Source organism: Podarcis gaigeae, assembly GCF_964106915.1.
Source record: "Podarcis gaigeae genome assembly, chromosome: 7".
NCBI lineage: Eukaryota > Metazoa > Chordata > Lepidosauria > Squamata > Lacertidae > Podarcis > Podarcis gaigeae.
The window spans coordinates 15,748,612-16,036,969 of record NC_139683.1 but is presented as its reverse complement, the minus strand read 5'-3'; the positions used below and the strand labels follow the sequence as shown (position 1 = coordinate 16,036,969).

Genomic DNA, 288,358 nt, shown 5'->3' with positions numbered 1-288,358 from the left:
ATAATTTTATTATTTGTACCCCGCCCAGCTGCCTGGGTTTCCCCAGCTACTCTGGGTGGCTTGCAGAATATATATAAAAAATAATAAAGCATCAGACATTAAAAGCTTCCCGATACAGGGCTGCCTTCGGATGTCTTCTAAAAGTCAGATAGTTGTTTATTTCCTTGACATCTGATAGGAGGACGTTCCACAGGGCAGGCGCCACTACCAAGAAGGCCCTCTGCCTGGTTCCCTGTAACTTCACTTCTTGCAGTGAGGGAACTAGCAGAATATCCTCAGAGGAGGATCTCAGTGTCCAGGCTGAACAATGGGGGTGGAGATGCTCCTTCAGGCATACAGGGCCACAGCTGTTTAGGGCTTTCAAGGTCAGCACCAACACTTTGAATTGTGCTCAGAAACGCACTGGGAGCCAGTGAAGATCCTTTAGGACCGGTGTTATATGGTGTTGGAACGCAGGTGGCGCTGTGGGTTAAAGCCTCAGCGCCTAGGACTTGCCAATCGAAAGGTTGGCGGTTCGAATCCCTGCGGCGGGGTGCACTCCCGCTGCTCGGTCCCAGCGCCTGCCAACCTAGCAGTTCGAAAGCACCTCCAGGTGCAAGTAGATAAATAGGGACCGCTTACCAGCGGGAAGGTAAACGGCGTTTCCGTGTGCGGCTCTGGCTCGCCAGATGCAGCTTTGTCACGCTGGCCACGTGACCCGGAAGTGTCTCCGGACAGCGCTGGCCCCTGGCCTCTTGAGTGAGATGGGCGCACAACCCCAGAGTCTGTCAAGACTGGCCCGTACGGGCAGGGGTACCTTTACCTTTACCTTTACCTATATGGTGTTACATGGAGGAGTCAATTTAGGTGAGCATTCGGTTTTCCCCATCTGTAATTCGAAGTGGCACTGTCGATTCTACCACTTCACTCTGCTGCTTATTGCAGATAACAGCCTCTGTTCTCTTGCCCCATGGAGTAAGGTACCTTATAACTTAGTAAACATCCTCCTGTGCTTTCAGAAGTCGGTCTGGGAGGCTATGGTGTTTTGGGGCACCACGCTACGTACAGGAGAATGAGGAAACATACTTTTATATTGGTTTCAGAGGAGCAAAAAAGCTTTACACAAAACTTTCTCAGACTCCTTAAGGAGGCCATAAGTCCAAATGTCTCTTTTTAAAAGCCTTGTGGCATCATAGCCTTCTCAAGGTCACTTCTCACGGCTGTCACATCCAGTTAGTTTCCTATCTCTTGATTCCCCTGCCCATAAAACCTTAGTAATGTTTACATTTTTTACAGCTTAAAGAGCATGCCATGATGTCAATGGGACAGTGTAATAAACCCTCTGGAAGTCCTTTCTCATCATTGGGCAAGAGTTTGCCTATATAAGCGTGCGTGGGTTTTAAAAATTGGCAAGTAATAATTTTATTTAGTGGAATTACTTTATGGCCCTAGACATAAAGAAATCAAGTTCTATTACGTTTGGACAAACCATAAACAAGCATAGCTGAAATCCCATGATGGAAGTTTACACAGCAGATATGGCTGGCTAAGCTGAAAGGTGAGCACCATGTGTAGTTGCCCTGACAAAAACAGATGCAGAAGGTGGAGAGAACTGTTTATTTTATCCCCACCTTTTCCTCCAAAAAGCTGAAATGCATGGGCCTTTTCTCCCCACCTCTGACACACACTCTCCCCTTGCACCAACCCATAGCTGTCAACTTTTCCCTTTTCTTGCAAGGAATCCTATTCGGTATAAGGGAATTTCCCTTTAAAAAAGGGAAACGTTGACAGCTGTGCACCAACCTTGTGATGCGGGTTAAGCTGAGAGGTGTACCTCCACTCCTCCATGGTGGACCTACATTTGGGGAGCCATGAAGCCTGAGCTGTTATAGGGTCCACCTTCACAACCAGCAATGATCTGGGTTAACCACTGTTATCACCTTCAATGAGGTTGTTTCACGACAGATCGTCTGCCACAATTTTTCCGAGAGTTTATGTTTTCGGTGTCCACACAAGTACTTCCCTAAACTCCTTGTTATTCTTCTTGATCTCTGTTTAAAAGGCAGGGGAATGACATTAGTCAACCTACTGCAACACTTTAGACAATCTGTGCTACTGACTCAAACTCCGGGATTGTTGAAATATACACAACAAGAAGTTAATCAGTTTAAGTCACGTGACTCAAATTGGGTCTACTAGACCCATTTTTTTTAAAAAAAAGCAACATGGACCAGAGTTGCATCTCGGGCCCCTCCAGATTAGGGGCCTTGAAGCATAAACTTCATTAGTTTCATAGTAAATCACGTGGGGCCCATTGTGTAAATAATGTATATAAAGCAGACATTTCAGGGGAAATTCCATTCCTCACTACTATGAGCTGAATAAAGAGCATGAAATCCACACTCGACTCCGAGTATATTTCACCACTATTAATGTAAATAATTAATAATATTCAATTTATTTCCTGCCCTTCACCATGGAGGAGGAAGCCAATTGCCTGAAGCCTGACAGTAACCCAGGTTTGTTTGTTTTCTTAACCACCACCTGCCCTTTAGCGTACAGACAAGAAGCCACCCTTGGGATCGACGCATCCGATTCAAGTTCCAACTGCATTGAGCAGACGACAGAGTGGAGTGCGTGCTCCACGAGCTGCGGGATGGGCTTCTCCACTCGGGTCACCAACAAGAACGCAGCGTGCGAGATGGTGAAACAGACCAGGCTCTGTGAGGTGCGGCCTTGCGAAAGTGCTCGCCTGCCAGATAAGGTATGGATCAGACTCTCGCTGCGTACAGCCAGCCCTCTGCATGGTTCTTTTGCACTAGCTACTTCTCCCAGAAGCCAAGCACCGTAAAACACTGGCTTTGGAGGGGAGAAAGGTGGACATGCTTTCTTGAACACCCTTAGTGATATTGTTGTTATTATTATTATTTTATTTATTTATTTATTAAATTTATATGCCGCCCGAGATTCAAGCTTCATTTCTGCTTCAAGCTGCACCGTTGTATTCTTACTAATTTCAGTCTAGAAAGCAGGAGCACAACACTCCCATCTGCTGCCTTTCTCAAAAATGAGGTCTCTCCTCCCAAGGTGTTCCTAGTGGCAGATCTGTTCAAAATCGATTTTGTTTGCCTCTTCTCCCCACACAGCCAATCAAGCAGGGGCATTTAGTGAAATAAGTGCATTTTTTATTTTTATTTTTTTGCTTCTAATGCTCATTGCATGCCTAGAGCAATAATAATAATAATAATAATAATAATAATAATAATAATAATAATAATAATAAATTGATTATTTATACCCTGCCCATCTGGCTGGATTTCCCCAGCCACTCTGGGCGGCTCCCAACAGAATACTTAAAACACAATAAAACATCAAACATTAAAAACATCCCTAAACAGGACTGCCTTCAGATGTCTTCTAAAAGCCAGATACAGTGGTACCTCGGGTTACATACGCTTCAGGTTACAGACACTGCTAACCCAGAAATATTGCTTCAGGTTAAGAACTTTGCTTCAGGATGAGAACAGAAATTGTGCTCCGGCAGCACGGCAGCAGCAGGAGGCCCCATTAGCTAAAGTGGTGCTTCAGGTTAAGAACAGTTTCAGGTTAAGTATGGACCTCCGGAACAAATTAAGTACTTAACCTGAAGTACCACTGTAGTTGTTTATTTCTTTGACATCTGATGGGAGGGTGTTCCACAGGGTGGGTGCCACTACCAAGAAGGCCATCTGCCTGGTTCCCTGTAACCTTGCAGTGAGGGAACTGCCAGAAGGCCCTCAGAGGTGGACCTCAGGGTCCGGGGTGAACGATGGAGGTGGAGACACTGCTTCACTCCCTCAAAGCTTCGTTCAGACATGGCGGTGCTAGGTCACTATTAACTTTTGCATGTCTGTTGTGTCATGTCTTCTTCTCCCTATTAGAAGGGGAAGAGGTGCGTCCGCACCAAGAAGTCTCCGACACCTGTCCACTTGAAGTACGACAACTGCACCAGCATCCACCTGTATAAACCCCGTTATTGTGGCATCTGCAGTGACGGACGCTGTTGCACCCCCCGGGCCACGAAAACCATCCACGTGGATTTCCGCTGCCCTGAAGGCAACATCATCAGGCACCCTGTGATGTCCGTCACGAACTGTGTTTGCCATGGCAACTGTCCTCAGGATAACAACACTTTCTATAGAAAGCTCCGCCGAGCTGGCTGATTGAAAACACAAAACTTATGACTATTTCCAAAAGGGGGTGAATATTTAATATGTAAAAAGTTCCTTAAAAGCGAAGCGTGGAAATCGGCAGCGAACAATATTACCCTGCTGGGTGTCTCTTTTTACTTTTTGGGAAAGAAAAAGTACTTTAAATATGTAATGTGATTTCCATCTGGTTCTGTAAATGACCCAGTTCAGTTCCTGTGGAGTTCCTTGAAATCTTTCTTCAAGCCTTGCCACCCCGTTGTAATATTAGTCCCGGGGGGAGAAATGTAACAGCTCAACATGGGTTTCTTTTATTAGTATAATGGTTTCTTAGAAGCTCTGCAAGCACTAAAACTTCTTGTTCCTCAGCTTCATGTATTTGCTTGCCTGTGGTCATGTTTCCATGTTCTTCTTGCTGAACAAACTGTTTGCAAAATTCATGGGCCAAGATGCTTGGATGAGCACTGGCCTTATTGTCGCCCCGGTATCTGCAGCCAGGAGTTGAGCACAGCGTGTTTCTTGAAGAGTGATGGGCCAAGGATCTTAATGCTGATACAAAACACAAGTTGGGCACGTGAGTCCTTCGGCAGCCAGTTTTTAAGGTGGAACGTAATTTTTTTGCCAATCACAGTTGCAGCAGGCGAAAACATGCTTTCCCATTATTATTTTCTCTTCCTTGCAAAGCACTTGTCCCTTGAAGCAGCTCATCCATTTTCTGCTCCAGCTGTAGCCAATGCACACACAAACTTTCTCTCTCCCTCTTCCCAGCAGTGGCAGAGGAACCGTCTTCGGCACCCGGGGTGAGGCAGCCCACGTGCGCATGTGCGGCATCCTGTACAGAGTGCGCATGCGCAGCGGCCGAATGGGCTGTCACTTACACAGTGTCTGTACGGGCTGCCGCTTGCAATGTGACTGTACAGAGTGTGCATGGCGGCCGTATGGGCTGTCGCTTGCACAGTGTCTGTACGGGCTGCTGCTTGCACGGCCACCGTACGGAGTATGGGCAGTAGCCCATACGTACTGTGCATGTGTGGCATCCCATACGTACTGCACATGTGTGGCAATTGTACGGGATGCCGCACATGTGCACTCCGTACAGGCTGCCTCTTGCATGGCATCTGTACAGGCTGTCGCACAAGTGGCATCCCGTATGGACTGCACATGTGCAGCAGCTCGTATGGAGTACGCATGCGCATCAGCCTGTATGGACAGTGAGCGAGCGGCGCCTATATGGACTGCACGTGCCATCGGATGCTCTACAGCTGGGGGGAGGCAGAGGCCATCTTGTCACCCCCTGAGTGGCACCCAGGGTGGCCCGCCCCCTCCGCCCCCCACTTTGTACGTCCCTGCCTCCCAGTCTGCTACCACCTCACCTTTTTCTGCTGGTGTATGACGTTGCCAAGGGGGCACCCCTGCCCTGAAGCAGCTGGTAATATGGCCAGGAGTAGGAGTCAGTAGTGGGAGATTCTGTACCATGGATGTCAGGGCCGGCCCACACATGAGGTCAGGTGAGGCGACTGCTTCAGGCAGCAGGGTTCACAGAGGAAATCCCAATGCCAATCTCTGCCCCCTCCCCTCATTCCTGATGTAGATCTTCACTCACCCCTTCTTCCCTAGTGAAGAGCAGGGTGCCATTTTGGGGGGGTTGCCTCCAATGCCAAAATGTCATAGGCAGGCCCTGACTGCTGTTATGCCACTTCACGGTTAGGCTAGCACTGGGTACTTGTATTCAAAGGAAGATTAGTGTCTCTTTTTCTTTCTTCTGTTGGCCTCGGCATATGAACTGGTTCCTGTGGGGGTTTCAGAGTGTCCTGACAAAAGAAAAAGCTTCTAATACTTAAAAAGTAGGTTGCAACGGGACAGAAGTTGTATCTGAAATGTGTGCTGCGCTAGTTAGCTTGCTGAAATCGACTTGTGTGGAAGTAAAGGTGATGTTAGGAGCTAATTCACATGAGCATTCAAAGGTTGCTCTACTTATGAAGCACATACATTGTGGAGCCCCAGTACAGAATATTTCAATGGGCCTCTGGGTGGCAAATGCCCCATTTTTGTACAGTTCTCCACTTTAAGTTTAGACTGGACTGTTTGCGTCCTGCTCTGAAGGATGTGGACTGACCCACTTGCTAGGTGAGAAAGCAAACCTTATAAATCTCCTGGTCCACCTTTCATAAAAAATGTAGTTCCACGTTTTATAGAAACAGCAATGCAAACAGAAGTGTACGCCATACAATCTAAGTCTTCTGTAAATGTTCAAACAATACTGAAGCTATAAACTTATGAATAGGAGAGTGCTGTGAAGCATCCATAAGTCTGCCTGCTGTTATTCAGCTCGAAAGATGCTCAGTGGTTGAAGTGCAGTCTTTTATATTGGGGTGTAGAAGCTGGGCTGGCTTTGCGCTCCCTGCTAAACCATCACAGACCCCATTACTTGCTTGGGCTCAAGTGAGGAGGGGCAAATTTTTAAAGGGGGGGGGGAATGTTTTAACACAGCTGATGGAACTGAAGTCGCTGGTGAGCTGTTTTGCAACGAGATTAGGAGAAGGAGTGTGTTTTTAAATATATATATTAATGTCATTTTCAATAAATAGAACAATAAATTTACAGCGGCAGTGTCATTCTTTACAACAGCGGAAGAAAGGGGGAAAAAAGGGGGGCCTCCATTGTGGCTGGGATGTCAGGGGATGGTAGAACCTCACAGCAGTTGAGTCACTTTTGTTAACAAATTGAATAAAAGGATACCAAATCACCTTAATGTTTGATTCCACCCCCCCCCCCATGCCTTTCTCCTCTCCTGGGTCAACTTTCCCCCCAAAGCTAGCTGCCAAAGATTGCTGTATTTTGTTTATCTGCAAGTCTGTGAAACAAAGGCTGCACGAGGATCCCAAATTACAGGTAGAAAGTGGGATTACACACATACCCTGAGGACGTCAGATTTAGGGCCAGCCCTGGTGTGTGTTTCAATTATACGCGGGTGGCGCTGTGGTCTAAACCGCTGAGTCTTTTGGGCTTGCCAATTGGAAGGTCGGTGGTTCGAATCTGCTCAACAGAGTGGTCTCCTGTTGCTCTGTCCCAGCTCCTGCCAACCTAGCAGTTTGAAAGCACGCCAGTGTGAGTAGATAAAATAGGTACCACTGCAGCAGGAAGGTAAACAGTATTTTCATGCACTCTGGTTTCTGTCACGGTGTTCTGTTGCACCAGAAGTGGTTTAGCCATGCGGGCTACATGACCCAGAAAGCTGTCTGTGGGCAAACGCCGGCTCCCTTGGCCTGAAAGTGAGATGAGCGTCGCAATTCCATAGTCGCCTTTGACTGGCCTTAACTGTCCAGGGTTCCTTTACCTTTACACTCATACCCTCCAACAAGTCACAGTGGAAAACCAGGACACACATCTTCTGGGATGCACTCCTGCATGAGTCATGTGACCCGTGAAAGATTGTACCCTGAATGTCTTTTGGGGCCGCAGAACTCAAAAAACAAGATGTCCCGATTTATTTGGGACCGTTGTGGGGTATGCACCCTGGATACTCAAAATGCAAGCTGTTTTTGAGTCATCGAGTGAAGCTGGCTTTGAAAAACCTGGTGCAAAACACAGCTCATGCACTCTGCTGAAACATGGTGGTTCTGCTTAACTGAGAGCAGTTCTTCCTCTTCCCTTGCAGCAATGTACAACTCATGCCACAAGAGTCCGCCCAACCCTCAAGAGAGGCTTTTAGGGGGGTAACTTTGGCCTGCACAGGTGAGGAGGAGGGGGAACAATTCTTGGCACAAACTTTCTTCCATTGGCAAATCACTAGACATCGCTCATTTCCAAATTTGCAGCTATATATACTGTCAGGGTTTCAGGGACAGAGAGCGAGGGGGAGGGGTCCCAGGGTGACGAGGAAGAGGACGACGACGACCCGAGGTTGTCAGTGAGTCCGTCAAGTGAATCCGAGGATTCCCAAAAGGGAGCCCCCCTGGTCAGGCCAAGGGGCAGTAGAGAGGGAGGCAGTCAGAAGCAGGGGAACGAAGGGGGAATCCCCAGTGGGGGCTGGAGATCGGGACCGGCCTCTCCGTCGGAACGGAGTGAAGGGGGTGGAGTTGCCAGTGTGTCAGAAAGAGCAGAACAGGGAGCAGAGAGGGGAAGGAGTTCGGAGCAAAACGTCCTGCCAGAAGGGGAGGAGTGTAGTACCGAGAGTAGCGTAACGGTCGAAAGGAAGGTCAGAGGCAACGTACGCGCGCCAAGTTCAAATGTGGAGGCGCGCGGAAATGAGGAGAGCCCTGAGGAGGAGCCTGGTCCCAAAGCACGAAGGAGGGGGGAGCAGGCGGCAGAAGACTCAGCCTCGGGGGAGTCCTGGAGGGAGGGAGCACAGGGGGGCAGGAAGACCCTGCGGAAAAGGAAAGAGAGGAAAAGGTGGAGCAGTACCAGCCTCTTAAGCTGGTGCAGGGGCGGGACTGACTCAGAGGGGACTTCTAACATCTAAGGGTAACAGATGCTGAGCCACGGAGCTTGGATGTAACGACAACAATGTTCTTCAATAAAACCTTTTGTATATAACTTGGACTGGATTTTGGTCTCTTGTGAGCTGGGACCTCGGGTGGCTCTGACATATACGTTAAGAAAACTTGATGGAAATCTGTGTTCCCTTTTCTAGTGATGCAAAAGTGACTTATTTAAAGTCTGGTGACTGGTCTAAAACAAGCATAGGCAAACTTGGCTCCAGATGTTTTGGGACTACAGCTCTCATCATCCCTGACCACTGGTCCTGTTAGCTAGGGATGATGGGAGTTTTAGTTCCAAAACATCTGGAGGGCCAAGTTTGCCTATGCCTGGTCTAAAAGGTTTTCAACCAAATCAACAATTGCCCAGAGAAGCGAGGAAATTTGGTAGCATCCTTACCCTGAACTGGATCGCTGGTCCCAAGAGTACAGGGAACTTTATAAATACTACACTGTATAGTGTTAACAATTTACAGTTATGGCTGCTTTCACTAATGTTTTCCTTTGTGCTGCCACTAGATGGTGCAAAATGAAAAAAGAAGAAGCCACTGGTAATGTTTTTATACAAAAAGCTTGTAAACAGAACATTTTAATTCATGTATTTTCAGAAATACTGGCCACTACAGTGCAGTTTTAGCCCTATTGATTTCAATGGGACTTACTCCCAGGAACTTCAATTTGTGTTATTGGGTTTGGAATGTTATTTGTTTTATATTGTAGCGTTATTGCCATCTGCCTTGAGTTTCTTTGGGAAATATGGCAAGGCAGGGTTTGTTTTTTAAATGACAAAATAAATACCATATTTACTTGGGTCTAATGTGACATCGAATCTAATGTGCACCTCAAATTTCAGAACCTTGAAGCCAAAAAAGTATTTGCTGGCGAATGTAAATGTGCCATCGAATCTAATGCGCACCTCAATTTTCGGAACATAATTTGGCCAAAAAAAGTGAGCATTAGATTCGAGTAAAAACAGTATATGGGGCTAAAGCACATTGAGGAGATTATATAGGATTGTGCTGTTAATAGTCTTAAATATATTTCTACTTCCAATGATTCCAGTTATCCAGCAATTTGTTGGGTTATATAACACACATATGTACGCACATACCAAATCCCAGTACAAGAAAGTTAACTGAGGGCTGCTTTTTTGTATACAATCGCAGTATGGCTACATTTTCCACCATGGGAGCAGCCAAAACAATTGACTAGTCAGGCATTCAAGTGACGACAAACATCTTATTTAAGCAGTTAGATCTGAGGACCATTGCAGTTTCTGAGAAATTTTGGACAATAACCCTTTCTCTTCCCCACCTTAATATGTTTATGTGTTCAGTAAATACAAGTGCAAAACAAAGCATTACAACATCCCACTTAAACATTTTTATCCCACTATTCCTTCCAAAAAAGCACGATTAAAGTGGTTTGCAATAACGTCAGTCATAATACTAATCACAATGACCGCTCCCTGCTTAAAACGGGGGGCGCCCTTTGTGTGGACGCGCGCAGCCCTAGATCTAGAGCGGCTCCAACAGCATAGGCTTGGCTTTGCCTTCCCTCAGGTGGGATACCTGGAGGTCTCCGCCTACCTCAGTCAGTTGTCCAATCCCACCTGGGGGAAGCGTTGCCAAGGAGACCAGGCCAGGTAGGGGAGGGATTACCTGCCCATACAATAGAGGGAGGATCTTACCTGGGAATCCTCACTTGGCTCCAGAGTTTCTCCCACCCTACCCACCCTCAGTTAATGTCATCTTTTGCAGGTTAACTTTTCTTCATAGGTTTTGCAGGTTAACTTTCCTTCACAGGTATGCGGGCGCTGCTACGTTAAAGTCGCTGTTAAAGGGCCGGAAAGGAATTTCCCTGCATTGGCAGGTTTCGCCTTTCCCATAGCAAAAATGTCACAACTTTGGCAGTATCAGGCCTTGGGCGGAATCCTTTAGTCCATCTTCCTCTTTGCGGCGGCGAAACCAGGGTTCCCCGTTAAAGGGGTTTCTGAAGGGAGGTTTTGACCGTACACCGAAAGGTCGTCATTGCTCTCCCATGCGACGGCGGCGTAATGGGGGCGGCTATCTCTGCTTGAACATATGTTCTCCAGAGCCGGCCCATCCCCCCCCCCCACACACTGGATAACCCTGAAGCTCCCTAGGTCCCCGGCTGGGGACTGGGGAGGGAGGAAGCCCAATGCCTGAGCCAAGGTCTACCCACATTTGAAATTTAATAAAGTTGTGGCCAATTTAATCCCATAGCACGTTGTTTTGAGTCGTTATTCCACATGACGGGGGGGACCACTCGGGATCTGGGGACTCCGCCTGTCCACGCAATACAGTGGTACCTCGGGTTACATATGCTTCAGGTTACATGCACTTCAGGTAACAGACTCCGCTAACCCAGAAATACTACCTCAGGTTAAGAACTTTGCTTCAGGAGGAGAACAGAAATTGCGTGGCAGCAGCAGCAGCGGGAGGCACCATTAGCTAAAGTGGTGCTTCAGGTTAAGAACAGTTTCAGGTTAATTAAGTACATAACCAGAGGTACCACTGTATCCTAAAACAGCAGCTTCCATAGGACTATTCAAGACAGCAAGCAGCAATAAAGACAAACACCAAATGTGAAACTAGAAGAGGGGCTGGGAACCTCTTATTCTCCCTCAGGGGCTGTATTCCTTGTAATTTTATTCTGTGAACTGCCCTGAGACCTGATGGTATAGGGCGGTATTCAAATTTAATTATTCATCATCATCTTCATCAATGCAAAGTTATTGTGCATTTTCACTACGTCTTGATTTTATAGTCGTAAACTGCTTAGAAGACATTTTGGTATGCCAGTAGCATATCAATACAATAATAATAACAACATATAATGTTAAACCCAAGAGCCACAGGTTGTACCCCCACTTCTGAACTAGAGCAACAAACTCAGAGATCTAGGATTCAGCCAAATGCAGGAAGCAAATCAGGTGGTCATTGAACTGCATCTAAAATGCACTCAAAGGGTTAACGCTAGTAAAGGTAAACGTAAAGGGACCCCTGACCATTAGGTCCAGTCGTGACCAGCTCTGGGGTTGCGGCGCTCATCTCGCTTTATTGGCCGAGGGAGCCAGCGTACAGCTTCCGGGTCATGTGGCCAGCATGACTAAGCCGCTTCTGGTGAACCAGAGCAGCGCACGGAAACGCTGTTTACCTTCCCGCTGGAGTGGTACCTATTTATCTACTTGCACTTTGATGTGCTTTCAAACTGCTAGGTTGGCAGGAGCAGGGACCGAGCAACCGTCGCGGGGATTCGAACCGCCAGCCTTCTGATCGGTAAGTGCTAGGCTCTGTGGTTTAACTCACAATAACAATATTTTATTTATTTATACCCCACCCATCTTGACTGGGTTGCCCCAGCCACTCTGGGTGGCTCCCAACATATGTAAAAACCTAATAAAACATTTTAAAACTTCCTCATACAGGGCCGCCTTCAGATGTATTCTAAAGGTTGTAAAGTTACTTATCTCCTCTGCTCAGAACTCAGAATAACTCCATAACCTCCAACATTTCTCCATTGAAAATAGGGACATTCTAAGGAAAAGCAGAAGGGACGCAGGTGGCGCTGTGGGTTAAAGCCTCAGAGCCTAGGACTTGCCGATCGAAAGGTCGGCGGTTTGAATCCCTGCGGCGGGGTGCGCTCCCACTGCTCAGTCCCAGCGCCTGCCAACCTAGCAGTTCGAAAGCACCTCCGGGTGCAAGTAGATAAATAGGGACCGCTTACCAGCGGGAAGGTAAACGGCGTTCCGTGTGCGGCTCTGGCTCGCCAGAGCAGCGATGTCACGCTGGCCACGTGACCCGGAAGTGTCTCCGGACAGCGCTGGCCCCTGGCCTCTTAAGTGAGATGGGTGCACAACCCCAGAGTCTGTCAAGACTGGCCCGTATGGGCAGGGGTACCTTTACCTTTACTAAGGAAAAGCAGGACCTTCTGGGATCAAATCAGAAACCGGGATGGCTTCTGTAAATCTGGGACTGTCCCTGGAAAATAAGAACACTCTGAGGATCTGTGTATCCCTTTTATTGATGTATTGAACATTGAAGGGAGGTGTCCATCCGAATAATTGGATTGTTGCTCCATTTTTTCCAAGGGGCTGCCAGTTCCAATCTGTAATGTACTGAGTTGAATAGGATCCAGAATGCAGCAGTCTGATTGGTCCGCAGGAGCCACCCAATCCAGCTCCAGGTGGAAGTGAATCCGCAACCTGATTGGCCTACAGGTGAATCCTGGAATTAGCCAATCACGTGGGGCCCAGCCCATTGTGTAAATAACATATATACAGCAGACATTCTGGGGGAACTTCCATTTCTCCTCACCACTATGAGCTGAAATAAAGAGCATGAAATCCACTCTCGACTCCCAAGTATATTTCGCAATCCCTGGTAGGTCAGGTTGCGAATGCTTGCTGTCTGAAACCTTGGAGAGACACTGTCAGTCAGTGTTGACACTAATAAACAAGATAGGCCAATGATCTGGCTCATTATAAGGCAGCTTTCTGTGCTTGAGAAGGACCTTGACTCAACGGAGGAGCATCCCTGGGCCTCTTTAGCTGACCATGAGAACTCAGCAAGCCCCAGTCATGCTAGAATGTCCCCTTGAACTCTTAATAATGCCTCTCAGTGGTTTGGATGGAGAACAGAAAGGGTTGTGTGTGTGTGTGTGTGTGTAGAAACTAGCCACCTGTGAATGGTTAAGACACAAACAAAGAAGCCCACTCACAGCCGAGCTGCCAAAACGTACAATTACTTTTCCAGACGGCAGATGCACAAAAGGCAAGTAATTTATGTGCGCTCGGGCCTCAGACCTATTTCTGAAGATCAAAGGTTGTTTTCAGCGGTATATTTTCTGCTTCTGGAAAATCAATCGGCATTATTTTTAGTGCCGGGTTAGGAGCTGTGAGCAAACGGCCAAGCCCTTTGCCAAGAACATGGTGAGACAGACAGACTTTCAAAACTGGAAATTGCGGTTCCCGTCCAAAGGCGAAGTGTATCGCAGTCAACTGCTGGCACTTTTCTGAGGGGAGCTCTGTGCTTTTAATCCGTGTCTGCGAGAATCAATGCTCACTTTAATAGGAGGTCTATAATCACAGGCCCGCTGGGACGTCTCCTTTAATAAGGATTAGTCAGACCACCGAATGTCCTCAGAAATTGAGAATATTTGCACTTCCCCTATAAAACGGAGTGAAAAGGGCCGTCTAATAATATAGTAGGGCTATCACATGGACACATCTCTTGCTGTCTGGGTCTTGTGCCCCTGCAAGGAGATAGCCCAGAATACTCTTCAACATGGTTGTGTGACAAAAATCAGAATGTAGGGGAAACCAATGAAGCTAGCTGTTGCTTCTGCATACATAAAGGTAAAGGGACCCCTGAATGTTAAGTCCAGTTGCGAACAACTCTGGGGTTGCGGTGCTCATCTCGCTTTACTGGCCAAGGGAGCCGGCGTACAGCTTCCGGGATATGCGGCCAGCATGGCAAACCAGAACAGTGCATGGAAATGCCATTTACCTTCCCGTCAGAGCGGTACCTATTTATCTACTTGCACTTTGATGTGCTTTTGAATTGCTAGGTTGGCAGGAGCTGGGACCGAGCAACGGGAGCTCACCCCGTCGTGGGGATTCGAACCGCCGACCTTCTGATCGGCAAGCCCTAGGCTCAGTGGTTTAGACCACAGTGCCACCCACGTCTACATACATAGCTCCATCCTTATTTCAGTCATTGTGATGTATCAGTATACAGTGGAACCTTGGTTCTCAAAGTTAATCCGTTCCGGGAGTCCGTTCGACTTCCAGAACTGTTCAAAAACCAAGATGCGGCTTCTGATTGCCTGTGGGAGCTTCCTGCACTCAAGCAGAAGCCGTGTCGGATGTTCGTCTTCCAAAAAACGTTTGAAAACCAGAACACTTCTGTGTTTGGGGCGTTCAGGAGCCAAAATGTACAAGTACCAAGGCATTTGAGAACCAAGGTATGACAGTATTGCGACGTTTAGCTTTTGCTTTTTTAAGACGCAAAGCAGTCTTGGTGGCTGCAAATAAAAGCACAGAGGGCGGAGAGATGTGGTTTACTCATTTTTCTTTCTGCTGTTCCCCAAGCTGTTTTTCACCAACAGGAGTCATGTGTCTTTTCCTCATATGGAAAACCAGCTTAGGAAGGGCTTTTGAATAATCAAATGTTGGGAATGGAAGGGGTCAAGCACAACCTCCCACCAGGGCTCTTTGTGCTCTCATTCAATGCTTCCCTCCCTCAGGACTATTTTCTTTAAAAATGTTCTGGGAAATAATGCAAATGAGCATCACATGCAGTCTAGCTGTAAATAAGTGTGTTGCAAGTACACCCAAGAGTGTCTCTACTTTTATCTGTGAAATATTGGAAGTGTGTAATTACCTGGGTTTTTTATTTCTTTATTAATGCAGTAATTTTGCCTCTAGTGCTTTCTCTTCCAAAGAAAACTGACCTGGCTAGAATTTCCATGGGCAACCTTATTACTTTGGGACATGAAAACATTATTATTCATTCATTGAGTAGCACTAAGAGACCCGGTCAGCATAAGTGCCAATTAAAATCTCTGTTATCCCTTGTTAAAACTAACACAGCATGCTTTAATTCGAGATGGAACTGGCCAGTATGCTAGGGAACAGAGAACAGAAAGCCCTGCCTTGGTGTGGAGAATTAGGCTGCGTTTATACCGTAATTCAAAGCACATGACGTCCCGCAAATATGCCTGCGGACTGTAGTTTACCCCTCACAAAACTACAATTCCCAGCACCCTTAACAAACTACTCCAGGATTCTTCATGGGAAATCATGTGCTTTAAATACACAGCCATAGATTATATAATGTTCTCCTGTATTTGGAAATGATGTAGAGTTCTTTTCTACTCTATTAAAAAACACAACCCACTCATAAATGAGGGAGGGATGCCCACAAAATGTCCGACACCTATTCTCTTGTCAACACACAGACATCTGTCAGAATCCGGCATTCCCTCTAAATATCAAGTTTATATAGTGAAGTGCTTATCAATTTGGAAGCAGGGCACATGAAACAAACCATGGTTTTCACATACTCTGAAAATGTTGGTTTGTAAATAATAATAATTATTATTATAAGGGCCTGTCTCCAGTTGCTTCCTGGGCTGACAAAATGTTGAGGGTGTCAAGTACAGAAGAGAAAATGGAAACTGGTTTAAAAGGAAAAGAGGGATGGACAGTATCCTGAAGGAATTAGGGTTAAGTGGATCTGCAACATGGAGATTATAGAGAGCACAATAGTGAGCGTGGTTGCAAGGATAAAGGAGGACAGAGATCCTATTTCCCATTCTCTAGAAAACTCCCCTCATGACTAGCTGCCATTCTGAGCCTTGAAGCACACCACAGCAGGGTAGGGTTTCAGGAGCACTGGAAAGAAATATGGGTGCTATTTCCTCACTTCCTGCGCCCTCTCACCCAGGAGCCCTAAATAACACTATTAAGTTCCTTCCCCAGATGGTTGTAGGGTCTGAACTGGATCATTCCTGGTAGGACAGTGGCAAGGAATCCTTTTCAACTTGAGGTCCACATTCCCCACCTTCTGAATGCCATGTACAGGTACCTGAGGGCAAGCATGGCCAGAGGAAAATGTAGGCAGGCTGGATTAGGGATACATGGCAATACAGTGGTACCTCTGGTTACGTAGTTAATTCGTTCTGGGGGTCCATTCTTAACCTGAAACTGTTCTTAACCTGAAGCACCACTTTAGCTAATGGGGCCTCCTGCTGCCACCGCACCGCCGGAGCATGATTTCAGTTCTCATCCTGAGGCAAAGTTCTTAATCCGAGGTACTATTTCTAGGTTAGCGGAGTCTGTAACCTGAAGCGTATGTAACCTGAAGCATTTGTAACCCAAGGTACCACTGTATATCGGGTCACGTCAAGTTCCAGCAAACCCAGGATTCACTCTGCATGAAGGAATTAGGGTGCCCTTCTATATTAGGGATGAGTGAATTTGTCTCGGTTTCTCCACTCTGAAATCCAGTTCTCCGCATCGGTTCACAAACTTTTTTTAAAAAAACCAAATCTCTGTGAAAATCCATCAGCATTTTAGTACTAATTTCTCTCAACCTGCACATTTTGGCAAAGGAAAGTTTGCATAATATAATGCATTTTTGTAGGTTCTTTTTACTAACACAAGCACTTTTATGCTCACTTTACCCTAATATATGCAATTTTGTAGATATTCCTTGGGCTGGATAACTTGCACCTCAGAATTCGGAGAGGTGCAAATTTCAAAGATGGCTGCATTTTGGTTCACGTAATGTTTTGGGAAGTGTGAATTAGGTGGAGATTTGCCTATGAACATGAATTGAATCAAATTTATCCCCCTATCCCTGGGCAGGGCTTCTTGAAAGTGACAGCAGCATTTCAAAGCGTTTAGGGCAGGCTTCCTCAACCTTGGCCCTCCAGATGTTTTGAGACTACAATTCCCATCATCCCTGACCACTGGTCCTGCTAGCTAGGGATCATGGGAGTTGTAGGCCAAAAACATCTGGAGGGCTGAGGTTGAGGAAGCCTGGGTTAGGGCATTATAGCTCCACCCTCTGACCTCACCATGTTACCTGAATTAATTAAATTTTTCCACGGATGTTCAGTCTGCTGCATTTAAAACTGGAGGGTCATATTTAAGTCCATGCAGTAAGTTTATGTCCTGTTGGAGCCACAGAGTAGCAGGTTGGAAACCCAACCTAAGGGGAAAGACTCTGACATCCAGAATTTCAAAACACTGTGCGAGAAAGGAACACAAAGTAAAAAAACCTGAATGTGTGGTTTTATTATATTTAAGTTTCTATTCTCTATGGAGCTTAAATATGTCTATCACATAGTTAACAGTAATTGTCATTTTACATGTTTGATACACAGTACAGGACTAAACAAAAAACCAAAAAAACCAGAAGGTAAGGGAGTGCTGGAAAAATTAAAAGGTTTCCTCCAAGTAATTAATCAACTCTGAAGCACCATTTGAAAAAGCTTTGACCAAGAGACTTGAGTGTCAGCAAGCATCCAAAAATCTCAGCTTGGGGGCAAGGGAGGGGGGAGGCGGACAGGGAGAGACCAAAACATACACCCTACATTAAAAATAAAATAAAATCAAAAACAACTGACACAAGACTTTAATATATTTTAAGATTTGATGCAAGATTAACAAACAAACAAAAAATACGACTAATAATTTTAATGTCCTGTTTCAAATTAATAAATATAATATAAAAATATACACCACTTCATGAGAGGATGGATGGGCTGAGTTTAAAGAGGAAGGTTAAATATCGCTTTCAAATGTATGCAGATATGTCTTTAAAGAGAGGATTTCTGTGTAGCTTCGGCTGGTCTTCCGGAAGAAATCCAAGCTTGTGAGCTGCTCAATGTCACGTACTCTGGCGGTGTGCATTTTCAAGAGCTCTTCAACCCACCGGGATTCGTCCTCAGAGGAGTTCTGGAATTGAAAGGCAATGTGACTATTTTATTTTGTTCTGCGTATACCGCAATGTTCTTTTGTTGCTATGGCCGATTGCTGACGCAAATAAAGTTTCATTCATTCATTCAGACATGCACTCTCCCTTCTTAAGTGAGTGTCCCACTCTCCATAATTTATTTTACTTAAACTATGGCCTTTATAAAGAGAGGGTTTGTGATTTGTTAAGAAGAACCTGCAGGGGAAGTTGGCGTCTCATAGAATCGTAGAGCTGTAGCAGGGCTCAGCAAACTTGGGGGCCAGTCCACTGTCCCTCAGACCTTGTGGGGGGCCGGACTCTATTTTTTTGGGGGGGAAATGATCGAATTCCTATGGCCCACAAATAACCCAGAGATGCATTTTAAATAAAAGGACACATTCTACCTATGTAAAAACAAGCTGATTCCCGGACCATCCGTGGGCTGGATTGAGAAGGCGATTGGGCCGGATCCACCACCCGGGCCTTAGTTTGCCTACCCATGAGCTGTAGAGTTGGAAGGGATCACGAGGGTGATCTAGTCCAAGCCCCTGCAAATGCAGGAATTTGCAGAGGGCCTTCTCAGTAGTGGCACCCGCCCTGTGGAACGCCCTCCCACCAGATGTCAAAGAGAACAACAGCTACCAGACTTTTAGAAGACCTCTGAAGGCATTAAAAGGGAAGTTTTAAATGTTTGATGCATTACTGTATTTTAATGTTTTGTTGGAAGCTGCCCAGAGTGGCTGGGGAAGCCCTGCCAGATGGGCGGGGTATAAATAAATTATTATTATTATTATTATTATTATTATTATTATTATTATTATTATTATTATTCAACGTGGAGCTAAAACATACAACCCCGAGATTGTCTCATGCTATCCTAGCACCAGGTTGGTTTTGAATACTTCGGCTCCCATTCGCTATTCAACATTTGTTCCAGATTTTTTGTATTTCATGGCAATATTTAATATAAAATGCTGACTACTAAAAAAATGTAAGGATCCCTGTCTAAAGCTGCCTTCTAAACCTAAATGTCGTATTTCACACAACACGTAGCGTCACGCAGCCTGGTTCTACATGGCTGTGAAGTGATTCCAACCACACTGCTGTCACCAAGAGGCTAGCAAAGGTTGGCTTTACCTCTAGGCCCTACAGAAGGCGATTGGCTCCCCACATGGATGCAACTGCCATATTGGAAGTTTGTATGCAGCCACCAGGTGGTGCTGTGTCATTTGAAACTATCTTGAAAATCCAGAGCAGTTACCGTATTTTTCGCCCTATAGGGCGCACTTAATTGTTTTTTTGGGGGGGGATAAAGGGGGGGGATTATGCAGACATTTGCGCAAAGCACGAGGTGCACTCCGGAGTGCGCCCCCTGCTTCAGGCTGCAGGTTGCTGCCCGCAAGACTTGCGAGCCTGGCGAGAACTCCCGCCAAGCTCCCAAGGCTTGCGGACATTTGCGCGAAGCACAGGGCTCCCAAGGCTTGCAGATAACCTCCTGAAGCGTGGAGAGCGAGAGGGGTCAGTGCGCACCGACGCCTCTCGCTCTCCAGGCTTCAGCGAAAGCCTGCATTCGCCCCATAGGACACACACACACATTTCCCCTTCATTTTTGGAGGGGGAAAAGTGCGTCCTATAGGGCGAAAAATACGGTACATATTGTTATCTACTAAGCTTGGATCCTAGAACAATAGGCAAGTAGGATCCCAGAATGCAACAACTGATTGGCCTACAGGAAAAGACCAATCAGGCTCCAGGAGGGAAGCAAAATCAGCCAATCAGATGGGACTCATTGTGTAACTAATGTATATAAAAGCCTGAGGTTTGGGGGGCAATTCAATCACTGTTTTACAAGCTGCAATAAAGAGCATGAAATCACTGCAGGACTCCGAGTATATTTCACATATTTAAGACATTGTTTTGTGAGTCAAATATTTTCCCCCGCCCGCCATTCCAGGACATCAGAATGTTAACTCTGATGCAAACTGAAAATAAAATATTTTCCCCAGGAAACCTGCATCGCCTGCTCCAACTACTGAGATTTTAAAAGAGAGGTCTGGCAGGAAGAAAAGGGTTGCTTTGTGCTCTTGCTGTTTTCTAGTCGCCTCCGTAAAAGCACACACAAGCAAACATATTTGGGGGGACGCGCAGTTCTGTGTTTGTGGAAGGGGGTTGTTTTAAACAATGAACCACCAGCAATTAGAACAGTTAAATACCTGCTCTTTTCTGACCCTCTGCTCAAAATGTACCTTGCATACATTATACTTGTACAAGTGCGTATACACCTCTCTCTCTCACACACACACAACTTACAATTTGTTGTTAGAGAATCTATAAACTGCATTTGCCTCCATCCCTATTTACCTCTCCTCTCCCCTTGAGAAATGACATTACTTCTTCTCCTCTTTATTGATAGCACTCTAGACTCTAGAGATGATCGCTACTACTTGCAATGATTAATTGTGAAGAAGTAGCACCTCTATAGCCAAGTATGGATGTGTTAAATGGTTCATCCAAGTCCTTAAGAGTGCTTAGAGGAGAGACACCCCCCCCAAACTGTTCACATCAGAAAGAACCTGAGTGCAAATATCTACATGATTAAATCAACAGAAGCAGATGGCAAATACAGCTGCCTACGCCTGTTTTCACAATGGAACTCTTCTGCTGTGTAAATAGGCTTAATAAGCATCACTTGTGAGGAACACAGGTAAGCAAGCCCAGAGTACTTTCAGTGTTAAGTAGTCTGTGATTGCTTACCTGTGTTTCTTGGGAGTCTTACATCTCAAAAGTAGCCTTTCCCAGTCTTGGTTCCCCAGATGTTGTTGCACTGCAACTTTCAGCGTTCTTGACCACTGGCCTGCTGGATGATAGAAGTTGCAGTCTAACAACATCTGGAAATGCATGTGTGTGTGTGTGTGTGTGTGTGTTGGTCATCCCACCCGCCACAGCACCCAATGTGTTTTGACTATAGGCAATTTTGGCTTTAGGTACCACCCCCAAAACGTAACCCCTACGTAAATTCAGAGTTGCCTGTATATAGAAATTAATGAACTGCATACTTTTGCATAGTTCTGTTATGTACTGAAGTTCTCACCCTGGGCCAGCAGGGGGATACTCTAGATAGTTATGCAAATGAAGGATCGAAAGTGACGTTCAGTGATTGGATAGTTTGTATGCAAATGAAGGATCGAAAGTGACGTTCAGTGATTGGCTAGTTACAGAAAATGGTTACTGTTGCATTCTAGTGGAGCTCTATATAAGCAGGCTGACTTGAGCTCCTCAGTTCAGTTCTGTTTCAGCTTACAAATAAAGAGCTGCTTTGGAAGAATTGCTGTGTTGCCTGATATGTTCGCCCACAACTTAACAAGTTCAGTGATTTAACATGCTTTACTGGGAGAGAGAGAGAGAGAGAGAGAGAGAGAGAGAGAGAGAGAGAGAGAATTCTAGCATGTTTTTATAAGTTATTTTCTTGTTGTTTTCAACCTGGTTGGCCATGTTCATGAACATTCACAATTTATCACCCTGAATTATTCAAATTAGTGCTGGATAATTCTCTGATTATTAGAACTTTGGGATTACAAAATTGCTGCTGTTCTTGTGGCATCACTTCTTCTCATTATTAAACCCTGCTTCTGTTTCAGTATTTGGTCATTAAATTCATTTCAAAACATGTTCACTGCAGTCACATTTGTTTCATTGTTCTCAATAATTTTCCAAACTAACAAAAAATGTCAAAACAAATTAAAATCTGAAGTGGGAATAAACTTTATCTGGGATAAAGTTGTAATTCCGATTTATGAAATCAAAATAAAATATGAATACAGCTCTTTCCTATTTCTTTTCTCTTTCAGAATTAAACGAATACACACTGGTTGCCAACATCTGCAAAACAAGGTGATGTGTCAGCAAATTTTGCTCCCCGTCCTCTGAAATTCACCCCATTTGCACCCCCCCTGCACCAAAATGCAAGGGAGCGAAATTCCCCACCTCCAAAGCATGGGCTGAAAGTTTCTCTTTGTGGACTTTTAGCTCAGTTACAGAATTCCTGAACTTCATCAGGTAGAACAAACAGACAGAACATCACTGCAGCCGAACAAGACAGGAAATTACTCCCTCTTTTCTTCCTGTTTCCTGGTTTCATAAGAAAAAAAGCAAAGGTATCTGTTTGAACTTACAAAGCAACTCTCATCATTGTCCGGACGGTGTGGGAATATATATGACAGAACAGACAGTGGTCCATCACACTTGTCAGCTGGCTGAGTGAAATCTAAACAACTTGTTATAATACTGTAGTAATGGGTTGGGACTGGGATTGAACTTCCTTCCACATACCTAGAAGAAAGGAGAGGGGTTTTGGTTATTTTTTAAAATTACAAACATACCTAAAGGACATTTTGAAACAGATTTTGGGTAAATAACAGCCCCCAGTTCAGCTACCTATTAAAAAGGATTTATAGCATATCAAGTTTTTGCAACAAAAGTTGGGATACTAGGTTTTCCAGAATATGTTGCTGGACTTCAACAGCTGTCATGGCCAGCAGGAATGCTGTGGGTTTGGGAGTTCAACAACACTTGGAAGGTTCCTTCTAGAATGATGACAAAATCCTCTTCACACATGTAAGGAAACAGGTGTGTTAAAATATCCAAAGCAAAAAGCCCCACCACAAATACAACTGCATTTATCACTATCACGTTTTGATATTTCATCCTTTTCAAGAGGGGAAACACCTAATCAGAAAGGCATAGAAAGCGCGTAAAAATATCTTTCGGAGCTGTAGAAAACTCAGCAATACTGACTGGTATTTTGGCATGAGATACAAGTGTTTTGGACTAATGGTTTAGTTAAGGTTACCAAGTGAAGTAGAGATGCTGGTGAAACTCACTGGGTTTGGACCTGAGCAGAAGGCTCAGAAGCTTGTAAATGTTCAATTCAAAGCTGAGGAGAACATTGCAGAAATCCCCCAAATTCTTCTCCAGCTCGACAAGTGTTTTGCCCTGTGCACACACAGTGTGCTCCATTTGGAGCTTGTTCTGAAAAGCATTTGGAAGCCGGTGCAAAATATGGCTGCCAGATTGACTCCTGGAGCCTGCTTTGCCAATTGTATCAGAGAGCCCAAGTTTTGCAAGTGAGTGCACATGAAAGTGATCTCTCTGGGAACAATTCAAAGTTCTGATGCTGACCTGAAAAGTGCTACACAATTTGGTACCAGGATATCTGAAGCACAGGAAACAGTCTGTCTAGCTCAATACAGTGGTAGCTCTGGTTGCGAACGGGATCTGTTCCAGAGGCCCGTTTGCAACATGAAAAGAGTGCAACCCACAGCGACGCGTCTGTGCACGCACGGGTTGCGATTTGCCACTTCTGTGCATGCGCGTGACATCATTTTGTGCTTCGGTGCATGCGTGAGTGGTGAAACCCAGAAGTAACCCTTTCCGGTACTTCCAGGTCACTGTGGGATGTAACCTGAAAGAACGTAACATGAAGCAAACGTAACATGAGGTATGACTGTATTGTCTACACTGACTGGCAGTAGCTCTCCAGGGTTCCAGACATTCCCAGCTCTATGTCGAGAGGCCAGCAAGTGAGCCTTGGATTTCTGCATTGAAAGCAGATGCTCTGTCACTCAGGCTACAGGTGTTTGCAGAGCATCATCTCCTCCCATAGGATCCTGTGTGCCTGTCTAATAAATTGAGCTATGCATCCCATCACTTCCAGAAGCACGATAGGTTGGGATGAGAGACAGGGTCTTTTAGATTGCAGCATGCAGCTTGTGAAACTTCTGCCCCAGAGAGGTTCAGTAGGTCACCTCTCAAACTTGGGGCAATTTGCCAATACCCTTTTATTTTTATGAGTTGGTTTTGGTTTTACACTGTTTTAAAGCACTTTGTCTTTAATGCTGAAATGCTACACTGTGCACTGCTCTAGGTGTTATTGTAGGGCATGAGTTTTTTTAAAAAATTTGCACACAGCTTGCATTATTTCCTGAGCCAATGTGATTCTGGGGAAGTCACCGCCTGAACAAGTCAGTAGGAATCTTCCAAAAGGAGCAAACGTCCAAGAAGTCTGGTCACCCCTTTCGGTGCAGCAGTGTTAGAGGATGGCAGAGGTGCTTCTAAGAACCCGACAGGGGAATCGCAGCATCAGTGCCCTGTCTGGATAAGGTGGCGTGGGTGTAAGCCTGTGGCACCTATCAGAAGCCGGATCCTAGCCTGCATGCATGATTAGCAGATAGGGATGCAGGCTTGGACATGGGCTGGGCCAGCGCTTGGACCCAACGGAGCAAGAAGTTTTCCCTGTCTAATGGTGCCATGTCTAATAGCACCACCTTGTCCTACGCATCGACCATGAATGGCGAGTAGATCCTGCGATGAATTCTGGTCAATCACCACTCACCCTCCATTGGAGACATTGTCGGGGAAGCAGCCAGCGCCCATCTGCCCTCTATCCCTGCCACCTTGGGGGAAGCAGCCAGCGGCCGCCCACCCTGCAACCATCCCTGGGTGGTAGATCACTGCCAGTTTTTATATTGGATCACAGATCAAAGCCTACTTTAAGTTGGACATGCCTGTAATAGCACAATCCGGCACTGTGGTCTAAACCACAGAGCCTAGGGCTTGCTGATCGGAAGGTCAGCAGTTTTGAATCCCCGCGACGGGGTGAGCTCCCGTTGCCCGGTCCCTGCTCCTGCCAAGCTAGCAGTTCGAAAGCATGTCAAAGTGCAAGTAGATAAATAGGTACCGCTCCAGCGGGAAGGTAAACGGTGTTTCCATGCACTGCTCTGGTTCGCCAGAAGCGGCTTAGTCATGCTGGCCACATGACCCGGAAACTGTCTGTGGACAAACACCGGTTCCCTTGGCCTATAGAGCGAGATGAGTGAGCAACCTCAGAGTCGTCTGCGACTGGACCTAACGGTCAGGGGTACCTTTACTTTATGGCATGCAAAGCTAAGTCCCAGTGTTCAGTTCAAGTTGCCATTCAAAAGAGACTCCAGCCTAGAGGAGAAGATTCTTACAGCTTTATCTTGTCCGGCGTGTCATGCAAACCATCAAAGTCGTAATCAAAGATCGGGCCACTTATAACATTGACTCCGTTCCGCTCAATGGCATATCTCTTCACCAAAACCCGTTGGAAGTAATTCCACACCTCTGAATTTAAGAGAGAGAGAGCGAGAGAGAGAGCGCAAATTAAAAGCAATAAGAGGAAATGTGGTTTATAAAAGTCACTTCTCATGTAGATTAAGAAAGAGAAACTTCTGTTGATTCTACAGTGGTGCCTCTGGTTAAGAACTTAATTCGTTCTGGAGGTCTGTTCTTAACCTGAAACTGTTCTTAACCTGAGATACCACTTTAGCTAATGGGGCCTCCTGCTGCCACCGCAGGATTTCTGTTCTCATCCTGAAGCAAAGTTCTTAACCTGAGGTACTATTTTTGGATTAGCGGAGTCTGTAACCTGAAGCGTATGTAACCCGAGGTACCACTGTATATATATGGTAGAGGGGAAGTTATCACTGACCAGGTTCACCAGAGGCAGGGAGCATAGTTAGCCCCTTACACTTCATTCAGCTACACCTTTTAGTCTCTTGCATATATTGAGTGATTGCAGCTCATTCCCATATGGAACATGCAAAGCACTGCTGTGAGCACTGACACCGGACAGCCCTCACAATTGGGATTCCCATACTGGCACAATGCATACCTGCAGCACACAGAGTGCACAGCACACCCCTAAGGGTGGTTTGTAATACACCAGCAAAGTCTCAACACACACCCAAGTCCACCACTATTATGGGCATTTTGCTAGTAATTCGTTTTAACAAAAAAAGTGAGAATCGGAGCTTGTTTGACTAGACCACACAACACGGACCTTGGTCATTTTCTGGAATTGACAAAGTGGGGCTGTCAGGAAATTTATACTAATCTGCATCGCTATAACCAGGAGGTTAAGGGATGTTTTTATTGATAGAAATTATATGGACGGCTATAACCAGGAGGTTAAGGGATGTTTTTATTGATAGAAATTATATATACGGCTGCATTATCATGCTACTGGGATTACATTAACTAACAATTCTAAAACCATAATTCTCAAGGACAATTCTTTTTAAAAACATAGTACATAATCCACCAATTCTGTGTTTATGCATTCATATTCAAAAACCTGGCACAGTATTCAAAGCATCACTTCCCATGCTTTTGGGTCAAATATCCAAGATAATGCTATCCAGGGTTGTAAAGACTGCAGAGAGAATTATTGGGTGCACTCTTCCCACCTTAGATCAAATCTATGCTTCCAGGTGCCATAAGAAAGTGGCAGAGATAGCTCAGGATAGTACACACCCCAGAAATGATCTCTTTCAGCTTCTGCCTTCTGGAAGAAGGTATAGGGTTATAAAGGCCAGGACTAGCCGCCTGAAAAACAGTTTTTACGCTAATGCAATTCTGGTTCTAAACGCAGCATAAGGGGTCTCTGTAGTATAGTGTATTTTAAAATGGGGTTTTAGAGTTTTTAGATATTTTTGAATGTTTTATGTAGTTTTTATGTAGTTTTATGTAGTTTTTATGTAGTTTTATGTAGTTTTTCAATTTCATTGTTCCGCAAGGGACAATGACAATAAAGATATTGTATCGTAATAATAATAATAACAATAAATTTTATTTATATCCCGCCCTCCCCAGCCGAAGCCGGGCTCAGGGCGGCTAACAACATTAAATAGTGCAACATTCTAAAACATTTCATTATAAAAATTAATTAAAATCAAATTGATGGCAACCATAAGCTTAAGTTCTGTAAAGATTGCCAAAGGAGGGAGTCAGGCTCGCCCTGACCAAAGGCCTGGTGGACAGCTCTGTCTTGCAGATCATACAAATTCATTTTATTTATTTTTCTGTTTTTATTTTTATTTTCCTGCTCCCATGTTTTGTTCTCTCATTTCCCTCCCTCTGGCCAGTCCAAAACAAAGGAAATACACAGTGCCACTCCGAGGCTGGCATTGCAATGGGCACCACACAGATATCGCATTGTTCTTGTCTACAAAAACAGGATGGGTTTCTTTTGCTGTCCTTACACATGACCTTACGCATGCAGGCACACATAGATGCCAACTGTAGTTCCCCAACATTGTGCTTTTAGGTGGATCATGCTATTTGCCCTGTGCTGTTTTTTGTGTTTTTTTAGGATGCCTTCCGCAGGCAAGAAGTGCCTACAATGGCCCCATTTAGGCACCAAGGCTTTTACAGACTCGCTCATGAGTCGCTGCCAGTCTGTCGGCATTCCTAGGGAGGGATTAAATTGCACACTGGAAACTCACGGTTTTGCAATTCAAGTGGTTTAAAAGTGCTCAGTCACATCAAATCCACTTGTAAAATAATAATAATCTAGGCTTCTTGCAGTTAGGAAAGTGATGGGGAAGCACATTAAAAAGTATGGGACGGCCATTGATTGACAGGAAGGCATATAGCTTCATGCAAGCAAATTAGGATGAATGCTCAAATAAACAATTCATCTGGAGGAGCTCCTCTGCTGTCTTCTTCAGCTCAGTGTGCCTCCTTCTCAGAGTACATCTGAAGGGAGCCCTGTATAGGGAATGTTTAAATGTTTGATGTTCTACTGTGTATGATGTTTTAATTTGTTGGAAGCTGACCAGAATGGCTGGGGCAACCCTGTCAGATGGGAGGCATATAAACAACTTCTTCTTCTTCTTCTTCTTCTTCTTCTTCTTCTTCTTCTTCTTCTTATTATTATTATTATTTCCGGTTTGCATGATTTTGGTTTTTGTATTCATAGTCTGTTTCTGGGCCCAATTTAAAGTGCTGGTTTTAACCTTTAAAACCCTTAAGAGCTTTGAAAAGGTTACCTAAAGATTGCCTTCTCTCAAATATACCTACCGAAACCTTAAGATCCTCTTCCTAGGTTGCGCTCTGGGTGGAGCTCCCAAGTAAAGTGTGGCAGATAGTCACCAGGGAGAGGGTCTTTTCAGTAATGGCACCTTGGTTATAGAATAGCTTTCCTAGGGTACCTGGTGCCATTTCCGAGGCACATTTTCAGTGGAACGTAAAGACCAGGCCTTGTAAACAAATTTATGTAGTCAGATGGGGGCAGCTACGTTTTAAATCTATGTTTTAATTTGGTGCAGTGGAAGACAGTTTTGTGATGTTTGTTTCTGTAGTTTGATTTTATGGTTAACTTTATTTATTTATTGCAAGCTGCTAATAAATCATATTACATTATGGGATGGCATGCAAATGCCCGTCATAAAATCATAGCTGGGGAGTTATTTTTATGATCAATGCTTTCATGGACTTTATAGTTATGAGAAGGTTTGTGAACGGTACTGTGAAAACGTAACATTAAAAGTACTGATGTAAAACATCCACGCACAATCTGATCTTTCTCTGCTTCCTGGTGCACGTTGAAATTACCAGGTAGATGAAATTACCAGGTAGACTCATTTTCCCTAAGGATTCTGCCCTGGCATTGAAAGTAGATGTGGGCTCATGAAGAGTCGGACATGACTAAACGACTAAACAACAAAGACCTAGTAAGTTCTCAGACAACTTTTAAGCCCCGTGGAGAGAACTTGCACCCTAAATGAGTTATTTTCCTTGTTCACTGCCCCTTTGAAGAGAGACACATGCGCCGAAGAGCCAGAGCCAGAGTTTTACCAATGCAGATCAGAACCAAGTACGTACTTTTGAAGGCAGGATACATCGGAATGACATTCGTTATTAGAAAAGCATCGTATTTTGCATCTGCTGAGGAACTGAGTTCTGAAAGAGAAAAAGATACATTCTGTCGGGATTACTTTATATTGGTGGATATTGTATCTACTGAGATGCTGCAAGGACAGACATCCCCTGTATTTGGAGAAAACAACCACAAATAGTGATGGTTTCTTGACCATCCCTCTACCCCAGAACAGGCTACAACAGTAGAAAAAATGCAATATAAAAATCTGTTAAAAACAAATAGATAAGTGAGTTGTTAAAGGACAGGACAAACATCATATGAAAACTACGTAAGGAAGGTGTCAGATCCACGTCTGTGGGGCAGGGACTCCACAGCTCAGAGGCTGCCACAGAAAATGCCCTGGGCAACAGCCACCACTTTCAGAAATTCCTGGGTGCAACCACCAAGAGAACCCCTTCTGATGACCTTAACACCTGAGAAGACACTCTTTCCGATATTTGGTTATGCATGCATGCTTCTCTATGACTTCTGTGTGCTCTTCCTAAGAGAAGAGGACAGTACAGCCACTTAATCCCAGGGCCTAGTAGGTAATGCCTTAGCAAGTAGAGCTTCTCTTCCTTTAACTCGTTCAAGGAGTTGCCATGTGGGAAGACGCTGGCCTAAGTGCCAACTCCCTGGGGCTCTGGGTACCTGCCCACCCACAAAAATCCCCATGAAGGGGCCGGGCAACCACAAATTTCAGCGCCAGGGCAATGCATGCAGTGTGGCACCCCAGGTATCCACAGTTGCGGGGCCAAGTTGGCACACCTGGACTCTGTAAAGGCCAGGCTTCTGCACACACAGTACTGGCTGGTTCCTGGTCCTCTGAAAAAGGACTCCTTTTGGCAGCAAAACGCAGACAGCCAAAATAAATGCAATGTTTGCCATAGTAAAGGTAAAGGTAAAGGGACCCCTGATAGTGGCCAACTCTGGGGTAGTAGCACTCATCTCGCTTTACTGGCCGAGGGAGCCGGCGTATAGCTTCCGGGTCATGTGGCCAGCATGACTAAGCCACTTCTGGTGAAGCAGAGCAGCGCAGTGCACGGAAATGCCGTTTACCTTCCCGCCGGAGTGGTACCTATTTATCTACATGCACTTTGATGTGCTTTCGAACTGCTAGGTTGGCAGGAGCAGGGAATGAGCAACGGGAGTTCACCCCATCGTGGGGATTCGAACCGCCGACCTGATCAGCAAGTCCTAAGCTCTGTGGTTTAACCCACAGCGCCACCCGCGCCCCTTGTTTGCCATAGTACAAGAGAGATTAAAATAGACACCTAAATAGTTGGAGCAATTGGCAGGGGGAGGTGGAGCTGGACTGTGGAAGGAGGGGGGTTAATCCTTTGCTCCCATCACAGATCCAGTTAGAAACCCCCTCTTTCCCCCCAATACATTAGCTCCTTTTGGTCCCCAGTATAGGAACTGCAAGATCAGCAAAAGCGTGTATGTACCCAATACAACCAGCATAGTATCTTAAAATTTCTGGGGGAAGGGATCCTAAGGACTTATCTTTCCACCTTCTACCTGTGCAAAGCAATTTTTTGAATAAAATGTGGGGTAGATAATAAGCAAAGGATTTTAGGTATACGAAAAACAGACCACAAAATTTGTGATATTACCACGCAAAAAGGACAAAGATTTAGTTGGGGGGATTTAATTCACTGTGCAATTAACATGATAATTGCATGATGATAATGATGATGGGGGACGCGGGTGGCGCTGTGGGTAAAACCTCAGCGCCTAGGGCTTGCCGATCGCATGGTCGGCGGTTCGAATCCCCGCGGTGGGGTCCCTGCTCCTGCCCACCTAGCAGTTCGAAAGCACCCTTAAGTGCAAGTAGATAAATAGGTACCGCTTTCTAGCGGGAAGGTAAATGGTGTTTCTGTGTGCTGTGCTGGTGCAGGCTCGCCAGAGCAGCTTCGTCACGCTGGCCACGTGACCCGGAAGTGTCTCTGGACAACGCTGGCCCCCAGCCTCTTAAGTGAGATGGGCGCACAACCCTAGAGTTGGACACGACTGGTCTGTACGGGCAGGGGTACCTTTACCTTTTACCTAATAATGATGATGATAATGATGATGATAATAATAAGTACCCCGCCCATCTGACTGGGTTGCCCTGATGCCATGGACCCTCTGGGCACGTTTTTATGGGTTCCGGTTTTTCTTCTGCTGTGCTGCATGAAATCTGCACCTCCCTTCTTCCTTCCTGTAGCACGTACCTGGGTCTGACTGCAGAATAGATTTTTGCACACCACCAGCAAAACGATAGTATAATATCAAAATAATATTGTATCCCTAAAGGGACAGTGCTAAATATACCTTGGTACCAAGGAACAGAAGACCGAGAGGTAATATAAAATAAATCAGATTTACTTTTGGTAAATTAACATCATCTCAAGTTAGTGTTAGAGGATGCAGGGTTTCACAGAATTCTGCATTGGGAAGAGCATGTGTGTGCTCAGCATTGCCTGAGATCACTTGGGAGGATATTAAACTGAAAGAGACCTGCTGCTGCTGCTCAAGCTTATGAAGCAGCTTGCCTCTTCAGCTGTGGGAACCGCAGCAACCAAAAGCAGCGAGTTCTTTCCCATATGCCTTTGCTTCCCCTTGTTTGGAGCCCTGCTCAGGTTTCATCACCATCATTCGGACTGGCACAGATGGCCAGCGAGCATCAGAATCTGTAGCCGCCATGCCCTATATCCAAATTTAAACTTACGGGGAGGGAAAAGGAATCCGTAAGACATTTGTCTGTCGACTCTGTAGGCCGTGCAGCTCTGGCTATTGCTTGGAGAGATGCGCAGGTCAGGCCTCACACAGTTGGCCAGCTGCTCTGTGGCTCCAGGCACCTCTGCCTGCATTGAAAGGAGGAGGAGGAGGAGGAGGAGGAGAAGGAGAAGGAGAAGGAGAAGGAGAAGGAGAAGGAGAAGGAGAAGGAGAAGAAGGAGAAGGAGAAGGAGAAGGAGAAGGAGAAGGAGAAGGAGAAGGAGAAGGAGAAGGAGAAGGAGGAGGAGGAGGAGGAGGAGAAGGAGAAGGAGAAGGAGAAGGAGAAGGAGAAGGAGAAGGAGAAGGAGAAGGAGAAGGAGAAGGAGAAGGAGAAGGAGAAGGAGAAGGAGAAGGAGAAGAAGAAGAAGGAGAAGGAGAAGGAGAAGGAGGAGAAGGAGAAGAAGGAGAAGGAGAAGGAGAAGGAGGAGAAGAAGGAGAAGGAGAAGGAGAAGGAGAAGGAGGAGGAGAAGGAGGAGGAGAAGGAGAAGGAGAAGGAGAAGGAGAAGGAGAAGGAGAAGGAGAAGGAGAAGGAGGAGGAGAAGGAGAAGGAGAAGGAGAAGGAGAAGGAGAAGAAATACTCCTGTTTATTTCATTTTCTTACATGCTGCTTAATATTCAGAATTTCTCAGCAGGAAAATATGGAGCTTCTGGATCCCCTAGCAAGTACTCTTCCTTTTTTAAAAATATAATTTTTATTGAGTTTTCCATATTTCATTTTATTTTCATTACACAAATCCATAACTTAAAAGTATTGCTCAAAACGAGCATTGACCTCCTTCCCCTCCCTCCTTCTGACTTCCATTTCTATAAACTATTGCATTTCTATAAACACTTCTTTACCTTATATCTACTTTTAACATTCACCCTCTTATATGTAAATCAGCTCCTTATTTTCACATTACCAAACATTTCAAGTCAAACCTACAAACGTTTTCAAGGCAAGTAGGTTTCAATTCAAACCTACAAAATGTTTACAATTTTCTTTCAAATAAAATATAAATTTGCTCCAGTCCTTTTGAAACAGTTCTTTGCGCCGATTCTGGATCTTCCCCATCAGCTTTGCCAACTCCACCTATTCAACCATCTTTAACTGCCAAGGGAGGGAGTCCCTTCTAATTCCTACTCTTCCATTGTTGTTCAGAAAAAGACCGACCCAAGTGCACCACTTCTTAAAAGAGCCTATCCTCCTGCATGTTTCGTACTTAGATATCCAATGCAAACCCAATCCCCATCTCGCACCCTGGAGTACAGGAGGAGAGCTCTGTTGGATTAGACTGAAAACCCAGAATCCTGTTACCCACAACTTTATTCATTTATCAGATTCCTATACTGCTCTTCATCCAAGGATCACAGGGCAGTTTACAATCTTAAAATGAAGGGGGGAAGTAACATAGCAACAAACAAAAACGATAACCCCCCACACACAGAGTTTAAAAGGCCATAGATTCTTTAATTAGCCAAAGTCCTGGGAGAAGAGGAATGTTTTCACTTGGAGCCTAAGGGTATGCAATGAAGGTGCCCAGTAAGCCTCTTTGGGGAGAGCATTCCCCAAACGGGGAGCCACTGCAGAAAAGGCCCATTCTTGTGTTGCAAGCCTCTGGACTTCTCGTGGAAGAGGCACAGGAAGAAGGGCCTCAGAGGATGATTGCAGGGCCCGTGTGTTGGTTCATAAGGGGAGAGGCAGTTGCTAGCTAAATGCTTCCAAGAAGGGCAAACCCTTTCAGTTGCATTCTGCTTACAGAGATGGAGGGTAGCCTTTGGGAGAAGGGGGCCATAGCTTAGTGGCAGAGCATCTCCTTTGCATGCAGAAGGTCCCAGGTTCAATCCCTGGGATCTCCCAGGTAAGGCTGGCAAAGACTCCCTGCCTGAAACCCTGGGCAGCCTCTGCCAATCAGTGCGGACAATACTGAGCCAGATACGCCAATGGTCTGGCTCAGTAAATGGGAGCCTCCTTCTAGCTTTGTTCCTGGAGTCAATAGAAGCGGTGATCAGGGCACACGCGATGGGCTGTTCCTGTGTTTTGGACCCGAGTAGGCATCCTAACCCCTTCATGGATCACTGCCTTGTTGTGGCGAAGGGGCTTGAATAACTCAAAGAAGCTCTGAGCTATGCTGTGCAGGGCCACCCAAGGCAGACAGGTCGTAGACGAGAGTTTAGACTAAATGTGATCCACCTGGAGAACGAACTGGCAAACCACTCCAGTATTTTTCCAAGAAAACTCCATGGACATAAAAAAAGGAGAAGAAGCTTTGAGAAGAAAGTGAGAGTTTCCAAGGCATGCTCTAGTTCATGGGTTCACGGAGACAACTAAGACGACTAAACAACAAAAGGCATCCTAAAAAAACCCTCAAGGTGGAAATATGCCCTTTGAATGGCATTGTGTCCTTAAAAAGCTCCCTCCCTATTACTCCTTGCCTCCGTCCTCCCTTCCTCCCTTCTCCTTTTCTCTGTCAAAATGTGGACTAAAGGCTACTCAGGCCAGAGGACGACCTTCACAGTTCTGCCTACACAGATAGTGCTGTACAAATCAATCGTGCCAAAGAATCTCTCTCTCTCTCAGTGCAAAACATGCCTTCATTATTTGCTCATTTGTAATGTTCACCTTTAGGACTTTGGCAATGGCACAAAGGTCCACAATTCAAATGTAATACTGTATGGAAGAAAAAAATATTCTCCTGCTGCATGCAGGTCCATTAGTATTCAAAGGGCTGTCTTACTAGGGGAAAACCACTTAAACATGGGCTGGATCTCAGCACATCAAAGAAGTGTTTCAGTTTAAAGCGTTGTAATTTTAAACAGGGAGAACAGGTAGAGAAAAACAGGACTCCACACCACAGTGTGTGGCACAGTGTTATATTGTGTATACGACATGTATAAATTGTTTTATCTTTACCAATCCAGCCGAGTCCATGATGTGTCTGATAGGATGCATTAAGAGATTCAGGAAAACAGTCACCTGCTTTGAAATAGTGTAGGACGTCCAGAGAGGCATCAGGAATGTTTCGCTGTAGCCACTTTCAAAGTCGTGGTGGTGCAAAATGCTGTATTTTGTACGGTAAAGAACAGCTGGGCGACCGTAGAGGAGGTGCTTGTTATCTGCAACATACAGAAGATTGTGCTTGGGACCCACACAATACAACACATACATTTTATAAATGTATAAAAGCCACTTTGCAAAGAAATATAAAGGTAAAGGTACCCCTGCCCGTACGGGCCAGTCGTGTCCGACTCTAGGGTTGCGTGCTCATCTCGCTCTAGAGGCCGGGAGCTGGCGCTGTCCGAGGACACTTCCGGGTCACGTGGCCAGCGTGATGAAATTGCTCTGGCAAGTCAGCACCAGCGCAGCACACGGAAACGCCGTTTACCTTCCCGCTATAAAGCGGTACCTATTTATCTACTTGCATTTAAGAGTACTTTCAAACTGCTAGGTGGGCAGGAGCTGGGACCGAACAATGGGAGCTCACCCCGCCGCGGGGATTCGAACCGCCAACCATATGATCGGCAAGTCCTAGGCACTGAGGGTTTATCCACAGCGCCACCCACGTCCCTATAAAATTAAACTCCACCAAACCACAATAATCAGGCACAGCTATGATCTCTGCCACCATAGCACCGCAGCCACGGCAGCTATTAAATGTGGCAGAAGAGAAGGGACCAGAAAGATAGCAAGTGATTTGGGTAAGGGGTACATATGCTCTCTAAACAACTTCTAGCAAAATTTGCCTGGTTAGAAATGTACAAGATGCTGGCTGGTTTATTATCATGTTAAACTGGCAGTAAGCTAAGCATGAGAAATAAAATGGTTCATTTTACTGAGTTGGCCCCCGTGTCCTCACCTTCCGTTCCTTTGACATAAAGACGCCGATTGAGTTCATCCAACTTATTCTATTAAAAAAAGAGAAAGCACACAGAGAGAGCACATAGGAGATTGGCAGCTGAACTAAAAGATCGGCAGCCGGACTAAGAGAACATTCTCTTATTCCCATTCTCAATATTTACCTTGCAAAGCAAGACTAGTCCTGTCAGAAGGGCTCTGGGTAAGATTTCCTAATTTGTAAGGACACGTCTCTGCTATACCCCTTTGCAAGCAACTACTGACAAGAAAGAATTTGCTAAAGTTCTGCATGCATGCCAAATCAAAAGGGGTTATAAAAAAAATCCGCTCAGTTCTTTGTCTAAGGTCTTCTCTTGATGAGTGTCTGAACAGTTCTCTCCTTTGTAGGATGCCCAGGCCAATCAATGCAGCTAAACTGAGAAGACTGACCATACGGGTTGGATGGATTTGTGCAAGGTTCAAGCTGCAGTCAAGCCAACTGCTTTGCCCTGCAGGCCTCCTTATAGCAGGACACGGGCATGAACCTTTCATTAGGCAAGACTCCAGGCCCCATCTCTCCAGGAATCTGCATGCCACATCATCTTAGCATTTGAAAACTGGCTCCCTTTGCAGCAAAAAAACATACAAAGGCTTAGATTTTTAAAAACTAAAGGGTTACCAACCTTTGGGGGCTTACTGTGACATTTGGATTTTTCAGCAAGTGCTGTAAGCACCAGCTGCTTTTGTGAATACTCTCCCCTTCCCCTTGATCGCCTCCCTTGCTCCCGCCGAAACAAAAACACACACACAGGCAACACTTCCCCAATGAACTTGGGTAAAAGTCAGATCCAGTAGAATTAACCTGATCATTGAAAGGCACATAGAGCTGAAACAGGAGGCGGGACAGAGAATCACTCTTCCATCTACCTCCATCAGCTCCATGTATTTTTTAAGGGAGAAAAACTGAGAAAAACTCAGTGAGGTTCCCGGGGAAGGGGTACAGCTTGGAGGTTTCTTGGGTTCCAGGGTGCTACTGGATCCAGCAAGATCAACCTCAGCCAGCGCCCATCTCCTTACAACCAGTCTAGGGAGTGGAACTTGCTCTCTGCCTCCTACTCATCATCATGAGACTCTGTCCCATGAGACTAGGGCCCTTCAGGATTTAACTTCCTTCCGTCGGGCCTGTAAGACAGAGCTATTCCGCCTGACCTTTAATTTGAATTCAGCCTGGTCTTTTATCTCCCTTCTCTTCCCTCCCCCTCCCCTTTTATGAAGATCACCCGCTCTGAGACCCCACAGCTAATTCTCCCCTGGCCTCCTCACTGACCCAAGTAGGACTAATTCAGCCAGCTAGCCCTGGGGATTATCTAATTGAATTTTGAATTTTATTGTTATTCATGTTTTTATACTGTATTTTATGCTGCTTTTATAATTAAGTGTTTTAAAGTGTTTTAAATTTGTTGTTAGCTGCCTTGAGCCTGGTTTTTGAACCAGGAAGGGCGGGGTATAAATAAAAAATTGTTGTTGTTGTTGTTGTTGTCAGCAGTGGCAGGGAGGAGACCAGTTCAGAGTATTACTCATTGCAAGGGGGGAAATCAGCCTACTACAAGCAGCCTGAGACACATTCAATGGCGGTCCAGGAGAGAATGATTCGTATCACTTGTCAGGTCACGTTACACACTGGTCACCCTGAAGCATTTCAGACATTGCAGAGGCGATTGCCTGGTGGACCTTCCCAGTAGCCAGAGCTTCCCACGGCCTTACCTTGTCCTCACAGGTGCATCCCAGGTCATAGTCAGACGAAGGTGTTGTAGCCACAGGATAGAGCGGCCGAGTAACTTCTTCTGGCATGACTGGCTTATACGTGTTGCTCCGCAGGAGGTGATTTAAGCTTCCGTGGGTCCCGTTGTTAGGAGCAGGCTTTAATCCAAGGAGATCTGGAAGGTGCATAGAATGAAACTAAGTTCCGCATGGCAGCTCGCCGTGGCACTTTCAAGGCTGCAAACTGAATGGCCCCTTGTCTCCCGAGGCAGCAACTTAAGGTGTGTCGCCAGGAAATTGTTCTTTAGGAGAGGTTTCTGCCATGGCTGTTACTTCGCATTGTTTTTAAATTCATCTGGTGTTGTTGCTTGTGCTGCTTTTAACTGTTTTTATTGCATGTCACACAATGCCTCGAGGCATGTGTGGAAAGGGATAGATGATGGAGAGATGGGCAGAGAGACAGAAACCGTCTTCCCAGCATCAGGTGAACATCTTTTCAATCTCTGCTTAAGCCAATTTCACCTGGCCACCATGTTTTACTCCTGGCCGTTGTGACATTATCTGAATTTTAATTATTGCTGGGGTATTATTATTATTATTAGTCAGCCACACAGAAAACACTTTTGCTGAAGGGCAGGTTAAGGTTAAGATTAAGGTAAAGGTAAAGGTAAAGGACCCCTGGACAGTTACATCCAGTCAAAGGCGACTAAAGGGTTACGGCGCTCATCTCGCTTTCTGTCCGAGGGAGCTGGTGTTTGTCCACAGACAGCTTTCCAGGTCATGTGGCCAGCAGGACTAAACCGCTTCTGGCGCAACGGGACACCGTGACAGAAACCAGAGTGCACGCAAATGCCATTTACTTTCCTGCCGCAGCAGTACTTATTTATCTACTTGCACTGGTGTGCTTTCGAACTGCTAGGTTGGCAGGAGCCGGGGCAGAGCAACAGGAGTTAAGGAAGCATGGCAGATCGCCCTGCGAGAGGCAACAATATAGGATTCTGCTCTTCAGTCTGCAACAGAACTGCTCAAAAGAAAAATGTTGTCCTAGAGCAGAAGAATGAAAGAAAGAAAGAAAGAAAGAAAGAAAGAAAGAAAGAAAGAACGAGTGTTTCCACTTACCACACATCACATTGTAAAGTTCTATATTCTCAAAAGGAGGCACTTTTGCCCTGAATTTAAACGAAGGTCCGTATCCTACAAAGACCGTCTGAGAGAGGAAGACAGAAAAGAAGAAACAGTAGCGTCATTGTGGCCGAATGCAATTTGTAATCTGGGAGCGGCTGTCTAGAGGGCCACACTGATGTTCAAGCCAGTCTTCCGAGGGCCACGTGCCAGCTGCTTGTGGCCCGTGTCTGCGCGTAAACACACAATGTCCACACACGCTCTCCAGACCTGTAGTCTCCCCTCTGTCACAAACACAAGCAGCCAGATGCTCCTACACACAAACACCCCCCATGACCAGCCTTGTCCACTCCAGTGCTTGAGTGAAACGTCTGGAAATGCTGCCTTCCACTTTGAGACTTCCCACCTACTTCCACTCCTGTGCTAGAATAGGCATTAGGAAGGTAATGTCGGCTTCTCATCTCAAACAGTAGCCAGAGGCTTCATTTCCAATCTCAGCCCCGTGCTGCTTAGCACCAAGAGCGGAAATACACAACCCCTCTGAACCTCTAATGAGCAGGGAGAGCAATATTACAGTCCGGCTGGGAGACAAAGCATTCTGCCTACCCTTTAAGCTAATTCAGGAACGTTACTTTTGTGCTAACCACACCTGCCACGCCACCTCCAAGTATTCTGCTACCGCTTACCTGCATGCTATTGATCTTGTTATCGTAGCCGTGGTCTCCGTGGAAATAGCATTTTCCTGATATTTTCTTAAATACGTCTCCAGGTCTCCTAGAGGTTTTAAGAATATGTTGTTGTTCTTTTACTGCCACAAAGGAGTTCAAATGCAGCTTAAGGTTCAGTTCCCCATGGAGGGCACCTTTATAGACTGCCACGTTTTTTACCGGTGGGATTCAATCACAGCAAATTCAGGTTGCAGGACTGAAGCGGATTTGGCCTGGCTGTGCAGCAAGCCTGCTCCCCAACCCCGCCAAAAAAAAAAGAACCACAAACCTAACTTTTAGTGGTAAGGGAAACGATGCAACAATGCACTAAAATGTGGGATAACAAAGGCTTGATGCAAGGTTGCGGAACCATTGGATAAACTTTGTGCAAATAAATCAGGTTGAATGTTCAATTAGCAGTTCGTCTGGAAATGACCCGATTGCAGAAAGACAAACTATTTACGCAAAGGTAGAGATAAAAGGATCTGTTAATTTTGACTCTCTCTCTGTTTCTCATTTTCAGTTCAAATTCAGTTCTTCACATTTCTGCAGCAATTTGCAATTTTTAAAAAACCCAAACCTCATGAAAATTCTTCAACATTTTTGTGCGAATTTAAACCCAACACACACGCTTTTGTATGGCGTTTTGACATGTGTATATATGCAAGCAATTTATCCTAATTTATCCTAATACCACACATTTTTGCATGTTATTTTCACCAATATATTTGCTTTCATTTGCATTTCCCCACTAATATATGCATTTCTGTAAAAATTCTTTTGATTGGGCAGCTAAAAATTCGGATAGGTGTGAATTTCAAAGGACAGCTGCATTTCTGTTTCCATATTGTTCCGGGAACTGCAGATTTGAAAGATTCAACTTTAATTGTGAACTGAATCAACCTGCCCCCAGACAGACAGATAGCCACCCTAGTTAAATGTTAATGGAAATCTAACACACCATTAGAATTTTTTTTAGCGAGAAACCTCTTCTCAACTCTTGACAAACTAAGGCTGCAATCCTTACAACAGCTACTCACAAGTAAACCACAAATAAGCAGGGCTTAGGATTGCAGCCTTAGTCTAAGCAATATTATTTTATAATTCTGAGGATCCTTCATACTGTTATAGTTGTGCCGCTAAGGAAATCAAAGAAAAATTATTGCGATAGGAAACTCTTCAATATTCTCGAGTCCAGCTTGCAAGATGTACGTTTTTATAATTCTCTATAGGACTCTCTTTTTGAGACTAATGAGTAACCATGCAGCAATTCTGTATGTCAACAGCTACTGATACAGACATGGCTGGTTTCTTTAGCTATGGATAAGAAACCAAGCTCAATTCGCTGCTTTTTTTTTACAGGCGTTAGATCTAGTTCATTGGAAATCTCGAAAGGCAAAAAGTCGTAAGCGGAGGAAGACATCTGCTTACTTGGCCACATGCCATCTTCTTTCCACCAGCAAATGAATATCCTCGATCCTTCGGTTATTGGCGTAATGCAAACGCTTAGGGAGATGCTGCTTCAAATATGGCTTGAAGTGCTGGTCAGGCTTCCTGCACTGAAACACAGAATTGGAGAGTTGGAAGAAGGGACAACGAGGGTCATCAAGCTCAACCCGCTGCAGTGCAGGAAGTTTTTTGCCCAGTTCAGGGCTCAAACTCACGACCCTGATATTAAGAGTCTCATGCTCTGCCAACTGAGCCAGGGAGTTTATAACAGGGAATGGCAGGTCATTGTCCAAGTCCTCTGGCACCAGAAGCAGGAACCCTTTCTAAACCTACCCTTACTTAATAGCAGTGCACCCTCTATCTCTTATAAAGCTTATATCAAGTCAGATCATTTGCCCACTTATACTAGTATTGTCGGGACACAGGTAGCACTGTGGGTTAAACCACAGAGCCTAGGGTTCGAATCCCCGCAACGGGGTGAGCTCCCGTTGCTCGGTCCCTGCTCCTGCCAACCTAGCAGTTCGAAAGCACATCCAAGTGCAAGTAGATAAATAGGTACCACTCCAGCGGAAAGGTAAAGGGTGTTTCTGTGTGCTGCTCTGAAGCGGCTTAGTCATGCTGGCCACATGATCCGGAAGCTGTACGCCAGCTCCCTTGGCCAATAAAGCGAGATGTGCGCCGCAACCCCAGAGTCATCCACGACTGGACCTAATGGTCAGGGGTCCCTTTACCTTTACTAGTACTGTCTACTCTGATTGGCAGCAGCTCCACAGGGTTTCAGGCAGCAGGCTTGCCAAACACCCATGGTCAGGTGAGAACTTAACTTGAGGCTACAGGCACATAAGCAGCGAGCTGAGGCTTCATGACCCAAACACCTACAGTAACATCTAATGTAGGGATGTCAGAGAATTCCAGTAGGAAACAGAAGCACAAATTGACCATCCCAGGTCTAGAAAGGAAATTAATCCAGTGAATATGATCGGTATCAATCCAGCTAATACAATTTGTATTTGCTGAAAACCATGTTTTTTTAAAGCCCACGGACAAAATGAACAGTGTGCAAATAATTACAGAACTGATTATGCTAAATTTGTAAGTTGCAAAAGTGACACTAAACAGCAGGCAGCAACGTGAAAAGTTTAGTGTTGGGTGGAAACCGAACTGTGGCAAAAACAGAAACAGCACCAATTGTGATGAAGAAAGAGCAGGAGGGAAATGGCAGCCTTCTTACAACCCAAATCCAATGTTAGAGTCATTGAAAATAGTGGGCATACCTACGTTAGATCCATTAATTTAAATGGATATCCTACGAGTATAACTTGGTTGGATACAACCACCACAGTTTGGGCTCTGAGAGTTTGTCATCTGCAATTGACTGCAGTGAATTGTAGACTGTTTGCTTAATTTCTTCCACCAAAATCTTTAAGATTGGGGAGCTGAGGGTGGAAAGAAATTGTGTTAACACAATGCTGAGATGACTTCCATTTTCCAAAGATCCAAATTCCATGTCTAAACTCTTTTTTCTTCTTCACTTTTTAAAAACAGAGATGTTAATTCTTTCAATGGAGTACTAGCAAAATATTTACTTGGAAAAGAGTTTTTTTTTTCCCCATTCCCAAAGGGATGGGATAAAGGGACTGTGTTCAGAGAATTAAGGCATTAAGTTGGCGCATGTTATCCAGAAAAGTTATAAAAATCTGTTAGCAGCAACAAAACAGTGGAAATCATGATGAGCTTTCTTCCACACCCATGAATGGTCCTATTTAGGAGGCTTAATGATGGTCTGATCAGCATCCTCTTGACCAAGTCCCGTGTTAGTAGCATTGTAAATGCTCAGCCCATAATTAGAAGCCGACAAGAGTGTGTGCTTAGCAAATACTTACTGTGAGATTAGCAACGATGGCTTTTGCATCATCTGTTGGAGAAAGGGGGGGAAAAGAGAGAAATCAACTGAACCTTGAGCTAGAGAAAAAGTTTTCAGAACAAGAATTAGCTTTCATATTAAAAATGCTTTTATTTTGCATTCTGGCATGGATCCAAACCATGCATTTAGATGTGTGGAAAGGGTCTCCTGCTTGTGGAAGAAACATTTATGCTTTGTGCTAGAGCACTGCACAAGAATAGTGAAACAAAGAAGGCAGGATGATGTTCTACTTGTGTAAGCATAACTACCGTATTTTTCGCTCTATAAGATGCACCAGACCACAGGACGCACCTAGTTTTTGGAGGAGGAAAACAAGAAAAAAAATATTCTGAATCTCAGAAGCCAAAAAAGCAAGAGGGATCACTGCGCAGTGAAAGCGACAATCCCTCTTGCTGTTCTGGCTTCTGGGATAGCTGCGCATTCTGCATTCGCTCCATAAGACGCACACACATTTCCCCTTACTTTTTAGGAGGTAAAAAGTGAGTCTTATAGAGGAAAAAATATGGTACTCTAAAACTTACTGGTTTATAGTGTTGTGGGGACTATTGCCTATTTGCAGAATAATGCCAGCTGCTCCCGACACTTCTACTCTCAGCTCCATAGATCCAACCCACTGGATGAAATATTATAATGACCTGTTAGGACAGGTATAGAGAGCCTGTGACTCTCCAAATGTTGCTCAACTACAACAACCAATGACTGATGTAGAGCATGAGGATCTCGATATCAGGGCCGTAGGTTCGAGCTCCACATTGGACAAAGGATTCCTGCACTGCAGGGGGTTGGGTGACATGAACCTTGTGGTCCTTTCCAACTCTGATTCTATCAGCTCCAACCAGCACAGCTATCATTGTTCAGCCCAGACACTGAGGTCCAGCGCCGACGGCCTTCTGGCGGTTCCCTCCCTGCAAGAAGTGAGGTTGCAGGGAACCAGGCAGAGGGCCTTCTTGGTAGTGGCACCCGCCTTGTAGAACACCCTCCCATCAGATGTCAAGGAAATAAACAACTACCTGACATTTAGAAGACATCTGAAGGAAGCCCTGTTTAGGGAAGTTTTTAATGTTTGATGTTTTCTCATGTTCTTAATATTCTATTAAGAACCTCCCAGAGTGGCTGGGGAAACCCAGTCAGATGGGCGGGGTATAAATAATAAATTATATTATATATGAAAGTTGTAGCTCAGCAGCACCTGTTAGACTATAGGTTCCCCATTCCTTGTCAAACAACAGACAGCAGGTTATGATCTGAAGGCACTCAAGGCTTGCTACAACTAAAGAAGTCTGGTTCTGGTTAGTACTGGGATTGGCAATCATCCGAGAAATAAATGTGTGCCCCCTTGTGTTCCATGGAGAAAGTAAAGTGGAAGATAAATGCAAGAAAATAAATAGGGAATTTGTCATTCCTAAACATCACTGGTAGGACACAGGTGGCGCTGTGGGTTGAACCACAGAGTCTAGGACTTGCCGATCAGAAGGTTGGCGGTTCGAATCCCTGCGACAGGGTGAGCTCCCGTTGCTCGGTCCCTGCTCCTGCCAACCTAGCAGTTTGAAAGCACATCAAAGTGCAAGTAGATAAATAGGTACCACTCTGGCAGGAAGGTAAACGGCGTTTCCGTGCACTGCTCTGGTTCGCCAGAAGCGGCTTAGTCATGCTGGCCACATGATCCGGAAGCTGTACACCGGCTCCCTCAGCCAATAAAGTGAGATGAGCGCCGCAACCCCAGAGTCGGTCACGACTGGACCTAATGGTCAGGGGTCACTTTATCTTCACCTTTAAACATCACCGGTATCTCAAAATCCCTGAGTTAGGAAGTGTCTCTTAAAACAAGATCGCTCTCAGCAAGATGATGAAAAAAATGATGTTAGTATGAAGATAAGAGTGTTATCTTCATACTAACATCATTTTTGGCAGCAGGAAAAGTATATATATATCAGGACACATGCAAAGGTGCAAGGTCAACACTGCTAAGATCAACTTACATCTGACGTTGCTGTTAGCTTTGGCACGAATGCGCCCCAGTGTTCCTGGTATCAGAATTATGTCATCCACATTAGACAGGTAGTTGTTTAAATATTCAGTTCTTTCACAAGCGGCATCCTCCATCCCTGTACCAAAAAACATGATTTAGAAGGGGGTAGGGAGACTCCAGCATCAATATTTCTTACTTGAGAGCAAACTGATGGAGAGGTTAAGACTCTGGGAGCCCTTAACAGTTTACTTCTTTAACTTCACAGCATGTCCAATGGCAACATCCCTGAGAACACCCCTAGTCATAAATAAGACCACTGAGAAGTGTCTAAGATTTTGCTAAGATGGTGGTGGCAGTGAAGATAAAGGCATAAAATTGGGCTTAGAAATAAACCGCAGTTAGAATATCAAAGAACTATGACAAGCACAGTAAACCTCTGCTAAGGAATTCAAGCAAATTTAAGAACAGAGACTTGCAGCCTAATCTTCAGCATGTTTACTCAGAACTCGGGTTCCACTGACTTGCATGATTCTTCTCTCTAGAACGTATACTTAAGACTGCAACCTGAACACTGAAAATACTAATGCATTGGCTTTTAAAAGTAAAATGGCCCTACAAAACACCTGTTAGCGATAAGAGGTGGCTTAATACACCTGAGGTTCATGACTAAATTATCAACCTTGTCACGGTTACTGTAGTTACAGTTGTAGCTTCTTGGCATTATTCTTGTCTGTCTTTATACTTGTCATACTCTTTCTTAGAAATGATTGATTGCACATTACCCTGGCCAGACTTCAGTAAAAAGAATTCACACACACACACCAAAACTTAAAGAATCAAAAAGTTATATGAGGTCATCCTATCTGCCTAGAATAAGTTCAAACTGGTTTTGACATTTACTTCTGGGGGCTGCAGCCCTGACCCATCAACAACCTATGCTCAAATAAGGAATTAGATAGCCATCATCTCTGTCCTAGACTGAACTCGTATTGTGTGGGCTTGTTTCAAAAGTTGTTCCAGCAGCACAAGGAGAATCTCAGTTCTTATGACTAAATTAATAGGTTTGCGAGACAAGCAGTGAACTCTTCAGGCGGGTGACATCTGAACTACCCTTCTTCGGTCGGATTGTTTTGTTGTTGCTTTTAACCTTTTAGTAGTTCATCTCTCACCAAACTGTTTGACACATTACTGATAAATGTGATAAAGTCAAATGCAAATCTCCAAATGAGACTAGACTTCAGAAGGCCTGAAGTGGGAACAAACCACTGCAAGACAACACCTCATCCTCTTCAGACTTCCTTTAGATATTTGTGTTTGCACTCATTTCATTTGTTTCTCCTATTCTCCACTGAAGACACGACAATATGTGTACATCTTAAAAACATGAGGACACAAGCTGGAAGTCTAACGACTCCTGAAGAAGCAGCTCTCTCATTTACCAACACTCCCTTGACATCTTTTGCTAACTGGATACTTTTAGATATTCAGAAAAAATTAGCTGAGACTTTTGGATAAAGTTTGAAAAATAAAATAAAATAAATAATTACCATGATCACCAACGAAGATAATGTTGACACATCGGTGCAGGTTCAACTGCTTCAGCCCATCCATTAGTTGTCCCAGGATCTTGTCAATCTCTCTTAGCGGATGCAACATCTAAATATGCATATATTTACACAAAGGGTGAAAATCAGCTCTTTCCCACCCAACTCTCACACTTTGGTTCATTTTCCAGCTCAATTTTACACAGCCAAACCCCAGCTTTGGACTTGGGGCATTATCACCATACCTTCAAATGTATAGTGTCAGTAAAATAAAGTCCAGAAAGATAAAGAACTTAGTCTAATCCGGTGTTGGAGCAGACCAAGGGACGAGCAAGCCCAACATCCCATTTTCCATATGTTTAGTAGTCACTGATAAGGCTTATGGTGCAATCCTACACATATCTACTAAAAAGTAAGCCCCATTGAGTTCAATGGGACTTACTTCCAGATAAGTGTGTATAGGACTATAAACGTCATCTCCACTAATTTGCACTCCCCATGAGGTTATCCTTCCATGTTTTCCACATGAGCGTTATCATATTTGACATTCAAAGTGATAGTAAGATTTTCTGTGAAATCCCTCAAACGGTGGTGAAGGTTGAGCCCCTGTATGGAAATCACTGATCTAAGAAACTGAGATGATCATATGGAAATACCAACCAGCTTGTGAAGTATGCTGGAACGCAGGTCTTTTGTAGACTCGTATTCTTAAGTAACATAACAGAAGACTTCAAATTTTAAGTGAGCCCCTAGTCCACTTGCTTAAACTGTTTAAAAAGGCCTTGGCTAAAGATATTAAAGATGCCTGAAATCCATACTTTTAAACAATAGACACATACAATCAAAATATTCAAGCACCACACAATGCACTACCAAGACCTAGCATGGAAGTTTTTTGCCAATACCTTTCTCCAAACAAATACAATGCCTGTATTTAATAACATATACTTCCCTCAGATTCCTCGTGGGACAATGCAAGCAGAGGACTACATAGCCTTCATGTTTGACCATCTAACAAATTACCGTATTTTTCGCTCTATAAGACGCACCTTTTCCCTCCTAAAAAGTAAGGGGAAATGTGTGTGCGTCTTATGCAGGATGTGCAGCTATCCCAGAAGCCAGAACAGCAAGAGGGATTGTCGCTTTCGCTGCGCAGCAATCCCTCTTGCTGTTCTGGCTTCTGGGATTCAGAATATTTTTTTTCTTGTTTTCCTCCTCCAAAAACTAGGTGCGTCTTATGGTCTGGTGCGTCTTATAGAGTGAAAAATACGGTAGTTTTAGAGCGAAGTTGAGCGGCTGTCTGTTTAAGAATGAAAGCTATTGGGCAAATACTTCTTTTCCTACACAACACTGCATTTTGCCTATTTATTAGTGAACCACAGAAACAGCCCCCCCCCCTTTCTAATGCATAAGTCTTAAACGTGGGAGTTCAGACTTGGAGTACTCATGAATTTCAAATAAGCGGCTTGGGGTGGGTTTTGCTTGTTTGCTTTTGCCGGAATATTTGCCTCTGAGGAAACCTGAAGCAGTGGCATTGGCAAGATGAAAAAGACAACCAGTCACATACATTTACGTCCTACGTCCAGATTGACCGAAATAATCCAAAGCTAGGCATTTTTAATGCTGTAAAATAAAGCACACACAAACATCAACTTCAGTCTACTTCTGCAGGTTCAAAAGTTAGGGAGTCTTCGGCAAGCCTCCACAATGTCAAACCAAGCCATTTCTACGACCTATGAAGAACCTAAAGCTTTAGTGAAGGCATCCCACAGATGTCCAAGTGCAGATTGCTAATCCTGGGTTGTGATTGCTCAAACAAACAGATGCCCCAATATCACTTGCCAATTTTCACCGCCTCAAAACATTTCTGAAGTTCTGAGGAGGCATTTTAGTCCTCCAAAACAAATGGCTGACATCAAATATTAAGCTGATGGCCATGAAATTGAAAAGATTTTACAGACCAATTCTTGTGACCTAGCTTTTCCTTTGATGCCCCGTTGTAAGGGGGATGCTAAAAGCAGCCTTGTGCCATGCTAAGAAAGGAAGTAAACTGGTTAATATTTCCTCAGTAACCCTCAGGCACTACTGGTAAGACTATTCCAGATGGAAATACACCCATTTCAAGAAATGATTTTTAGCCGAAAAGGATGATATGAAGTCTGGTAAAAAGCTTGACTCTAAGGGCTTGTCTAGACATTTCCATCTGTGGACAGAGAACTTTGGATGAACTTTTTTCCAGCAGGATTTATTTGCTGGTGTGCCCTGTCTGTACCACTTATATACATATTTTGAAACAGTTAAGATGATCGGGCTAGTACAAGGAGAACACAAGTCCAAAAAAGAGGGAGACGAGACAAACTGCCGTTGCTGATTAAACAGTAGCAGTCTGTTGACATATTTTCAAGATGGTCGCAATGGAAGTTCCACTCTGAAGAAGAGAATTCCAAAGTTGAAAAAAGAGAGAATCAAACAAGAGCTTCAGAATTTGGTGCGTGTCAATTTTGTAAACTTACTTTGTTCCGACGGGATTCCGCAGAGTATTGTTCCGCTCTTGGCGCTTTTCTTCTTTTCTTGGAAGAATCAACACGTCTTTTCTGTCTCCTCTTGGGAGTGATCTTTCTCTTAGGTCTTTTAGATGGAGTAAGAGGTGAGCCAAAACTACTCTCCTGTACTGGCGGAGAGAGATGCCTGGACTCAGAAAAAGCTCATCTCGTCTAACACTAGATGGTTAAAACTACCTGTGCCAGCAGCAGATTTAGGAATCAGTACACCAAGTCTTGGTTAAGGCCACCAGAGGTAGTTCAGAGGTCAAGTCAGGGCAAAGTTACTTCAGTCAGTTACTTATAAGAATAGAACTAGAGCTCAACAGAAACAACAATTTCCTGAAGCAGAGGTTTATTTTCTAGTGGGAAAAGGGCTGTGGCTCAGTGGTAGTGGATCTGCTTTGAAGGCAGAAGGTTCCAAGTTCAATCCCTGGCATGAAAAGACTCCTGTCCTGTCTGAAACTCCGGAGAGCCACTTTCAGTCAGTGTAGAGCTATAGTCTCAGTAAACAGCTTTCTGTGTTCATAAAGGGCCCATTTTATGCTCTAAAATTTGGTTTCATCAGATTTTTAATGCATTTATGCCTTAAAATATTTATAATCCACAAAATGGGAGCCAAATGTATAAGAGGCCACAAAAATGATTCACATTTTATTTCCATGTGGCCAGCATGCTAGTCTGTATCTATCTGTTCCATGTGCCAAGAGGCATGCCCAATTCTTATTGTTATTATTTGTTAAAAAAACAACCACCAGAAGGCACAATATTCTTGGCAGGAAGTAGCACTACACTATTGATATTTTCTGTAAATATTGATATTTTCTGTAAAAAAAAACCAAACACAAAACCAACCCCACACATATTTCTGAATGAGGCGTAATCCCACAGTTGCTACCTGTAGGGTACCATTTTGTTTTTAGCCAGGTAGTTTTCACCAACATTGGACTTATTTTTGTTGCTGGGCAAAATCACCGTGGCACCTGTTGGGAAAGGGCCTAAAGATAGATGCTGGAGACAGGAGGTAACAGCGAATTGTCCATTGCGTTAAGAAGAGGAAGAAAACCATTTGGGGAAAAGAAGAGCCTCAGAGGCAAGCAATGCGCAGTTGTCCAAGACGACTTTAAATTGATCTTTAAAAGAAGCCACGTGGCATGCAACTCCAATTGACTACTCCAATGAGAGTTTCTGGCATCTTTTAGGATCAGCTTCTCAGAAGAGTGCAAGATGACACATACAGGGAGATAGTGCAGTGCAGCTCATTTAAAAAATAAAAAAAAGATGAAGAAAGGAAACGCAGCGAAGGAGGTTCAGACTCGGCAGTGATTTACAACGCCGTTTGTTCCTATCCGCTTAGCCATCCGCCGTCTTTGTTGTTTCAGTCGCAGACCCGCATTCTTGGTAGGAAAAACAGTGTTACCATCTGCCATGCTGTTTCATTGCTTCCCAGGCAAGCAGCTGGAAGGGAGATGCTAATCCAATTCCATTTGTCTCTCTCCAAAAAGCAGCTTCAGAGTTTCTTTTTTTAAAAAAAATACATATAGAAGAGGAGGAAGAATTCAAGCTTCGTGCAGTCTTGATGAGGAAAGGAGCAGAGGAGGGAGGAAAGGAAGGATTCTCATAGTTTACCCGCTCTTTCTAAAAGAAGCACAGCCAGAGCTCTAAACTGGGCCACCAAGTGGTTCTAAATAAATCAGAATTGCCATCCCAGGGTAGCATGTTAGAGGGGCAGCAGAACAGTCCGTAAGCACATGAGTTTGTTGTCCGGTTCGCAGCTCACCTAGTAGACCGCACATTTTGTACATACATTCGCAAAGTGATAGCTTCTCTTTCCAAAGAAGTTAGAGCTAGGAAGAAAGCCAAGTCTCTATTAACCAGCCAGGGCATCACTTCAAAAGAGGAAGAACAAGGGCTATCAGTACAAAGGGGGAAAGATGGATGCATAAGATCTCTAGCTTTGTAATTAAGAGTTATAGGATCACACGCACAAAGGAGGCAGTATCTGGCCAGCCAAGGGTCTACCTCAAAGGATAACTTCCCACAACAGTAGACAACATTATGGCTATGTTCCCGTCCCACCTCCTCCTGCTAGATAGCCAGAACATCAACTTCTGGCAGCTTAGTTTCACTTTCCATGAATCTTGGCTCTGGTTTACAACAAGCTCTGGTTAGTTAAACGAACCCGCTTCATAAACCATGGTTTGCCGATGAATTGTTTGAAAGCTGGTCAGAATTAGTTTTAAGCCACTCTGCCAAAGTCCTCCGCTTGGATACATGCAAGGAGAACAGGGTCAGAAGTGTGCTAGCGCAAGGTCCATGGCAGCTCCTTCCCAACTGTGTGTGTAACACTAAACCACGGTTTAGTGTTACATGCAAATATGACGGTTGTGATGGAAAAGGCAAGCACATGGTTTGGGGATGCTTCTCAGATGATGGAGGGTTTTTTCAAGGGTACAGCTAAGCAAACAAAAGAGATCCGGGACCAGATCTCTCAACATTTCCCCTCACTGGGGTCTCAGTTCAGATCAATTGCTTAAAAAAAATACTCTGGAAGAACCGGTCGTGCGTCCTCTGCATCACTTCTGTTTCTGGCACACTAATTCATTGGGCCTTGTCATCCTCAAGCCATGTGGCAACTGGCAACCCAGTACTGATGGCTGGGGTCCAGCAGGGTCACTAGGGGCAATGCAGTACCCAGCCTGGAGTTCTAGGACAAAGATACCACTTCCTCGTATCCCCAAGCCTTACCTCTTGGAGTACCAGTGAACTCGACCACAAGGGAGGAATTTACTCTCTGCATGCTGCTATTCTAGAGAGCTGTCAGAGTCCTCACGCCTCCTTCCCAAAGCCCAGCGCCTTGCTTTCTGGGCATCGAGACTGCACCCTCTCAACTCAGTGCCTAGTGTGCACCATTCACACAGCCCTAAATCTGCCCCTTCAAGCACTCTGAACTTGAGCTCAGAAATTCACAGAGAGTCAATGACTCTGGTTTAGCACTAGTGAGACAGTTTTAAAGCCAAGCAGTTTGGATCTTCCTATGAGTAAAATCTGCACTGGAAAGCCAGTATCTTAATGAAGGCATCAGTCTTAAGCAGCTATTGCACTGATTACTAGAACCGTAGAGTTGGGACAGACCACGGGTTTCATATAGTCCAACCCCCTGCAATGGAGGAGTATTTTGCCCCACGTGAAGCTCAAACCCATGACCCTGATATTAAGGGTCTCATGCTTTACCCACTGAGCTATCTCCTTGAGCCGAGCAACAAGAATCTCTTGGACCCCAGTGTGTTGCATGTATTGATGAAGGATAACTTCTTTCCGTCTGAATATTGAGGCAAACAGACCTAATTCACACCTTCCAGACTGCAGCACACACAGATCAGAATGTATTGATGCTACAGACTTCACACTTCTCCAAAGCAGTTCTCTGCTGAAGAAAGTCCCAAAAAAATGTGCATGCAGAAATAAGTTTAAAATGCGTGTGTCTCAACCCATGCATTTCTAAACTTAAACAAAACAAAAGCCAGCGATTAATGCCAAAATGGTCAAAACATAATCATGAAATGAACACATGCAAGAATGAAATGGGTCAGAAATAGATTAATTGCCCCAACCCTGCTTTTATGTGTTTCCCAAACTCAAAGCTCCCTAGTGGCATTGTCATGCTCAATTGGGAGAGCATAAGACTTAATTTCAGGGCTGTGGGTTCAAGCCCCACATGGAGCAAAATATTCCTGCATTGCAGGGGGTTGGACTAGATGATCCTCATGGTCCTTCCAACTCTATGATCAATGATCTACTATATTATCTGTTCTGCACAGTCACACACAACCCCAACATCTTAAATAAATTGTGTAAATATACAGGAGCAACACTGGGGTCGTATACATACTGAAATTTCACCAGCTTCTTATATAACTGCAGCAAAAACACAATGCAGCTATTGTGTTAACTGTTTTTACTAGGCACGAGAGATCCTTTACTTTACAGCCAATATATTGGATGCAACAGTTTCCACCTGCAATCACTTAAAGTGGGGTCTAATGTACTCCCCCCAATACCTCTCGCACACAATGAGTCAGAGGCTGAAACGTCACAGAACAGCTGGATCCTTTATTAAGCAGAGAATACATTAGGTGTCACTTGGTTAGGTGGGCTTCCTCTAAGCTGGGGCCTTTCCAGCTGTTTTGTACTCTAGCTCCCACTCCAGCCAGCACAGGGATAAAGCGAATAGGAGTCAAATAGGACCCGGAGCACAATAGGTTGGGAAATGTTGGATTAGGAGGAAAAGTTTTACATAATTGTTTGAGTCTCTCTTTACGATTACCCCGAATCCGTAGGCGGGTTAAAAGCCGAACACATGATTCCCATCCCTCTAACGTTTGCCTCCAAGCTCTAATGTGCTGCTCAAATACCATATGGACAGAAAAGGCCCAGATCTGTTCCAAATGTTTAAAGAGCAGCCAGCTCTGTACAAAGGAAGCGTTGGGGGTGGGGAGAAAGCGGTTTGCATGCAATAGCCAAACTACTATGATTGCTAAGCAAGCAACCCTGAGGGGTCCCCGATGAGGTCTTCCTCCTAGCTGATTTATGAGACATTCACAACTCTTAAAAAAACAAACCTGAAAAAGGAGAAACATTAAATGCTTCCTATCCCTTTTGTAAAAGAAAAAAAAACATCCTGCCCCTAGTAAATCTTGACATCTGTGCAGCATGCACAGCTGTACTGACTTCTTGAAATATTCATTTAGAAAATTCAGGCCAAACTTAGAGCGATATGGGAGATCTGGGTACCTGTCTTCTCTCTCTCTCTCTCTCTCTCTCTCTCTCTCTCTCTCTCTCTCACACACACACACACACACACACACACACACACACAAAACAAGGAAAGTAGCAGCATGTTTTTTTGGGGGGGTGATTAAATAGGGGTGCTGGAAGCATATGAAAGGTTAAACCCCTCTCTCAATATGAAGCCCTCACAATCTTTGCTTGTAAATACAGGCAACTCCTCATTTAAGCGTGTTCAATATGTGCGCAAGCGTGCACAAACGCATCACACCAAACCCGGAAGTGATCCAAAAGCATCACAAAAAGGGGTGGTGCAGGGGCGCAAAAGGGTGTTTGCAGGCTTGTCCAACGGTGTTTCAAATATACACAATTTCACTTAAACGTGTGGTGCCTTGGAACATAACCCCCACATAAATGGGGGGCTGCCTGTAAAAGAAAGGTGAAGGGGGGCATTTCCATGACTGATCTCTAGCATCGCTTCTAGGTTTGACCCTCTGCTACTTTAATTGCCTGTAAAGGTAAAGGGACCCCTGACCATTAGGTCCAGTCTGGGCTTGCGGTGCTCATCTCACTTTACTGGCCAAGGTAGCCGGCGTACAGCTTCTGGGGCATGTAGCCAGCATGACTAAGCCACTTCTGGCAAACCAGAGCAGCACACAGAAACGCCGTTTACCTTCCCGCCAGAGCGGTATCTATTTATCTACTTGCACTTGATGTGCTTTCAAACTGCTAGGTTGACAGGAGCAGGGACCGAGCAACGGGAGCTCACCCCGTCACGGGGATTCGAACCGCCGACCTTCTGATCGGCAAGTCCTAGGCTCTGTGGTCTAACCTACAGCGCCACCCGCGGGCTGATATATGCAAGGTTCCACACATTTTGGTTGGAGTTGGTGTCACCCAATCAAGATTGTGCATTAGTCAGGACACCACCCATCTCCTGAGAGCATGGCATAAAAAATGTAAAGGTATTCTATACTTCAGAACAAGGCTCTCATCCCCTGAAACTCACACCCACAGGAAAACAGGAAGCCATCTTATTCTACTGGTCTATCTAATCCAACACTGTCTGCTGTCTCTGCCAGGATCCCTCTATTGTCTTAGGCAGAGAAGGTCCATCTCCCGTCCCCCACCAAACTGCTAGGTGATCCTATCTTAATTTGGCACTTCCAGAGTGGTAAATTGTGGTGGCAGTGTACAAATTTGCCACCCTTATCATTCTGCCACCTGGAGCAAAACTCTCACTGCGACTAGCAGTGAGAAAATTGATTCAAAGCACTGTAGGAAACAGTGAGTGTCGTTATCGTTTAACGTGACCCTGTTATATCAAAGCACTTGTGAAACTCTAAATTTCACAAGCGGTTTGACATGCAAAGGAAGGCAGTCATTCGAAACACACAAAAACCCATCGAGGGAACCTCAGAGAGCTGCTATAGCATTAACTGCTATAGTTATTATATGGCAGAAAACATAACATAATATAACATAACATAACATAAGAAATGCTGTTTTCCACATACTGCTCTTTAAAACTGTTTAACTTTGAATATATCCAAGAGGTGGCCTGTCAATGATAAATTTTGCTCCTGCCTAAAGCCACACGTCTATGATTTTATGACACTCTAGGAGGGACTTCTTAGAGCTGGAAGTTTTCAGGTTGTTTTCCTGCAATTTTACATATATATCTTTTCTGTTTTCCACAGACTCTCCTCTCATTGGATGCTTACAGATGTGCAGATTAAACCATCAGCTTCCAACACACACAATTCAGTCAAAGGTTAGCCTTTCTATGGCTTTTGCTGTAATGCAAATTGTAAGGAAGTTGCAGCCCTCCAGATGTTCATGGCCTCCAACTATCCAATGACCAAGGAGGATGGAGTGTAGCAACATCTGGACAGCAACAGGCTCCCCCAACTCTGGAGTATTGGCAAAGCACTGGGCTCAGAGCCATGCTATTTACGGAAGAGGAACTATACTAACCTCAGAGCTAAAGGGGCCATATCTGTGGCCAGCGATATCTGGTTGCTCAGAGTAGAACGCATAAGCATAAGGCCTGAAAAGAAAAGAAAAATGTTTTTAAAAACCAGAAGCTTTCTTATTGGGTATTATAGGAGTGGACCTATCAAAATCACAAAAGAACTTGTTTATGTATGCAACAACGGCTGCACGGACCTTACTAGCACAACATTGGGAAGAAGGTGTCCCATCAAAAAAAGATTGGCAATTTAAATTAATGGAATATGCTGAGATGGCAAAATTACCATGAAACTAAGAGGAAGAGGCAACAACAAATTTAAGGAAGAATGGAAGATGTTTATTGCATATTTACAATGTACACAGGTGAATACATTCGCAGGGTTTCAAGATTACTTGTAATTTTGTTATGAATGGATAGGTTAAAATTTAACAATAGACATGCAGTATGTTGATAAATAATAGAACCAAGGAAGGGATTAGAGGGAAGTCAATTTGTTTTGTTTTTGTATTGTTGTTTTTATTTTTGTTATTTTTGGAAAATCAATAAAATGTTATTAAAAGAATAGAAAAAGAAAATTGTTGTCTGAACAGTTTTCCCATAGCAGGTTAGCTCACATCAACCCTTTCAAACAAAGCTTGCCTTCAGAAGGGGAGAAACAAGAGGACTGCAACTCTGTCACAAGTTTTCCACAGTCCGATTAAGCCCTTCCTTGTACCGCAACTTCATTAAAAATATTAGAAGGGATGCTGAGAGGTGCTGAGCAAAGACTCGGGAAGAAACATTCCATAGTTGTGTAACGGAGGTCAGGAGAAAAGGACAACAACAACAACAGCCAAAGTCTGTGCCCGCTGGCAGGGTCTAGAGCCGTGTGTACTCAGCGACACAATTAAAAATCTTGACACCGGCCCAAATCGCAGGGTGCAACACTCATTAAGCCACATTAGACGAAACAGCATTTCAAACACACAGACACTCTGTGCCAACCGACCCTAGCCCATGAGCGTTCACGTCCACAATAACAGGGCATTCACGTCATGAGCTGGTCAACAAGGAGCAGGACAGTGGATCAAAGCTTGCGATCTACAGAGAATATTGGCAACGCTGGCATTCAGCCACACTTAGAAGGGAAAAGAAAATATGACTTACCTTTCATTGTCTGGCAGAGTTAGCCATTGCAGGATTGTTAATATTCTGCGCTCGTGAGGGATCATACTAGAACAGAACAGAGCAAAGTGAGTAAGAAACAGCGGCACAATTTTATTTTAATTTTTGGCCCATATTCACACGCAAGACCGTCACAAAGCATGGGTGTGCTATGCTTGGGTACTATAGTGGTTCACGTTGAGAGCACGTAGGCACTGCTGCTAATAATCATGGCTATGGTTCTCCCGTAACAAAGCCTGTTAAATGATAGAATAGGCTTACCGTTGCTTAGGGGGTGGCTCCCATTTGCTGCCCAGTGCAGCTTGGGACTGAGAATTTGGGAAGGAGGGGTCCATGCTTGGCCTCTTCGTCCAGCCACATGAATCTGGGCCACCCTCTTGGCCAATCAGGAGGGAGCTGGGGGGGGTGGGCAAAGGGCAGAGGCTGGGGCAGTAAAAGGGAGTGGTGCCCAGTGCCCAGTGCCCAGCATGTACCTGACTGTCGGTGGGTCACCTGCCCTCCCACCCATGTTATCATGCGCATGTGTTTCAGCCCAATGGTGAATGGGCTGAGGTGGTATGGACCTTGCTATGGATTACTTGGCCACCCTATTGAGAGCCAAAGAGCAGGGCCGTCTTTACCCAGGGGTGCAAGGGGTGCAGGGCACCCAGGCGCCGAATTCTGGGGGGGGGGGGGCGCCAGGCAGACACCGCTGAAGCCGCCTAATCTCTTAACTATCTACCTGTTATGAAATAATACATAATTTTGATCAAGCTAGAAAAACAATATATATATATACCTAGGTATTATCAAAATGTATACAGTCATAGCTCATGTTACGTTTGCTTCATGTTACGTTCTTTCAGGTTACGTCCCGTGGTGACCCGGAAGTACCGGAAAGGGTTACTTCTGGGTTTCGCCGCTCGCGCATGCGCAGACACATAAAGTGACGTCACGCACATGCGAGGAGCGGCGAAGCGCAACCCGCGTGTGTGCAGATGCACTGCTGTGGGTTGCGCTCTTTTCACGTTGTGAACGGGCCTCCGGAACGGATCCCGTTCGCAACCAGAGGTACCACTGTACCTACTGTTTCACTAAAGAACTTTCGACTTTGTGCGCTCATTTACCAAAGACGTGCCGTGCCAGTGGCGGCGCTTGTCATTCACAACAGGGGCGCTGGGCGGATCTTTGCACCCTGGCGGCGCATATGCCAAAGACAGCACTGCCAGGGAGGAATATTTCCTGCAGACAAATGAGCCCTTCTGCAGCTTTTCGCCTGTCTCAGAGCAAACGTCAAGACTTGGGCAATTAAGGCTGGGTACTGGGTACCCCGTTAAAAAGGTCCTGGAAGGGGTAGAACTGCCAATGGGCCATAGCACCAGACAACACTGTCAGGGATGCCCCACTTGATCCATGCCTAGGGTTAGCCGTCATGCCAGGTCCAACTCACCCTGGGTGCAACCAGCAGGCGGGCTGGTTGAGGGCAGATGCTTACCCAATGTCTTATGCTTACACCTGTCGTCAATAAAGTTGCATCCTAATTTAACCCATCCAATGGTCTCCTGTGTTGTATTTACACTGCCACATCCTCACCAGCCAGCAGTGCACCTTATGTGCCTTGGCCATGCAGATGGGGCACCTGCAGCTCTCCAGATGTTGCTGGAACTCCCATCAGCCTTAGCTAGCATGACCAATGGTCAGGGCTGAAGGCAGCTATAGCTCAGTAAATGCCTGGAGGAGCCCAGGCTCCCCTGCCCATGTTAAAACCACCTAGGAAGCATTAAGCTAGAAACAGACATTTGCTGTTAAAGTTAAAATAATAAATGTGACTTTTCCCTCTGTTCTGACCCAATTTCAACAGGTTCCTTTCATCCCACTTTAATGCTATTCTGTACACCAAGTTGCTAAGGAAAAGCACAATAACTTTTGGGGTTATCGTAGGTGGGTTTAGTCCCACAGATAGAGCCTCCACCATCTACTCCAGTTTACCAGTAATTTCTGGAGTGTCAATGGTGTAACGCAGGAGTAGGCAATAGGTTTTCCAGATATGGCAGGCTACAATGTCCATAATGCCTGACCACTGCAGTGCAACATTTGGAAGGCCACGCATCGCTTCCCCCTCCTCACTTCATTTTTTACTTCATTTTTACAGTGTATCCTCTACATTGGTTCTTAGTTAATAGTTACTTATACAGTGCTTTTCCAAAACACTTCATCACATGTAGCCACTGTGATCCACGCGACAGTCACCTCCAGACTGGATTATTGTAACTCGCTCTACGTGGGGCTGCCCTTGAGACTGACCCAGAAACTCCAGCGGGTGCAGAATGCCGCGGCGAGACTCCTTATGGGGTCTTCGCTGCGAGATCACATTCATCCGATGCTATACCAGCTGCACTGGCTCCCGGTGGAGTACAGGATCAGGTTTAAGGTGCTGGTTTTAACCTTTAAAGCCCTATACGGCCTAGGACCCTCGTACCTACGGGACCGCCTCTCCTGGTATGTCCCACAGAGGAACTTACGATCTTCAAACAAAAACATCTTGGAGGTCCCAGGCCACAGAAAGGTTAGGCTGGCCTCAACCAGAGCCAGGGCTTTTTTGGCTGTAGCTCCGATCTGGTGGAACACTCTGCAACAAGAGATTAGGGCCCTGCGGGATTTGATAACTTTCCGCAGGGCCTGCAAGACAGAGCTGTTCCACCAAGCCTTTGGCCAGGGCACAGCCTGACTCCCTCCTTTGGCAATCTTCACAGAACTCTAGCCAAATGGTTGCCATCAATTTGATTTGAATTAATTTTATAATGAAATGATTTTAGAATGTTGTACTATTTTATTGTTGTTAGCCGCCCTGAGCCTGGCTTCAGCTGGGGAGGGTGGGATATAAATAAAAAATTATTATTATTATTATTATTATTATTATTATTATTATTATTATTAGGCAAATTGGAAAAGAGATGTTGCCTGAATTGAAAGCTCTCAAGAGATGAAGCCAGGGACACTTTTCAGCCCGATTCTATCCTTCTTTGGAAATTAAGACCTGTCGATTTCTGTGGCATTTGCTTCCCAGTTCTTGTTTATTGCGGTCAAGTTACCAATTCTGTCTTGTGCGGGTATACTTACGTAGACCAAAAGAATGAACCAGCTCTCACCCCTTGCTTGGCAGCCGTAATCCATATCTAATTAGGAAAATATAAGGCGATTATAAAGAGCGGCAGACCGTCGGCTACATGATGGTACATTTATTAAAACAAAATGTCATAAATAAAACCTTCCCCAACCCTCAGCCCCAAACATTGGCTTCCAGTTCTACAGATTAGTATTTGAGCATTTGCATCCAACCGGGCTAGCAGCAGAAATCTGAATAGTTTCCTTGATTAACAGGTTAGAGAATCAGGGTCATGGTTATTTAATAACTGGGGAAAAAATTAAAAGGAGAACCAGAGCTAAAATCCTGATTGTGCAAGCTGGTGCCTTTTTCCGGATGCTGAAAATTTCAATCTCTGAAGTCACTGGCATAATGTTCACACACACAGACACACACACACATGAACATCTGAAGTACAGTGGTACCTCGGGTTACATACGCTTCAGGTTACATATGCTTCAGGTTACAGACTCCACTAACCCAGAAATAGTGCTTCAGGTTAAGAACTTTGCTTCAGGATGAGAACAGAAACCGTGCTCCAGCGGCGCGGCAGCAGCAGGAGGCCCCATTAGCTAAAGTGGTGCTTCAGGTTAAGAACAGTTTCAGGTTAAGTACGGACCTCCAGAACGAATTAAGTACTTAACCCGAGGTACCACTGTTCAATGTTAGCTCCCAGTCTCACAATAGCAACCAGGTTGCATATGTGAGTATTCACTGTCATGCAAAGAATTCAGCTTTTAACACAGGTTGTGAAATGACATTTTCATCGCTGGGCACAAGTTAAGATCACCACACAGGCCAAGGACCACCACATGAAGGCTCTACACCGTCTCATGTTCTGAATTATCATGTGACCAGACTCTGCAAGAGATTTGAAGCCTTGGTCTGGGTCAAATACTGTACAGCCCTTAACACCCACATACCACCTACGCAGTGATGAAAAACATAGAGGAAAATATATCTCTTGCAGTGGAACAAAATTATAGGACAGAGGTGTGGCACTGGGCTGCTCACAATGGTAGAGACTATCATCAACCATTTATCCTCCATGATCTACCCATTAGCAGTTGCTGCCCGGTTAAATCCCCAGCTTGCAATTCTGAGTTAGAAGGTTCAGCTTCAAAGCATCTTAAGGAACCCCTCTTGGGAGTCTGGCAAAAAACACAGCACCTCCAGCCACAGCCAGGACAGTGGTACCTCGGGTTAAGAACATAATTTGTTCTAGAGGTCCATTCTTAACCTGAAACTGTTCTTAACCTGAGGTACCACTTTAGCTGCCATGCCGCCGCCACGCGATTTCTGTTCTCATCCTGAAGCAAAGTTCTTAACCCGAGGTACTATTTCTGGGTTAGCCGAGTCTGTAACCTGAAGCATCTGTAACCTGCAGCGTCTGTAACTCGAGGTACCACTGTATTTTGCTGCTGAAGGCCAAGGATACAATGACTCCACATCCCACATACAGACACCAATCAGAATTGCAGTTGAATTTTTCTGCTGCCTGACTTTTGCCTAACAGTAGGGCTGGGCCATGGGAGCAATCAAATCAAAGACTCAACAGGAGCTCAATGTCATCTCTGGGAACACTGCACAAGAAAAATGCTTCATTTTGCCTTATTGCCTGTAGGAGCACCATGTTCCTTTTGGACACTGTACTAACAGGAACCATAGATCAATCTCCCCTGGTGAACGGGTCCCTTGCATTTGCTTTCACCTTTTTGAAAGTGTAAAACACCTTTTTGATGTTCCTAATAATACTCTGTTTACACGAGCAGGATACGGCCATGGTGGTGTCTTAAATTATTCAAAAAGCTTTTGACCCATAACACTCTTGGCGTTGCCAAGTGGAATTGGCTATAGAAGGGTTGTAACCAGCTGCTTGTGTCCGAGTTCTATTGTTAAGTGCTAAAGTGAAGGTGGGTGGGGACTGCATTTTATAGCTATAGTAACACACTGCCACAGGGATACAGTCATTCCTCGGGTTACAGACACTTCAGGTTATGTATTTTCGGGCTGCGGACCACCGAAACCCAGAAGTACTGGGACAGGTTACTTCCGGGTTTCGCGGTTGTGCGTGCGCAGAAGCATTAAATCACACTTTGCGCCTAAGTGCCGAATCGCAACCTGCACATGCACAGATGCGCCACTGCAGGTTGCGGACGCTGTGGGTTGCAAGCGTGCATCCTGCATGGATCCCGTTCCACTGTATATCTAAAAATAATTAAAGAGAATTTAAACCAAATTTTAAACCAGAGTATCATTATGATGGGCATCCCAGTCTTTTGCTAAAGCTATATTTAGCAGTGAAGGGAACGTGGGTGGTGCTGTGGGTTAAACCACAGAGCCTAGGGCTTGCTGATCCGAAGGTCGGCAGTTCGAATCCCTGTGATGGAGTGAGCTCCCGTTGCTCGGTCCCTGCTCCTGCCAACCTAGCAGTTCGAAAGCACGTCAAAGTGCAAGTAGATAAATACCGGTAGGTACCGCTCTGGCGGGAAGGTAAACGGCGTTTCTGTGCGCTGCTCTAGTTCACCAGAAGCGGTTTAGTCATGCTGGCCACATGACCCGGAAGCTGTACGCAGGCTCCCTCGGCCAATAAAGCGACATGAGCACCGCAACCCCAGAGTCGTCCGTACTGGACCTAATGGTCAGGGGGCCCTTTACCTTTATATTTAACAGTATCAGAGCCAATTTTCAGCAAGGACTTCCCTTAATAGGCTTTTCTGCATAACCAATCCAGCAACCCTGATCTGGCTAGAAGTTAGCCATGACAAAGTCTCACTCAAAACCAATGGAGTAAAAGTGACATTATCCCCGACTCCCACTGGAGCAGAGTCATGACTAATTTTTGACATAGCTGCCCCCAATCATGCCAAGATAAAAGCCAGAAGATTTAATACCACACACACACACAAAATGTTCATTATTTTTATTGATTCAATTTCACTAAGGCAAACAAAACAGAAACCTACCGGCTGACCTCCCCACCACCTGTGATTGAATTTTTCTCGGCCTCTGAGGCTGAAAGCAGCATCAAATACAGGATCGTACATTGAATTGCCAATGATTCCATGGGATTCAGGATAGAGGCCCTTTGTGTTGGAAATGTTGAAAAATAAAACAGATTATTAACTATTCAATATGACTTTATAACGAAAAAAAATAGCAGTTTTAGTGGAAATCATAGCACGTGGGAAGACTTCTATTTTTTTGTTGAAGTGCTAAGAACTTGTCTTCCAAATTAAGGCCTCCATCTCGCTATGCTAATCTGCTGACTAATCTTGTGCAATACAGTACAATCACATCTTACATGGGGGTTATATTTCTGAGGATTACACATTTATGCAAAATGTATATACTCGAATACAGTCTGAGCATCCCTAGCCTTCCAGAGCTGGCATGCCAAGGGGGCCTTGTCTTCCAAGCAAGGCAGAGAACTTAAAAGCTCTCTTCTGTTGGGTTTCCCCAACACTAGTGCTTTCCCCATCACTGATTATATGGGTATACACCAGTGTAAGCAACACAGGAATCAGGACATGGCCCAAGAGTTAAGAAAGAGCAGGAGAGATAATGCAGTTAATGGTTACATATTGCCAGGTGTATCCCTAACTGACTTTCAGCCAGTCTAGAATGGAAGTCTTGTAATACCATTTGAAGCTGGCCGTGGATCCCTCCAACCCTTTCCCCGCCCCCACGTGCAAAGGAGTAATGGAGTAGGGCGAGTTGTATCCTGAACAAGAATGCTTTAGAGGCATGTTTAACCTCATGTCATGCCTCCTCCGCAGTCATAATCTTGCCTCCAAGAATACTATTAACTATTATGCTCCCCTAATTTCATTGCTCTCCTTTAAAAGAAATGGGCTCCTTTAACAATCCATGGCTCAACTGTAGACTTCCATTTCCAGACTCACACTTTTTCAGAACCCAGTTCCTCCAGACCCCATTTTACACCTCCTCTTCCCTAGTATGGAAGAAGAGCCTGCTGCTCATAGCAAACTCTACTCAACATTTAAGCATAGCTGTAGTTGAGAAGTAGCCTGGCCTTGCCCCCCACCCCACCCCCCAAAATGGAGCAAAGAGTGGAGTTTTGGTTCGGAGTCCAAGGTGATTCCTGAAGTTCCTTCTCCAGACAATAAGATTAGTTACCCTAATCTCTTTCTTTACTCTCAGTGATCCGAAGGACTGAAATCAAACAGATCCTGGAAGTTGACAGAGAGCTGGAGTGTTGTTTTTTTCAGTGTATGTGAAATTTCTCCTTTTAAATTTAGCAACACCTATGGCGGGTACCAATGAGTCCAAGTATGTAGAAGGGCATGAACCCAATTCACTTCCAAACTGATAGCAAATACGGATGGTCAAATGCCTGCTAGAGGGGAGGATAGCTCAGGTCAAAAGTTTTTTATACTCTCACGAAGCTCAACAGGTTAAATGCCAGCTTCTCACTTGAGCCTTCCTGGATGCAAAATCGTTCATGTTGTTTGAGCCCTAACCCTGGTCTTTTTCACATGACACAGGTATATGCAAATTTGCCCTTAGGCTCGGTGACCATTCCCTTCCCCTCCATCAAAGCAGAACAACAACATATCTCAGAGGCTTTCCTCATCACCAACTACCACTCATTTGATATCTACAGAAAAGCAGGAGGTTTCCTATATACTCATAAAACCAGCAGCAAAACTTACCGTCGCCAGGGTATACAAGTTCGGGAAGGTTTTTGTAGGGTAGACAGGCCTCATATATGGCGCATGTGTCCCACAGGACCCTGAAAATGAAGTTTGTGGTGTGGTTTTAATATAGATCGGTGCCGTGATGTTTACATGCAGCAGATGCCATTCAAGTCAATCATGAAACATGGTATTTTGCTGCACTAACTGTGCAATCCTGTACATGCTTATAATAATAATATTAATTTATTATTTATACCCCGCCCATCTGGCTGGGCTTCCCCAGTCACTCTGGGTGGCTTCCAACAAAATATTAAAATACAGCAATGCATCACACATTAAAAGCTTCCCTAAATAGGGCTGCCTTCAGGTGTTGTCTAAAAGTCTGGTAGTTGTTCTCTTTGACATCTGGTGGGAGGGTGTTCCACAGGGCGGGCACCACTACCTAGAAGGCCCTCTGCCTGATTCCCTATAACTTGGCTTCTCGCAATGAGGGAACCGCCAGAAGGCCCTTGGCGCTGGACCTCAGTGTCTGGGCAGAATGATGGGGGTGGAGACACTCCTTCAGATATACAGGACCGAGGCCATGTAGGGCTTTAAAGGTCAGCACCAACACTTTGAATTTTGCTCGGAAACGTACTGGGAGCCAATGTAGGTCTTTCAAGACCGGTGTTATGTGGTCTTGGCAGCCTCTCCCAGTCACCAGTCTCCAGCTTATATCTGTTCAGTAGGGCTTACTAAATACATTTTAAATTGCAGTTTAGAAGGGACAAAGACAAAAAAGGGCTTTTGTCCCAATAAAGCACATGCACTTACTTAGTTTTTCAATGTTGCGCATCACTTTGTCGCCTTTCTTCATGTACGACGCACGGAAGCCATCGACCGAAAAGATTATCAATGGGGGGCGAACAAAACTGTGGGAGGCAAAGCATGTTACTAATGAACTTCAAAGCTGGAGTAAAGATGTGGCAAAACAAATTGGGAAAGAAAGCCTCTTCTCTGTGGTTTCAGGACAACTTCACCTTGTGTCAAAGTGACCTAGGACAACTTTTATGCCTGAGCAGAGCCAAAAATCCCAGGCACACATGCCCTTCACTCATTTGAGTTATATAAATAAATAAGGCATCACCTTATAAGTATTTTTTAAATTTATTTGTTACCTTTGTGTTTCCATGCAGATAAGTTATCTTTTGTTAAAAATCCACAGGGAAACTTAGTCCCATTGCCATCGGAAAATGGTGTTGTTATAAGTTTATAATACATGGGTAGTATTCACTGCTGGTCCTACTCAGAGCCAACACATTGAGGTTAATAAACAGGACTTAGATTCATTATTTTTATTTATTAAATTTCTATACTGCCCTTCACCTGAAGATCACAGGGCAGTTCTACAGTGTAAAACAGTAATTTCAGAGGGTCTACTTCAAGTAGGACTTAAATGAATACAACCCTATATTTTGATATTTTTACATTTCTCTTGGGAAGACAGGCAAACTAATGCCAGTGCGCTGGAAGAAGCAAAGATCACCAGTGTTGAAGCAATATTCTTCAACATCAGCTTCATTGGACTGGTCATGTTGTTCGGATGCCTGAATATTGTCTTCCAAAGCAACTACTATACTCTATTCCAAACTTTAAAATGGAAAGCATAATGCTGGTGGCAAAAACAAAAGAGGTTTAAAGACTCTCTCAAGGCAAATAAAAAAAATGTAGCATAAACACCAACAACTGGGAAACACTGGCCTGTGAGTGCTCCAGCTGGAGAGCAGCCTTTACCAAAGGTGTCATGGGCTTTGAAAATACTCGGACTCAGGACTTAAGGGAGAAACATGCTAAGAGGAAGGCATGCTTGGCAAACCTTCACCGTGATCAACTCCCATCCAGAACCCAATGTCCCCAGTGTGGAAGGACGTGTGGATCCAGAATTGGCCTCCACAGTCACTTACGGACTCACTGTTAAGACCGTGTTCATGGAAGACAATCTTACTCAGCTACGAGTGATGGCCAAAGAAGAAGAACAACAAGAAGATTTTGATGTAAAGGCATGGAGAGGGAGAGATCCAATGCAATGTTAGCACCATGTTGTGCGAGAGTCTGTGCTGTTGAGCAGCACAAAGCTAGATTGACAAAGAGTATAATAGTAGCTGCTGCACTATGGGCTGAATAATGCATTCTGCAAGCGAAAGACATCCATTCGATTTGGCTATTGTATATAATCGTAAATAAGTGCTCTCACTAGCAGAATGGCTGTTCTGCAAATGGGCTGCCGCAACTGGATATTGTCCAGAAAATGCATACAGTATGATGGTTCTCCTTTCTTTAGATGCTTGCAACAAGCCTCAGTTTTCCCAACAGGACACAAAAACGAACCGCTTAGTTGATCTGACCACCAGTGGCAGCCGACACTTAATAGATCTCCTACACGTGATAAAAATAAGCACATAAAACAAAGCACTTACTTTGCTGGGCATTCTGGTGTCCGTGTATCCTCACATTCATCCGCAACCCAGTGAGTCTCTCCTAAAGAGGGATGATAATAAGAACCATTTTGTACATGACCTATACAGTTGCAAGTTCCATTTACAGCAAAGGTGAGGCAGGCAACCAGATCCTATATGTTTCTGTAGGAGTCAGTCCTACTGATCACTAGGGCTTGTTCTCGAGTAAAGAGCACATCAGATTGCAGCTGCACTGCCATGTTTGTTTTCATGAATCCTTGAATGATCATAGCCAATCTTAGTATCTTTTATTGTATACAGATGTGTAGGGTGCAGGTTTGCCAAACTGTGTGTGTGTTTTAACTCAACACTTCTTTCTGGCTGCATGTTCATTGTCCAGTGTGTGCTCAGTGCAGCTTTGGATGCTTAATCTCATGGTGACAAAATCCTGAAAAGAATTATTTCACCGTTTCACAGTCCAAGGCTGCTTTTTTAACAGTTAAAATTTCACCACCATCTTTCACAACAGTATACTCTGCCTGACTAGTATGGCTGGAAGCATATATAAACAATGCGCCTCTGTTGCTATTTCAGATGAGATTCAATCACACCCCAGCAAATTCAGGTTGTGCAATTATAAAGTGTGTTTGGAGCAATAAAAATAAAGTGTGGTGGGATTTTTTTTTTTTTTTTGCAAGATGGAAAGTGGTGGGGAAAATGCCCCGGAAACTGTTGGGTAGCATTTGCTGCATACCCATCATCTAACCTCCCCGCAAACAAATCAGGATGGATGCTCAACAAACAGGTCATCAAGTCATAGAAACCTTTTGCTACTGGCTGTTCACAAGGAGAAAGATGGGAGGCCACTTGGAAGATCCTATTTCACCTATAGAACAGCATGACTATCACTGTTGTTGTTGTTATTCTGTCACTAAGTACAAAAATATCTGAACTGTCTCGTTAAAAAAAAGGACTTCTCAACTAGTTTCTGCATGGGCACATACCTACGAAGTGGTGTCTTTAATTGGGCTTTTAAAAAAACCACTCTCAATATTATTTGTGCCTACAAATGTTTTGGGGTGGCCTTGGTGCAAGTTCTGTAACTTCCTGCTGAAACCCATAACTAGTAACACCAAAAACGGCCCAGAAGTTTTCTCCCACTTTTGTCGCACTATAGCCTCTCCAGATAGCAGTGCGGTAACCTAGGGGAAGCATCGCAGAAAGTATGAAGCATCAGTCAGCTTGGACAAGGTGACTCACATCTCCCTTCCAAAACATCCTTAGGAGGAGCATGATCCGGAACGCTTACATTCCTTTAGCAGATAGAAGAACGAAAACAAGTACCTTTACAAACAACTTGGTAGTTAGTACAACAGTCCCCTCTGGATAAGCAGTCTTCAGAACAGTGACAGGCATGATCTTCATTCCTCGTCTCTCCACATCGCTCTTTCGTACATTCCCAGCCTCCAGCTAACATTATCACAAAAACAAAAAAACATGAAGACAGTGGTTTCTTAAAGACAACTATGCACATGTGCCCCACACCTTTGGGGCAAAACAATTCCACAGCAATTTTCACCGTATTGGATGTTTTCATTTTGAACCTGGAGTGGCTGCAGTCCAACAATGTCTGGAGGGTCCAAGTTTAGCCACTGATGCTTTAGTTGCGCTCAAAAGGTAGCAGGGTCCAGGACTTAGGAGTTATCTACACTACATTGCTGTTTTTCTTCCAGCTGAAACGCCATGGCCTTATCCCCCAAAATCCTGGGGGGTTCAGTTTTTTAGATACACGCTATCCATGCCCCACAGAAGGGCTCACTGTTGAACCAGTTTAAATATGTACTTTTAAATGTGTCCAGAGAGTCAGAACTTTGAGAGAGCTATTTCAATCCCAGCTCAGCCATGCTCACTGAGAAGACTGACACTTCCTCCAATCTATAAAATGTTATATTAGAAGAAGCAATGGAGTAAAGACTGTAAAAGCATTCCATACTTGCACTTCTTTTCTTTCACAAGGACATGTTTGAGTAGTTCTATCAAGTAGTTGGGTATATTATGTACACTGGCTGCATCTGGCTACAACAAACATCAAACCATAGTTTAGTGTTACAAATGAGGCCAGGCTAGCCATGGACTCACATACCTTTCCCTCACTTCTCTAGCACATCCCTACAAAGAGATGGGAAGCTTCAGCTAAACACTAAACTCTGGTTAATCTGTTATTAAACTATGGTACATAGGTGTCAGCTCCCTGGGGCCCTGAGCACCCACCCAATTCCTGGTGCAAGGCCCTGGAGCCAAAATTTGTGGGTGCCCAGCCACTGCATGACACCCACGGCCCTGGGCACCCACGGATGCAGGGCCAAGCTGGCCCTCCTACTATGGTTAGTAACAGCAAACCATTTTTATGGGCTGGAATTTGGCTCGTTTCCACTAACCATCGTTAAGATGACATGGTGGTCTAAAACAGAAGTGAATGCTTCTGAATTCCACCTGGCGATTATGCCACAGGAGGAGTGACGGTGCAAGAATGGTGCTCGCTTTGACTTGTTTTTGCAATGCTGGGTTGTAGTTTAGCATTATGTCCACGCCAAGGCTCCCTCCTCAACATGTAGGATGGAGTGAAGAAGAATTGCCCCAAACCTTTCCAAGCTTTGGACAGTTTCACCTCCCCTCCCCTTATGCCTGATTCAATGATTGTTCAGGAGGGAGCCATCTTTTCATCCAAAGAAGCTGTGTGTGTGTGTTGTTTTTTGAAGAGGCAGTCAACCGAAGGGGGTGGTAAGGGAAATGGGGTAATTTGCCTCCTGTGAACTTCCCTCTGTTCACGTACAATCCATGTTGTAGCATAACTCCAAGAAAACACACAAAAGGAAAAAAAGATGGAAGAGATTGCTTATATTATGCTTACATACAATTCTTAACACACATGTACACACACAGAGAATCACTGTCCTACTACAAGTTGGTTATTAAGTTATTATGAACCCATCCTGCAACCGGAGTGTAAAGTCAAGTAGATCGGTATGCACTGAATGCCAAACAAGGACACAATTCAAGCAACTTCAAGGACCTTCAACAAGAGAGGCTTAAAGGCGACACATGTTTAATTCTTCCCCCCACTGAAATCTAGGATCGTGCTCATATGAAATAGTTGCAAAAATGAGTCCTAAGATTTCAACAAGCTGCATTTCCCAGTGTGTTAAAAGATGCTCAGATCTGGGAGACGTGGACAGAAGCAATGGTTGAGCTCTCACCGAGGTGCTGAAACGGTACCTGAACTGTACCACCTCAGATTACAGACAGGTGCTCTTTTGACTCTTTGGATAGGAGCCTAACTGAAAGCAGGTCGGAAGACATGGGCTGGGATGCAAGATTGTAGTTAGAGACTGGAGGTAATCGAGAGTAGGTAACCCTTTCCTTCAGGATGCTAAACGTGTGTTGTCAAGTGTTTTGGTTTTAGTGCTGGGAATCTTTTCCCAGACATAAAAAGGTCTGGAGATGTACTTCCCACTGTTAGTGCTCTGGGTCCTATTTCTGAGGAAACTTAGGTTAAATTTCCCAAACTGTTATGGAGAAGAATCCACGACCATGCATTTGAGAAGTCTTAAAAGCATGTCAGCGCACATGGAGAGGTAGAAAAGGCTGTGATAACTCTCATCAGCAGTAGTGATTTGTACAAAGCAGGCACTTAAGAGCTCTCCTACCTGTCTTTAAACACAGTTCGTCAAAGTCTGCACAACAACTGAAGTAGCTCTTGCACAAGTTGTCGCAGCGGCAACCTGGAGGCTCTGCCTCGTCAAGTTCAAAGCACCTGTTTTTGCAGGATCCAGAAGGACTGGTCCAAGAGGAATCGGATAAGACTGTGTTGGGGGCAAAAAAGAGAAAGAGGAAACCATGAGTCAAGCAACCAATAGCTGGCTAAAGATAACTACTTACTGCCAATCTGAGCTAACAGGCCCACTGCATTGCCCAATAAAAGAGAGGAGAAAAGAGACTGTTTAAGTCTCGTCAAACAATCTAAGAGCTGGTATGTTCTCCAGTGACATTTTCTTATCCTGGATTAACCTGCAATGAATCAAAGCTGTATGGATTTTGTGCCAAACCAAAAATCCAAGTTTTGCATTGAAACCCCCACACTTTCACCAAACTTATGGTAACTGGAAACTCCGGATACTGGACATAAAACAAACTGTCAAAGACCAGAGAATTATTTCGCAAAGACAGAAAGAATGGAAGGCGAGAATAGCATGGAGGTGGGGACCTAGTTGTAGACAGGAGAACAGGCAAGGACCTGGAAGGCGTCAAGGCTCAAACCCTCTAGAGGTCTTGGCCAGACAGTCACATGGACCATCTATGAGGAAGGTAGGATGCAAGTTTACAGCACAGCAAAACCAACCCTGGCTGCTTGTAGCAAGTTTCAGTGGTGGTGTGAGGGACAGGGAGGGAGATGATGGGCAATGTGAGTTGGAGGCAAGTAAGAAGCATGTTAAATGGCTCATAGCATAAAGCATTGAAAATTGGGTATTCGAGCAAAAGAGTCAGTCAAGTTAAACCAAGAGCAGAAGCATTCAGCTGAAGTCATTCTTGACTTGCCATGAATAAAATGAACAGGGAAAGTAATCTAACTCATTTATACCATGTGCTGGCTAAGAAACATTGCTCTTACTTTCAGGTTGTCCTGCACAGGGGTTGATAACGTGCACCTCTCCGACATTTTTGGACAACAACTCATCAGCCTTAGCCAAAACAGTGTCACTACCATGATCTAAAGGCACAGTTTCACAGTTGTCCGTTAGGCTAAATTTGTTTTTCAAAAATGATTTGAGAATCCCGCAGCTACTGGTTTATGTAGCATATAATCCAACAACTTTTGTTACATATTCCCTAGGAAGCATCCTACCAATTTCACAGAAATCAATTGCTAAGCTTAGCATCACCTTTCCTAATCTGGATGGTACCATATTAGACAAAACAGCACCAGAACCAAAATGGAAGTGGGTGCTCCATCACTTGGATCCCTTAGGTTACCCTTTGGCTTTTAGTTTTCCTTGCATCATCTCCTGCCAAATTACAGTGTGACATTTCACAAGACGATGACACGGTGTGCCATTTCGCTGTCTTTCAAGGATTTGTTCAATGGTTTCATTTATCCATTTCATTTGGCTTACTGGCAAACCTTGAGCAGCAGAGGTCTTTGCACTTGGAACCCAGCCAGCCTGATTTTACAGCTAAGAACACCTCAAACACCCTCGGCTTGGGGGGGGGTGTCTGTTGAAATCCATGCACAATCGCTTATTTTAGGAAGCAAAACTCAGCAAGCGTTATTGCATTTCACATAAGTGACAGCCTTGTTGCCTGTGACACTCACACAAACTAGCTACATGTGAAGAATGATTTCTAACATTTTCCATGTCAGAAATATTGTGCAGCCAACACGTCGGACAGCTGTGCATCCACTTGATAAAGGATTGAAAAACCCATTGACAAAAAGCAGTTGTGATCTGTAGGTTCCCAATGTTTGCTACGTGGATGTACCATGAAAAGCACAATACCACGGGAGGAATCCCAGCAAAGTGGCTGGTCTGGATAGGGTGCTGGGGAAAGTGGTAAAAAACTGCACTGATCAACTAGCAGGGGTCCTGACAAGGATTTTTAACATCTCCCTGCAGACTGCTTGTGTACCATCATGTTTGAAAGCAGCCACCATTGTTCCAGTCCCAAAGAAAACAGCAATTAACTGCCTAAATGACTACAGACCCATTGCATTAACATCTGTAGTGATGTGCTTTGAGAGATGGTTCATCAACACCTTAGGACATGTTTTCCACCGGATTTTGATGAACACCACTTCACTTACAGGAGAAATAGGTCAATAGATCATGCCATAGCCAGCTTTTCACCTTGCAGTGAGTCATCTGGAGAAACCGGGGAATTATGTCAGATTGCTGTTTATTGATTATAGCTCAGCTTTTAATACCATCCTTCCGGACATTCTTATTAAAAAGCTGATGGACCTCTACCTTTCCCCCACCATCTGTGATTGGATTAAAGACTTTCTGAGGGATCACACACAAATAGTGAGGATTGGGCCTGTTACATCTACCTCTCTAAAGGTCAGCACTGGCACCCCACAGGGGTGTATACATATATACTCATTTCATATCGTTGTATACATATGACTGCATTTCATCTGGTCGATCCACTGCAATTATTACCGTATTTTCCGTTCTATAAGACGCACCAGACCATAAGACGCACCTAGTTTTTGGAGGAGGAAAACAAGAAAAAAAAAATCTGAATCTCAGAAGCCAGAACAACAAGAGGGATCACTGTGCAGTGAAAGCAGCAATCCCTCTTGCTGTTCTGGCTTCTGGGATAGCTGCGCAGCCTGCATTTGCTCCATAAGATGCACACACATTTCCCCTTACTTTTTAGGAGGGAAAAAGTGAGTCTTATAGAGCAAAAAATACAGTAAGTTTGCAGATGATATCACCATAATGGGTCTAATTACAGGTGGAGATGAATCAGAGTATAGGGAGGAGGTTCAAAAAGTCTCTACATGGTGCCTAGAGAACAACTTGCACCTAAATATCAGCAAGACAAAGGAGATGGTGTTGGACTTTCAGAGGAAGAGAGAGGAACTATCCCCGTTGTATATCAGGGGTGTGTGGAGAGAGTCTCTTCCTTTAAATTCCTGGGAGTTCACCTTAGTGAAGACCTCACTTGGAAAATCAATACAACCCAGGTGGTTAGGAAGGCCCAACAGAGACTCCATTTCCTTAGGGTCTTGCATAAGAACAATGTCAAACAAAAAATGATGACTTCCTTGTACTGGGCCACAATAGAAAGTGTGATTTCATACTGTATAAGAGTGTGGTACGCTGGTTTGACAGCCACAGACAGGAAGTCCCTACAGAGGGTGCCGAATACAGCACATGACATCATGGGTTGTCCTCAGAGTTCACTAGATGACATCGTGGCTACCACTTTAGCTAATGGGGCCTCCTACTGCCGCCGTACAATTTCTGTTCTCATCCTGAAGCAAAGTTCTTAACCCTAGGTACTATTTCTGGGTTAGGGGAGTCTGTAACCTGAAACATCTGTAACCTGAAGCATCTGTAACCCGGGGTACCACTGTACTTCTGTAAGGGAGTAGGGTCTGTGGCAGCAGCAACAGCCATGAAGGTAACATATGAATTGAGCCCAACATACATGGGTTTGGTAAAAGAAAAGTGCTATGCATTCATAACAAACGTTCTTAACAGCTCAAGTTCTCTAGTACATGCAACGGTCTATACCAAGGCTCTGGGTTAGCCAAAAGATGTGTGTGGTACGGAAGCTGTACTACCCAGGACAGGATGGGGTTGTGCAGAGTTGTTAAGGCAGCAGAGAGCATTGTTGGCTGCCCACTCTCCACCTTAGAGCAGATTTATGCCACAAGGTGCCATAGGAAGGCACTGGACATAGTAAAAGATCCATCGCATCCTGGTCACTGTCTCTTCGAGCTCCTGCCGTCGGGACGGAGATACAGGACGATGAAGACAAGAATGAGCCACCTTAAGAACAGCTTCTTCTCCAGAGCGATCTCGGCCCTGAATGGGAAGCCTGGACTTTGAAAGTCATCTAATCTTCCTTGCTGTATTATACTGTATTGTTTTAATTAGTGTTTTTATAGTTGTTTTGATTTTGTGTGGAGTGCCCTACCTGGTTGGATGGAGCAGCCAAATAATTTCGTGGTCCCCGAGAGGGGGCAATGAAAATAAATAAATATATTATTATTATTATTATTATTATTATTATTATTATTATTATTATTATTCTGCAAGATCTAGACTGCCCATGCTGCTAAATGGCAATATTCTGCAGGCAGAGAAAACCCAAGCCCCACTCCTGCAAGTCTCATCTATGGCAATGCAAAGTGGTTTAATGATACAAATCAATCCTTTTAATAATGCCTCCTTGGTTTTATGGTAGGGAAGGGGCTGAAGCAATAAGAATCACTCCTTTTAATAACAGCTACTTGCTTTTTACTGACAAACGGGCTCTGCGAGCAGGGGGTCCTGGTTCAATCTCCAGTTTAAAGGCTGGGAGATGCCTGCTCCCAAGACCTTGGAGAGCTGCAGTCAGTCTGCAAAGACAAAATACGAGGCTAGATGGACCCAAGGGGCTGACTATATATGGTAGCTACATAAGCTTTAAATAGCATTGCTTGGTCTCCTTCTCCCACCTAGGGCGATTGCGTAATATCGGTTTACCTTACAGGACTAGGGCACAGGAAATCAACTGCTATGCACAAACATCCACAGTACGGATACTGCTGAACGTTACAGTCTCCTGTATCACCACAGAGGGAAAAGTCAAGGGCAAAACTATGGCTGGTTTCACAAACATATAGATCAGCAGTTTCCTATCTGCAAAAATGCAGTAAAAAAAGACAGGCATTAAAAAAAACACCACTATAATTTGCATACTGATAATAATGCAGCACCAGTAAGGCACATACTTTCAAGCAGCAGAGATTACTATTTTGCTCCAAAGCACGCAGGAGAGACACAAAGATCCAGGTTCACTTTGGTGTTTAAAACTTCCCAGTACTTAAGAATATGTTTCGAGGTGCTAACCACAATAAAACTACTCATCTGGTGGCCATGAAAATGTAGGTTTAACAGCCAATATAATGCCTATATCTAAATGAGTGACTTTAAAGGGAGAGAGAGTCAAAAAGGCTGTTCGGTCGCATTGTCCTTTACCAGTAAATGTAACAGACAAACGAGAAACTTGAAAATCTCACCCACAACATGTGCAAGTTGAGAAAACTGCTCAAGGTATATTGCAAGCCATGCCAAGCTGCCACAGTCGAGCTCCACAACCTTTCAGCACACATTTCACACAGCTCAGACTTTGTTAGCAAAGAGAGTAGCAAAATGCAGCCGGGGGTACTGTTTAAAAGCCCCTTTATGAAAGGTGGTAGGCATCCAGAAAGCAGTAACCTTCCAATGTCAGCTGGGCTGTTTTAATAACTCTGGCCATATGCTTGGGTGTTTTGTGTGTGTGTGTGTGTGTGTGTGTGTGTGTGTGTGTGTGTGTGTTGCAAGCACTGTATCCAGCACCTGCAAGGACGGTGCAGGCTATCTTCTGCAACAGCTGGAGAAAACATTTTCCATGTTAGCTTAGAAAACAGATGGATCAGACAGCAGAATTTGGTCAAAAGGGATGTTAAGCACTTAAATGCACAAGCCAACTCAGCAGAGGTGCAGGAGGCCTCTTGCCGCAAACGTCCAACTTGCCGTTTATAAGAGGCTCTGCCCCATCTGCAACTTCCATTACTAATAATAGGAATCATATGTGCTTATCAGAGCCTGAAGAAGGCTCCTTTGATCAGAGCATTTGTTACCAGTTAGACGCAAGTCATCCAGCAGAACAGCACGCCCTCCTTTTCACAGACCATCGTTCAGTTCTCCCATTTATGACGCTGGAACACAAGGCTTTCTGATCTCGGGTTTTCTACATCCTGCTTCCATTACTTTGATACGTTAGAAACAACTTTGGCAAGGAAAGCGCACAAACCTACACTTACACACCACTGCAATATAAACAGCAACTTGGCTGCAGTTTCTGCTTCTCAAATGCGAACAGGTTTGGGGTAGTTTAAAAAATGAAAAAGGATGCTGCAGCCGAAATGAGGGCATGTTTGTGTCCACCAGAAAGGTCCACAAGGGAACACTGAAGATCTAAGGACACTATAGACATTTCTAATCACATTGGTAGTTGACAGCCAGAAAGTTCCCCCACAAAACTTTTTATGGATGAAACAATCCATCTTCAACTTCTTTAATTATTAACACTCGCCACTCTAAATAACAGCGAATTCTCTGAAACTTTAAAGTCACTTTCAGGTAATATACTCAAAAGTTAAAGGTATGAGTTTAATGTGTTACAGAAAAGTGACAGCAGTATGGAGTCAACAGTTCTGAAAAATACTGAGAACTGCAGATCTGAAAGGTTGGGAACACAGGACTAGAATGAGATACTGTGTGTTGTGAGCTGGTCTCACACCCAAGAGACCAGAATTTAAATCCCCATTCAGTTATGAAGCCCATCTCTCAGCCTACCGTACACCTCACAGGATTGATGCAAGGATAAAATTCAGGAGAAGAATCACGAGTGTCACCTTGGGCTCCTTGAAGGAAGGGCAGATATGTAATCTTAGAACCTTAGAAATGGAGAATTGGAAGGGACCGGGAGGGTCATTTATTCCAACTCCCCCTGCATTGCAGGGGTTGCCCAATGTGAGACTCAAACCCACAACCCTGAGATTAAGAGTCTCATGCTCTACTGACTGAGCCATGTGGGCATAAAGGTCTGAAATCTAGGAGGAAACGTAGGCTGAGCTTCTAACAGTGGTCAACAAAAGCCTCTCGGAAGCTGATAAGCATACGCTTCCATGTACCCCCAAATACCAGCTGTAGGGTCAGACAAAAGGGAATGGCAGAGGGTTCCCCAATGACATCTGACTAGCCATCATTAGAAACAAGACAACAAGTTTGATAGGTCCTTGGTCTGACCAGGTCCTTAAGGCAACAGCCCTCCCTGCCTCATGTTTCCCCTAGCAAAAACGATATTCAGCAGTACGCTGCTTTTAACCATGGAGATTCTATTTGATTGCCATGCTAGAAGCCACCTCCCATTGTGTTTTCTAGTACAGCTTTTAGCTAAAACAGCAAACACCCTTTTAAATCAGTGTGGACAGGCTACTGGAAACACAGAGTATTCAGCATCCAGCAACGAGAGCCATTAGCAATATGTAACAGGGGAGGGCAATGATCAAGATATTGCCAAGATAGTGCAGATTCGATCCCTGTGTATAGGAAAGCTACATATTCCTGCATTGCATGGGGTTGGACTAGATGATCATTGGGGTCCCTTCCAATGCTGCAATTTTATGAGATTTAGGGAAGTGCTTACAAACACCCCATTTTCATTTGCTGGAGGGTATGTAGAATACAATCCTATGTACAGTTACCTGGGAATAAGCCTCACTGTACACACCAGGCCCTACTTCCAATTAAACATGCACATGGCTGCAGTCACAGCACAGATAAGGCAAAGCACACCCACTCCCCCATTTTCCAAATCTGAAATATGTATCACGTGCATCCTAACACGGTTGAGGTCCCAACATACCACCATTTTTTTTATCCCTCTTGAAATTTAACACCATGCAACTTTAAACGAAAACCTAACCATTAGAGAACATCTGTTTCATGCCGCACCTGTTTTCCTCAGTCCCCCTTCCTCTCCCCCACCCCGGCCTCCCAAAATTTCCCCTGCTAGTTCAGAAGTCAGCGTGATTAGCTGATAATAGGAAATCTCTTTCCATCAGTAAACACAAACTGGTCCCAATCAAACAAGAATTGCAGCGCCAGAGGGGTAGACAGTGCATATCTTTAAATAAACCACCCCTCTTAACTTTTATTTTCTGCTGCAGTCGGTGTATGTATAATTCTTTTTTTTTTTTTTTTTTTTTTGTTAAGTGACAGAATGCATTGTTCCATGTAACCACACACACAAAACCCTATATCACCCCGGACCATAATTAAATGTGGTCTCATTCTCTCTCTCTCTCTTTCTCTATGTCACACACGCAGAGAGAGAAGTAAATAGGTTACCTATAAGCAAGAATGTCAACAGACTCAGGCTTTTTCACATAACCTTTGCTATAATCCAGAACGGGAGTGGGGGGGGGGCACACAGGAAAACTACATTTTGGAGCCATTTGCTCCTCCACCCCGAAACATCAAGGCGTTGCAAAACGGGCAAATTAAATCATCATTGTACCTGGAAATGGAAACTCTTCCCCTTCGCCAGATCTCCGGACTCTATTGGCCGTAAATCCAATGCACACGTTCACCCCAACAGCAAAAGTGAAGAAGGATATTACCTGGGAACAAGGCGAGAGAGAGAGATAGCTGGAGTTAATAAACCAGCCAGGAGCCAATCTGTTTTTTTAAAAAGACATTTACAATTAAAATAGAATAAACCAGCAGTTTCAACATATTCCCCTTTGCCCACAATTCCTAACTGCTGGAAAAGCAAGCTGACCGAGTCTGAAACTTCAGAATATTAACCCTCTCGGACTTCCCTGAGTGCGTTTTCTTTTCGCGCAAGGTTTCCCCCACCAGCACCCTCGAGAGAGAGAGAGATCGCTTTACTCCTCCTTAAAGAAAACCCGCTCCTACCTGATGTATCTGGAGACCGTTTTTCTTAGCCATGCTCAAGAGGATTCTTGAAAAGCCTCCACAGTGGGTTCTCTTTTTCTTTAAAACTGAGCGCAGGACTCTGTTTGCTCAGTCTATTAGCTGCAGCTAATCCCACCTGGAGAGGCTGACAGCCTCGATGTGATTTGTCCAGGGGGAGATTTCATCATGTTCCACGCACAAATCGCAGCTCTCCAGTGCAAGGAGCTGAAGGCATCCTCCTTCTCGATTCCCCACCCCCCCTCGCTCCCCAAACACACACACCGTCACACACACACCACACACACTCTTTCATGTGGCCTCTTCTGGCAACGCACGGATTTCTTATGTTACTGTAGCCAATAAGCCCATATTCATTTTATTCTTCTCACTAATATATGGGTTGAGAGAGAGAGAGAGAGAGAGACCAAATGTGTGTGTGTGTGTGTGTGTCTATCCTGGCCAAACTGCAGAGAGAAAAACCTCTTGCGCTACAACTTTAATAATATAATTACAATACAACAAACTTTTTTTTAAAGTTTGCCCACAGTGCAACCCAAAAGCATGTTTTCTCAGGGGTGAGTCTTGGAGTAAGCCCTGTTGAAGATATTGTGCATTGGATTGCACTCTCATGCACTTTTTATTTGTAGAATTGGAGAGTCGGAAGGGACCTCATAAAGTCATCTAGTCGAACCCCCCGCAAGGCAGAAATCTCAGCTGAAGCATCCATGACTTGTGGCCATCCGACCTCTGCTTAAAAACCTCGAAGGAAGGAGAGTCTACAATCTCCCGAGTGTAAACGTTTTCTGTATGTTTAGTCGGAATCTCCCTTCTTGTAACACCTACAACTTTCTCATACCCTCCAGCGAATGAACATGGAGTGTTACAAGCATTTCCCTAATTCTCATATCAAAACGTCATCACTGCCTTCCCTGTTACATGTTGCTGACGACTCCTTGCTAAATGTCGGCTACTGTCATGTGTTTACAAGAGCTTATCCACACTTGATTTAAAGCCAAGGGGTGTTTACTCTTTTTGCTAAAAGCCACACTACAAACACATACAGTGGTACCTGGGTGAAGAACTTAATTTGTTCTGGAGGTCCGTTCTTAACCTGAAACTGTTCTTAACCTGAGGTACCACTTTAGCTAATGGGGCCCCTCGCTGCCGCCACACGATTTCTGTTCTCATCCTGAAGCAAAGTTCTTAACCCGAGGTACTATTTCTGGGTTAGCGGAGTCTGTAACTTGAAGCGTCTGTAACCCGAGGTACCACTGTACTGTTCTCCACACGAGACATTTCCTACAGCGTGTTATCAAACCTACCTTGATACCTGCAATACACAAGCAAGGTGTGCACTGCTTGATGAGGTAATGGTGGACTAGAACCTGGTAGACCTGCTTCAAGCCCCTGCTCAGCCACGAAGCTCTCTCAACTTAACCTCTCGCTGGGTTGTGAGGAGGAGAACCATGTTTGCCACCTTGACCTTCATTAGAGGTCAACCTAACAATTAACAAAGAAAAATGTGTGCTTGTCTCTAGCATCTATCCTAAATTGCTGAAGACCACAATACCTCAAAGACTGCCTCTCTCCATATGAACCAACCCAGAACCTGTGATGATCATCTGAGGGTCTTCTTCGTGTGCCCCCTTCATGAGAGGGTGACAACAGGAGAACTAGCCTTTTCTGTTGTGGCTCCCCATTTGTAGATTGCTCTTTCCAAGGAGGCTTGCTTGGCACCTTAATTAATAATAAATAATAATAAATAATAATAATTTATTATTTATACTCTGCCCATTTGGCTGGGTTTCCCCAGCCACTAAGTGCGGCTTCCAACAGAACAAAACTTCAAACATTAAAAACTTCCCTAAACAGGGCTGCCTTCAGATGTCTTCTAAAAGCCAGATAGTTGTTTATTTCCTTGACATCTGATGGGAGGGTGTTCCAAAGGGCTGGTGCCACTACCGAGAAGGCCCTCTCTTGCATATATTTAGGTGTCAGGCAGAAACATTCCTCTTCTCTCAGGCTTTTGGCTGATTAATAATAATAATAATAATAATAATAATAATAATAATTTTTTATTTATACCCCGCCCTTCCCGGTTCAGGAAACCAGGCTCAGGGTGGCTAACAACAAATTTAAAACACTTAATTGATGCTACAAAAAAACACAGCATAAACAATCTATGGCCTTTTAAACTGGAGCAGGGCTATTGTTAGTTGTGTTTGTAGTTTGTAGTATGTATTTTTCATGAATCCTACGATCCTCGTGGGACGCAGGTGGCGCTGTGGGTTAAAGCCTCAGCGCCTAGGACTTGCCAATTGAAAGGTCGGCGGTTCGAATCCCTGCGGCGGGGTGCGCTCCCGCTGCTCGGTCCCAGCGCCTGCCAACCTAGCAGTTCGAAAGCACCTCCGGGTGCAAGTAGATAAATAGGGACCGCTTACCAGCGGGAAGGTAAACGGCGTTTCCGTGTGCAGCTCTGGCTCGCCAGATGCAGCTTTGTCACGCTGGCCACGTGACCCGGAAGTGTCTCCGGACAGCACTGGCCCCTGGCCTCTTAAGTGAGATGGGCGCACAACCCCAGAGTCTGTCAAGACTGGCCCGTACGGGCAGGGGTACCTTTACCTTTACCTTTACCTTACGATCCTCGAATGAAGAGTGGCATATAACTTTAATAGATAAAATAATCAAATCAAATAAATATTTAAAGTACTACACCACTTTAATAATGATGATGATGATGATGATGTCACCCATCCGATCTTGGGTTGCCCCAGCCACTCCAGACAGCTCCCAACAAAATATTAAAAACACAGCAAGACATCAACCATTAAAAACTTCCCTGGCAAGCCTAGTTTGTGAATGGTGCAGTGAGTTGTTAGGAGAGCTACAGTAAGCAAGTTGGTGTGATAGTCAATAGGAATCTACTAACAACGCTCAGCACCCCTGACAAACTACACAGCACACCAGATTCTTTGTGGGAAGCATTTGTGAATGCAGTCTTGTTGCCCATCTCAACCCTGACAAATGTCAAACTGAACAACTCTCCCCAGCAGATATTCCATAGCTATGTGGCCTGCCGGCCAACATGGATTGGAATCATAATGCAGCACACAACTGTGTATTAAGAGAAATGGATTTTGTGAGAGAGCATCCCACACTTTCAAAGCACTGCTATTCATTCTTAAAGAAAGAAAGAAAACCTGCCTTCGATAAACAATCCTATGCACAAAGCTGATCATCACTGCGGACACAGTTGCTGCCCAAACGGTCAGTTATGAAATTTATTTGCTCAGGCAAATTTACCAAGGTAGTGGCAGCTTTTTCTTCCCGGCCTGATGAAAACATCTTTCACTAAACTGTTTACCAACAACCACACTTAGGAAGGGACAGACTTGTGATTGTCGAGCCTGCAGGGAGGGGTGGAGGAAAGGCTACTTTCCCAGATTATTTAATAATAATTATCAGGCATAGAGCTTGTGCTAGTTAACCCGGTACAATCGGCTTGTGTGCTTTCAATTGAAGTCAATTGCAGCTTCTGCAATGCATAGGCAGGCACCCAGTCTGGCCCACCGAAGTCAAAGGGAGCTTTGATAATGATTGCAACGAGCCCAAGGTCAAGATCATACCATGCAGCTCCATTAACCGGATGCCTGGTAGCCCACGATATTTCAAAGACTCGCCACTACCTCCAACCCTGAACCGAACACACTCGTGCAACCCTGCCAAACTCAGGACGCCTGTGACTTTCAGAGCAGGCACTGGCAGAAGCCATCTGCTGGGTTCTTCCAAACAGCAATTAACAGAAGCTGCTCCTGCTTGACAAGTCATTCCCCCCCCCCCCACTTCCCCAGGCAGCTCTTAGTGTATACGTATATATTTTATACACACACAAATCCACATTGTGCAGCTGTGCCTTTGCCCTGTGGTTTATGTGGCAAAGCAATTACAATTCAGCAGAGGCCAAGATTTCTCGCTCAAATGATACGTTGCGTTCTACAAAGAGATGCCCAGTTTATTCTAAACCATTCGTATTTGCTTATACTGGATGGCGCGGCCTAAAAACACATATAGTTAAAGCAGCACGAGGCTTTGCAGAGGCTCAGCAAGGCATAAACCTTTTTCTCACATCGTAGAAGAGCCTCTGTACCCAGGATGAGGAACCTGTGCCCTCAAGGCACTGAGGCTGAAGGGAGTTAGGAACCCAACAGCAATCAGATGATGGAGGGCAACAAGAATCCCAAGCCTGCTTTATATCTCCTTCACACTGTGTATGTCTATGTTTTAGGGCAGAAGGGAGCCATTTTGAAAAATATTCACCCTTGGCATCGAATCATACAGAACAACTGGTGTCAACTGGCTTGCCAGGGAAAGAGACCAGCTATAGGTGGTCCAAGCCGTTTGATATTACACCCTCCAACATTTCTCCGCTGAAAATAGGGGCATCCTGTTTAATAATAATAATAATAATAATAATAATAATAATAATAATCTTATTATGTATACCCTATCTGATTGGGTTGCCCCAGCCACTCTGGACAGCTTCCAATATGCTCAGCTGTTTAGAGTGTGGTGCCAAGGTTGCAGGTTCGATCCCCGTGTGGGACAGCTGCATAGTCCTGCATTACAGGGGGTTGGACTAGATGATCCTCAGCGCCCCTTAATTCTAAAATTCTATGATTCTATGATATAAAAACACAACAAAACATTTTTTTGAAAAACCTTCCGTATACAGTGGTGCCTCGGGTTACAAACGCTTCAGGTTACAGACTCCGCTAACTCAGCAATAGTACCTTGGGTTAAGAACTTTGCTTCAGGGTGAGAACAGAAATTGCGCAGCAGCAGGAGGCCCCATTAGCTAAAGTAGTACCTTAGGTTAAGAACAGTTTCAGGTTAAGAATGGACCTCCAGAACGAATTAAGTTCTTAACCCGAGGTACCACTGTACAGGACTGCCTTCAGTCATCTTCCTTGGCTCAGGAGTAGCACAACTCCACACCCTCTCACATTTCTCTGATGGAAATAGGGTCGTCCTAAGTAAAAGTGAGGCATTCTGGGATCAAACCAGGAACTAGGACGGCTTCTGTAAATCCAGGGCTGTCTCTGAAAGCAGGGGCACTTGGAGGGTCTGTGATATCAGAAATACTCCTCCGGTGCTACCACGGTGAATTGACAATTTGTTGCTCCTTTCTATGCAGGGTTGAGCGAACTTCAGGCCTAGGGGCCAAATATGGCCCCCAAGCCTCTCTGTTTGGCCCTTAGGACCCTCCTCAAGTCATCACTCACTGGCTGGAATGGCTCCATGAATTATGACAATGCCTCTGGCTTGTCTGGGTAGTGGATGGGGAAGAATGTGTGAGTACATATAGAGATTAGCCTACTGCTGTACTTGCATAAAGCTTACACTATGGCTCCGCCCACTTTTGCCTCTGACCCCATCCGTCAGTGAAATGTGGCCCCCAGGAGATTTCCCAGAAATGAATGTGGCCCTCGGGTTCTTCGCCCCTGCTCAGACGGTATTGCAGCATCTCCCAGCTAAGCGAGAGCATCTCAAATGCTGGCTTTAGAAAAGACCACCTGTCCGCCTGGCTGTTGTTGCATTTAACAAACTGAAAGTACTCTGGGTATATTCTGATTTATCCCAACAAGAACCCTGCGAGGTAGATCACTATGACTAGCACAAAGAAAGTGCGAATTTGCTATAAGGTGCATTTGTCGGCAAGAAGAAATTTGAAGCAGGGACAGCTGATAGCTGCTCTCTGCTGGGCTCTTATATGGGAATGCGCTGAAAACAGGGAGACCCATTCTCTCTGGCAAGCTGATCCTAAACGGCACGTTGGCAGAAAATGCTGTTTACTTTCAGATGACCCGTTTGCAGGAGCTCTCATGTTAAACAATGTGGCTCTTGATGTTTCATAGGCGAGAATGGACTCCTAAATAGAAGTGGAGTGGCCTGCTAAGGTCTATCCAAGCACAAAAGCTGCAATCCCTTGGGGGCAGTCATGTGTCCATTTCAGGAAGAAAAGGACCTCCTTTGGGGGGGGGGGGGCGTAACTGTCCCAGTTGTTGTTCAGCCACCACAGGACCCATAGCAGCATAAACACCATACATTTAAAGCACATGCAGAGAGAGAGAGAGAGAGAGCTTGAAGAATCCTGGAAACTGTAGCTTCTCCCTACAGAGCTACAATTCCCAGCACACTTAACAAACTACAGTTCTCAGGGTTCTTGGGGTGGGGAGGCATGTACAGTGGACAGTCGGGTTGCAAACGGACTGTCTCGCCAGAGTGGTGCAGGCTCTAGTTATCTCCCGCTTGGACTACTGCAATGCGCTCTACGTGGGGCTACCTTTGAAGGTGACTCGGAAACTACAGCTAATTCAGAATGCGGCAGCTAGACTGGTGACTGGGGGCGGCTGCCGAGACCACATAACACCGGTCTTGAAAGACCTACATTGGCTCCCAGTACGTTTTCGAGCACAATTCAAAGTGTTGGTGTTGACCTTTAAAGCCCTAAACGGCCTCGGCCCAGTATACTTGAAGGAGCGTCTCCACCCCCATCGTTCTGCCCGGACGCTGAGGTCCAGTGCCGAGGGCCTTCTGGCGGTTCCCTCATTGCGAGAAGCAAAGCTACAGGGAACCAGGCAGAGGGCCTTTTCGGAAGTGGCGCCCGCCCTGTGGAATGCCCTCCCATCAGATGTCAAAACGATAAACAACTACTTGATATTCAGAAGACATCTTAAGGCTGCCCTGTTCAGGGAAGTTTTTAATGTATGATATTTTAGTGTTTTCTGGTTTCTATGGAAGCCGCCCAGAGTGGCTGGGGAAACCCAGCCAGATGGGCGGGGTATAAATAAATAATTTTTTTAAAAATCCGTGCGGAAGGCATGTTCGCAACCCACAGCACCGCGTCTGCGCACACGCGGGTTGCGACTCGGCACTTCTGCGCATGCGCAACCGCCAAAACCCAGAAGTAACCCATTCCAGTACTTCCGGGTTTTGGCGCATCCGCAACCCGAAAAAACACAACCTGAAGCATCTGTAATCCGAGGTATGACTGTACTTTAAATCCACAGAGTGTAGGCAGCCCGTGTCAACACAAATACAGTGCCAAGATTCACTTTGAGCAAGATTATATGCCAGACATGTAAAAGGTGATTCATAAATTGACGAATAAACAACTTCTCATTTTGCTTCCCCCACCTGAGAAAAAGGCAACATTGACTCAGGCCAGGGCGTACTGCTCAAAGGGTGGGCTCCTAGTCCTAGCAATATATAGATGCTGGCTTATACCATGTTGGGCCACTAGCCCATTTATCTCAGTACTGTACTGTCAACTCTGGCCGGCAGCTCATCTCCAGGGTCTCAGATGCCAGGGATTGAATTTAGGACCTTTTAAATGCAAGTGTGTGCTCTTCAGCAATGCTCAGCCCTGACCTAGCCTTCTTAGGTTTTTATAGTGCCTAAAATTTGCTGTGCATCTTCTTCTACAGTGGCCTTCTTATTTCTGCTAATTCTAAAGCATAAATTAAGCTGAGAAAAAATCTGCATCCAAAAGCATGGTCTTCTTTCCTCTCTCACTTATATCCAGCTGTGAAGGTGGCGGTGGAAATGGTTGAGGCTAGTTTTCCGAGGGCTGCTTTTAGATAAGATGCCACCATTCGATGCATTTGTGTGATTTAAAGAGCATTTGATACCTCTTTGGACTTGGACAGCAGTTTCAGGATCTATAACTGCACATGGCCTGAAACAGGGGTCAGCAAACTTTTTCAATAGGGGGCCGGTCCACTGTCCCTCAGACCTTGTGGGGGGCCAGGCTAAATTGGGGGTGGTGGTGAATGAATTCCTATGCCCCACAAATAACCCAGAGATGCATTTTAAATAAAAGGACACATTCTACTCATGTAAAAACATGCTGATTCCCAGACCGTCCATGGGCTGGATTTAGAAGGTGATTGGGTTGGATCCAGCCCCCAGACCTAAAGTAAAGGTAAAGATACCCCTGCCCGTACGGGCCAGTCTTGACAGACTCTGGGGTTGTGCACCCATCTCACTCAAGAGGCCAGGGGCCAGCGCTGTCCGGAGACACTTCCGGGTCACATGGCCAGCGTGACATCGCTGCTCTGGCGAGCCAGAGCCGCACACGGAAACGCCGTTTACCTTCCCGCTGGTAAGCGGTCCCTATTTATCTACTTGCACCCGGAGGTACTTTCGAACTGCTAGGTTGGCAGGCGCTGGGACCGAGCAGCGGGAGCGCACCCCGCCGCAGGGATTCGAACTGCCGACCTTTCGATCGGCAAGTCCTAGGCGCTGAGGCTTTAACCCACAGCGCCACCTGCGTCCCCGCCCACCCCCAGACCTACCCATGGCCTGAAACCAAAATGGGGAAGGGAACTACCCCTAAATGGTGCATCAACTGCCCTCTTACCTCACAGTATTATGATTTCAGGATTCAGAAAACCAGATTAGAATCAAAGTGCTGGAAGGTGCATTGTAGGCCATTTCTTCCAATTCCCTGCCTGCTTCCAAAGTCCTGGAGTTAAAGCTTTTCCGAGAGATGGTTGTTCAGCCTCTGCTTGCAAAAAAGACCCCAGCGAGCAACTGAGTCCATTGCTCAACTGCTCTTGCTTAAGGATCCCAACCACATTATCCATTTAATGCAGTATCATAAATTTATAAACAATCATGGCTTCCTCCCCAAAGAATCCTAGAAACTGGGGTTTGTTAAGGGCGCTGGGAGTTGTTTGGAGAACCCTATTTCTCCCACAATTTTCAGAATTCAGAATTAAACCACTCTGAAAGGCCTCGCCGAGGTCCCATCCATACCATACATTTAGAGTGCATTTATTATACTTTAACAGTCCTGGCTTCCACTGCAAAAATCCTGGTAACTGTGGCAGCAGCAATGAGACTGTCATCCTTCTCCTTAATCTTGGGTCTTATCCACAGCAAATGTTTAAAGAACATGACTTCACCCAAAGTAGTGAACCGTAGTTTGTTACGTGTTCTTGGGTTGTACCTCTATTAGGTGTCATCTACAGAGCCTAGGGCTTGCTGATCAGAAGGTTGGCGGTTCGAATCCCCGCAATGGGGTGAGCTCCCGTTGCTTAGTCCCAGCTCCTGCCAACCTAGCAGTTTGAAAGCATGTCAAAGTGCAAGTACATAAATAGGTACCGCTCTGGCAGGAAGGTAAACGGCGCTGCTCTGATTTGCCAGAAGTGGCTTAGTCATGCTGGCCACATGACCCGGAAGCTGTATGCCGGCTCCCTCGGCCAATAAAGCAAGATGAGCGCCGCAACCCCAGAGTCATCTGCGACTGGACCTAACGGTCAGGGGTCCCTTTACCTTTATCTTTACAGTTCTCGGGATTCATTAGGGCGAAGCCATGTGCTTTAATTGTATGGTGTGCAAACATGGCGAGCGAAACAAGTGCAGCAGTTCCAAATGCCTGGTGTGAAAGTACCCTTGCTCTCCTCAAAGGTACGGAATAGCATGATTTGTGCTTTAGAAGGCCCCAGTGAGGATACAGCTGAAGACATCTCAGCAATACAGAAGGAATTCATTAAACACAAGTCTGACTGGTGCTAATTCTTATGTAAGCAGACTTTTACTGCAGGGGGTTGCATTACTAATGAACTGGCCCTTTCCTGGAAGCAGGGAATGATTTCACTTTCCAAATCATTCATAGCAATCCAAAACTTTCTCGTTTGTTGTCATTTCGCATAGATGATGACTTGGCCAACACTGTTTAAATGGAAGCTCTTGTTTCGTTGAATAATCAGTAAGAATGTATATTTTATTGTATTTATCAACATCATCTGTGCTCTATAATAAATGTTTCCTGTCATCCGCACTGACCTTCTCTCCCTGCCCACTGGTGCCCTCCAGATATTTTGGACAATGGCCATCATACCCAATCATTAGCCATGCTGGCTTGGATGATGGAAGTTTCACTTTAAAACATCTGGATGGCACCAGATTGGAGAACGCTGGTCAAAAAATATATTTTTATATAAGTAAATAAAAATGAAAAGTGTGATTTGAGTAAAAGGAAGGGATAGAGAGGTGGAACGGCGGAGAAGAAGATGTCTTCCAGCTCTGGGGTTGCCTTTCTGTAGGATATGAAGCGCGGCTGTGGATTTGCTGGTCTGCAAAAGTGCTATGTAGTTTGCTTCCACCAACACTTGACTTGTTTATTTAACAATAAAAACCCCAAGTACTGCAGAAAGGCCTCAAGTCTCCAGTAATCTCTCCTCCAAAATGAAACCAAACCTAACAGAGCTTGTGGGAGAGCTTAGGGCAGGGGTCAGCCGTGGGCCAGTCTACCTCAGACCATGTGGGGGGCCGGACTATATTTTTTGGGGGGAAATACCCCACAAATAACCCAGAGATGAATTTTAAATAAAAGCACACATTCTACTCATGTAAAAACATGCTGATTCCCAGACCATCCGTGGGCCGGATTTAGAAGGTGATTAGGCCGCATCCAGCCCATGGGCCTTAGGTTGCCTACCCCTGGCTTAGTGGGTAGAGCATGAGATTGTTAGTATTAGTAATAGTGGGAAGTAATAGTGCCACTGTATTCTGCTCTGGTCAGACCTCACCTGGAGTACTGTGTCCAGTTCTGGGCACCACAGTTCAAGAAGGACACTGACAAACTGGAACGTGTCCAGAGGAGGGCAACCAAAATGGTCAAAGGCCTGGAAACGATGCCTTATGAGGAACGGCTAAGGGAGCTGGGCATGTTTAGCCTGAAGAAGAGGAGGTTAAGGGGTGATATGATAGCCATGTTCAAATATATAAAAGGATGTCACATAGAGGAGGGAGAAAGGTTGTTTTCTGCTGCTCCAGAGAAGCGGACACGGAGCAATGGATCCAAACTACAAGAAAGAAGATTCCACCTAAACATTAGGGAGAACTTCCTGACAGTAAGAGCTGTTTGACAGTGGAATTTGCTGCCAAGGAGTGTGGTGGAGTCTCCTTCTTTGGAGGTCTTTAAGCAGAGGCTTGACAACCATATGTCAGGAGTGCTCTGATGGTGTTTCCTGCTTGGCAGGGGGTTGGACTCGATGGCCCTTGTGGTCTCTTCCAACTCTATGATTCTATGATTCTAGTATTTGCATTTGCATTGTAAATAATTTCACAAAGAATAAAGGGTACTGGGGAAAGGGTATGGCAGTTGGCAGTTCACAGCTGGTTATTCTGTTAGTTTATTCTTTTACTGAGAATATGGAAGTGTGGTGACTTCAAGCAGACGCTGTCCGGAGGAGTTTGTGAGGACAAGCAAGCTATGTATTAATAACTCGGGCACTGCTATGAAGGAGTTTTGAAAACAAAATGGATTAAACCCTCTCTTGCACTCAAAAGAAAGAAACGCATTGTATACACACACACACATGAATAATACTTGTTGTTAAAAGACATCTGAAGTCAGCCCTGTTCAGGGAAGTTTCTAGTGTATGATGCTGTATTGTGTTTTTACTACAGTGGTACCTTGGGTTAAGAACTTAGTTCATTCTGGAGGTCTGTTCTTAACCTGAAACTGTTCTTAACCTGAAGCACCACTTTAGCTAATGGGGCCTCCTGCTGCCGCTGTGCCACCGCTGCACGATTTCTGCTCTCATCCTGAAGCAAAGTTCTTAACCCGAGGTACTATTTCTGGGTTAGCAGAGTCTGTAACCCGAAGCGAATGTAACCTGAAGCATCTGTAACCCAAGGTACCACTGTATTTCTTTTGTTGGAAGCTGCCAAGAAGAGTGGTTGGGGCAACCCTGTCAGATGGGCAGTGTATAAATAATATACATAATATAATAAATAATATATTATTATTTATAATATCATCGTTTTATCGTCGTTTATAATATCGTTTATAGTATCGTCGTCATCATCGTCATCAACTGTTGCCAACCTGACAAGTAAAATATATCTTCAAGTCCTGTGTCAGGTGTCTATTTTATCACAAATAGCTAGCACCAATGTCAATAAGGATTTTGGCAAATCATGGAGCAAGCAGAAGAAAACAAGGGACAAATGCAAGTGTAGCTTTGCCCTCACCCCAAAACAGTGCCAGCCCTACCATTCCACAAGATGAAGATTTTTGCTGTGTGCCTTTGAGCCCCTATCAGTGTAACGCTTCTGGTGACGGGACCAACAACTCTTCTTGTATTGAACTTGCTGACCCTGGATTCTCCATACAGTCCTGCTGCAGCTGTTGCGTAACTGTGAACACAAAACTCCCATTTCCCCTATAATTTCTGCAACATCTGATGAAAGGTTGCACATGTAGCAGCTTCAGAAGCAAAGCCTTGCAAAGTGGGGCACTGCTAGGGAGCTCATTCCTAAAGAGCCCCACAACCGCCAGAAACCTCGCTCAAGGTCATGGGGAAATCTGTAATTTTTGTGCCACTTCTACCGCAATAAGAAACTTGAAGGAGGGGATAAAACTGAAACTTTGTTTTGAAAGAGGGGAGTAAAAGTTACATTAAAAAGTGTGCTAAGAACTAGCATTGGTTTTGCATGCAATAAATCGCCCTTTGTCTAAACATCTCACAAACAGTGTTGCTGCAGATTGCTTGCCACTTCTGCATATTCATCTGCTGGTTTTTTTTCTTTATTGCGAAAAACAAAACATAACAAAAGCAAATACAGTGGTACCTCGGGTCAAGTACTTAATTCGTTCCGGAGGTCCATACTTAACCTGAAACTGCTCTTAACCTGAAGCACCACTTTAGCTAATGGGGCCTCCTGCTGCTGCCACGCCATCGGAGCACGATTTCTGTTCTCATCCTGAAGCAAAGTTCTTAACCTGAAGCACTATTTCTGGGTTAGCAGAGTCTGTAACCTGAAGCGTTTGTAACCTGAAGCCTGAGGTACCACTGTACCTTAAACAAAGATTAATCACACTACAACTGTGACAACCTAAAATTCCTTTCAATTCTTCACATAGTCCTTGTTCTTAAAAGATCTAATGTAAAATAAATACATACAATCTTGACTCCCCTCCACCTATGTGTGACTTCAATATTTCATTTTTATCTTGGTTGTTGTGTTCTCAGCCTTGATTTTCCTTTATGTCTCTTGTATCCATTTCTTCCTTCTCTTAACCCTGCAAGCATTATGTATCGATATGTTTACCCCAGAACAATGTTTTTTCATATACGCTTTTACACAATCCCATTCTTTTATTGATTTTTGATCTAATTGTCCTCATAGCGCTACCGCTAATCTTGCCAAATCTATATATTCACAAAGTTTAATTTGCCACTCTCTTATTGATGGTTTATTTGGTCTATTAAAACAAGTCTCTTCGTAAGGAATGGCCCTGGAACCTGGTGGTCCTTCCTTAGCACAGAATAGGGTTTCCTAAACTTGGATCTTGGACTACAGTTCCCATCATCCCTGACCACTGGTCCTGCTAGCTAGGGATGATGGGAGTTGTAGTCCAACAACAGCTGGAAACCCTGGCATAGACCTTGGTTGGAAAACCTGCAGCCCTCCAAGGTGCTGTTGGACTCCAACTTCCATCAACCCCAGCCCCACCCACCATGGCCAGTGATAGAGTTTGATGGGAGTTGTCATTGAGGCATCTGAAGGGCTTCACATTCGCTAGGCAATCAGACACAGCAATCCCCTATCAAAAACTTCCTTTCTTTCTGGGACAAGCAGACTCTATGGAAGAACCTGAATGACTCTCAGAGGCTTAACTACAAGTGTGCATTGGTTTTATACTATGGCATGATCTGAAGGCATGTGAGGCTACCATGTTGCTGAAGCTAAACACTCCAGATGACTTGTTCAGTGCTTGGATGTGGAAGATCAACTGAAGCCCCAGATACACAAAATGAGGTTCCATGGTGGGATATAAATAAACACCTGTTATGTTCACCCCTCACCTGTATCTAAGAATCCTAGAATCTCTAACTTGGTAAAGGTGCTAAGAGTGCTATTAAGAAATCCCTAACCTGTCCTCCACACCCAAAATTTAGTTCCCATTAAAGAGGGGCCGACTATTAAACAAAATTTCAAAGGATGGCTGTGTTTCGGGTCATATGTAATTTCAGAAACTAAGAATTGGATAGGTTCACCTTCACAGCACAAACTGAACTGAATTCCCCTGGCCTGTCCCCATAGCTATCAAGTGTCCCTTATTTGGCGGGACAGTCCCTTATCCCAGCGCCATGTCCCGCTGCTGTCCCTTATTGATGAGGCTTCATTTGGCTGCTGGCTGGGCTTTCTGTCTTTGGCTCAGAGGGGCTCAGAAGTTGAACATACCTGTGCCCGGAAAATCCCTTATTTTGGTTGCTGATCCCTTAGTTTCGAGGCTGCTGGTCCCTTATTTTCAAATCTGTAAGTTGACAGCTATGCCCATCCCTAAAGCAGAAGGATCGCTCTTTACAAACATCACAGTCACCATGACTCAGTTTATCTTTGTGTTATATATGTGGGGTTTGTTTTTTCCCCAATTACTGCAAAGCTTAGAAGAGCATGCCTCTTGCTGGTTAGAACAATACTTTTTGTTTTCCCCGAGAAAGAAAAATAACTGAAACATTGTTGGCAAAAACAATAGATAATGTTTCCTTATATGGTTTTTAAAATAATTTGTAACAGAGAATCTACTCAATTGTATTTCATATCCCGAAGAAGAGATGGTGCACACATGGAAGTAACTAAGAGACAAGCTGTGTGGTTTTTATTGTATCCCAGCAAGTCCCCAGAATTTACATCCAAGGACACCAGAGCTTCTTATAACTGCATACTGCCAAGATGAAGAATGGCAGGGTGCCTGCAGATGTTATTCTATTAAATAAAAAGAAACAAAAGTGACACCTTTTCGGTCCTCGTTTAAGAGCTGAGCCATTTGGTCACTGAAACAATTGATTTTAATGTTGTGTACGAACCATACATTTAAAGAACATTGTCACCTCCAAATAATCATGGGAACTGCAGTTTACTAATCACAGAGCTACAATTCTCAATAAACTACAGTTCCCAGAATTCTTTTTTTGGGGGGGTTGGGGTTGGGGAGGTGCTGTAAATGTCCACAGCCCAAGATTTGCTGCCCAGTTAAGCAAATGATATATATATATATATATATATATATATATATATATATATATGCATATGAGCAAAACAAAACAAATGGAACTGTTTCTTTACATAATAGACCTGGGATTCTACCGTTGGGAACCAAATGTGCTTCTTTTTAAAGACACACAATAGTGCAGTTGTGCCATATCAAACCTGTCTATTGTCATAGGAGGAACTGAGAAATTGAAAGAGAAATCTAGAACAGTATGTCAATAGGGCGCAAGAATAATTAAAGAGACTGTACTGTTTTATAGAATCATAGAATTGTAGAGTTGGAAGGGACACCAACAGTAATTATTATTATTATTATTATTATTATTATTATTATTATTATTTATACCCCGCCCATCTGGCTGGGTTTCTCCAGCCACTCTGGGTGGCTTCCAACAGAATATTAAACCACAATAACCCATTAAACATTAAAAGCTTCCCTAAACAGAGCTGCCTTCTTCTAAAAATCTAGTCTAGTCCAACCCCCTGCAATGCAGACATCTCAACTAAAGCATCCATGACAGATGGCCATTCAACCTCTGCTTAAAAACCTCCAAGGAAGGAGAATCCACAACCTCCAAAGAGAGACCATTCCACTGTTGAGCAGCTCTTGCTGTCATAAAGTTCTTCCTGATGTTGGGTAAGAACCTCCTTTCTTCTAACTTGAAGCCATTGCCATGAGTCCTACCCTCCAGAGCAGGAGAAAACAAGCTTGATCCAACTTCCATGTGACAGCCCTTAAGATATTTGAAGATGGCTCTCCTATCTCCACTCAGTTTCCTCTTTTCCAAGCTAAACATATGCAGCTCCTTCAACCAAAGCGTTTTTAAAACTTCAGTTTTCCTGGGGAAAAAATCCGAAATCTCTCACCCGATTCTGCCCCCACACAGATGGCTGTTTCTTGGCACAACTGAGCCTTCCCCATGCTGGTGTCCTCCAGATGTTTTAGACTACAACTTCCATCAGCCCCAGCCAGCAGAGTTATGGAACGGGTCGGGGAACGCTGGCGTAAACAAACACATGTCGCTTTCCTCCACATCAGCAGATAGCGTTCCAAGCCCATCTGCACCAGGGATTTAAAGCACCACTTTAACAGTGTTGGCTTTCCCCAACGGACCCTTGCAAACTGTGGTTTGCGAAGAGTGCTTAGAGTTCTTAAAGGTAAAGGGACCCCTGACTGTTAGATCCAGTCATGGATGACTCTGGTGTTGCAGCACTCATCTTGCTTTATTGGCCAAGGGAGCCGGTGTACAGCTTCCGGGTCATGTAGCCAGCATGACTAAGCCATTTCTGGCAAACCAGAGCAGCACATGGAAATGCCATTTACCTTCCCGCCAGAGCGGTACCTATTTATCTACTTGCACTTTGACGTGTTTTCGAACTGTTAGGTGGGCAGGAGCTGGGACCGAGCAACAGGAGCTTACCCCGTTGCGGGGATTCGAACCGCTGACCTTCTGATCGGCACGTTTAGACCACAGCGCCACCTGCATCCCATTGCTTAGAGTTCTTAGGAGACCCCTATTCTCTTCCTTGGGGAGCTCTAGGAATAGTGGTTTCTGTAAGGGAAATATACAGATACCACACAACACTTAGGGTCCAAAAAAGGTTTTCTATTAGGAGTTTTTACTTAAGCCTTTTTGCAGCATGGGGGTGATTCTGGAGGGGGGAGATGACAGCACCTAGAGATGCTGCAGGTTGGATGGGGAGGCAGCATGGGCTGCATACAACCTGTGGGCTACTGGTTCCCTGCCCCCCCGGCTCTAAACGGTGCCCCCACTACCACAACCCCCTAACGGAGGTCAGCTCCCACCAGGCATGCAATGGAGAGCATAGACACCATTGTTGGTAAGTCCTGAACACTCCTATTGGCACCAAACTCTCACGGCTCGCTCTTCCTTCCAGGATCAAAGGCAGTGGACAAAGCAGAAAGAAAGAAAAACCATCTGGCGGCAACAGCTCGAATATTACTGGTTCTCTTGGATAAACAAGCATTATCTTCATGATGTCATTACTTCCACCAACATAGACATCAGAGGAGGTTGGGCTGGGACACGCAGGATGGCAAAAGAACCTGGGTGATGTCATCCTCTCTCAATTCCTCATTCAGCTGGTTCGGGATCACATGCACTTGCAGCTGTTAGCCATTGTGCTTCACACAATCCTCATGTTTCTCCTGCCCTGCTCCAGCAACTAGGCAGGCATCCAATGTTAACAGGCCAAAAGATGCCCCACAAAGACAGCATCATGCAACCCACAAGCAAGGCCTACGGCAGAACCAGTTCCGCGCAGGGCTGCCACTATTTCCTCCTATGCATTTCAAAAAGGTGCAAGTCAGATGAGGACGTTAGCGGAGACAGGGAGACTTAGCATGAAAGTTCAGTAGTGATGAAGTAGGCTTGCCATACGCCCAGTATTTCTCCAGTTCAAAGGGCAAAATTAGTGCAAGAACAGAACAGAATGGGGAGGAAGCTAGCGACCCAATTCCTGTGTGATGCTGTCAGAAGCCATTCTACGCTTCACTTCCTCTTCAATAAAAGCCACCTCCCTTCTTCCACCGGTTAGCACAGCCTTCCCAGATCACGACACCCTCTAGATCAGCCTTTCTCAGCCTGTGGGTCCCCAGATCTTGTTGAACTACAACTCCCATCACCCCTAGCTAGCAAGGCCAGAGCTCAGGGCTGATGGGAGTTGTAGTCCAACAACATCTGGGGACCCACAGGTTGAGAACCGCTGGTCTAGGTGTTGCAAATTACAACCCCCATCATCCCTAAGCGTTGGCCATGCTGGCTGAGGCTGACGGGAGTTGCAGTTCAACAACATCTAGAAGGCAACAAGCTGGAGAGGCTGGTATAGCAGATATCTTCATGATGCTGCAGCAGCAGGAGGAGAAGTGGGTTCACTACACAACCTAACACCAGCGCAGAACATCTGCATCTTGCCCATAAGAGAGATCGGGAGATTCCTCCTGTTCTATTCCTTTATTGCTCAGATGTTCACATAAATAGAAAGGGGAAGGCAGGTGAAGAACACCTCTGAGCCTACTCCAGACGTCCATTTACACCAGGGGTAGGCAACCTAAGGCCCGTGGGCCACAAGCAGCCCATGGGGGCCGTTTAACCGCACCACGAGCCGCCCTCAAACCGAGCTGCCCACTCCGCAAGTACCCGTGCACTGTGCTAAACCGGTGCAGCGTGGCACGGGGACTCGCTTCCACGGTGCCGGAAATCGCGTCTGCGCATGCTCAGACGGTGAAAATCGTGTCTGCGCAGACACAGACGCCAGAAATCGCAGTCGTGCATCTTCACATGCACTCACGATCCAGCTTACGAAGGGATCTCCTCTGGAGTGCACCAGCCCAGGAGAGGTAAACCTTGCCAACCCCTGGTTTACACCCATCCCCCAGCTGCCCTGTGGGAAATATCCCAGTACTGAAAACATCAAGAGAGACCTGATGGGGCAAGCCAGAGACCCAACTAGTCCAGCTTCCTGTTCTCACAGTCAGATGCCCCTGGGCAGAAGCATATCTAGGCTCCCTTGAACCCTCAGCAAGGGCTTTACTGGCTCCTTCAAAGCCAGGAGGGACCATGAACCAGTCTGCTTCTTGATGCCTTTCCTGCTCTGCCATTGCTGCCATCGGGGTCAGATCTGCTCTGCTCCACCTTCCTTTCTTCCTCCACCTCCTTTGGCCCATCTGTCCGAGTGCACAGGCGATGGGCTCATAACCCACTCCTAGCTACACCCTGCTTTTGGGAAGTCTGCAAGCAGGACCTGAGTGCAACAGCACTCTCCTTTCTTGTGACTTCCAGCAACTGGTATTCAGAGGCAGGAGGGCAGAGATGCCAAGCCCAGCTGGACTGGCCCCTGGCACACATGGGGTCACCAACTGTTCCGCGGGGAGGATACAAAACCCCTTTTTATATATGTGGAAACTATTTTTTTTCGTGGCTTTAAAGAATGCATTTTGAAGTTACTCAGCCTGCCTTAAAAGGATTGGTATCCTGAAAGGAGAGATATAAATAACTCAGATTAATTCCTCCTTAGTGATGTATGGAAGTGAGAGCTGGACCATAAAGAAGGCTGATAGCCAAAGAATTGATGCTTTTGAATTATGGTGCTGTAGGAGACTCTTGAGTGTCCCATGCATTGCAAGAAGATCAAACCTATCCATTCTGAAGGAAATCAGCCCTGAGTGCTGACTGGAAGGACAGATCCTGAAGCTGAGGCTCCAATACTTTGGCCACCTCATGAGAAGAGAAGACTCCCTGGAAAAGACCCTGATGTTGGGAAAGATGGAGGGCACAAGGAGAAGGGGACGACAGAGGACGAGATGGTTGGACAGTGTTCTCGAAGCTACCAGCATGAGTTTGACCAAACTGTGGGAGGCAGTGGAAGACAGGAGTGCCTGGCGTGCTCTGGTCCATGGGGTCACGAAGAGTCAGATACAACTAAACAACAACAACAACAATTCCTCCTCTTTGAACTCTCCTGCACACCATTCCTCAGGAACACCAGTTTGGGAATTTCAAAACCAGGTCCAAAATTGGGGCATGGACAGCTTTCAGCTCCTTTGCATCTTTTACAACCCCCTCTACTTTTCCTTAAAAAAACCCATTCCAATTGGCTACAACACTGTACTGTCTCGACTGTGTGCAGCTTTCGCAGGCACCTTCTCCTTGGAGACCAACCCTGGAAGTTGAGCCTGGAGCCACCCATACCTACGCCATCTTGGATGCTGTCCTAATGAACCACAGTGCCGCCTAGGGCTACTTCACTACTGGGCTTTATGGCTGAGAACCATTGGATTCTACCTTAAACAAAGTCAGCCCATCAGTCTAGCTCAGGATCAAAGAATCCCAGGAGCTGCCAAGAGTGCATGTGCAGCAGCACAACCAGATGCCTTCATTTGCCCCAGCTGCAACAAAACATCTCTCTCCTGTATCGGTCTCGACAGCCACAGCAGGCGCCGTAACCTTCCAACAGTTTGACTTCCCTCCTCCTTCAAGGATCCTGAGATTACATTAAGGGTAGCCAAATTCTGTGCGATTTCTGTAAAACTTAGGGAACAAGCTGTGCTATTGTAATGATTAAGGCCTTAAATGATAATTTTAGGTTATATGTTAGTGACTAAGTTTTAATTTATATATATTTTTAAATGTTGCTATATCTGTATTGTCCATGTTATACCTAATTGCAAATTCAAATGTATCCCTATTGTGTTTTATGACGTCCTTGATATTGTATGTGGGCTGGAACTGGTCTGTGACTGAAATAATAAAATTCATTCCTTCACTCCTCCTTTGTCTACTGAAACAGGATAGCTCAGCTGGTTGGAGCCAAGCATATTCCTGCATTGCTGGGGTTGGACTAGATGATCGCCAGGGTACCTTCCAACTCTAGAATTCGATGGTTCTAGGAAAAAAGACGAATGCCAACTGCTTCTCTTTGGCCTACTGTTACTGGATGGTTACAGCATTGCTCTCTCTAGCATGGGAGGCTTTTGGTTCCTTTCAGTCTAGAACACCAAGGCCCCATCTGCCCCAATCTGCCACATCATCCCCCTTTAAGCAGTCATGGCTTCCCTAAAGATTCCTGGGATCTGTAGTTTGTCAAGAGTAAAGGCAAAGGTAAAACGACCCCTGACCATTAGGACCAGTCACGGGCAACTCTGGGATTGCGGTGCTCATCTCGTTTTCTTGGCCGAGGGAGCCGGCTTACAGCTTCTGGGTCATGTGGCCAGCATGACTAAGCTGCTTCTGGCGAACCAGAGCAGTGCATGGAAACGTGTTCCTGCCTGAGTGGTACCTATTTATCTACTTGCACTTTGACGTGCTTTCGAACTGCTAGGATGTCAGGAGAGTTTGTCAAGAGTGCTGAGATTTATTAGGAGATCCAGATTCCCCTCCCAGAGCTACAATTCCCAGAGTTCTCTAGGAAGAGAATAGTAGTCTCCTATCAACTCACCTTAGCAATGAATCTGAATATTAACTGGGGGGAACCCCCTGTTTAAAGTGGCATGGTACTGTTTGAAATGTATAGTACGGATGGTCCTTAGTTACAGGATTCTCTGAAGCTTGCCTTTACATTGAGGAGGTTACCTCAAGGCTACCCAGCTGTGTGACCACTGGTGTTGTGGTCAGCTTTGATGTACAGTATAGGCAATTTTTTGTGACTGCCCCCATAGCTACAACCCTCCACAGAGAGTCCAAGAAATGCAGCTGTGTTGATCCATTGCATAGCCACTCACATCAAAGAACAGCAACACATAGCATAGTACCCAATTTATTAGGATAAGCTGACAGTCCTGGAATAGTATAAAATTTGTTACGCTGTACAACAGCACAGGATTGTTGGCCAGGTTGTGAGAAGAGAGGGACTTTTTTCCCACTTATGGTGGGAATGTCCCCTGGTTTCATCATTTTGGTCTGATTTCTATCAGGAAATATAATCAAATCAAGTCTCTCCTTTGCTGAACATGTGGGATGATCAAATGCAAGTTTCTCCTTCTAAAGAACTTCTGGCAGGGTGTTGGCTGCAGCCAGAGTTTCCATAGCTCAACAATGGAAAGCACTACAAAATGTACACCTTTCTTTATGGTGCAAAAACTTGTGGGGTTTGGCTAATGCAGAAAAAAGGCCCCAAAACCATAAGCTGCAGGTCTGAAGAGGGATGGAAATCCCTGAATGTTTATATGACTTTATTTCCTGTTTTGCATTCAGATGCACAACGCTCACTATCTGTACCATCTTAGGAAATATGGCTTTCTTGAGTTATTCTTGTGTGTACCTATGGTACTAGATGTCCTGCGCTTCTAATGTAATTTAATTTTCCAGTAATTTAATTTTCCAGTATGGTTTATTTGTATTTGTTGCTATATGTCAATAAATAAACATGGTTGCACTATGTCGACAGATTTTTAATGGCGCAAACCCAAATTTCCTCTATGCACTCCTGCAAAATAGTAACAGTCTGGAGGCAGAATTGTTGTGCTATTTAAGGATGCTTGTAAGTCCCCCTAGTGTTAAAACGACACCTGTGCACTTCACCTGTGCATTCCCCTCCAAGCTCACCTTGGAGACTTAATAGAAAGGTAGGTTAAGAAACCTCTCCCCTACTCTCCAGGATACACATTGGTGGAACCCGCCATATGCTCAAGTGCCATGATGTCACCCAGTTAACATCACCCCCTTTTCACTTTTCGGGGATAAGTTAACCAATGAGCTCATGCATAGCTGTGAGGTGGCTCAGCCTTGCCATTTGGGTGGTATGACCTTTAAAATTCAAAAAATGTGTGGGTTTTGCTTATAAAACAAGTATGGTCAAAGGACTAAGTAATTTGCTCACCTGGTGAGGGACTCCCTGGGTAAATGAGTGCAGCTATCGATTTGCAATGAGTAAACTGTGTTATATTCCACTTGGCCAAGCCAAGAAAAGAATATATCTTCTTTTGAAGTAAATAGTTGCTTCTTCTTTTTTGCATTTTCACTTTATAACAATTGTCAGCTTCAGATTGTTCCTACGGCCTTGTCACCTCCCAGTTTACCCCTTTTTTATTATCTCTCATTGGTTTTATTAAAGTTTTCGGCACGTTCCAGTGTTTTGTATTGTAAAGAACTATCCTACCTGTCGTTTTACTTGGTTGCATGGGGCTGAAACAGAACTAACCTTTGTTTGAAGTTTACATTGTTATGTTGTTCTGACATTTTTAGGGGTGTGCTGGGAGGCTCGGCTAATTAGGCGTTAGAAGCACACTTGAACTGGAGAAAGTGGGGCGCCTAACCAGGCCAGAAGCACCCACACAACCACTTGACACCCCCCTTTTTCTTCACACACTGCTACTTCCCTCTGAGTTACTAAGCTGGGTCCATATTTTCTCCTGTGCCCATGTGCTTGTAAAGCGCTTTCCTCCTTGCCCATGTGGCTCCCATCCCTCTCTCCCTTCCATGCGAGTGGATGTATTTGAACCACAGTGGGACTTGCACTGCTGTCGGAGATGTCTGTAGTTGTTCAACTTTGTGTGCACTGTACCTTTAGAACACATTCAAATCATATTCTGTTCCTCAAAGGACTCTGGCTTCTGTAGTTTACCTGTTGCACAGCTACAGTACCCAGCAACTCTTAAACTACAGTGCCCAGAGTTCTTTGAAGGAAATAAAAAAGGTAAAGGGACCCCTGACCATTAGGTCCAGTCGTGGCCGACTCTGGGGTTGCAGCTCTCATCTCGCTTTATTGGCCGAGGGAGCCGGTGTACAGCTTCCGGGTCATGTGGCCAGCATGACTAAGCCGCTTCTGGCGAACCAGAGCAGCGCACGGAAATGCCGTTTACCTTCCCGCTGGAGCGGCACCTATTTATCTACTTGCACTTTGATGTGCTTTCGAACTGCTAGGTTGGCAGGAGCAGGGACCAAGCAACAGGAGCTCACCCCATCACGGGGTTTTGAACCGCCCACCTTCTGATCAGCAGGTCCTAGGCTCCGTGGTTTAACCCACAGCACCACCCGCGTCCCTTGAAGGAAATAAGGTGATTCAAATGCTTTGAAGTTAAAATGTGTATAGAGCCTATGCTGGGGTATCTCAGTGGGCGCAATGTAGGCTCTTAGCTCAGTGGTAAAGCACCTGTTTTGCATGCAGGTCCCAAGTTCAATCCCCAGTCATCTTCAGGTACGAGAGAGAAGGCCCCATACCTGAAACCTTGGAGGCCACTGCCAATGAGTGTAAACAATGCTGAGCTAGAGAGAACCAGCGGTCTTACTCAAATTAAGGCAGTTTCCTACATTCCTCTTCCTGGCAGCATACTTGTGGACCAGTGTTTCTCAAACGTGGGTCCCCAGCAGGGCCAGCGGTCCAGGATGATGGGAGTTGTAGTCCAACAACAGCTGGGGGACCCAAGTTTGAGAAACATTGCATGGACTGTGTGGGAGACGTATGGATGAAACAGGAACTCCAACATCTCCACAGATTTCCTGCCCTCACCATGTACAGTGGTACCTCGGGTTAAGTACTTAATTTGTTCCGGAGGTCCGTACTTAACCTGAAACTGTTCTTAACCTGAAGCACCACTTTAGCTAATGGGGCCTCCTGCTGCTGCCGCGCCACCAGAGCACAACTTCTGTTCTCATCCTGAAGCAAAGTTCTTAACCTGAAGCAATATTTCTGGGTTAACGGAGTCTGTAACCTGAAGCGTATGTAGCCCAACGTACCACTGTATTGACTAGTGCACCCTCAGCAAGTGCTATTGTGATCGGTGGATGGAAACACACAGTTGCCCTTTTTCAGCCTACACTGGAAACTGTGGCTATTGTGCTTTCACATAGCTGCTAGAGCAGCACGGGAAGCAGCATTTCTTGCTAGCCCAAACTCTGGTATAATAGCAGTCTTCCGAGCTGAAAGCTGCATGCCGTTTTGGGAACAAGTCCCACTGAATTCCTAAAAAAATAAACATGCGAAGAATCACTCATACTGTACGATTCCTTTATGAGAATAATAAATATTTTAAAGGCCCAGTTCCACTAAGAACTAAGTTAGACTTGCTGAAACTAATCTACCTAATGTAGATGTGCCTGTTAATTTTAACGGGTCTACTCTGAGTATAACTGCTGTTTTGTGCTCAGGTTTTCCTTCTCTCCCATGCCATGTGGTTATATCTGGTAGCAAAAAATCATTACCAATTAGGTCACTTATTATTTAGCTGCTGAGGAAAGAAATAATCAGGTAAAGTCCTCACACCCCAAAAAATCCATCCAGTAAAAAACATACAGCACCCCTAGAGTTGGGAGTTTTAAAAAAATTACTCATTGCGGATCAAACTCATGTTTATTGTGAAACACAATCTACTTCTGAGGGTAACTAGGAGTTTCCTGGATATGATTCATAGCTTTTAACCAAAGTGCTGCATTGCATCTTTCGGGACAAGGGACAAGAGAACAACGGAAAAGGCATTATTTAAGAACTGGTCCCTTAGCAAGAAGCAATTTGGAGTTCCCCTTCGTAAGGAATTTTCCTATAATGGAAAATAACAAGGGAGTAGTAGACACTATGTCAGCACAGCTTACCAGTGAGGTACCCACCCAGACAGGGGCAGCTCCTGGATGTTGTGCTGCTGGAGGCAAAATGCCTTGTTGCTGCCTCCTGCCCCCTTCTCCATCGCCACAAGCTTGCCCTGCCAAAGCCATGCCACCGCTGCCACTGCCCACAGCAAAGGAGGCGGCGGCGGCAGTGAGCAGTGTGCTCCTCAGGCCCAGATCTGCCCCCTGAAGCAACTGCCTCAATTCGCCTCATGGGTGGGCCGGCGCTACACCCAGTGATGGGCCACGAAAATGGGTGGTTAAGAACTCTGCAGCGACTTCACTGAGATGGAAAAATCGACATGTTTAAATCAGAGAAAAGTCACAGTTAACGTTTGTTAAAGATTGGAAACCTCTCATGGACTTTTTGCGTGGAAAAAAATGGAAATAATGATATCTGGATTTGAGGAGTGGAGATCATGTTTGTTTATAGGAAGTGCCTTTGTTGGCTTTTGCAATGGATTGGATGAAGTCATTTTATTTTATTTTTAATAATGGACCGATGAAGAATCAGAAGTTCTTTGTTTTTTTAATCTTATTTTTCTATCTTGATCTTTTAACCTCTTTTCTACACTTTTTAAAAATTTCTTTCTTTTTCTATTTCCCACCACTGGCTTTATCAGCTTCTCAGGTTTTGCTGATAAATAGCTTTTGAAGCTATCCTTGGCCTTCTCCTGTAATGAAAGGAGGGGGCACACATCACCACTGCTAATTACTGAAGTAGTGTGTTGGCGAGAAACCATAATTTAAGGACAGAAGCAAAAGTTGACAGTTTGATTGCTAGGAAATGCAGGAATCATTATTCTAAAGTTTTTTTTCCACATAGGTACCCACGTAGGGAGAATATGAGAAGCACGATATTATGGTAGGATTGGGTCTCGTTTTTACAAAGTTAGCCAGCCCAAGATATCATCTCCATAAAAGATCTCATTAGGAAATACATAAAATGATCTGTAAGGTATTTTATCACCATGCTGCTCTAAACAGCAGTTCCTATTTTGTAAGCACCAGGAAAGAGGCTTAACTGCTGTTTGAAGGCATTATCACTTTGGGAAGGAAGTCCGCACACATTTCTCTGATAAAATAAGCTTAACTACAAGGGATCACAGACCCAGCACTTGCACAAATTAAACCCTCCAACATCAGACGTAGCAGATATAGGCCGACCACCTTTAAAGCAATTTTACTCCAGAACAATGCCTCCAAATTCTTTGTGCTCTGCAAGAAAGTTGTTTCGAAGCCAGTGACATAAACCTGAAAGTCGCAATCAACTCGGAAAAGATTAATTTCTCTCCAATAGTTTGGACTCCGTCCCTAATAAGCCTACTTAGGCTTGCGACATTCACTGTATCCAACATGGAATGCTTTTCTGACTACTGCTCTTAATACTACGCTACAATTAGATGTGGCTTGCCTTAAATTCTCCACATATTCGTGATGCAATAAGCAATCTCCACAATTGTAAATGCTTCCTGCCTTGCCTCTTAGCCTAAAGCCATTTCTGCCTATGCAGAGGTCTGCTTGCAAGCCACCTAACATTCCTCAAAAGTAAATCCCAAAGTAGGGGTGTAAGAAGAGTGCAGCTTCAAAGCAGTAAAAGAGACAATATCCCTTTCCCCCCCCAGCATCACATATTCATGGTGTAGCAATTAAACGAAAAACAGAACAAGGCAAAAGACATATGTGTGTCTTACCAGTTTGCTTTTCTTATCCATGGGTTGAACAGGCTGATCAGGCCGATTTTCTCTTTCCGGTGGTCTCCGAAAGCTTTCCCTCTCCTCGTGTGAGATGCAGCCACCCTGAGTCTGGCTTGTGTTGTTTTGTCCAGTGTATCGTTTGCGTTTGAGACTGGTCCGGTGAAGACGAACACAGGGCGCCAGCTGTCCCCGAAGGACAATGGTTCAATGGGAAGATGTCTTTCAAACAAAGGAGCTGCTTCCAGGACTGATTCACTCGCTCTCCCCAGACCCACACCACACACAACCTTTCCCTGAAATGACTCCGTGGAAAAAAGTGTCATCGCTTCCCACCCCCCACAGAGGCCGGCTTTTGAAAGCATAAGCTGGCTAGGCGAGTTTAATGAGTTTGACCACCAGCAGCAACAGCAGCAGGAGCAAAATTCAAGGGAGGGTCTCTTATCCAGAGGTAACAATGCATAGCTAGCCGGATTCCACTGGAATAGTTTCACGGGATGACCTTTGGTAGAATTGCTCAAAGCCTTTTTTTTGTGGTAAAATGTCCTCAACTTATCAACAGCCCAGACTGAAAAATGCAAAGACTGCTTTATAGCAGACCCTCCCTGTAGAGGGAACCAAAAGTACCTGAACAGCACAACCCTACGCGTGTTTACTCAGGCTACGCACACACCATACATTTAGAACATCCCCTCCCTGAAAAAAAAACCCCAAACACACTGGGGAACTGTAGCACGGTGAGGGGGTAAACTGCAGTTCCCTGCATTTTCGCAGCAGGCAACCTGGTTTAAACGTAGGGTGTGCACTCTTTAAGTTAAGTTGCACTCTATTCAGTGGTATTTACTACCAGGTAAGGCTTAAGGCTACAACCCTATGCACACAGAAATGTGATGAGGCAGATCTGATAATGCCCCTAGGATTGCAAGCGTTTTATAACAGCCACCTGTCCCTGGGTCTTAGTAGCAGTCGGACCTGCACCTGCAAGAAAATAAGCAGGTGATGCTTTTTGCTGGTGCAGAGATGGATTTTTCCCTACCCCCTTACCACCTGGCTTTCTGCCTGCCCAGCTGTTCTTAAAAGCATAGGAGCTGGACCTGTATAGAAAAGGGGAAGGATGAGAGGAGATGCTTCATGCATTCAACTCTTGATGCGTTAGCAAGTAGCAGACAGAAACTAAAAGCGTGGGTGAAGTTAACTTTAGGGACAGACTAGGCTCAGGAAACATTTTGTGATGCTTCAAGTGGCACCGTTTTCTTCTAGCTGCATAACCAATAGATTTTGCTGTTGTTGTTTAGTCATTTAGTCATGTCCGACTCTTCGTGACCCCCTGGACCAGAGCACGCCAGGCACTCCTGTCTTCCACTGCCTCCCGCAGCTTGGTCAAACTCGTGCTGGTAGCTTTGAGAACACTGTCCAACCATCTCGTCCTCTGTCGTCCCCTTCTCCTTGTGCCCTCCATCTTTCCCAACATCAGGGTCTTTTCCAGGGAGTCTTCTCTTCTCATGAGGTGGCCAAAGTATTGGAGCCTCAGCTTCGGGATCTGTCCTTCCAGCGAGCACTCAGGGCTGATTTCCTTCAGAATGGATAGGTTTGATCTTCTGGCAGTCCATGGGACTCTCAAGAGTCTCATAGATGATAGATAGATGATAGATATAGATAGATAGATAGATAGATAGATAGATAGATAGATAGATAGATGATAGATAGATGATGGATAGATAGATAGATAGATAGATAGATAGATAGATGATAGATAGATAGATAGATAGATAGATAGATAGATAGATAGATAGATAGATAGATAGATAGATAGATGATAGATAGATAGATATAGATGATAGATAGATAGATAGATAGATAGATAGATAGATAGATAGATAGATAGATAAATTAAATTTATATCCCACCCTTCCTTCTTAAAAGAAACCAATTCTGCACAATCCCGGTTCTGCAGAGAAATTGGAATTCTGCAACCTGCGTAAATTAGGCAAATGGGAAGGGGTTTGTTTGCAATTTATGGATAGAGGCAAGCAGCCATGTATGGCATCGAAGCCCCAATCCCTGGAAACCTCGTTCATCCATGCCTCTCTGGCTTCTGAGGTTTCAACAGGCACTACTAGCTTTGCAAACATGAGAGCTAGAAACTTGCTATCTTAAAAAGGAAAAACATGAAAGCTGAATTAACATCGCATTTGTACCCAGTTTCAGTACATGGTGGCTGCTGGCTTTCCAGGGACCTGGGAGTTAAACGTGGAACTAAATTCCAACCCCTGCCTTATCTTGTTTTTATTTATGAGTCACCAACTCATTGTGATATTTTGAGAAGCAGAGCAAAATATACTCAGAGCTGCATATTTGGAGAAGGCATCACAAGGTCACAGTTTCTTTCTGAAAACTGCTTACATGTGAAATATGTGCGGCATGGATGTCTTTCCGCAGAAATCGTTTAACAGCCAATCCCTCTTCCCGAGAAACTCTGGGAATTGTGGCTCTGTTAGGGGAATGGGGGGTCTCCTAACATCTCCCAACACTCTTAGCATACTGGGAGATGCTTTTGGGGAAGCCATAAAGTGGCATGATCCTGCTTTCATTCTATAGTGCAGATGGGGCCCAAGTTATCCCTTCAACTTGTGAAGAGTGACAGGGCTGGCAACACTGGGTGAAGCTAGGGCGCTCATCCTCTCCCTTTGAGGCACCTAGGATGCATGAATGGGGTTATAGAATCATTTAGAAGACATCTGAAGTCAGCCCTGTTTAGGGAAGTTTTTAATAATTCAAAGTTTTATCGTATTTTTAATATTATGTTGGGAGCCACCCAGAGTGGCTGGGAAAACCCCATCAGATGTGCAGCATACAAATAAAATTATTGTTATTATTAATTTTTAGAGCTGGAAGGGGCCTGCAGCAATATTGTAACTCGAATCCAACTGTTTATTAGGAAGCGTTATACAGACTTGGGAACATAGTAGTTGTGGTTTGCAAAACCGTGAAAAGCAAACAAAGAGTCAAGCCTCGAGTTGGTGCTTGAAAGTTGCCATTTGTTTTGCTACTGCACTGGACAATTTTCACATAAAAGTATCGCCCCATTGCTTTTGTCATCCCCCCCCCCCCCATGTTTATGCTCATGTTTTTATAACACAGGCCTTGGAAATGCCTTCCGCCTCTCGAATATTTAATTCAAAAAATGAATTAACAGAGCTGGTCCTACCATTTGGCAGAGTGAAGCTTCTGCCTCAGGCGGCAGATGGTGGGAGGTGACAGGCCACTTGCCATTATTCCCCTAAGTTAGCCTGCTCTGCATCTCCTAAGCTAGCCTACTGCCTCAGGTGAGGTGGAAATGGCTGCCCCATCACCAGTGTCTAAATAAAATTCAATTGCCAGTCTAGTCAGATTCTGTAGGAGGTTGTGATTGTATTTTGTATGTATCTTCTCCTTTGCCTCAGGCAGCAAAATATCAGAGGGAGGCCTTACTTCCCAAAGTAGTGGAGTAAACCAAGCCTGTGTCTTACAGTCAATGCATATTCTTCCAGTGTTATGGAACAATTCCATATTCGATCTTCCAGTGTGAATCATCATTCGAATATATTCATATTATGTTGTTAAGTCCACCCATAAACATGCCCTCAGTGTGCCAAAATTGCACAGCCACTCATTTTACAGTAAACAAATCCTTCCTTGAAACTGATCTTTCCCACAAAGCCTTTGGTTTAACACTTTTTGACTTTGTCCCATCCCAGGAATGAAATCGTAAATACTTTTAACTGCAATTGCACACATCCAATCTCTCTCTGTGCTTCCATTCTTTCCCTACTTTCATGGTCTTCCTGGAATTTATACTGTAAACGTATTGGGGCATCTATCTCCTTTTGCCCCATTTACTTTTTTTAAATGTCATGTGGACACTATATAAACAAACAACCTCATCTTATAGATATTTTGGATTATCCCTCCTAGTAGGAAACTGTTCTGCTACTATCGTGGCAGCAAGACCCTTTATCCAAAGATCCCAGGGCAGTGGACAACATTCAAAACACATTACAGAACATCAATGATAAAAACATAATAAAAAGCATACTGACAAACAGCCTTATAATATAATACTTTTTTGTGTGTGTTGTGGTTCGAGGACCCGACCCCCGGGAAGTAAAATGAAGACACAGGGACACGTGATATAAGGTTAATGGGCTAGAAAAGGCCACAACTTTATTGATTACAGCAATGAAAAGGTATTGGCTTAGGCACTGGATCGCGAAACAAGTGGGTTTATTCACCAGGGGTTCATCACCTGTTGATGCTAATCCAACTATAGGCTCACCCCTGATGTCACCGAGGGTCGTGCCATGGCCTCTCGCCAAGCAGGCTTCGGACGGAATACACGACCGCCAGATTCCTTTAACGGAATACCCCTAGAAATTGAAGGCATAGGCGATGGCCACACCTAGCACTTCGACACACCACAACACATTATTCCAATGCCTAACCTACCCACCAATACCACCCAAAAGTTGTGACGATTGCTACGAGGTAGGCGAACAAACCAAAAAGCCTAATGCCAAATGGAAAAACTCCTACCAGGCCCCCCGGGCAACCGGGGCGACCAACCTAAGGTCTATAGCAAGGCCAATGACCTAAGCCCTAACTCAAAGGGAGTGGAGGGTGGGTGACTCGCACAGGACGACAAAGAGAAATGAGGCCGGGGAGAGGCTGGCACTGCAGCATGAAGGCTGCTGGACACGCCCCCCCCATGGCACCTGGTTGGACGGCCACCGGGGGGGGGCGTGAGCGCCAGCCAGGTGAGCTGGAGGCAGGGGCAACGCCCCCTGCTAGGGGTGGTGTTCAGGCTCCCGTCCACAACCACTCCCCTCTCTTTCAGGGAGGAGAGTCTTAATTGCACAGTGTGCCCTAATATGTGTACAAAATTCAGAGAAGGGCAAATTTTGAAGGATGGCTGAGTTTTGGTTTGCATATTGTTTGAGAGTGCGCAAATTTGGTAGATCCACTTTTAAAAATGTGTCCTGAATTCAAGTTCTTCCCTATCCCTACTCATGAGTAACCAACCCCTTCTACTTCCTCAGTGTCAGCAGCTGTGGTTAGGTTGTGGTTTAGATCGCCCACTTGTATCTCCTAGATGTTGGAAACGATGCAAGTCCCTGGCTCGTAGTTCCTGATGCTTCTCTCCCTGCCTTGCTGTGTTGTACCTTGCCTGACCTCCCTGCGATATTGACCTTGGACGGTTGCCTGGCTGCCTTGGGATCACGTTGGGACATAGATGGATTCTCTGTGCTTGGCCTTGGTTTGTTTGGAGGGTGCTGCCTCTGTAACCTGATTGGTGAGTGGACACATACATCTTCTGCAACTGGGACCCTACTCCCTGTATCTGTCAGGGATTGGCTGGATGAGGAAGAGTGGTGGGAGCCACCAGCCCAAGAGCTCCCCAGGGAGGGCTCAGAAGATGACACCTTAAAGCCTGGTGCCTGGTGGTGGGAAACTGAAGACCATTCTGAAGAAGGGATGAGCTGGGAACTGCTAGAAGCAGGGGGTTTGAGCGATCAAGGGGCATCAGGAGAAGGAGGGCCTTCCAGAACAGAGTTACAGGCCATTAGCCATGGTATGAGTGCAGACAGTCCCAGTCCTGTTGACTCCCCACCCCTCCCACTTGAGGAGAGTCATGCACATTGCTGAGCAACAGGCCAAACAGGCCCAGAGGAGGAGCTCACTCCCGCGACACAGTCTTTGTCTGCTTGGAAGGGATGCAGAATGAAAGGGTCTGTTTCAGCAACGTCTCAGCTATCTTCAGACAAACCGACAGACTCTGCTGTGTTGTTATTTTCTGCCCCACGGAGGACCTTAAGGTCCATAAATAGCAACACCCTAGAGGTCCCGGGCCCTAAGGAAGTCAGATTAGCCTCAACCAGAGCCAGGGCCTTTTCAACACTGGCTCCAGCCTGGTGGAACGCTCTGCCTCATGAGACCAGGGCCCTGCAGGATCTGATTTCTTTCCAAAGGGCCTGTAAGACAGAGTTGCTCCGCCTGGCCTTTGGCTTGGAATCAACTTGATCCCCTCCCCCTCTTTCTTTTTTCCTTCTGTGACGGAACTCCTACTTGGGCTTTTTCTGGCCCACGTAGGACCAATCTGGATAGCTAGCCTTGGTGAAGACTTGACGTTTTCATCCCCCAAAAAGTTTTTGAGTTTCTGCTGAAATGAGGCTGCATTTTAATGTTGTATTAATCTTGTTTTTTAAGTTCTATTTTAATCAACTGTTTTATATTTGTTGTTAGCTGTCCTGAGCCCGGTCTTGGCTGGGGAGGGCAGGGTATAAATAAAAATTATTATTATTACTACTATTAATTGCATTCCATGCTCCCTCTGTGTGTTCCTGCCCTGTGGTTGACCTGGCTCCTTGACAGCTCCTTGACAATATCTCCTGCAGCATTACAGAAGGTTCCTTGGGCTGGTAGTCAACTGCTGATTGCTGTAACCACCTTGGTTGGGGCCCAGAAGCGTTAACCCCTGAGGTGGGCCCTGCCAACATTGATCAATTATTTCTATCCCTGGTTTCCCAAGCAAGGCCTCATCTAATGTTCTGTGCCCTCGGACACTGGGAGGTAGAGGTGCTTACTTAAATGCAAGAGATTTGCTTTTCCATGTATGCACAGTCAACCTCTGAAATCCCTCCTGGAGGACAGCCAACTATCCCCAGCCAACTCGCCAACGCTGCCAGCCTCCTATGACTCAACTGATAGTTGCAACCCATCATTTGGCAATTGCTGCCTTAGATGAATGTGGCTTGAACTGGACAGCAGTACTGTGGTGCCCACTGAAGCCCAAAGGTTCAATTAGCAGAAAAAGTTTACTCTGAGATGGTATTTGAGAGGGTCGGCCTTGTGTCGCATCCCGCAATCAGAATGTATGCTTTTGAGCTGCATCTATAATTTAGCTTTTTTGGCATAGCTTCGTCGAGTTCACTTTCAAGGGGGGTGGGGAGAAAGAGGAGGAGCTTTCGTTACTGCGCTTTGATCGTCGACTCGGCAATGTCCTGCATTTTCCAAGGGATTTATTGGTAAACAAAACAAAAAACCCCCATGGAAGCAAGCGACTGCAAAACAGAAAATAAGCTTGCTAACTAACTCATTATCCTTAATGAAAGAGATTGGCAGTCCAGTCCCTTGCAGAGTTAAGGAAGCTTACCGAGGCAAAACGGTTTGAGCATATTACACCGATCCTAGCCCAATTGCACTGGCTGCCAATTAGTTTCTGGGCCCAATTCAAAGTGCTGGTGGTTTTGACCTATAAAGCTTTAGACATCTCAGGACCACAATACCCTAAAGGACTGCTTCTCCCCATATGAACCTATCCAGACCCTGCAATTATTCTCTGAGGCCCTTCTTCATGTGCCTCCTCCATGAGAGATCCAGAGGGTGGCAAAAGATTACGGGGCCTTGTCTGTGGTGGCTCCCTGTTTGTGGAATGCTCTCCCCAGGGAGATTCGCCTAGTGCCTTCATTATCCACTTTTAGGCGCCAAGCGAAATGTTCCTCTTCCATCAAGCCTTTAACATCCTATAAATGTGTTTGAGGCAAGAGGAGAGGCTATTGTTTTGTTATTGTTTCTATTATGTCTTTTGTGTTTTTATCTTGTGTTTTTACGCTGTGAACTGCCCTGAAATGAAGGGCAGTACAAAAATGTAATAAATAGATAATAAATACAGAAGGTTACAGCTATAAATCTCAGGTATGTAGGCCTGGCTGGAGCTCTGTGCATGCTTAAGAAAAAGCACATTGTAATGGAGCTCACTTTGACTTTCTCTCAAATAAACATGCATATAACCAGGGTGCAAACTTCATTGAGTAACAGCCTCCAGCCTGTGCACTGTGATTTAGGCTTATAAGTGCACATGTTAAGGTTTGTTTACAGGCATATGTGATCTTGTGATCCTTAAGCAAACTCTCCTTGTCAGGGTGCAAAGAGGTGAGCTCAAATTTTCCAAGGAATCCAATGGGAATCTCTTATTTTATTCTCTTGCTACCGGTAATTATGCTGTCTTAAATGTGTATTTTTATAGTTGACTTCCCTTAGCAATGTTTTCTTTTGTAAGATTTAAGATTTTAAAAAATATTGTTAACTTTGCTGCATTAAATATGCATCCTGCCGTTGTCCTCCTTGGTAATGTTTTCTTTCGACATCTTTATGACAATATGTTGGTTTCCTGTTAATTATGTTGCTTTGAACACATACTTTGACTTTCTTCAGGATTGTTTTATTTGGGATTGTTTTATTTGCTGTTTTGATGTAGGTTGTAAACAGCTTTGAGATCCCTCTTCAAAATATAAAGCAGTATAGAAATAATAATAATAATAATAATAATAATAATAATAATAATAATAATAATAATATCACATTGTATTTTTGTATCAGATCTATGATCACAGGGCACCTTGGTCAAAGAACCAAGCTATTTTGTAGACAAGCAGGATTTTGAAGTATCCACATGTATCGGAAAGAAAATAGCCTATCCTTGCATATGAGAGCAACTTTTATCCTCTCTCGTGTGTGATCTTGTAACATGCAATTGCACATAGAAAATAAACATGAGCCAGTGTGCGCATGTGCAGTGCACAAGCATGTATGCACATATGTGCAAAGAGAGATGGCCATTGCCCTTAAAAGTATACCTGCAGGAAAGAGCCAAAGTTGAGTGATAGAGCAACAGGTATTTTTGCATGCTGAAGATCTCAGGTTCAGTCCTTAGTGCAGGTATGGAGAACCAAACACCCTCTCTATGTGGCCCTTGGAACTTTTATCAGGCCATGCCCCTCACTGGCCCTGATTCCTGCCTAACTGGGCATGTGCTCTTTAACTCTGACAATGGGGTTTGAATATGTGTAGAAGGGGAATATTTGCATTTGTTGCTGTGTGAGCAATTTGCCTTAGGCCCTGTCTATCACCTACACGTATTTTTTTACTCTATAAGACGCACTAGACCATAAGATGCACCTAGTTTTTGGAGGAGGAAAACAAGAAAAAAATATTCTGAATCTCAGAAGCCAGAACAACAAGAGGGATCGCTGCGCAGCAAAAGCAGCGATCCCTCTTGCTGTTCTGGCTTCTGGGATAGCTGCGCAGCCTGCATTCGCTCCATAAGATGCACACACATTTCCCCTTACTTTTTAGGAGGGAAAAAGTGAGTCTTATAGAGCAAAAAATACGGTACATGCAGCCCTCAAAAGGTTGCCCAGAAGCTAATGTGGCTCTTGGACTGAAAAAGGCTTCCCGCCGCTGTCCTAGGTTCTTCCCATCTCAGATAGCAGAGGTAGGAAAAATCTCTGCAAAACAGTATGGAGAGATAGTCAGATAATACTGAGCTCAGGCAGACCAATGGTCTGATGTGTTTTGAGACCGTTTCATTGATAGGAGCCATATAGCTATTACCCAGATGGCCTGTGCACTATGGCTCTTTTCTGTATATTTGCTGAGCATTAATGCTGGGGCCGTGGTGCGATTTGCTGTTGGTGAAATTGTATTTTGCAGTCGTTGCATATCCCTCTCTGGGATTGTTGGAAACAATGAGGAGCAGGTAACAAGTGCTTTAAATAAATAAATATTTTTTTAAAATACTGGTCTAGTAATGCTGACAGGGCAATGCTGACATGAGAAGGGATTACATCAGTTTGCCCCACCCATGTGAGAGCTCTCCTTCAAATGTTATTGGCAGCAAGCCCTTTGCGGTGATTCTTGTTCTGTTCAGGTATTAAAGACTCTGTAATACAGGCCGGTAATCACAGGTCACAACTGGCATCTTAAATACTACTAAAGAACCAAGCATGTAATTTTTATGGATTGTTCCTGTTCAGCGAGCCCTTTTCCATAAGGACCAAACTTTCAATGAGCAACAAGCTTTGCATCAAGGGCGAATCTCGGTCCAGTATATCTGAAGGAGCGTCTCCACCCCCATCGTTCTACCCAGACACTGAGGTCCAGCACCGAGGGCCTTCTGGCGGTTCCCTCACTGCGAGAAGCCAAGTTACAGGGAACCAGGCAGAGGGCCTTCTCGGTAGTGGTGCCCTCCCTGTGGAACGCCCTCCCACCAGATGTCAAAGAGAACAACAACTACCAGACTTTCAGAAGACATCTGAAGGCAGCCCTGTTTAGGGAAGCTTTTAATGTTTGATGTATTACGGTATTTTAATGTTTTTTTGGAAGCCGCCCAGAGTGGCTGGGGAAGCGCAGCCAGATGGGCAGGGTATAATAATAAATTATTATTGTTGTTGTTCTTCTTCTTATTATTATTATATCATTTGGAAACCTGCGGCCACAAGTTGCTGTTGACTGCATTCCCAGTCAGTCGCAACCTTCTCTCACAGCTCACCCAAACCTTTTAAAGGAGAGATGAGAACGGTTTGCCACAACCCCAGCTCACTCGGCTGCCTGTTTCCGTTGTCATATTGGAGTTGGTGTGGTCACCTATTGGCAGCCACGTGAACTGCAGCATGGCGACAGCCTTACATTTTTATATACAGGCAACTCCCCATTTACGCATGTTCAAGATGCGCACACATTGCTGCAAACCTGGAAGTGGCACGGGAAGAGACAAAAACAGCCCTAAAAGTGTGTGGAAATGACAAAAATGGCACAAAAACAGCATCTAGCAATCCCATGAGCCTTTGCAAGTGCAATCCCAGGAGCCCTTGCATTGACCTTTGAGGCCAATGAAGAGTTGGACTTTGAGCAAGGAGGTTTGGAGAGAGTGATTGTGGGTGGATCTTGTATGTGCTGCTGGTTTTTCAAGGGTTCCCAGAGGTTTAGAGGGTGTTTGCAAGCTTTCTCAATGGTGTTCCCAATATACGAAATTTCGCTTAAATGTGTGGTGCCTGGGAATATTTATGGGGAGGATCGCCTCTCCTAGTATGTCCCACGGAGGACCTTACGGTCTTCAAACAAAATCATCTTGGAGGTCCTGGGCCACAGAGAGGTTAGGCTGGCCTCAACCAGAGCCAGGGCTTTTTCGGCTGTGGCCCCGATCTGGTGGAACGCGCTATCACAAGAGACTTGGGCTCTGCGGGACTTGACAACTTTCCACAGGGCCTGCAAGACAGAGCTGTTCCACCAGGCCTTTGGCCAAGGCACAGTCTGACCCCCTCCTTTGGTAATCCTCACAGAACTCTAGCCCGATGGTTGCCATTAATTTGATTTTGAATTGATTTTAAAATGAATTGATTTTCGAATGCTGTGTTACTTTTATTCTTGTTAGCTGCTCTGAGCCCAGCTTTGGCTGGGGAGGGAGGGATATAAATAAATAAATTATTATTCTTATTATTACTATTATTATTATAAAGATGAGAGTGCTGTTTCACCTACGGGCATCTACTGGTTGCCCACTGTGAGAACAGGATGCTGGAACAGATGGTCCTTTGGCCGAATTCAGCAGGGCTCTTCTTACATTCATACCAGGTATAAACTGCTTTACCTTGTTTATTTTAAGCTGCTAAGGGAACCTTGCGTTTTGGGACAGTTCAAAAATGCTGGAAAGCAATAAATGGGAGCAATAAATGGGGATTGTCCAAGGTATCCTGGAGCTTGGTGTGCCTTGTATTGTGCAGAGTTTCACCCTCGATGTTCTAGGTCAGGAAGCGGGTCAGAAGAGACAGCGTCAGTCCACAGCATCTCTGAGAGAGTGGAATAGTACTGGGATCTGATAAGCTCCGGGATGCTCAATGCACCCAAATCCAGTTCTACTTTTATCTAATCTTTCCCCACTCTCATCCGCTAATCCATATTATACCCCTAGATTCAGAAGGGGGCCTCCCAGTCAAAACATAAACCCTTATCTCCAATGCTAAGTCAAAACCTTTAGCTCAGTGGCACCTTCCCAAGCACTGCCACCCCCCACCAGCACCCATCCAACTTGTTCCCCCCAGCAATTTGCAATCAGTTGCAGGCTTGAGCAAACACAAGACCACGCTTTGCCACAAATTCTCATTCTTGGACATTGTGTACAAGTTTCCTGAAGGAGATAATGCCCTTCCTTGCCTCAGAACCGTAGCTAGGGGATCCTGTAAACAAAACAGTCAACTTGAGCTTTCGCATGGAGAACGGTGCCAAAACAGCCACGTCACAAACTCCAAGGTTGCGTGTTATTGGGAGCGGTGAAGCCAGCATTAAAGGAACATTTGTAACTGCTGTGTGACAACAGTAATTGCCATCTTTCCATGTCCGAGAACAGCTGAGGGGAAAACAAAGGAAATACAGAGCCGAGATGTAGCCACATGACTAGACTTCTGTTGGCGAAGGTTGGTTGAAAAGGCCCAAGATGAAGTGGACACATCCACAGAGGAACTTCTCCTGCTTTCATTGGAAGGCTTTAATCGTGAACTGTCCTCTCCTTCTTATTTTCGCCACTGGTTTCCCTCTTATTTAGGTTTTGTGAAAGTGGGCAGCCTAGAGTAACCTGGTATCTCAGAAACTGGGTCTCTGCTGGCACAGATGTGGGTCACATCTGCACAATACATGGGAGCATAAGGTTGAGGAACACTGGCGTAAATAAACTTGCTTCCATTGGAGATTGCAAGTGGTCCCCTCCTCCAAACCAGCAAATACTATTCCAAGTAAGGGCACTTTCACAGTCATGATTTTGTGGAAAGAATCCTGGGAACTGCTGTTTGTTAAGAGTCTCTTAGCACCCTTAACAAACTATCGTTCCCAGAATGTTGGAGAGGGGGTGGAGATCAGATCTATTAAAGTGGCATAAGGGTGCTTTAAATATCTGGTGTGGATGTGAGCTTTCAACTGCAATTTCCATCTTAGACCTAGTGACTTTAACAACCACCCTAATTTTTCTACTTTTTTGCTGTCCCCCATTCAGCAACCTCCTGCTTTGTGAAACATCTTTGCCCGAAGAAGAGTTCTGGAGACCCTGAAAGCTTGCCACATTTTTGTGACTTTTTGGTTGGTCTTAATAAAAGCATTGCCCAACTCACTTTTTTTTACAATTACCAATGTTCCCTTAAGGCAAAGAAATGACTGGTAATTATTGTTTTTTTAATGATGTCCTAGCAGAATTTCAAGGGAAACATATGCACACTTTAAACCAGGATTGCTTTACATACACAGCACACATTTAAAGCACATTTAGAACACATTGCTTTCCCTGAAGACACCTGGGGAACTGTAGTACACTCTTCACAAAGCTACAAATCCCAGCACCTTTAACAATCTCACTCCTCACACAGCATCCTTTGGGGCACGTCATGCACTTTAAATGTATGATATGTACACAGCCCTGGTCTTAACATGTGCTGTGCTATGAAACAGAAAAAGTGTACCTTGGTTACAGTAAGCCTGCAACTTATGGGGATTGCATCTAAAGCCAAAATTGTGTATAGTGAAAACACATTGGGTTCAATGGCAGGCGCGGTTGCAAAAGTCATTGCTCCCAGAATCCCCATCCCTTTTTATTCCCCCCCCCTCTTTTTGCCATGCATGTAAAGCTGAATGCACACAAGTCAAATGTGCTTAAGTTGTGGGCTTACTGAGCTTAATATTCTAGATGTGGTGGAAATGCAATGGAAGGGAGATGGCAAACTTTATTAGACTCGGTGAAAACAAACATGTGAGGGCTTTCATGAGCATTTGCACATCCAGTTGACAAGTCACGGTAAAAGTAAACTTGCCTGCTCTTTCTCATCATCCTTTCTCCACTATGATACAAAACAGGAATTAGTATGCTTGCTCTGACACCTCTAGGGTCAGTTGAGTAGCACAAAAGGTTCCCAAACACTTCCGTAGCAAGTGAAGTCACAAGGAACCTTGTGGGCTTCCTTCCTCTCAGCATATATGTCTCCTCAGTTTATTTTATTACTCCTTTTAAATCCCCTCCCCTTTCCTTGTCAAGTTGTATGTGCTTCTGGAGAGTTAGGAAGATTATGGTTTTGTTCTCTCTAAAAAATAAAGAGAGAGAGTGCTGTTTGGATGGGTAACCATCGAAACTAGAGTGGAGACCAAAATTCCCCTTCAAGCCAAATTCACAGGAGTTGTCCTGAGGTAAAAATTCTGAGGGAAGCCAGCCGTGTTTTAAAAATAAAGATTATTAACAGTCCTCAGGGCAGGGCAGGGGAGAGCAGAGATTGCTCTCAACTGTAAAGTTAACCACTAGATTTTGCCTCAGGCAAAGTTCACAGCAACTAACTTCAAGGACGCTGGACTGGAGAACAAATTTTCCAGGTGGCCTAGCGACATAGAATCTCTCAGGGCCAAAACGGACACAGCATGGGCTAAAGACCATATCAGCAATTTCCGTGCACGTTTAGATGCGGTTACCTAGTTGGGCACAATGTTCACACAAAAATGGCATGTGGCTGAGAGGAGGGGCAGATTTAGGGTTGTGCGAGTGGGCATGCATGCTTTGGGAAGGAAGCATGAGGCTCTGAGAACGTTCTAGAGTCCTCCCGTCTCCTTCCCCAAACCTGGTTAGCGTATTCCCAGCTTTAGCTCTAGGACCCAACCATAACCCTTATGCCTTCTTCCCAAAGCTGGTCACCTCCTTTCCCCTTTGGGAAAGCAACATGAGGATTTGGGGTGGGGGGCCAAATTTTGGCCTTGCACAGGGCACCATAGTGCCCAAGTCCGCCGCTGCTGAGAGGATAGGGCCATCAATGACAGCTGTGGTAACTTTTTACTGCATCCATTGTTGGAGGTAGTTTGCCTCTGAATACCAGTGAGGAGGGTGCTATAGTACTCGTGTTAAAGCTTACAGGCTTCCTCGTGGAGCTGTTTTTGGGTTTCCCCTCCCTTAGGATTCCTTTTCTAAATACAGTGGTACCTCGGGTTAAGTACTTAATTTGTTCTGGAGGTCCGTTCTTAACCTGAAACTGTTCTTAACCTGAAGCACCACTTTAGCTAATGAGGCCTCCTGCTGCCACTGCGCCGCCATAGCACGATTTCTGTTCTCATCCTGAAGCAAAGTTCTTAACCCAAGGTACTATTTCTGGGTTAGCGGAGTCTGTAACCTAAAGCGTCTGAAACATGAAGCGTATGTAACCCGAGGTACCACTGTATTTTTTGTGGATTTCTGCAAAACATAAAAATTAGGGTTCCCGCCAAGCCTGCTAATATCTACTCCTTGTGCATGAATGATTGTTTTGGCTACATGACCATCTCCACTTGGGAAGCTTCCTTTTACAGTCATACCTCGGGTTACAGATGCTTCAGGCTGTGTTTTTTTGAGTTGCGGACCACCGAAACCCAGAAGTACTGGAATAGGTTACTTCCAGGTTTTGGTGGTCGCGCATGTGCAAAAGCGCCAAATCGCAACCCACGCGTGCACAGATGCACCGCTGCAGGTTGCGAACGTGCATCTCGCACAGATCATGTTCGCAACCCAAGCGTCCACTGTACCGAGTCAGACTCTTGGTCCATGTAGCCCCATATCGTCTGCACTGACTTGCAGTGGCTATCCAGGGTTTCAGGCAGGGGTCTCCCTACCTGGAGATGTTGCGGATCGAACTTTGTGCCTTCTGCTTGCAAAGTAGATGTTCTGCCACTGAACCATGGCCCCATTCTGCACTCGCAGCCTGAACATTAGAAACAGAGGGAATGAATTTGCACCCTGCGGTGTGTTTGTTATAGATAGTGTTTGTGATGTGTGGATGCTGCAAAGGTTGGCTTTTAGGGTTAGGGGTTAGCAGGGTCAGAGTTGGTGTTGAGAGATGAACACCAAAATAAAATAAATGTGAAGCCTTGTGATGTTCTTATCGTGGGGGTTGCTGTTGAATTGCAAAGTCCACAGAAAGCGTTGCCTCGAGTGAACTAAAGGAGTTTCACTTGTTGACTGCTTTTCTACCCGTGACATTATTGCTCTGTCAACTAGGGCCCAAAATACGCAGCAATTTGTTTCCCACATTGTTTATCAGGAAATGGACCCGGAACAGGAAGAACAGGTCAAAGGTCAGCATTAGGACAAACGGGAAAACTTCATACATCAACAAACATTTTCTACCTCTCTTTTTATATAAAAGAAGTCAAGAACTCTTGGAAAAAAGGAAGTGCCATTTTTTTAAAAAAAATCCCACTGCTTTTCCATCTTATAAATTATTTTGCCAAATTTTTCCTGCTGCATATTGACTAAATGCTTCATCAAATGTTTAGAGGTAGAAAGAAGAAATAGGACCGAAATGTATTGTGCAAGTTTCCCAGTTGCTCATTTAGAGGCATAAAGAGGACTGGCACGTTTTCTTTTTTCTTCCAAATGTTAAATGTGTGGCACTTACTGTAAAAGCTTCATGGGGGAGTACCGGTACTGTTGTTTTTTTCTAAAACAAAAAAGCACATCTGATGCTCAGATGAACATAGTGCCTAGGATACTGGAGGGAGTACATAGGCATCATAACTAGTAGACACTTATGGCCTTCTTATTAATCCTCCTCCTCCTTTTTCTCTCCTTCTGCAGTGTCCCACATTCCTGTTTGATATACCATATATTAGATGCCTCTTCAAGTTTTCTCCATATTTCTATGCATTCACATAAGCTCGGCTGTAAGTTTTGGATCGTCCAGCCATCATGCAATGGGTAGTTGTCCCCTTGGTCTTTTGAAATCGCAGGCTCTCCATACCAACAGCTTTATTCCATCTGTCTGAATCACCTCTTGTCAAATGTGCTGCGTATGTCCATTTTATAACCTTATCTTCCATGAATATATGTAATCGCATGGCAGCAAATACTGTGGTGGCGTTTATGAGCCGACATTTAAATACAGTGGTACCTCGGGTTAAGTACTTAATTCGTTCCGGAGGTCCGTTCTTAACCTGAAACTGTTCTTAATCTAAAGCACCACTTTAACTTAATGGAGCCTCCTGATGCTGCTGCGCCGCCGGAGCACGATTTCTGTTCTCATCCTGAAGCAAAGTTCTTAACCCGAGGTACTATTTCTGGGTTAGCGGAGTCTGTAACCAGAAGCATATGTAATCCGAGGTACCACTGTATCTGATACTGAGGTTTTTAAAGGCAATGTGTAGATTTAGCTAAGAAAAACAGATTGCAACTTTACGCATATGTTAAATATCAATCGAAATCATTCAACCCCCATTGCAAACCAGGTTTCATTACCAAAATTTACAGACTTATAGTTGTTTGCAGTGAGCAAATCAAACAAAAGCAATTGAAATAGCTCAACACAACCAATGCTTCAAATGATTCCCCCAAATTCAGCTGAAAATGCAGGTGACAACCAACGTACATATTTGAAGAAAGGAAATACAACTAATGTTAAAGGTTTTACATTAAGCTAGTACAGGAAAATGTTAAGCTTCATATAATAATAGGTGTTGCATTGTATATTGTATATTATATATTGTATATATATTGCATTGTATATGTATATGTGTTGCATTATATTCTAATATTCGGATTATCATGACTGTGTATAGCATGTGTAATAGACACAAACACATACCACAGTGGTACCTCCAGTTACAGATGAAATCTGTTCCGAAGCTCCAGTCGGATCCCGAGGTTTCTGCAACCAGAGGAACTGCGTGGCACAGTAAAGTGCTTCTGCGCATGCGGCAAAACCCGGAAAAGATACTTCCTGGTTTGCCGCATTCGCATCCTGATGGATACAAAACTGGAGGTGTGTGTATCTAGAGGTGCCACTGTATTGTGGTAGTACATGTCATGTAAAGAATTTTTCCGTCCTGAATTTCCAATTATTCACCTTCACTGGATGGAGTCATTGGGGGTTTGTAATATGATAGAAGGAAAAGAACTTCTTCTCCTCTTTCTCCACACTGTGCAAAAAAATTTTCACCTCTGCAACATTCTTTTTTACTAAAACCCTGAATGTTGTAACCTTTCCTCATGGGGAGTTGCTTGACGGAAACTTCAGCATTTGGGAGTCTTTAGTTCTGCTTAATCCGAGCCACACACACTGAATAACGCGAAACAATAAATAAAGAGGGGTGAAGGGAGGGTTTGGCTGTCATTTTAACACAGTTTGGCTCAGGGACTCCCAGAGAAGCAAATAAACACGCCTCAAGAGAGAGGCAAGAGACTACAGTCCATTTGGAAAAAAGGAACTACTAAGATATAAGGAGCAATAAATCATAAGCGCATAAACTGCAATAAATGTCCACAGGACAAAGGTCTGTCTGCACTACATTTGCAGTTTCCAGTTTGTTTCCGAGATCGTTTCAGAGCTTTAAAAAGTGCTAAACAGCTTTAGACCAGGGCTGCCCTCATTCCTTCATATGAGCCTGCCCAAGCATTAAATTGTGGTGATAATAATAATAATAATAATAATAATAATAATAATAATAATAATAATAATAATTTATTATTTATACCCCGCCCATCTGGCTGGGCTTCCCCAGCCACTCTGGACGGCTTCCAGCAAAATATTAAAATACAGTAATGCATCAAACATTAAAAGCTTCCCTAAACAGGTAGCCTACATTGTGCCCTCCAGATCACAGATTACAGGAATTTCAACTAAAGCATTCTGGACAGATGGCCATCCAACCTCTGCTCAAAAACTTCCAGTGAAGGAGAGTTATTCACTTCTCGTAGGAGTCTGTTCCACTGCTCTTACTGTCAGAAAGTTTTCCGAATGTTTAGTCAGAATCTCCTTTTTTGTGACCTGAAGCCAATGGTTCGAGTCCTACCCTCCAGAAAAGGCTGGGATGGAAGACGACTTTCCCTTTTTATGTTTCATTTATTGGGGCCCCGTAACAAAATCCTGCAGTTTGCAGTGCTTCTGTTCAAGGAGCCAGGTCTTCCCCTCTCCCATTTGGTCCCCAACAACATCTTACACTCACTGAGCATGGTTGTGAGCCCCTCTGCCCCCCATTTTGACAGGGGCATCGGATAGATTGCCTCTTGTTTTATGCTGATTATTATACACAGGAAGAATATACAATACACAACAGCAGATTGTATAAAAGCATTTTTTAATTAACTAATTACCTTCTCATTTTTAAAAAAAATGCTTATTGGGTCCCTCTCATTAAGTATCTTCTCACGGATCAGACATGTCTCTTTCCACTATCAATAAGCCATGTAACTAAAAGTATCTATGCGCACAATTTGTTGTTGTCTTTTTAAAGGAATCTTAACCTAAAGACTGATAGGGAAACAACTCAAAATATTACGGGAAACTGGGGGAAGAAGGTAAGCACCGACGAAACATAGAAATTAAATAAAAATGTTTTTAAAAAGCAGTCCCATTTCACATAATTAAGCTCAGCAATGCAATACTTGGATATTATTGTTTTATGTAATAAAGCAACCTGTCACAGTTTCATGTTTGTGTTCACTCACTGTACATTTAAAAATACTTTTAAAAAAAATCAGAGTTTTCTAAACAAATTTACTAGAAATCAGAAGAGGTCAAGAAGTTTTGCAACAACTATTTCACCCCAAGGAGTGTTTCTAATTGAGATTCTATGGGGGAAAGTAACCTTTCCCACTTTTTAAGGGTTTGCTTTTGCCAGAACTTCATTATACACAATTCTGATTCTGATTAGAGGGCACAGTGACATGTGTACACAGTGGCGTTTTTCCCTTGCAAAGAACAGTTAAGGAAAAGGATTGCTGAATGTTCCGCTCAAATGTGTTTTAAAAATGCCAGACATCTTAAAATAAAAAAAATGAAGCTTTTAACTGAGTATGCTTTAAAAAAACACAGAGAGCGACAACTGCAATGGTTAAATATGTGGAAAAGAGATTGTACAAAAGCCTCAGGAAGTCTTACATTATGTTATAGAACACTGTACAGTGAACCCCAGCTTTTCCAAGTTTGGCAGTCAGCTTATGTTTAACACACACTTCACTTCACGACAGCTATCAAACATTTAAAATATAGTTCGTTCTGGCAAGATACATGGAAAGCCACTGCCGGGCTGTGGATAGGCGACATTTGCATCTGAAATGAGTTGCTTAGGACTTTGCAAAATTGTAAGGCAGGTGCACGGTGAACGATCACGGGGTTCATGCATGGCTGCGGCTGGACAACAGATACCACAGAATTTCGATCTGAATGCGCCTTCTGAGCCACTGCTGTGACATGCGCTTAACCATAAAGCAATGGCAGCATGCACACTGCTTCCATACGCTCTAACAACTCTGGAGTGGCTTGCATCAGTCTGACAGGGATGGCGAGCGAATGGAACGTCCGCTGGCAGGGCTGTTGGAGAAGGTGAAAGGCTCTTTCTCTTTCTCTTTGGTGTCATGCTTGTGCTTGTGCTTGTGTTTGTGCTTGTGCTTCTTCTTCTTCTTCTTGTGGTGGTGGTGGTGCTCGCTGTGCTTGGAAGAGCTGGACTCTTTTGTAAAACCGGGCAGCGTGGGCACCGGAATCGGCAGCATGCTTAGCTCTTGCGATGACTGTTCTTTGCCTGAAACAGAAAGGCAGACGTTCCATTGCAGAACAACACAACACACAGAATCTGCCATTCTGAGGCCCTGGGGGAACCACGTGCATTCTTATTATTATTTTTATTATTTTTATTATTATTATTATTATTATTATTATTATTATTATTATTATATCCAAACTTTGCATGTTTCCCCACTACAGGCATCTTTACCTGCGGTGCTTTCGAGGTGGCAAAGTGTTTGAGAACATGTTTGCAAGAGATGCTACAGCATCCCTGAAATCATAAGGGTGGCTTTGAAATCACATCATATGACTGTCCCATGTAGCTTTCTAAATGCTACAACTGATTAGCCAACCTTAGACAATTCAAAATAATAAGTAGCATGGGGGTGGGCCTATCACTTGTCAACAGAGTGCATCCAGTGTATGTGGATGATATCAGGCCCAAACGATAGCGTCTCGAGTAAAGGACTCTAGAAAGCAAGGCTGATAAGCACCTCTGACTCATAACCTGAATACAGTGGTGCCTCGCAAGACGAAATTAATCCGTTCCGTGAGGCTCTTCATATAGCGGTTTTTTCGTCTTGCAAAGCAAGCCCACTGACAGCTGAGCGGATTAGCGTTATTAGCGGTTTAGCGGCTTTTAGCGATCAGCTGTTAAGCGGCTTATCAGCCGATCAGCTGTTAAGCGGCTTAGGAAAAGGGGGGGAAAGGGGAAAACCCCCGCAGGAACTCGCAAGACATTTTCGTCTTGCGAAGCAAGCCCATAGGGAAATTCGTTTTGCGAAGCGCCTCCAAAACGGAAAACCCTTTCGTCTAGCGGGTTTTCCGTCTTGCGAGGCGTTCGTCTTGCGGGGCACCACTGTAATTGCTATCAACAAAAAGGTACACGTTACTGGGCTAGAGAAATCAGTCGCTAAAGAAAAGGTAGGTAAACTGGTTTCTTTTGAAAAATATACCCCTTTTTTACAGATGGGAACCTGAGGTCGGCAAGAGCCTGAATCTTCCAGAGTCCAACATCCTGTTTACTGTCTCGCACCAACTCTCTGAGCCAAAGATGATCCAAGGAACTATAGCCAAAGCACCCACACAGCGTCTGAATATACAGAGAGAGCAGTGGCTTTTGAACGACAGTCTGAATGGAAAAGGAAACTTAAACATCATTCAAGATTTGGTGCGCAGGACGTTGAGGGGGGGAAGAAAATTTCTTTCCACTGTTGAGAACTGCAACATGTTAAACAGGAAAATGGGTGGCAATAGTCCCCTCTCAAAATGGGGTCAATAATTATTTTGGAAGAATAAATATCTGAACAGGAAAAAAGAGGGGAAGGGGCAGAAAGATGGGACACAGGAAGGCGCTGAAACTACATCCATGAAGGTCGCAGTCTTTGGCCCATTTATGCCCAGTCTGCCTCAATACAAATATCGTTGGGACTACTCTAGAGCAAATCGATTGTGGCCTAAATCCCACACACCAGAAGATAACTTATCTCTCACTGAGATAAACAGGAGTCTTACAAAAGATTGCAGGGATCTACTGTTCTAAAATTTGCCCCCAGCCTGCACAGCTTAGTAATTGATCCTTCTTCCTCACATGAGTTCAGTATCTTCATTTATGCTTCCAACACAAATATCATTTGTCCTCTTGACCCTGGACTAATGAATCACACCAGCTCTTTTCTTTTACAGCAACAGCGCATGCTGCTGATTATGTACAAACTTTCTGAGCGTCTAATCCAAGTTAAGAAAGTGTTTGCTTAACCCAAAGAGGACCTCCCTAAACCAGAGGTGGCCAAGCTTTCTCGGTCTGAGGGCCACACTGAGAGTTGGCCAACCATTTGGAGGCCACTTGCCAGACACCGGTGCAGCCAAAGTATACTCAAGTCACTCACGCATGTACACACGCTCAACACGTTCAGATCTCACACATACATACCACAAATGCATTGCACACACACAAACCACAGTTTCACACATTCAGGTGGACAGGCACACAGAGTCCACTTCCTCTTCTGACAATCAGCAAAGGAATGGGGTGGGTGGGTGTCCACCCAACAACAATTTTTGTCCCGTTCCCACCCCCCACCCGTGGCTGTGTTAGGAGATATTTATTGCACTGCCATGGGGTGCAAAAAATGGAGAGAAAAGCCCTCTTCAAAAAATGCCTCTTCTCCCTCTGGCATCCCACCATTGTAAGAAAAACTCAGGAAACAGAAGGAAGTGCTCCGAGAGGCTCAGGAAGCAAAGGGAAACGAGACACTACTTTTCCAAGGTGAGAGGAGCTCAATCTGCAGGTTGGATCCGGCCTGCAGGCTCGCCACCCCTGCCTTGAACTACAGGTCATAATTCTGCAAAGTTATTAAAAGCAATTGCTCCAAATACCCCTTTACCTTCCCTGTGCATCCCAGGGAAGGACAACATGTGGACCTCATATGGCTCCTGACCACAGACTCATCTGCTACAGATTTTGGGGGCTTCAGAGGTTCCTAACTATTTTTCTTCCATGGATAGCAGAAATGATGGATCTCTCTGTGGTGGCACCCCATGTGTAGAACCTGTTTTAGGGCAGGAGCTGTCTTACCCCTGATTTTTATAAGCTGCTCTGGGAGTCTTCTGGGCTAAAGGGTGGTGTATATCTGCTTCAAACAAAAATAAAATAAAATAATGGATGTTGGCATTTTGGGGAGATAAAGTTGTTATACCTGATTGGAGGAAAACTACTCTTGACATTTAGCAGTAATAGTAACTGGAGAGTCCCATTAGACTTTTTGTGTGGAAAGGAAAATGAAGGGACTTGAGATGTCTGGGATCAAAGATTGGGAAAACATTGCCAAGCAGATCAAGGAACAGCTGGATACCATCCCGGAGTGAACACTCTGAATAATCTTTATACAGACGTACCTTGGAAGTCGAACGGAATCCATTCCAGAAGTCCGTTCAACTTCCAAAACGTTCGACTTCCAAGGCGCCACTTCTGATTGGCTGCAGGAAGCTCCTGCAGCCAATGGGAAGCTGCGGTAGCCCCGCTGAACATTCGGTTTCCAAAAGAATGTTCGAAAACCGGAACAATCACTTCCAGTTTTCGATCGTTCGGGAGCCAAAACGTTCAGCAACTAAGCTGTTTGAATTCCAAGGTACAACTGTATACATAATTGACAGATAGAGAATCTGAAGTCCTCTTTACCTTTTACCTTCCTATGCACAGGAAGCTGATGGATGAAATAACCTGTGTGTGAGAGAGGGGAAAGGAAGATCTCCCAGGGTGGGAGGCTGGGAGAAGAAAGGGAAGCTCTCCGGTGAGAGCTGGGAGGGTTCATCCACTTCTGTGTGAGACAGAAGCTTTGTGTTGGTGGAAGAAGATTGGAAGAAATTTAAAGACTACCGTATTTTTCGCTCTATAAGACGCACCAGACCATAAGACGCACCTAGTTTCTGGAGGAGGAAAACAAGAAAAAAATATTCTGAATCCCAGAAGCCAGAACAGCAAGAGGGATTGCTGCGCAGTGAAAGCAGCGATCCCTCTTGCTGTTCTGGCTCCTGGGATAGTTGTGCAGCCTGCATTCGCTCCATAAGACGCACACACATTTCCCCTTACTTTTTAGGAGGGAAAAAGTGAGTCATACAGCAAAAAATACGGTATTTGAAGAAATATTGTAAAATTAATGAATGTTAAAATGATGTTGCATTGATATGAAATGGCTTTAGCAATAAGGTTAAAAAGAGTATGGAAAAAATGGACGGATAATCAGATGAAAATACGAAGTTATAATATGCTAAGATATAGAATTATGATAAAAATAAAGAGAGAAAGGATTTGCTGAATCAACTATGTGAACTGGAATACAAAAAAGGGAGGTGTGAGGAGGTCAGGAAACAAGTAAACAAAATGTAAGATATGAAAAGATTGATTTGTTTTTAATTGTTTTTATGTTTCATGTATTCTGTATTTTTCCTTTGTATTTTGTACCTTTTTTATTTTTTATTTTTATTTTTTTTCTCATTCTGTAATTAATAAATATCATTTAAAAAAGAGAAAGAGCTTTGTGTTTTTTCTTTTCTCTTTCTTTGGTTTTTTTTCTTTTTCTTTTTACTTAGATTTGATTGTTTTTTATTTTATTATATGAAGAAAAGTTTCAAAAAAATTCTTTACAAAAAAAAAAAAACTTAGCAAAGGTCTCCCTAGGAATCTCAACTATATTGTCTCTTCAACATTACCATCTCTTTAATGTGCTGGATTTCTTGACTTGTTCTATTCCCAGACAAGCCTCTGACCACATAATTACCGCTTCTGCATTACAGGCTTACGTTGTAACTATGAAACTGTCATCCACAATTCATTGCGTGAACATAAAAAGTGCACCCCTGATGATTTGGGTACACACATCTAACACACTCTAAACCATACCAGATTTCAGAGTCATTTCAAAACACAAGTTTTAGAAACCAAATGCAGAAGTACAAAATGAACTTTGCAGCCTATCAAAAGGAAATAACACAATGGGGACTATGAGAGAGTGGGCAAACCCAGGGATATACTGAAGTTTAAACTAAGACCTCCAAGTTGCCACAATCATAAAGAAACTCTTGTTTTTTTAAGTTCCTAAACAATCATGCAACTTTTCACAGAAGTAGCTTATAATGTGTTCAGTGGGTCTTATTCCCAGGAAAGCCAGTTTAGGACTGCAGCCTAACTAACTTGTACAAAGCACTTCTATGTCACCTCTCAAAACCCTCTTCCATATTACCAAGAAAGGTGAACCCCAGGTCTGCAGCTTTGCAGTTTTTGCCTCGAGGAAACACAATACCGTAAGCTTCAGAGTTGGAAACTGGGGCTGAAATTCTCGGTTACTACCATGGTTTTAAATCTTCCACTAATGAATGCATAAGATTTCAGATGATGCCACAGTACGTGTGCATTTAATAGAGGAACAAAATACATACGCTGCAAATAAAAATAAACTTGTTTAAAACATTATCCCTCTTTGTTAATTCCAGGGATTGAAAAACAGCCAGCTCAGATGTTTTGTACTACAACAGGGCCTCCATTGTAACAAAAGGTTCCCCACTGCACAGAGCTGATTTCCACAAGATTGAAAGCAACTGAAACAGTGATAGGCTTATCCTTTCTGCTCCCCCTCACCTCTTTATTAACACCACAACTAAAAAAATAAATTTAGAAAAATACATGAAGCAGAACGCAAAATAGATATAGGAACTGCCTTACCCTGAGTCAGACCATTTGCACATCTAGTACTGTCTACACTGGCTGGCAGCAGGTCTCTAGAGTTTCAGATGGGACCAGGACAATCCCGGTCCTACCAGGAGATGTTATGGACTGAACCTGGGACCTTCTGCCTGCAGAGGAGATAGATGCTCTGCCACTGAGCTGCAGCCCTTCCACAACAGACATGTGTGAGATGAAAGGTTCGCAGCTGATGCCCACTTCAACCCAGAACTGCTCAAGATACATAAATCATCAGTATTAAAGTCTCACTAGGGTGTGAGCAAGGGGATCCTGTTGCCCCTTGGGTGGCAACAGGGGTTAAACAACAGAGCCTAGGACTTGCCGATCAGAAGGTTGAATCCCCGCGACGGGGTGAGCTCCCGTTGCTCGGTCCCTGCTCCTGCCAACCTAGCAGTTCAAAAGCACGTCAAAGTGCAAGTAGATAAATAGGTACCGCTCCGGCGGGAAGGTAAACAGCATTTCCATGCGCTGCTCTGGTTCGCCAGAAGCGGCTTAGTCATGCTGGCCACATGACCCGGAAGCTGTACGCTGGCTCCCTCGGCCATTTAAAGCGAGATGAGTGCCGCAACCCCAGAGTCGACCATGACTGGACCTAATGGTCAGGGGTCCCTTTACCTTTACCTAGGATGTGAGCATTCACCACCCATAAAGTTTGATCCCTTTTATTTTGAAGTTCCGTTAACCCACTGAGGATGCAGCTATCGTCAGAAAAATGAACATGCCCATCAGACAGAGATAGCACCCATCTCCTTATGCTTCTACTCCCACATCGGAAGTCCACTTTCTGCCTCAAATGTATTTCCAAGGTTGCTTATAAACCCTGGGCCTTGGCATCCTGCTTCACAACATGCATAAAACGGTTACACTTTATCACCCACCATTCACTGTGATTAATCACAACTTGTGCCTTCGTATTGTTCTGGAGAGAAAGCACTGGCAGCGCATGCCCTGCTGTCCGCAAGGGTATTCTGCTCTCCTTACGGCTCGAGGGACTGAATCAGGCTCTCTCAGTAACTGGCTGAACCAACCGCAGAGGGGTGAGGTCCTTCTGAGTTTGCTTTTGAAGTGATTACTAATATTTCTTGGAAGAGAACATGCATTATACTAGCCTATTCACTTGGCACCTTCCTCTGGTTTTGGATGTTCAGAGGCCAACGTAATTATTAGTTTCACTGTGAAACAGATGTTTAGAATCAGAGAGGGGCGGCTCTCCCTGGGGATAAGGCCAAGTGCTTCCCATAGACCTGACACTGTAAGCCACTACACACACAAAAATAAAAATAAAAGCGGAGAAGGGGGACCCTGTAGGATTTACCACCATTTTCCTTAATTCGGGGGCTGGCTGAGGACTGTTGCTGGTGGTGCTTACACTGACCCTGCAAACCAAGCGATCACATTTTGGCATTACTGCAACAGCTGGAAGGCTTTTCCATAGCAACCTAAGTAATAAATCAATCCTGAAGATAGTGTGGATTCAGACATCCTAATGCACCAGGAAGTAGATGGAGGTGTGTGCTTGCTTGTACGTCAAGGCTCTTAAGTTTCCTTGCAATGCACACTGTCTGAAGCCAAGTGCAAATAGTCTGAACTTCACCCGCCATATGGTTTACCCTCATTCCCAACTGGAAGTTTTCAGTACAGGCAACTTCCAATTTACGCGGGGGTTACGTTCCAAGGCACCGCATGTTTAAGTGAAATCACATATATCTGACGCACCACTGAAAATGCCTGCAACCCCCCCCCCAATTATTCCCTTTTTGTGACATTTTTGGCTCACTTCCGGGTTCGGTGTGCAGTCATGCACATACTGGATGTGCCAGCTATGGTTTTCCCAGTAGTGATGTATGGAAGTGAGAGCTGGACCATAAAGAAGGCTGATCGCCAAAGAATTGATGCTTTTGAATTATGGTGCTGGAGGAGACTCTTGAGAGTCCCATGGGCTGCAAGAAGATCAAACATGTCCATTCTTAAGGAAATCAGCCCTGAGTGCTCGCTGGAAGGACAGATCCTGAAGCTGAGAATCCAATACTTTAGCCACCTTATGAGAAGAGAAGACTCCCTGGAAAAGACCCTGATGTTGGGAAAGATGGAGGGCACAAGGAGAAGGGGACGACAGAGGACGAGATGGTTGGATAGTGTTCTCGAAGCTACCAGCATGAGTTTGACTAAACTGCGGGAGGCAGTGGAAGACAGAAGTGCCTGGCGTGCTCTGGTCCATGGGGTGACGAAGAGTCGGACACGACTAAACGACTAAACAACAACAACAACAAAAGAGCTCCTTCCTGTACGTGGATTGGCATTTGCCTGCATTCTTTCCTCTCTACCTCTTGTCTGTCCATCTCTCTCACGGTTGTTTCTCTACTGTCCATTTCAGATAGCAACATCCTTGCCCTCAGGGACTCTCAACGTGCCAACACAGCTCATACAGCACCATGTGCACTGGTGGCACAATAGAATATTATTTAGATTGGTGCAATCAACGGGGTTTGGGGTTTAATCGGAGACACCTGTCTTCAAACCCCTAACTCAGCTATGAAGCTCAACAGAGGATGGTGCTTTAGTTATTCTCAGGCTAGCCTGCCTCACAAGGCAATTGTGGGGATAAATGGGAAGGTGTGGGGAGTCACAAACCATGTATGCTGTCCTGTGTCCTTGGACAAAGGCCAGGATAAAGATAAATTCCTAAGTATGAAAAGGATAAATTCTTAAATAATGCTAAGTCTTCCAAGTTAACGGTGCTCAGACATGAGCTATGAAACGCATGCAATCCTACAATTTGCAACATGACCTAAAAGCTGGAGCTCTCAATTAAGATGAGAATACAGCCTGGCCTTTGGGTTCTTTTGATCCCTGCAAGGCAGAGGGTGGAACACTCCCTACTGTTTTTGAAGATTTAATAGAAAATAAAATCTGCTTTTCATATTAGAAGTCAGATCCCGGATGACATCAGAGACTTTAAAAGGTCTTGTTCTGATGCCTTCAAAGCTACTGCGCTTAGAGCAGAGTTATAATTAACGGGCCAACATCAGAGTGGACAGACAGACAACAAGGGGCATTTTTTCTTTGCTTTTTGAAGAATCCTGGGTTTCTTTTGTAAAGGGGGAAAAATGTTACAAGCTTGTAAAAAAACTTCTTCATTAATAAGAATTAGGAACTCTACCGTTGGCTCTTAGCCTAAAGCAACAGTATCCATTTTCCATGAAGTGATGACAGAACAGAAACAGCTTGAAAACGAATTAACATGGACCAAAAAGAAGAGAGGTAGGGGACACCCCACCCAGCCTTTCTTAAAGCCACAATTAAGACTTAATATAAAACAAGATTTATTTATAAGTGTTGAAACACTTACCACTATCATTTTTGTTTGCCTGATAAAACAACTCTTAGCTGGTCAACTGAGGGTTTTTTTGTCACTTGATTTCAGCTATCTGCAAGGATGATGATTATTTACATGCGGATAAAAACAGCGGCTCTAAAGCAAGAAGCATGCTCTTTTTTTTTAAGGTAATGTCCACATGTGCCATAATAGGCATCATTTCATAAGAGACATTCCTTAGAAGAGAAAATGCCTTCTTTAAGTTAGTGTTTGCCACCAGCAGTTTTCAATGAGTACATGTGAAATTGTATCTATCGGTCCAGCTTCTATCTGACTAATCAGGATTAGACACTGAATCGATTAAGAGATTGATTAAAAAACAGGCCACAATGTTCAGTCATCTGACTTATGTCTCTCTCTCTCTCTCTCTCTCTGGTGTGTGTGTGTGTGTGTATTCTCACACCTTTTTGCAACTCAGGGCTGAACTCCCAAGAGAAACTATTTGCACACTAAATGCAAGAACGGCTTTGTGAAAATCAACAGCAGGTGCAGGGGGGCTTATCTGGTCCCACTCTGGACCAACCCCAAAAGCTCCCTTTGGCCCAGTCCAATGAATAAGCTTGATCACACACACACACACACACACACACACACACACACACAACCCACACTCTCAGAAATACGGAGACAGAGCATTTCAGAGAGACAGAGGCAGCTCCCTCTCCTCTAATCACAGTAGTGTGATGGGAAAGAGAGCTTTCACAGAACAATCTTTTACACGATCCGCAAGGTTTTCTGAGTCTGCGCATTCCCCAGTCAAAGATGCTAGAAACTCCCCAAAACACCCTCTGCTGTCTTCCTTCAGGCTTGGGTAGAAAAGTACTCAAGAATAGGGAAGTTCTGCCCTCCTTGATTCCGTGTCCCCTCAGTACCTACTATTAGGAGACTGAGAACAGGAAGACAAAGGTTTCCAAGCACTCCTGAACTGCTCTATAATATGGAAGCAGCAGAAAGCTCACCAGATGTAGCTTTGCTGTTGCTTACAACTCTAGGACAAACATCACTGAATCACAGCATTGCAGCAGGGGATCTGGGGGGGGACGGGACCTGCGGGAGCCATCTATCTATCTATCTATCTATCTATCTATCTATCTATCTATTTGCAAGGCAAAGCACACAAAAACTTGGGGGGGGTGCATATGTCCCATACGCTAGAATCTTATACAGGCAAGAAAGCACTGTTTCAGACATAGACACTACAGCCAGCTGCCTCTGTATTCCTCTAGCGCTGAAGCCATCAGTGTAAGTGACATACAATCTTATGAACGCAAAAGCTTCAGCTCCGAGTCTTCAAAAAACGTTCTCAAATCCTAAACCCTTCTGGAAAGAGCAGCACACTGTTGCTTAAAAGAAGAAGTTAGAAGTGGGTAGAACATATTTCAGGGTCTATCAGTGGATCTGAGTAATTAGCAGGAGATAAGCAAGGACTCAAACGATCAGCCTTTTTTTAGCATCAACAAAAAGCTTTACTCCCCCTTCAAACTTTGGCTGCTGAGATGAAGAAAGTTGGTTGGGGTGAATTAAACTGTATGCGGAGCTGTGTGTAGCATGACTGTGAGCTCAGTTCTGGTACTGAGAACAAATTCCTGGGCTGTGCCTTAATCCTGCAAACTTGTCCCTACCCCATTATCTTACACATGGCTCCAGTTGGTAAGCTTTCGGGTTCTTAAATAAAAAATAAGTAGATTGTGAAAGTCTGGAATATACTCTCGTCTTTAAAGGAGAGTCAGAATAGGTTCGCTTTGACAGGTAAAAGTTGCCTTGCAGTGCTTGGTGGTCATCCAGCACACATGTGAATCCTAAAAATAGCTTCCTTGCCTGATGCAGATTTTATATGCATACTGGCCAGAACTCCAGATACTGAACCGCACCCACTAACATCCCAGCATATTTGACGCAGAACGATCCAGAGTGTGCAGCTGCTGATACAAGGGTCCCTTAAGAAACATCTGTTAACTTCCTGGCACCATTATCCAGAATTTCTTGTTTATAACTTTATACCCCCCGTTAGGGTGTATAAGAATAGCACAAAACCAGTATTACGAAATGCTAGGGAAGAGCTATAAATATGGACTTCATAGGCTTGTTTCGTTGTTGGAAACCTCTTTATATTATTATCACACGGAGAAGTAATTGCTGTTTTTAATTATATAATATTTAAATTAAAACTCCTGTGATCCTATCGGCTCATGTTTATTGGATATTTGATTTAAAACCTTAGCACATGGTACTATTATTATTTTTAGGAACACCTAGTGTGTGCAATGCTATACCAAATGTAAAGGGGGGTGGAACTAGTAATGACCAGTACTGTATGGTTGTTGTTGTTGTGGGTTTTTAAATTATTATTATTATTATTATAAAAAAGTATGTTTTCTGAATTTCCCAGATATAATCAGAATCTGTGTTGCAGCCCATTCACTGAAATGAACTTTGGAACTCACCACCTCAAGATAGGAGTGCGGCCTGGATCAGATGGCAAGTCTCACTTAGCACAGTGTGGACAGCGGGTCACAGGGATTAGCCACCGGAGAACAAATTTCAAACCCTCCCCCCCAGCTACCAAAGAGCAAGTCACATTCCCAGCAAAACCAGCCTCACAGGACCGTTCTGAGGATTGATGAGCTATATTAGAACATGCCCTCAGTTCTCTGGGATAAGCCAGAAAATAAACCCTAGTAACAGATTCAAAACACACCATGGGGTAAAGTGCACAGGTAACTTCACTTAAAAATTAAAAAAATGCCTTGTTAGGCATGAAGAACCACCTTGAGCACATGCTGCCTGGACTCTTGCCACATCTGTTGGGACCACTCCCATGCTACAAGACAGCAACATCCCCATTTGTATCCATAAGGATAAGAAATGAACATGGAAACTGCCAACACAGCTCCATCAGTAAGGCTTCAATAAGAACTACATGGGTTGCCCTGTTACACTATAGTTTAAATATCTGAACACTAACACTCTTTCACAAGACTCACAACATTCAAACCCTGTCACTTATTTGACATTCCACTTTCGGGGAACAATCTGGGTGCGTCTGGAAATCTCCCCTCAGTTTTGGATTTTGGTTCTGATGCATCTCTTAAGAACTTTTAAGATACGGACACCATGCCTTCTCTGCAACCTTGAGATGATCAGAAGCTTCAAGTAAAAATCACAGAGGCCGCACGTAGCTTGAAAGTTACAATGGTCCACTATGTTATAAGGGCCTGGGGGAAAGCCAGTCAATATGTGGCCACAAAGCATCAGAGAAGCTCTGTCAATGTAGGAAACTGTGTTTAAGACTTCCCAGAATGAAATGTGCTAAGTATTCTTAGCAAAATAAAACAATCATTATTATTATTTTTTTAAAAAAAGAACCCAATGGAAACAGTACAAGAGTGTGCTAGAAAACTGGCTTAAGAACAGGAAAAACACTAGTCATAGCTGGAAAGTTGTCAAATCTGGAAAGTCATAAGCATCCCAGAGGCCACTTTTGGGTCTTCGTGACAAAAACTCGATTCATTTGCAGATCGTTCAGGTGAGGTGAATAAGGTGACCTTTTGTCACTTGACAAAATAGGAAATGGAATTAGCAAGATACTTGTATTAAAGACGCACCTTTGAATCCAAGCAGTGCTGGACATTTAACTCAGGAGACAGCTGTCAAAGCTCTGCTCCTTGCCACATGTTCTAACCTCCCAGAGAGTAGGAATAGGAAGCTGGGTTGTATTAGATGAGTGGGTAATACTGGGAATGCAGTAATTGCAACCACATACAATCCATTCACACCTTCTGCATGAGAAATCATATCAAATTCTCAGCTTTAACTTAACCAAGTTAGGAGACCGCATGAGCTAAAGGACAATGGGACTGTTGAGAGCCATACCTAGGAGGAACATGGCGCTTATAAACTGCAAACTATCCAAGCCTTGCCATGAGTTTAACTGACCTGGCGTTGATGGTCTTTCCAGCATATTCAAATGATGGTAGATAAACGCTTGGCTGTCATGAACCGTATCCATATCGATCTCTTCTTCCTCCTGAGAGTTTGAGAACTGTGACAATGGGAAAACAAACAAAACTAAGAGTTAGGGAATGCTAAAGGATCTCTCTCTCTATATATATATCTCGCCTCTGAAGCATGAACCATTTTTACTATAGAAAATAATAAAAAAGCAAATACACATGAAAACACCACCACTGTATATTAACAGCCTGATCCTACCCAGGTTGAGGCACCCCTAGTTAGGCAGAATAAAAACCGAAGAGGAGCAGCTTATGGCATTTCTTAAGATGTGATTGCTAAAAAGAATGTAATGGACAATGGGCAGCCAGGCATGGGGTAGTCATTCACAACCAGCAGGTTCTGTTGGTTCCCCATCACTGTGATGCAGAGAGAACTGGATTAGCACCAAATGCCAGGGCTTACTGTATTTTTCGCTCCATAAGACGCACCTGACCTTAAGACGCACCTAGTTTTTAGAGGAGGAAAACAAGAAAAAAAAAATATTCTGAACGAAACAGTGGATGTATGATTTTTGTGGTTCATGCTGTGGCCACAGACATGATATATGATCTGATGGTGAGTTTGGGGTAGCCTAATGCAAAAATCCTGAGGATCAATGTGGATCCATGCTTTGTAACCACGTTTTTGCGCCATTGTGGCCCCACAAAACAGTGGATGTGTGATTTTTTTGGTGCAGGCTGTAGCCATGGACATGCTATGTGATCTGATGGTGAATTTGGGGTGACCCAGTGCAAAAATCCTGAGGATCCATGTGCTTTTACCCCCCCCTCCCAGGCAGCCTCCTTTATCGCTAGTGTCCTTTATCTCCCTCCTGATCGCTTGCCGATCAGCTAATCAGCAGCTTCGTTTCAACACCCCCTTCCCTCTTTCTAAAATAAGAAGCACAATCTGCTTTTCGCCCCTGGGCAATTCGGCTCCAGGGACCACACATTCGCTCCATAATACGCACAGACATTTCCCCTTACTTTTTAGGAGGAAAAAAGTGTGTCTTATGGAGCGAAAAATACGGCACTTTGTTGCTCTGTCCCTTTTGCAAAGCATATTCCAAAGGTATGGGATTCCTCAGCCACAGGGATGGGCTGGCAGTATCAGCAGGTGCTTAAGGGTGGAGCTGACTGGCTACTTCCGCCTTTCTCGCCTTTGCAGGGAGAGTCCCATCACGCCATGGAAGACTTTCGGTCACTGTCTCTCCAAGACACTCTTGGGCCCGAGGAAAGCGCAGTGTAATCTCTCCAACTGCCTATAATTCACTCACTCTTATTTTGAGTTTGACTTTGCTGTCTTCATTCTTCTCAAGTATCTGGCCTGGTTCTAGAGGGGACCCAAGAGGCGTGTCGGCCTTCCTCTTCAACCCCTGCTGATGAGGTAGGGGGATAACTGCTGCTTCCTTGGCAATGTGATCATCGTCCTAAAGAAGCAATTTTAAAAACCTGATTTAAAATCTTTACATCCGAAAGAGAAAAGAAAAAGATGTTATAATCACAGGCATAAACAGCAATAATTATAAACATAACATAAACAGCAATATAAACATAAACAGCAATAATTACCGTATTTTCCCGTCTATGACGCCCCCATGTATAAGACGCCCCCTATTTTGGGGGACTCAGATTTAAGAAAATGGGGGGGGGGAATGGCCTAGAGTATAAGACGCCCCCTAATTTTTGACATTATTTTTAAAGGGGAAAAACCTATTCTTATACGGTATTCTTCTGGGAACCCAAAAAAACATATCATATAGTATCCTTTGTCGTATCAGCAGCTGGTGTCGCTCCTGAGAATACAGGAACTCTCATTTCTTCTTATCAAATACAGTGAAAAAAGGCTGCTGCTCTCCAGACCTGCTATATAACCAATATGTTTTGAAACAATGGTTTATATTTGTTGCAGACCGAGGTTTGGGATATTAGATTCCTGCCTGAGCATGCATAAGGGTAGGTGGGATTGGGTGGGAGTATATTTTTAATGCTGCATTGTGACTTGAAAGTAGATAGGTTCAGGCTTGAATACCTTTGCACAATCCAACAAGTAGAATACCCTTTTTTGAGAGGCGAATTTTTCATCTGCCGTATGTAAAAATGTCAATTTAAAAGGCTACAGCCCCACTCCTTTAGGACAATCTCCATCACTCATCTATGAGGCAAAATTCACCCCACAAGCAGACACCACTGAAATCTGTGTCGCTGGCTGAGATTTCCCCCACCTAACAAAATAATATTACATATTTTAGGAGAGGCAGGCAAAATTAAACTCTGAGAAATATGAATGTGGAACTGCCTGTGGCTTCATGAATAAGTGGGGATGGGAGGAGGCATATACTACTTCAAGACAAATTTTCCCAGCAAGTGGAAGCAGATCAGATTTGCAGTACAAGGTCAAGGATAGAAGCATGAGACTAGGCTAGAGAGCAAGGCCTGAAAACTGGTTGCATTGTGTTACAACTCCACTACTGTGAGTCGTGGGGAGGCTGTGAAAGAATAAGGAAATTGCTTACAGTGCTTTGGAAGCCAACTATTTGACCCAGATTGTTTGGATTGTTAGGCAGTTCCGGACCACTTGTCCCTGCCTCAGGAATGATGGTAGGATTCAGCACAGCTTTCTTTTCTTTTAGGTTAAGGACCAGCCCAAGTTCTGGCAGCGGCAAGCAGGAAGGCCTGCTGAGGCCAAACAGCGTGAAGTACAGGTCGACAGCCCCACAGCGCAGCCTCCAGTCGTGGGATGTACCTATGGAGTAAGGAAAAAAGCAACCATCTTCTCACACTGTCTGTGTGCCTTTTGAAGCAGGTTGTACTGCAAACTGTAGGAAATGAAGCAATTCTTCCTGTACCTGCCGGCTGCTTTGCATCAACAGGAGCACAACCCCTAACAGAGACCAATAGGAGATGCCTCATCACTCCATAACAATAGCATGCATTCTGCTAGCAATTTTTAATCGCCACCACCACCATTTCAGCAAAGGCAAATTAAGTGTACCGTCATGCCTTCCAGTGGACCAACTTGGGATTTAAAAACTAGGTCAACTCCCAAATAAAGGGAATTGCACGGAACAGGATGACATAAATCTATATACATGGGCCTACAACAAAATGCAGCGCTTGTTCCAGCACAGTTAGTATCAGGGGAGAAAAGCCTGCCCTGCTGGAGAAGGATAAGCTTAGAAATATTATTAGCAACAACCTACGCCTTGCCAAATTCTATCCTGAGCCAGCTGCTTGTGTTCCATAGTACAAATAGCCATTTATAACTCTGAAGTTGTTAAATCAAGCTGGACCAAGCAACAGTTTCACCACCTGGCTATTCCACAGCTATTCTACAGAAAATGCAGTGCATTAAGTCGACAGTATCTTTTCCCCCTCCTCAGCAGAGAAGGGTAATGTTTGCTCCCCAAAAATCCCAAATCACCTTTGTGCAAGAGACAGGCTTTTCTAAAAACACACCAGCAGCCAGCACTCATCTTAGGCCATTTTTTCCCCAGCCACCAAGAAAATAAGATGTTGGACTAGGTGGGCCTTTGCTCTGAACCAGTATGGCTCTTCCGAGCTCCTGACATTCAGCCTATCCAATGCCAAAGCCTTGTCCCAGATGTTCTCTAAGCTCCCCAAAACTCAAAAACAGTCACAAGCGTTAGTCAAAAAACAAAAACCCAATGCAAGAGAGTTTGCTGGACTGACACCTCTTTAAGTATTTTTATGTCATAGAACGGGGTCTCTTTTATGTATAAGATTGTCAGTAACACAATAAGCACAATATGGTACTCCCATTGAAACAAAAAAGCCTAGTTTCTACTGCGTTCTCATTCCAAATACAGCATTGCCATTAATCTTGATAAATGTTTTAGTTCCTATACACAGATGACTTTAATGAGAAACAGTTTTAACAAGTCATAACTGAGTAGAAATCCGAATTATTACACTGGCAACTGAGGACCACACCTGTGGTCCACAACAGCTTATGCCAGGACAACAAATGCGTTAATCTTTAAGGTGTCACAAGACAAAATGATGCTTTTCTTGTAGGCAGGCAGAGTTGCAGTGCACACCGTCACTGCAGTGCACCACCATCAACATCCAGTCACTGCCACTAAAGACTCACCAGCGAGCCTCTTCGCCACTTCCTTGAGCCTCCAGTCCCAGTCTCTCTGCACCAGCCTGAAATGCAGCTGTGCTCCCAAAGGGAGCACAAACAGTGAGACTAGCAGCGAAGTCCTCAGCTTGCAGACAGCAAGGCAGGCAGCTGAGGTAGAACTGGACTGCCCTGGAGCTTACGCTTTCCCTGAACCCAATTCCACTGTGAGCACAACAACTAAGCCACACAGTCGGGCTGCTTTGCCACACTATCCTCTATGCCACCTCAAGCTGCCCAGAACAACTAACTGGTTTTTTCGCCAGCACGACAGACAGCCTGCATTTGAACATGCCCATTAGGGCTGGGCGATATCAGGTTTTCAACATTGTGATATATCACCGGCTAAACATCACAATATACTGATGTGTCATGATGTCTGAAATAAGGATGGAGCTATGTAGAGACATTGACTGGCTTCACGGTTTTTCAAGAATTGTGTTTTTTGCTGGTGCATGTTCTTGTGATTTGTTGCCCCCTGCATGAGGCAGCGGAGAGCTGAGCTGGCAGAGTTAACAGGGACTGAAGGAATCAAGAGATACACAGTGGGCTGGCTTCATGGCTTTCCCCACATTGTGATTTTTGCATAGCGCGTGCAAACACACACACACATCATGATTTGTGATCTATTGCCAGGTCAAAAATTATGAAATTGACATAATGATATTGACTTCAAACTGGTTTTGGAAAATATATTGATATATCGCCCAGCCCTAATGCCCACAATGCCAAACAAAGGCAGTCATATTCACACACACACACACACACACACACACACACACACACACACACACTTGAGCTGTTTTAGAATAAATGGTGGTTTTTTTTTAAAGATCTGTTAGGACATATGTTCTCTGTCATAACTGGCTTGTGTTTTTAAAGGGTAATTAAGAGAGAAGGACTATATCCCCCAAACGGCCTATAAATAATTTTCTAAATGAAATAAACAAAATAAAATCTCCAGTTGGTAATGGATGCCTAATCAGTTTGCGAGCTTCAATGAAAATCACAAACAATGGTGCTGAGTCTTAAGTCACAGATAACTAGGCAAACGGAAGGTCGCACAATTTGCCAGTGAACAGCAGCTGCACCCCACAAGCTGATCTCTTTACTGCATGAGGAGCTAAAATGGGACAGATTTTGGTCATCTGAAAGCACGTGACTCCAGTAAGTTTACAGAGTAGGCGATTTCCAGAAAGGAAAAAGATGCTAAGTAGCAAACAAAGCAAAAGGCACATGTCTCAAAGAAAACTGAGCAAATAGGAAAATTACAAGACAAGATTCCCATGGATACAACTGTCACAAGGGCCCACAGCATATGATACTCAGGGTTGCCTACGGAGATGCAGACCCCTTTGCCCTGATAAGACTTTTTGGAATAGCTGGGAAAACACAATGAAACAAAAGCCCAGCTGTTCATGTCATCCAAACTTGAACAAGTCTTACAGGAGATAAGAAACTAGGGATTTCCCCACCCCACCCCCATTTTATTTCACAAATTACGTCATCACTAAATATACATTGGTTTCTACAGCACCTGGAAAATAACAAAATTTTACTAAAGGATTAAGTTGTTCATTTGCAAAGGCAGTTTTCTATCTGAAGAAGTGTGCATGCACACAAAAGCTTATACCCAGAACAAACTTAGTTGGTCTCTAAGGTGCTACTGGACATTTTTTTTATTTCGACTGCGTCAGACCAACACAGCTACCTACCTGAATCTAGAAACTAGCACTGTTATCTTAACTTAAAGACTGATCAGTGAAGATCTGAACTGTTACTGAAACGAATATTAATTATTTTTTAAAAAATCAAACTTAAGTATAGTTGAATATCATCTCTCATTTTAAAAAGGTTTGGAATTCTTTATCTTTAGCTTTCTAGAGTCTGGCATTTCACTCTTTCTCTCCAAAAAGCAACAAAAACATTTGTTCTCCTTTATGGGCTTATAGGCATCAGCAAGTTTCAAATCATTAAACCTGAATGGGTGGTTTACCCTAAGAAATATTCTTACTGGCACTCTTGAGATTTTGTAATTGCTCTTTACAGAAAGTACATTTTGAGTAGAGCATTCACATGATTTGCACAGAGATTTATGCCGTTAACACTCCCCCCCCCCAAAAAAAATAGAGAAGGGAACATATCTCCTATTATGACTCCTTTTGTTACAACAAGGTCAATGAGTTAAATACTAGCTTTGTACACTCAATTCTCTCGAGGAAAAGAAAAGGGAACATGAACTCCCCGGTGGGTAGATGTAAACTGTTTACTTCCTGAGTATGACATCTGGTTAAATCTTTCCAAAAAATTAAGTAAGGCGGATCCCATTCCCCCCCAGGTTGCTTCAGCCCCTAGTGGAGCTGAAAGCTTCCAGGCTCTAAAAATAATGATGCATAGAGAGCACACAGCCATTAATGTCCCCTAGAAGAATACAAATAAAAGTTTGTATGTAAGCACTGTAAGCAACATGCCAGATTTTGAAGACAGTGCTGGATAAGGCTGATCTGCTAAACGAAAACAGATTAATAGCAATTGGATGTTGATTCTTGGGTATCTTCCCCCGCCCCCCATGAAGGAATAAGCATTGGGTTGGGAACGTGTAGAACCTTTGGAAAAGGCACGTGAATATTCTGCTCAATGACTTTCCCCTGCAAAATTCACACAGATTTAAAGAACTAACAAACGTAAGGTTTTCCTGTATGGCCCAATTCAGATATAACAATGAATCACAGTTTGTTATAAGCAGGAGCATTGGTACCGAACATCAGCTACACAAGACAAACTAGCAACCAGGTACTAGGGCAGGTGGGATGCGGGTGGCGCTGTGGGTTAAACCACAGAGCCTAGGACTTGCCAATCAGAAGGTCGGCGGTTCGAATCCCCGCAATGGGGTGAACTCCCGTTGCTCGGTCCCTGCTCCTGCCAACCTAGAAGTTCGAAAGCACGTCAAAGTGCAAGTAGATAAATAGGTACTGCTTCGGCGGGAAGGTAAACAGTGTTTCCATGTGCTGCTCTGGTTCGCCAGAAGCAGCTTAGTCATGCTGGCCACATGACCCGGAAGCTGTACGCCGGCCAATAAAGCATGATGAGCGCCACAACCCCAGAGTCGGTCACGACTGGACCTAATGGTCAGGGCTCCCTTTACCTTACTGGGGCAGGTTTCCTGTTAATGTATACAGCATTTGGGTTGATCTAGTCCTGACCAAAACGAAAGCCTGGACGTTAGGGAAATGCTCCCAATCAAATGCAAAATACAAAGAATTTCAAGTTGCATGCCTTCACCTGCAATCCAGTGCAATATGTCTTGAAGGCATGCAGGATATAGCAACCATGATCGAAACTGCATAGGTTTGGCTTTGGGGCGTGTCTGGATGGAAAACTGCTTGGGAATCATGTATGCTGCCTTGAGAACTATGTAAGAAAGGTAGGATATAAATGAAGAATTAATTAAATAACCCCTTCTCTAATCAGGGCGACTTATTTTTAAGCAAACATGCATACAGCCAGGCTGATTTGTGTTGTTAGAATTTTTTTAAAAAAATAAGTAGCAAGACTAATAATAAATAAATTATAATAGTAATAATAATATTTAACCTGAATTCATAAGTTTCCAGAGCTGATCCACCAGCGCTTCATTGCACAAAGGAGATTCCATGTTCTTGGTAAAGGGAGGGTTCTTTGTCAACATGTTCAATATCTTATGTCTAAAAAAAAAGGACAACAGTCAGCTCCTAACCCATATACAATCTGGCCTCCCAGTTATTAGGCTTTGCATCTTCGCCAATCTTTTTTTGGCTCCATAGTTTTACATCAGGATTACAAGGGTTGAACGTAAACTCAAAACATGTCCCCTGGTGCTCGCCTCATCGCAGGAAATCAAGATCAATCTTACACAGGGTTCTAAAAATGTATCAAACAGCCATTTTTGTGAAAAGGCCCGGGGGCAGTAACAGTCAGTGGAAATAGCAGGAAAAGAAACCGAGAGGGGGAGACCTGAAAAGAGGCTGCAGTGTTCAAAGTTGCTACTATCTAGGTCACCAGGGGAACTGACTTGTACTGGCAAAGTCTAACTTAAAGCAAACAGGCAAAAAGTTCAACGACAAATGTATCATTTATAATCTTTGTCCCTCAGCTACAAACAAGAAACCAATTTATATTTTCTTTGGTAACTAAACATAACAAAGCCCGGCTCTACTCTAGATACATTGAGCCCCAGTGTGGATTTTATTTTATTTTTAAAGAAAGATGTAAAGAAAGATCCTGCATCTATGGCCAAGAATTGAAAAGTACAGTGGTACCTCGGGTTACATACGCTTGAGGTTAAAGATGCTTCAGGTTACAGACTCCACAAACCCAGAAATAGTATCTTGGGTTAAGAACTTTGCTTCAGGATGAGAACAGAAATTGCAGCACGGCAGCAGCAGGAGGCCCCATTAGCTAAAGTGGTGCTTCAGGTTAAGAACAGTTTCAGGTTAAGAACGGACCTCCGGAACGTATTAAGTACTTAACCTGAGGTACCACTGTAGATGCAAGGCCTTCATAAAGAAGTATGAACGAGTGCAAGGAAAAGCACAAGACCTTCCCCTTGACCTCTAAGGGCTTTGCCATGAATAATTCTCATCTCTTAAGGAAGTGGGAGAGTGCTGCCCTCTTGCTTAATAGCCACAGATTACCCTCTGCTCCAGAATGCAACCAGTCTCTTGATTCAGGCAGAAACAAAGTTCTGGTGAGAAGGATCGCCATGCTAACCTGTAGCCACTGAGATGTTGTTCCACCACAACTCTCATCAGTGACAGCCAGCACAGCCAATGCTCAGAGATGATGCAACTAAACTGAAGTGTCACAAGTGTCTCCTATATTTCCATCATCTGAAGCTGAGGGTCAACTGTTACCTGAAAACCCCATGCATGCTTCTCAGAAGAAAAGCAACATAGCAATAGGTGATTTTAAATCCTTCCCACCGGAATATACAGCACAAGATGGTTTGAAATCTATAACCTAAATGAAATACCTTTCAAGTCGCCAGCAAGGAAGACTAACCTGACATAAGGCACAGGGTCATTCTGGACCATATTGAGCAGCCACTGTAGTTCCTCGTAACTTCTGTCAACTATGAAGACAAAATGAATCTCTTTTTAAGTAAGATGTTGGAACTGCACCAACTAGAAGTCAGAAGTTATTAGAAAAAATATCGTCAAAAATACATATAGCCTTTAAGAAATAGAATGGAGCTGATGCATTATAATGTGTCACTATTAGGTAGGATGAATGGACTCTACAAATCTTGCTCTTTGTGACACACGAATTCCCACTTTCCCTCAATTCTTCTCTCTTGTATTTGGATGCAGTTGCTTAAACGTCTGGAATTTAACTGTGAAACCTGTTTGGGTTTTTTTCATTTTGGGTGCCACACTGTGGGAGTCCACCCTGTGTATAACAGCTCATTTGGGATTCTGACTATTGCCTCCTAGCAAAATGCATATATTCTATATATACTTCCAACACTTTGCCTGTACATCTGAGCACAAAACATTTCTCATTGCAAATCAATTGCCTACACACAAAACCCTCCTGCTACAAGATGGCATCATACTCAAGAAACTGAGCGGTCAAATAAATTTTGCCCAATCCAGACAGTGATGAGGTTTCCCAGCTAATACTACATTTGTTTTCAAACTAAATTTCATGGCAAATTGTCTTCCATGGAAGCTCATCAGATTCCTCAATGAGAAGATCAGTAATGGCAAACAAGTTTCCTTGAAAGAGAGCCCACAAAGCACTACTTGTCTGCCCCAAAGATTCAGAGCTTAACGAAGTGGCCGTGGTCTAGGGTGCACAGGTCTAGATATTAAAGGCCAAATAATTGTTCAGCGCAACAACTTTTCTTTACCTTTTGTGTAATCAACAACTGCCTCCAGAGCTGCTATTCGGATATCCACAAAGTGCCCATATTCCGCATAGGACTTAAAGACAGCAGGATCACTTGGGACGTGCCCGTTCTTCTGTAGTATGCGAATGGCATTCAAGCAACTAGGCACATAGAGAAGGGGGAAGGAAGAAAAATCTGTTATAAACCTGCATTCCAGTCACTGGAATAAAAACTTACTTTAGCATTATCACCGCAAGTTGTTGATGAATTTCACAAACTCTGAATTACACCAAATTCATGTGAATTCTTTTTTTTTTTAAGGTGCCATTAAATTTCTTACAAAACAGCAACACCAATAAAATATCATTCTTGACTTCCGAAGAGTTCTAAAGAAACCTGAGCTGAAAGGAGAGTCCTAAAGAAGCTATATTTCTTTCTTCTGTTGGATATTTCACCCAACACAACATACATTAGTAAAGAATTTCAAACCCATAAGAGCAGGGGTAGGGAACCTTTTCCAGCACAAGGGCCACAATTCCTTCTTGGCAATGTTCCAGGGGCCACGTGTGCCAGTGATGGGTGGGGGCAGAAGCAAAAGTGAGTGGAGTAAGAAATGTAAATGTTAAAGGTAAAGGTAAAGGGACCCCTGACCATTAGGTCCAGTTGTGGCCGACTCTGGGGTTGCGGCGCTCATCTCGCTTTATCGGCCAAGGGAGCCGGCGTACAGCTTCCGGGTCATGTGCCCAGCATGACTAAGCCGCTTCTGCCGAACCAGAGCAGTGCACGGAAACACTATTTACCTTCCCGCCAGAGCGGTACCTATTTATCTACTTGCACTTTGACGTGCTTTCGAACTGCTAGGTGGGCAGGAGCGGGAACCGAGCAACGGGAGCTCACCCCCTCGCAGGGATTCGAACCAGCGACCTTCTGATCAGCAAGTCCTAGGCTCTGTGGTTTAACCCACAGCGCCATCCACATCCCTAATGTAAATGTTACCTTTGCACAATAGATTTGTTTCTGCGCACACCCCTCTATCCGGGCAAACAAAAGGCATTTTATTAGTCAGAGGGAGGATTTCAACATCATGTTCTTCTGATAGTTCCGTCATGCAAGCATTTCTGCTTGCAGACAGAAGGATCCCCCTTCTCTTCTCCCTGCATGCTGTTCTGAGGATTCAGAGGGGATTTGAGGGAGTCATGGCAGGGGAAGCCCCGCTGGAGTAGCAAGAGCCCTTGCACTAGCTTCTGCGAATGCAATGGGTTCACAAGTGAATCTGGCCCAGAGGGCACACTTCAGACAGACAAAAATGCTTAAGGGGCTCTTTGTAAATACTGGCTACAGGTAACGAATGCTAAGTCTATGATGTTACAGCAAACCTAACATGCCTCACTTTATCATGTCTGAATGGTACAAGACTGTCTTGGCTTGCTTATTTGTTGTTGCTGGCATCCTTCTGTAACGAGAGACAATGGAGTGTGCCGTCGGGGGTGAGGTCAAACCACTGTGTTAGCGGCACCAAAGTGGCGTCCCTGAGGAGCAAGCCTGGGCAGTGTGTATGGAAGTCCTGGGCTGCCCAGATGACAGGACCTCCCTCTCTGCCTTGCTGATACTTCTCCTAGATGGGCTACCTTCCCATCTGCTCCTATTATCTGCATTTTCTTTATAAAAGCCCAAGAAGTAGTTATACAATAAAGGAGGGTACAAAGCAAGGCTGGTGAGTGGCATGGATTGGGTGAGAATCCCGAGGGCCAAGTAGAGAGGCCCAGAGGGACATATTTTGTCTCCAGGCCTGAGTTCCCCCACTCCTGAATAAGACGCCAAGACTAGCAGGTAAGTAAGAGGACAGTCCAGATCCGGTATCAGAAAAATCTAGTCCCTTGCAGCATCCTTCCCAAGTGCATGGCTCCTTGTTTAGGATTCCCCTACTGCTGACCAGCATCAACCCGCTCTGGAGATCTGTGCTCATGAAGAGGCTGAACATGTGCATTGCCTTGAACATAGACATGTGATATGCAAAACACACTTAACTCAGTGTTACGCCACCATAAACAGTAGATTTTATCTTCCCTTTGTTGCATAAGATCAAAAGAAAAGGAGAAAGCTGTGGTTTCAAGTCCTACAAACATTCTGTTTTTAGAAGAGTATTTTCTCTTAAAGCCTTTGCACAATTTACAAAAGGACTTTCTCGGCACCCGTTAAATCTCCCCACTGTCTCTCTCGTGTGTTTATTGAACGTAGTGAGAATATTATGAACAGCTACATTGTGCAAGAACAGAACGAATGCATCAGGATCAGCAGCAAAGTAGGAAGAAGTGAAAAATATGGGAGTGTACTGTGCTTTTAGATTTGTATTTGCAGGAATTAAATACATTTTAAAAAAACAAACATACCTGACCGTAATGGTGTGCCTATAGCTGGGCAGTAGCTTTTCCATGTTTAAGAACCTGGTAATTTCCTCAAGAATGAGGCGAACATCAGGATTTAAGTTATCAAGTGTCCGGGCTTCATTGTTCACACTGATGGCAGGAGTTACAGAGTTTGCTAGCGCATCTATCAGCTCTGCACGGTAATAGTTGTCTGAAAACTAAAGTCAAAGACCAAAATAGGAGATAACAAGCATTACCAAAAAATAAATAAAATTGAGAAGAGGAGCACTGCTTTTTTAGACAAACTCAAGTCTAAAAATAAATGGAAGAGGGTAAGAGTATTCCACATCGCAACATTTAGCTGCAGGTCCTGTTCCGATTACAAATAGTACTTAAAGTAGTTCTCTGCACATCGAAACTGTAGGGTCATGGATAGAAAACTGCAATGTTTTGAGTCAACTTTTTTTTACCTTGTTTTTTCTATTGTCGTTGTACTTGATTAGATCTAAAATGAATGTCAAAACCTCTTTAGGACATAGATTATGGACATCTCTCAGCAAGGCCATTGCGACAGGCATCGTCTGCAAAAATAAGGACCAAGATTAAACGAGCAACTGCTTTCGTTTAAATATTAAATCAGAATCGACAGCTTTTGCTTTGCCATATGATGTTCTGCCGTCTACCAGTCCGGATTTCCTCCACCCCATAATTCAGGAGGTAGAAGCATGAAAATCAACATAAGAACATACTAGCTAGCTGGTAATAAAACCCAGTTTGTGAAGTTATCAGGTGCTTTTTAAAGTCATTTGGGCAGGTGGTCATCACGATAGGTCACAGCAATGAACTCCCTTAACTTGTGTGTTATTGTAAAGGTGGGATTCCTTTTGTCAGTCCCAAACCTCTCACTGCCTCATTTCATTAAATGGCCTTCAGCTCTAACAATTTCACAAATAGAAAGGATATTGCCTTCTATTCAATATTCCGCACGCATAATTTTATAAGTCTCCCCACCCCCCAATTTCTCCCCTCCTGATTTCTTTAGCTTCTCTTCGTAGGGAAAATACTTCTGTACTTTTTTTCCTTTCATTTTTTTTGAGGCAGATGGGACTTAGGACATCTATCTCCAAAAGGGTGCTGCCACTCTTCAGGCGAATACATCCAATACCTTACAACCATTTCTCTTTTGCATCCACCACTGTAGACCAGCCTTGAACAAGCTGTAAGAGAAGCTGCTACGTTTAGAAAAAGCTAAATTAGACTGCAATTGGCCTTTTACCTTCTGCAGAAAGTAGCTCTGGTAGTTCATGAAGTTATTGGTTTTCACAATGTTTGGGCAACTTTTGCAACAGAACATCCGGGTGAAGAGCGACTTCATGGCTGGTGGTCCTGTCCACGTGCTCACCATGAAATTTGCAATCTACATAATTAGGGAGCAAGAGAGAAGCTACATTAATAGCAAGACTGAGAGGTTTGATCTGTTGCCCTCTCCCAAACCCCGGCTCCTCTCTTTCTTACTATCATTTCCAAAGGACTGAGGGGAAGAGAAAGCTGTAGTAAGTGAACAAGATCCGTAACTGTTTAACAGACAGAAACTTTAAATTAGCACTCCCCCCTGCAAAAAACAACAACTTTCCTATCCCTGAGTTGCCTTTTAAGGTGCTTTTGTGGAATCACTGCATTGCAGAAGATACTGAAACCTATCTTAGGACCTGGATCCCCAATGTGGTGCCCATGGGCACCACGATGCCCTCAGACAACCCCATAATACCTACCTAGCTCCTCTGCCCCTTGTCTTTTTTTAAAAAAAATGAAAGGGCGATTGGGTAGGTGGGGGAGTTATCTAGGGTTTGGGGGGGGGCTGCTTTTTCTCCGATGTTTTGGGACATATGCAGGTATTTTGCCTGTTTTTGTGTTTGGGGTGGGGGGAATTTATTCTTATTCATGAGACTTTCTTAGATTTCTCAATGGACTCTTAGGCCCAAAAGGGTTGGGAATCCCCGTCCCAGGACATGCAATCAATGGTGTGTAGGGTCAAAGCCATGTTTCTGTGCCCTAGAATACAACCAATACCATCGTACAGCTGGGGAGAGCAAGGAAAGGTTCCCAGCAGCGAGTAACAGCTGCCAGGCAGCTTCTTTGCCATTATCAATCTGGTTAATTCAGGAATGCTGATGGGCTTGCAAGGAATCCCGTGGTTCGAACACAGTTTGAAAACCAAATATACTACCTAAAACCAGACAGTCTCTCACCACCATTGCTTCTATAAATTGGAAGTATGGAAATGGTTTTTACAGGTCATCTGCAACTAATTATCTTCCCACAATCGCGATCTGGTTTTAATTGTTTCCCTCCCATTTACATTTCAGACAGTCTCCCCCACCCCAGTTACTAAAGCCACATATTCATTCAGTCTCTGCAGAAGACAGTCATGGAAGTGGCCTGAGCACTACCATTTCCCTCAATTTACCATGCCAATAACCTCAATGCAGATTTCAAACATGCCTTAGCCGCCCTGGGAGAACGAGACCACCTGAAGAGAAACAGACAATTCTGAACCCTGTCTAGCTTTTAAGATACGGCTGGACAGCTGAAATCAAGTTAACAATCAGTATAACGAGGGAAAGTTTGCCCAGCTCCCCCAATGCACAAGCCTATTTTGCTCTAGCTAGCTTTCTCATCAGTTTCTGATACAATGTACCATGGTATCCTCCTGGACCGTCTATAGGAGATGGGTTTCGAGGGTTCTATAGGGGTTACGTCTAATCTCTAGGGATGGTTCCAGAAAGTAGAGTTGGAGCACTGCTTCTCAGCCCCCTTTGAGCTACAAAATGCCAGAGCACTATACTGTCTCCAATGCATTTAACATCTACACAAAACCATTAGGAGTGGTCATTCGGGGATATTGGGCAAGGTTTCATCAGCATGCTAATGATACCCAGTTCTATTTCTCTACAAGATCTGAATTGGGAATGGCTTAGAAGACCCTGGGTGCAGTAGTGAGCTGGATGATGAATAATGAATTGAGTATGACTCCTGGAAAGATGGAGGCTCTGTGGGCAAGTGGATCTGACAACTAAGGAGGCCAGAAGATTGTTAAGCTTGAAGTGAAAATTTCACCACTCCCCTAGATTTCTAAGGCGCCAAAAGAGCTTCAAAGAAAAACCTAACATACACTTTGGCAGTCTTTAAATATGTTAGAACAGCAAACTTCCTTTAGGCCTGAGGATTAATGCAAAAATAAAACTGTTGGTTCAAATGTCTCGTCTCTTCTTCAACAATTGCTATGAAACGTTTTTCTAGTTTCCTTTTACAGACAAAAACTTAAGTTGCTTTGTTTTGACATCAGTCACTTAAAAACACTTGATAAATATTTCCATAAGGCTGGACGCCAGACCAGTTTAGGAGACGTGGTGAGATTTTAACTCTTACTCAACTGTGTGAAAATATGTAAAAGAGACTGATATTTGGCAAAACCACTTAAAACTAGAAAAGACACATTCACCAAACTTCATAGAAATTGCACCCATTTAGCCTGCCCCCCCCCCCCGACAGTGAACATCAAGCTATACAGGGCTGAAGCCTGAAACATCTGCCACTCTATTCAATATGACAATTCAACACCTCGTCAGATCAAAGAGGGGGGGGATTACTGTGGGGTCACACAGTTTCACGAACACAGGGGAGGAATTGCTACACAGGTAAATAAGTATAGGAACTCGAGCCCATGGGAGGAGATAGAGCTTTTTTTGGATAAGGTAAGTCCTATTTGCTATAGAGTTTTCAAGTAACCGGGACGGAAAACTACATGCATTTTTCTCCTATTGTTCAAGTTTAGATTCTCTGCGAGCTGCCCAATTTAGATGTCGCAAATGCTACTGTGCAGATTTCCAGCAATGACAAACCTAGACAGCATCTTGACAGCATCTTAAAAAGCAGAGATATCACCTTGCCGACAAAGGTCCGTATAGTTAAAGCTATGGTTTTCCCAGTAGTGATGTATGGAAGAGAGAGCTGGACCATAAAGAAGGCTGATTGCCGAAGAATTGATGCTTTTGAATTATGGTGCTGGAGGAGACTCTTGAGAGTCCCATGGACTGCAAGAAGATCAAACCTATCCATTCTTAAGGAAATCAGCACTGAGTGCTCACTGGAAGGACAGATCGTGAAGCTGAGGCTCCAATACTTTGGCCACCTCATGAGAAGAGAAGACTCCCTGGAAAAGACCCTGATGTTGGGAAAGACTAAGGGCACAAAGAGAAGGGGACGACAGAGGATGAGATGGTTGGACAGTGTTCTCGAAGCTACCAGCATGAGTTTGACCAAACAGCGGGAGGCAGTGGAATACAGGAGTGCCTGGCGTGCTCTGGTGCATGGGGTCACAAAGAGTCGGGCATGACTAAACAACAACAACAAAAAATTTCCAGAACCTTTGATTGCATCTGCCCAAATTATCTCATGAAGTTTGTCCTAACCCTAACCCATTCCTACCTTTGCAAGGCAGAAGCATGCCATTATCCTCACTCGGTAGAAGCACTGCTCTTGTTCAAGTATATCAGTCAGCGCCAGTCGTGAAGCTGGAGTAGGGAACTTCTGGAGGGCCAAAATGGATTCTTCCTGTGCAACCACATCTCTCTCGTATCGGAGCTGGTACTGCCACATGAAGTCAGCCTGTTCGAATTCTACCTTCCTCAGTACAGACATATCTGGGTCTATTCTGATCCAGAGTAAGGGAGAATCAGCACTGAAAGAGAGGATCAGATTTTGTACCAGCACTTAAAATACAGCAAATGTGTGCAGACATTTTAACATGGGACTGCTAAAACATGGCACCTTAAAAAGAAACCGGACTCTTATTTACTTCTTTTTGCACAAAACCAACAGTTCTCTGTTAATACTGTCTGAACGATCATGCAGCTGCTTACAAACTGATAATATCAATCTGAACAAGCTTGATGACAGCTTTGCACTTTATAAATTTCCCAGTGGAAAGGGCTTCAGTGTAGAAACAGTGAACAACGGGCATCTCTGAAATTAAATCTTTCCCTGGTTTCCTTGCCTCCACTTCCAATTGCTGCACTTCAAGAACTTGCCCTACATTCCCCTGCATGTTCAGCACTGTCATAAAGAGACTGTGGCTCATATGGACAGTGTAGGAAGAAAGGCAGCATCTCCTAAAAGGGCAGATATGTGAAACTAAGCTTCTGCATTCATAGTGCTGCTATTGGGACTGGGGCCAGTATGATTCTGTGTGTCTGGAGCAATACTATATAAGAGCTTCAGGGAAAGCAACAGCCACACTTTACTTTTCTAAATTAACTTACTCCATGGCAGAAAGATCCATGTCAACTTCCTCCCCATTCATCAGAGGAATCTTTTTCTTCTTATTTCTGCATTTCAAAAAAAGATGATGTCTATTAAAATAATTTTCTCTTTTTCTTATTCCGCAAAAATGTATTAAACAATGTTTAAATACAAGCACGTTAACAAGGCCACAAAGTAAGTCCTCGATGATGATATTATGAATATCTTCATTTAATCATATAAACTGTCCCCAAATATTTTGCCCATCCCCACTTCAGAGGTTTATCCTTATCCTAAGCTTCATACTTTCTATGCCCTGGAGACAGAATAATGCATCCTGAATACCTCTTTTTTGGGGGGAGGGGGAATAATGCTTACCTGTTTATATTTTTCAATCACCAAGGGAAATCTATCACTAGAGTGGCTGAACAGTAGCAGAATGGTGGATTATTACAACACACCTTTATCCCTGAAGGATTCAAGGTCATATTAGTGACTAAGGGTTGTATCCAACTCTGTTGCTTGGATCACAAAGCAGCTTTCCACTCACACACTGAAGCTTCCCCTCCTCTCCTCCACAGACCCCTGCATATCCTGCAAATCTGCTCCGGAGAGTTGGGGGAGTTGCTCTGGAGCAGCCTTTGGGGATACACAGGCAAAGGAAGGAAGTCCCATGCTGGACTGGATACAACTGTCAGATCTTCTTACAAATATGATTCTTGCATTAAAACAGTGGCCACAACAACACTAATCACCCCCAACCTGTCGGCGCGATTTTAGAAGCCACGATCCACATGGGAAGGAACCCACACAGCATTACCTATTTCTGGAGAATGAAACTGGCACTGGGAGAAGCCAGAGGGTGGGTTCTTCCCATAGGACCTAAGGACCCCCCCCCCGGTGGCTTGTAAGTTGTACAACTGACAATGAAGTATTTCAATTCAATTTGGGCAGGTGTAGCACAGTAGCGGGACAGGGTGGCGCTGTGAATTAAAACCACAGAGCCTAGGACTTGCTGATCAGAAGGTCGGTGGTTCGAATCCCCGTGATGGGGTGAGCTCCTGTTGCTCATTCCTTGCTCCTGCCAACCGAGCAGTTCGAAAGACGTCAAAGTGCAAGTAGATAAATAGATACCGCTCCGGCGGGAAGGTAAACGGCATTTCCGTGCGCTGCTCTGGTTCACCAGAAGCGGCTTAGTCATGCTGGCCACATGACCCAGAAGCTGTACACCAGCTCCCTCGGCCAATAAAGCGAGATGAGTGCCGCAACCCCAGAGTCGGCCACGACTGGACCTAATGGTCAGGGGTTCATTACCTTTACCTAGCACAGTAGCAGCTACCATACTGCCTACGTTAACAAAAGGAGTAAGCCAGAGAATACGAAAAACAAGAAAGCAGTAGTTATTTCAGGTACATGTTTCACAGGGGAAGTCTACAAATAGTCTAAACCCTACCGTCTGCTTTTCGAGTGGCAGGGTATGTCGTGTTTAAGGCTGTTTTCTTCTATCTGAAGCGTGTGGTTGAAAGATCCATCCAGCTCTTGCACCGTCACTTTCAAGGGGCCCTTAGGGAGGAAATGTATTGTATTACCAGAACAAATGTTTAAAAAGGCTGACAGTAGCAATAATTTAACCCAAAGGAACATCTCCACTCCCATCGTTCAGCCCAGACACTGTGGTCCAGCCTCTACAATTCTATGATTCTATGAAAGTAGGTTTCTAGATCTCAAAGAATATGCTTGCCATCTCATTTTAAAATGTAGTTCTGTAGTGAACAATAGGAAACAACGAAGTCAGGAGTTCACTGAATATTGTGTCTAAATGCCAGTTGATTCAAAGTTTACTTTAGATGAACACTGCAGATGAGTAAGTTAAAAGCCTCACTATAATTTATATTGATTCACAATAATCTAATAATAAACATGATGCCCAGCTACAGAAATTACATGCAAATTTCTGTATTTGCCATAGGCAACTATCTTTCTACCAGATACAGTTCAGAGCTCCGAGCAAGTTGCCCACCAAAGATTGACGGTACAAATATGTACAGTAAAAAGTAAAAGTCACAGAAAATATGTAGCAATTTTGACAATTTTCAGGAAAAAGAGAAAAACAAACTCACCACATATTTCTGTGTCCCAGGAGATGTATAGTCTTGCTTTATTTCTAACTCTAGCACATTTCGTTTTCTATTAAATGCAAAGCTGCCATAAAACTTTACCACACCACTCTGATCTCTGTGAGACTGAATAGGATAATAACAGATAGGTTTACAAATATGCAAAAACTAAATTCGTCAAGTTTACAGAATTGCAACAGTGCATCCAAAACAAGCACGACGGTCTTGCTTCAATCAGACTTGTGACGGAAATTCTGATGGACTGTGTCCATAATTTGCAATTTGATGTATAACATAAATGCAGATTTTGAAAATACTGCACAATTCCTTCAATTCTGACGCTAATGGCTAAAAGGAGATCATTCAACTTCTGAGCTTTCCCTCCCTTTATGCATTTCAAAGCTCATAGCTTGCTGCTCTTGCGTGAAAGCTCGGATTTGTAAGTCTCACGACTTGTTCATATTGGGAGCTGCGCATATGGGAATGCTGAATTCCACCCCGTGTCACATACAACGATACACAGCGGGATCCATTCAGAGTCTGGTGAGTTATTACAAATTAGGGTTGGGAAAGCATGTGTGGAACTGGTCCTTAGTATCCTCCTCCAGACTTTCACTACAACCCTAATCTGTGTGTTCAAAATAACATGTAGAAGCCAGGGAAAGGAAGTGGATGTGTGCTTGCCTGCTCCACTCCAACTTTCCCACACTGAGCAGAAAGTTGTGAAAGGGACTCATTTCATATAATGTATGAATCGCTTGACTGGTTAAGCACATTTGGCTGAACACACAAGGTTCCCTGCAACCAGGAACCCTGTATTATCAGAGTAAAGGCTTGTAGCACAATCTACATAAAAAAAAAATGCTTACAAGCCCCTTTCAAACCTGCTTGCTGAACATGGAAAGGTTGGAGGCACAGACTGACCCTGGGGGCAGCAGAGGCAGGGGACACGTGTCTGCTCCCACTTCCCCACCTAAAGCCCTGACACATTCTTGTATTTTGAAGAAATTCCATGGCGTTTTCATTAATTAGGGTTTTATGTATCTCACCAGGACTTTTACTTAAAGCATTTGGTCTAACACAAAAAGAAGAGGGCATTTTAGTAGCAAAAGAGTGATTTTGTGAAAGTCAAATAATGAACATTTGGAAGCAAAAGCTTTGCTTTGATTAGCAAAGCCTTCAGTGTATCCTAACTCCTAAAAGGGAATCATGAATCCATACTACTGAACAGCTTATTTGTTTCTGCGTATTTACTACAAAAGACTCCCTTTTCCAGGGTGCTTCTGTCCACCATACAGGACTTTGTGGAAACTTGGAAACTGACTTCCAGATGCACAATTCTCCTTGTGAAAAAAATCTACTACCGTATACAAAGTGTGTCAGAATAGTAGATGAAATCCACAGTTCTGAATGAGCCCCTATAGAAATACCAGACACTAATTGCATTTGTTTCTGTGAACTTCACTCCATATAACTCTATTTTGCCTTTATCAAGGTGGACTGAAATATTATTGAAAGCACCAGATCAGTATTGCCAGGCAGCTTTGCAACTGCCAACTGAGTTCTGCACCAGCCAATCTCTCTGCTATTCATTTGGGTGATTTAAACTACTTGTACATAGACCCAAGTGTTTTGGTGCCAGGGTGAAATTTTTGGAATTCACTTCTAAGAATGCATCAGACTGTGGCATTTTCCATATCTGCCTTAAGAATGTTTTAAAAAATCCTCTGGATCCTTGCTGTGTAGCTTGGCTCTGTGGTTTGTCTTTCAGAACAGCGCACACTGGTACGAAATGCGGCATTTCTCCTCCGACAGTAGCATCTTGAAAACTAAACAATCAGCCACAACGAGATGCAATTCAAAAGGGACAACAGCAATCTGAGCTAAATCTTAAACTTCACTATTTGAAACTCTCTAGAAACATTTAAGGCTGCTTCTTATGTCCCGGTGTATTCATTTAACGGGCCAAAGAACAGCTATTTTTCATCTCCTTTGTTACTAGCCTGGAGCTAGAACGAAAAAGGATACACCCATTGCTTTATTAACGGTTGAATGTCTTTGCCAGAGACATTGGAGATGGATTTCAAAAATCCAGATGTGGAAACCAGCATCTGACTCCACATATGAGACTGGAACTTCTGAGATGAGGCAGTGCTGGCCAGGCTCAAGAGCTTGTTGAAAACCTATGGTGAAATTAGCCTCGGTTAGTAATCAAAACAGGCCCAGTGATCATAAACTTTTAAGAAATATCAGTGATGGTAATATCATAGGTACAGTTCATTGGAAACAAAATCAGGTAGGACCCAAGGTGATTCAGACATTACGTTCAAACTGTGCACTGCTAGATGGGCAGAGGATTTCAAACCACATCTCTATCAAAGGGGATGGTCGCATTTCCTGCAACTATTTTGAAATGAAGACATGACAGAAAAGATGTCAGCTCTAGGATGAGGGTATTTTTTTGCAAGCTGATGTGGTGCCTCGTTGGATAAACCCCTGTCCCATGTTATACAGCATCCTACTTTCAACAGCAGCCAGCCAATGCCTCTGGAAGCTGGAAAGAGGACCATAAGTTGGTGGCCTCTTCTGATGGGACCTGTGGCCCTCCAGATCTTGTGAGTTCAAATCTCTCAAACCTCAGCTAGTATGGCCAATGGTCAGGGATTATGAGAGATGCAGCCCAGCAGCAACCAAAGGGTCACAGGATCCTCAGCTCTGTCTTATTGCTTGCATTGGCTTATTGCATTTACTAGCACTGTCTCTATACTGGAAATCACATTCAGCTGTGAAGGTTCATAACCTTTGATATAGTCACTGTCTGCAAGTGGCTTCCTTTACCATATGCAGAAATTAAGCTGCTGAAAGTGTTTACCTAAAACGTTTCCATTGAACAAAACAGTTCTCTGCAGGAAACAGATTGAATCATTTAAGTAAATGGTGAGTACCCTAGTTTTTGTAAGCCGTGGCCTGATTTCCATGACATGTGATCCATGACGCAAAGAGGAAACCTCGCTTCCCGGGTGTGGTTATAAATCGGCCCAAACCACACCAATCAATTACACAAACAGCTAACCACGCTGAAAGGTGCCCGTGCAGTCTGGGCTGCAGAGAAAGTGAGGTTAAGGCAATATGATGCAGCTATAATGCTGAAGTGGAGCAGATGCAGGCCTCTAACACTATCTGACAACTTCGTATGTGATGCTCTGACATAGGGCTCAAATATAACAAATAAATACAAATTGTTTAGGGCACCAAAAACAAAATGCTGGCTCTCCCTTAACCATGGTTAGGTAAATAATCAAGGGCAGTCAGTGGGATCACACACTGTGGAGAAAATTTCCACCTTCCTGCAGTGACATGAAAAGCAATGCATTCCTACACATGCCTATACAGAAGTAAGTCTCAGTGAGTCCATTGTGGCTTACTCTCAAGGTTAAGTATGCATGGGATTGAAGCTTAATGGATAGCTCATGACCAATGTCAGCTTTGGTTAAAGGCTAAACCTCTTAACTAGGTTTTGTTAACCATGTTCTTGTTTACAAACCCTGGTTAAGCAAGTCAGAGGTAGCTGCAACATAAAATATATTCCAAGCTTGCTTTGATGCCATGTGTACAAGATTTAACACCTGTACATGTATTTATCTTAGATGACAACACTTTGGTCATTTAAAAAAAAAATCAATAAAGTTTGTTTTTAAAAAAAGGAGAGAGGGGGAAGATGTTGCTAACCCATGATTCTCTAGATGTTGCAGGACTCCTCCCACAATCCCTGACTTTTGGTCATACTAGCTAGGGCTGATGGGAACTGTAGTCCAAAAACCTGGAGTGCCAAATCTTAGTCACCCCTGTTGAAAGCCATTAATTGAAGATGGTGCTGATGTCAGTACAGACATTAATTAGGCGGGGGGAAGGGAGGGGGTCTGCTCTAGAAAGAGAGCCCACAATTATGGTTGGCATAAAACTTATGTGGCCAAGAGGAAGTTCATGGTCTGAGGGCACCATCCAGTTGTGTATAACGGTAATAAGCTTCATAGTCTGCTTTTAGGGTCACATTTTTTATGGAAGGCACTGAAATTCAAGTATTTTTTATTTTTTTTAAAAAGTAATTATAAATAGGAAATTTTAAAAATGTCCAAACACTTACTTGTAACATGAACTCCATGCTTATTCTGTTTTCTATGAGTCTCATGACTAGGTGGGCTTTGCACTGGAACATAGTGTAGTACTCCCATGATAATGTGTGAGGATGCTTTATAGAAAAATGCAGGTGTGATGCAGGGCTGGAAAATGAAAATCAGTATCATTTCAGGAATATTTAATTTTGCATTTTAAGGGTAAGTCCCACATACAGTAGAAAGTTCAAAAGTAAAAATTCAAAGAGTCAGACAGGATTCTCCTAATTCAACAATTGAAAAGTATTAATTAAAACTCTGATTATATTAAGAACAGGGGCTCAAGAAGTACGCTCACAAATTTTACTCAGTGTTTTTAAAAAAATATTCTCAGGTAAACTTTGGGTAAAACTAAAACTATATGGGTAAATTGCAAAATATTAAACATTCAACATCAGCAGTTTACTTCTGCCTGTAACAATCTATGAACAGTTCAGACAGGAGCACAGAAGGGAGGAAAGAGGAGAAATAATGACTATCTTATATTCTCTTTCATTGAGTACTTTAAAAAAGATATGAGCAGACCCTTTCCGCTAAGTAAGTCAGCAGTAATTACAATGGGGTGGTATTCAATTAAGTTTACTCAGCGTAAAGGTAAAGGGAACCCTGACCATTAGGTCCAGTCGTGGCCGACTCTGGGGTTGCGGCGCTCATCTGGCTTTATTGGCTGAGGGAGCTGGTGTACAGCTTCCAGGTCATGTGGCCAGCATGACTAAGCCTCTTCTGGCGAACCAGAGCAGCGCACGGAAACGCCATTTACCTTCCCGTCGGAGTGGTACCTATTTATCTACTTGCACTTTGACATGCTTTCGAACTGCTAGGTTGGCAGGAGCAGGGACCGAGCAACGGGAGCTCACCCCGTCGCAGGGATTCGAACCGCCAACCTTCTGATCAGCAAGTCCTAGGCTCTGTGATTTAACCCACAGCGCCACCCGTGTCCCTCCTTACTCAGAGTAGACACAATTAAATTAATGGACCTATCTTAGATACATTCATTAATATCAATGGGTCTACTCTGAATAGCACGTGTTACTCCTGAACCTCTCCTTTGAGCCACCAAAAGCCGTCATCTCGCTGCTGGATCTTAGCCATCCTTAGCCATCACTAGGCACCTCCAAAGTGCCTAACCAGCAGTGCTTCAAGCAGCAAACCAGTGGTAAGGAGCCAGTGAAAAGGGTCTATAACATATTGGAGAAGAGGTATTTAAGCGGCCTTTTGCTTTCAATTAAAGCCTCTTTAATAAAACTATTCTTGGACATTTGAATTAGGCAACTCAAGTTGAACAACTGTTCCCTTTCATCTCATATTGCTTATAAATCCATGTTGCCATCCCAATATAACCAGTTTAAGACTCTGGATGTAGTATTTCAGCACCATTTAATGAGCAATAAAGTCACCTCCCTCCATATGGCTACATAGAATGAGGTTCGTCAGCCATATGCTCTAATTTTTTTTAAAAAAAACTGCAGTATGCTCAAAGCTGATGAGCATCAGTCATTAGAAGGACTCTAGTGCTTGTAAAAATAGCAGAACGCGTGTTTTAAAGAGATTTTCACACCTGTAGCAAAATAGTTTCCCTTTCCTTGGAAAGGTTTTTACTCTACTTAGCATATATTTTGTTAATATACTTCCATTCTGTAATTCAAACAAGGCAAATGTTTACCAAGGATGTCTTTTATGGGACCATTACGTAGCTGAGGTAATGAAGCCTTTGGCCAAATATCTCATTACTCGCCTGAAGAGTGTGTGTGTGTGTGTGTGTGTGTATTATTGGCCCTATAAATCTCCCAAACATACTTGTCCTTTTCTTTTCCTCCACCAAAGATTGGATGAAGTAAGACTCCACCGGTCTTCAGTTCATACACAACTATTTTGTCCAGTTCCTGAAATGCAAATAATAATAACAATATTGCAAAGGTGTATTTGGCTACAAAGAGAAGACAAGCTGTACATGGTCTTGTTGAAGCATATTAAAATTATGAGCATATTCAATTTGGTTTCCATCATTTCCCCTCCTTACAAATGTACCCACCAGGGGAATACTGTGCATTTAGATCACAAACCCTTCCCCTTTTAACTCAACGTCCACTACTTCATATCAAAGATAAGCAGGCACAAACATTATCTGCAAAGAGCAGAACTGCACACCACTGTGGTTTTTCAAGTGCATTTCAGATAATCCTGGGGTGCCCAAGAGACAGCTTGGGCACCACTATTAGTTGCCCCTGCAATGTGTGATTGTCAGAGAGCACTGAATGAATTATAACACATACACACACACACACACTTTCTACACAACCCTTGAAAAGAGAGGCAGTTTGCCTTCCTTTCCATCTGCTGCTTGGTACCTTACTCTCAGTGAACAGGGTGAACTGTTACTGAAAAATTGGGTGGGTTTTTTTGGGCGGGGCAGATCTGTAAAAAAACCCAGTGTAATATTCCAACGACAACATATGAGGCTGTTTAAAAGGGGAAATGAAGACAGGGTGCAGGGTTAGAAAATTAAATCAAGATCACTTGAAAGCTTTTTATGGCAAAACCCATCACACTTGTTGACAGATATAATAAAGACACGCAAGGAAAAGAGGCAGATGGTCTGGACTAATTCATAAACCATGCACTTGGCAGAAGGGTGTAGGACCCCTAAAACAGAGGCCTAATTCTCACTAAGGTAGAAAACCAGTTTCTGGGCTGTTCTTTCCTCAGACAGCAAGTCAGGGCTCACATGATTGGATGCTCATCTGCAGGGGTGGGGAAAGAACTGCTGGGTCCTACCTGAGTGGCTGTTCTGTGTCGCTACAGCAGGGCATCACTGAGGGGGTTTAGTGCCACCCTGTGGCTTGCAAGGGTGGGTAATTACCTTGACCCAAGGGTGGCATGGTGGGTTGCTAACACACTTCCAGAGAGAGAAAAACCTGTTTTGTTAATGCTTATGTAGCCAACCCAATATAACATAATGCTTCCTCAAACAGAGGAACAGATTGAGGTTGAATTTTGACAAGACAGAAGTGCAGGTAAAAGTCCTATTCTCGGCCCTTGCCCGTCCCCTCAGGCACAAGACACAGAAGGTTAACCCTTCACTACACCCAACAAGAAGTACTGTTTTTGGGGAACAGGAGGTGGGCAGGTGTGGAGGACTCCCGGGTCCTGAATGGGGTAACTGTGCCCCTGAAGGATCAGGTGCACAGCCTGGGAGTCATTTTGGATTCACAGCAGTCAATGGAGGCGCAGGTCAATTCTGTGTCCAGGGCAGCTGTCTACTAGCTCCATCTGGTACGCAGGCTGAGACCCTATCTGCCCACAGACCGCCAGAGTGGTGCATGCTCTCATCTGCTTAGACTACTGCAATGCGCTCTATGTGGGGCTACCTTCGAAGGTGACCCAGAAATGACAACCAATCCAGAATGTGGCAGCTAGACTGGTGACTGGGAGTGGCTGCCGAGACCACATAACACCGGTCTTGAAAGACCTACCTTGGCTCCCAGTACGTTTCCGAGCACAATTCAAAGTGTTGGTGCTGACCTTGAAAGCCCTAAATGGCCTCGGTCCAGTGTACCTGAAGGAGTATCTCCACTCCCATCATTCTGCCCGGACATTGAGGTCCAGCGCTGAGGGCTTTCTGGCGGTTCCCTTACTGAGTGAAGTGAAGTTACAGGGAACCAGGCAGAGGGTCTTCTCAGTAGTGGCACCCACCCTGTGGATGCCCCCCCCCCCAATCAGATGTCAAAGAAATAAACAACTATCTGATGTTTGGAAGATATCTGAAGGCAGCCCTTTTTAGGGAAGTTTTTAATGACTGATGTTTTAATGTATTTCTCATCTTTTGTTGGAAGCCGCCCAGAGTGGCCGGGGAAACCCAGCCAGATGGGCGGGGTATAAATACTAAATTATTATTAATAATTATGATGATGTCACCCAAAGCAGCTTCACTGGTCAGTTACCCAGGGAACACTGTTTTGCCAAATATTTCTAGAACTGCACACATAGGTATTGTGTAATCTCCCACTTAATTGTGACAGCTTCACCTTAAAATGTGTCAATGGAAAGGATAGCTCCATTTGTGCATCCCCTTGTATCTGTGTAAAAGGATAAAGATGCTTTCAAAATCCATCGGGGTTCATTACCTCCTTGATCCAGTGCCGATACTCATTTACACCAAAGGTTTTCTTCATCCAGAGGCCATAAATATAGCCAGAGATTCCTTTCAACACCCACTCATCTGACCTGTAAGCGAAGAAGCAATGCAAGAAAAACCCCTCTTGATTTACAGAATCTCCATGCTGAATGCACTCTTAGTGAAAATACTTTAAAAGCTAACAACTCTAACCATCTAAATAAATAAAGGACTAATGAACCAAGAACAGATGTATATATCCTGGCAGTAAGTGACTCGAGAAGGCCTTAAGTGTAATTAAAATCTAGGCAACTACATCTTTTGGTATTTTTATTTAAAATATTCTCTAGCATACAGAAACTTAAAAATCTATGTAAGTAAATAGACATTAAGAGCTTGTAGGTTATCTTGCAAATTTAAGAAACCCCAAATGTGCTATGATTGCTGTGATAGCTATAGAATTTATCTGCATTTATGCTTTATAATGATTAACATACCCATAGCCAAAATTCGACGTGGGAGTTATCTATTTTAAGATGTACTCACCAAGACATTCTAGATATGAAACAGCCAAAAAACTGCTGGGCCAGAGCCTGAGCCAAACATCTCCTGGTCAGCGGGGTCTCATCTATTATCATTGCACTGTGCAAAAGGTTTGTGCTAAAGGGAAAACACAAACAAGCATATGCACAACGGTGGCAAACAAAATCTTCAGGAGAGACAAAACCCTCCACCTCAGTTTAATCAAGTAAACATGAACAAATAATAGCAGAATTTTAACAAGAGAAGTATAAAACAGCTTTCTTAAGTCTTATATGGGTCAGCTTCACATGCAACATGAAGCCAAACAATCACTAAGTGTGAACCAACAGGTGTGTGTACTCAGAGTAAAAATCACGGCTGCATCCCTCCTTTGCCAAATGCACTTTGGACTGTGGTCGCAAAATTAAAATTGGGAACATTTTAAAGCACCCTATGTTTCTAAAACTAGCTGTTAGTGGCACCCGCCCTGTGGAACGCCCTCCCACCAGATGTCAAAGAGAAAACTTTTAGAAAACATCTGAAGGCAGCCCTGTTTAGGGAAGCTTTTTAATGTTTAATAGGCTATTGTATTTTAATATTCTGTTGGAAGCCGCCCAGAGTGGCTGGGGAAACCCAGCCAGATGGGCGGGTTATAAATAATAAATTGTTGTTGTTGTTACTATTATTATTGATATTACTATGCATTGGATTGAAGTCAATCTGGCAATAATAATAAATGTCACAGGCATTTAACGTTTTGGTGCTGCCATGTTATTTACAATTCTTATCTCAGTTGATTCTATGACAACCTTTGGCATCATTTTATAAGCTGGAAACTGAATTGAAATGTGGAGCCAGCTCAAAGGCATCCCCTGAAAGTACGCAGCTGAGTTTCAGCCAAAAGCCCAGGTCCCAGTATAATGCTATCCTTGGTCCTATGAACATAAATGATGGCACTGAGTTTCCTTTAAAAAGACAAAACAGCAAACACAAAAAACCTCTAGTGATTTGGACTGAAGTATCTCTCTGCCAGCATGAGATACGATTAAGTGTGATGGATATCTGTGCATTTCTCAAATCACTTCATTTTAGTTGGGTTAGTTATGAGTAAAGGTAAAAGTCCAGTCACAGACAACTCCGGAGTTGCGGCGCTCATCTTGCTTTATTGGCCGAGGGAGCCGGCATTTGTCCGCAAACAGCTTCCGGGTCATGTGGCCAGCATGACTAAGCTGCTTCTGGTGAATCAGAGCAATGCACGGAAACACCGTTTACCTTCCCGCTGGAGCGGTACCTATTTATCTACTTGCACTTTGACGTGCTTTCGTACTGCTAGGTGGGCAGGAGCTTGGACCAAACAACGGGAGCTCAACCCATCGCGGGGATTCGAACTGCTGACCTTCTGATCGGCAAGCCCTAGGCTCTGTGGTTTAACCCAGGGCGCCACCTGTGTCCCAGTTAGTTATAAGTACTTACCTAAAAATGCTCATGGAAGCGTAAGCAGCTACTTCAACGTAGGCCTCGTCTACGAAAACTGTCTTGAAACAGGAGTAAGGATAGCGGCACGTAAGTATCTCTTCATAGAATTCAAATACTTCATGGAGATAAGATGTGGTGTGTTTGAGCAGCGGGAGAAGCTGGGGTAAACAGAAATGAGTCACCTACAACAACAACAAAGGAGAAACCTTTTTTAAAAAACAAAACCAAATTCAAGTCAGCAAATAGCTAAAAGTGAACATTAGAAAACGCTGCCAATGGAAAATATAAAGATTAGCAAGTTTGACCCTGAGGTCACCATCACTGCAAGCATATAGCTTAGAGATGCAGAACATGAGGTGGTGAACTGGCTATGCAGCTTTGCTAGTCCTCCACAGCTTTCCAGAGATCCAGGAAAACAGCTACCGTGAGGCACAGCCTGAGGCTACATACAACAGCCTATCTGCAGTATGAAGTGTCATAAAGTAGCAGCTTTCAAGTAGTGAACTTCCAGCAATTGGAATCGACTGCAAGTTACAGCAAGAATTGGTACTTCCCAAAGATAAGGCAACAGACTTACGACAACACACAAAACTTTTATAAAGCAATAGTGAGGGGAAATAGTAATACAAATAGAGCGATAAATTTATATTCTGACTTTATGATTCTGGCTGTTGAGAACTTATTTTAGCTGTTATTCTATCTCTAGGCATTCAGGACAGGGAACATGATTTCTTAAGAACTAAGAAATATAACAGGACAAATAAAAATATCACTGAAAAATCCTATATGACCAATAGTGCAAGAGTAAAACCCTAATCAATAACCACCCAAGAACCTCACACCAGGACAAATCACGTGGAATAGGATAATAATAATAATAATAATAATAATAATAATAATAATAATAATAATAATTTATTATTTATTATTTATAATAAATAATCTGGCTGAGTTTCCCCAGCCACTCTGGGCGGCTTCCAATCGAGTGTTAAAAACAATACTGCATTAAATATTAAAAACATCCCTAAACAGGGCAGCCTTCAGCTGTCTTTTAAAGATAAGATAGCTGCTTATTTCCTTCACATCTGAAGGGAGGCGTTCCACAGGATGGGCGCCACTACTGAGAAGGCCCTCTGTCTGGTTCCCTGTAACCTCACTTCTTGCAATGAGGGAACCACCAGAAGGCCCTCGGCGCTGGATCTCAGTGTCCGGGCAGAACGATGCGAGGTGGAGACGCTCCTTCAGGTATACAGGACCGAGGCCGAGAAGTGCCACACAGAGGCTGCCTATGAAAAGAATTACCTCATGCATGTAGGGATCAACAAGGATTTCAAATGGTCCAATGGCCAAGGAGATGTTAGATGCTGCAGTTGGAATTGTCAGCATATAATGGAAGGTCTTTTTTCTCATATCATGAGTATACACCGTTTCCACCAGGTCTCCATTTGAGACAGCCACCATTGTGGCATCCACAGTATATTCCAGTTTCCATGTGCATAGTTCAGAGTATGAATCAACACAAGGAAACCAAAACCTGGAGAGAAAGTGAAGTCATTAAAAATCATAATCATCTTCCCAATCCAAGACAAATGTTGCAGTACTTGATGTGTAGGCATCTGGGGCCTTAGCTTTACTAAAACAGTAGAATCCTGCAAGCAGCTGACCCTTCCCAAATCTTTGATAACTGCATTCTGTCAATGCATAAACACAGAGAACTACAAAAAGATAGCCAGTTTAGGACTCCTGTGAGGCTGCTACTCCACGATAAGAATCTCACTTCTACAATACTGAAAGACTGATTAGTCTGGGGAGGCTTCGAAAGTTGCCCTTCAGAAAAGTACACTGCAAGGCACACTGGAAATATGTTTGCATCTTGGCAAGACAGCTCCCGGGGTCCAACAGTGATGTCTTCAGTCCTTTGTTTTTTGTTCTTCTTGTTGTTGATGATACAGGAATGTACAGATTAATTCCTCCTCCACCACCACCCCCCCAAAAAAACAGGGGTGGGGATAGGGAATCTATTCCAGTTATCTTGAAGTGGCATAACATATAAAAAATGGAAAGCTAAACAGGTAAAACACTAAAATTTGTCCTTTTCTATTCAGACAGACCGCCAGTCTTAGGTGCTTTCTCGTTCATTTTAACAATGATAAATCAGACTCTGATAGCTCTGGAAATTAAATATACATTATTCAAAAGAGAAGAAAGGGAGGGTAATGAAGCACCACAGGTCAACTGACCCTATATTTACTGAGCAGCACGTACAATATCTATTTTTCTGAATGACCATCAATTGAAAAGCTGCCCATTGGCAATGGGTGCACACATGGGTTATTTGTTTTCTTCCATGTAAGAAAAATGCCATGTCTGGATGGTCTTAAAATATTCTTAAATGACCGTAAAGCAAAATAGGACCTGATTTCCAACTTTCACAGCACTCTTCGATTTCAAGGCCCATGGGAAATGGGAGCATAAGACTCTGCAACTCTCACCTTGTAGAATTTTGATACCCGCAAGAGAAGACATGGGCCCCTCTCTCTGCTAAGCTTCCTTCCACGTTGGGTACCACAAAATGAAGGCCTCCTTTTGGCTGGTCCAGAGAAAAGTTGATATGTACCTTCAAGACTTTTAATTCTGCAGCAGTAAAAGAGCAACCACGTAATAAAATATGTATCAATCTGGCATTTCTGGAAGAAACGTGGCAAACCCACCATTAACTATTCATTAACTTGCAAAACCACTTTGTACTCAGAACTTCAGTGAACTAAGCAAGAGAAAAAGATGAAAGAATGAAGGTGAGATCTTTGATGATGACCCAGGACTCTCAAAGCGAAAGAAGAATTTTCTATTATAAAACACATTTTATTGAAAATATGTGCAGGAGATTATTTATTTTGGTATATATTTTTCTGTACACAGAAGCTAGTCTATGAGGCTTGAAGTAACTCCTAAGAACTTGCCGCAATTCACATAATCAAACAGCTTGCCTGATCTACGCCTCAAAATCAAAAGCGCTCCACCAGCATTGCAGGGCCATTGAAGCCCTGCCAAAGTGCAGCAAGGCCTGGAAAACTATTCTAGATCGCTAGCAAGTCTGTAGCACTTTCATTTTAAGGGTTTCTGGTCTTTACCATCGACGTGCTTCCAAAGGTCTGACGGCACCTTGATGCACAGCTCTCCATTTCCAGCATCCGGGTCCACAGCACTGACTGCAGCAGCATACGCATTGGAAAAGTAGTTGAGATTTCTCCTGCAACACAAAGGACTCAGAGTTCAAATTCAAAAAAAGGATTCGGGGGTCAAGGGACTTCACATGCTGCAAAAAAGCAGGTAAAAAATGCCCACAACAGAAGTGCTTAAAATTGTCACCTCTAACAGTAACCACTTAGAAATGCCACCTCAACACTCATGGGCAGATTGTACACCCTCTTTGAAATGTCACAAGAAAAGCTTAACTGAGAAAGTCATTTGATTAGCTTGAGACAATTGCAGTGAAAATCCTCTCCATCGCTCCACTTATCTTGACTTCATGTGGCAAGGGCACACGGAGCAGGGTCTGCCCTACACAATGGAACTGGAGACTTAAGCACGTATGGAGAGAGGGAATCTCCAAAATATGTCAGTCCCAGGCCACAAAAGACGTCGAAAGGGTAGGATCCAGCACCATCAATTAGGCCAGGAAGCCAAATCAGCAGCCAGCATGATTGCCAGAAAGTAGGCTGAGTATTATTCTGCCTCCTCACATTTGACAAAATAATGGTCTGGATAACTATAGCAGGGGTTGGCAAACTATGGCCCCCGCGTCCTAAATCCGGCCATTTAAGAACCTGCTGCGAAGCCGAGACTCCCGGCGATGACGGTGGGAGGAAGAGGCTGAGCGGTGGCGGCTCTGCCAATCACAACGCCGTGCATGGTTTACCTCAGCGCGGTGCAGGGACTTCTCTGCCAATCAAATGCCGCACCTGGTTTACCTCAGTGGCATTTGATTGGCAAAGGTAAACCAGGTGTGGTGTTTGATTGGCAGAGCCGCCGCCGCTTAGCCTCTTCCTCCCATTTCCGACCTGGTGCTCCTATGGCCCAAAGGGCGGAGCGGAGGAGCTCGCTTTGCCTACGAGAAGCAGCAGCGGCGGTGGTGGCGGCGGCAGTCCCTGGGAAGGTAAGAATGCCCTATTTCTCTAGGTGGGGTGGAAGCCCGTTTCGTGCCACCACCGCCAGCCCTTCGGCGAATGAGGCAGGCGGCAAACTGAGAAGGTGGCTGGGGCTGGGGGTTGCGTGGGGAGGAAGAGTACTTGCCCCCTTTGCCTCTTCTTCTAGCCCTACCCCCCCTGGAGCCGCTTCTCCGGAGCCGCCACCCCTCCTTTGCCTCGGCCGTTCTCTGCATATTGAACTTGCCACCCTTTTCTCCGTGGGGCAATTGTGGGTCTGTGTGTGTGTGTATGTGTGTGTTTTGGGGGGTGGCGGAAGGATGAGCAGCATGGTGGTGGGTGATCTTGTCTGTTGAGGAGCCTTCCCCACACTGCTTTAATGCACACCATTCCATTCCATTCCATTCCATTCCATTCCATTCCATTATGCCTGCCCTTTCCCTGCCCCATTCTTCCCAGTGTGCATAGGAATTCGTTCATTCCCCCCCCCCCCCAAAAAATATAGTCCATCCCCCACAAGGTCTGAGGGACAGCGGACTGCCCCCTGATGAAAAGGTTTGCTGACCCCTGAACTACGGACTAGCCTGGGAGATATATTGATTTATTGCCCAGGACCAGCATGAGGAGCAGATCACGATGTCGGTTTCACTCAGCGGTATATCGCTGATGAAACCGCCGTGCTTCCGTGTCCCTCCGCTAGCAGCACCCCCTGGATGAAGTTGCCCTGCCAGCCGAGGGACTCAGGAGCACGGCGGTTTCATCAGCGATATACCACTGAGTGAAACCGACATCGTGGTCTGCCCTCAAACCACTGCAGAAGGAGAAACAAACTGCATCAGTGAGTGCCGATACAGCTTATTTCTCCCTCCGCATCTTTAAATTGCTTGGCTGAGGGGCACCCAGTTGTCGCTCCCTTCAGCAAAGCATTTAATGTAGCCCCCAGTCCGGCAATGGCAGCAGGATGGGGGCTCCATGAAACTGCCCACTCATCTGAGAGACCCTGATGTCTCAGCAGCATTGGATCGCTCAGCTGGGGTGGGAGGGGGGATGCTTCTTCTACGCCACAGCTGCGCGAAACCCAATGCTGCTGTGGCATCAGATGGTTCAGATGGGGGGTGGAAGAAGCCTCCCCCCCACCCCCATATGAGCAATCAGATGCTGCTGAGGCTGGCTGCGGACAACGCAACTTGTTTCAACCTCGCAGTATGTCGCCGAACCATGATGTCTGGCTGGTGATACACCGTGATGTTGAAAATCTAACAGCACCCATCCCTACTATAAAGGTAAAGGGACCCCTGACCATTAGGTCCAGTCATGGACGACTCTGGGATTGCAGCGCTCATCTCGTTTTATTGGCCGAGGGAGCCGGCGTACAGCTTCCGGGTCATGTGGCCAGCATGACTAAGCCGCTTCTGGCGAACAAGAGCAGTGCACAGAAACACCGTTTACCTTCCTGCCAGAGTGGTACCTATATATCTACTTGCACTTTGACGTGCTTTCAAACTGCTAGGTTGGCAGGACCTGGGACCGAGCAACGGGAACTCACCCCGTCGCAGGGATTCGAACCGCCAACCTTCTGATCGGCAAGCCCCAGGCTATGTGGTTTAGACCACAGCGCCACCTGCTGTCTACTACAGACTGCCTTATATTACTGAAACCATTCTTATTGTGGTGCTGATCTTTTCCTAAATGGATGATAATATACAATGTGCGAGCTGTATGTTCAGTTTTAACATTTTGCATATTACATTTCAGGCCGCAAACGCATGGAAACTCAGAGTTAAAAAAGCAACCTTCCAAAACCAAGCCACAACGAATCCCATTCATTACCGCCAGCTCATCTACATCCTGTTGCACTCTAATGGTGGTGATTTCACAGTCAATTGAGCTCCTTGGCTGGGTGGCTTTGCACCATACCCTTAACAGTCTTTTAAAGGCTGATCTAATGAAGAACAGAGAATACCTTTCTTAGTTGGAATCCTACAGCAAGTTCTTGACAGAACTAGTTTTACAAATATGTAGCATTGCTTTCTTTCCTCAATGAGCTCAAGTTCATCTCCTAAGAGATACTTTTCAAAACTAGCAATATCATGCCTGAAATGAGTCAATAAAATTCAGCGACAAAAAGGAGGGAATAAAACTGCCCTTTCTTTCCCCATTTGACTTAAAGGTTTATTAGTTGCTCCACTATAGCTTACTTTTTTACAATATGCCCAACATGAGCACTATCCACAAGGTTCGAACACAAAAAAGAAGTCACAATACTTTCTTTCCCACACCAACTCATCTTCCACAGAAAAGGAGGGTTATGTACAATGAAAGGGTTTGAGCCAAATTAAAACCTCACAAAAATCAGACATGACCTCATTTCAAAGCTTTCCTTCCACCTCATTCCGTACCCACCACATACTGAGTAAACTTCATTTCGAATTTTTGAAATCTAACTTGGAAAACTCAAAAGGCTAAACTGATTATTCATGCATAGTCCAGAGGATGTAAACACCTCAGTCCTGAAGGACAAACTTCAAGCCAGAAAGAATTTTTGACCATTTATTAAGAAAACATGTTAGCTCAGTTTTTAGCCTTTGATAATACTATGGCTGCTGCACAGGTGGTGACTTGCATGTATAAATAAGAAATTCCAGCTCAAACATCACAGGCAGAACTTTCACTACCATCTCATGCCTTCATAAAACATGGTACTCTTCCATGGAGTCAATTCATACACTCAGAAAGGAGTCATAGAGTGAGATGATCAACAACAATCAATGTTCATGGTGTGCAAGTTACAGATAGGTAGCCGTGTTGGTCTGCCATAGTCAAAACAAAAAAATTCCTTCCAGTAGCACCTTAAAGACCAACTAGGTTAGTTCTTGGTATGAGCTTTCGTGTGCATGCACACTTCTCCAGATAAAGAAGAAGTATCTGAAGAAGTATCTGAAGAAGTATGGTATCTGAAGAAGTGTGCATGCACACGAAAGCTCATACCAAGAACTAACTTAGTTGGTCTTTAAGGTGCTACTGGAAGGAATTTTCATGGTGTGCAAATTAGCCCTAGCTTTCCAATCTTGCTTTTTTAGTTGTTGAAATCTATCCGAATCTGAAGGCTTGGAGCATGTTACTACCAGCTAAGTAGCAAGAGGAACAACAAGAGGATACCCACTACAGTGGTACCTCAGTTTTCGAACAGCTTAGTTCCCGAACAACTCAGTACCCGAACACTACAAACCCGGAAGTAGGTGTTTTGGTTTTCAAACTTTGCCTTGGAAGCGAAACGTGCTCATGAGCTTTCATTTTTACTGTTGTGCAGCTCATTTGAGTCCCCCACATAGTAATTAAGGGTTTTTCCATCTTGTTTTTTCATCTTGCACAGCAAATTTAAGTCTCCCGCATCATAATAAAGGTTTTTTCATCCCATTTGTATCCTTGAGCAGCTAATTGAAGGCCCTCCCATCATAATTAAAGCCTTCCATTTCTGATTGCAGTGTTCTGAGGAGATATTTGGTGCTTTTGTTTTTTCTATTTTTTGTGTTATTGTTTGTGTGGCTTTTTCATTTTTGTGGCTGTGGCTTGTTTTTCATTTTATGAGTGATTGATTGATGTGTGACTGCAAAAATGGATAAAAGCCCCCCATCCAAACAATGACTATCATCAGTGCAGGTAAGAAAAAAAAAATCATCTACAATACTGTCTTATTTACTTTATCGTACAGAAAATTGATCACCGCTTTCATTTTATGGATCAATGGTCTTGTTAGATAGTAAAATTCATGTTCAATTGCTGTTTTAGGGGTTGTTTTTAAAAGTCTGGAACGGATTAATCCATTTTGCATTACTTTCTATGGGAAAGTGCGCCTTGGTTTGGGAACGCTTTGGTTTTGAACAGACTTCCAGAACCAATTAAGTTTGAGATCCAAGGTACCACTATATTTCAAGTCAGAACTACCACATGCTAACTTATCACTTTACACTTTACATTTGCTATTTTACTGCCACTTTGGAGAGGTCCTGTTGAAGCTCCCTGCAATCCTTTTTATTTTATTTTGTTTTACCATCTTTAACAAATCGTATGCTATGCCAGTAAATGCAGTCTATCTGTACACTTAATTCTTTCCAGAATCAGACGCAAGCCCAGCAAAAAGAAACCATCCGTAAAGCGATTCTTAATTTGTGCCTTGCCCTAATGGCATTTTCATATTTTAAATCTTTTAGTGATTATCACACATAATAAGCACCAGAAATAATAAACAACACAAGTCTCAACTTCAATATGAATTTCAGGGATATTGAAATCAACTTACTTTAAAGTAAATATGATACAGGAATATTCTGTCTCTAATTATCACCAAGGGACAGCTTTCCGAAATGTCTGTATCTAGAGGGAACTTGTGGTTAGATACTAAATACCAGTGGGTTCACAGACAGAAATGGGCCATATTTTATGTAATGAGAGGTAGACTCCTTGGAACAGAGGCTAGTATTTCACAGAAACCATTATTTATTTTGTTCTCTTTTTCACATGTGCATTGGTCCTGTTCAAATATGTGACTCACTGTAGAGGAATCTATTTAGAGGACCATTATGGTGGAGGGGGTGTCTTATGGGTATGCTTACTTTCCATACACATGGTAGCAGCTGAGAAGTGGAGGTCTGGATTGACATCTTTTCACTACATATTCATTTGTATTTAACACTAAAGTTCCGTGGCACTTACTGACACTGAAGGCCCAAGTCTCAACTTAAAACCAGTGCAAGCCTCTTAGAAGCTTCTTACATACTGCTGAAAATGGAGTTTGTTAGGCACATGTAGACTTTTATTAAAAATAAAAATGTATCAAAAATAAAGATATACTTTGGCCAGGGGTACTGTTTTGCTAAGAGAGACTCTGGCCTTTGTTGTGACAAAACAAAAAACCTTTCTCTGGGTTGTACATCTGTCACAGATTTATTTGGCAAGATGCATAGTTAATCTAGACTATTCCAGCAAATTATTATTTCAGCTAGTTAAACTAGTTGGGGCCTCTTTCACCACACCCTTAATATATAAAGATACTACATAGAAGAAATCTTTTTTAGGTGTCTTACTCAAAAATACACGTACAGTATTTGTAAATTGTGGGTGTAAGAGTTGATTGTTTCCTGTTGGCTCAGATATGCAACATTACTATGTACAGTGGTACCTTGGGTTAAGTACTTAATTCGTTCCGGAGGTCCGTTCTTAACCTGAAACTGTTCTTAACCTGAAGCACCACTTCAGCTAATGGGGCCTCCCGCTGCCGCCGTGCCACCGGAGCATGAATTCTGTTCTCATCCTGAAGCAAAGTTCTTAACCTGAAGCACTATTTCTGGGTTAGCGGAATCTGTAACCTGAAGCGTATGTAACCCGAGGTACCACTGTATCCAGAATGGCAATTCTTGCTATTGCAAACCGGGATAGTTGGTAGACCACGAGACTCTTAATCTCGGTTGTGGGTTCATGCCCCATGTTGGGCCAAAAATTCCTGGATTGTAGTGGGTTGAACTAAATGATCCTGGTGGTCCATTCCAACTCCACAGTTCTATGATTTGGTGGGAAAGCACTGTCTTCCTCCACAAAGACATGTCTTAAATAAATCCAGCAAAGCTTTATTTGTACCACCCAGAGACTCTGCTTGCACGTGCATCCTTTTTATACAAGAGGGTATGGTGCCATTGGGAGTCAGGTAGGCAGCAGGAACCTAAAGTGTAAGAATGTGCCATCATTTCCCATCAATGTCCACTAAAAGAAATACTTAGCATCACTGTAACATTTTCCCTAAGTAGTCAAAGCACTTCCCATACTTTATCTCAATAATCTTTCCAACCATCCTGCAAGACAGGCCAATGCTATCGTTCTCATCAGTGCTATTTTTCTGGAAAATGAGGTGCTGGAACTCATTATGAACACCTCCTTCATTCTCTCAGAATGACAATGGCGCACAGTTGAGAGGTGCCAGAACTGAGTTCCAATGAGTTCCGCCTGAAAAAAGCCCTAGTTATCATATTTCAGAGCGAGGCTGTAATCTGAAACATGATTCTTTGGAACCATTCCATTGAAATCCATGTCATATCATTTTGGGTCAGTATGGTTAGGATCAGCCCATGAGACAGTAGGATCTAGCCACTAGGTTGAATTCAAACCATGGGCCCCTTTGACAGCTGGGTAAGGCTGCCCAATCGTTGATAATCAACATTATCAAGATGTCAAGCGCAGCATTTTCTTTTGCCTGTGCATTGTCTGAAAGTAAGCAATGCAGGCCGCTGTGAGAACAGGCTGCTAGACTAGATGGATTTTTGGCTTGATCCCGGACTCTTCGTATGTTCTATATTATCTCAAAAACTTCAGATTTGTGAAATACTAAGACTTCCCGTCATTACTTCACTTTTGACACCTATTAAATGTGTTGATCAATCTTGTTCTTCAAGAACACTCATGACTCAAAGCTCACTTCATACCCTATCAAAAAAAGATATTGATCACTATTCCAGAGACGGTAGCAACTATGAACTATTTACTTACTGTTTCGACTCATGGTGACAAACCTCCAGCGTGGGGTCATTATAAATAAAAGCTGCTTCCAGATCGTTGACTCTCACTCTGTATATCCTACATTGTTTACTGTTCAGCTTGATTCTATTCAGATTCGCAACTGTGGGAAATATTGTCAGCTCCACGTAACCCTGCACAGATTTAAAAGAACAACATCAGGGACACAACATATATTTTCTTCTTAAACTGCAGAAGTTTTCGTTCCAAAGCAGTTTAGCTTTATAAATACTATTATAGCTTCAAAATGAGTTTCCTTGTGCATCAACTGAAAGCTTTAAAAAGCACACCAGCTCTCACCAGATTGCTTCTCATACTGCTTGTTAAGGACACACTCTGTGTCAGAAGTGAGAAAGTAACAAGAGTGCAATGTTCCCTTCAATCAACAAAGAATGTCCTATGTACAGCTAGGCTGACCAGATGCAAATGAGGACAGGGCTCTTACATCTTTAGCAGCTGTGCAGGAGGAATTTCACCAGCTGCAGCTTGTCATTGTTGCAACTATTAAAGCAGAGGTGGGAAGCCTGTAGTCTTCCAGATGTCCTTGGACTCTAGCCCCCATCAGTCCCAGCTAGCATAGCCAATGCTCAGGGAAGATGGTCTACAGTCTAATATCTGAAATCACCAGCACCCCATCCCTATATTAAAGGTACAGGAGCCCTGTTTGTGTGTTTGTTTTTTGGCCACCCTACATCCAGCATGAGGCGCCATGATTCTCCTTCACAGGAGAACTCTCCTTCACAGAAACTAGGGGGCACATTCCTACACTTTTCAAAACTTGTGATACTGCTTTGGGTCACATAGCTTGTGATACTGCCATGGCTCACAGAAATACATTAGTGCTTTCAACCAGTCACTGTAAATTAACGGAGCACACCTTATGACTTGGGACAAGACTTAAAAATGCTGCTTGTCCTGAGACACAACCAGACCTTTTGGTCTCTGGTTCTCCCCTTCCTATTTGTTCACACTTATAACTCCAAGCTCACAGCAGCACTTATGAGAGCGCCCCTATTTTTCTCACAACTACCCTATGAGTTAGGTGCCTGGCCCAACGTCACCGAGCGTGTTTCATAACTGAGCAAGGAATTGAAACCACGTCTCCTTGATCCAGTTCCAGTGAAATCTATCACACCGTATCAATTCTCCCTGTGCCATGGTTCCTGCATCTTTTTTTACTCCTGTTTCCTTGCTAAACCAGAAATGTTGTCATGGGCATACAGCACTGTAAGAAAATGTGGCCAATGAAAATGGAGACAGCGGGCACCAGGTCCTCAGAATAATGGATTAGGGAAGGTGTGGAGAACCTTTTGCCCACCAAATGTCACTGAACTACACCCCCACCCCTCAGCCCCAGCTACCATGGCAGGTAGCCAAGGATGATGGGAGCTGCAGTTCACCTGGAGGGCCAATGGTGGCTGACTTAACCTGCCTGATAATTTAACCGATAGGCAAAGCAATCCAAAGTGAAGATGGAAATGACTGGAATGGTGGTGCTGCAAAGGAGGGAAGCAGCGGGTTCACAGATGCATTCCAAACCCTGCCAACAGAGAAGGTTGGGGTGGCAAGTTTTGTTTTTATTGCTACATCAGCTTCAGCCTGGTAGAGCTGAGGGGATCCACAGAGCTTCTGATCCAGCAGACCCCAGGTGACCAGGGCTCTCCCCCACCCAAAAAGGCCCCTTTCAAGGGCCTTCTGCCCACCTGACTGTAGCAGGGGCCACCACTGCAAAACCTTACCCACAGACAGTGCTCCTAACCGCCTAACCGCCTCCAGCCACCAATGGTTTGTGTGTGTGCAGGGTGGGGAAGGACTGAGCTCTTGCATAGCTCAACATGATTACATCTGTACATGTAGAATAATTTGGGCATTTTAGAGGGACTTTTAAGTATATACTTTTACATCACACTGTGAAGATTTTTCCACTAAAATTTCATCCGTGTTCCCAGAGAAGCTACTCAGATACTAAACCCAACCACAGCTCCTTCACAGTACATGTGAAGATATAGCAACAAACAACTGGAGGCAGGATCACAATCCCATCAAAGCCTTCTTCGCTTTGACCTAAAAAACAAAACTCCACCCTAACATAACTATTCAGTTCTCCCCCATGAAACCGAGGAAACAAGAGACACAACTTGGTTGGTGGCACTCATTCATCTGCAGCCCGGGGGGTAAGCACATAAAAACAGAGCATGTGGAATATATTACGGGTTCCTGGGAACACAAAAGCTCATGAAAAATGAAGGAATTTTGCACTGAAATCCATCAATCTCTATCAACACAAGGATGTTGTGCTAGACCCTCCAAACAAGAATTCAGTCATTCATGTTTTATTTGCTCGATAACTCATTTCAGGAGACAGGAATTTTCTTCCCTCTATTTGTAAACATCGGGATGGACTACTGCAATATGCTCTTTGGGACTGCTCATAAACGGCTTTCAGCACACAGCAACCTACCCTGTCAAGTGTGGAACAGTACTTATATGTTGATATCGTTCCACATTTTTTATGTAAATATCAATAAAAATAGGCCTATATAAAAAGGTGTGGAACAGTATCAACATATAAAACCTGAATAAAACTGCATCCTCTGCCTTTTAGCTTTTCAGTGTGATGGCAATGACTTTTAACACTATTTATAAACTACCATATTTACAATTTGTAGATGAAGTGGGATCATCACCCTGCCCCCCCCCCCCCAAATAAAGAATTATGCAATGGCTTTAATGTTGCATATCTCAGGAAATACTTTTCCTGTTAAGAGCCAATCTGGCTATTAAGATCAAACACAAAAATCCTGTCAAAAACCAACCATCTCAATATCAATTATACCAGAAAGTGGAACAAGTTTTTCTCCATAATGGTTTTGGAGTTGTGGAATTCCCTTCCAACAGAAACATACCTGAGCCTCCCTGTGGCAGCTTTTGGAAAAGACCACAATATTTTCTCTTTTAAGAGGGTATTGCATGTTAAGTGAATTTTATTATTTTCTTTTTATGATGCGTTTTGAAGATTTTATTTTCAGAAATAAATTTTGCTGTTTATTAACCTGGGCCCATCTTAAATAAATAAATAACCAATGGGAAAATGCAAAGTTCATCTGGTTTCAATATTTCTAATATTTGAATGGTTTATGCCTAATCTATCCCGGAGGTCTTGGCAGTGAAGCTGATCCTTCACACTTCTTAGGTGTGGCTTTTTTGGCTCCATAAACAATTCCCTGCTGTTGTGATTGCAATCATTTTAACACACTTCAGTTCAGGGTAAACTCTCACTAAAGTCAATTGAGGTAGCATGAAACTTTTGAGCACTTCTGCAAGCAAACTCTAAAATTGTCAATCAGTGGCAGTTGCAGGCCAGCTTGATGGTAAAAAACAAAAGGATAGGCTAGGCAGCTAAAGAAAAGGATAAAACTCCTCTAGAATAACCTCTCTGGCCATTGATATTTTGTAAATATTACAGAAATGTAAGGTTGTTTGATGTCACAAAGTGGGATGCATGGCATACGTAGCATGAAGAAAACACAATTAACCAACTATAAAAGTGAATCCCTTAATAGCCAGAAGAGTAGAGGCTTATGATGTAAACTTTCACTACGTTAATTAAATAGGAACATGGGAAGCTGGCTTATACCAGGTCACGCTATTTGTCCAACTAGTTCAGGACTGCCTGGTCCAACTAGCAGTGGCTTTCTGGGGTCTTGGGCAGAAAATATTTCCCATCACCTGGTACCTGGTTCTTTTTGTTGGAGATTCCAGGGACTGTGCCCGGGACCTTCTGTACACAAAACATATACTCTTCCTTCGAGCTCTATAGTCCCTTCCCCTCAATACAGTGGTACCTTGGGTTAAGAACTTAATTCGTTTTGGAGGTCCATTCTTAACCTGAAACTGTTCTTAACCTGAGGTACCACTTTAGCTAATGGGGCCTCCCGCTGCGGCTGTGCCCCCGCCACACAATTTCTGCTCTTATCCTGAAGCAAAGTTCTTAACCTGAGGTACTATGTCTGGGTTAGCGGAGTCTGTAACCTGAAGCATCTGTAACCTGAAGCGTCTGTAACCCGAGGTACCACTGTATACTTACAACAACAGATTTTCTCTGGAAATTTATGTTGTTGATACAGACCACCTGGTGGGTTGTGCTGGGGAAAGGAAGAAAAAATTCAAAATAAAGATCTTGATGTGTATAACCTTGCAGAGAACTAGAAAATAAGTTATCAGACCATCTGTCTGCCTGCACTCATGTGTCACATAACAGATTTTAGACACAAGCCATCCTGGGCACTTCATCATAAAGAATTATTGCACCCTCCATAAGTGGCCAAGTATCAAGCTGATATCAAGTAAACAATGCCTATATTGTACGTATGAGTATGCACCACATTTAACACTGCAACAAATAGAGAAGATTCCTTCTATATATACTGAGAAAATATTATCTGCATTAATAGAAAACAATTTATAATATCAGTTGTGGGTTCAAAAATATCAGTAAATTTTCTAATATTCCATTATATACTCAAGCAGCTAGACATGTACAAATGAAGCTTCTCTCCTGGGTGGGATTCTAGTTAAAACACATCCACCCCAGCAATTCCAACCCAAAGCAGCCAACTACAATCATGCATTAGTTTTAACACCCTTTTTCCTCTATAGTTCTCAGATTGTTTGGCACTTCACATCACAATTAGCCATCACCAGAAACAAATGTAGATAATTCCCAGTATTTTCTGTATCAAAAGTACAGTATTCTGAAGTCAATGCAATAGCATAACATGAGACGTTAAACTGAGATAAAATATATTCTTAAATAGCCTCAAACCAATAGGAATAATTGACAGTGGCTGAGGCAACCCAGGCCGATGGAAGACGTATTTCATTGTTGTTGTTGTTGTTATTATTATTACATAAAAATATTTCAGTTCAACTTGCTTGTGGATCATTCATGGTACTTTCATGTTCCAAGCAAATTTTGATGCCTAAGGAACTAAGGTCACAAGTCTAATTCTATGTATCTGAAAGTAGGCCTCACTGAATTCAACAAGACTTACCGTACTTTCAAGTTGAAATAGTTAGGAGTGCACTGTACATATTTACATGTATCAGGGAAAAACCAAAAATGCAGTTTCCCACATTTTAATGGAATTGATTTATATTACCAAACTAGTTGTTAAAATGCAACTTCAACTTCTTTCCAGTTTCCTGACCACAATGTAGTTTTTTTAAACAACCTGCAGCTTTCTGGACTCCAAAGGCCTATTGCTTCAGTTTAAAAACATCAACCTATGTTCATAAGAAAAGAAACAGTAGCAGATACTTATAATTTATAAGGTCTTGGGCTCTCAAACCCCTTGTCTCCTTTCTTCCTGTTCATCATAAATAGTAGTACTGAACCTTGATGAAAATCAAATACACATCACAAGCCTCATTAGCAGTCTTTTCAAAGGTAACTTTAATTCTTCCTTTCTTGGCTGATTTCTTCCCATTAAAGATCTTTCACCAGAAAATTTTAGAATAGTCCAAAGAAATGTCCAAAGAGGCAACATTGCCCATAAAGCATTTTTGGAGTGTGAATACTTCAGATTTCGGGAGACCCAACCTACTAATACTGACCTCTTAAATTAGGGAGAATTATATATGTATCAAACTTAGTATCTGTTGTGCAACTTACTGACATTTAATAAGGTAAGGGGATCCTTCCTAGAAAGAGAACTTCTCCCACCCCAGGTTAAAAGATGACAACTTCTGAATCCTCTAGATATATCTCTCTTTTTTGTGTAGGCATTTAGCTATTTACAACTGCAAAAAAAGAGAGATCTCTTGTCTTGTAGTCTATTTACTAAAGAAGCGACAGCAGTTTCCAGTGATTCCTGGCTAACTTGATAGGCGCACTTTTAGACCAAAAACTGATCACTGACTAGGTTTCTATCTGGGAGAAGGAATCCCGACATAATGCAGTATGCAACCTTCCTGATTTGTGGGGGCAGCATCTGGACCTAGAAGTGGGCGAAGCTGCTGCTGAGCTGCCCCCAAACTATCCTAAGGGTTTGTAGTTACCCTTCCTTGAGCCAGGGCCGGGTACAGCCTTTCTCTACAAAGGCGATGCCAACAAGGGGTCTCCTGATCTGAGAGGTCGCATCTGGTTTAAGCAGGTGCGTTGGCAGCTGTCAAGGTCTAGAGATATCTAGCCAGCATGGAGCCCGCTTCCTTTTGGAGCTTGTCTAGGAAGGGAACGCTTTTCCTGTGGGTCTCCCAGGAGGATTCCCGTTTCACGGCAGGGATGTGTTGCTAGAAATGAGGTGGGCATGAGGGCTACTGAAGCTCCGGCTAGGAATTTGGGGCGAGGAGGGAGAGCTTGTTCTGAGGCGAGGAACTGCCGCAACTTAAACTCCCACGGGGGGATACTTCAGCGGGCGCGGCTGCCTTGTTGAGGGGACCCTCGCTAGTCCTCATGAAAAGCGAGTTGCTTTAGGGAGGCGGTGGGTATCCTGTGAGGAAGAATGACGTCCGAGGGAGGCAACGGCTGCAGCTCGGAGGCCTCCTCTAAGAAGGGTCCCGCCGGGGCCTGAGAGCGAAGTCTGGGCGGACGGCGGCTCCCAGGAGGCGAGGCGTCTCTCTCCACAGCCGGCGGCTCCCCTTAGGCCCGCTTCCAAGTACAAAGTCAGCGGCTCGCTTCTAGCGAGGCGGCCGCCATTTTGCTCGCAACCTTTGACCTTACGTTAAAGTGGGCGGGAAGGTCGTCGACGCAGTAGGTTTGTTAAACCCCACCTCTCCCCTCGCGCTCCCGTTTCAGATTCGTCAGCGGGCCAATCAAGAGGCCGCGTCTCACTCGTACGCACGAAGGCGAAGAATGCTCCTGCGGAGCGAAACGAAGCCGCCTATTGGTGGACCCCGTTACCACGGCGACCTGGATTTGCTTTGGGGAAGTAGCTCGCGCCCGTTGGGAAGCTTGAAGGTGGTTTGAGGGAAGCGTTTCGCGCTCGCGCGCAGGCGCAGTGATTCCTGCCTCAGGCTTCCCTAAGCAAGGGCGGAGGAGCCGGTTGGGAAATAATTCTCATTTTCAGAGCTTTTTTTAGTGGCTCTTCCTTAAGTTAGAAGGAGCATGCTTAGGTTTTGTAACTTTCTGGCATAGGCTTCTTCGTTTTGCACCTGTTACGGAGGGGGGGGGCATGTCTTCTTCACCTTCTTCGCTACAATATATCCATTTATTCCCAATTGTCAATGTCAAAAGGGACTAAAATCTATAAAATCCATAGAAAATCAACGTGCCAATTTGCTCAATTTCTCGAGGACTCCATCACCCCTCCCCCTGTCTTCCATAATCCCTCAAGTAAGGTGTCAAGACCCTAATCCTGTCAAAATCACTCTGCCAAACCTTTCCTCCGGGCAATGCCAGGTGACAAACTATGCATACATGGACCATTGTCTTCCCATCACCCTCAGGAAGCGCTTATCTGCGCATATCTCCAGCTCTGCATATTCCCCCCTCCCTCCTCCTATATGTTAATCCGGTGTAACCCAACCTCTCCTTAATGTATTCATGATGTAACTGGGATGTATTTTGCACTGTATTCTGGGACATGGAGGGAGTTTCAAAAGTTCATGTCACCCCTTTCTCGCTGTTCAATCTCGTCTTGAACCTGTTGCGCAATAAACCTTGGATCTCCGCATTTTGCTCCTGTCCGGCTGAGCTCATTTTTCTTCCGCAGGGACCCGTGGATACTTAGTCCGACGAGCTGGGTGGCAGTGTAGCCCCGCACCCAGATTTTAGCCGTAACAAACCTCAGGCTGTGTCCCCTTTGGAAACAAAATTAATATTCTTGTTTGGATTTGGAAACACAATAAAATATAGCAGCACGCCTAGCGCCTCCTAGAGAAGCATTCTTTGATCTGATTTGTAGATGTGCTTCTGAGCAGACTGTGCCTCTTTCCTTTTCATAGAGGGAATCTTCCCATTGACAGTTCATAACAATAAACCATCCATGCAAACGCCAAGAGTCCTGCTGGATCAGACTGTTGCTGTTGGCATCCTCTGGAGAGACAATGGAGTGCACCTCTGGGGGTGAAGTCAAACCACTGCATTACCAGCACCAGTGACTTTCCCGGGGTGCAAGCCTGGGCAGTGTGTCTGGAGGTCCTAGGCTGCCCCGACTACAAGACCCTCCCCCCTCGGCCTCACTGATGTGATCCAAAGGAAAACACAGTAATACTGTTTTGGCATCTGCTTGGCTGCAGGAGTTGCTGGAAGGAGGCATACAAAGCACCATCCAGCCATCTAATTTGGATTTGTGTAGGATTTACTCCTACACACTCCTGGATTTGTGTAGGATTTACTCCTGAGCCTTTTCTTCTCCCAGTGGTTTAGGATCAGAGTTTTCCTTCTCCTAGATGGCCTCCCTTTCCCGGTTGATGAGCCCCATCTGCTCTTCATTTCCCTCTGCAGCACATGCAGAAACCGCCTGCTTGAACGTTGGACCCCACTATTGGTCTCTTCCACTCAATCTGCCTGCCTGCGTCGCATGAAGGGTCAAACTAAAGGCCCATCAAATTCAGCATCCTGTTTCCCACAGAGGCTGATCATTCCCATAAGGGAATGAAGGAAATAGCCCTCTCCCATCATTGCTCCCTGAAACAGTAACAAGTTGCACCTGAATCTGTAATTGTCATACTGCTATCATTGTAACACACGTATTGAGGCATGGATAAAGTTACCCATGTAAGCATATCGAACACCCTGTCGTGTTCAAATGCGAGTCAACATTACCTGCAGCATGCTGCCACAGTGCAAAGTGTATTTAAAATGTGACAGGGCACGAGTGACGTGCTGCTACACAGGAGCATTTTAGCTGTGACTCACATCCAATGTCTTTCATCCACAGCAAGGAGTCTACAAATAGGGCAAGACCTGTTTAGATATCATTGGCCAAGTCCAAAGAGTTAGCATGGTGACCTGTTTCCCATCCCACCCCAGACCTGTATCACAAGCAGGTTTTAAAATTTGATTTTAATATGCCTTCTGTGACTGAGATGGGTTGCAGTACCATGGGCAAGAAATATATAAACACCCCACATGTACACATATCTCAATTTCCTTCTTTCAGTGGGTTTTGTTACTGGCCCCTCTACATATTACAATACTACTATATGCTTTAATATACATCAGTCCAAGAGATTTTTACCTCTGAGATTCCAACACAGCTTTATGAATAAGGTTTTAATAATAACTAGAGACAGTTGCAGAACGTTTAAAGAAAGTATTTGTACACTGCATTTTTAGCTTTTCAAAACACTTCAGTTTTATCTATAAAATAATTCCAATGCATTTCAACATTGTTACATGATTAACAGAAAATCCCTAGGATTTTAACTATTGCTGCAAAAATCCCAACAACCCCATTCCAAATTTGAGCCACCAGTCTTTATGTTCTCTTCAGTCAGTAATCAGTATTACTTCTTATGAAACGGGTCTTCTAGAATTATAAACTTTAAGTCCATTCTGCACTGAAGAACGAGCATATTTTGTCAGCAACGTACCAATCGTTTGCTTCTCTGAACATAAGTCCCTGCAAAAGAGAATACAAGCACTATTCATGCAACTTCAAAGACCACACAGAAGGACCAATTACTTCAGTTACTTTTAAAACACTCCAATTCAAATTATGGATTTATCCCTAGTATTACAGTGCATCATATCAAATGCCACACACTCTTAACTGAAGAACAGCGGTGGAAACAAAGAACAAAGTAACAGGAAAAGGTGCAGAAGGAAATAAGAAAGTTGGGTTGTGAACAGCTTCAAAAGCAAGGAGACCTAAGTTTATTCTGCAAAAAGTGAAGCCATTCCATTAAAAGATATGAAGATGTTCATGGTGAATTGTGCCCCGTGAAACAAAAAATGAGGTATGTTTGTGATTCTGTAACATTCAGTATTTTTATTACTTACTGTATATATGGAGCTATATCAGCTTCTGTCCATTTCTCCCTAATTGCGAATAAACTGTTAAATCTTTCCTGGTTATCTTCTGGTAAGTCTTCAACATTTAGCAAGGAAATGGTTTCTGGTCTGGAGGATTTGTCCACAAGAGCCAACCCCTTGAAATAAGAAGATATAGAAAACAGAATCATTGCATTTTGTCCTGCTCCTACTTTGAAGAGCTCAGGGTTGGTGAACCCAGCCCTCACATTTCCTCATCCTCAAAAACACCATAAAAAGGTGGGTTTTGAACTCTGGCCTGATCCACTCCAACATACTGAGTCTCTTCCTGCAGAGCAGTTCCATTTTCTTCTGCCTTGAGAGCACCAGTTCTACACCTGACACACAACATTTCCATGGATGTAAACTGCTGGCTTTATTTTACCTTTAACTGGTCCTGTCTAGTCGTCATTCCTTCAGGGACGCTCTGCTGCCATACTTCTTGGAATTCTGCAAGACTGAATTTGACTGCGTTTTGTAAGAGCATCTGTGCTGTTGCTCTGCATACCTTCTCTTCATTCATTTCAAAGTAAGTCTCGCCTAGGAATGAGTATTAAGAACACAATAAATTATGGGTGGTGGTCAACTAAATTTTACTCACAGCAGACCCACTGAGATAAAGGAACATGACTAAATTAGGTTCATTAATTTCAGTTGGTCCACTCTCAGTAAAACATAATTAAATACCATCCTTTATCTGAATTCTTAAAAAAACCAGTCACTTTAAAAGTATGCAGTTTGGGCAAATTTGGATATATCGTAAGTGTGCCCTAACAATGTATATTTACCAGGGAGTATGCTGTCAGTTTTAGAGTAAAAAGACTCCACAGGTTAGGGGCCCAACCACTGCCACTCTCCTCCTCCCTCACCCTGTGCCCTTTTCTCCTTGACTGAAGATTGGCTGCAAGCCAAGCATGTGGCACAAACCTGTATTTAAACTGGATGATACAATGACCTATGCAGTGTGCATGAGAAGGTTTAAACTTCTAGGCAAGAATTTTAGATTTGCATAACAGCAACTGTGTTTCACAGCATAGGTATAAACAAACAGGTTGTCTCTATTACAGCTAATTTGGCAATAATGCTGCTGCTACTCACATTTGACCAGATACACTGTCTTCACTTTTGTCAACTCCTGCCTACAACTATTTAATCAGGTGCTTTAACATTATTACTTTTAAAAAAAACCATGCACTCATGGAACTAACTTACCTTCATCACTGTATCTCTTTCCATAACTCACAAGAATGTGTTCTATCATTTCCCTGGAACAAATGTTTTGTCTACTTTTAGTATATGAACAAAAATTATATTACCATATGTTACAGAATTTGGCCATCTCAGTTGATCCTCATATTTCTTCAGGTTTGGGAAAAAAAACAAAAAACACCTGTACTTAAGTTTGTAAATAGCAACTGGGTTTTCCCCATTCTCCTACTGTTTTCCAGAAACTGTGCCTGTATTCCATTCGTTATGGTGCCAATGGGAACTCTTTTTGTTTGTTTGGGGATCATAGCTGCATAATTGAGGATAGGGTTAAGCAAATCCCATGTGTTGATGTTCCACTCATAGCTGTCAACCTTCCCTTTTTTGTGGGAAATTCCCTTATTCCAGCGCCATTTCCTGCTGCTATCCCGGATTGTTAGATATTCCGTAGACAGTCCCCGGGACAGGTGAGGCTGCTGATCCCTTATTTTTGAGGCTGCTGATCCCTTATTTTCAAATCTGAAAGTTGACAGCTATGGTTCCACTGAACATCCCCTCCAGCACCTGCTGATATTTTATGTATCTGAAGTGGTCCAGAGGATGGAGCTGTTATAACCAACAGAACAAGAGCACCTTCTGAATGACAAATGAAGGTGAGGGTGGGCCCTTCTATTTTGGACTAAAATGCTGGACTAAAATTCTGAACCTTACATTTTTACGCAAGGGCTAACAAAAGAACTTACTTGGGCTCTAAAGGTCCGAGTTCTTGAAGACATATGCTTAAAGGGACCTTGCTGAATGGCCAGGACTCGGTATATATCAATTGTGTCACATGATTCAACAATTTCATCTCATAATCAAAGTCCAGAATCCGCCAACAACCTGCCAAGCAGAGAAGCAAGGTCATAATCAAAAACCAGCAGAAATGGTAAAACTTCTTCTATGAAAGTAGACTATGATCTTCCACATCTTTTTAAAGAAGAGGCACTTGTCATATGCTAGCCAAGTACCCATTGTTATGATACCGGGGACAATTCATACACTGCAGAAATGTTTTGCATAGTTGTCCAAAAAAGAGTTCTCTTCTATGCACGCACGCACACACACGCACACGTGTGCTCCTCTACATGCACACCCAAATGGTGTTCAAGATTACAGCCTGTTACTTTGTCTCATAGAACTCAATGGGAGCCCCTGAAAATGGAACCCAATCTTATCTGCACAGTCTCTGTCCTGAAAAATGGAGTGCCACACAAACAACACAAAAATTGGCTTTTAATAAAAACTGGTGAAAGTAGGCTAGAGTAGGAACAAGAAAATGCTGTGCTATTTTTCTGGAAAAAAGAGCTTCCTACAGTCACCATAGCCACTGTGGTCAGTCAAAAGAAGATACGCCCATAATTATCCATCAAAATCCTTGCAAGTAATTTTAATCCACTCCTTTTCTTGTTACAATACAGTAGAATCATGTAAATCAACCTTTAAAACTCAGAAACCTTTAGATAAGAAGGAATTCTAAGAGACAGGGAGAAAACAATGCAAATAGACGCCCCCACACACACATTAAAAATATGAGCTCTAGATTATCTCCAAATACCTTCAATTTGGCATGCTTTTAGAACCTTCAGTTGATCCATTATTTCTTCCTCACTTGCTTGGACTTGATCTAGTAACTCTTCTGTTGTGTACTGTAAAAGACACACAAAAGTATTAAGCCAATATTTATTCTCTTACTAGACTTTATGACTATCTGTCTGTAAGGGTTATATCCAATGAATTTATACTGTTAGCATGCAATGGGACTGCTTCTCCTCTCCCTGTGACCACCCCCTTCTCTTTTGTTAGGTTGGGGGAACTCCAGAACATATTGGGGGGGGGGGTATGGGGGAGGTAGAAGTACTCGCACTAATGGGAGAACTACATTTCCTTGGATACAACCCTGAGTCTCCATTGACATTGATAATGCTACATCCCACAGTGAGACGGGGGTGCAGGAAAGGGAGATAATGTTTATTACTCTCAAATTGGAGTTTGAGAGCACCAATCCCAAGTGCTTGCAGCATGCAAGTCCTATCTCAGCACATGCTTCACCTATCATAATGACACGATACTTAAGTAACAATGTCTTTTTTTATATAATAATTTTTATTAAGGATTTTACATTACAAAAAATAAAAAACAGAAAAAAGAAAATATATCCAACAAAAATTGTTAAAAACAATCCATCTTTCCATCTCCTTATTTTTCATTTACTTGTTTCTCGGACCCCCTCATACCACCCTTTTTTGTATTCCAAATCAAATTATTAATTCAACAATTTCTTTCCCTCTTTTTGTTACCCAGATCTTATTCTTAAATTGTTACAATCTTAGATTTTTACTTATAAAAACCCATTTTTTCATATTCTTTTAACCCATCACAGCTAGAAACCACTTAGTTCCAATCCAACATCTTAAGTAACAATGTCAAAAAGAGGAAGGGGAAAAAAAACCCCATCAACTTATTTTTAAGATTTGTGAAGTAATTCAAACGCTTTAAAATATAATTTTTCTGACAACCTTAATTGTTTTGAATTACAGTGGTACCTCGGGTTACATACGCTTCAGGTTACATACGCTTCAGGTTACAGACTCCGCTAACCCTGAAATAGTGCTTCAGGTTAAGAACATTGCTTCAGGATGAGAACAGAAATTGTGTTCCATCGGGGCCCCATTAGCTAAAGTGGTGCTTCAGGTTAAGAACAGTTTCAGGATAAGAACGGACCTCCGGAACGAATTAAGCACTTAACCTGAGGTACCACTGTATGTGTTAAATAGAAGTAGATTCCCATCTTCTTGAACACGATATCCACTAATCTGTTGGTTATAGAGAAGCCAAAAGGAATGAACCTTCTGGTACTCTTGGAGCTAGCTTTATGTTTTGAAACATAAGCCTTTGAGAACTAGCATTGGGTAACAGAGAAGGTGAAGCAGAGGATTCAAAGTTCATCTCTGCTGTGAGCTCGTTAAGTGACCTTAGCCAAGTCTCTCTCTCTCCCTTCCTACTCAGCTCACTTCCACCAACAGGGAGAGAATAATACACACTTTTACCTTACAGGATTGGTGTAAGGTAGGGCAGTGTTTAATATCACTTGATATTCACCAGTTACACTCATTACCTTACAATCATTTAATAGCTTCATTTCTATTCTTTCACAAGAGCAATCTAAACTATGCATTTTTTAAAAGCTGATGCCCAGGAAGCTTTTCCACCAACTCCTCTCCCATTTTTACCTTTGATTTAGTTGAACTTCTCTCGTTTTCACTGTCTGGTCCTTCATAAGGATTTTCCATCAGAAGTTTCTTGAGTTTCTTTAACTTAGGTCGGCATCTTCTTAGTTCCCAGTAATTATTAGAGAAGCCTGCAATCTATAGCAATAGCTTTAATTGGAATTTGCCATGACTAATATTTAAATCTGTCAGTCGCAGACAGAGATCCCCTGATCAGCACCAGACCTTGTAATGAAAATATCAGGATGCCCCTCTGTTTGGCATATTAGATGCTCCTTCGGAGGGCACCTTTTCAGTTTCCAACGGAAGGTAGCCACTGAGGTGGTGAGAAGAAGAATGAATGCAAAAAGGAGAAACGTGTTCCCAAAAGCAACAACTAATAAGATTTATAAGCTCAATGTGTTGCAGAACACAAGTTCCATCTGTGGGAGCAATCTTAAAACTTCAAAATGTTGTAGAACAGCTGAAGCTGCTAGCACAAACATTGCTGCCTAGCTGGTACTGTAGGTACTTTTGCAGAAGACGTTTCTCCTTTTTCCATTACTTATGGTTCCGTGCCTCCCTCCTGTTCTTTTTGCATTTGGGTGGTGGGCCAATGAAAGACAAATAGGACTTGCCCTATGGACGTGCAAGGCCACAATAACTCCTGTATCTGCTTCATGGTCTTCTTGCCACCAAAATGGCAACTTTCAAATAGGAAAAGAATTCATGCTAGTGTTCTGTCACATACACTTTTTCTTTAGGAGAAATAAGATGCTTGTAAATCATGCAGCTAGAAATGGGGAAAAATAATAATGCTATGTATGGCACCTGATTTGAAACTGGGTCATCCAACCACCAAAACCAGCTCTGTGTTCTAATTCCTGTTCAGCCATTAACTTTTTTAGGTTATCTTGGATCAATCCTTCTTATTACGCTAACCCAAATCATAGAATTGCACTAAGCATAAGATAGGACCACCCCTTATAAACCACTTTGAATGCCATGGAAGGAAGGATATAAATGTGCTATTTTTTAAAAGAGTATATAAATGGGAATGGGTAAGAACCTACATTTTCAAAGATAGCCATTTGCAGTTGGCTTCAGAAAAGTCTCTTACTCACACACAAAATACCTGAGTGTAAAGTATATTAGAAGCTGTCTTGTTTATACCAAGCTGCTCTGGAGTTTCACAGCCAGGTATGAAAAGCAATGTATTAGAGGTATCTGCAATTTTCATGTCATAGGTTTTATCTTTACTGCACAACACAGCATGTTCATCGCGGTCTCCACGGATCACCAGGCTGCAAAACAAAACAAAACAAGACAATTAAATACAGAGTTGCTGCAGCAATGGTTTGTTTGGGTTTTTAAAGCAGCATTTACTTCTGAATAGCAAACTTTTAAAATAATGAAATGATGCTAGGTATCAATTGTTGCTAACACTACTATATATGAGCATATTATGTATAAAAATAATGAATTTGATTTGCTCAATGTTAAAAACAAACAAGCAAAAAACCAGCCAAACTCTAACTTCATTCTCCCCATTTGATTCACAACATTTGGGCCCTAGTTCAACACATGCTTCACTGTGTTGTTGTTATTTTTAACAACCCAGAAGTGCAGACAATAAGGCAGGCCACAAGTCTTTGCTATTTCAGTACACTTTGTTGTGTATAGACTGTACAAATATGTCATGCAGTCTAAAGCTGCATCACTGCGATCTACTAAGGTGTAACCAGAAGTATAATAATAATAATAATAATAATAATATTTTTTATTTATACCCCACCCTCCCCAGCCAAGGCCGGGCTCAGAGCAGCTTACAAGCAATAATAAAAACAAGATGAATGATTCCAACTTAAAAACAAAAATAAAAAACAACATTAAAATATTAAAATGTAGCCTCATCGCAGGAGGAGAAGGAAAAGAAAGAAAAAAGAACAAAAAAGAGAGGGAGGGAATCAAATTGGCTCCAAGCCAAAGGCCAGGTGGAACAACTCTGTCTTACAGGCCCTGCGGAAAGAAATCAGATCCTGCAGGGCCCTGGTCTCATGAGGCAGAGCGTTCCACCAGGCCGGAGCCAGAGTTGAAAAGGCCCTGGCTCTGGTCGAAGCCAATCTAACTTCTTTAGGGCCTGGGACCACTAGGGTGTTGTTATTTATGGACCTTGAGGCTCTCCGTGGGGCATACCAGGAGAGGCGGTCCCGTAGGTACGAGGGTCCTAGGCCGTGAAGGGCTTTAAAGGTCAAAAGCAGCACCTTAAATCTGACCCTGTACTCCACCGGGAGCCAGTGCAGTAAGTATAAATGCTTACAATCCTGCATACAGGATGCATCCAACTTAAGTCACTAACCATCAGGACTTATTGAATAGCAATCTGATAAAACACGAATGCATTGCAACCCACAATTTCTAAATGTTGATCATCCTGCCTTGACATAAAGGCGAGTAAGGCAGTTCTCTTTTTTCATCTGTAGTCCAGCCTTGAATCCCACCAGGGGGAAAAGGCTGGGTAAAATTAATGCATAATAATAATAAAATAAATTTAATAACACTTTAAAATATTTTTTTTAAAAAAACAACTGGCTGACACTTAAAGCGGGGCACACTTTCAAAGCGGTCTTTTCAAGTGGTAAATGTTAATTGCTCCAAAATCTGGAAAGCCAGTCATCCTAGTAAGGAAGGGGTGTCTCTGGACTTGTATTGTATATAAAAACCGTGAGGAGGTCTCCACGTGGGAGCTACCTAGGACATGCTATTAACCCTCCGGGCCGCCTGGGGTCGCCGTAGACTAGAGCCACGCCCAACCACAGAGCCGAGTGCTAGAAAGTACCGTTTTACCCGCTTCCCCCCCCCGCAGCGTGCGCATGCGTACCTCCGCCCCGCTTCCAACTCGGCGCAAAGCTCCGGCTCCAGCTGCAAGAGGCGGCACTCCCCGGCGTCCGCCGCCTGGGCGCTGAAGCTAAGGCACTGCGCCGCGGGGAGCAGCTCCGCCGGGTCCAACTTGGCGACGTGCAGGGTGGCGTCTACTTCCTCGCGGCTCCTCATCCTCGTGGCGGGGGGTGTGCGGCCCGTAACGGAAATAACGGCCTCCTCCCCCGTCTCTTAGCAACGGCGCGCGGAGGAAAAGCGGCCTGCTCCAAAAGCGCGCCAAAAACCGCCCGGAGTGGGCGGGGCCTGGCGCTAGACGTTTCTCATTGGTAGGTGGGAGGGGACTTAAAGCGGCAAGGCTGTGATTGGGCGCGAGGGTGAAAAATCGCTGGCGCTCTTGCGGGTGTACTGAGCGCGCGGCTTTTACTTAAGGGTTGATCTTGTGGTTCTTGTGCATGTTCGGTGAAATAGAAGGTGAGAGGGAGGGATTTTTTTTTAATCCCTGTAATTTTTTAAAGAAGTTAAAGCTTCTGTGTTCTCTGTTTAAAAAAATTATTCCTAATCCAGAATTATTTCACTAGTGTTTAGTTGAGATTCCTGCATTGCAGGACTACATAAGCCCTATGGTATCCTCCAGCTGTACATTTCTGTGAGTCTGTGGTAGATTATTTGCAATTAACTTTCCTATTTATACAGTATTCAAAACACAATGCTCTTCGCAGTTTACAGTATCTTTAACTATTTGCACCGCACAAGCAAAAAAAAAAGCGCATGGAAGGGTTTTTGGTTTTTTTAAAAAGCAAAAGTTAAGGTTTTTCCATCTAGACCTACGCATATTTATGCAAATGTTAATCCAGTGAATTCAGTGGAGTTTACATATAAACAAGATTGCCAGCTGCCCATGAACCGGGCCTGGTGACTTAGCAGCTGCCAATGCAGTATCTTTAGGATTGGAATGGCATGATCCTGTCTGGCTGCAGCCAATAACCGTGTTGCAGCTTCCAGACCATTTTTCCAGGGAAGACATATGTAGGGCACATTGCAGTATATATTACCTCTAAATGGGTCAACACCAGACTGCCTCTCCTTTTGAGTTTGGGAGCAGATTAAAGGCTGTATAAAGAATTGTGTTTTGCTCTTCGTGCGGCTTCCCCCTGTGGTGAGCCACAGAGGTGCAGATTGGATCGTCTTCCTGGGCAGTGTGGAACAGTATTCCCAGGCTCTGGACCAGCCTCACCAAACTCAAGCTAGCCCCATGGTCCTCCTAAATGGGAGGACGGTCCATGGCTTTGTGTTTCAGCTGGAACTTTGGAGCACTTTTGGTCTTTTCAGCCTTGTTTCTGGCACAAATCCTGGCAGGTGCTCTTGACAGGTGCTCATAGCTATTGTGCCAAAGATTTTGGGTGCCCACAATGAAGGGCTTCAACTTTGCCCATTGACTTTGTGGGGCCTCATCCCCACAAATATATTATGGTGTTGTTGTTTAGTCATTTATTCCTGTCTGACTCTTCGTGACCCCATGGACCAGAGCACGCCATGCGCTCTCTTCCACTGCCTCCCGCAGTTTGGTCAAACTCATGCTGGTAGCTTCGAGAACACTATCCAACCATCTCATCCTCTGTCGTCCCCTTCTCCTTGTGCCCTCCATCTTTCCCAACATCAGGGTCTTTTCCAAGGAGTCTTCTCTTCTCATGAGGTGGCCAAAGTAGTCCCAGCTTCACGATCTGTCCTTCCAGTGAGCACTCAGGGCTGATTTCCTTAAGAATGGATAGGTTTGATCTTCTTGCAGTCCATGGGACTCTCAAGAGTCTCCTCCAGCACCATAATTCAAAAGCATCAATTCTTTGGCGATCAGCCTTCTTTATGGTCCAGCTCTCACTTCCATACATCACTGCTGGGAAAACCATAGCTTTAACTATACGGACTTTTGTTGGGAAGGTGATGTCTCTGCATAGTGGGTGCCAAAGCACCCATGGCCTCCAGTGCTCACAGCTTAGCCTTGTGGGGTGGTCACACAGATGTGAAAGCAACAAGGGAAGCCTTGGGAATGGGCAGAAGTGTCTTGCTTTTCCTTTGTTGCTGCCCACTTGCAGATTGCTGTTCCCTTCCTAGCCACACTGTTGAGGCAAATAGCAACTGCCTGACCGTTGGTGACCAACTTGGCAACCCTTTGTTTATCATTGAAGATCTTCTGTTTCTCAAGGGGAGACTGTTATAGTGCAGGGATAGGTTATCTTTGGCCTTCCAGTTGCTATTGAACCCTCAGTTCTTACTTCTCCCAGCCAGGATTGCTATTGGGAAGGAATAGAGTGGTCTGAGAACATCTGTAAGACCACACATTCCCCACCCGTATGAAAGGCACTCCTCAGTCTCATTCTATGCCCAAATAAAGCCACATGGGGGCAGACTGTTACAGCACATACAAAGTGAAACCTGTTGCATTCACAAACGTGAAACACAACTAGAAATCTACTCCAGAAAGCTCAGCAGATACTGACTGTTCATTTCCTGCTTGCTTTCACTGCTGGAGAAAGTTTGTGGCATGTACCTCCTCATAAAAACAGCAGCTGGATTCATTCTTGCAAATGGAGCACATGATTTGGGAATGGGATCACACACTGGCTTGTGGTCTTCAGCATGTGATTGTGTCACTGTCTTAATTCATCTTTTTGCAGAACTGTAACTGTGACCACTGACTTACCTATTGCAGAAGGGTGTGGGAAGGATAAGTAATGGCAAATACTTGTGCTGTCTGTCCATGTTTCAAGAGCTACTATTGCTTGGGTTTGCAGGATCACATTGGGTACACAGCTCCTTGCATGTACTTTTGGCATACTGTGATGCAGGTGGTGCAGAATACTTTGAAGGGTAAGTATGACTTAATGTGTAGCATGTTTGTGGACTGCTGTAAAATGTACATATAGATTTTTGGTTTGGATTTGGTTAGCAGCCACCAAAATGAAAGAACCAACTTTAATAATAATTTTCAGACTTTTAAAAGGCTTGGTGATGATATAAAAAACAGAGGATTTTTGGCTCCTCTTTTGGTTTCTCGTGAGCCTCTGATCATAACAGTCAAGGCTGTTTGTGGCAAAAATGGAAGATGACTAGCACAGATAACCGTCATAAATTGAGGCAATTATAATGGGGCCGATTGACTTCTAGAGAAAGGAGGTGCTGGAAATTGCCCACAAACATATTGTGGGTTTGTCAATTGCCTAGTGTAGCTTGGCCTAAAAAGCTAGTTGTGTTTGTTCTTTTAACCACAGGATGTCTCTTGTTTAGGTGTGACGAGTTTGTGAATTGTGTGTTACGTTCAACATGTTTTGGAAATAGAGCAGAGTGGACACAACCAGTGTGGTGGTCCTTGGTATTAGTAAGTATTGATGTGTATAGAATTAAAATTCTAAATTTCTAGAGCAGACAGAACGGTTAGGTAAGATATCCTCTTAAATAGCAATGTAAACCACAAGCTATCCTCTTCAATAGCAATATAAACTACAACAACTAACATATGGGGACCATAATATCTACGGAGCAGATCCGAAATGCAGCAGAGACAACCAGCCCCACCCATCCAATATACAAGTGTGTATTTGTAGATAGCAACTGAAGTGAGAATGCTTCCGCTATCCCCCCAACTTAAGCTCACATTAGAAGGTAACTAAATATAAGGTTTATTTGCACATAATTGCAGGCTGAGGGTATGACGGAAGGCTCACAGCATTAGTACTCCCAACAGATCCTGCAACCTTAATTAGATTTCTATTGGGACCACCAAAGCCATAGATTTGTATTTTGCACAGAGTAAGTCACACTTTTGTCTCATGCAGACCTAGTTCAAGATTGCCAATCTCTTTTGTTGTCGGAGACTGGCTGGACGAAAATTATATTTCTGTTTTCCTAAATGTATGTCATAAAATGGTCTAGTCTGCACATAATGCTAAGCCATGGGTTGTAAAATTACTGCTCTGAAGACATTATTTGTTGTTGGTTTATAATCCTTGGTTTGTTTTAGCTATTGTGGCTTGGAGTTATGTCCCATCTGAGCATCTTTTCTTGATTTGTTTAGCCATTCCTCAGATCTTTACAAAGGAACAAGGCAAGAGCAGCTGGAAAACAAAACAAAAAAATGGAGATAAAGCTGTGGTTTATTTGGTCATCTGAGGGACAACTTGTGGTTAACTCATGGTCTTTAAAAGAAACCATGGCTGGACATTAAGTGTGAATCAATCCAGTGAAGTGACACTGTAACAACCAAATTAGGTAGTTGCAAAGTTGTGATTATCTCCCTCGCCCCCAAATTACTCTTCCTAGGAGATAATCTCACACGCACAAGGTTTGTTGTTTTGTAACAGGCAGAATAAAATAAAAGCTAAACACAATTGAGACTGGGGAAAAAATCAAGTTCTGGTTGCACCTGATCAAAATGAAAACTAAACATTACATTTGATAGACTTCAAGTAAAAGCAAAACTACAGAACTGACATGATTTCATTAGATAAATGGAAGCAAAGCAAATAAACACATGGCAGAGAGTCTTATTTCTTTTGCTGAGCTGTCGTGCAATTACTTGCAACTGGTAAGTTTTTGAAGCGTTGGCACCAGCTTAATACATTTTGCTGCCTGTTGAGAAGGGTGATTTCTCCCACCCCAATCCAAGCTCTGATTGAGTGGCAGTTGAATCTTGCTTCCTTGCTATTGATGGACCACCATCTTCCACGGCACTTGGAGGTAGTCAGCTTGCTTAGGTAACGTAAGGTAGTCCACAGGGCCAGGGCAGGGAAGAGACCACTTGCCTCCACATTACCCTTCATCTGCTTCCTGGGACAGTCACTCTACTTTGACTGACGGTAGAGTTACTCAGGGATGTTACATTGGGCCAGGAAATAAGGCAGAAATAAGCAATGGGTTTTGGCTGCAGAATAGTGAAGCCACGGAAGGAAGGAAGGGAGTAAACTGTGAACATTTTGAGCAGCAACAAAAAGAAAAGGACATATGACAATACTCAGGGGGGAAATCAAATTATTTCTCATTAGTACAGGAAGTTTGAAACCGGTTGGTGGATTCCCAAAATACAACCCTTCTGGATCTCGATTTGTCAAGAAATTGGTCACTTCCCCACCTCAGTTTGTCTGAAGCTGGAAATGTACCCACATACTACAGAGAGATGGTGTCCCATTCATCATTAGCTGCCAGGGGAATTATTACCAGACACTAGAAAGATTTAAATGGGGCTACCCTCTTAACCTAGTACAACAATCTGTGGGAGATAGCCTTATTGGGAAAAATGCACTTTAAAAGTAGCAAGAGGGCAAAACAAATTATTTGTAACATGGTATGATGTTATTAATTATGTAAAGGATGACTTGCACAATTTTAACCTGTGACCAGCATTCAGATCCATGGTTGCTCTACGATGACAATCTTCCCTCCCAATATGCTGTCTATATACATCAATGCCTAAATCCAAGACCAGACTTTCTGTTTATTGTTAAGAAATGCATAAACAAACTCCTAATCTGTACCCTTCCTACCCCTGCATCCTGAATTTTACTTCGTTTATTGCATGTTTCTGTATTAATTATTTCTTGAACTAAGTGCCTTCCACATTGTATGGTTATTCTAAATCTTTGTATTCCATAAAATCAATAAAAATTACTTTTTAGAGACCCAGCAACATCTGGGAATAGTCTACCTTAATAGCTGTTACTCCAGCCATTCTAGCTCTAAGGCACCACTGAATTCATTAAATGTCAGAACAGCCATGGTGGGTCTAAAATGGATGACAGCAATTTAAAAGTCCAGCTGCGTGCAAGGTGCTTGGGAGTTTGAACCTTGTACCGAAGACAATTGACAGCCAATGTGTGACTTTGGCACCTGTGTTGACGCTACTTGATAAGAAAAGCATGTCTGGTAAGATGCCAAGGAGACCATTATCAGGCAGCACTGCTGTTGGCAAAACCATAACAAACTTGGATTGTTTTTTTTGGGGGGGGGGAAATGTAGCTATCTAATGTGTCCCCAGCAGGAACCTCACACCCAAGGTCAAACGTAGCCCTCCCAGAAAGTTTCTGGACTGATCATTGTGAATCGATAAACCATTTTGTTACAATCGTCTCTTTTCCAATAGGGTGTGTGTAAATTCAAACCCAGGTTAACTATTGGCACATGAGCTTAGTGCGAGAAAATCAGGATAAATGTGAAATACACAGGTTGTCTGCAGGAGCTCCCCAAATGATTTTGTTATCCTTGTTGTACTTTCTGTATTTCATTTCCCTCTGGTTGCACTGTTTACAGTTCTGCCCCCCCCCCCAGGTGTACACTTGTAACTCAGGATAACATTTTATGCATCTGATGAAAGGCAGTCTACTCCATGAAAGCGTGTGCCATAATAATAAATATGCTAGGCTTCGTAGAGTTGGAAGGGACCCCAAGGGTCATCTATTCCAACCCCCTGCAATGCATGAATTTCAGCTAAAGCATCCATGACAGGTGGCCAGCCAACCTCTGCTTAAAAACCTCCAAGGAAGGAGAGTCCATCATATCCTGAGGCAGACCATTCCACTGGCAAACAGCTCTTACTGTCAGAAAGGTGGTATCCAGTTATTTCCTCACCTCAAGTAAGACACATTGAAATTAATGTGCCTAAATTAGTCCTAATCATTCATTTCACTAGGACTACTGTGGGACACAAGCCCTAGTATTTAAGGTGCTACAAGGTCTTTGTTGTTTCGTTCTCTTCGGTGTGGTTATTTTCTCACAACGGTGTGCAGTGTGGCACAAGCGTACCAGGATGAGTGGAAATGCATGCTGTCACTCAGAAGTCTACCTCAGCCAATGGACCTGTGTAATGCAGAGAAAATTAAAAGAAGCAGAGATAAAGGCAAGACTATGGTGCTGTGGGTTAAACCACAGAGCCTAGGACTTGCCGATCAGAAGGTCGGCAGTTCGAATCCCCACAACGGGGTGAGCTCCCGTTGCTCAGTCCCTGCTCCTGCCAACCTAGCAGTTCGAAAGCATGAAGTGCAAGTAGATAAATAGGTACCGCTCTGGCAGGAAGGTAAACGGCATTTCCGTGTGCTGCTCTGGTTCGCCAGAAGCGGCTTAGTCATGCTGGCCACATGATCCAGAAGCTGTACGCCGGCTGCCTCAGCCAATAAAGTGAGATGAGCGCCGCAACCCCAGAGTCGGCCACGACTGGACCTAATGGCCAGGGGTCCCTTTACCTTTTATGCAGTGAAGCAGATCATGTAATCACATGACACACATTTGGAATTAGAGGGCAGGAGCCTTCAGAGCAGAGGTCGGTTCAAAAGGTTATATACAGTATATCAGGAATGTCCAAGGGACTGTGATCTACTCCCATTTTTTTTAAAAAAAACAACTGGTAGTGATTTGCCCATTATCATTGGAGGGAGGAGGAGCATGCGTGGGGTGGGTGGGTGGAAAGGGAAGGTTGCCAAGAAGAGTTTGGATTTGATATCCCGCTTTATCACTACCCTAAGGAGTCTCAAAGTGGCTAAGAATCTCCTTTCCCTTCCTCCCCCACAACAAACACTGTGAGGTGAGTGGGTCTGAGAGACTTCAGAGAAGTGTGACTAGCCCAAGGTCACCCAGCAGCTGCATGTGGAGGAGCGGGGAAGCAAACCCAGTCCACCAGTTTACGAGTCTACCGCTCTTAACCACTACACCACACTGGCTCTGCCAAGGGTTGGGTTGGGGAGGATTGAGCAGAGTTGCTGACCTTTTTTGGGGATGATCCCATGATCTACCAGGAACAACCAGGGATCATGATCTACTGGTTGGACATGCCTGCTGTATATATTACTGATGTACACACCCCAATCTCCAAGCAGTGCGAGATTCCAGATGTTTACCCAGCCCTCTGTTTCCTTGGAATGAGGGGCATATATATTTCATGATAAATGGTTTACATATAAACAACCTGAGCTTATGGAGGAGGCACTCACAGCATGAAGGTCTTGCTTGCAAAGTAGGCATTGGCCTATGGGGCCCCACAACAACTGATCAAAGTAATATTGATTTGATCTTGAGAGAAAATTATATAAATGTTTTACGAGATAATTTGTGAGGCCCCCCCCCCCAGATTTCGACCTCCCTCTGTAGGGTTTAATCTGGAACTGTTCCTCTTCCCAGACCCTCCAAGTGTCCCTATTTTCCAGGGACAGTCCCCGATTTACAGAAGCCATCCCAGTTTATGATTTGATCCTGCGTTTCCATCGGATGTTCCTATTTTCATCAGAGAAATTTTGGAGGGTATGTGACCCCTAGCCAAAGAGATAAATAACTATAAAACCTTTAGAAGACATCTGAAGGCAGCCCTGTATAGGGGGTCTTTTTTAATGTTTAATGTTTTTATATATGTTAGAAGCTGCCCAGAGTGGCTGGGGCAACCCAGTCAGATGGGCAGGGTACAAATAATAAAATTATTTTGAAAAAGCAGGTCCCTATTTTCATCAGAGAAATGTCCTCCCCCTTTTGCTCCACAACAGCCCTGCGAGGTAGAGGCAGATAAGCGTATGGCCCACGGTCACCCGGGGAGAGCTGAACCTGGACCACAGCTGTCAGCTTTCAGATTTGAAAATAAGGGATCAGCAGCCTCGAAAATAAGGGATCAGCAGCCTCATCTGTCCCCGGGACAGTCTAAGGGATATCTAACAATCCGGGATAGCAGCGGGAAATGGCGCTGGAATAAGGGGATTTCCCCGAAAAAAAGGGAAGGTTGACAGCTATGACCTGGACCTTGCCAGCTCATGATCTCCCATTCTGCACCACCGCACTTGGCTTGGCTGGCGGAGCCCCGATTGCCTTTCTGTTAGTTATTCTTAGGAAGAAGAAACGCAGCGCAGCTTCTTAATCGACCACGATCCCCCTTTGACCCATTTTCTCTCCTCCTCCCCCCCCCCCAGCTGTTGTGGAAGGAAGAAGAACAGGAAGAACTCAGTTAAGTCGAGGGGGGAAGGGGAGGGGGGACCCAAGCAGCTGGAGTTGCTTCCCTGTTCAGCAAGCAAGCAGGCGCGCAAAAAGAAGCGCCGCCTCTCCATTTCGCTAGCTCGCTCTGCAATCTTGTGAAAGGTCGCTGGTGGTAAATGAAGAGGTGAGCCCTTCCTCCCTCTCCCCACCTCCCCTTTCAAGCCTTCCCAGCCCCCCTCCGCCGCCGCCCTTGCCCTGAACTGGATCATCCTGCGCCGCAGCTGACATTGAGCGCACGCTTTGCGCAAGCAGCGCCTGTCCCCAGCCAGTGCCGGACGGAGGGGGTCGCTGGTGCCTCGGCTGGATCGCCTCTGCTGCAACCACGTGTCTCCCTCGCCAGCTGCCTGTCACACACCACAACAAGAAAGCCAGCGGGGGGATCTTTTTTGATCGCCTGCAGAAGGAACGCACGACTTTCCCCCAGTCCAGGTGAGTGGAAAGCCCGGGGTGGGTGGTGGTAGTTTCTGTTTGAGCTTGGAGAGCCTCCGGTGGCTTTTCCTCCCGTGACTGATGATGCAAGAATGCAATTCTCCGGAGACAGAGAATCTGCTTTTATATTTCTCCCTGCGGCAGGATTGGAGGGGAGGGGAGAAGGGCTGCGTTCCCTTCGACCCGTCCGCAGCTAACATTCCCAAACTGCCGCATGCAAAATTATAGCAACGTGAAATGAAGGTGGGAGAAGGGGGTGGGAGGAATCTGCCCAAGAGCGCTTGAATGCAAGGCTTGCAGGACGGATCGGAGCGAGGCAGCTCCTCGGTTCCTGCAAAGAAGAGAGGAGCAGGCGAGGAGAAAAGGGAAACTTGTGAAAGCGAGGAATAAAACGCCTTTGCGCGTTGCCAGTTGCGAAAGAGCTCAAGGGCAGGAGGTGAAGCAGAGATGCAGCGAGCCAACGGGCGAAAGAAGTTTTAATTGAAGCGGGGCAGAAATAGTCTCTGGAGAGCGCAAAGCTTAGAGTGGAAGATGCCACCGTGAGGGACGGAGGGAGGGGGTTAGGCACAGAATTGGGCTGCTGGAGGGGGGCTCAGGGTGATGTTGAGGTTTCTCAGAGTTGAAAGGGACCCCGAGGGACATTTAGCCCAACCCCCTGCAATGCAGGTATATCAAGGTGGCCCATGTGGGGATCAAACCCACGGCCTTGACGTTATCAGCACCACGCCCTAACCAACTGAGCAAACTGGTGTTTGGGTGGTTAGATTGCAAAGCTTCAGCTTTGAGAGGCTGAGGAAGGAATCCAAATCTGCTCCCTGTTAACCTTCTGGCTCTTGTGTGCAGCTGGCCAGGTTAGTGCCGAGATGGAAGAAAGCAGCCTGGGCACCATGCAGCAGAGAGCGACCGAGCTGGAGCACATGGCCGAGGTCCTGCTTACAGGGGAGCAGTTACGGTAGGAGAACTGGACTTTTCCCGTTGCACAAATGTCGTGAAAGTGAACTGGGGAGTAGGAGATCTTTTTGCTGATGGGGACAGGTGGGCGGAACCACTACTTGGGGGGCCTGGAACTCTACCATGGGCAATGTGAGGGGTCTGCAGCGGGTGCTAGGGAGAGTTGCATGTGCCACTGCCCTGGACTTCCTAACCTCTGATGCGCTGGACAGGGCTGGGCCAGGTGCTCAGATGCAGTGGAAGAGGCTGCACAGAGACATTTTGGCCCCCGAGGTGCCGTCCCCTTCCCATCAGGGAAGACAGGGTGGGTGAAGATATACAGTGGGACCTCAGGTTACATACGCTTCAGGTTACATACACTTCAGGTTACAGATTCCACTAACCCAGAAATATTACCTCGGGTTAAGAACTTTGCTTCAGGATGAGAACAGAAATCGTGCTCCAGCGGTGCGGCAGCAGCAGGAGGCCCCATTAGCTAAAGTGGTGCTTCAGGTTAAGAACAGTTTCAGGTTAAGAACGGACCTCCGGAACGAATTAAGTACTTAACCCGAGGTACCACTGTACATCAGGAACAGGGGGTGAGGAAAGATTGACATCAGGATATGTTGGCCCTGGGGTCCCTGCCACCTGAGGCGGTCACCTCCCTTGACCTCATGGGTGGGCCGGCCCTGAGGCTGCATTGAAATTGGAAAACAGAAGAAGAAGAAGAAGAAGAAGAACCTGCACCTTTGAGAATACAGTGGTACCTCGGGTTAAGTACTTAATTCGTTCCTGCGGTCTGTTCTTAACTTGAAACTGTTCTTAACCCAAAGCACCACTTTAGCTAATGGGGCCTCCTGCTGCTGCTGCGCCGCCATTTCTGTTCTCATCCTGAAGCAAAGTTCTTAACCCGAGGTACTATATCTGGGTTAGCAGAGTCTGTAACCTGAAGCGTCTGTAACCTGAAACGTATGTAACCCGAGGTACCACTGTCCTGTCCTGCTGCTTATGTCTTTTTATAAGGTTTACAGAGAAAATGAACACTCTCGTGCATCCAGTTTCATATGTGCATTCTTCAATGGCATGAATCACCACAGGCAAAACTTTTCAGGGTAGAGAAATGTCTTGCTGCGTCCTGCAGTATCTGTAATCTACTGTAATTTTGTGCAATTTTCAGTTCAGTCCAGTGAATTATTGCTGCATGGGTTATTTGACAGCGGGTCAGCCAACGAATTTAAAAAGGCAAAGGGAGGAGGAGGAGGAAGAGTAAGAAAGGAAAGATAGTGACTGCATTCTTTGTATGCCATGAGTGTTTAGCATGGGCAGCTGCTTATATCAGACCAAACCTGTTAATCATGCTGAGCTCCCTTCAGGCTGCATAAAGTCCAGGTCATAAGATAAGACAGGAAAGTGGGGGAAGCGAGTAATCAGAATGCGGGTCTTAGCATCTCTTGGGCATTAAATTCATTATGGAAACTCTATTCATCTTTCATGTGGTCCCAAATTAATTAATTCCCCCAAAGAATGAATGGAAAAGTGCCAATACCACAGCAGTACATTTAATTTTGGAAGATTGCTCCCTTAAACCCAATCCTGAACATGTTTCCTGAAAAGTAAATTCTGTTGATCTCAGTAGGATTTACTTCCAAGGAAGAAGGATCACATATTAAGCAGAATGACAATGTTCCCCCCCACCCATTCCTTCCCTATTTTTAAGAACTAGCGTGTAACGGTGGTGGTGGTGGGATTCTGCAGGTGCAGAAGACATTATGATACAACTTTCTAATATCTGGTGTGAGGGGAAATGATGGTGTGTTTCTATGAATTAGGGGGAAAGCACATATTCAGACTCCCGTTATCTGTATAATAATGTGTGGTTTGGGGCCTTTCCATATATTTATAAAAATTGCACTTCTCTTTTAGCAATTAAATACCGATCCTTTCTCTCTTAGCAATGTAAATCTCCTTAGGAGAGCCCTCCTGGATCAGACCAAAGGCGCATCTAGTCCAGCATCCTAATTTCTCAGTCGCCAATAAGATACCTACAGAAAATTTGCAAGCAGGACAGGAATGCAACAACACTCTTCCCACTTGAACTCCCCAGAAACTGGGTGTTCAAAGAAGAGGCATACTGGAACTCATTCTTGGCCACCATGGTTAGAAGCCATTAGCCTCCACGAATTTGCCAAATTCATCTTAAAGCCATCTTGGTTGGTGGCCGGCCATCGCTACCTCTTGCGGCAGTGAATAGAATAGAATAGAATAGAATTTATTATTTTTACCCCGTCCATCTGGCTGGGTTTCCCCAGCCACTCTGCGTGGCTTCCAACAGAGTATTAAAATACAGTGGTCTATTAAACCTTAAAAGCTTCCCTAAACAGGGCTGCCTTCAGATGTCTTCTAAAAGTCTGGTAGTTGTTCTTCTCTTTGACATCTGATGGGAGGGCATTCCACAGGGCGGGTGCCACCACCGAGAAGGCCCTCTGCCAGATTCCCTGTAACTTGGCTTCTTGCAGTGAGGGAACTGCCAGAAGGCCCTCAGCGCGGGACCTCAGTGTCTGGGCTGAACGATGGGGGTGGAGACGCTCCTTCAGGTATACTATTCCATAGTTTAAGTATTATATGAAGAAGTAATTTGTTTTGTCTGCCCTGAATTAAGTTTCAGCATTCAGCTTCGTTGGATGGACCCCAGTTCTAGTATCGTGATAGAGAGGTTTTTACTTTCTCCAACCTCAGTGAATATCCTTTTAGAAAATACTTGGGTAAATACGGGCCCTTTGCCAGTAGCCTGTACTGATAATAGATGGAGAGAAATCCATTTGTTGCCTTTCATTTTCCGAAGGAAGAGGTATGTGCTACAGTATGGAGAAGGACACAGCCTAAAAATAAATACACATAACATACACATCTAAAGAGCAAAAGCTCCACAAAATGGCAGGGGACCAGAAATAGCCTTTGTTGGGGAGGGAATCAGAAGCTCTGAATATTTATAGGAGTCGGCAGAAGAAGAACCGAAAGTTCACAAAATGGCAAAGGGAAGGAATTGTTTTACCACGGGCAAAAGCCGATAGGTGTCTCTGACACTTGCCTGCCATTTTCCCGGCAATAATAAAAAAAGAATAACCATGTAAGAAAAAGTAGCATATCTATTGCTATGTCTTCTAGTTCCTGAGAAATGAAGGTATAAACTTTGTAAGCTAAATTAGCAGCTTCTAGGGATTATCATAAAGAAACCGTTGCAGGAAGAACTTTGTAACACTACTAAATTTTGCACCCATTGCAAGGAAATATGCTTGGGGATGGTTGAGGAATTTGATTGTTGCAGATTTTAATATGAACTTTCTTGTTTAATGTGTGGTTACAAAATACTGTGATAACAGGATGAAATGGATTTATGAATAAATCTATGAGAAACTGACCTGGGCCTGAAATAGTCTGATCCGTCCATCCCTAAATTTATTTCAAAACTCTGTGGCGCATACGTTGAATTTTATATAAAAAAAAATCAAGGACAGCTTGTTGACATGCTGAAGTGAGGCAGGTGGACTGATGTTTATAACTGGTTAAAAATGTTTTAACCAGTGTTGCATTTTTAATATGAGTAGCATGGTGGAATAAGCAATGGAACTGGGTAGGGCAGAACAGGTGCACAATTTGCCTTGGGCATCAGCGGCCACAAGGTAGAATAGTTTCTGCTAGTAAACTTCTGGCTGATCGAAAGGCAAGGATTTCTGACTCCCAGTCATTGAACAGTAGTAAATACAGCTCTTTTAAAAAATTATCTGGAGTGGTTAATCTTTTGCTAACCGTTTATTTCTGAGGTTCAGGGCTGGCACAAGAGATTGTGCCACAGACTCCTATTTGCGGCAATAGCAGTAACACGGCCATTCTCTTCCTTCCATCCCATTTCTTCTCCTCCTCTCACCCCCCCCCCCCGGTCTCTCTTTCCCCTCCGCCTTTTTGGGGTGGAGAGCTATTCCATTATCCGTAGCAGCACATGTGGCTTCTCTGCCACCTTGTCTTCCTTGCCTCTCTCTGAGAAACGGGGTTCAGGTGTTCTGGGTGATGTTTGCCACGGACCATAGAAAGGCTTTTAAAAACGGATCTAAAAGCTTTAAAAAGATTCTAAGTTTGAAACGCGGGTGGTGCTGTGGGTTAAACCACAGAGCCTAGGACTTCTCGATCAGAAGGTCAGCGGTTCGAATCCCCGTGATGGGGTGAGCTCCCGTTGCTCGGTCCCTACTCCTGCCAACCTAGCAGTTTGAAAGCACATTAAAGTGCAAGTAGATAAATAGGTACTGCTCTGGCGGGAAGGTAAACGGTGTTTCCGTGAGCTGCTGTGGTTCGTCAGAAGTGGCTTAGTCATGCTGGCCACATGACCCGGAAGCTGTACGCCGGCTCCCTCAGAAAATAAAGCAAGATGAGCGTCGCAACCCCAGAGTCGGCCACGACTGGACCTAATGGTCAGGGGTCCCTTTACCTTTACTAAGTTTGAAAAAGTCACAGCAGTGCCACAGGTATTCTCTTGGCCACCTCGCCCAGAATGCCTGTATCCAAAGAAGGAACCCACCCCCCGTTAAATCTTGTTTTGCTTTGTTATGGAAACTGTGCATCTTTGGAAAGAGGAACATGGGAAGAAGAGAGGAAGTGTCGAAGACCAGCCACTCAAGCATATCAATAATCAGTGGAGATTTTTATACTGAAGTCAAAAAATTGTCTGCATCAGGATTCTATACCCTTCAACAGGACACCACTAACATTCCAACCCCATAGAGAATTGTTTGGAAGTAAAGTCCACCCCAAAGTATTTAAAAACAGATCATAGTGTGCATAGTCAGCAATAGAAATAAATGCAAACATGCAGAATTAGCATATTTTGAGTGTCAAAGTGCTTCATAAACTCCTTTATTTGAAGGAGTTTTCTATCTGAAGGGTCAGGGCCAAGTTTGGTTTAACAACAACGAAAAAAGAACCATAAAAAGGGAGAGAAGAAGCTTTGAGTTTCCCCATCTACAGTGATCACCTGTTTGTCGGACTGAGGAGGCTCACAGCTCACCTGGTCACAGGTGATCCCACTGTGGTCTTTCCATTTATATTTGAGCAATTGTTTCTAACTTTTCATCTATGCATTTTAATTAGCACATACAAATTCCGTGCAACTGTTTTGTCATTTTGGTGGGGGTTTTTTTGGGTGGATCATTTCCACTTTTTTTCCTCTTTAGCATATTTTGAGGTGTCGGTGGGTGGCACAAGTTCACATTGGAACCAGCGACTGCCATTTTGCCAATTTGTTTGGGCTCATTTGGAAGGTTTTCAAGGGGGTGGGAATCTCTTTCACAGTTCGCCTGTTGTTTGATCTCTGCCAGACTGATAGCTTTAGATATCGTGGTGGAGAAATATATTCAAATGGGCTTGTGCGGTGCTGTTTTATCAGTGGTCTCCATCTGTAGGGTAAGAGTGAAATTCTTTAAGAATGAGGTGATAGTGTTATCATTGCATTTTAAAAGCACTTGGCTCTACAAGCATAGCCACATTCCTGTGGACCTCCCAATAATTAAAAAAAAACCAGGCATTTGCAAGTGATCGATAAAATTCTTGACTGAGCTTAACAAATCATTTTTGAGGAAAGGGTGGCTATTAGAAACCTGCTCCTTAATTGCAAGCAATCTACTACCTAATCAGAAGAGTTAACGGCAAGAATCTCCTCTTCAATATGTTGAAAAACCACATTCCACGTAGCATTTATAATCCCAATTGACATGCAACCAGCCCTCGTTTACAACAGGTTTTATTACAAATAGATTTATACTTCACCTTAAATTGAATTGAATTTTGCTGACAAGCAACACGGGGTCAAGTTTGTTCTAATGAAGGTCTTGTAAAATGGCTGCCATTAAGCTTCTCTCTCTCTCTCTCTCTCTCTGTGTGTGTGTGTGTGTGTGTCTGTCTGTCTAACATCAGAATGAGTGGGTGCACATGTGAATTTCACTGCTTCCTGAACATCCTGCTCATTTCTTCCCATCCTCATACAGCATGGGGTTTTGCCCCATCTCATTCTCATGTGGGCGGGTGTGGTGGACTCCCTGGTCCTGAATGGGGTAACTGTGCTCCTGAAGGACTAGATGCGCAGCCTGGGAGTCATTTTGGACTCATAGCTGTCCATGGAGGTTCAGGTCAATTCTGTGTCCAGGGCGGCTGCCTACCAGCTCCATCTGGTACGCAGGCTGACACCCTACCTGTCCACGGACTGTCTCGCCAGAGTGGTGCATGCTCTAGTTATCTCCCGCTTAGACTACCGCAATGCACTCTACGTGGGGCTACCTTTGAAGGTGAACTGGAAACTACAATTAATCCAGAATGCGGCAGCTAGACTGGTGACTGGGAGTGGCCGCCGGGACCATATAACACTGGTCCTGAAAAAGCTCATTTGGCTTCCAGTTCGTTTCTGAGCACAATTCAAAGTGTTGGTGCTGACCTTTAAAGCCCTAAACAGCCTCAGTCCTGTATACCTGAAGGAGTTTTTCCCCCCCATCGTTCAGCCCGGGCACTGAGGTCCAGCTCTGAGGGCCTTCTGGCTGTTCCCTCACTGCGAGAAGTGAGGTTTCAGAGAACCAGGCAGAGGGCCTTCTCGGTAGTGGCGCCTGCCCTGTGGAACGCCCTCCCATCAGATGTCAAGGCAATAAACAAACATCACTTTCTACTGCTATCTAACCAACTTTGGAAAGGTGCTAAATTCTTTGCCGTCATGTTTTCCTCACAGCAAGGAGTTCCATGGCTCAGCTTTCCTCAAATTTGTTCCGAAGGTATTGTGACTCAGCTGCCCCGTTTTAGGCAGAATTTGCTGAGCCAGGTATTCTGAGTGGAGAAGACTTGGATATATATTTTTTCCCTTGCTATCCCTTGAAGTATTTTACCCATCTCCTCTCATTTCTTCTCCCATTCCCCTTTCATACTCAAATTGTACCTTATTCCCACCCTCCAGATGGCCAATTTCATCCCTCCTCCTCAGTCCAATTTCTTCCTATAAGAGTTTCCCTCTGTTTATTTCTCCCTCCTTTCTCTACCCTGTTTGCTTAGTGATTAAATATTAACTTTTATTTCACTTTCTGATTTCCTTCCACTTCTCCTTTGGCCTTTTCCCTCCAGGGAAGGAGGGAGAACTTCCTTTCCACCTCCCTCCTTGAGCATCTGTCTCCCAGCCACCTTTGCACAGCATATAAGGAGCTGCTGGTATTGACATTCATCAGAAGACACTAGTCAGTGGTGGCACTGAAGCTCATCTGGAAGCAGCTCAAGGCTCACCTGCGGTGGGTCCTGGCTCACTGTTTGAGGAACAGAGAGTATCTCCATGGCTGAGACTCAGCTAGAAAGAGGAACGTGGTGTGAGAAAGCATCAAACACCAGCTGCAGTCAGCTGCCAGAACTATGTAACTAGTTTTTCCTAAGCAAGGAGCATTGTGTCTTTGAAATGCCTTCTCCTAAAGCTCCTAGACCGTGTGTTTTCTGCCAGCTGGCTTTTGTGTGTCAAATAAAAGGCCACACAAAATCTGGGATGCCATCTTCCTGTTTTTTGTTGTGAGAGCACGGCAGCCGTTTTGGTTGCTGCGATTTCATGACATGGGTCCCCCCCCACCCAAAAAAACCTCCCACACTTTTTCAGGCACAGCACCCTAAAACGCACAATCAGGTAAAAAGCATGTTGCAAAATTGTGGCAACCAAAATGGCCGACGTATTCTTGCAATAAAAAACGGGATGCCCCGGTTTTCCTGGGACACTTGCGGGGTATATTAAAACTTTGTCACTGAAAATATATTGGGACTTATGGGCTAAGGGTTTGGCATACCTCTTCTAACACAATTCAGTTAATATCGTAGCTCAAAACCAAAATAGCTGCACTGCTTCATATGTGAAATAACTTAAAAGCAAACTTCTTCCAAATAACCTAAGTGCTTTCTGGTGTTACTTTGCTCTTCGGTGAACAGTTAGCAACACATGAAGCATCTTCTTCTGAGTCAGAACATTGGTTCATCTATCTGTGCAGGATTTTGGACAGGTGATCTTCTCAACTCCCCACTTTGAGATGCCAGGGATATTGAAACTTGGACCTTCTCTGCAACTGAGCCAAAGCCCCTCTTCAAATTACCTAAGCATTACCCAGTCTTGCTTTATTTTAAAATACATTTTCTAGAACACCTATTTCAAGGCCTCGGCTGAAATCCTATCTCTTTCCCTACAGCCAAAAGTGCTTAAAAAAGCTGCAAAGAACCGTGTACCAAGCCTCTTGCCCTTTGTACGCAAAAATAGACGTGGAAACATTTATACGCAAAAATAGATGTGGAAACATTTATACGGTGTCCATACAGTCTGCTTAGCACCAGATCTAATTTTAATGTGTCGATTCCTGGTTTGGGTCCAAACTGACAGTGATCTAACTGCATGCAACATGCTGGTCACATAGCAAGTGACGCTCATGAGAACTATATTCTCCTTGTCTCTTCCTCATAAGCCAGTTATGGCTTGGAATAATAGAAAGTTCCAGTCGTGGTCGTGGGATATGTAGCTAGAAGCCTGAGCTATATATACTGTACATAGTGACAGTTCAGATCCTGGTTGCTCTTCAGAAAATGTTGCTAGAGAGCAGAGGGTCAACTTGGATTCCCTAGTCAGGAGTGAGTGAATGTCATGGACTGGATGGAAGCAGAGGAGTGGTGGGAGGCAACAGCTGGGGAACCCCCTAGGGAACCCCAAAGGGAAGAAGAATCAAAGCCAGGGCGTTGGTGGTGGGACAACAATGAGTGGTCAGAGGGAAAAGAGGGAGCAGATGGGGAGGAGGAGGTGTCGGAAGCTGAAGAGGCAACAGGGTTTAGTGAGCAGGAAGAGGCTGTGGCAGAGAGCAGTCCAGACTCAGAGGCAGAAGAGGAGAAGGGCCAGAAGACGGAGATGGTATGGCCTGCAATATGAGCAGGCCTGCAATGCTCTGGGACAGCCTTGTAGCTGCCACGAAGTCCTGATGTGCTGGTCCCAGGGGCTAACTGAGAGGTGAGGTCTGATTCCAGTCCAAGGTCGATGGTGCGGTATAGAGGCTGTCCGTCAAAGCTGTAGCTGGGTCCAAGGCGGGGAGTCAGGTGGGGTCAGGAACTCTGGCAGAAGAGCAGGACATGGTGCAGGCAGGAACAGGCTAGCAACAACATTGCTCCTGCAACCTGAGGCTGGGGCTGACTGGCTTTTATCTGGCATAGGGCGGCCCCGGTCAACAGGTGACTCGCCTCTCCTGGCCTGGAGGTGAGCACTCCTCCTGTGAGAACTTAGTTCCCTCCGCCTCTCTGCTCTGAGCCTCTGCAGCTCAGGAGAGGCTGGAGGGTTACCGGACCCAGAGGCAACCTCAGCTTCCTCTGACGGGGCTGAGAGTGGAGCACCTGAAGGCAATGGGTCCTCCATCACCTCAGGAGCCAGAGCAGACTCAGCTGGTGTCTGCTCCTGAGGATCCAGCACAGGTGAGGACCCTTCAGGCTCAGGCCCCAGCCCCGGCTCAGCTGGATCTGGAGACGGGGACCCCTGTGCAGGCTGGGATTCCTCAGGTTCAGCCTCTGACTCCGAAACCCAGGCCATCACACCTGAGCCCAGTCCTGATGTAACGCTGCAGTCCCCCAATAAAATAACACAAGGGTGCTCCACCATGTTCAAGACCTCCTGCACCAGCTTAGGCAGGAAAACTATAGGGCAACTACAATGTAGTTCAGTCAAATATTGAGGGAAAGGCCTTTTGAGTTCCTCACTGTAATACTCAGGCTATGGGGCATATTTGGCAGAAGAGGAAAATCCCAGGCCAGGAAGCTCATACCAACAGATCCTGAAGAGCCCTCAGCATTCATCCTCATGATTGCCCATGCTCGCTTGGGCTGGTGGCAATTGTACTTCAGCAACATCCGCAGGGCCAAAGGTTCCCCAGCCTTGCTAGAAATATACAGGGACAGTACAAAAAATGTCTTAGATACCAGTCACCACATTTGCACCTCAGATCTTGATGTTTGAACCTCCTGCTATACTTACCTGCGTATGTATATATTACAGCATACACCCACAACGTTTGCCTGTAGCTCTGGAAGTAGTTAACGTAACTTTTGGCAGCTGGGTATCACAAATAATGTGGTAATGAGAAGCTTGTTAACACTTATGTGGAAGAATTATTCCTGGCTGCTGCCGACATTCAAACTCGTTTAATAGACACACTGGAGTGTGTTTATTTGTTTTAACATATGGCACTGGAAAACTGATTCCGTGTTTCCTCGTGTTTTTATTTTCCATCAGGCCAAGAACCAGTCTCACCATCTGCCAGGCCTACAACAGTCTTTAAGTACTTCGAGTGTGTCTCTGTTGGAGAGTTAAACTTGTGTAACCATCATCTCCCCTTTGCAAGTAACTCCGGTCATTTTAGTTCTGTGAGGGGACCTAGAGATCTCTAGCAGATGATACATTGGCTGAAGCAAGGACAGTTAAGCTGGAATAAAATCAAAATTCTAGGGGCATTCACACTCAGTATGTGTGTACCATCATACCTCGGGTTACAGATGCTTCAAGGTTGCGTTTTCTCGGCTTACGGACTGCTGAAACCCAGAAGTACTGGAACAGGTTACTTCTGGGTTTCGGCGGTCGTGCATGCGCAAAAGCGCCGAATCATAACCCATGCGAGCACATACGTGCCGCTGCGGGTTGCGAACATTGCGGGTTGCGAACGTGCACCGCGCACATATCATGTTCGCAACCCGAGCGTCCACTGTACTTGAATACTTGAGCTGAAATGCTTGTATAGTTATTCGCATGAGCGTACACTCTGAGTACCTGTGTACACAGTACCCGAACTTTGCAAACCAACAAGTGTGTGTTCTTTCACGCAAACACCTGTACATGGGTAGAGACAGCTGTGTTCAGTGTGGTGTGTGAACAAGCCTATTGTCTGCCCTCCTCTTTCCATACTCAGACTGTCCTTGTGTTTTCTTTTTTAAAATTTCCTATTAAGTTCTATATTTGCTGCTGCTTCCATGATCTCCAGACTCCAGAGAGAGAGAGCTACTTTTTAAATGAAAGGGGGAAAGGGGGGAACAGGGCCTGGAAATTCTCTGAAAGAAGACCTCCACCACATCTGGCCTCCCTGTGGCTCCCGTCTTGTGTATAATTGTGTTTTCCTAGTAGTGTCAGGGGAAGCGGGGACATTGCTCACTTTCCAAAAGAGATGCCAAGAAGGCTCAGGCCTGTGTGGGAGTCTTGCCATCTTCCCTGGATGGAAGCCTGCTTTTTTAAGGCTAGCATATTTCAAATGGAAAGATGCTTCTTCTGAAGCAATAAGGCAACCCCCCCCCCTTTCCAACATTGCTCCCCATGCATTGCTAGACCTCTGTTTGATGGGCAGACATTTCCTCATGCAAATTATAACTGAACCATAAGGTGGACATCAAAATAAGGGCCGGCCCTACTATTAGGCAACTGATTTTTTGTGTCGTGAAAGAGCAGGACATTTTTAGTTGTAATAAAATGATGATGATGATGATGATGATGATGATGTTATATTTTTACTGACAGGGCACGGGAAAAACACTGGTGGGATGTCCTGCTTCGGGTGCCAAAATAACTTGACTATTTTGCTGCCTTGGATATTACATACCTTGACTTTGCCTCAGGTGACAATGTCTCTTGAGCTGGCCCTGAGCCCAAAGTATGCTTACCTGAAAGTTTAACTCCATCCAAATCTATAGGACTTATCAGAGGATGAGAGACTGTGAAAAATGACCACCACCCCCCATTTTAATACAAAGAACAAAACTCCCTCTCCCACTCTGAAAATCCACCTTGCAACTCCTGTGTCACCTTTATATTGTTTTCACGCCCCCACCCCCACACCAATGTAGCCAAAGCAACTATTGTCTTATCCATATAACACATTCAAAGCACATGGTTTTCCCCAAAGAATGCTGGGAACTGTAGTTTATCCCTCACAGAGCTATGATTCTCAATACAGTACCTTTAAGAAACTACAGCTCCCAGGAGTCTTTGAGGGAAAGACAGTGCAACGTACGATGTTTATGCACTTGAGCAAATATGCAGTCAGCACAGTATATCAGTATAAATCCAGACTTTCTGCAACTGCAGTATAAGCACAAGCTTCTTCTAGTTGTATTGTTTTACAGTGCAATGCTATGGATATCTACTCGGATATCTGTTCAGTTTAGTGGGACTTAATTCCAGACAAGTGATCATAATATTGCAGTCTAGGACACTAAAATGGCAAACGTCAACCGCAAAAGAATAACATGGCAGGGCATGTGAAATAAGACTGAGTAAACAACATTAAAATTCTTATGGTATGAGGAGAAACTGTATGGGGGCAATATAATAGTTTACATCTCTAGCAATGCTAACATGCACTGGCACGAACTTCGGTTTCTCGGGGGGGGGGCAGAGAGAGGAAGGGAAAGGCACTTTGTACATGCTCTGAGGTAATTCTGTTCTGTTAAAAAGGGGTGTGGCTACAGATAGAGGGAAGTGTTAAATGGAAGTGAGGATACAAGGCCTGTGATACCTTCAAAATATGTTTATTATTATTATTATTATTATTATTATTATTATTATTATTATTTAGCTGACACCATTGCTTGCAACTCTGATATGACGGAAGGAGCTTTTCCTTCCCAGCTTGTAATGTTGAGGCAGATGCTATGTAAAGATTTCTCACGGCGTGATATTGTTTGGTTCACAGGCTCAGACTGCATGAAGAAAAGATAATTAAAGATCGGAGACATCACCTGAAGACGTATCCAAACTGCTTCGTTGCCAAAGAACTGATTGACTGGCTGATTGATCACAAAGAGGCCTCTGACAGGGAGACTGCAATTAAACTAGTGCAAAAATTACTGGATCGTAGCATCATTCACCACGGTGAGTGGAAAGAATCAGCACACCCGAGCCCATAGCCAGAAACTATAGTTAAGGGTGCAGGCAGGTCTGACCTGGTGATCGTCGTGTGTTGATGGTCAATATGAAAGAACAAAAACCTAAATAATGATTGTGAAGATTGCTTAACTATTATGATAGCATTTATATTTGGAGTGTTTAGCATGCGTTATTTTAGGGCCAAACCAAACATTGCATTATTCACATTATTTTAAGAAATAAAAGCCCTGTTTATTTTGAAATAAGACAAGACGTGACAAGAATAAAAAAAGATAAAACAACACCCATGTAGAAAACATTTTTAAAATAAACATTACATGATTGTTATTGTAGTTACCTTAAGCTTAACCTAATACAGTGTTTATAAAAATGAATTCCAAAAATCATTAAATTTGTCCATGACAAGTCTACGTTTATACATTACTTGTTCATGTGTTGCAAGTTTGTGCATATTTTCTATCCATTTGTTGAAGGGGATACACACACACACACACACACACACACACACACATAAGCCAGAAACCTATCATTACCTGTGAAAATGGCCATCGATCACAAGATAGAAAGAGAGTCTTTGTAAGTGGTGCAAACCTATGGCGGGGCCCTGTTTGTGGATTGCCCTCCCTTCTAAGAAATGGCTGGTGCTGATTCCTATTATTTCACAATGCAAGCTGAAGGTCCACTTGTTCACTTAGGCTTTTGTTTGGTGTTGCAGTTTTAAACAGGAATGAGTGTGACGTTCACATATGAGAGTGCTGGAGGTGAAATAGTTAAACAGGTTACCCAATCAGAATCCAGGGGGGTGGAGTCAGAGGGACTATAAAACCAGCTCTGGGAGGGGTGAAGGAGAGAGTTCGTTGCGTGGTTGGTTGGAGTGGGAGTGAATTGGGATAGAGTCTCTGGGTAGGTTGAGTTAGTGTAGCAAAATAAGCTGAGTCAGGAACAGCTAGGAGCTAGGAAGACAAGTAAATATCTGAGAGGTGGTTTAGTGAGTGAGAGCAGGTGGTGAAAGTTATAGGTCTGGATAGGCACCCCATGATTTTAATTGACTAAGACCGTTTATGAAACCACACACTTGTTAAACCGCAATAAATAAACACAACTTTATGTTACAGTTTAACCCTGACTGGACTCGGTATTTTACCAGGTAGGGCCTGGGTGGTAGCAGCGAGAAATAAAGTGGTGGCACAGGGATCAATAGACGGTGAAACGTCCGGGGACCCTGTGTGATCGCCACAATGAGGATTAGATGTTATTCTGTTTCCGTGTTACGCTTATTTTAATATGTGTTATTTATTTATTGTTGTATGCTGCTTTGAGTTACTTTTGTGGGGGGGAAGTGACTTATAGGTTTAATAAATAAATAAAGTGGAATAGAACTGGAATTCTTCTCTTTCTCTTTCAGCCTGTAAACTTTGCACAAATTACTATTTGTGGGTTACTGGAGTCAGCGTAGGATCAGGAAGACTTAAACCTAAGTCCCCACTCAACTACAAAGCTCTGTTATCCTTCAGCTTAACTTATCACACAGGGCACTATGAAGATAAAATGGTGGGGGACACAGAACAATGAAACACTACCCCATGCTCCTTAGAGGAAGGGTTGGGTAAAAATGCAATAAACTATAATCAACAGATTTTTTTTAAAAAAGGCCAGTAATTCCCCCCACCTATAAATGGCTGCTGATAATACAATAAAGTGGGAATACCGTGTAGAGCTTCACAAACTAAGTTGTTTTTTTTTAACGAAGTACAATAAAAGGTCAATCGTTTTTGTGGTTTATCTGAAGCCTGTTTTTTTTTGTAAAGGAAAGCAATGCTTTAGTATCTGCATTGCTTCCAGATTCATAATGATGATTGCTTCAAGTTCTTGATGTGGTGTTTACTATTTCTTCTTCTTCTGGGTTTTGCACTTCAGTTTGCGATGAGCATAAGGAATTCAAGGACCTCAAACTTTTCTACCGCTTTCGGAAAGATGATGGAACGTTCCCACTTGACAACGAAGTGAAGGCCTTCATGAGAGGACAGAGGCTCTATGAAAAGTAGGTTGCACACAGAACGTTGACAGTGTTAGCTGCTCTTTATCGGCTTGCGTTGATTAACAACTAGAAAAATGATTTTACATTCGTAGGTTCTTGCCGAATAGCATTATCCTTTATTAAGAACGCCATCTTCCATCTCCTCAGTTTTCCCAAGAGAAAGGTTATACTGACAGAGATGATTCATGAGCATATAATTAAGATTTGAAACAGATGGTTGGATGGAGATTCTGACTATCCTGTCAGATTATATGGGTCAAATAACAGAGGAGTTTGCCACCTGTGACGAGGTCCGTGTCATATTTGCTCAGACTGAAGGGGTTGTTTGCAGCATGCCTGATTTAGGCGCAAGTAGCAACAAGTACAACATGTGAGCTGACATTTACTGGAAATGGATATGCAAAAGGTGAACAGATTGGTCAATTCATGAGGGGTGTTTTGGTACAACACTAGCATCCAAGAGCAGCGCACGTGGCTCTTTCAGGTGCAAGAAACAGAGTGAAATGTGTTTTTATTTGTCTGACTGCAGCCAGGGATGGACCAAGGGGTCAGCTTTGTTTCCTCTCATTTTCTCGTTTCCACAAACTTAAGTTCTGCATTACTCTGCAATTTTCCTAAATCCTCAAGACAACGCACCAGCATTTTAGTGTGAATTTCTTATTAACATGCACGTTTGTATGGAATTTTGCCTCATATATGCACTTCTGCAAAACAATTTCCCCTGAAACAAAGCATTTTTTCTGTGTTACTCTTACCAACAAACCAAAAGATACCTCGGTTCCCAAACGCCATATATAACCAACTTAAAGGTAAGGGTAAAGGTACCCCTGACCCTTAGGTCCAGTCGTGGACAACTCTGGGGTTGTGTCCGACTCTTCGTGACCCCCTGGACCAGAGCATGCCAGGCACTCCTCTCTTCCACTGCCTCCCGCAGCTTGGTCAAACTCAAGCTGGTAGCTTCGAAGACACTATCCAACCATCTCGTCCTCTGTCGTCCCCTTCTCCTTTTGCCCTCCATCTTTCCCAACATCAGGGGCTTTCCCTGGGAGTCTTTTCTTCTCATGAGGTGGCCAAAGTATTGGAGCCTCAGCTTCACGATCTGTCCTTCCAGTGAGCACTCAGGGCTGATTTCCTTAAGAATGGATACGTTTGATCTTCTTGCAGTCCATGGGACTCTCAAGAGTCTCCTCCAGCACCAGAATTCATAAGCATCCATTCTTCGGCGATCAGCCTTCTTTATGGTCCAGCTCTCACTTCCATACATCACTACTGGGTGATAGTCACCAAATAGGGGATTGTAAATCTTTAGGCACAGAGACAGAAAACAAGTACGGTAGGTCAATTGTTATTCATCTGGTCACCAGTGGTAAGTAAACAGGCCACCATGATCAATTGGATGTAAGCTGGCTGTCAGGTCTAGCGTTTCTCCCTCACAAGACATGGTATATAAATTCAATGAATAATATAAGAAGCAGAGCACGAGGAAACTGTGATAATGGTTCCTCAGTCCAAGTAGGATTGATGTGCTTTTTGTTTGTTTGTTTGTTTGTTTGTTTGTTTGTTTTAAATTTCCCTTCTTTTTGTGTTTGTCTTCTTGTTCCGTTTGTTTGCAGTAGCCAGTGAAACAAATTTCCCTTGCTTTTCAAATGTCAAACACAGCAAATGGAAGGACATGCTGTGTTTTCAATACACTTCCCTAATGCCATAGAAGAATGTTTTCATAAACAGAGGGAAATTGCAAGGCTTAATGGCTGTGGTTAAAGTTAGATGTTCCAACTTGGAACTCAGCCTAAAAGAGATGGGAAAGATGCTCTCTGCCCTAGTGCTAAAAGGCAGAAAGATCCTTCAGATTCTCCCTTCCCCACCTACTTCAAATAACAGTGTTCTAAATAGTGCATGGCGACCACAGAAATTTTTAATGTAAAGGAAGGCCTGTGTGTTCTCCATAGGTTTTAAGACAAGCCAAATTCTACAGCAAGGAAACATGTTTTCTGCGCTCAGAATAAATGCACACACGTTATGCTAGCATTAATTTCATTCATATGAACTAATATTGAATTCATATTCAATAAACTACTATTAACTAATATTTAAATAAACGAATATTTGTTTCAATGTGAATTAACTGAGTCCAACTACTGATTTTTCTAGCCCATTAACTGGTATCCCAAGGTCTAAGTAAGAGGTTTTTCCTATGCTATGTGGGCCCTTTTTAAAAAGGAGATCGAACCTTTGTTGTTGTTTAGTCGTTTCGTCATGTCCGACTCTTCGTGACCCCTTGGACCAGAGCACGCCAGGCACTCCTGTCTTCCACTGCCTCCCGCAGTTTGGTCAAACTCATAAGATTGAACCTACAACCTTGCTTATGTTGTAAACTGCCCTGTGGTCTTTCTTTTTTGAAGGGCAGTCCTGTTTACGAACGATTCGGTTTACGAACTCTGCAAAACCGGAACTTTACTTTGGTCTAAGAACGGAATCCGAACAGTGGAAGGGCACCGGTGGCGGGAGGCCTCATTAGGGAAAGTGCGCCTCGGTTTAAGAACAGTTTCGATTTAAGAACGGACTTCCGAAACGGATTAAGTTCGTAAACCGAAGTACCACTGTATATGCATTTTAAAACTAGAGTAAATAATAATAAAATAAAATGGTGGAAACCCAGCTCAGGTTTAGTCTTTGAGTGCCAGTAGATACTGTGATCGTGTGTGTCTTTAATATAATTTTCTGTTTCAGTTAGTTTATTCCCTTTCCATGTTGTTCTATGCCCTATCTGGTGTTGTGAGGTTTTAAAGTCTACATTGGATGAAACAGTCATTAGGGAATAACTGTATGTTTAAAGGGGAAGTAGACAGGATGACTTAACAGGCTTTTCCATTTGAAAGATTCCCATGATGCTGTTTTATCATCTGAGACTGTACAAAATCTGCTTACTAACAGCACTTTTAAATCCACTTTGTCAGGCTACCTGCAATCACTTTGTCAAGGCAGATGAAGCAGAGCTGTCTAACACACAAAAATCCCATGTATCTCCTGTTATACGTTAGAGCTGTGGCTGCAGGTGGCCTTTAGCCCTTGCAGGGGGTCAGTTCCGTTCAGGTTTGTGTGAGCTATGCGGTCAGCACCTTGTTTTTGAGTTCCTGTTACCATGGTGAGACCATGCATGCTTGAGTAGCTAAAAATTAAACTCTGTTTAAACTCTTTGTCCGCTGTTTGGATGTGTCCCCTGTGTGGATAAAACACAGTCAAAACAAGATAGCTTTTGATAATGTTTATTGGATTTACACATCACTCTCCAGTTTGCCCCCTGGCAAGATCCTTGATTTTCCTCCCCTCTTTTCTAAAACCCAGAACATTTTGTCCCTGCCAAAAATTAAGGAGGCATTAGCGATCATCGCATGCAGATGCGTAGCTTCCGAGAGTTTGTGTCTGTGTGCGAAGTACATGAATTACATGGGGTAAACAACCTGGATACATGATGCAAGCAGCTAACTAGATTGGCTCAGTGAAGAGGTTTCAAATCACAATTGATTGTGCTAGCTTTCTGGTCTCAGTTTAGCTTCTCCCCTGAACAGGGACTGTTGAAAGGTGTAATTATCAGACCCCAGCTTCCTCCTGCTGATGGAATAAGAAGGAGAACCGGGGAATCTTGAGGTTACAAAATCAGATAGCAAGCAGGGTCACGTCCATAGGGGGAAGGTAGCTAGTTGTAAGGAGGCCTTAAAGGTAAAGGTAAAGGTAAAGGGACCCCTGACCATTAGGTCCAGTCGTGACCGACTCTGGGGTTGTGGTTCTCATCTCGCTTTACTGGCCGAGGGAGCTGGCGTACAGCGTATAGGTCATGTGGCCAGCATGACCAAGCCGCTTCTGGCAAACCAGAGCAGCGCACGGAAACACCGTTTACCTTCCCGCCGGAGCGGTACCTATTTATCTACTTGCACTTTGACATGCTTTCGAATTTCTAGGTTGGCAGGAGCAGGGACCGAGCAATGGGAGCTCACCCCATCGAGGGGATTCAAACCACTGACCTTCTGATCGGCAAGTCCTAGGCTCTGTGGTTTAACCCACAGCGCCACCCGCATCCCCTAAGGAGACCTTAGCGCCCTCAAATAACAACATGTCAGGCATAGGGGGAGTGTAGCTGCTGAAAGCCTTCTGGACCATTTGGGCTCCATTTCAGGATCTAGAGCCTTTTCACCAAATGAAACCAATCCCCTAAAATCAGCTGTGATACACATAGGGGCTCAAAAATGGCAAGATTGACATTAATGAATAAAGTTAAACTAATTTATGTCCAGAAAAATATAAGCATCCTTTGGTTAAGAGTATTTAAACCAAGACACAATATATTTTAGGAGCTTCTCTCTCCCTCTCCCTCTCCCTATCTCTCTGCCTATCTCTCTCTTTCTCTCTGTGTGTGTGTATGTGTTGGAGGGGATTCATACTACAGTATACGAGACTTTATAGGTCAAAAACAGAACTTTTGTTTTGCTCAAAATTTCCCCAATCAGCAGATTCCTTACAAATATTGCCATTCATTTATGTTTGGATTATCCTTTTTTTCTAGCCCCTATTTTGAAAACTAAATTAAAAGGAACCATTCCCATTGCATCCCATAGACTGAAAGTTAATAAGACGCAATCCCAAGAAATGAGAACTTATATTTTTATTGGAAGGAAGGATGGGGTTTTTCTCCCCAAATATAACCTCAGACATTTCTGAGGTTCAGTTTCAGATCAATTATTTATTCTTTCTGCTGTAATCTTTCTAGCAATGCATATACACATGTTTTTGATATTAAACTTCCAGGATTAGTGTATAATCCAGTATCCTACTGTTTCCACTCAAATGGGCATGAAATCAGCAATTTTATATTACGAGGGATCACATAAGTACCATCTTCAGTTTTGCATTTCATTGCTGAGATTTTTTTTAATGTACTGTATATATGGATTCTTAGCCTATAATGAATTTCCATAGATTTTGAACAAAACCTTCTTCTTTGAACAAATTTATATTACTCTAGATACTGAGAACTGATAGAGACCAACTGCTATGTCCATTCAAATATAGGGGGTTGGACTAAAAGTCCCTTTGGGTCCCTTCTAACTCAACAATTCTCTGATTTTATGGAATGTTCTGCTGCCACTACATGCAGCTGAAACTGGTGCAGTCCACAGGAAGGTTTGATTCTAGTGCCTCTATAAACTGGGTCACTGAAGATTTCTGCCCCGTGTGTATGGTGATTTAACTATTACACTGATATGAGAAAAGAATATTTTCATGTCTGGGGTTTATCAGGTTCGTTTTGATACGCATCTCTTGTGTTGCAACACAACTGGCTCAAGCTATTCCTTGTCGCCAACTTTGGCATTTCATTGATGATCTTGCACAGGTCCGTGGAGAGCCAGTGTGGTGTAGTGGTTAAGAGTGGTAGACTTGTAATCTGGTGAACCGGGTTCGCTTCCCCACTCCTCCGCTCCTCCACATGCAGCTGCTGGGTGACCTTGGGCTAGTCACACTTCTCTGAAGTCTCTCAGCCCCACTCACCTCACAGTGTTTGTTGTGGGGGAGGAAGGGAAAGGAGAATGTTAGCCGCTTTGAGATTCCTTCGGGGAGTGATAAAGTGGGATATCAAATCCAAACTACTACTCCTCCTCCTCCTCCTCCTCCTCCTCCTCCTCCTCCTCTTCTTCTTCTTCTTCTTCTTCTTCTTCTTCTTCTTCTTCTTCTTCTTCACAACAGACATGACTGCAGAAGTGTCCTCTGGGAATATGCCTTATCTGATCTGTCAAAATTAATGCCCTACTTATATGTATACCGGTCAGGATTGTTAGGGTAAATCCCCGCTGCAGACGTAGCATTCGCCCACACTTCCACTTGTTCTGCTACTTTCCCCCCGGGAAAAGCCACTGTTTACTGCTGAATCAGAACAACAGTTTTTTTTCTGCAATTGAATGTTCGTTCTGATTCGGCTGTAGACAGGTTTTTCCAGGGGAAAGCAGCCAAAAAACCATTCAGATCCATGCCTAGAAAGCACGGGGCAAGCAGAAAACCTCCCGGACCTGTCTTTTCAGGCTTGGGACAAGGCAAAATTGTGCATGAGCTCTTAAACAGCTTCGTTCCTATTTCATTTGCTTTGTTTTGAGTTTTATTTATTAACGTTCTTATGTTACATCGGTAAACATTATCATATTACTTCACAAGGCTTATTATAATATAATTTTCAGCATGTATACAAAGTTTATATACCTAAAGAAAAGAAACAAGGACAAAAAACTATTCCAAAATCATATATGTACCAACACTTTGGACTTCCTGTCTATCCCGTTGTATATTCCTTTTTTACAAATGAATGTACTCTTCTTATTGTATATTTCTTTACATTTTATCTAATACATTCCTATATCAAGATGTACCCTTGGTCTTATTTCTCAGCTCAGTCTCTCTCCAACGTCAATCGAATGCTAGCATAGATAGTGCACCGTTACTATATTTTTGAACATATATCTTATATCTACCCCACTTTTCCATGAATTTTTGTTTTGAATTGCCTCTCAGGCTATTTGTCAACTGCGCCATTTCAGCAAATTCTTGTAGCTTGTTATGCCAATCCATTATTGTCATTTGAAGTTGTCTGCAAGTGGCAGTTGTCCAGCAAGCCCATGAACAATTTTTCGGAAGACGTCCAGGTGGTTAAAGTGGCATAAAACCAGCATAGGTCTGGGGTTCCAGAGTCTTTGTTCCGTCCTTCCTGCTCTTTAGCTGATCTCTTCTGGATTCCTGAAGTGGAAGTCCTGAAAGGTCCCTGTTGCCACCAACAATCCCCACTTGGCAGCTTTCCAGATTCCTTTCATGTGCTTGTCCATTGCAGCCATTAGCATCTCTTTTGTTCTTCTTGGCCACACCAAGCAGCCGGGCATGTTATTTATAGACTCCTCAAAGAACCATTAACAAAGAATTCCCACTCAGAGTCTACAAAACCAGGATGAGGGCTGCTTAGAAAAAGCCTTAGCTTAATGTCTATTGGCTTTAGAGAGAACAGGATGTGATCAAAGGGATCATCTCTAAAATGTTGTCCCTACCATTTCTATTATTCTGTATCAGCAGTCAAGAACTAACGTCTTGCATTTGAACGGAAAGGGGCTTGTCAAATGATTATTGCATCTGGTTCGCTTTTTATTCATGCAGTCAGGGAAGTATTTTAGCTCAAGCTTCGTTTTCTCCTGATAAATTCTATTAAAATAAAAACACTTGGTACCATTAGGTAAAGGGACCCCTGTGCATTAGGTCCAGTCGTGACCGACTCTGGGGTTGCGGTGCTCATCTCACCTTATTGGCTGAGGGAGCCGGTGTACAGCTTCTGGGTCATGTGGCCAGCATGACTAAGCCGCTTCTGGCGAACTAGAGCAGCGCACAGAAATGCCGTTTACCTTCCTGCCGGAGCGGTACTTATTTACCTACTTGCACTTTGACGTGCTTTCGAACTGCTAGGTTGACAGGAGCAGGGACCGAGCAACGGGAGCTCACTCCATCGTGGGGATTCGAACCGCCAACCTTCTGATCGGCAAGTCCTAGGCTCTGTGGTTTAACCCACAGTGCCACCCGCGTCCCTCTTGGTACCATTAGAATTATAAAAATGCCTACAGCAGAGCTTGTTCCATTCACAGGATTTCGCCCCTTTCACAAAAAGAAGAAGTACTTCTGTTTAGCCATTAGTGGACCTGAAAGGAATCTGGAAAATCGTCAAGTATGAATGGTGCAAGCCTGTTATTTCACGTTGCAGGCCAGGAAGAGAAGAACTCAGGAGAAGGAACAAGTGAACTTATTCTACAGTTCACGTAACACGAAGTTTCGGATGAGTTCATTGACCTATTACTTGGTTAGCAACCGTCAGTTCCCACCCCCCACTGAAACAACTGACATAGGTCTAATTTTAGCTTTCACTGTGGAATTAATATGTTGCAAGCTTTCTCCACTGAGTTCCTGGTCATATATTTCATAAGGAAGTTGGGTAGATAAGCCTTATTTATCAAACCTGCAAGGCAGTTAAGAGGAACATTTTTAAGGAGACTGTAGCAATACAGTTATAGATCGACTGTTTAATGTGATGGATGTGCTGTCTCATGTCTTCCACCACCAATATGCCGCAGACCACATGTATGAATCTTGCAGAGCACTGGCATGTTTCCTAGCCCTACAGGGAGATCCTGTGGATTGATCCTGGAAGCTTTCGAATGCATAGCAGATAGATGCTTTGGTATGGATGATGAGAGGCCATTACAGGGAAGAACTGGGAGCTGTGTTTGGACAAAAACATCCTTGTTTCATTACTATATGGCTCGGTCTGCTCAGATGCTGTTGATTTTATGCAGGACCTTTTGCATACAAAGCATGTCCGCACCCTCTGATCTATGTGTAAAAAGGTAAAGGGACCCCTGACCATTAGGTCCAGTCATGACCGACTCTGGGGTTGCGGCGCTCATCTCGCTTTATTGGCCGAGGGAGCTGGCATACAGCTTCCGGGTCATGTGGCCAGCATGACTAAGCTGCTTCTGGCGAACCAGAGCAGTGCACGGGTGGCACTGTGGGTTAAACCACAGAGCCTAGGACTGAATCAGAAGGTCAGCAGTTCGAATCCCCACAACGGGGTGAGCTCCCGTTGCTTGGTCCCTGCTCCTGCCAACCTAGCAGTTCAAAAGCACGTCAAAGTGCAAGTAGATAAATAGGTACCACTCTGGCGGGAAGGTAAACGGCGTTTCCGTGCGCTTCTCTGGTTTGCCAGAAGCGGCTTAGTCATGATGGCCACATGACCCGGACAACTGTACGCCGGCTCCTTTCTTAAATGCTCCCAACTGGAAGCAACCACTTGTGTTACTTACAGTGTCCTTGCTCCATCCTTGGGTAAACCCGGACGAAGGTGGAATTAAAAGACATTTCTGCAGTTTCACCTTCATGTGCTCACGTTTCCTCTCCCTCCCTTCTTTCGTCGCAGGCTGATGAATACCGAAAATGCACTTTTACAAGCCAGGGAAGAGGAAGGAATAAAATATGAACGCACTTTCATGGCATCTCAGCTGATTGACTGGTTGATCCAGGAAGGAGAGGCCACCACAAGGCCTGAAGCTGAACAACTTGGTCGCAGGCTGCTGGAGCACGGAATTATACAGCATGGTGAGAAATGTTCCTTGCTTTAGCAAGCTCTGTCTAGATGCGAAGGCTCTCATAAGGTGGTTGCATGTTTTAACATGGACTGCTTAACCCTACATATTTTAAGTGGTGGGCATATATATATACTGTGAATGCTCCTAACTTTTGCAATCCCAGACAGGCAGCAAAACAGAAAGTTATATTAAGTAACTATACTTAGTAGTTAGTGGTCAGCTTGGTGGGTTACAATTTGTGTAGATCTGGCATCATTAGATTGGTCATTTTGACCCATGTCCTATTGAGCAGCTTATATTTCTTTTTCTGAGAAGGGTATATCCTTCTTTCTTTTTTCAGCTGTACCCAAGAAGGGTTTGGTTGTGGTGGTTTTTCCTCATTTTGGAAAACCTGTGATTCAGAGTTCAGCACAAGCTGCCAACTGTGAGAGCCCAAAGTTGGAAAAGTTAGTTGCGACCTGAGTCCAGTTTAAAACATCGACATAGGACTTGGGCTGTGTACACATCGCCAGCTCAGAACACAGCAAGGTTTTCCTTTTTCTATATATTGATTGAAGCTGAGCAAGCCCATCATAATGCAGTATTTCATAAGGAGCGACAGGCAGATACAGGGCAGATAGGGATTGTGGCTGATGTCAGGTGTGCACTGCTTTCCAAACCAGCGGTGGGAGTGCACTGAATGCAGAATAACCAGGAGTGTGTATGCAACCTTAGTGCTCATCCACACTCTGCATTTGTTGTGCATAGAAAGCAGGGGTCCAAGCAGTTTTCCCCTTGCCCTGCTCCTTTCCAAAGAAGAACCCACTCTTTAGTGATAGATCGGAACAAATGCCAATCCGGGGGGAAACCCAAGTTGCTGTTTGGTCTGATTGAGCACTAAAGAGTGACTTTCTCCAGGGGAAAGCAGCAGGACAAGACAAACTGTGGATAAGCCCTTAGTCTTGACTATCTTTTAAGTCCAGTTGATTTTAAAAGCTGCAAACTGTTGGTCACATCTTAAGCAAACTGTTAGTTACAATCCAGCAAAAGTTAGTTACATTTTAAGTCCAATTCTGCCTGGTTGTTGCCAGCAGAAGGTAATTTTCAGGGGAGAGTTGGGTAGTGTAGGGCTTGGGCCACATCATCCATCATTTCTTATTGTTCTGTATTTACTTGTAGCGATCTGCTCACTCCTTCTTGTCCCTTGGCAATGCCAACCCTCAAAGGGATTGAATTACAACTGGCTCTGAGGGTTTTCGCTTTGGTTTTTTAATCTTACTGCTCTTCAACTTGGGCTGGAAATAACGCAACGAATGACTTTTCGCCAGCTTACATCATAGTTGTGCAATTAATCTTGCTGCCAGAGAGTAATTTATAGGGTGCCAGCTGCTAAGGGCACAGCGCACAAGTAAAGTGTACTTCCTTGGCCTCTGAAGTGGCAAGAACATGCTATAGGTAAGGACTGGGAGATAAAAGGGAGAGGTAGAACAGGGTGAAGATAAGATAATGCAGAGAGAGGGGGGGGGCAGGCGCCACTGCAGGTTCTTAATCTGCACATCACACAGACAGATATACCTCACATTGGATACTGGTTCTGCCATCAGCCTTGGCCCCTTCAGTCCCCCTTCTGCTCCAGGCAGGCTGTCCATCTTTTAAAAAATGAAAGTATCACAGCACCACTTTACCAGCTTTCTCTAGACAGTAGATTCTCCTCATTCTAACTGGTTTCTGCAGACCCTCCTGCCACCTTTGCTAAGAACTTGCACTAGGGCTTTGCGGGGTGGGGGAGTATGTGGCTGATGTTCAGTTAGGTTCCACTCAGACCTACTGAAATGAATGGACCTAGCTTAGTTGGGCTTATTGATTTTAATGGGCCTACCCTTGAGTAAAACATAGTTGAATATCACCCAGAGCCTTTACGCAGCAGTGAAACTGTCTCTTCCACTCAGAATGGTACAGTCCCAGGGACCTACAAACCTGACCACTATATTGAACCTCTCTTCCCTCTCTAAATTGCCTTGAAAGCACTTCATTGCCCAGACAAACTCCAGCCCTTCACCTCTTCCTGGAAGAAAGTGAGTTGATTGCTCCTGGCCTTGTACCAGTAGTATAGTGGATTAGGAAGGGGAATTGAACACAGCTCCAATACTCTCCCCGCTAGAGCAGGAGCGATAATATCAACTGCTGGCATGCCAGGGTGTTGGGAGACCCTGGTTGGTGTGGCAAGTGAATGAGGTGATAGCAAGGCTTTCAAGTTTTGCTATGGTTTGTGATGGAATGAATACACAAAGAGAGGCTGGATGCTTCTTTCCTTTCACAGGGTTGCTATCTCATGCACAAGATAGCTCAGCTAGTAGAGCATGAGACTCTTAATCTCCTCATTAAATTTTTATTTCATGGAAGTAAAGAATATGTACACACACACACATATAAACATACAAAAGTAAAAGTATTACACAGACAAATAAAGATAAAGGAAGAGATAATAGTAAGAGAAATATATAAAAACTTAATTTTCACTTTGGTCACATTTCTTAATCTTCATTTTCAAAACTTCCTTTAGCTTTCCCGAAAATCATTCGAAGTAACACTTTAAATTACACATTTCTTAGTATATATTGTCATTGTACCTTTTTATATACGTTTCTTAGTGTATATTGACCTTACATATTATTTAGTCTCCTATTCTCTTTAAACAATAACTCACAATCTTTCACAGTGCGTCTCTAAATCCCTTTAGCGTTATTTTCCCTTGACTAATAAGTTCCAAGTAATCTACATATTTTCCCCAATCCTCAGTGAACTTTTGGTCTCTTATGTATCTTACTTTGCCTGTAAGTCTGTCCAATTCCATATAATCCAACAGCTTAAATCTCCATTCCTCCACCGTTGGTGTCTCCTGCTTTTTCCACATCTGGGCCAGCATTACTCTTGCTGCTGTAACTGCATAATATACTAATCTATGATCTTCTTTTCTTATCTCATAACCCAATATACCTAGTAGGAAAAATTCTGCTTTCTTTGGAAACGTATATTTTAAAATCTTCTTCAGTTCTATATAGATTTTTTCCCAGAACTGTTTAACTTTTCCACACTCCCACCACATGTGATAGAAGGAACCCTCACTAACCCTACATTTCCAGCACTTGTTATCCACCTTATACATTTTCGATAATTTCATAGGTGTTAAATACCATCTGTAAAACATCTTCATTATGTTTTCCTTTACCGTTACACACGCCGTGAAATTTAGTCCTTCCTTCCAGAGTTTTTCCCAATCTTCAAATAGTATATTATGTCCTACATCCTTTGCCCAGCGAATCATTACACACTTAACCTCCTCATCCCCTAAACTCCAATCCAACAGTATCCTATACATTTTCGAAACAATTTTTTCTTCTTTGTTTATAATCTCCGTCTGAAACTTAGATTCCTTCTCTGCATAGCCTCTTTCTTTAAGATCCTTCCTGAACATTTGATTCACCTGGAGATGGTGTAACCAGTCATGGACATATTCTTTAACCTGGTCGTATGGTCGTACAATCCATTTCCCATCTTCTTTAATTATTAACTGGTTATATGTTGCCCATTTACTTCTCATATTAATAGTCCTCGCACACATGACTTCTAGAGGTGAAAGCCAATGTGGGGTTTTTGGTTCCAACAGATTTTTATATTTATCCCATATTTCAACTAAAGGTCCTCTGAAAATATGATTCCCAAATCCCTTGTGTATCTTCCATTTATCCCGCCATAAGTAGGCGTGCCAGCCGAAGTTGTTATCGTAACCCTCCAAGTCTAATAATTCCCTGTTCTCTAGCCTTACCCAATCTTTGACCCAACATAGGCAAACCGCCTCATAATATAATTTCACATCCGGCAAGGCGAAGCCCCCCCTTTCTTTTATGTCTGTTAATAGTTTAAACTGAATCCTAGGTTTCTTTCCCTGCCATATGTATCTCGACAACACTCAGGCACAGGAAAATACTGATTAATAGGAGGTTAGGAAATGAATTTGAGTCTTTGGACAAAGAGAAGAAAAGAGGGGTGGTTTTCTATATCAAAAATAAGATTGAGGCTAAACCAATATTTAAAGACGAAGAGGGCAGAATAATAGGGGTCCGTATCAGTTGGCAAGGAGAAAATTTGGTGGTAATTGGGGTATATGCCCCAAATGATAATAAGTCGGAATTTTTTAAAAAATTGGAAGAGAAAATATGTGAATTTGTCGATCAGAAAATTATTCTAATGGGTGATTTGAACGGGGTGGTCTCTCTAGAAGCTGATAGGTGTAGGGAAGGAGGAAGTAAGAATGGGAAGCTACCAAAATCCTTCTTCTCAATGGTAGATAACGGTAATTTGATAGATATTTGGCGTCTTAAACACCCACTGGATAAACAATTCACCTTCCACTCCGAACCAAACCAGTCGTTGTCACGTATTGATCAGATATGGATCTCAAACGAATTATGCCCAAGAATTAAACTAATAGAAATAAGACCGAGTGTATTCTCAGATCACAATCCGATGGAGTTGGAATTAAAAAGCCTGGAGCCAAGAACTTTTAGATGGAGATTAAAGGATTATCTGCTGGAGGATCAAAAAATTGTTGAGATAGCGCAGGAAAAACTAAAGCAATATTTCATGGAAAACCGCAGTAAAGGAACAAAAGCTAACGTAGTATGGGAAGCAAGTAAGGCAGTAATAAGAGGTTATTTTATCCAGCAGAATGCAATCAAAAACAAGAAGAGAGAGAAAGGGAAAGATGAGATTTTGAAGCAGATAATGGCAAACGAACAGAAATTATCCCAAAAACCCAATTGCCAGAAAGCAAAAGAAAATATAAAAATTTTACAAGCTCAATTTGCCACAATAATAAACAGAGAGGTGGAATGGAATATAAAAAAATTAAGACAAAAAAACTTCGAGTTTGCAAATAAGTCAGGCAAGTGGTTAGCATGGCAAATTAAAAAGAGGAAGGAAAAGAGCACAATAAACAAAATAAAGGTGGGAGAGGAAGAGAAATCAGATCCTAAAGAAATTAGGGGAGAGTTTCTCAATTATTATAGAAGATTATATTCCAACAAAGAGAAAATTAGTTTAAGGAGAATAGAGAGATTTCTGAAGGATAAAGGGGCGAAAAAAATCTCAGTGGAGGAAAGACAACAGCTGAATACCCCAATAGGAAGTGATGAAATAGAAGACGTAATTAAAGAGTTAAAGAGGGGAAAAGCCCCAGGTCCTGATGGATTCACCACAGGTTATTACAAAGAGATGAAATCCATTTTGGTGGGACCTCTGAAAGAAACTATGGATAACATTTTAAGGAAAGGAGAATTCCCAGAGACCTGGAAAGAGGCATACATTACGTTTATCCCCAAGCAAGACGCAGATTTAACTCAGGTCAAAAATTATAGACCGATCTCACTGCTAAATGTAGATTATAAAATATTCGCGGGGATCCTTGCAAAAAGACTGAAGAGGCTACTATCAGAGACTATTCATAGGGATCAAGCGGGATTCCTGCCAGGACGGCAGATGAGAGACAATACAAGAAATATAATTAACATGCTAGAGTATTTATCTGTCAAGATTAACAAACAGGCCATAATGATGTTTGTCGATGCCGAGAAGGCATTCGATAATGTTATTTGGGACTTTATGTTGAAAAATTTAGAACATATAGAAGTGGGGGAGGATTTCTTTAATGGAGTAAAAGCCATATATACAGATCAGAAAGCCAGGCTGATTATCAATAATATAGTGACAGAAGAAATAAAGATACGAAGAGGAACAAGACAGGGCTGCCCGCTCTCCCCGCTTCTGTTTATAATGACCTTAGAAGTACTACTAAACTCTATAAGGCAGAACCAAAAAATAAAAGGAGCGTTAGTTGGGCAGAATGCATATAAGATCAGAGCCTATGCGGATGATGTAGTTATAATGACAGAAGAACCAACAACTGCAACAGGAGAGATATTAAAGGAATTAGATCAGTTTGGAGAGGTAGCAGGGTTCAAATTAAATAAGAGTAAAACAAAAATAATAGGTAAAAATTTGGATCAGAAACTAACAGAAACAATTCAACAGCAAACGCAAATAGAAGTGGTTAAAAAAGTGAAATATCTTGGCATTTGGATAACACCTAGGAATATAGATCTGTTTAAGAATAACTATGAATCGACGTGGAGGGAAATAAGAAAAGATTTGGAAATTTGGGGAGGGCTGAAACTGTCGTTTTGGGGAAGGATTAACACAATTAAGATGAATGTGCTGCCGAGGTTGATTTTCTTATTTCAAACTATCCCTATAATTAAAGGAAGCTGAATCTTTAAAGAGTGGCAACGAGTGTTGTCGAGATACATATGAGACTCTTAATCTCAGGGGGTTGTGGGCTCGAGCCCCACATTGGGCAAAACATTTCTGCATTGTAGGGGGTTGGACTAGATGACCCTTGTGGCCGCTTCCAGCTCTCCAATTCTATGATTCTAAGTAGTTGTTGTTGTTTAGTCGTTTAGTTGTGTCCGACTCTTCGTGACCCCATGGACCAGAGCACGCCAGGCACTCCTGTCTTCCACTGCCTCCCGCAGTTTGGTCAAACTCATGCTGGTAGCTTCGAGAACATTGTCCAACCATCTCGTCCTCTGTCGTCCCCTTCTCCTTGTGCCCTCCATCTTTCCCAACATCAGGGTCTTTTCCAGGGAGTCTTCTCTTCTAATGAGATGGCTAAAGTATTGGAGCCTCAGCTTCACGATCTGTCCTTCCAGTGAGCATTCAGGGCTGATTTCCTTAAGAATGGAGAGGTTTGATCTTCTTGCAGTCCATGGGACTCTCAAGAGTCTCCTCCAGCACCATAATTCAAAGGCATCAATTCTTCGGCGACCAGCCTTCTTCATGGTCCAGCTCTCACTTCCATACATCACTACTGGGAAAACCATAGCTTTAACTATACGCACCTTTGTTCGCAAGGTGATGTCTCTGCTTTTTAAGATGCTGTCTAGGTTTGTCATTGCTTTTCTCCCAAGAAGCAGGCGTCTTTTAATTTCATGACTACTGCATTTGTCATTAAAAAGCTAAAGCAGGCTGAAGATCTTTTGTTAAAGTTCAAAGTGTGTTATGAGTTATACCATCCTCTGCAGTCAGAAGAAAGCACCTCTGAGTTCAATGGAACTGCTGCCCAGCTAATTCCGAGCAGGACTGAGCCAGGAGTGTCTCTTCCAATATCTGCCAGCCCTGTTTGTCCTGTCAACAAGCCGTCTCTTTTCCTGCCAGATTCTCTGTGTCAATTGAAGGCATACCTTTTCCACTGGGTTTTGGAGAGGTCAAGGATGTGTGAAGCCCAATTTAGTCTTCTGTCTGCTGCTGTGCTGTAATTGTTATGGCTGAAATTTCAATACTTTATCAAAGGTTTTTTTTAAAAAAAAGATTTTAATAATTGCACAATTGCATGTTGTGTTTTATGCGAATACTTTATCTGGATTACCTGGAATCCTATGGGATGAAGGTGATTAAAAATTAAAACAAGCAAACAAACAAAAAATAGAACAAGGCTGCAACCCAGGTTTCCCCGATCAAATCAAAACATGCTAATGCACCACCTGAAAACAAGCAACTTCCTCCCACTGGCAACTATAATTTTTGGCCGGCTACCAAGGGCACTTATGGGCTAATCCGACAGTGTTCTGACCCAGTCATGCAAGATTTCCCCTGGGGAACTGAAACACATTGGAATTGCAGACAGAGGAAATGTATGCAACTTCCTTGTTCCTGTTTAATGTTAGAAATGGAGTGTTCTTATTGACTTTCCAAGAACTTAGGATGAAAAGGACTGGTGTAAAATCTGATTAAAGCCCAGAGAGGCTAAGCTCTTTATTTATAATACTTTGCCAGTAGGAGATTTGGTTTAAAGACTTAGTTTCTATAGATTTCATTGTGTTTCACCCGAGTTAGAAACGATATTGGTTACACTCAGCTGAAATGGAATGATTATGGATTTTAGCTGTAGCAAACAAAAATAACATCTGTTTTGACTGCATCTGTACTTATACTGAAACTAGCATAGCTAAAGAATTAGAAATCTTCCCTTCTCACCTTCCCCCCACCCTGTTTCCAAATTGCAAGCTAACTTTGAAATAACAACAGCTGCCTGCTTTTCACTCCGTTGTCTGTTTATTGCAATCTTTATAGAGTCTGCTCAGTTAGCAAGTAAATACCATGGATCCGCTGGCAAGTTTCCTCTGCTCTCCAAAGGCCGAGCCATTCTTTGTGACTTACATGTCAGCATTGTCAATACAGTTTCAATTAACACTAATTGGCATTCTGCTGTAGCCTGGCAAGAGCTGAATGAGATATTTGGCTGACGACTGAGTGTAGGATAAAATACCTTTGTTCCTCATTGGTTGTCTTTATAAACTGCTGTCACAGTTTATAATAGAGCTCGACTACCCTTATTGCTGAATAAGCACAAAGAATAATGACATGCAGTTTCCTTCTCTAGTTAATTTATTGTCATAGAAAAGGGCCTGACTGTCAACTTTAGTTCAAATCCTAGCATTGAGGCAAGAGCTTTCATATCAAAATGCCTGTCTGAATAATAATAAATGTTTTGTGTTTCTATAACGCTTTTGAGTGTGTATAGCATTTCATGTGCATTAATTTGTCATAACCTTTACAACAACCCTTGCAGTACCCTATTATACCAGTTTTGCAGGTACAGTAGGTGAAACTGAGGGGACAGACATCTGTGGAGTTGATGGCAGAGACAAGGTTCCAACGAGAATTTTAGATTAACCACTATGTTACACCAGCTCCCTCTCTAACCAGAACCTTCTGTTTCCTCTTGAACGTCTATCTGAAAATGTCACCCCTTTCTGGCAATGCTCTGTGCCTTAAGTTGGTCCTGGTCTTTCCCAATTTGGTAAACTTGAGATGTATGCATACCATGTACTGAATGACTGCATGCAGAGCTTGGCTGCAGGAATTGTTGGAAGGAAACATGCAAGGCACTATCCAATGGTCTTAGGGACTCCACCCTGGATTTGGGTAGGCCTTTTCTTCTCCCAAAGATCTCCTGCAAGGCAGCAGAGGTTTAGGACCAGAGTTTCCCTTCTTCTAGATGGGCTACCTTCCCAGGTTGATGAGCCCCATCTGCTCCTCACTTCCCTCTGCAGCCCATGCAGAAACCTCCTTCTTGACCATTGGACTCACTACTGGTCTTGTCCACTCAATGCGCTAGAGCCTGTCTTTGTATGCAGGGGAAGTCTCTAACTCACCAAAAAGGTTTGAGACCCATTGGCTGCCCTCACTTGGTTTAGCTTGGCCAGTCAAAGCCATTCCCAGGGTGTAGCCACTGTCTCATGCTGACAGCCCCACTATACATCTGCATAGAATCCCACCCTGGGATCTATATCTTGGAATGACACTAGACTGTTATGGAATGCAGCATGAGCATTTTAGAAATGTAGACTAGCTAAAGATCTGTCACCTTCGCTGAGACTGGGTAGCAATGCCCCTTCCCCTAATATTTCAGCTACCTTCAGAAGGGAGAGGAGTGGTACAGGCTGTGTCTCTCCCATGGTAGAATGGATGACAAAGGTAAAAGCATCTGTCGACACAGTTGCAATTGGGACAAACTGTTCCTTGCCTTTAGAGATTGAACTGTCCTCTGTCATAGAATTGGAAGGTCCCTCAAAAGTAGTCTATTCTAACTGCCTACCTCTACAGGAAGTTCAACAAACGCCGGTTCCCTCAGCCTGAAAGTGAGATGGGTGCCACAACCCCATAGCCTTTGACTGGACTTAACCATCCAGGGGTCCTTTACCTTTTCACCTTTACTACCAGAGCATAGATGATAGGTGGCCATTCACTCTCTGCTTAAAATAATCTAACAAAAATAGGCCACCACCTTCCAAGGTGGTCCATTCCATTGCTGAACCACTCATATCTTCAGAAAGCTCTTCCTAATGTTTCGTCTGGATCCTTTTTCTTGTAATTTGAACCCATTGGTTTAAGTCCAACCCCCTGGAACAACCAAAAGTCTCTTTTCTTGAGCCCAGTAAAACATGATGAAATGTTAGGAGAGTGGGATATAATATTGGGAATTGGCTTGGATAGAAAGATAGTTGAACACCAGTAACTGAACGTCTGGATTTTTAATGACAGGGTAGATGTTCTGAATTGATGCTACCATTAAAGCACATTAACAGATGCCAGATTAGCTCTGAAGACCAAAAAGCCTTTGGAAGGAATAGGGGGAAAGCTCTCTGCAATATCATATGTTTTTGTCTTGCAGTATTTATTCTCCACTGGGAGGAAAATTGGAAGGGAAGCCCTTCTGCTATTGTACTTAGTGGGTCAGTGTGTGACACATCAGGGATATGCAGAGATGAAAGGTGCACATTTAACGTGAAAATCAGGTCATCAATCTCTAGGAAATATGGGCAGGGCAGAAAAACACAGGATTTTGCAAATGCAAAAGAAATGAGTATTTTATTTTATTTTTCAAAAATTGGTCACTATCCTAAAGCATTTATAGAAGATTCATGCGCCAAATGTTCAAAAGATGAGGAGTTAAAGATTTGGAAATCTGTGGTGTTTTCCATAATGACAGTGATTTCTTCAAAATCTTTTTTATTCAGTTCTTGGAAGATTCTTGGAAGTGAATGTAGGAAAATAAAGTGGACTTTATTCAGATATTTTCTTTGTGAGCTGGGCCAAGCTTGAAAATAATGTAGCTGGCAAAAGTGGATATTCAGTGCACGTGGTGGGTGGGGGGAATCAGACTTAGGAGACAGCTAGCCTTATGTTCTCTACCACTGAGTTTGGTTTTTACTTACAGTGCTGAAGCTCTGTTTCACTCTCACCCACTCACCCCCGCAGTTATCACTGCATATATTTAAAACCATGAGATCACCTGCTTTCTACATAATGAAGTCGGACACCATCCATGGTGTAATTAGAATCTAGGAACCAGGAAATGAATTGCTACAAAATGTAACATCCTCTGCAATTTTAATTTTAAAACTATTCAGCTTAATGAAGGCCTTGGGGGGGAATTGGAAAGCACACCTGGTGGGGCGAGCCAATAAAGTTGCCACTGAAATAAACCAGAAAGCTGAAATAAAGCAGGCTGAGATGGAATCTCTTTAATAACAATAATTGCAAGTGGCAGTTGAAGAAGCGAATGACAGGAAGCACGGCAATTTGTCTTTTTGTCAGCGCTTGGAATAATGAAATTTTGGCATATCAGGAGCTCCCTTAAAGAGGGCATGTATTGCGGTGAGACCTGGAAAACTGACACCCTGTGTTGTGGGTGGGTACGATTGGTCAGCCACAACACCCAATTGGTAGGTCCCTCAAAGCTGGGTGCAATCTGGCCAATGGGATGCAGCCCAAACAGTTCGAGGGACCTATTTATACCCATGCATGTGACCCAGAGCTTCCTCTTTTGGTGCGTGCATTCGGAATACTCACCCACCTCTCCCTACTTTTAGGATTTGTATGCTTGACCTTGCTATGCCATCATGTGTCATTTGTCGTTGGGACAGAGGCATGGCAGGAATTTTCCCCACTTGGCTGATTGGCTGTTGCCATTTGGGTTTCGCCTGCTGCGTAGCAAATCGTCACAACTTGTAAGGTTGCGGGATAGGCTCTGATTCAGGTGATAGGGATGGGAGAACGCTCTTGCCATCCCTATGTGAAGGGTATTCCGTTAAAGGAATCCAGGGACTTGATGGTTTGGTCAACCCCTGAGAGGGGGTTGTGCCTGTGCCTGAGTCCAGGGGGACATTTGGCTGGTGGAGATAGCCTGTTCCCAGCTTTCTGCTTATCCAGGTGTTCACCCTAGGCTGGCCTATGCTGGAACCCTGGGTCAGCGCTACCTGCATGGCAGGGAGCTAGTTGAACCAGAGCCTATGCAACCAGTCACTTTCCGTAATCAATAAAGTTGTGGCCTAAATTCTGCCAAAAACCAAAACCAAAATTTGAGTTAAGTGTGAATTTATTTAGGGGGGAGGTTTCTGGGTCTGAACGCACAATTGCAAGCGGCAGTTGAAGAAACGAATAACAGGGAGCGCAGCAATTTGTCTTTTTGTCAGCCCTTGGAATAATGAAATTTTAGCAGTGCCAATCTTTGTCTTCCTTAACTTCCATATCATCTCAATTGTCCAAGAAGATAGTTTTAGATGTCCTGATCTCCTCCGTGCTGTTATCCCCATCCAGGGGCGCCGACTTATAAAAAATATTGGGGGGGCCCATACCGACTTATAAAAAATATTGGGGGGCCCAAGACCTCCAAACCGCTGCTGCTGGGGGAACGAAAGGGGCGAGCCCCGGGCTGCCCCGACCTTAAGTGAACCTGTGAGGGCCCGCCCTTTGCGGCAGCTGATTGGCTGCCGCCGTGGGCGGTGAATATTAATGAGCTAGGAGGAATCCCCGCTTCTCGCGGGGCTGACGCCAGCCCCGCGAGATTGTTGATGGGTCGAGAGCCCGCAACCCCACCCCCTCTCTAGATCGGGAGTGGCTTTGTTTTAACTCATTACTGAATGTATTTTAAAAGGCAACTATCGTCAAACAAGGAAAATAAAAAATACCAACATAATTTTGTGATTTTACAAAGCATAATATAACTAATAATTTTCTTATTAGGCCCCATGGAGGCCCCATGGAGTCGGCGCCTATGTCCCCATCACTAGTTCAGCCACTGTGGGGCTGGAGGACCAGCATCACAGCCCACATGGAAGCGTGCAGTGCATAAATGCCACACTGCTTGTATCCTGCTGTTTCTCTCTCTCCTAGTGTCGTGCTACATACAAAATTGAGGTTATAGAAAGTTGCCGTGTGGTCATTATGTTAGGGCCACCTTAGACTTTATGGTTGGAAATTCCATGGGGCTAATCATTAAAAATGTACACCTAGACTGGACTGGGTGATGATTCCACTGTTCCAATAATGCTCCAGCTTTGAGAACCATGTTAGTATATGTCCTTATAGTTAGGTAACTTTTTTGGTATCTAGTCCTCACCCTCCATAGTCTGAATGGTGCTTCAGACAACCAGTAGTGACCCATCAGTTTGAGTCCGAGAACATGTGAATGGCCTAATCATCTGTAGTATTGGAGCTGTAGGCTAATGAAAGATATCTGCTGTCTTCTATGAAGAAGACATGAGTTTGCGTGAATTCATTGCTCTGATGCAACCCGTTGGCACAAGCTATTATTTGCATAAGTGAAATGGTGGCTAACCAATGTCCAGCCAGTACAGTACTTGGCTTATTCCACTTTTCTAAGCAGGACAGAAATGCTTGAATTCTAATCTTTTACAACAGCGTCATAAATTTGAGGAAACATCAGACCATCTTAAATGAATCACTAAAGAAAACTTAACACAAGATGGAGTTGCAGTTTACCATGTTAACTATCTCCTTCAAGCAGTATTGCTAGGAGTTAAACAATTTATTCTTAATATTTGATTTGATAGCTCTTCTACACTTGCAAGTCATCGCTTGATGTTTGAGTCATCAAGCAAAGAGCATGTGTGAGCATAGCTGTAGAGTCTTTTTAAAATGGAGTGGTGTGACGGAATGGTAGGCGATGTTTCTACATTCAGTAACTTCATAAGAATGAAAATATACTCTGGTTAATGATTAACTGTGAAAGTACCAAATAGGTAATATTCAAAATGATATATTTAATGCTGATGTTGTAGTTTTTGTCCAAAATTTGGTGAATTGTGGACGTTCAGGTTACATTATTGAATTACTATGCGGTAAGGTACATTCTTACCAGCATTTTTTATTCATTACTTTTGATTTTTATCTGCTTTTCATGCTTTTGCTTATGAAATGTTTTGTTTTGCATAGCATTTTGCAATATTGTGTACAAAACTTCCATTTGAAAAATTGACATCACGCACAGATACTGTGAAGGAATCTTGGCAACCCCAAGCAAACTAATAAATGTCCAAAGAACATATATGTGTGAAAGCTGACAGTAACCTGAATGTGACTCTCAGTGTTCATAGGTGCATGCCTAATGAGAAGTGAGGAACAGGTATCTTTAGACAGTCACAAAATTCATCTAGGATAGTTAGCATTCACATGAGTCTCAATATTCAGCAGTTTTGAACATTCCTTGCAGTAGAAATGAACCCTACTCTGTATTCTTTCTTCAAGTCCATCATTCGCTCATATATATATATAGAGGTCAAGACACAAAGACTTTAGCAACTAATCCACACCTAATGACCCACCTAAGTGGTACTCAGGATATCACTCAAGAAATCACTCAAGGTATCTCTCAAGTAATTAAGGAACAAAAGAAGAAAAGGCACACTAGCCTGGGAACTTCCTCTCTGCCCAGAACATTGGAGGCTAGACACCACACCCCCTCTACAGTATTTATAGGAACTCAAACATTGAGATCCCGCTCTGTTCCAGTAACAAGAAGCCGAAAGCACCAGCCTGAAGATGACGAGTGAGACCTCGTCGAAACGTCGCCTAGACACCCCAACTTTTACACGGGAAGACACCCGAGGACACCAAAACCTGCATTCCTGTACCCGTGAAAATCTACGAAAGCAAATATCTTACCTCTACGGGGAGGAAACCTTCCAGCTGACAAGAACCTACGAGAAACTAGAAGTCCGAAGAGCCACCATCTTATGTGATCTCTTGTTCCTACGCAACTGCCGAGACAACAAATTAATTCCCACATGCTTCCAACTTAAATTCCATTCTAAAACCCCAGCCACCGAAAGGATCCTGAAACGAACTGAACTATCCCTAATCAGAAACGAACTACACAAGAAAAGATACCTACTAGACCAAACCAACAAAGATCTACTCACTCTTCACCTCAAACTCTGTAACAAAATCCACCCTGCACTCTGGGACAAATGCAAACAACTAGCCGTCTGGAGAGCTGAAACGGAGACCTCACATAAGACAGACACACACACCAACAAACTCCACAAACTAGAGAAACGCCAGAAGCCCGGCCACCCTCCACAGCAACCCATGAAACAAACAGTACATAACATATCAGACAGGATCCTCACCACAACTGAAACCAAAGTACTCTCCAAAGGTTTCAACTTTGCAGTCGCCCCGAGACGCATCCCCACGGAAAACATCATATGCGGAGTCGAAGCTAGCCTAACCAAATTCAACCCAGATGAAGCCAATAAAATCAGACTTGAAGTCACCAACATCCTCTGCTCCAGCAAACCACCCAGAAGCAATTTACACAAAGAAGAACAGAAAGCACTCACCAACCTGAGGAAAGACAACAACATAATCATTCTCCCAGCAGACAAAGGTAATGCCACAGTGGTGATGAACACATCGGACTACCAAGCAAAACTATCAAAGCTACTCCAAGATCCTGCCTACAAACCTATAAAAACAGATCCCACCACCTATCTGGAAAAAACCACCAAATCCAAAATAAAAGCCTCTCCTATCAGTGAAGAAATCCAGCTAAGAATCATCCCCAGAGAAAAATCATCCAGATGCCCCAAACTCTACGGCCTCCCCAAGATACACAAAGAAGGAACACCACTCAGACCAATAGTCAGCTCCATAGGCTCACCTCTACAAAATCTCGCTAAATTTCTCGCCAAGCAACTTCAGCCCTATGCAGAATCCATCTCTTCACACGTACCAAACTCCTTCCAGTTCATAGAAACAATAAAGAAGCAAAACCTACATCCTAATGACCTACTTGTGAGCTTCGATGTTGTATCTCTCTTCACACAAGTGCCCATTAATGAAGCCTTGACAGCTATTCAAAACAAATACAATCCCCCCGAATACATCTTGGACCTGACCAACCACTGCCTAACCAACACGTACTTCATCCACAATGGACAAAGATACAAACAGATAGAAGGAGCACCTATGGGATCACCCCTCTCACCGGTCATCGCAAACCTGTACATGGAACACTTTGAAACCAATGCTTTAGACAAGTCAGAACACAAACCCAAACTTTGGCTCAGATATGTTGACGACACCTTTGTAATTTGGCCACACGGGAAGGAAAAACTGGATAGCTTCCTCACACATCTCAACAACTTACACCCCAAAATACAATTCACTATGGAAATAGAAGCCAACAACCAACTTCCCTTCCTTGACGTCCTAATCTACAAAAAACCTGATGGCTCCCTAGGACACACTATCTACCAGAAAAAAACACACACCAACCGCTACTTACATGCACAATCACACCACCACCCTGCACAAATAAACTCCGTAGCCAAGACTCTCATCTCCAGAACCAAACGCCTGGCTGACAAAGACCACTTGACAACTGAGTTACAGAATCTCTCAAATGTGTTAATTGCCAATGGATACCAGCAAAACAGGATTACGAAGCTAATCCAAAAGGAAACACCCCCCAAAAACCAAGACACAGAAGAAAACAATGGCATGGCCCTCCTTCCTTATATCAAGGGCACTACAGATAAAATTAGCAAAATCCTCCATAAACACAATATCAAAACAGCCTTTTGCACCAACCAAAAAATAGCCAATATCCTCAGAAACCCCAAGGATAAAATCCAGTTGGAAAACCAAGGGATCTATGAAATACCCTGCAAAGTCTGCCCAGCCACGTACATTGGACAAACAAACAGACGAATAAATGCACGTATCGCAGAACACAAGAATGCCGTCAAAAAAGAAGAAAAAACTTCCTCTCTTTTCCAACACATGAAAGAAACAGGACACGAAATTAATTTTGCAGATTCCAAATTGCTCTTTAACACGGAACATCACCACAAGAGAATAATCATGGAAGCCATCGAGATAGAGAAACACCCTCACAACATGAACAAGCGTGACGACACATCCCGCTTGCCAGACATCTGGAAATTAGCCCTCCCCACAAAAACTGACACCAGATCCAGAGGCACACAGAACGCCAACACCAATCAACCACACCAGACCCAAACCCAGACCCTCTCCACAGATGAATTACTGACACCATCCAGTAGCCAATCCATGGTGGCACCTCCGGATGCTGCACCCCCCTGCAATCCCTACACAGATCTGGCTGACACAAGCCACAAAACCACAGCTCGCCCCTATACACGAAGCCAAGCCAAAGCACAACTAAGTGCAATACAGCCATCTTCTCAGGAAAACTCTTCACAAAGTTCAAGAGGTCAAGACACAAAGACTTTAGCAACTAATCCACACCTAATGACCCACCTAAGTGGTACTCAGGATATCACTCAAGAAATCACTCAAGGTATCTCTCAAGTAATTAAGGAACAAAAGAAGAAAAGGCACACTAGCCTGGGAACTTCCTCTCTGCCCAGAACATTGGAGGCTAGACACCACACCCCCTCTACAGTATTTATAGGAACTCAAACATTGAGATCCCGCTCTGTTCCAGTAACAAGAAGCCGAAAGCACCAGCCTGAAGATGACGAGTGAGACCTCGTCGAAACGTCGCCTAGACACCCCAACTTTTACACGGGAAGACACCCGAGGACACCAAAACCTGCATATATATATATATATATATATATATATATATATATATATATATATAATCTCCATTGTTAATTGCAATGCTTTTAGGAAATGGAAGTTTATCCTCCCTGCTGCCTAAGGTATTCAGGGATTGCAGCTTTTAAGAACTAGTGGTTCTGGACAATTACTGCTGCAATAATAACGTAGATGCATTTATTACACTGCAGCTACTTCTGGGTGCAGAGTTGAGCCTGGCATTCTTATTCAACATCAAAGCATGTTGTGTAAAGTTTTGCAAAACGTAAAGAGATCATTGCTGCCCTGGGCAACTTGGGGAGGAAGGATGGGATATAAATTCCGTCCGTCTTGGCACCAAACATGTTCTCAAACCTGGCATAGACCTTTCCAGAAGTTATAACAGCAGAAAGGTAGGAAACACACCTGGTTGTGAGTAGCTCTTGCTGCCTTAAGGGCGAGGAGTGAGAATGAACTGATGTCTCTGTTGAGAGAGTGCATGTTGAAAATGTAATATAGCAAAGCCTGTCCTGACTTATCAAGGCTGATCTAAATTATAAACACCAGGTTTTGAGTTCCTGGGGCCCTGTTAGCGCAGAGACATACTATGAGTGTGTACAGGAGCAGAGACTGGTATTACCAAGGAGTTCCAGGAGCCAGACGTTCAGAGCATCATGTGGAATGGGAAGTCCAAAACTCAGGTTGGCTGGCCAAGCTCAAAAGGAAAGCATCTGTCTAAACAGAGTGGGTGATAGGAAGATTGTGAGTTAGATAGGTATCACTAACACTGATCTGGAAATATTTATAGGCACATCAGGACATAGTGACTCAATCTGTTCTCTGGGGGATGGCACCACTTTGTAGCCTAAAGACAAACAATGTTGATCTTTCCTCCATTTATTCTATAGCCTCCAATGGCCGAGAAAGGCATTAGTATGCAAACCAAAAAACACCCAGTTCAAGTCTTGATAGACCCATAATGCCAAAGATAACAGGTTTTAAAAAAGTTTTCCCACTCCAAATGGGTAAGTTCTAATATACGGCTTGGAAGACTCTACAGAGAGCAATGAAATCTGAGTCTGTGGCCTCTCCAGATGACCTGTTTATTGAGCATTCATCCTTTCCTTGCACAAAGCTTATATGGCAGTTATATTATTATATTATATTATTCACTGAGCATCCATTCTGATTTGTTTGTGGGGCACCTGTACAACAATAAATGTTTCTCTTGTGTTCATCCCAATCTGCTGGCGTCTTCCCACTTTTGCCAATGACCTCTCCACCCCAGTTCAAGTAGCTTATTGCAAGCATTGTCCCCTTATTCCTGACACATTCTGTGTTCTCTATCCCACTGAAAAGGCCTTTCCACTTCTCTCTCTCTCCCTCCCTCTCACCTACCTTCCTTCCCAGTGTGCAACAAACACCATTTTATAGACAGCAATCTGCTGTTCCAGTTCCGAATGAATTTCCGCCGGAGGAGGAGATTGATGGAGCTGCTCGCTGAGAAGTCCCGCTTGATGCCGGAGAGTCACGACAGTCCCTTTTGTCTACGAAAGCAGAACCATGACAATAAAAAGCACACCAGTTTCCTCTCAGGTATTGAGTACCAAGGCAGAAGGAGGTCTTCGTGGTATTAGTAGGAAAAAATAGTAGTTTATCCATTTCTATAGTACTTTCAACCAAGATTCAACACGATTCACTGCAGATCACTCACAGAACCTGGAATATATGCCTCTGAGAACTTGCAGACTGCTTTGAGGAGAATGAAGAGTATGCATTAAATGCTGTTTGAAAAGGAAGGGTTAAAGTGATAGAGTTCTAGAGAGGAGAGGAACAAATGGTTAGAGCACAATCTATGCAAGTCATTGCCACCTTGGATTAGCTGTGTGCTAGGTCATCTGTCCCTGAGGAAATTGATCAGCTGTTCCATTTTTTCCAAAAGTTGGGTTTTCTGTGCCCTAGAAAAAATCCGGAAGCTGAAAAGGGGAAGTATGGGAGGAGAATGTTTCAATTATTACATTATGCAGGCGCCCTGTAAACAATCTAGTACATGTTGGCAGCTTCCCATATTGAAGTTGATCTCTTTTGTGCTACTTATGAAAGTATGAATCTTTTCTTAATTTAGAAAAGAAAGCAGAAGAAAAACATTAGTAATGTGAGTGAGCATTCTGGCCAGTTTAGCTTTTGTATTGTGCAACTGACTCATAGCACAATCCTATACATACATAGCCAAAAGTTAGTCCCATTGGGTTCACACGGCATTGCAGCCTGAAGCAAATAAAACAAACAAACAAAACACCACTTGTGTATGGAAGTACCCTAAATCTTTCTAAGATGTAGTTGTTCATGAATGGACAACACAAGTTTTAGAAAAAATCAAAAAACCCAAATGCTTTGCTTATTTGTTTTGAAAAGCACCATTGTACTAAATGAGCAGTTCATCATCAAAGTGATGGGACTATTGAAGGTGACAAGATGCACTAGAACAGGCACCCCCAAACTCGGCCCTCCAGATGTTTTGGGACTACAACTCCCATCTTCCCTAGCAAACAGGACCATTGGTCAGGGATGATGGGAATTGTAGTCCCAAAACATCTGGAGGGCTACGTTTGGGGATGCCTGCACTAGAAATTTCTGAAGTTATGAATCATGGGTAGGCAACCTAAGGCCTGGGGGCCAGATCTGGCCCAATCGCCTTCTAAATCCGGCCTGTGGACAGTCCAGGAATCAGTGTGTTTTTACATGAGTAGAATGTGTCCTTTTATTTAAAATGCATCTCTGGGTTATTTGTGGAGCATAGGATTTCGTTCATTCCCCCCACCCCAATATAGTCCGGCCCCCCACAAGGTGTGAGGGACAGTGGACAGGCCCCCTGCTGAATAGTTTGCTGACCCCTATTATGAATGTTGGTAAAGAGAATTGTAAGAGAGAGAGAAATTAATTTATGTCCTCCTGCCTATTTCCCTTACTCCTCCTCCTCTGCTTGGGAAAGTGAGCCCCACCAAGGAGATAAAGATTGTCTCAGCAGTGAGACGGAGCAGTATGAGTAGCTGTAGCAGCAGTGGGTACTTCAGCAGCAGCCCAACGATCAGCGGCAGTCCTCCAGTTCTGTGCAACCCCAAATCTGGTAAGGATCGCTAAGACTTGTTTGCATTGGTGAATGTTGGATGCACTTTTTTAGATGCACCTTCGCATCATACATGCATGCTTTAAAAACAAAACAAACCAGAAATAGCAACTGCTGATATGATAATGGGAATGACTGTAAAGGGACGGGGCTGCAGTCTGGGTGGCGCTTGCTCCTCCAAAGCTGCTATGAGCTTTCCTACCAATGCAAATAGCAGCTTTCGAGGAATGATTTTCTTACCAATGCAAATAGCAGCTTTCGAGGAGTGATTTTCCTACCAATGCAAATAGCAGCTTTCGAGGGGGAAGAAATGATTAAATGCCCCCCCCCTTGTCAGCCTTCTGTAATTCCCTACCCTTAGCACCCACTGTTAGTATTTTTGTAAACTGCATTATAAATGCAAATATGCATTTAAATCCACATATACTTTACTCCTTAGAAGACATCCAGGCAATTTAGCTTTGAGATCGCAGGAGTGTATTTGTTTTTAATGAAGGGGCATGTCTTTGCAAAACCAAATACCCTTTCAAAGCACATTATTTCCCTCAAAGAATTCTGGGCACCGTTGTTTCTTATGGGTAGCCGGAAACTGTAACTCTCTGAGGGGTAAACTACAGTGCCCAGAATGCTTTGAGGGAAATAATGTGCTTTGAATGTGCTTTAAATGTACAATGTGTATATGGCCAAAACCAATTTACATTTAAGGAGGGGAGGACTAAGTGTTTGCATGTTCCCCCATCTTAAAAAATAACTAACTAAATTTTTATGTACACTGAAAACTAAGGAAAGGCTAGACCAGAGTTCTAATAGGCTATGTTTGAATATACAGGAGTTTAACACGTGAAAGCGTTCTTCTTCAAAGCCTAATTGGTCTAGCCCAGCAACAGACCTCTCAAAAGCAGTTCAAGTTTTCCTGGACTCTGATTCCTAATTCTTAAGCTTTTCTGTGCATGACTCAGATTTTAAGCAATGGTGTATAGTTTTATTCCATTTTTATTCCACGTTTTGAAAGCTTCGGTTTGATTGTTGTTGCACTTTGTGAATTTCCTCTGCTTTCCTCCAAATTACCTCTTACGTAAACTGCTCAGAGATTTCTTTTTATATTAAACGGTTTCTAAATTATATAGGTGAATAAATCAGGCCAGTTCCCTTAAAAAATAAAAATGGATGGAATATTTGCGTATTCCTTAGACCTAATATAGCCAGAATTCAGCAGCCGGCTAAAAGTAAACGCGGAAGGGAATTATGTACCTTGTCAGCTTAGGCATATGACACCAGCTGCTCGACTGAGCGCTTTCACACCCCCACTGGTTGTGGAAACCGGCCCTAAATCGGCTGACAATCCAAGTTTTCTGACCCGCTTAGCAACAGTTTATAGATCAATCTGTCATTCTTCTCCATTACGCAGAGAGGACAGTTACAGCAGTGGCCGGCATGTGAAGACATTTACTTTATTCGAGCCGTTAATAAATGAGGTCAGCACAGGAAAGGGGATAGTAACGATGCGATCATGCTGTTTGCTAAGAGGAATTAGGAATACTTCAGCTGTCGGTTCATTTTCAACAAGCTCCTCTATGATGAGATGAAAACCGTCGGCTTCCAAGCTTGTTTTCTTTCTAAGTTATTTCCTGTGCCTCTAGAAAGACGAAACATCCCCCCTTTGTGCTCTTCCGACTGACGTCAAAAGGCGGAGGAGGGCAGTAAAGAAATATGCATTTTCCCATCCACACTGTTATCTGCTTCAAAGGGAGAACGGAATGTCAAAGGGAATTCTCACGCTCTCCTTTCTCACTTCAGTCTTCCCTTCAGTTACGTATAAATATACTCGGCGTGTTCTGAAGATGATTTCAGTAGCTCTGCAAAGGCATTAACCTGCGAATACGAGGGCTCCAACTCAAGTGAGCAGGGATAGGATTGAAGACTTGCCCTGTGTACAACACGGTGCAGGCGTGTCTCCGGCAACTATAGGACAGCGCTTGTGACGTCACTCATGATTAATGGTGCAATTCCCTCTCCTTTCCCCCTTGCTGTGGTTTTATTTAAAATTTATTTATCTGCGTTCTTTAAAATCTGGGCACGTCCTGGCTGCACAGTTAAGTGTGGGAGTGAACACGCTGGCCTCTGAAAAGTGAGCAAAAATCAGAAACTGTACCTGTCAGCGATGCTCTGCTGTTTTATATCTTGTGGCGGGGAAGTGCACCTAAAAGGAACACAAAAGCACAAATTATTTATTTAGCAGTAAGCAATCATTCCTTTATTGCCCACTACAATCCACCCTTGTGCCAAGAAACAAGGGTATAGCATTCATTTTAGATCCAAAGGTTAGATTGCAAGTGTTTAATTGAGGGGAAAGATCTTTGCACAGATAGATAGATAGGTAAGAGAGCTGAAAATAACGCCAATGTATTTCACACCTAGCAACCCATGTGCCCCTTTGGTTCCATATAGTACATAGGTAAAAGGTAAAGGTAAAGGGACCCCTGTCTGGACCCGGTTCTCCACCCCTGGGCTAGGACCTGGGAGGCCAGGGTTCAGATCCTGCCATAGCCGTGAAGCTCAGTGGCAAACCTGAGCTGATGTTGCCACACCATAAGATGACAGGAGCCAAGCCTACGATCCCATCCCATAAAGGTAAAGGGACCCCTGACCATTAGGTCCAGTCGCGGACAACTCTGAGGTTGCAACACTCATCTTGCTTTATTGGCCGAGGGAGCCGGCATACAGCTTCCGGGTCATGTGGCCAGCATGACTAAGCCACTTCTGGTGAACCAGAGCAGCGCACGGAAACACCGTTTACCTTCTTGCTGGAGTGGTACCTATTTATCTACTTGCACTTCATGCTTTCGAACTGCTAGGTTGGCAGGAGCAGGGACCGAGCAACGGGAGCTCACCCCATTGCAGGGATTCGAACCACCGACCTTCTGAACGGCAAGCCCTAGGCTCTGTGGTTTAACCCACAGCGCCACCCGCATAGGCGAGTCTAAAAAGCCTGGGACACAAATTGTCACAGCCATCTAGCAGCTGGGGAGGCTCATTTACCAGAAATAATGTATTTAGCATTAACTCTGGAAATGTCTACTTGATTCTGACCAAACTAAGCCTCCCTGATGTATATTGTGTTCTAGGAGGCTTAAACCCAAAGCAAGCATTGGTTGCCAGGTTTGTTGGTGTGTTTTTCCAGCTCTCCTACCCCACCAATATTGCAACAATAGTTTTTCATTTCAGCTGTATTTTGCTAATATTGTAGTGTTCCGTTGCTAATTAGAAGATTGGTTTTTGTTTTTTAATGTGGAAGCAACATAGGAGAATCACAGCTGGATGACAATGTCATTGACAACGTGAGTAAAGGAGACATGGTGATTCCAGACTAAGCAATCCCGGCTTTTGTGAAAGTCTTTACTTAACATCCTCCTTGTGTATTTGCAGTATTGAAGAGACCAGTGACTCCTGATGAACTTCTGATGCCTGGGGCACCATATGCCAGGAGAACCTTCACAGTATGTCTCCAATTACCTCAATTATCTTCTGTTGTGTAGTGCACTTCATGACATTTTGATCCATTATTCAGACATAATAATGGATGCAAAAAATAGATAATGGAATATTTTCATTCGCATTTCGGTACAATTTTGAGCTGAGGGTTTTTAGTCACAAAATCTGACGGACTGTGAAAACAGCGTTCGTATTAGTCCAGGAAGTGTGTGAATCAGGCCAGCTTTCTTAAAATTGTGGCTTGGTTTGGCTAAAATCCCTGAGCGACCCTAGAATCTGGTGAATCACAGTGGATTCACAAGAATATGCTTGTGTTCTTTTGGCTTGCTACCAAAACAGCAACAAAGAGAATTGCTAAAGCATTCTTGTTCCCTCTCAAGATTGTAGGCGATGCCGTCGGGTGGGGATTTGTGGTGCGTGGGAACAAGCCTTGCCACGTTCAAGCTGTGGATCCCAGCGGCCCAGCAGCTGCAGCAGGAATGAAGGTAATTTTAACGAATGCAGGTTAAGTACTTTAAAAAGGGGAGAGGGGATGTGTTGACATGAAGTCAGGACTACTTCAGATGTGACACCACGCAACACAACTCTGTACACCTGGTGTGGGGACATACCCTCCAGCGTTCCTCTGATGAGAATCAGGACGCATGTCTTTTGCTGACATGCTCTTGTGGGAGCCAGCTGATTCGTGTGAAAGCGCAGCATCACAGCAAGCACCACCTTGCCCTCTTCCCTCTTTGACATTTCGCGCTGCCTGCCCGTGACTCCCAAGCCTACCCCAAACCGTCAGGTGAAGGGGGAGCTGCACTGCTTTGCCGGCAGCATTCCCCCCTTCCCCCTTTGTTTTGACAGCTGGGGGAGGCTTGGGAGTCGCGAGTGGGTGGTACGCCGAATGTCCGCCATTGGCAGCTCACTCCGCTCCCCGTCTGCAGAGCGCATGCACCGCTCCATGTTCCCGAGTGGCTATCCCGCTCCTGGGAGGGTACCCTCTGTGCTCCGCCCACCTCAGAAGCGCACCTGTGCTGGGCAGCGTGGACATATGCTCTGCCACTGGTGGGAAACCGGACATTCTGGGATCACCCTGTTGCGGGGATTCGAAGGGCCGACCTTCTGATCAGCAAGTCTGAGGCTCTGTGGTTTAACCCACAGCACCACCCGTGTCCCCCACAGCGCCACCTGAGTAATTACATATGAACTATATACAGTGGTACCTCTGGTTGCGAACGGGATCCGTTCTGGCGCCCCGTTCGCAACCTGAAAGGAACGCAACTTGCGTCTGCGCGGGTCATGATTCACCGCTTCTGTGCATGCGCGTGACATCATTTTGCGCATGCGCGAGTGGCGAAACCCTGAAAAAACGCAACCTGAAAAAACGTATCATGAAGCAAACGTAACAAGAGGTATGACTGTAATTACAGTGGTACCTTGGGTTACATACGCTTCAGGTTACAGACGCTTCAGGTAACAGACTCCGCTAACCCAGAAATATTACCTCAGATTAAGAACTTTGCTTCAGGATGAGAGCAGAAATCATTCTCCGGTGGCAGCAGGAAGCTCCTTTAGCTAAAGTGGTGCTTCAGGTTAAGAACAGTTTCAGGTTAAGAACAGACCTCCAGAACGAATTAAGTACTTAACCCGAGGTACCACTGTACATAATGCCACACAGGACGCTGCTTTATGCTGACTCAGACCATTGGACTATCTCACTCAGTGCTATCTGTACTGCCTGACAACAGCTCATCAGGGTCTTTTCTCAGCCCTGCCTTAAGGGTGTTGGGGACTCAACCTTCTGCATGCAATGCAGATATTTTCCCACTGAGCTACAGCCCTTCCCCACCATCGCACGCCACTATCTACATGGGATCTTCACACTCCTTCCTGGTAGAAATGTATTCCTGTAGGTGTTTTAAGCTGGCCTAGGACATTGCCAGGTTTGTGTCTTCCTTTCCTGACGTGAGTCTCCTTTAGGCTTCTTTATACTCAGCGCAACAGTAATAAGAGCTGGCAGCGAAGAAGAATCCGTCCTGCTCTAAGAAGCTTTGTCTGCCAGAATTGCTTGGAGCCACCAACCAAAAGAGACCAGACTAAGAAAACTTGGCGAAGAGGGAAAGGGCAAGAATTTGAAGAGCAGCCAAAGCTCAGTGTTTTGCTTTCTAGAAGTGTCCTTGGCACCGAGGCAACACCCTCTTCCCTGCCTTGTTGAGATGCACCCAGAAGTCTACACATTTCTGGACGTTGGATGCACGCTGTGGTTGTTTAGAAAACTTGCAGTCTTCCTTCCCTCCACGCTCCGCTTGTGACGCTTCTCTCCTTTGCACTGCGTGGAGCAAACTCCTGGGGCAGGACTTTTGGCCCGCCGCTCCCCATGTGCACTCGAAGGCCTTTTGTTCCAGAAAGCTGTAAGGAAGATATACTTACAAAGCCAGCGCTGTGTGTCTTGCATTCCATAAGACGACTTATTCAAAAGCCATCAATCTCAGTGGATTCCAAAGAGAGAGGCCTGAACCAAGCCTTTGTAATGGCGAGGAAAATTGCCAGGATTTTAATTTCTAGAAAAATGATTCTTGGGTCTGTCTGAAAGGCTTTCATTTATGGTGTGTGCACGATTCTGTAGTAGCCTAGTGGTGATAGAAATGTGCTCTGTACTTTCTCAGTGGGGTGGCTTTTCATAAGGATGAGAGCGAGTCTTTGGCATTGAAAGCAGATTCTGGATCCTTAGCAATCGCTGGCATTGCTCCTGCATAGCCCATCCTCTTCCCTTTCTGAGGGCTGCTCATGGGCTATGTGGCCAGAGGAGTGAAAAAACCATGGCAGAAGGACAGCATCTGCCTTCTGTTGTTGGCAATGGAGTGAATCTACTGCTTCTTGCAGAAAGAAGTTCAGAGGAGGTTGGGCAGGTCTGGAAAGGCTCTTTGGCTGATTTCCCACCAGGTCCTTGCAAGCTCTTTGAAAATAAGTCTGGTGAGAAGTGGAAAACTCTCTTTGTTTTCCTCGTTCACTTTACAGGGTTGGGCGTTACATCACAAGACTGAAACTGAAGTGGGGTAAATATTGACACAGCGATAACATTGTGATTGCAGCAAACACCAGCAACTTACAACCTATGTTAAAGACACACCATGTAAAGATTGCACAGAAATAGACACGATAAGGCCTGCCTTCTGTTTCCAGCATGAAAACTGTGAAACCACCTGCTCAGGGTTTAGTTTTGGGCTATTTTAATCTCCTTGTGTTGCTAAATATGGCCAATATGCTAGCTGTACAATGAAAAACCACGCTGGTTCTTACTTTGGAGACAGAGCAGATAGTGTAAGCTGGGTGACACATCTCTCCTACTTTTTTGTTGTTGTCTGGGAGTTTGAACAAACATCAGCTGTTTTCCGATATGGTTTTACTCGATGGCTTTTCTTTAAATAATAGGACATATGAAACAGAACGGGCATTGGTCTAGTAGCACTTTTGCAGCTGGTTTGAGGACCAAAGTGGAGCTTTGCCAGAAGTTCTGAGTCTGTGAGTCGTATAGGCACAGATTGCAGCTATAACAAAGGCAGCATTTTTTCATCTCCGCCAAACTAAGCAGTTGGTTCCTTACCTCTCTCGCCCTGACCTTGCCACTGTGATCCACGCGACGGTCACCTCCAGACTGGATTATTGTAACTCGCTCTACGTGGAGCTGCCCTTGAGACTGACCCAGAAACTCCAGCGAGTGCAGAATGCCGCAGTGAGACTCCTCACGGGGTCCTCGCTGCGAGATCACATTCACCCGATGCTATACCAGCTGCACTGGCTCCCGGTGGAGTACAGGATCAGGTTTAAGGTGCTGGTTTTAACCTTTAAAGCCCTATACGGCCTAGACCCTCGTACCTACGGGACCGCCTCTCCTGGTATGTCCCACAGAGGAACTTACAATCTTCAAACAAAAACATCTTGGAGGTCCCAGGCCACAGAGAGGTTAGGCTGGCCTCAACCAGAGCCAGGGCTTTTTCGGCTGTGGCTCCGATCTGGTGGAACGCTCTGTCAAAGAGACTAGGGCCCGGCAGGACTTGACATCTTTCCGCAGGGCCTGCAAGACAGAGCTGTTCCACCAAGCCTTTGGCCAGGGCACAGCCTGACTCCCTCCTTTGGCAATCTTCACAGAACTCTAGCCCAATGGTTGCCATCAATTTGATTTGAATTAATTTTATAATGAAATGATTTTAGAAAGTTGTATTATTTTATTGTTGTTAGCCACCCTGATCCTGGCTTCAGCTGGGGAAGGCGGGATATAAATTAAAAAATATTATTTATTTATTATTATTATACACACCCCACATATTTAAGAAGCTCCAAAGAATCCTGCATCAGAGACAGAAACATCTGCTGAAGGGAAGTGCAGGTGGACTGTGGAAGATGGAAGAAGGATTGCTCACTTCTTTTCTCCACTGCCGCTTCTCCTTTCTAAATAGTACCCTCCCTCCATCACTTTTTTGATAATTAATGTCTCCAGATTTCTGCTGACTGTACAGTTTGGCTCTGAATTTCTTATATTGGTTGTATTCTCTGCCAAGAGTATAATAGATTTCACCTGCTGTTACACTAGAGAATGAGCATAGCCGAAGAATCTTTATAAGTGTTCTTTGATATATAGCTACTAATCAGCAAAGTGCTACTGAATCATGTCCTTCCTCTGGTGACATCATACTTACTTACACTTACATCATATTCTTGCAAAGAAGCTGGCAAAAGGAGGGCTGGACGAGGTAACTGTTAGGTGGATTTGCAGCTGGTTAATGGACCGAACCCAAACTGTACTCGCTAATGATTCCTTGTCATCCTGGAAAAAAGTTACAAGTGGAGTGTTGCAGGGTTCTGTCCTGGACCGTTGTTGTTTATCTTTATAAACAACTTGGATGAAGGAATTGAACGGATGCTCATCAAATTTGCAAACTGGGAGGAGTAGCTAATGCCACCTTGTATTTATGGGACCGCCTCTCCTGGTATGCCCCGCAGAGGATCTTAAGGCCCATGAATAATCACAGTTTAGAGGTCCCGGGCCCTAAGGAAGTCAGATTATCCTCCACCAGGGCCAGGGCCTTCTCATTGATGGCTCCGACCTGGTGGAATGCTCTGTCCCATGAGACCAAGGCCCTGCAAGATTTAACTTCCTTCCGCAGGGCCTGTAAGACAGAGCTATTCCGCCTGGCTTTCAATTTGAACTTAGCCTGATCTTTTATTCCCCTTCCTTCCCTCCCCCTCCTCTTTTTATGAAGATTACCCGCTCTGGGATCCCACAGCTAATTCTCCCCTGGTCTCCTCGCTGGCCCAAATAGGACTAACTTAGCCAGCTAGCCCTGGTGATCATCTAATGTTTATTGGATGGATTTCCCCCCTAAATTGATTTTTGAATTCTGAATTTATTGTTATTCATGTTTTATACTGCATTTTATGCTGTTTTTTTGTTGCATCAATTAAGTGTTTTAAATTTGTTGTTAGCCGCCCTGAGCCCGGTTTCTGAACCGGGAAGGGCGGGGTATAAATAAAAAAATATTATTATTTTATTATGAAGTCAGGGGCATGGGGGGGGTTGCGGCTCTCCCCAGGTGTCATCTCTGAGGGGGTGACCAAATGGCACACCGTGGGGGGCAGTACTTACCGTGGGACCTGGCCTGCAGCTCGCCTGAGCCACGCATCTCTCCTGGAAGTGAGGCGATGGCTCGGAGCCCCCCGCTGCTCAAAACAGCAGCGTGGGGCTTGCGTCTGCCACGTAGACACTATGGGCAGCTTTCTGCGGCACCCCCGGGCGTGTATCACAGTGGCGCCCCCATGTGCGGATCTCAGCGGCGCCCCCCTTTTTAAAGAGCCAGTGTGGTATAGTGGTTAAGAGCGGTAGTCTCATAATCTGGGGAACCGGGTTCGCGTCTCCGCTCCTCCACATGCAGCTGCTGGGTGACCTTGGGCCAGTCACACTTCTGTGAAGTCTCTCAGCCCCACTCACCTCACAGAGTGTTTGTTGTGGGGGAGGAAGGGAAAGGAGATTGTTAGCCACTTTGAGACTCCTTAAAGGGAGTGAAAGGCGGGATATCAAATCCAAACTCCTCCTCCTCCTCCTCTTCTTCTTCTTCTTCTTCTTCTTCTTCTTCTTCTTCTTCTTGAAAACAACCTTAAAAAACCTAACATTTCTGATAAACCCACCATTTTGGCTTGCTTTTGTCAAACCAACAGGACTGTTACTAGCCACTTATCTTTTTCGGATTAGTTTTAAACAAGGACAATCTCGAGGCTACAGTACTTTTTCTAAAAGTTTTTGTAAGAAGATGCTTGGAGGCCCATTTAGATTAGGAATGCATAAGATATGAAGGCATGTCAGGCTGCTTGTCGTCATGAGTTCTGGGAGCCGCAACAGCCGTACCTATTCAAATTGCGACAAAGCCGCTCCGAGTGCATATGCCAGCGCAGAAACAATGCTGCGCTTATGTGTTACTTGAGCTCGTAAATTCCTGCCTGGGCCGCAGCCTAATTACAGATGCATCATGTTGCCAGACTGCACAGCTGAGACCTTTTGCCCTTTCGGAGCATTTGCTGACTACTTAAAATAGCCCTTGGCCAACAGCTTTTGCTGCAACGGTGAAAAATACTCAGAGTCGAGTGTGGATTTCATGCTCTTTATTCAGCTCATAGTAGTGAGGAATGGAAGTTTTCCCGAACTGTCTGCTTTATATACATTATTTACACAATGGGCTCCACGTGATTGGCTAATTCTGGGATTCTCCTGTAGGCCAATCAGGTTGCAGATTCACATCCACCTGAAGTTGGATTGGGTGGCTCCTGCAGACCAATCAGACTGCTGCATTCTGAATCCTATTGTTCTAGGACCAATCAGACTGCTGCAATTTGGATCCTATTCAACTCAGTACATAACAAACGGGAAGACAATTTGGACACTGGAAGTTTGGGAAGAGCATTGTCCTCATGCAGAAACTTAATAGCGTTGTAGACAACCCCGGTTTCTTTGGCCCTGCTGTTGCTGTCCTTGAGCTAAGGTTGCCACCTCTTGTTTCCTGAAGCACTGCTGTGCCAGGCAAAAATTCTACTGGTATAGCTTTACCCACCATGTAGATGGGGAGAATTTCACCTGTTCCCTTTCTACATGCAGGTGTTCAGCCTTCAGGAGAATCAGCAATATACAAAGGTTGAAAATGTACCTTGTGTGGAGGTCCACCTGCTGGGCTTCTGTCAAAGAGCTAGGAGGATACAGCCTTCTCCTCTGTGCCACAACATGAAGTGCTGCATGTAGTGGTGGCTCTGAACTGATGGTGGCTAAGCAGAATCATAGTGTTGGAAGGGATCTCAAGGCCATCTCGCCCAGCCCCCATGCAGTGCAGATCTTGAGGTTGGAGCAAATAACTCAATGAGAATAGTAACACAGTGTGAATCGGCTATGAAGCAAAAGGGAAATTACCTGCTACAGCTTATTAAAAAGGAACCGGAAGCTTAATTATTTATTACAATTATTTCAGGGTTAGTCTTATCATAAACTATGGGTGTTGTTAATGCCCACTGGAAATCAGAAATGAACTAGTTTGCATGAAATGGATGCTGTGATCCATTTGGGTCTTCCCACCCGCTTCATTCACATGTACAGGATATGAAAACAACAATTCTTGTTGTCATTTCTCGGAAACACCACCCCCCCCAAAAAAAAGACTAACCATTACGCCGTCAAATTTACAACCTGTGCATTAAATTAGGTCAACAAGTTTACGGCTCATGTTCTGCTTAGCTGACATATTTACGTCCCCAAATTGTTAACTTGGAAATCAATGTCGGTGAACTTCAAGGAGCCTCATTAGCCTTACTGTTCTAATCTGAAAAACTCTGGTTTGGCGTCATATCAATTAACTAAACAATAGTATTAACAAAATTGCTTGATCTTTAAAGTAGAAAGTGCCAGGGTTACCTCTGCTTAGAACTGGTGTCCTCTGACCTGTAAATCTTCCCTTATAATCCCAGATGTGTGGGTCCTGTTGTGACTGTTCAGTGTATGGGGGGGAGGCATTTTTCACATGCTTAAAGGCATCCTTGCCACTAGGATTATTTAATTAGGCTTTTTACATTGAAATGAAATTCTGGGGCGTCAGAAGTTTGCACTGGTTACCCGCAATATCCAGGAAGGACCATGAAGCGGTGAGCTTTTCAACAGGTTACAGTGGTACCTCGGGTTACAGACTCTTCAGGTTACAGACTCTGCTAACCTAGAAATAGTACCTCGGGTTAAGAACTTTGCTTCAGGATGAGAACAGAAATCACGCCGCAGCGGCGGTGGCGGCGGTGGGAGGCCCCATTAGCTAAAGTGGTACCTCAGGTTAAGAACAGTTTCAGGTTAAGAAAGGAATTCCAGAACGAATTAAGTTCTTAACCCGAGGTACGACTGTAGTTGGATCTTTCCCTCAGCTGAAGGAGTGGCAAACCTCAGGAGGAGGGGGCAGATGCTAGGCTGATGGGATAAGAGCAACTATCACAATGGGAGCGTGTGAAATCCTCAGTGCAGATATCTTGAGCCTGGGAGCTCAGGTAAACTCATCGGATCCTTTGAAGTCTATGCATTGAGTAAGGACATTCCTGAGTTATCTTCCGAATCTGCTCCTCCAGGAGAAACAGTTGGTCTGGTCTGGTATGTATGTGAGCTCCCAGATGCTTGATGCTCTGGGAGGGAGAGAAGCAGAAGTTCTGGAGATTTATCAGAAAGCCGTGACTCATGGCACATGGCAGCTAGATCCCAAGGTGCCCTGCAAAGAATGGTGCTCAGATAGGCGTAGTAACCAACCCCTGCAGAAGAAGATGGACTACCTCTGTGAATGGCTGGTACTCCAGCTAATGTATGGCCGGTGCAGCATTCTAGGATAGCCACCTGTCATGTGCTTCCAATGAAGCTTTGTTTAAAGGTAAAGGACCCCCCTGACTGTTAGGGCCAGGCACGGACGAATCTGGGGTTGTGTGCTCATCTTGCTCTATAGGCCGAAGGAGCCGGCGTTTGTCCGCATGACTAAGCCACTTCTGGCGAACCAGAGCAGTGCACAGAAACACTGTTTACCTTCCCACCGGTGTGGTACCTATTTATCTACATGCACTGGTGTGCTTTCGAACTGCTAGGTTGGCAGGAGCTGGGACCGAGCAACAGGAGCTCACCCCATCGCGGGGATTCGAACCACCGACCTCCCAATCAGCAAGCCCTAAGATTGGTGGTTTAGACCACAGTGCCACCTGCATCCCACCCGAACCTTCGTTTAGGCAAGTTCTAAACATCCTGCCCTACCCACTCTATACAGGTGGCTGAATATGGACTTGACCCTCCAGCATTTGGTTTGTGCCACGTTTGTTCAGAGAGATTACTTCTTCCTCGCTTCTTTCTTAGGCTGTCTTCTTGCCTTTGTCCACCTGTACTTCTCTGCCTGCTCTGTCTCTGGCTCAGATATGGTCAGAACAGGAGGCAGAAAGTCAGGCCAGTGGGGGTGTTGTTCTACGGTTTATTGGAGAATGTTTGTGGTAAATAACCAATATTTTGTTCTAACCAGTCTATGCATATTCCCTCCCCGTTTGGCACTCCAAAATTGCCTTGACTCAGCAAACTGGCTGCAAACTGTAGACATTTTAGCTCTCAACGCAACTTTACTACAAACAGGCTGCTTTCTCTCTCCTTTTGCCAAAGCAGTAAGCACTCGGCTGATGGGTTTTATCTGAATAAAAATAGCACCTCGGGACAGAAGGAGTAATAATACAGGAGTTTGTTTATTTCTCCTTAGACAAAGTTGTTTTTTCTCACCTCCACAAATTGAAACCTGGTTTGCAGCAAGCGTTCTGCAGAAAGTCTCGAACATGACACTAGGCATGTTTTGAGCCTTAAAGGCTGAAAGCGAATGCCAGTTCTCTGGAGATGCAATCTTGTGTTTATGCAAGAGCTGGATTGCTGCCTGCACCCACACCGCCCACTCTTTTTAGCCAATGGCGCACTAGCTAGACATACTCACATACACAGTAAAATGTAGTATGCAGAAAAAGATTCCTCTCAAGGGTAGATTTTAGAGAAATGGGGAGCAAAATACATTACTGTTGGTGTTGGTGCTGACCTTTAAAGCCCTAAATGGCCTCGGTCCAGTATATCTGAAGGAGTGTCTTCACCCCCATCATTCTGCCCGGACACTGAGGTCCAGCTCCGAGGGCATTCTGGCAGTTCCCTCACTGCGAGAGGCCAAGTTACAGGGAACCAGGCAGAGGGCCTTCTCGGTAGTGGTGCCCCCCCTGTGGAACGCCCTCCCACCAGATGTCAAAGCGATAAACAACCACCTGACATTCAGAAGACATCTGAAGGCAGCCCTGTTCAGGGAAGTTTTTAATATGTGACATTTTAGTGTATTTTTCATCTTTGTTGGAAGCCGTCCAGAGTGGCTGGGGAAACCCAGCCAGATGGGCGGGGTACAAATAATAAATTATTATTATTATTATTATTATTATTATTATTATTATTATTATTATTATACTGGTGTAGAGCATGGTGAATGAGCCCCTGTCTGCAGAAAGTTTCACTCTGAAGATGAGGAAGAAGGAAGGAGTTCTCTGCAGACTAATCAGATTAGACCTTTGGCACACACGAAAAAGGTTTATATGATGCTTTAGACAAGCATATAAGCCTCTTTCACATATTACCTGCAAGAGAGTGGGGCCATGCTCCTGCCCCACTCATTTATTTATTGCTTTAGGATCCACACTTTGAGAACTATGGTCAACAAAGTGGTATCACAACAGATATAAAATGTAATTGAGATTCAAATGGGCTCTAGTAATTTTAAAACAGCCATTTCCTGACATTTAAAGCCTAACAACCCACACAGGAAAGCAAAGGCCTTAGGGAAGAGAGAGGCCTTCAAGGCCTAGGCAGCTATGGATGAGCCCTGTGGGGCCACCACAAAAAATGCCCTGTTAGCAGTGCCATCCACCCACTCACAGCCACATCTCTTCTTCACTGGCAGACACTTCAGTGTCACTTTATGTCAATCTCAGGGTCCTAGCAGACTGAAACAGGGAATATCATGTTAGTATTTCATGCAGCCAATGCTGCACATGTGACTGGTGTGAATCACACGCCTGTCTGAGAAAACTGTGGGAACGGAAGACAGCCTTATCTCTCGTCCGCTGTGTGTACTTTGTAACATACTTTCACTTTTTTTGTTTTCTCAGAGCTGAGGAGAATGGTCAACATGCTGTAGTCTGTATATAGTGTGTAAATAAATAGTCGTTTATTTCTACGGTGTCTCTCTCTTCTTGCTGTTATGCCAGAAAATTAGTGTGCATATATCAAGCTGATACAGTGGTACCTCGGGTTACATACGCTTCAGGTTACAGACTCCGCTAACCCAGAAATAGTACCTCGGGTTAAGAACTTTGCTTCAGGATGAGAACAGAAATCGTGCGGCGGTAGCAGGAGGCCCCATTAGCTAAAGTGGTGCTTCAGGTTAAGAACAGTTTCAGGTTAAGAACAGACTTCTGGAATGAATTAAATACGTAACCAGAGGTACCACTGTATATGATGCTGAGCTCCCTGGAGAAGAAGGGAGATGCCTTTTCCAGTGTGCGCACATTGGAGGATGCTCAGAGTTCTGGGGATTTGCAGGCGACCCCAGGGTGTTTCCTAACAGATCATGTCCAGCACTTTGAATTGAGCCCAGGAACATATCTGCAATGAGCACAAACAGGTGCAAATTGGTGTAATATGTTCCAACTACCTGGCGTCCAGAGTGGAGTCCCTAAGGGGGTTGGATGGTGCCTTGTATGCCTCCTTCTGGAAACTCCTGCTAAAGGGCTGTCCAGTGTATTGTTCTGCTTTCCTTTGTACCACGTCGGCAAGGCCAAGAGTGGGAACTTGTCATCTGGACAGCCCAGGACCTACATACACACTGCACAGCTTTGTGCCAACAAAAACAACGTAGGAGGCAGCATTCATGAATTGCCGGTCTCTGCAGCCACAGCGGGCGCTGTGATTCTCCAGCATTTGGACTTCACCTCTGGAAGCACACTCCATTGTATCTCAAGACAGATGGGTGCCAACAACAAACTGGCATCAATTAGCAGCCAATATTTTTCTCCTGTTGATGTTTCTGGGCAACCCTTGTCAGTCGCACTGCCTGATCCTGCCTCCAGAGAACCACAAATTAGTGTGTTTATTTATGAAATAGCCGTGGTGTGCCCTGTTTCTCCATCCATCCCCTTTCCCCACTCACTGTAGCAGTAATTTTTTAATATAAATTTAGTAAATAAAATAAGGAGTCAGATTTTTGCCCCATAACAAGTTGGGGGAAGGGCGGGCAAGGGGACCAGTGGAAGAACAGGGCAGGGGAAGCTGCAGTACTTAAAATTTACAGAACTCATAACACCACCCTGATATTTTGTGAGATGCTGGTATATAAATACATTTAGTTATTCATTCATTCATTAATGAACCTTTGATAGGAAATGCACAGCATCCCAGTTTTGCAAGCTGACCATTGTGTTGGAGAGGAAGACGTTAAAAATAATATAGTTTTTGTTGGCCTTGAGGTTTTCTACAGCCAGTTCTAATAAGAGGCCCTCTGGGAATAACCAAGGCTGTGGTGGGAATTGCTTCCTTGTTGCATGTAATGGGAAATCAGCATTAGGTTTACAGAGGTTTGTTCAGGTTCCACAGTCAGTATCTTTGAAGCTTCTCCGATGGTAGTACTCGCGTTCTGCTGAATTGTAATAAGGTTGTGTCCGATTCCTCCCTTTCTCCAGCTGACTTGCTGTACAAGAAAACAACCAGGTGCCCTTGTTGACAGTAGTTCATGCTGACATTGGTGACTATTGGTTGGCTCACTGTAATGATTTATTATTATTATTATTATTATTATTATTATTTATACCCTGCCCATCTGGCTAGGTTTCCCCAGCCACTCTGGGCGGCTCCCAACCAAATATTAAAAAGATATGGGTTAAGATTTGCCCAAAAGCTTTGTAAAATGAAGTGCTTTGGGTTTGTTCCAGTTAAATGATGCAATGCTGCAGCCTTGCCCTTGCCAAACCCTTCCTCGTTCCTAGCCTTTGTTTTGTTTCATTTTATTGCCATTATAAACTTTCATGCTTAGCACATTGAGCTTATTAACAATTTTCAGAGGGGTCGCCCATGTTACCCCATGGCAGCAAAAAGAATCTTGCGACACTATGTAGACTAACAAATTTATTACAGAAGCATAAGCTTTATTTTTTAAAAAAAACATAGGAGCGAAAGTTTAAATTCACAGGGTTCTTTGAGTAAGCAGTGTATCAGATCAAATGGCATGTAATGTTAATGGGTTTTGAAATATACTCAGAGTCGAGAGTGGATTTCATGCTCTTTATTTAGCTCATAGTGGTGAGGAGGAATGGAAGTTCCCCCATAATGTCTGCTTTATATACATTATTTACACAATGGTTCCCACATGATTGGCTAATTCCGGGATTCTCCTGTAGCCCAATCAGGCTGCGCATTCACTTCCACCTGGAGGTGGATTGGGTGGCTCCTGTAGACCAACCAGACTGCTGCATTCTGAATCCTATTGTTCTAGGACCAATCAGACTGCTGCATTCTGGATCCTATTCAACTCGGTACATAACAGGTTTAAAATGGCCAGAAGTGCTTGGGATTTAAGATTACGGCAGATGTTTTGCTGACATGGTTCATCCCGCATTGTCTGTGAGTTTCGAAGTGTTTTCTGCTGCATTTGGTGTTGGGCCTCTGGAGCAGAATGTGTTGCCTTCGCCCAACACTATGAGCATTCTTGCCTCTTTCTCCCCCATTTCTTTTAGGTCTGCCAGTTTGTGGTTTCGGTGAATGGGCTGAACGTCCTCCATGCAGACTACAGGACAGTGAGCAACCTCATCCTGACTGGTCCTCGAACCATCGTCATGGAAGTGATGGAGGAGATAGAGCCTTGAGGAGGACACTTGGAGATGAGGACATATACCTTGTCCAAGACAATTATCCTGCCTTTGAAGTACTTTCCTCCCTCCCCTCCACCCCCAGTTTACCAGTAATAAATACTTGGGTGGATACGCTCTTCAGCCAATGTTTGTACCTATGGTACTGATGTGCAGACTCACCTGCGCTATGCTGTGGGCCAACTGCATATCCGGGATGTAGCCAGCTCAGGTGGCCTGCATTACAGATGGCTGTGGTACCAACAGAAGGGTCAGAATCATGTCAAGAATCGCATCCTTGCAGGTTTCCCCAATGCTATGCCGCTCCTCTTTTCCTTCACAATTTTATTTCTGCGATGGAGCCGCCGCTGAGATCATCCGAAGGACTTTCACCTTGGGAATTGGGCAGCATCGTATATTTTCATTCGCACTTGTTATCGGAACTGTAATGTGCCAATTGAAAGCATTGCCAGGTGGTGTGTGTGCATTACTTCAGGATGCTGTAGCAGAACATCAAATTCTAATAAATTAAAAGGAGGTGTAAAGGTAAAGGGACCCCTGACCATTAGGTCCAGTCGTGACCGACTCTGGGGTTGCGGCGCTCATCTCACTTTACTGGCCAAGGGAGCCGGTGTACAGCTTCCGGGTCATGTGGCCAGCATGACTAAGTCACTTCTGGCGAACCAGAGCAGTGCACGGAAATATCGTTTTCCTTCCCGCCAGAGCAGTACCTATTTATCTACTTGCACTTTGATGTGCTTTCGAACTACTAGGTGGGCAGGAGCAGGGACCGAGCAACGGGAGCTCACCCCGTCATGGGGATTTGAACCACTGACCTTCTGATCGGCAAGTCCTAGGCTCTGTGGTTTAACCCACAGCGCCATACAGCAAATGTGGCCTAAGTGAACAATTTGGATACACCCCGTGCATTTTTCTGGCACTGTTAAGTCTTAAGTTGCAGAGTCGTCGAGTTTGAAGGGACCTGAGGGTCATCTAGTCCAACAACCTACAACGCAGGAATCGTTTGCCCAATGTGGGGCCTTGAACCCACGTCCCTGAGACCAAGAGTCCCACGCTCTATCCACTGACCATTGTTCAGTGACTGAGCACATGCTTTGCATGTAGAAGGTCCCAGACTCCACACTTGGCAGCTACAACCAAACAAGTAGCGATGAGAAAAGCTTCTGGCAGAGACCCTGGAGATCCACTGCGAGGATCTGGGTTTGCATCTCGCCTCAAGCTTCCTGGGCAAGTCACTATCTCTCATCCTAGCCCATGTCAGAGCATCATTGTGTGGCTAAAATGGGATAGCTCCCTTGCGTGTTACCCTGAGCTCTGGAGAAATGTCAGGATGTACATATGAGAAATAAAATATTTCTCAGTCTCAATGCCGCATCTTAATGAGGACAATAATGATCTACCTCCCGGGATATTGTGGTGAATGTAAAAATCCTTCAAACTCGTGCATTAACTGAGCTTTCACAGGCCGTATAGTTCCTTGAAAAGCGTGGCTTTAATAGCACAGCAATAACTTACAGTATGATGCTCAGTGGCTTAAAAGAACCTATTACGTATACAGTTTGGGTGGAATGACTGGATCTGAGAGGCTTTGTTTAGCCTCGTTTTCGAAACGCTAAAAATAGAGGAAGCTGCAGCCATACCTGCATTAAAATGTGCTTCTCTCACTGTTGAGTAATATGCGCTTGCTTTTAAAAGAGCAGAGCTTTCACATTTTGTAATCTCGCATCCGAATCATTGTTTTGAAGAATGCTGAATGAACTACGTCAAACCACGGAGCCAATCCTACCTTAGAGCCAAAATATTAAGTGGGTTAGGCAACAGGATTTGGGCGTTGTTGTTTTTTCAGGTTGTTGAAGGTAGTTGGGGGGGGGGGCGGAATGAATTATTTCTTATGATGTGGACACTCAATTCACTTCTGCTGCAATAAGCAGGTTTTTCACATTAGGTCCAAATCCAAAATATTGTCTATTTTCAGCATCAATTCAGATTCACAGACCATGATGAAGCCCCTAGATTGAAATGTCTGAATCCCCCTTTTAAAACCCAATTCCTGGTTGAAGCTTTTAGAAAGCGGTGTGTGTGAGTGTGTGTGTTTTTAAAATTTGGCAGCATATCTTCAATAGCAAAATTCAAACACTTAATACTTGTACTTGACTCTTTCAAATGTGACTTTAGAGAAATTCACTCCTGTTTGTGCAGGGAAAAATGCACATTTGGATATAGGCTTGCTTTGAGCTACGGTAAAATGTGATAAATTTCGAAAGAGGGGGAAATATTTGCGCCAGCTTTGTAATTTCTCGCTCCGATGAGGAAAGGTGTGCCATAATTTTTTTGAATGTATACATATTTATATGTTTTCCACAAGACCCTGTAAGCTATACATAGCAAAGGTATTCTGGTACTGTTCGATTTATATATGTCAGTTGAGTTTTTGAATAAACCTTTTTAAAAACGGGATTTGTTTGTGGCCACGTGTAAAAGAAAACGTTACTATCTCGGCGTTCTTCTCCAGTAAAGGAGATCTTTGACTCATGGGCCAAACTTGGCACATCGGGGCGTCGGGGGCAACCCACACCCTTTGCAAGCCACACCCTGTGGGGCAGGATTCGGCCAAAATGGGTTTTGCAGACACCAGTTGTCAGGAGCCTCTGAAGCATTGTGCAAAGCAGGGTTGAGCATGCATTGGCTGGTGTGTGTGGAGGTTCAATCCTGTTCAGTTTGGGTGCACAAGAATTGTGCATGAATTTTTCTGCTTGTCAAATTTGGCCTGATTCTGATAAGCCAGAAGGCTTCTCCACCCTCAGTCACACAACAGCTTTATTGTGTATATGTGCAAAGGGTGAACGCAAAGTAGTAGCTAAAATGCCATGTTGATACATGGCCATGTTCATCAATAAATTTTTAACAAGGCCCATCTTTTTGTAATAAGTAAGAGCTCATGGTTAAAGTGGCCTTAACTTCACCCACTGTTCTGCTCACATATAAGCAAAGATCTCTTGTATATTCATATCGCCGCGACCAAGAAGCTTTTGCAAGAGCGCTCTGTATAAACACCGACCCCCTCTTATTGAGGAGTGCGGGTGGTCCGTGTTGTGGCAAGCTGTGGCAGTGCTTGAGTGACAGGCGTATTGTGTGACAGGAGACCTTGCGCCTGAATGCGTATCGCAGCGCAAATGGGCATGGACTCCTGACCCACTCATTTTATTTATTTATTTAAGCGGTAAGTGATCCCAGAGAAGGTTTCGATAAAAAACACTTTTTAAAAAATGGAACCATTTCATCTAAATATCAGAAAGCAAGGTCATTGGTAGCTGGCAGCAACCAGAGCAACAATAAAACCAAATATAAATAAATTAATAAATTAATAAATAGCCAAATAAAAATAAATAAATCAGAAAACAACCCAACACTTTTAACCAGGAAAATGCCTGTGTGAATGAAACTGTTTTCAGCTGGTAACTAATGTTCATAAGTATCAGTGATAGCGCCTCTTTGAGGTTTGGTAGTCGTGTTTTTACAATCATTTGCAGTTTTGTATTGGTTTCTTCCTACATGTTTTTGTTCTTTGTTTTCTTTCCTTGTTTTTCTTTTTCCCCCCTGTATCACTTTTTTTCTTTATAATCAAAATGCTTTTGATAAAACATTAATACCAAATTGAAAATAGAAATAAATAAAATCAAGCAGTATAGAAATTTTATGAAATTGGTTTTTTTAAAAAGGGGAAATAATGTATTTGCCTGCTGCTGAAAGGCAAGTGAGCCTGTCTGGGTTCTCATTCTACTCTTGGTGCCAGCACTGAGAAGGTCCTCTCTGTACTGGCCATCTGCTGCCCCTCCCATAGGATGTCTTCCCATGAGTGAGGAATTATTATTTCATTATTTACTATATTTATTAGTCACTTTTTTCCAGAAAAGCAAAGCCACTAAAAAATATGAAGATTAAAAACAAGGATAGACAACACACACAGAGAGACACACACAATCCAACCCAATCCCATCCCACTAAAATGTAATAAAAGAAAATCAGATTCAAATACCTGACAGAACAATAATGTTTTTGCCTGCCCCCCCAAAAAACATATACTGATGGCACCAGATATAAAGGTAAAAAGGACCGCAATCAAAGGTGACTATGGGGTTGCGGCGCTCATCTCGCTTTTAGACCGAGGGAGACGGCATTTGTCTGCAGACAGCTTTCCGGGTCATGTGACCGGCATGACTAAACCACTTCTGGCTCAGCAGGACATCGTGACGGAAACCAGAGCGCATGGAAACAGTGTTGACCTATTTGTCTACTTGCACTGGCATTCTTTTGAACTGCTAGGTTGGCAGGAGCTGGGATGGAGCAACAGGAGCTCACCCCGTCACGGGGATTCGAGCCGCTGACCTTCCAATCAGCAAGCCTAAGAGACTCAGTGGTCCTGATATACTTATGAGGTACATATCAGGCCACTCAAGACATTTGGGCACCTGAGGTGGACTCCAAAACGGTGCCTCTCTCAGTGCCAGGGAAGGAGGAGTGAGGGAAGATCTATGTCAGGAACTAGGGTGGAAGGAGATTGACATTGGGATCTGCTGCCCCAGTGGATCCCGCCGCCTGAGGCAGTTGCCTAATGGCCCTGGGTTACATAGAAGGGATAATAAGATAAAATGACAGGAAGGATTTGAAACCCGCGGAACCAGAGATTTACAGAAGATTGGAAGAAATATATGAACTATTTGAAGAGCAACTGTAATCAGCAAATTACGCTAGTAGGACTACAAGAGGTTTTGTAAGGAGAAATGTATGAAGCATTGCAAAGCAGAGAAACCGTAGAGATATTAGTTATGAGTTAAATGTAATTGTGGAAGTAAGAAATGTATATTTAGTGAATAGACTGGAAAATTTTCAAATGTGATTGATGGAAGTAAAAAAAAATGGTATAAGATATGAAAGTATGTTTAATTATTGTTGAAAATGATACGTTGAAAACTAATAAAAATTTATATATGTAAAAAAAAAAAAAAGCATAGAAGGGATAATAACACAGTTAAGCCCATGGAGGTTGGTGCATGTGAAAATGAAGTGACCAATTCTTCAGCTATTTGACTGATTTCCTCTGCAATTTCACACGTCCTGAACAATTTATGATTTTCTTTTATTTACTGGATTTCTATACCGCCCTATACCCAGAGGTCTCAGGGAGGTTCACAGAATAGATCACAATATATGAAATCAAACTAAAAACAATAACCCAATAACACACAAACACACCCTGCCAAAAATAAGAGCCACTGAAAGAGGTGGACACAACCATTTCTCTGCTGCTCAAGCCAGTGGCAAAATCTGCAACGGTTTCAGGAAACGGCATTCTCTGTGACACAACAAAGTGTTGCTCTTTGCATTGCAAAGGAATCCATCCCGTGCGCTGTCACAGCAATGAAACAGTTTGATGTGTGCAGCACCTTCTTCCAAGCACATTTTACGGCTTAAAAAGAGCTTAAGCAAAGGGGCTTTCACAGAGTCAGCTGCCTGATGTTTGATGCCTATGTGAGATGACATCTTTATGAAGTATTTAGGGGTTGGTACTGTTTCCTCTGCATTCCATTAAGGGAAACTGCACAGTGCATAGGCACAGATAATGCTTATCTCAGCATATTCTTTTGAGAGTCTCTTAATTTATTCTCCGGCATAAAATCCGCTGGCTTTCTTTGTTCCCGAGACAATCTAGCCTTTTCCTCCAACTCTCAGTTTGGCTCTTGTATTTTTTTTTTTTTTTTAGGTAATATCATCCTGTGACTTACTTAATAATCTCTTGCCATTTCCCCTCCCCCTCTGCTGCTTAGGGAAAATGGGTCACAATTTAGCTCTGCAGTGCCATACAGTGAGGGTGAGTGAATTTGTGCATGTTATTATAGGTCCTTGTATAAACCTCTGGGAATTATCTGCTTGCCTGCTGATTCATGTTATACTGTACCTCGTTCTGTGTTCTCACATAGGGCAAAAATTAAACTTTCTTTGCATTTCAACGAGAAACAGTTTAATTCACATTTTCCCCCCAAACACAGCCAGCCTTTGAAATTCACACACCTACGAATTTTGCAGTGCGGTTCTCCAGTCAAGAACTGTGTACAAACATGCCTATTCTGAGCTACGGTGTGCATAATAATGCATATATTAGTGATAATAATATATAAAATTTCATTCTATGTGGGCTCTCCAAAATGTAAGCCTCCAAAAATGCAAATAAAGCAAACTGCATATAAAATGTGTTTATTTGGAAAAATTCATACTAAAATGCTGATGAATTTTCATAATTTACAATATAAATTTGAAAATGGTCTCTCATATAAAGTTGGGCTATGCAGGTGTTGGTTGAGGAGTAAAGTTATGTAGAAGCAGAGAAGTAAATGTGTATAGTCATTATTATTTTTTCAGTTGTCGGAGGTAAAATGGAGGCTAAAACTTCCTACTTACAGCTTCAGTCTCACCTGCCTGAGGTTAAAGACAGACTGGGAAAAGTATATAGAAAAAACGTTTGCAAGATCAAAGCCACTCCTGCCGATAGTGCTAATAAAAGCAGATGGTTATTTTGCAAGGAAGTCCACATCGAATGAAGCAATGCAATAAGTAAATAATAATAATCATATAGTAGAGTGAAATCTACACATAAATATGCACATGCAAGTGAAAATAACATACCCAAATGCATTATGCTAGTGGAAATTGCTTTGCAAAAATGTCACGATAGGCCAAATTGCATAGAAGAAGAAGAGAAGAAGAAGAAGAAGAAGAAGAAGAAGAAGAAGAAGAAGAAGAAGAAGAGTAGTAGTAGTAGTAGTAGTAGTTTGGATTTGATATCCCGCCTTTCACTCCCTTTAAGGACTCTCAAAGCGGCTAACATTCTCCTTTCCCTTCCTCCCCCACAAAAAACACTCTGAGGTGAGTGGGGCTGAGAGACTTCAAAAAAGTGTGACTGGCCCAAGGTCACCCAGCAACTGCATGTGGAGGAGCAGAGACGCGAACCCGGTTCCCCAGATTACGAGACTACCGCTCTTAACCACTACACCACACTGGCCAAATAGTGAAATTTTTACCAAAATGCTGCTGAATTGTCACAAGGGCTGTGCTAAATTCATAAACAGATGTGGCAATGTGAGGAAGTGAACACAGGAACTGAGGAATTAGAAAGTGAGAGAAACAATCATTGACAGGTGCACCCCTCCCTGTGTGAAATCACACACACAAAGGTGTGTTTCTTTGCATGACTTAAAAAGGAATGGGGAGGCACAGAATCTCCCACACAACATGGGACAGGCTCTCTGTTACAGAGAGAACATTGTGAGATTTAAAGAGAAGAAAGAGCACTGCTTTCTTATTCCGGTAGATCCCTGGTTGTGATTGTGCCTTCATTTGCTGGTCTTCCAGCATTGCTTCAGTAGCTGTAAAAGGTTAGATCTAGTGTGGGTGGCCGGACAGGCAGGCCACACCGCTAAACAGAAGATCACTTGGATCAGTCAACCATAAGAACTGCTGACTTTTCTGGATTCAACTTCACAGTGCCACAAGACAACAGCACTGTGACCCATAAATGACCTTACTTTTTCAACAATGTTTTTCTTCAGCCAAACCCTGTTTCTTTAGACAATGGCAGCTATTTACAATCTGAATGCGTGAACAAACTCCTTTTTTCAAAAAAAAACACCCTCACAATTACGATAGATTGTCGAGATGTGACTTTTTATAAATGAAACACTCCTCCTTTCTGTTTACACAAAGTGCAAGTAACCCTCTCTTATTTGCACTAGTGCTGTTTGCAAATGTGTGACTTGGAATTTGCCTTTGTGGTAAATGCACGGTTTCATAAGAGCTGGTTTCACTACATAGACTCCATGGCCTGTTTTCTAGGCAGTTGCATTTTATTTGTTCTCATCCCAAAGAGCATCTGATCAGCAGTGAGATGTTTATCTTGCCTTAGACGCATGGCCTTCCAGGATAGGCCCCAGACTCCAGAAATGTGTAATAAACAAAAATCTGCCCTTATTCCCTTATGGGGAACACAAGAGCCCTTATAGAGTCCTTTGTAGGTTCTCCATCCGTCCCAGCCGATTGCAGGACAAATACGGGTTTTCTGTTGCTATTTTGGGGTTGGAATCAATCGCATATTTGCAAATTCAGATTGCGCGGGAGGTCTTGCACCACAAACCTGCTTCCCTAAAAGATCAGAGTTTTGGTGACCCGGAAAGTGATGGGTTGCTTTGATGCAACCACCATCTAACCTTCCTGTAAACAAATCAGAATAAGTGCTCAATAAACAGGTTGTCTGAAAGCACCTATTGCCTTCAACATGGGAGCTGAGTACAATAACCACGCACCCTGCTTTAAAGAGGACACTCTTCTATTTCAAAGACTGTAAGAGAACAGTCCTCTTCTGTTTGAAGGGCCATCTAGACCAAGTCTGGTTTAAAGACGAAGAACCATCAGAAGGCAGGCCCACACCCAAAAGGCCCCGTTTGTGTTAGTTGCTAACCTAGCATCTCTTGCCAACAAAGCAGAGAGCAGGGTCTCGGTCAATGACCATAAAGCTCAGGTTTTCAAAACTGGGTAAATATAAGGACAATCTTTACCAGCGAGAGGCAAGTCCTGAGTCCTGATAGGGACCATCGGAGCATAGACCTCACGTCACCCATTTCTCAAGCTATTTTATAACTCATGCAACTTTCTACTTTATATCAGTTGTTTTCAACTGATGTACCGAAGCATGTACTGAACTGGCTCTTGACCTGGTTGTTATCCAAGCTATGGTCCTTTTCTGCTTACAGAGACGCAATCTAAAATAAACATCGCAGGGCAACCCCAATGGCTTCAAATGTATTTTCAGCGAATCAGCTCTGAAACCTGATAACCCCGGTTGCTTTCACCCAAGCCAAGCTGCTTCCACAACACTTCAGCCTGGCTTGCCAAATGTTCAGAAAAATCAGCCCCTAAGCTGCTCCAGAAACTTTCAAAGCAGTAATCCATACGCAACTCCCCCCTGCCCCCGTCACCTGCTAATGTCAGCAGACTGAGCTGGGAAAAAGACTGGCAATCTTCACTTCTAGCAATAATGTGATTAATATCATGTTTTAAATTGAAGGCCAGGGGTCACGACTGGTTGTTAGAACTCATACACGTTGCATGCCCAAGGTTCCCAGCTCAAAAATCTCAGGAGACAGAACTTCAAAAACCTTTTGCCAGCCAGAACAGACAGCACTGTGCCAGGTAGGCAAAAGGCTGTACACGAGACAGTTTTCATGTAAAATATGGGGAGATCTGCTACATTTGAAAATCCTGGTTTCTCCTGCACCCCATTTTTTTCTTGCTTGTTCCGCTCCAGATACAGATCAATGGAGATGCCAGGGATCAAACTAAAGGTCTTCTACATGCAAGCAGATGATCACTGGCTGAGCTATGGTCCTCCCACTTCACATTTATGGTGTGTTTGCTGCTTTCTAGACAAATACAGGACACAGATAAACAGTTTCTTGAGTGTCCACTAGTGGTATCAAACCAAAAAATGTTGACTGACCTAGTACTTTATTTAAAGCAGACTTAACAAACAATTGGGATGCGGGTGGCACTGTGGGTTAAACCACAGAGCCTAGGACTTGCCAATCAGAAAGTCGGTGGTTCGAATCCCCGCGACAGGGTGAGCTCCCATTGCTCAGTCCCTGCTCCTGCCAACCTAGCAGTTTGAAATCACGTGAAAGTGCAAGTAGATAAACAGGTACTGCTCCGGCAGGAAGGTAAACGGCGTTTCCGTGCACTGCTCTGGTTCGCCAGAAGCGGCTTAGTCATGCTGGGCACATGACCCGGAAGCTGTACGCCGGCTCCCTCGGCCAGTAAAGCGAGAGGAGCGCCACAACCCCAGAGTTGGCCATGACTGGACCTAATGGTCAGCGGTCCCTTTAACAAACAATTGTGCTTTCACCAATCAGAAAAGCTCCCTACTAATCAACAGATTGATTAAAGTGGATTAGTTGATTCATCTACTAAAGTTTGCAGCCCCATATGTTAGATCTGCTTTTACTGAATTGCTAAGGATACTTTTTACAAATATGCATTGTGGTTGTTGTTTTAAGTACATCACCTTCTGGAGGAATCCATTCCACCGTGAAGCATCACTTACTGCCAGAAAGTTCTTCCTAATGTTTAGTAGGAATGTCCTTCCTTGTCATTTGGAATCTATTGGTTTGGCTCCTAGCCTTGGGAGAAGCAGAAAACAAGCTTGCTCTATCCTCCATGTGACAACCCTATAGATATTTGAAGATGGCTATCATATTTACCTTGCTGGGACGCAGCTGGTGCTGTGGGTTAAACCACAGAGCCTAGGACTTGCCGATCAGAAGGTCGGCGGTTCGAATCTCCACGATGGGCTGAGCTCCCATTGCTCAGTCCCTGCTCCTGCCAACCTAGTAGTTTGAAAGCACCTCAAAGTGCAAGTAGATAAATAGGTACCGCTCCAGCGGGAAGGTAAACGGCGTGTGCTGCTGCTCTGGTTCGCCAGAAGCGGCTTAGTCATGCTGGCCACATGACCCGGAAGCTGTACGATGGCTCCCTCAGCCAATAAAGCGAGAGGAGCACCGCAACTCCAGAGTTGGTCACAACTGGACCTAATGGTCAGGGGTCCCTTTACCCCTTTACCTTTATCATATTTACCTTAACCTTTTGCCTGTCCAGTGGAAAACAAAGAGCTTCTCTCTTTTTTTTTAATTCGAAAAATTACTTTTCAGAATCTTGTTGCATATTCTCAGCACAGAACTTTAACAATGAAGTTAGAGCCCTTGGGTGGGTGTTACCCCTATATACATTTCACTGAGCTTAGTGAGCCTAATAGGACTGCATTGTTAATAACCTGAATATCAGATTTTACACAATGCTGCCCTCTGCTGCTTTAAAATGCTTCTGAACTTTTACAAATGGCTTTTCAAAAGCTTAGAGTCCAGACACACTTTCTCATGACCTGCATTTTAATCGTGTTGCGTACCGATTAATTTCTCTGGGTCCACAAGCTTTTCTTGCTGTTCTATGGCTTTGCCTTGAGAAAACCCAATCTTACCTGCTGAACTGAAGCTTGGTTAAGCAAAAAGCTCTCTTCAGATTTTCCAAGCATCTGATAATATCCGATTGAGCGGATAAGATCGGATTTCTGCAAGATGCAACTGTGGAACAATGAGAAAAGCTCTTGGAAATTAATTGGTACATAATAATCAAGATCAGGGTAAAGAGGAACTGTGGACAAATGCTTTGTTTTTGTAAACAGCCTTTAGGTAAAGGTAAAGGGACCCCTGACCATTAGGTCCAGTCGTGGCTGACTCTAGGGTTGCGGCTCTCATCTTGCTTTATTGGCCAGGGAGCCGGCGTACAGCTTCCAGGTCATGTGGCCAGCATGACTAAGCCGCTTCTGGCGAACCAGAGCAGCGCACGGAAACGTCGTTGACCTTCCCACTGGAGTGGTACCTACTTGTACTTTGACGTGCTTTCAAACTGCTAGGTTGGCAGGAGCTGGGACCGAGCAACGGGAGCTCACCCCGTCGTGGGGATTTGAACCGCCGACCTTCTGATTGGCAAGTCCTAGGCTCTGTGGTTTAACCCACAGCACCACCCGCGTCCCAAACAGCCTTTAGTTTTTCTGCCGGTCCTACCATTAGGCAGAGCCAAGTGGCCATTTCAAGCATCAGGTGATGGGATGTTTGGGAAGGCAATAGTGTTTCTCCTGATAGGAAAGGGGGATAAATGTTCAACTCAATTCGCATCTTCCAAAACAATATGCAAACTGAAACACAGTTCAAAATGTGCACATCTCTGAATTTTGCAACACAATGTTCCAGTCAAGTGAAGGAATACTATTCAGCTACCACATCCCTAGATGGTTGGTGGAAAGACCCTGAGTGAGAGGTGGGGAAGGGAAGATCTCCTGGGAAGATCTCCTGAGAGACTGGGAGAAGAAAGGAAAGCTCCCCAGTTAGAGCTGGGAGGGCTCACCTCTTTCTATGGGTTACAAGGGTTAAGACAGCAAACCTTTTCAGCAGGGGGCTGGTCCACTGTCCTTCAGACCTTGGAGGGGGGGACACTATATTTTCTTTGGGGGGGATGAACTAATTCCTATGACCCACAAATAACCCAGAGATGCATTTTAAATAAAATCACCCATTCTACTAATGTAAAAACACCAGGCAGGCCCCACAAATAACCCAGAGTTGCATTTTGAATAAAAGGAACACATTCTACTCATGTAATAACAGGCTGATTCCCGGACCATCCACGGGCCGGATTTAGAAGGCGATTGGGCTGGATCCAGCCCATGGCCCTTAGGTTGCCTACCCATGGGTTAAGAGCTAACTTTGAGAGAGGGCTCTGCCTTTTCTTTTCTTTTCTTTTCTTTTCTTTTCTTTTCTCTTTCTCTGCATTTGTTTTTAATTAAATTAGCTTCTTTTACAGTACAGTAGTACCTCGGGTTACAGACTCCACTAACCCAGAGATAATACCTTGGGTTAAGAACTTTGCTTCAGGATGAGAACAGAAATTGTGTGACGGTGGCGCGCCAGCAGCAGGAGGCCCCATTAGCTAAAGTGGTGCATCAGGTTAAGAACAGTTTCAGGTTAAGAACGGACCTCCAGAACGAATTAAGTTCTTAACCCGAGGTACCAACGTACTGCATCATGGAAAAAGTTTAATAAAATATTATGGGGGGGGGATTCCACATCCCATCAGTGCAAGAATTTTGGCTTGTGCAGTGGGGGGGGGGGGACTCCACCTCATGTGTGCTACATACCCTCCCCAAATATGCTCCTCCGTTTTTCCAGGGAAAATCTGAAGTGACGAAGGAAGCTCTTGCATATGATGAACCAAATATATGCAAACCAGATATACGAGGCTCAGGAGCCTTTCCCTCTTAAAAGTAATTATACATGTAATTATTGCTTTGATAACATTATGACGGCTATATATTGAAATGTAACAAGCGTGCCAAACAGGATAATTATATTTGCTTAATTAGTAGGGTAAGTTTATGTTTTATAAGGAAGTGTTGCAGGTTTTAATTTCTCCTCCCACCAGCATTTCAACCTGTCCGTGGTTGAAATTCAGCTTTCTGTCTGTGACTTCAGCGTGTTCTAATTCTTCTAACCTCCTTTGGAGTAGGTTTGCGGGTATGGCAGAAGGAGATAGGATCTGCCCATGCGATGCCCACCTGGTGGAAACTCTAGCTCACATGGCCCTTAAATGTAAAATGTATTATGATCTCCGCCAACAATTTCTAGGCCATTTATGTATTCCAACATGGAAACCAGAGATAGAGGTTATACGCTTCTTATTACAGGGAGAGACCAGGAGCTCCTCAAGACAGTAGCTAAGTTCCTCTATTTGATTTTTTGTCGCCAAAGTACGCTACAGGACCCTGCCCTTGCTGGAAACCTACAGAGATGATACAGATTGCTCACCTCTTATTCCCGTTGGCAAACGACTGTACTGTTGAAATGGAGACGAGATCGCACTGGCCTATTTATTCTGAATGTATTCTGAATGTTCCTATGTGATGCCAATAAAGGTTACTTGACTTGACTATAAAAAGGGCTTAGCCTGAGGTTTAGAGAGTGAGTTGGTTAGTTGGTTGGTTGGGAAAAGGCAGCTGGGAAAGCAGTTGCCAGACAGATAGAAATAGAGAGACAGTTAGTGCACCTGGTTCTTGTGTGAGGGGAGGTAGAAGAGTTAGAGACAGAAGAAAATGCATTTAAATGCATTTATTTGTGTTTGCAATAAACTACAATCTTCATTCGGGACATGGGTGGCACTGTGGGTTAAACCACAGAGCCTAGGACTTGCTGTCGGCGGTTTGAATCCCCACGACGGGGTGAGCTCCCGTTGCTCGGTCCCTGCTCCTGCCCACCTAGCAGTTCGAAAGCACGTCAAAGTGCAAGTAGATAAATAGGTACCGCTCCGGCGGGAAGGTAAACGGCGTTTCCGTGCGCTGCTCTGGTTCGCCAGAAGCGGTTTAGTCATGCTGGCCACATGACCCAGAAGCTGTACTCCGATTATAATTTGGATAAGAAAATTGGCTTCCAGGTGGAAAAATCAAAATTAGAAACAGAACTGTTAGAACCCAAAACTAAGATTTTGTCAAAGATGTATAACTTGCTGTTGAAATGGAACGCTCAGGATGAAAAGGTGAAATCTGCTATGATTAAATGGGCACAAGATGTTGGACATAACATTATGTTTGCTGACTGGGAACAGTTATGGACCACAGGTATGAAGTTTGTGGCATGTAATGCCTTAAGAGGATATTATGAAAATGATTTACAGGTGGTACATGACCCCAGTCAAGCTTGCAAAAATTTATCATTTGCCCGATAATAAATGTTGGAAATGCAAAGAAAATGAAGGTACATTCTTTCACCTTTGGTGGACATGCCCAAGGATTAAGGCTTTCTGGGAAATGATCTATAATGAAATGAAAAAGGTATTTAAATATACCTTCCTGAAGAAACCAGAGGCCTTTCTCCTGGGCATGGTTGGCCAATTGGTGCCAAAGAAGGATAGAACTTTCTTTATGTATTCTACAACAGCAGCAAGAATACTTATTGCAAAGTACTGGAAGACACAAGATCTACCCACTCTGGAAGAATGGCAGATGAAGGTGATGGACTATATGGGATTGGCAGAAATGAATGGCAGAATCCGAGACCAGGGAGAAGAGTCGGCGGAAGAAGATTGGAAGAAATTTAAAGACTACCTACAGAAATATTGTAAAATTAATGAATGTTAGAATGATGTTGGATAGAAATTAAGTTGTTTCCAGCTGTAATGTCTTAAGGGAATATGAGAAATAGGCTTAGAAACAGGTTAAAACGTAATGGTAAGGATTTGCTGAACTAACAATTTGAATTGGAATACAAAAAAGGGAGGTATGAGGAGGTCCGGGAAACATGTTAAAAGAAAATGAGAAATGGAAAATCTGTATGTTTTATTTTTTTATTTTTAATTATTTTTACTTCTGTATTTTTATTATTATTATTTATTATTATTTTTCTTTTTACTGCTATTGTATCAAAACCTTAATAAACATTCTATAAAAAAAAACAAAAAACAGAAGCTGTACGCCGGCTCCCTCGGCCAATAAAGCGAGATGAGCGCTGCAACCCCAGAGTCGATCATGACTGGATCTAATGGTCAGGGGTCCCTTTACTTTTACCTTACAATCTTCATTGTTAACTTAAGAACCTGACTGAGACTAAGTGATTTACCAGGGAGGACCTGGTTGGTGGCAGCGGATTAGTGGTGTATGGGTCAATAGTCCGTATGAATGCCACAGATGCTTTACCTGAGATTCCTGTATTCAGAGGGTTGGACTAGATGACCCTCAGAACCCCTTCCAACTCTACAATTCTATCATTCTATAATGGCAAAATACAGCGAAAACCTGTGAAGGAGTCCACAGGCCTCTGTGGTTGATTTGTCAGAACCGCACTCCTATTTTAATCCAGGACTGCACTTGATTTGATTGCAGCCTGGTTTTTTTCACACATACCTCACCGTGTTGCTACCTAATAAATGACATTTCATATTGACATGAGTACAACACAGCTCAGTCATCACAGCTGAGGATGATGAGATCTCGTAAAATCCATGGAGGAAATTAAGGTAAATGAGTCAGGCAACCAGCATTTCAACTAATAAAAGGGGGGAGGGAAGTGGACTTCCCATTCAGATTTCTAGGTATGTGTACTGATAAAAAAACTCACATCTCCAGAAATGACAGCATGGAACGAAGTTTATGCACAAAGAAAACACTGGGAGATTTACTGTTTGTTAGTATGCTAGGTGTTTCGACTAATTTTGCCCCCCTCATTATGCTTTTATGTGACAAATTAATTGCACGTCTGGCTTGACAGTGAGTGATGGGGTGTCCAGGGAGAGAATTTGTTTGCAATAGGAACCTACATAATTTGCAAACTGAAACACAGCTACCTTTTGAAATTCACATTTCTCTGAATTTTGTGATGCATTTCTCTAGCTGAAAGGTGTGTGCCAGAATTCATGTATTTTTAATGTTGTTGTTTTTTTTTTGGGGGGGGGAGGATTGTTAACAGGAACACACCTACCCGTGCCACCAAATTTCTCCATAGTCTTTAAATGTCTTTAAATGCCCTTTGAAATGGGCTTTTTACTGTCATTGTGTTACTGCTTTCCATGGAAAATACAATTTTGTTTGTTGTTGTTTAGTCGTGTCTGACTCTTCATGACCCCGTGGACCAGAACACATCAGGCACTCCTGTCTTCCACTGCCTCCCGCAGTTTGGTCAAACTCAAGTTGGTAGCTTCGAGAACACTGTCCAACCACCTTGTCCTCTGTCGTCCCCTTCTCCTTGTGCCCTCAATCTTTCCCAACATCAGGGTCTTTTCCAGGGAGTCTTCTCTTCTCATGAGGTGGCCAAAGTATTGGAGCCTCAGCTTCAGGATCTGTCCTTCCAGTGAGCACTCAGGGCTGATTTCCTTCAGAATGGAGAGGTTTGATCTTCTTGCAGTCCATGGGACTCCCAAGAGTCTCCTCCAGCACCATAATTCAAAAACATCAATTCTTTGGTGATCAGCCTTCTTTATGGTCCAGCTCTCACTTCCATACATCACATGCTGGCAAAGCTGGACCAAAACGTTCTGCTGCCTGACATAAATTCAAGGTATAAAATACCCAAGCCTGATCAATTTATTTTGGCACCTGAGGTGGGAAATCCCAGAAGCACTTCTTGCGCTCCCTAGAAATAAAAAGAATACAAGAAAAATGTTGTACGACACCCCTCCCCCCCCAAAAAAATCTTTGAGCAGTGCAATATTCTGGGGGTTGGTTGCAGACGATTACTCAGCGTTTGTGCTCCCTTTGGAATGAGGCGCAGCAAAAACTGTGGTGTTTTTAGGATATATGGTTTATACACAACCTGATCCTACTATGGAGGGGTTCATAGCATCGACACCCCCAGAGGGTCTTACTTCACCCATAGTCACAGCCTTGGATGTGAGCAGAAATCAGGCATAGCAAGGGCCAGATTTAGGTTTGATGAGGCCCTAAGCTACTGAAGGTAATGGGGCCCTTTCTATAACCAGCTGTCCTTTGTCAACAACCAATTGTCGCTGTTTTTTGTGTTGAATATATGCTATATGGTAATTTACAGACCTAATAGGTATCTAAAGCCATTTGTACTTGCAGAATGTAGGCACCCTATATATAGAAATGAGCAAACCAGTGATATTTTAGGGAGCAGGCTAGCAGGCGGGGCCCATTACTTACATCACAGGAGCCTACACAACACAACACAAAACAAAACACTGTTGCTGTATGTAGGTTTTATTTTATTTGTTTTTTATCTTATATTTTGGAAATGTACATCCAGTTTTTTTCCTTTAATTTTTTTTTGGCCCCAAAGAGAGTGGGGCCCTAAGATATAGTTTGTTTAGCTTATACGTAAATCTGGCACGGGGCTGCATAGCTCTCTCTCCAGCATCTAACTCTCACACACGCAACTCAGCTGTGACCCTTTTCTTTTCTAATGCCCTGCCCATCTACCACAGAGCCACTTCCTTTGTTACCTTAACGCCCCATATTTAGAAGGCCCTTATCAAGAAGATTGCCTGGCTGTTCCGTCACTTTCATTCCTTACTTAGATGCCTACAATTGCTGGATCCAGGAATGAGAAGGGTCTTGGCATGCAGCCTACCCTACTGCCACTTCATTACAATAGCAAATGAAACAGTGGACTCAATAGCAAGAAAAAGAAGGTATGTTTTATCATATGTGGTGGGAATGTAAGAAAGTGAAGGGCTTCTGGGAGATGATCTATAACGAAATGAAAAAGATGTTAAAATATACATTTGTATAGAAACCAGAGACCTTTCTTTTAGGAATTACAGGGAATGAAATTAGAAGAAAAGACTGTAAACTTTTTCAATATGCAGCCACAGCAGCAAGAATCCTACTGGCCCAGAAATGGAAACAAGAAGAAATACCGACAATAGAAGAATGGAGACTGAAGCTGACTGACTATGCAGAATTGGACAGATTAACCGGGGAAATTAGATACCTTCAAGACCAAAAGTTCATCGAGGACTGGGGGAAATTTGTTCAATATCTGAAAAGAACATGTGATGTGCAAACAACACTGGTGGGATTTCAAGAAGCACTGTGAAAGCAGAGATATATTGTTAAAAAGAAATAGGAGTGGGAGGGAAGTTTAATGGCAATATAAACAGAGGAATGCGTAAACTGAGAAGTAATTATGGATGATTGTCAGAGAAGCCGAAGGAAGTCTAAAAAGAACCAAATTTGTGAAAATTTGACAGAATTGTATATTTGTGTTGGAAAATAATAAAAATTATTTATATATAAAAAAAGAAACAGTGGACTCAATAGCATCACAGAATCGTACAGTCAGAAGGGGCTCCGACGGTCATCAAGCCCAACTTCCTGCAATGCAGAAAATAGAATTATAGCAGGCTTCCTCAGCCTCAGCCCTCCAGATGTTTTGAGACTACAATTCCCATCATCCCTGACCACAGGTCCTGCAAGCTAGGGGTCATGGGAGTTGTAGGCCAAAAACATCTGGAGGCCCGAGGTTGAGGAAGCCTGAATTATAGCATCAGAGGCTAAGGCCTAGGGCTGGCTCCGGTCAAGTCTTGGGTGAATCAGTCTCTCTCTCTCTCTCTCTCTCTCTCTCTCTCTCTCTCTCCTGTTTTACAACAATCATGGGAAGATTAGAAAGGTACAGTTCTTTGCACATTGAAACATGCTGCATCAGTGGATTGCAAGAATCAGGCAGGACAGAGTTGAAATCTGACACAAGGTGGCAGTCACACACTTTCCCATTTTCCTCCTCTCTCTCTCTCTCTTTTAAAGGCACAAAAGGCAGAGGGAGCTAGAGACTTTCCTCTTTGAAATCTGGCCCTCCTCCCTCACTTCAGTTCCTTGAAGTACCTTTCAGAATCCCAGCCACCCTATTGGAAACTGGGCATCAAGCAGCAACCATGCATGAACTCGATTACTTCTCTCTCTCTCTCTCTCTCTCTCTCCA

General features: G+C 44.0%; 5 protein-coding genes and 2 long non-coding RNA genes across 15 annotated transcripts in view; 4 read left to right on the top strand and 3 right to left on the bottom strand.

The window, feature by feature from the left end:
• CCN3 (cellular communication network factor 3) overlaps nucleotides 1-6,767 on the top strand; it is a 14,278-nt gene extending 7,511 nt beyond the window's left edge. Inside the window, exons 4-7 of one of the 2 annotated variants that reach the window (XM_083749336.1) lie at nucleotides 2,535-2,743; nucleotides 3,900-5,047; nucleotides 5,089-5,522; nucleotides 5,615-6,767. In XM_083749336.1, the coding sequence (XP_083605462.1) occupies nucleotides 2,535-2,743; nucleotides 3,900-4,181 (491 nt within the window). In that variant the 3' untranslated portion in view covers nucleotides 4,182-5,047; nucleotides 5,089-5,522; nucleotides 5,615-6,767. Of the gene's footprint in view, nucleotides 1-2,534; nucleotides 2,744-3,899; nucleotides 5,048-5,088 lie in introns of both variants that reach the window. The other variant, XM_083749335.1, reaches the window with a different exon arrangement.
• A 10,684-nt stretch (nucleotides 6,768-17,451) lies between these two features.
• ENPP2 (ectonucleotide pyrophosphatase/phosphodiesterase 2) lies at nucleotides 17,452-106,137 on the bottom strand. Of its 6 annotated transcripts, none has more exons than XM_083749079.1 (26): nucleotides 105,662-105,934; nucleotides 78,434-78,536; nucleotides 70,300-70,455; nucleotides 67,937-68,062; nucleotides 66,614-66,674; nucleotides 64,971-65,068; nucleotides 64,173-64,252; nucleotides 62,463-62,582; nucleotides 59,472-59,527; nucleotides 56,355-56,420; nucleotides 55,211-55,283; nucleotides 48,419-48,571; nucleotides 45,909-46,017; nucleotides 44,372-44,497; nucleotides 42,352-42,383; nucleotides 40,451-40,578; nucleotides 38,999-39,086; nucleotides 38,310-38,397; nucleotides 37,194-37,366; nucleotides 35,452-35,500; nucleotides 34,572-34,711; nucleotides 31,569-31,704; nucleotides 28,819-28,896; nucleotides 25,143-25,275; nucleotides 22,305-22,461; nucleotides 17,452-18,134 (listed from the first exon to the last, which is right to left on the bottom strand). In XM_083749079.1, exons 1-26 carry the CDS (start codon nucleotides 105,680-105,682, stop codon nucleotides 17,961-17,963), a joined length of 2,724 nt encoding a protein of 907 aa, XP_083605205.1. In that variant the 5' UTR covers nucleotides 105,683-105,934; the 3' UTR covers nucleotides 17,452-17,960. The 6 variants fall into 6 exon arrangements, with proteins under 6 accessions (XP_083605205.1, XP_083605204.1, XP_083605208.1 ...); XM_083749078.1 differs by lacking the exon at nucleotides 105,662-105,934 and adding an exon at nucleotides 78,835-79,139; XM_083749082.1 differs by lacking the exon at nucleotides 48,419-48,571 and having other exon boundaries at nucleotides 105,662-106,137.
• An 18,443-nt stretch (nucleotides 106,138-124,580) lies between these two features.
• TAF2 (TATA-box binding protein associated factor 2) lies at nucleotides 124,581-186,151 on the bottom strand. The gene is made up of 26 exons (XM_083749013.1): nucleotides 184,749-186,151; nucleotides 183,512-183,566; nucleotides 179,398-179,558; nucleotides 171,847-171,965; nucleotides 171,208-171,349; nucleotides 170,018-170,249; nucleotides 168,713-168,897; nucleotides 167,264-167,377; nucleotides 166,728-166,827; nucleotides 164,401-164,486; nucleotides 162,576-162,711; nucleotides 160,460-160,614; nucleotides 158,435-158,549; nucleotides 157,768-157,877; nucleotides 156,335-156,400; nucleotides 155,502-155,754; nucleotides 152,290-152,430; nucleotides 151,484-151,594; nucleotides 151,038-151,231; nucleotides 148,669-148,808; nucleotides 147,819-147,888; nucleotides 146,373-146,482; nucleotides 141,151-141,380; nucleotides 139,912-140,064; nucleotides 138,579-138,684; nucleotides 124,581-126,040 (listed from the first exon to the last, which is right to left on the bottom strand). The coding sequence occupies exons 1-26, from the start codon at nucleotides 184,802-184,804 to the stop codon at nucleotides 125,787-125,789; spliced, it is 3,594 nt and encodes a 1,197-aa protein (XP_083605139.1). The 5' UTR covers nucleotides 184,805-186,151; the 3' UTR covers nucleotides 124,581-125,786.
• Nucleotides 141,391-144,891, top strand: LOC310849362. The gene is made up of 2 exons (XR_014566898.1): nucleotides 141,391-142,026; nucleotides 142,899-144,891. It is a non-coding gene; the product is annotated as an uncharacterized lncRNA (long non-coding RNA).
• A 2,261-nt stretch (nucleotides 186,152-188,412) lies between the features above and the next one.
• DSCC1 (DNA replication and sister chromatid cohesion 1) lies at nucleotides 188,413-197,016 on the bottom strand. The gene is made up of 9 exons (XM_083749310.1): nucleotides 196,736-197,016; nucleotides 194,990-195,158; nucleotides 193,879-194,013; nucleotides 192,204-192,294; nucleotides 191,350-191,488; nucleotides 190,613-190,665; nucleotides 189,786-189,940; nucleotides 189,371-189,519; nucleotides 188,413-188,990 (listed from the first exon to the last, which is right to left on the bottom strand). The coding sequence occupies exons 1-9, from the start codon at nucleotides 196,906-196,908 to the stop codon at nucleotides 188,882-188,884; spliced, it is 1,173 nt and encodes a 390-aa protein (XP_083605436.1). The 5' UTR covers nucleotides 196,909-197,016; the 3' UTR covers nucleotides 188,413-188,881.
• On the top strand, nucleotides 196,726-202,411 carry LOC310849312. The gene is made up of 2 exons (XR_014566840.1): nucleotides 196,726-198,204; nucleotides 198,687-202,411. It is a non-coding gene; the product is annotated as an uncharacterized lncRNA (long non-coding RNA).
• Nucleotides 202,412-205,362: 2,951 nt separating this feature from the next.
• Nucleotides 205,363-271,731, top strand: DEPTOR (DEP domain containing MTOR interacting protein). 3 transcript variants are annotated; one of them, XM_083749300.1, is made up of 10 exons: nucleotides 205,363-206,157; nucleotides 207,009-207,109; nucleotides 219,840-220,018; nucleotides 221,951-222,074; nucleotides 231,061-231,239; nucleotides 250,112-250,297; nucleotides 251,694-251,828; nucleotides 255,255-255,325; nucleotides 255,701-255,805; nucleotides 269,148-271,731. In XM_083749300.1, exons 2-10 carry the CDS (start codon nucleotides 207,021-207,023, stop codon nucleotides 269,274-269,276), a joined length of 1,197 nt encoding a protein of 398 aa, XP_083605426.1. In that variant the 5' UTR covers nucleotides 205,363-206,157; nucleotides 207,009-207,020; the 3' UTR covers nucleotides 269,277-271,731. The 3 variants fall into 3 exon arrangements, with proteins under 3 accessions (XP_083605426.1, XP_083605428.1, XP_083605427.1); XM_083749302.1 differs by having other exon boundaries at nucleotides 205,761-206,157; nucleotides 207,014-207,109; XM_083749301.1 differs by lacking the exon at nucleotides 205,363-206,157 and having other exon boundaries at nucleotides 206,290-207,109.
• The last annotated feature ends 16,627 nt before the right edge of the window (nucleotides 271,732-288,358 follow it).

Bases quoted from the DNA above. Each gene is read 5' to 3' on its own strand.
- TAF2 (XM_083749013.1), bottom strand. From the start codon at position 184,804: ATGATGAACAGGAAGAAAGGAGACAAGGGGTTTGAGAGCCCAAGACCT. The intron at 156,401-157,767 runs GTAGGGTTTAGA...TTTGAAATGCAG, and splicing joins TGCCACTCGAAAAGCAGACG to AAATAAGAAGAAAAAGATTC. The intron at 141,381-146,372 runs GTTAAATATTAT...CTTACTCCATAG, and splicing joins CTGGAAACTTATGAATTCAG to GTACATCCCACGACTGGAGG.
- DSCC1 (XM_083749310.1), bottom strand. From the start codon at position 196,908: ATGAGGAGCCGCGAGGAAGTAGACGCCACCCTGCACGTCGCCAAGTTG. The intron at 189,941-190,612 runs GTAAGTTAGTTC...ACTCATTCCTAG, and splicing joins AAAGAGATACAGTGATGAAG to GCGAGACTTACTTTGAAATG. The intron at 189,520-189,785 runs GTAAAATAAAGC...TCTTATTTCAAG, and splicing joins CTAGACAGGACCAGTTAAAG to GGGTTGGCTCTTGTGGACAA.
- DEPTOR (XM_083749300.1), top strand. From the start codon at position 207,021: ATGGAAGAAAGCAGCCTGGGCACCATGCAGCAGAGAGCGACCGAGCTG. The intron at 250,298-251,693 runs GTATTGAGTACC...TGCTTGGGAAAG, and splicing joins GCACACCAGTTTCCTCTCAG to TGAGCCCCACCAAGGAGATA. The intron at 251,829-255,254 runs GTAAGGATCGCT...GTGTATTTGCAG, and splicing joins TCTGTGCAACCCCAAATCTG to TATTGAAGAGACCAGTGACT.
- ENPP2 (XM_083749078.1), bottom strand. From the start codon at position 78,867: ATGGCTAAGAAAAACGGTCTCCAGATACATCAG. The intron at 66,675-67,936 runs GTACTTGTTTTC...ATCCCTCTTTAG, and splicing joins CTACCAAGTTGTTTGTAAAG to GAGAGACTCACTGGGTTGCG. The intron at 34,712-35,451 runs GTGAGGACACGG...TGTATGTTGCAG, and splicing joins TTATGTCAAAGGAACGGAAG to ATAACAAGCACCTCCTCTAC.